Consider the following 233,053-nt stretch of genomic DNA (forward strand, 5'->3'; position numbering starts at 1 on the left):
AGAAAACTACGGCTTCCCCCCCCCCCTCCCCCCTACAAATGCCGTATCAAGTTACATTAAACTTGCTAATATTTTTGTTTAATAAAGAAAAGAGTCTACGAGTTGTAGTTTAAAAAATAATGTTACTTACCAATAGACACATTGATTAACATACCTTTTAGGGCGTGCCAACCGCTGGAAACCGCTACCGGATAATCTTAAGTTCTGGATAATCTTTAATAGTGTCTAATAGATAATCTTTAATAGTGTCATAGACAAAAGCAAGTCGAACATCCTTTCTTTTATACATGGATCTGATTATAATTTCTCTTCCAAGAAACAGGCAGATCTATTCACAAAGAATGTTTTCCACACTATGAAGTGCTGAAGTGCTGAAACGACAGCATCGAATTTTTTGCTAACAAATATTTTCAACAATTTTTGAAAGTTACCTGGACTTTATTACAGTTTTTTCACTGTAAATCTAAAACCCTTTTATTATCACACTAATTTTTAATAAAACAAAGTTTAATAAAACAATAATTTCTTTGTTTACATTTTTGCGGAGTTTTACTTTTAGTACGCTAAATTTAATCAAACTGGATATTTACTTATAAAAAGTTGTCATAGTAGAGTATAACGTTAGTTTTATTCTTTCATAAAATGCCAATTGTAAATAATGATATAAAATAATTGTAAATGTGATTATACAAGTTTATTATAAAGAAAATTTGATTATACATTAACTAAACCAAGTAAAGAAAACTATAGAATTATATTGTGGCATAATTTAACAAAAAATTAACGTTAAAGACAAGGAGCTTGATATAAACTTGCATAAGCGAATTTATTGGTAATAGAAAAGAATTCTTACTCACTGAACTTCCGATTTCATTGGTTTTATGTTTGTTTGTTTTTTGATTAATAAATGTTCATGAATTTATTTGTGTTTAAGATGGGATTTTTTAATAGTGTTTTAAGAGAATTTAGGTTTTAAAACTTTGAAAATTTGATATTTTTAAATATTTCATTGTTATATAGATAAGGACCACGATATAAAATAGAGAAACACATAAGATTTTTTTTAATAGTAACTTAAAGTTTCCTTCTCCTTTTGTGTCGTGTTTTTTCTATTATGAAAGAATTTTTTTTTTTAAACTAGAGTTAACCAAGTTTAAATTATATTTTAGCATAAAGATCAAACTTTGAAACATGTTAATTTGATCGACATTTAATGCTTTTAATTGTTTCAAAAATTGCCTATCAATACTTTTAATTGTATTCTAAATATTAAATTAACTCTCGAAACATAAAAACTTTTATTAAAAAGTATTTTTAGACCAAGACCCATGAACATTTCACGATCCTTAACATTTTGAAAAAAAGAGTTTTTCAAAAGTACCAATCTGGTACTCAAAATAAACGAAATTATATAAAAATTGAAAATAGTAGGTGTTTTAAAATGAACATATTGAAAAAGATTTATATGTTATCGAAAAACTTGTAATAAATGCACCATTTTTAAATTTTAGATTAAAAAAAGACTTATTTTTTGTGCATTAAAATCCAATAGAAACATTTTCTACGAAAAGATTTTTATTTTCGAAATTTTTTGTATAGTTTTGTTTCTTTTAAGTACCAGGTTGACCTAATTTTGAAAGAACGCTTTTTTTCTAAATGTTAGGGATCCTGTAAATATTCAAGGAACTTGAGAGCAACTGTGAAAAAAATTTTTATTCAAAACTTTTTTATTTCCAGCGTTATTTCATTATAAAGAATACACTTAGAGGTATTGAAAGACAGTTTTTGAAAGTTTTTCAGCCCACCTTATACCCTACACCCTACTCAACATGTGAGAATTTATCTTTATTATAAGCTAAATTGAGAAAAATTATATTTGACGACACATTTTGTAGAAGATTCTGGTTGTAAATTTAAAACCTTGAAAAAATTATGGAATTCCATCCACTTAAACAAATAACGGTTTCTGCGATTGCAGTTACTTTTGAATCACTGTAATTAATGCGAGCTGTAAAGTACAATAGCTCAATAAATGGTTTAATAATGGTTGGTAAGGAAAACGGGGTGAAAAAAAATTTTCAATATTTTCAACGCAGCATTTTTTCACTGCTCTGTGCGTCGTCTTAATCTAGCTGTTAATGATATCAAAAAAGAGTATATATATACATATATATATATATATATATATATATATATATATATATATATATATATATATATATATATATATATATATATGTATATATATATATATATATATTTATATATATATTCATATATATATATATATATATATATAAATATATATATATATATATTTATATATATATATATATATATATATATATATATATATTTATTTATTTATTTTATTTTATTTTTTATGTTTTATTTTATTATTTTATTTTTTTTCAATGTTTTTTTGATGTATATAAATCTGACTTTCCTCACGTTGTAAATTGTTTTAGTTGAAATTTTGTTCAAGTTTTTATCATGTGAACTAGAACAATTCTATGTAATTATCTATATTAAGAACAAGATTTTTAAGTTTTGACTTTAAAGGAAATATATTCATCACGAAGAGTAATTAAGGAGTATTTCGGACTTAATTTGTTATATAAATAGGGGCCGCGATAAGATATAGAGAATTGAAAATTTTTTGTTTTTTTTTGTGGTTCGATAAAGTTACCAGTTGCTCTAGTGTTAAACTTATTGGTAATTGAATGAAAGACGTTTTCTGTAAAGCATGAAGGAACTAATACCATTTTGTATTTTAGCATAAATAATATACTAGCATACATATTAATTTGATAAATGTTTAGCGCTTTCATTTCTTTCAATAAAGACTTAGCTTATTTAAGTTTATTTTTATAATATATTATTCTAGAAGCATGTTTCTACCCTCGATAAAGAGACATTAATTTTGTCTTGTGTGTGCTTCCCCAAGCAATGTTAGAGTATATAAGATGACTATGTATAAAGGAAAAGTAAAGAATTTTTTAAGCTTTTTTGTGATAAAAATGGTCTAGCTTTGAAAAGTAAACCAAGATTTTTAGATATTTGAGTATTAATGGCCTTTATTTGGGCTGTCTATGAAACATTTTTGTCTATAACTACTCCAAGAACTTTAATTGCTTGGGTTCTTTCAATATTGCTGAAATCGATATTTAGAGAGGGAAGAAGTGATAATTTTAATAAACGTACAAAAAACTAAATATATTTTATTTCATTCAAATGAACAAAAAAAGTGCCTTTTTTTGTTGCTTTGAATGAAATAAAATATATTTAATTTTTTGTACGTTTATTAATAACTTATTAGCACTAAACCATGTTTTAAGTTGTTGAAGCTCAAAGTTAACTTTGTCAAAAAGGTCATCGGTAGAAGAAGATGAATAAAACAGATTTGTATCATCTGCGAACATAATGCAATCAAGATTTGTAGCTTTAGGAAAGTTGTTAGTGTATATAAGGAACAACAAGGGGGCAAGAATTGATCCTTGTGGAACACCACATTTTATTTTTAATAGATTTGAATTAGAAATATTGTCGATTATGACAAAGTTTTATATTATTTATATAACTGATGAACCATTTAATAGTTTTGTTTTTTATACCATATTTTTTCATTTTTTATATCAGAATTTTATGGTTGACTGTATCGAAAGCTTTTGTAAGGTCAATAAAGACTCCTAATACAAACTGTCCTTTATCAAAATATGAGGTGATGTTGTTCATGAGGTCAATGATTGCATATTCCGTTGAATGATTCGTTATAAAACCGTACTGATATTCACCTTAAATTTTGTTTTCTGTTAGATATTTATACAGTCTATTGTAGATTATTCGTTCAAGAAGCTTGGAGAATACTGGAAGAATTGAGATAGGTCTGTAATTAGTTAGTGATGCCGTGTCTCCAGTTTTAAATATTGGTAAAATTTTTGCTATCTTTTAATTTTTCTGGAACAACTCCTGTTCGAATTGATGAGTTAAAAATATTAAAAAGAGGATCTTTTATAAAGGGTAACACATCTATTACTACATTGCTGGAAATATCATCAATGCCTGAAGCTTTGTTTTTTTTTTAGTGATTTTTTTGCTTCTTTGAATTCCTTTAACTTCAGATCATTATCAGGATATAAGCTAGTATGGTCAGTAAAATAGTTATTAAATGATTTGTATGAATTATTTATTTGTGATGCTTGGTTTGGGCCAACATTTACAAAAAAATTATTAAACTTTTCGGAGATATTTATTTCTTTATGTGTATACTCAAATCCATTTACTTCGATTCTGGAGAGTAAAGTTTCTGGTTTTAAATTAGTTTTATCAATAATTTCGTTCATAATGTCCCATGTTTTTTTTATTCTATCACTATGTTTTCGTAATTGATTGGAAAAATACAACTTTTTAGATTTTTTTTTAATTTTTTTTAAAAGATTTTTGTATTGTTTATAGATCATGAGATTTTTTTGATTCCTACTTTTTAAATACTTGTTGTATAACTTTCGTTTTTTCTTAGAGGATTTTTTTATTCCTTTTGTAATCCATGGACATTTCAAAGATTTAATTTTTATTTCTTTTTCTGTAAGTGGAAAGTGCTTATTGTATTGTTCAAGGAAAATGCTTATAAATGTGTTATAGGCAGTATTTGTAAGCCCTTGGTTGTATTGAACATAAACAGTAGACCTATTTGTTTTTGATAGAGATTCTTTAAATTTGCATAGAGAAAACTTGTTAATTTCTCTTTTATATGTTTTAACTTTTGCATTGCTTAATGAAGGTGAGTATTGTGCAAGTGAAAGAAAAATGTGATTTGATATATCTATTTAAAAAATTTCTGTTTTATGAGATACATCTAGAAATGAGTTTGTTGGTATATTATCTATGGCAGTAATTGAAGTTGAAGTGACTCGTGTGGATTTATTTATTAATGGGACTATACCGAGCTGAAATAATTTATCAAAGAAGGTTTTAGTGTTGGCGTGTTCTTCGTATTTTACACAGTCCATGTTCAAGTCTCCTAATATAAAATAATTTTTTTTTCACTGTTGGTTTTAATAAAAATTTGATTCAAATAGTTAGAAAGCTTAATTAAATTGCTGTCTGGTGGTCTGTAGCAAGTAGTTACTAGAATCTTCTGTTTCTTGTCAATAGTTATTTCAATTGTAAGAGCCTCACAGTCTGCATCAAAAAATGCAAGGTCATTTCTAATCTTTTTTTCTAAATTATTCCGAATATGCACTATAATTCCTCCTCCTCTCTTAAGTATTTTTTTTCAAAAGAAATTATTTTGTTATTAGAAATATGAAAATTTGAATTTGTATGTGAAAATCCGTCAAAACACCATGTTTCCGCATGACAAATCATGCTCAATAAATAATTGCATTTGAAAAGAAAATTTTTTAGATTATTTTATTATTTGGGTTAATAATTCTTATGTTTATGTGTATTACCGAAAAATCTTCATTAGATGATTTAAATTGGGTTTTAAAAGTATCAATATCAAAATATTCTGCATTACAACATTTTTCGTTAAATATTTTTTTTTTCCGCATGATAAAAGTTATGAGGTTATAAATTATTTGCGATTTTAAAATTATCGGAGTAATGGGTTTCGAAGTCAATTGATTCGAAAGCCATTATGTCAGTTTAATAACTTTTTAATTACAAAAATTATGGCATTACACCTCGCCGATTTACTTATTTACAAAAATCTTTAACAAATATATTGTCATATTTAATAATAGCGTATTTACTTTATTTGCGAAATCTTTTATTATCTTCCCATAATTTTTCCTTATTTCTAGCGTTTCATTCGCGTAATCTTTGTTGATGAATATCCTTGTACCCTTGTGTTAAAACTTTATTTTTATTTTGAAAGTCTAATAGTTTAACAATTATTGTACTTGGAGATTTATCATCTTTTATTTTCCCACCACGATGAGCTCTTTCAATAGTTATATTATCCAAGATTATCAGCTTGTGTCTAAATATATCTCTAAGTTGATTTGCACAATCATTTCATGTTTCTTTAGGCAGCTCAGGTAATCCATCAATCCTTAAGTTAAGTTAAACGCCCATTATTTAATGTGCTCATGTACTTCACGAACTATTGCTGTATTTTTTATGGTTTTCTCTTCATACTCGGCAATATTTTTTTTTTTTTTAGTTTACATTTGTTATCGTAGTAAATAAATTACTTTCACAAACACAAACAAGGATTCTGAAAGAAGATCGTACTGATCTTATCATCAGAACCTTTTACAAGCGTGTGTATATAAACTACATTAAAATAAAATCAACAAAATAAGTGTAATTAACAATAAAAGTTCTAAAGAAAATATAAAATTACAATTAAAAAAACCTGACTACATCATCCATTAAGATAATTAAATTTTTCAGTTTATATTTAAAAATGGGAAAAATAAAATGCATGTCAAAATTGGACAAAACAATTTTATTCCATAGATAGATTGCACGATATGCAATACACAACTGATTAAACTTGGTTCTACAGAAAGGCTCATATATAAAGTTATTACTTCTAAATGTATATTTATTTATTGGTTTCAAACAAAAGAGATATCATTTTTCCACATAAAGCACAAAACATTAAGCTCGTAAATATTGAAAACTTTCATTTCAATAAAAAGTGGTTTGGAATGAGTGTATCGATTTATTAAACGGATCACATGTCTCTGACAACGATAAAAGCTTGCTTTTTTTTTCAGCGCTTACTTTTTTCAGCGCTTCCCCATGCAACATTAGCATAGCTTAAATAACTATGAATTAAAGAACTATGAATTAAAGAGTAGTAAAGTTGAGTTGGACTTTTTTTACATAAATATGTTCTAGTTTTATATAAAGTTCCAATATTTTTAGGAATTTTTGTATCAGTATATTGGAACCCGTTGCTCAGCGATTGAATGTAGTATAACTGAATTTACAAATCATTACATTTACATTTTCCGTGGGTATTCACTGAATGCCGAAATTCATTTTTAATTATAATGTATGCTTAAGTAATTGCTCTCACAGTCAATAAAAATTGGATTGAAAAGCCTTCTCAATCAGGTGACAAGAATTTCAATGCAATCTTAGCTTTAAGACAACTTTAGACAAACTATATTTGCGCTGCACTTGGATTTCATTATATCAACTTTGACGAACCGTTTCTCTGAAGACATAAGTTACCATTTCAAACTATTTAAACTTCAGCTCACAATCATGACACATTTTCATTGTATTGAATTCAAAAGCAGCGTGACTGCTATCCGTCGTTTGTACAGTATTAATAACTTTAACCTTGATGTACAAAATTGGTTTAGCTTTTGATTACAACATAATCAATCACAAGAAATCAAGGAGGGTTTGCAACTTAGTTGTTTGTCGTAAAGTACAGATTTTTACCCAGCAGTTCGTCATGTTTAACATATTTCACTGACTCTACTGGTAACAACATGTGCAGCTAAGCGTTTCTATAGCTATTTGTTATGTATAAAAACTTAGCTTTGGTCTAATCAAGGCTGAGGAACACTTTTTGGGGTTGTGTTAGTTGAACATTCAACGCAATAACATAAACGGTAACAAGACTTTATGTGCAAAGTTGTAAACACCTTTGAGAGAGATCTCAAAGGTGTTTACAACTCCGACTTCTGTTCCTTTAGAAAAATTGTTATTTATAAATACTTTCATTTTTGCAACTCTTTTAAATTGAGCTTTCATTGAATGTTTATGTAATATTATATCGTAGGGATTGCCCATAAATTACGCAACGCTAATATTATTTTAAAAAAAGAAATTGGAGATCTTAAGTTCTTTTACGCGGCGATATTCATTAAGCTTAATGAGTTATTTTTATTTTTTATTTGAACTGAGGCTCTGAGAAAGAAAACTTTTGTTTTTCATCGTTTTGTAATAAGTGAAACTTAGCGTTGCTTAATTTATGGACGACCCCATAACGAATTAGCACTTGAACGTTTATCAATAATTTTTTATGGATATTCGGGATTGGCACGTTTTGCTAAAAGGTCATCGGCGGACACCAATGTATGTACTATGTATATATCTATGTATATAAGTACTGCATTAATGTTATTTCTTAAAACTCCTGCTACTACAGATGGTGCTAAAAGATCAATTTTGAAATTAAAACTGAATGCGAAAAAAAGTGAAACAAATAATTTTTTTAGCAATTATGATTAGTATATTTAATCAGACAATTTTTTTTTTTTTTTTTTTTTTTTGTTCTTTATTACATTCTATAACATTTTGTTAATGTTTCATGAAATTTACAAGCCTAATTACACATTCTAATATATATAAGTCTTTATATATATAAGCCTAGTTACACATACGTTATATATATATATATATATATATATATATATATATATATATAGAGAGAGAGAGAGAGAGAGAGAGAGAGAGAGAGAGAGAGAGAGAGAGAGAGAGAGAGAGAGAGAGAGAGATCGGATATACTGTTAAATTATATTAGTAATGAACTAAGGTTTTTCCTATTTTTACAGAATTTTCTAATTTTACTGATTTAAATGCTTTCTATTATTACTTGAAATTTTTCATGCAAATGTTTGTGTATATCTTAGAAAACTGTTTATATTCATTTATACCCAATTTATACGTTGCATGTTCATAAACATGAGTCTTTTGTAGTTTTTGTCTTCAAAGTTTATAAACAACTCGTGCATCAGGTATACCTTATATCAGGAATAATCTAACACAAGGTATCAGATTGTTAAAAACTTTGATGTTTGAGTTAATTTTATCTAAGTAAAGCCATGAGATATAAAATACCGAAGCAAGTATTGTGAATTTCGAAATAGATGAGACAGACGTAATGACTTGTAAAATTGGTGCTGCAAGTGTTGTGACTTGCAAAGCATTATATTAGTATTTTTTTTTTTTAATTAAAAACTTTGTTCTGGCAAACATCAAAAAGCATTTATATTTTGGTGATGATGATGATTTATTTTCTGAAAGTCTATTTGCATTTTGATTAAATCTTGATTTCAGAATTTATTTTTATTCATAATACTTAGTATATCTTTTTTAAACATGGATTTTACTTATATCATTTCAAGATATTTTTACCGAGTTCGAGATAACCCATATTTAAAATAATGTATTTCTATTAGTTTTGATAAATATTACCTGTTATAAAAATACTAGCAAGATGACATCAATCTTAATGTAACGCTTTTTTTTATTTTGAATAAAATTAAGGCGTAGATGTATATAGTAGTTCTATTGATTTAAGATTAAGTTAAACTCAAGCTTAGCTATTTAATCCACAACAAAATATCAAAAAGCCGTTCAATAAGCTATGCAAATTACAGTGTGTGTAGATTTATGAATAAGAATTTACAAATTTAATGAAAATGCAACATTTATGATAAATTGATTGGACATTAGTAATTTTTGATTTTTGATTTTTAGGTAATGGCAGGTTGTACTTGACGACATAACTTCCTGCAACGAAGTTAAAACAACCTCCCACTGCAAGCCAATTTAAAATATTTCTCATAGCAGTATGTTCTCAGATAAATTTATTTTTGTTATTTATTAATTAGATTACTTATATTTTATAAACTTCTTCAAATTATTTTTGGAGATGCTGGTTTTTTACCGAATTTTTAAGTTTAAAAATTATTTCACATAAAGATTTTTAGTTTTTAACAATTAATTTCTATTCAAGAGTATAATTATAAAAGAAATATCCATTTTTCGTAATAATTTTTCTGCAAATATTAATTTTATATTATGTTATCAATATGATAGTATAATTTCAAGATATAATTAAAAAATGATAGAATGAGGTATATAGACCGCTATGATCCATACATTAGTTTTCTTATAAATCAAATATTATACAAGTTTAGCGCAAAATGTCTGTACCGATGGAAACTACTCGCAGAAAACTTTTAATATTGATTGGTCAATTAAAATTATAATTATAGTTATTTTGACATGGCTTCCACGTACTATGATTGTGACGCGCGCTAACTGGAAACTGGCAATCGGAAGGTTTTTGGACAGAAATAAACGCTATGTTACATGTTGAAAACCATTAATGTGGAATGGGGGGAATAGGGTGCATTTAAATTTTAGGTGAAAAAAAAATCAAAATTTATATATGTAATAGTTATAAAAAGTTGCTTTTTGATTTAAAATCATCAAATTTCAAAAAAATTAAAAAACTATGCTTTTTTTAATAATTTTTTAAATATTAGCAATAATTATTTGTAAAAAAAAGTTTAAAGGATACTTTAACCCCTTTTTACATCCTCGAGGCACCTGAGAACCATAACTTTTTTTAGGAATTCATTTATCTTAAACACAAAATAAGAATTTTAACTAAATTAGTATAAATTTGATATAAAAAAGTTTTAAATTTTATTTTTCAAAATAAAAAAAATTCAATAAATTTTAAAAAAGTGTTTATCAGGTTTCCCAAAAGTGTTAAAAGAGGGCCAAGTTATCTTTTTTTTTTTTTTTTATTTACAATTAACTTAGCAAATACTGAATTTAGAAAAAAAAATTTTAATTAAAAAAAAGATTTTAGAAACTTTTGGCTCCCTTGTCCCACTCGGAGCACCTAAAGACTTTTATTATTTTTTTTTTTTTGACTTTTATAATTTTAAAGCAAAATTTTTATTGGTATTTTCAACGCACCCAAATGTGAAACTCGAGTCTTTAAAAAATATTTAAAACATAAGATCTATATATTTAAAAGAACTATAAAAAACAACTCTTTCATTTTTAACTTTTTTTGAAAAAAATGAAATTAAGGGGCTTGGTAATAAGACTAATTATGTCTTCTTCTTGCCCCTGCTATTTGTATTTATATAGACCAATTGAATATTGTTAATTTTTAAAAAAGGCTCCTTAAATTTGCAAAACGGCCCCTAAAAAGGGTGTGTTGGCCATGGCGCAATGGTCAGGGTTAGGGTCGGTTTTAAGGTTAGGTTAGGGCTAGGGTTTAGAAGCAAGAAAAGTGATTCAGGGCACAATGCAAGCACTGCGCATTTTATGCATTATTGGTAAGGAAGGAGGCATAAGCTATTTAGTTAAATGCTCTTCCGCGGTGCTCTGTGGCAAAACCATAACGACGCTCAGTGACTCAAAGTGAAGAAAAAACGGCAAAAATTATATAACCATCGCATTTTAATATGTATTAAATGAATAGTTACTTTTTTTTTTGTCTAAAAATCAATTATGTGATTTTAAGTTATTTTTACACGCATTAACCAGCAAAACGTGCGCGTAACTAAAAAACACGCGCCTATGAAATTTTACACGCGCAAGCAAATTTTTTTTTTAATTTTACTTCTCGAATCAAGTAACAGTTTGCATAATACATAATTTACTTTTGAATCTCTTTTTAACTCACTCCAACTTGTAATCAAGCGTAATCACACACTACCATCAAAATTTAAGTCATAATTATTAACGGACCGCTCCCATTTTGCTAAAAACAACAATTGAAAGAACTTTCAAAAAAATAATACTAATAATTTAGTCATCAACAAAGAATATATAATAGAATGCTCTGAGCATTACTATTATAACCATTTTAAATTTTAATTCATAGAAAAGTTAAATTTTTGATGGCAAATTTAACTATAAATAAAAAATTTCACAAAAGAATCACGGCTGTTTAAGAAGAGAAAGAACTTCTACTGGAAGTAATTTCCCATTTTCACATCTATTGTTAGTGAATAGGATGCTCGATATAACTGGATCACTCCTCATCATAAGATAGTTAAAGTGGTTTTTCATAACATTTATCTTTGAAATTTTGCATGAATGGTTTAATCTTGCATTTCTAATCTCTTTGTTAAGAGCCTCTAGTGATTCTTCTGAACAAACTCCAATGGGAAGTTCTAATGCATCGGCAATCTGTAAACCATGTTCTAAAAGTTTGTGAACGCTTGGAGGAATAATATACCAATTATATTCAGAAAGAATTTTATCTGTTGTATTATTACAATAATTTTGAAAAGAGCTTGGATCTAAATCATATTCTGAACAAACTGCTTTGAAAATTGTTTCAAGTCTAGAAATAATGTCAACATCTACACCAGTTATCTCAGAAAAAGTATTTGATTCCTCAAAGGCTCTTCTGGCAGTATTACCATCATTAGTGTTTCCAAAACCTTGTTTTGGCATGTCAACAATAAGACTTAGTTCTTCCCTAAACTTCTTTTGGATAAATACTTTTCTTTCTTTAACTGATTCTTTCTGCTCAGAGGTTTTAGCATAAAATGACCTAATTTTCAATTTATATCCAAGATGAAGAATGTACTCAAAGCATCTTATCCAAAGGTGAAGAGGTGAAATGCCAAAAGATAAAGCTTCTCTATTGACAGGTTTAGATCTAATTAATTTAATATCATTCATCTCTGTTGGCTTGCTGAACATACATTACAGCTTTGAGAATAGGTAGTACTTGTCAGTGCATTAACAACTTTTCCATCAAACATAGTCAAATCAAAATTATACTTTATAATTTCTGTCATCATAGATAAATCAGCCGGTTCTGACTCTAAACTTACTACAAATGGTTCTAGTTTCTGAATCTCAATTCGTAATCGTTCCTCTTCTTCTTTAATTAGCATATCTGTTTCCTTTTTGTACTGCAAACATACTGGTCTGCAGAAATGTGTACTAGATGGTTTTTTGTTGTACCATATCACTGTATCATTAACAGTCATATTAAGAGGCACAATAGATGTTTGGAAAATACTCTCTTCATTTTTAATAACTTCATCTAGAGTTGTATCTAAATATTTTTGTTTATACAGACTCTGGCTAGACGCTCTATCAAAACCGACTTTGAAATGCATCATTCCATTTTGATTGATATCTTTAACCGATAATTCAGAAAATATTATGTTGCAACTATTTAGACTCAAGATTCTACACAGTGTGTGATTAAAAAAAGATTGAAAGAAGCAAAAGGAGTAAAGCCATATTATCAGGATAGCATTTCTTTTTTTCAATTAAAATTTTATGAAGAGACGGATAGATGTTTGCATTTTGTAATAACGAGCTATTTCTGATTTTCTGGTATTGTTCATCGGATAGATCACATTGAATTTTTAGGCTGAGAGCATCTTCAACTTTCATTCTAACAGGTTCAAGCATAGACATGTTTTTCCTAATTTCATTTCCTTTATCTGGGTCCAAAGCCTTCTTTACTATAAAAATAAAATTGTTTCTATTAGTTTTGGATTCAAATGCTGCACTTTTTAAAGAAGCTAAGGCCAGTGCTTCGTGATTGTTTTCAGCTAAATGGGCAATTTTAGCTCTTTTGCTTCTTTCACTAAGATTTTCCGACACTTTATTTTTTCTACCTGGACCTTCTTTAAATTTAATTCTTTTAACAAGATCTGGGAAAAACTCCTCCTGTAAATAGAAACTTAATTAAATAGAATGATTGCATAAAGAAAGTTTTTAACAAATAACTCTGTTTCTTTACCTGCAGCCAAACATCTTCTTTTAAAATCAATCTGTCATAGTTTCTATTATGCTTATCTAACTTAGCTCCCACTTTTGCTTTAAAAACAGACAACTTATTCTTTATGTTGGTAAGCTCTGATTTATCGAAGTCATCTTCATGAAGGTTATAAACATTTAAAACTTCTTTAAACAAAGATTCAAGCAGATTAACTTTATTGAAACCTAGCTCTTTAATTTTTTGAAAAAGATCAATTCTTTTCATGTTTTATATTATCTATAACATAACACACAAAAGTTATCTACAGTTTAACAATCTTATGGTCATTTACATTATAGCTTAAAAGCTACAAGTATTTTAAAAATCCATATATATATATATATATATATATATATATATATATATATATATATATATATATATATATATATATATATATATATATATATATATATATGAGCTGTAAAAAAATTGCTTATCAAATTTTTTTATATTTTACACTGTGTTTTCATCTCTAAAGACTCATCAGGATTAAAAAAATTTGATTAGTGATTTTCTGCTAATTTATAATAGCTCTATTTTTTTAAGAATATTGAGCACTCTATTTTGTAGAATACAATTGAAACTATTTGTACAACCTTTTATTGTATACTCGCTGAATATAATATTTACTAAATATTATATTCCAAATTATTGCGAAACATGATAAAATCCTACATCAGCATCTTTTCCATATTGGTATCAGTAATCGAAATGCAAAATACACCTCTCCGTGTATTCAAAACGAAATTATAACAGTTATTGGATACGATACCATCCGTAGTAACTTGGTTAAAGAAATAAAAGCTGCTACGTTCTACAGTATTCTTGCAGACGAAGTGACTAGCCATAATCGTGAGGAACTTGCATTTTGCATTAGATTTGTTGATCAAAACAAAGACATTCGTGAAGAATTTTTATCCTTTCTCCATGTTCCAAGAATCACCGGAGAAGTCATTGCTAGCACCATGATTCAATTTCTGCAAGTCGTCAATCTCGGTTTGAAAAATATTCGTGGTCAAGGATACGATGGAGCTGCAAATATGTCCAGTGATAATGTAGGTGTTCAGAGAAAGATAAAGAATGAGTCTCCAAAGGCTGTATTTGTCCACTGCAGTGGACATTGCCTTAATCTTGTTATAGCCCATATGTGTTCTCTTCCAAATATAAGAAATACCATTGCCAAACTGAAGAACTGTTGTCTGCAATCAATCATCATGAATGCATTACCAGACATTTCCAAACCCAGAAAAGGTCTCATTGACCTATGTAGAACAAGGTGGTCTTCACGGCATGACTCATACAGACATTTTTATCAAGCATACTGCTACGTAATTATTGCTCTGGAATATATTTTGTATGGTGCGAACAAAGATGCGTGCGGAGAAGATTTTACAAATGTTACATGGGGTACAACATTCAGAGACAATGCCAATTCACTGCTGACAAGTCTTACGTCTTTTGACTTTATTATAAGTTTCTTGACTATATACCAATTCCTGTCACATTTGGAATGAATAACTGTGAAATTACAAGGCCGCACTGTGGATATTATCATGGCATACCATGAAATTGCTGAGGTAAAATCTGTTTATAAAGACATTTTAAGAAACATGAACGAAGAATTTTCGCGTGTCTTTTCCCGAGCCGAACGAATGGCACGTTCTGTCAACAGCGAATCAACAAAGCCAAGGACTGTTGGACGTCAAATAATGTGCAACAATGCTCCTGCGATTAATCCTGAGGAGTATTATCGACGAAATCTCGCTATTCCATTCACATAAATTGTTATAATTTTAAGCAAGGTGTTTGCAACGCCTTAGATTCGCCAATTGTGTGTTATAAACTATTAGTAACAGACCGTTTTTTTATTGCATGCAAAGTTTAAGTTATTAAGATATTTAAAATTTATTTATTCGTTTTTCAATAAAGTTGTCTTTATTACATTACATATGCTTAATTTTGCGCTCAATTTCGGGCATTCTGCCGCGTCATTTTTAAACTACATTGTTAATTTTGTCACTTTTGAGTACTTTGAAAATAGATATTAGTTTAACAGTCTGAAATACTTTTTTAAGTGATATATTATAGGTATAACCACAGGGAATCTATTTGAAAAATTTATTGGCGTTTATTGGAACAAAATAATCCGCTTTGTCCAATGTGTCTCTATTTTTCTTGATCGAAGTAACAATGACTTAAATGAATTTAAAAAGCTTCAAAACTATGCTACAAATATAGTTGGTTAGTTTTAATAACTGGGCTGAAAAAGTTACTTAATTAGATCGATGTAAAAGATAAAATTGTGTATATATATGTATATATAAAATAAAAATTTGAATTTACTAAATATGCGTAAAGATTTTTTAATTTCTAATTTTTTTTAATTGGAGAGTTATTATGTATTTTTTAAGCATTAATCGTTTACATCAAAACACTTTATATTGCAATCAAAACACTTTTATTTTACACCAAACTTTTATATTACATCAAAACACTTTATATTGCAAACAAATAGAGACTGAAATAACAATACTACAAGTACAAAAATTCTGCTGATCAAAAAAATGTTTTGTAGTATTCAGTTTAACTAAAACGTAATATACTATTCTTATGGTTTTTTAAACAAAATAAATCTAAGCTGGTTGTCCTCTTTCTTTTCAAATGTCTCAAAGAGATCTTGAAGACATTTGATTGCTCGTTTTGAACACTGATTTGTTTTGGGAACTTTGAGTCTTGATAGTTCCTGATTCCAAAACCTTTGCACTGAGTGTTCCATCTGGTAGATCTAGTGTTTGTAACATAGCTTCTCTTTGTTTATTCTTCAACACGAACACTCAGTATTCTCAGGTGACTAATACGTTTACCATAAAAGTGCACAATCTTTAATATTTGATCTAAAAATACCAGACTGTGAAGGTGTTTAAATGTCAACCCCATCTTGAGATAAATATCGACAAAAGAATGCTGCCCGACATATTTTTTTTTTTATGTCAAAAACTTTTTTCAATGAATTGTATATTCTTTTTTTATACATTTATAGTTTGTCTTTAGCACTTAGTCCGGTTTTGCCTGTACAATTTGATAAATGTAGAAATTTATTTTTGCATAAAAAAATTACTTCTTCCTCAATTTGCGTTTAAGCATTCTCACCTTCCTTTGATGGATTCTTTCAGAAATAGATAGGGATCAACAATTTAGATTTTTGGTATTATCCTGATGTTGTCTTTCAGTGATTGTTCTTTAATTGGAACAGTTCTTGTCTTCTTATGTAACTCATAAATTGTACAAGGTTCTTTATCCAGATTGTCTTATTTCTTTTTGTAGTGGAAGCACGTTTCTCATAAGTAATTATAAGTTATTTCAAAGTGTTTGTTGATTTGTTAAAAAAAATTACTTTTACACATTGCGAAAACGTATGCAATTGTTTTTAATTTTGAAATTCTTGAAAAGCACTTATAACTAATTTTTTCTGAAAAATTAGGTGAATACAGATTCTATATAAATATTATTTTGCTCAATCAGGCAACTTATACAGTCTATATAGAAAATTCTAGAAAGTCTCAGAGATTTATAAAAACATCCAGAACAGTCCAGAAAATTTTAGAAAGTTTCCTAACGTTCAAGAAAAATCTAGGCCTCAGAATTGGGGCTGCTACTGCCTTCAAATACTACTTATAAACTATTTTAAAAAATTTCGTGTCGTGGGTGTTGTGGGTGTTATGGGTTAACTTTTTTGAAAATTATTTAAAGTAAGTCTATTTTTATTACTTTTAAGAAAATGTTAATTGATTTATGACACAGGAAATTAATTATTTTACAAAAAGTTAAAAATTCATAACCCTAATATACATATATATATATATATATATATATATATATATATATATATATATATATATATATATATATATATATATATATATATATAAATTTATATATATATACACACACAAATAATTTAAAATGTGTTTAGCAAAATAGTGCTCTATGTTCTTAAAAGAAACAGAACAGGTAATACATATATTAATGTTCATTTTTTATCAATTTTTTTTATCGACATAAAAGATGGGTAATTGTGAATTATTTCAAAGTACATTTTAAGTTTTTTTTTCTTTTATAATTTATATTTACACCTGGCGCCAACAATTTTTTACAAATTTATAAAATCTTACTGATTAATAAATAGACCTAATTGTGCCACAGTCATGTATGTAACATATTTTATAGCTAAGAAATCTTGTTCCTATTTTTATTGGATCACCTTGAGCCAATTACTTTTTTTAATTAAAGCAAAAGAGTCAAGCTTAATCAATCAATTGCTAAAACATCAAAATTTTTTTGAATTCTAAAAAAGGTTATGAAAGTTTCTTAACAGTTTTTAAGAACATGTAATGGAAAATGTTCAATTTAAAGTACATTTTGCATATCTTGTCTCAAAACACTAGAGAGGCTAAAGGCTTATCTTTAATTAAAAGACAATTAATCGTTGTTTGATGATTGATAATACTTTTGCTCACCTGCATTCTCACCATTAGGTTAAAAGTTTTTAAGTTTAAGAAGAAAATATGAAGAAAAAAGAAAGTAGTCGTGGAAAGGAAAACTTCTTAATTGGTAAGCCAGTGAAGATGCCCTCAGTTAGGCTTCCTACTAGGGCTGATATTGTTGAGCACTTCTTTTAAATGAAATAAAAAAATGGTTCTAATTTATAGAAAAGGCAACTTTTGACTTTAAGAATAACTTCAGCTAACTTAACATATTTTATTTTTGTTTTCATTCTATTAAAACTTGCTAAAAGTTCCTAATGAATAAAGGAGCTAAACTTTTAAGTTTGAGCAATGTGTGCTGGAAATTCTGATTTCAAAAAATAAATAAATACCTAATTTGAGAATCGGAAAATAGGGACAGACCATTAATTTGGCAAAAGAAGTATTATGGAAGTTATGACAACAGCTGTGAGAATGGACATATCAATAAATAAAATGACGGCAACCTTGATTAAGCTGATTACAAAGGCAAGCGCTGATCCCTGTAAACTGCCACTTTCCTACACCACAACTTTATGAATAAAAATCATTATAGTTAACAAAAATGTTCAAATTCACAAGATTTTTATTTAAAATGAAATTAATCATAGTAACAAAGTTGTTCTGTTACATTTTAATAGAAAGTAAGGCTAGTTTATGTGTCAACAATAAATTGATAAAGTTTGTATAGCATCCTTTTTTTTTTTTCAATTCCTAATATACAATATTTCTACCACTTAGTACTGGCTCAAGTAGGTAAACTAATCGACAGAATCTGCATTGTTTAAAAAAAAGGGATCAAAAAAAACTTTATTTTATTAGTTCTAAAAAAATGTTTCAATTTGTGACTTTAAGATTATAGTACATTTAAGTGTTTCATTTCATATATATATATATATATATGTATATATATATATATATATATATATATATATATATATATATATATATATATATATATATATATAGATATATATATATATATAAATATATATATATATATATTGATATTTTATATATATATATATATATATATATATATATATATATATATATATATATATATATATATATATATATATATTGATATTTTATATATATATATATATATATATATATATATATATATATATATATATATATTGATATTTTATATATATATATATATATATATTGATATTTTACATATATATATATATATATATATATATATATATATATATATATATATATATATATATATATATAATGTATTTTTCATATTGATTAATAAAATAAGAATCTGATACAAGTTTTTATATTTTTAAAAATAAGAATTTGATGGTTCAGTTTATCAAATTTAGAGAATTTTATTTGGCACTTGTATGATTATTAAATCTACGCAGATAGTGATTCTACATGTATCATTTTGCAAGTTTTGTAGTTTAAATAATCTTGTTTAATGTGTACTAGCGTATGCGATATGAGAGAGTACTATGGACTAGACTAAAGTAAATTTTTGTGAACTATAATCGTGAACTGAGCAAAAGTGAGTTGAACTAAAATTATGAATTTATACAAAATGCTTATTGCAGATGATATTGTTTGTTCAATGTGTCCAATATGATTTCTCCATGACAAATTTTTATTTACTTGCACACAGAAAAACTTCATTTTTTTTCCTGTTTTATTATTATATAATTAATTAGTAACTCTGGCGACAGCCTTGTCATATCAGTGACCCTAATATTTAATATAAAGAATTTTAAAAAGAAGTTAAAAGTTAAGAATAAAAACTTTAATTAAATTTTCATAAATATAACAAATTTTTTTAAATTGTTAAAAAAAAAAAATTTGTCAATGACAATTACTGTGCAAATATCAAAGACCAATATTTTTTTTCACTTTTATTTTAATTAATCCTTTTTAAAAAACCAAGGTTTTATGATGATTTCATAGAATATAATACAAAAAAAATTATTTTTTTTCAATTGATATGCTGAATAACCAGACATAAATTCTGAAGCTTTGTTTGGCTTTTATTTCTGTCTTTGCTTGTAATGCCTTCTGCTAAATTTTTTATATTTTATAAGGAAATTTAAAAAGAGTTTCAAATCATAGTTAGGAGTTTTGTGATCATAATGAGCAGGGATGCGAAATCCTTTGAAATTAGTACACAGAAAAGTCAATGTAAAAGTGGCCTACTATTAGAATAATGAGATATTGAATAATGAAATATTAGAATCATGATATCGATATATCGATATCAATATTAGAATATTGATATCGATATATCGATATCAATATTAGAATAATGATATCGTGTAATAATTAAATTTAAAATGAATGGAAAAAGAATAACTATAAAAACTTCAATAATTATTATTACGTAGTACGTACCAGTCCTTTTCGTGTTTTGTATGTATTATTATGATTTTTTTTTGTTTAATACATAATAAATTATTAAAAAAAAATACAATTGCTATAATTACCTATTTTGATGAAGTAGAACAACCTTTATTATTGCTTACTTCTATATAATAATCTTTTACAAAATTACATTAATATAAATATAGTTTTCTTAAAATCTCCATCACGGAGCACATTCTTACATCTTTCCCTTCTTCTTTTAATGAAATGTTTTACTATTTAAGTTCGAGAATGCTTTAATATTTCCTCCATAACTCTATAGGACGTCTTTCTCTGTTTGGATATGTTTTCGGATTCGGTTCTTGATAATGGCTTTGTTGCATCGGCATGGTAGTTGTTAGTTCCTTTTCTGGTAAAACTTATTCGTTCTGAGAGTATTCCTCGTCTCCTTCTTCTTTACTTGGTGTCGGATTGAATTGTATATCCTTTGGTATTTTCTTCATGAGTAAAGCATTCCGAGTTTTTTGCGAGTTATCAACGGGAGATTTGGCGGTAATCATTGTACCGTTCTTTGCCGTAATTGTGTAGGATTTAAACTCAAACAGTGCCGTAGTTTTGTTATATCTTTTTTGTTTTATCAGTACTGTATTTCTAATATTTAAATTTGGATTTTTTGCGTGGTATTTGGAATCGTGATATTTCTTTCTATATAACTTAACATTTTCTTGTCTCTTCTTGGCTTGATCATTAATGTTTGTATCAACTCTTGTCTGAAATTAAGGTATTGTGAAACCTGTAAGGCAATTAAACATGAGTGTAGATGGTGGTATCCGAGTTGTACAATGAGGAGTGGTACGGTAGGAGAACAGGAAGTTGTATAACTACTTTTTCCAGTCTCTTCATTCAAAGTGTGCTGCTCGTATTGTTTTCATGAGTGGTTTCATGAATGATACCGGCTTGTGAGTTAGTTAGATGTGATTCGCTTATATGTTCAATATTTAGTTTGTTAAAAAACATCTTTATTTTGAATGAAGTAAAAGGTGGTCTATTATCGCTGATAATTTTTTTTGGTATTCCATATACTCCGATTGTTTTCTGTAGAAAATCTATAAGATGGTCAGTGGATATACTATTTATAATATCGACAATCGGAAATTTTGATGTTTGGTCTATGAGAACTACCAAATAAAATCCGTTAGGTAAAGGACCAAGGTAATCTATGTTAAGTGTGTCCCAAACTTCCGATGGTGTTGGTGTATTTAATAGTTCGGCTGGTGGATTTTGTTTACCAAGTACTTGACAAATTGTGCATTGTTTTATATATTGTTCTACTCTAGAGTCTAGGTGCTTTGGTTTTCTCGAGTCCCATGTGACTATTATGCGCCAGTTGTATAACCGTAATCTCTACAGATCGTGGAATTATAATTCGATTTGCTTTAAGGATAATGCCTGATGTTTGATTTACTGTAAGTTCTTGGCTAATCTTACGGTAAGCAAGTAACTCTTTTTGAAACTTTCTTATTTCTGGAGGACAATTCAGAAGTGTTAGTTTACCATCAGAGTTAGTTGCCACTAATACCAGGTATTAGTGGCGACTACCTCTGTAAGTATTCGTAGAATAGGATCGGCTTTAGTTTCTCTTTGAATATCTAGTAGTGAAAGGGTTTTAGGACATGCGTATTCAGCAGTAAATTTGACATATTTTTCTAGCTTTTTGTTGTCACTAGGGTGTCAACTTGGGTGTCTACCGGGTGTCAACTTGGATAATCGTATGTATTATGTTTTCCTTGGAAGTAGTGTAAATCAAAAGAATATCCCTGTAATCATAAAGTCATACGCTCAATGCGAAGTGGTACTGTAGCATTTTGGTTGTTTAAAACCTTCGCAATAGCTTCGTGATCGCTTTATATTTTAAAAGGGTGTCCAAACAGGTATGTCCTGTTGTGTTCGCAGGCGTACACTATAGCTAAACATTCTCTTTCCAGCGTAGAGTAGCGTTGTTGTACAGATGACAGCGCTTTTGAATTATAAGATATGAGTTTAAAGTCTTGTTTATTATTTGGCGTGTTTTGTACAATGATTGCCAATATGCCTACAAGACTTGCATCGGTGAAGACCGTAGTTTCCTTGTTGGGATCGAAGTACCCAACGCATGAGTCTGATGTCATAGCGTTTTTCAGTTTATCGAACGCACGCTGGCTATAAAAGTTTCAGTTCCATGATGAATCATTATGAAGAAGGTTTTGGGAAGGATAAGTAATTGTACTGTAGTGTAGAATGAAAAGCTTAAAATAGTTTATAAGCCCGAGAAAGCTTTGGAGAGCTTTAGTGTTTTCTGGTATAAGCATGTTTTTGATATTATCCAGTTTTTCAGGATCTGGTTGAATTCCTTCTTTTGAAAAAATTAATCCAAAAAATTTGAATTTTTATTTTCCAAATAAGCATTTTTCAAAGTTTAGAGTTAAACCTCTCTGTTTGAATCTTTCTAACACTTTGTGTAATATTGAATCGTGTTGTTTTGCATTTAAAGCAAATATTAAAACATCGTCAGCAATATTAAGAGTTTCTTTTATATCTTTCAAAACTTCTCGTAAAGCGTTTTGTAGTTCGTCCTGCGCAGAATTTACTCCAAAATTAAGTCTTGTGAAACGTTTAATTTGAGTTTTGGATTGAAAAGAAATAATTGATCTCGATTCCGGCGCAAGTTTGAGCTGGTGAAATGCTTTCATTAAATCTAGTTTTAAGAAAACAAAAAAGGGCAAATCAATGCCGTGATAGAAAGTCAAACGAAATTTGACTTTCTATCACGGCATTGATTTGCCCTTCAATTTTAAACTTGGGATTGTTATCCCCGTAAGTAATAATCTGTGTTTTAGATTTATATAGGCGAAGTGGTCTTTTTGATTAAACTATTTATCTTTTCAAATCTTTTAAAGTTTAGAATATTGATAGAAGCTCCGATATCTATTAAAACGGTTATTGGTATATTTTCTATATTAATCTTTACCTCAAAGTTTTCAACTGCGTCAGTATTTATCTTGTTAGCATTTACAGAGTACAAGTCTCCTTGATTTAACTTTGCACGAGGATTTTCGGATTCATTGATATTTTTGTAAATTGTATTTATTGGTTTCGTATAGATTTGTTCATGTCTTTAGTATTTCTCTCGATGTGTTGTTTTATTCTGTTCTTTTTGTTTCTTACTTTTACAGACTGTTGCAAAATGTCCAATTTTCCCGCAGGAGTAGCAAGTTTTTTCTAAACCAAAACATGCATTAGTGTGCGGGAATTCAGTTCCGCATCGGTAACAAATTTTTTTTAGCGAGTTATTTATAATCTCATGTCGTTCTTTACTAATTAGTGGTAAGTTTGTTTTCTTGACTGTATTTACTTCGCTTTGTTTATTCGCTTCTTTCTCCAGTTCTTCTGTTTGATTGTATTTTTGATTTATCTTTATCGGCAAACTTGCATTTAAGAGCTTGTTCGTGTAATCGAACGAAAAACTGCTGAGTGGTTTCATCTGTACGTTGAGCCATTTTACGGAAGATAAAAATTTCATAGCTCGGGTTTACTTGGGGCTTGAAGTGTTCATTAAAAGCTTCGACAGCTTGCTGATTTCTAATAAGCTTATCTTGCGGTATAATGTTTTCATAAATTTCGTAAGTGTTATCTCCAATTAAAGTACGGAATAACGAAATTTTTTGCTTGTCATCTGTAGTTATGAGTGAATCGCAAAGTAACTCGAATCGTTTAATGTAGTTTTTCCAGCTCGAAAATAACTTGCATCTTCCATACATGAAAATGGTGTAAAGTTTGGTAGATTAAGGTTTTTAGTAAGGCCATGGTTTAGTAAGGCCATGGTCTAATGTTTATTTAAATCCTTTTATTATTATTATTATTTTTATCTTCGTGGTCAATTTGATGAAGTAAAACAACTTTATTATCGCTTACTTCTATATAATAATCTTTTACAAAATTACATTATTATAAATATAGTTTTCTTAAGATCTCCATCGCAGAGCACATTCTCACACCTATATTATCTATTTATTCAGCATTGATCAAAGTAGTTAATAATATAATAAGATGCTCGTTGTCGAATTCAAGATTATGGTGAAAACCAGATCAAGCAGTAACAAGAATCATGCGCATCACATGACGTTTTTTTTTTTTGTTTTTTTTTTTGTATTTTATAATGGAACAGAATAATTAAAAGAAAAAACCATAAAAGTGGCTCGCTTAAACGAAAATAGCATAACAAGAAACGTATCAATGAAACTGATTCTAAATCCAAAAAACTGAAAAATTTGTTCTCCATAAACTGTTTTAAGTCAGAATTTCACCGAACAGCAAATTAATCCAACGTCATATGAAATTGAATGTATTTCTGAAAAAGTTGTACCCGATACTCCCCTAAAATATAACATCCAATGTCGTAACTGTTTTAAGTCATATAACATCCAATGTTATAACTGTTTCAAGTCAAAATTTCACTGAACATCAAACATATCAAAATACAGAGTCAAATGAAATTGAATTCATTTGTGAAAAAGTTGTACCCAATTTGCCGATAAAATCACAAGTTCATATGATTATTCATACAAATATTAATTCAATAGAATGTTTTTTTCACCTTTTACATCTATTTCAACTGATATATATATATATATATATATATATATATATATATATATATATATATATTTATATATATATATATATATATATATATTTCTACAGACTCTAAAAATATTACCTAAGAATTGTAAACAAACAGAATTATTAATTCAACAGATACGCTCGTTATCAACAACAAATTTATCCCAGAAGAGTGAACGTAAACCGTAAAAGACTTTTGAACATTCTGATCTGCCACACATAGATATTGTCGATAAAATTAATTTGAACTATTTTATAAAGCCTAGTGGAAAACAAAATATTCAAAAATTTTTCTCATTTCATCCACACCATCCAAAAAAAAAATAATGATTGCACCCAATTACCATTTAATACTTCCAAAGCATATTATGTCGCAATTCCAGAGACGCAGAAAAAAATTAAAAGAAATTGGTTGAGTTGTTATAGATATTGATATAGAATTAGAGCTTCATGAAAAGAGTAAAAAAACAATTCCGAATAATTCAAGTACTAACCAAAACATAGGAGATGGAAATACTTCTGAAAATGTTTATAAAATTAAAACATTTAACGTAGTTATGCATAATATTATTGCTTGCTTAGAATGTAGATTTTCGGGCCGTAAAGAACGTTTACTTTTATTGTTACCTTGAACTATTTGATTCAAGAAGGTTTAAAGAAATTTCGAAAAATGGAATTCATTCTGAAGTTATTCATAAAATTTGTGAACCGGTTCAATTCATCAACTTAATGTGTGAAAAAAGCACCGAAATGTTAAGAATGTTGAAAGTTTTAAACATTTTATTGAACTATTTGAACTATTTTTATATTATTTCTTCTGTATTGAGCAATTTTCAATAACATACTGTACATATTTTAAAATTTATACTCCGCAATCAATATTACTTAAGTAAAAATAATTGTGTTTATATTGTTGAGTATTTATTTATTTTTAAAGAACTTAAAGTAAAATGTAGATTGGGTTTATTATTTATCTTTTGTATAGTTTTTTCTTAGTTGAAGAAACGGGTAGATAACCTGGCTATTATTATAGGTATACCTGGGACCCATTGCTATTAGTAAGTATATTGTATATTGTAAGTGGGCCCTGTTAATATCTAGTCCAAATGGACCCAGTACGCGCCTGTTTGTGTTTTTGACTAAAGGCATTTACAGTTTTTAAAATAAAAAACTGTTTAAAAAACCATTTAAAAAAAGACAAGTATAGCCATTCAACTTATCATTTTATTGCTTTGGGTAATTTGACTTTACATTTTTTTCTTTGGGTTAACTTAACATTTATTATTTTATTACTTGACTTGGCTGAACATTCTTTTTTTTAGAATAACTCAACATTGATCATTTTATTGTTGGGTTTAACTGGACTTTAAGTTAGTCATTGAACCTAAATTTAAATTCTAAATCTTTAAATCTGCCGCATCTAGACAAAATGATGCATACACTAAAATAAATATTCTTAAAAAATTTGATTCAAAATTTTTTAGTGATTTTATTTGTATATGCGTTATAAACTAAATAAAAAACAAAATTATCGTTTTTAAACGATATAAATGACGAATTAAAGCATTTTAAGGGCAAAAAAAAAAATTTTTTTTTTGGCGTATTCGTCTTTATACAAAATAACAGCAAAAATGTGGCAATATCATGGCTGCTATTATCAAACATTTCTGTCTTTTTGTAGTAACATAAAAAATTTTTATGAAATTTTGTAACATATTTTTGTAACATATTCTCTTAAGAAAACTAAAGGATTTATAAAAATTTAAAGAGCGTTCATTGGGTATCGCAATCCTTGCAAACTTTTAATTACCAAACTATCGAACGGAATGAGAAATTTTAGTTTAAGACCCAGTCTGTGATATTTAGTCACCGATATTTCTATAATTTTATATAGTAACGTTTAAAAGTTTTCACACGAGACCTTTGAGAAAATCTTCAACATCATGTATGAGCTGTGAGATTTTAAAGATTGATATAATTCTTAAACATTAAACAAATATTTTCCGCTTTTTATTTGCATTGATATGTATTTGCCAGTTTCCAGTTTTAAAAAAGTATTTTGCCAGTTTTTTTTTAGAACAAAAAAATCATTTTGATTTACTTTTATGTTTACTTTTGCATGGCTTATACGCAGTATAGTATATAAGGTTTTTAAACTATATATATGCATATATATATATATATATATATATATATATATATATATATATATATATATATATATATATATATATATATATATATATATTAACTTTAGCAACACTGCGTGGGCTTGCACACAGCCCGCTGAACTTCAAAAAACATTTAGTGTGCAACATGCTAGCAGAACATGCTAGCAGAATTATATATGAAAAAAAAAACAGATATGCGCATGCATATGCGCACACTGTTTCGTAACTTAACTTAATATAAAGAATGCAGCATAATATCTGGAGGGTTTAAGATTTTGAGCAACTTTAAGAATAACCATTTCAATATGTTAAAATCAGTCATTTTATTCAAGTTTTATATCAAAAGAGAAACTTTAAAGCTAAATGAAAGCTTTGAAATTTAATGTATACAGTATTTTATTAAACTTAATTTCTTATATATTTAAAGGAGTTCAATTTATTGCTTTTATTATATTTATTGTTTTTTACTCTACGTATATAACGGAGATAAAATCTTTAATAACAATTCTATTTTACTTTACACTTGTTATTAGGACTTTATGAAAAAATTGTGGTGACTCCAGTCATCTGTCTTCTCTGACTCACTGTTTGTTTATATAAAGCGTTTTTTACGAACGCTTTTTTTGTATTTTATTTTTTTAATTCTATGAAGTTAATAATTCAAAAAAAACAAAATAATTAATTTAAAAAACAAAGGTTTTTCATTCAACTAAAAATAAAATAAAAAATACTTTTTGTTTGAAAATAATTTATTTAATATCTTTACATAAAAAATTTATTCAGAGTTTCTTAAAAGAAACTATGTAAAGGTAGGAGTAACAAATACTTATATTGCAGCAAATCGCTCCAGTAAGTGGGTACTGCAAGGGGCGTGGGGTTTAAGGGACTTGAAACCCTAACCATAAATTTCACTTTTCATTCAACTTCTAACATACTGACTTGAAATATTGTGACCAATTACTTGAGATGTTTTTTACTCTTATGATATTCTTCTAACATAGGGTAAGGTGGGGTAATATGGATTGTTGGGGTAATATGGATATATTCAATAAGTATGCATGGAGTAAGTTATCTATACATAATGCTAAAACCTGAAAACTACCAACAGTTTATACACATAATTAATTTCTTTTTTTTGCATTAATAATGTTTATATTTGATTTACATGAATAGTTAAAATGTAAAACATTTTGTTTTAAAAAAAATTAAAAAAAACACTACGTTTCAAAACTTTTGTTTGCAGACTTTAGTAATATTACTTATCCAAGAATAATGATGTAAATTTAATTGTTGGACTATCATGTAACAACGTGTAAAATTTAATTTATAAGTTTTCTAACCCATTTTGATAAATAAACAAAAATCTAAAATGGGGTAAAATGGGTATACAGGTAAAATGGTAGTGGGGTAAAATGGATATATATAAAATCCTATTAACGTTATAGAATTTTGTTACTAAATCATAAGCTAGATGACATTTATTTATATACTTAAGTTCACTTTTACTTTTAAATATAGTATTATACATTTTTCAGTAACATATAATAGTTTTATATAATGCTACTGAACTATTTAAATTAAGATCATAGTTCAAACTTGTTTTCTTTGAATGGCTAGGATAAAATTTTAACTCCCATTTAAATATTTGATATCTTATTTTTGTATTCCTTATTTTATTTATTTTTTTACCGTATTTTACTTTATAATTAAACTTTATATTTTATATAATTGAAGTTAATTTCAGGGTTGTTACGACATAATATGTCTGGCTGATCTGTCGACATACTTTTAGACATATTTTCTGCCGACATAAAATATGTCCCACATATTTTCTATGGACATATTTTGACATAACTTTATGTCTGAATTATTTTCAGCTGACATAAAATATGTCCTACATGCTTTCTACCGACATTTTGTGACATAATTTTTTGTCTGAATTATTTTCTGCTGACATAAAATATGTCAAACATATTTTCTATTGACATATTTTGACATAATTTTATGTCTAACATATTATTTTATTTCAATCTAACAAATTTATTGCGCATTTTTGCTTAATTTAAAAAGTAAAGTGAAAATAGTTTAACAAATTTGTTGCTTTTTTGCAATCAATTATGCTTCATAAAACTTTTATTTTAAACCCTATAATCAAACATCAGTTGTTTTATAAAGGTCTTTTTCTGCTTATAATATAGTTATAATAGTTATGATATATTTAACAATAAAAAAATCAACTATTGCATTATAACTGCATAATTAACTGCCATAAACTTGCATAAAATGTCTTGAGTGAAATATATATTGAAATAATTATTTTTTTCGTTTTCCTTACGAAGTCAAAAATGGAGAATAATTTATTAAATGAACAAGTGAAAACTCAATTTGAAATTAATAAAGAAGGAGGAAAATGTAAAATATGCAAAAAATTTTACAAAGGAAAATTAAGTAACCTCAAAGATCACCTTCTTTGAAAACACAAAGAAAAAGCCCATGAAATTGAATTAGTTAAAGCTACCCCAGCTACAAGGCATCGAAATGACAATGAAATTTAATTAATTAAGCGAATCAAGCTAGAAGCTAATGTAAATCCATTAATTAGAGAAATGATTTGATTAATGATGCGCCGTAAGCATATTTTGAAACCCTATACAGACTCAGAATAGGCAGAGATATGCGCAATCTGATTCGCTGATTTTGAAAGAGAGGCTTTAGCGCGTATGTTTAAATCAAAACAAATGTCAAAAAACATTAAATAATAAAAGTGAATTTGAATAATTTCATAAAAGCCAAATAATAATAGCAAAAAAAAATTATGATTTTTCTATCTAATTTTGTGCAATATAGTTCAAATACTTATACAAACCCTCGCAACTCAAAACATCCGTGATTTTCAGGATTTTTTTTTAAAAAAATAAAGATTTAAAAAAATTAGTTTGTTTTTCTAATTGTTTTAACTCTAAGATATAAAAAAGACAACCATTGTAACAAACTATAAACCAGATAGTAAAACTTGACTATGCTGTGATTCTCATGCGATAGATTTTTTTAAAACAGTTTTAAAGTTTACCTACTAATATCAATAGACTATTATTAACTTGGTATACTTTTTTTCAAATTAAGTTCCCATTTATCCAATCATTTAGCAAGAAAAGTATTTTGAAAAAATAGCCTAATATCTTTTTAGAACTTTGCACATATTACTCCCATATATAAATTATATACAACACTAAAAAAGTTTGAGAATAATGCTTATTGTTATAGCTAGCCCCGATGATTTGCAACACTCTTAAATTAAAAGCAATTGTAAGCAAGAGCGAATTTAGATATCCTTTAATAATGCATAGTAATAAAAAATCACAAAGCATTGTAGCCTAATAAGCTATTAGAAAAAATCTATAACCTGATGTCCACAAGTGTGTTTTGATATAATAAACTGATTACCAAAAGCAATAACTCTCAACTTACCACACCTTTATGAAAAACTAAGTGTAAAAAGGTAGAAACAAGAAAGATTGCATACATGCAGGTTCATGTTGTTGTTTATTTCAATTTCAAAACTCAATACATGTTTGTTGATATATAGCTTTTAACCTGAACAAAATACTCGTTATTGTATTCTATAATTAATACAAAATGTGTATCCTTTAATAGCAACTGATGGTAAATAATATTAAATAAAGCAGCAAACTTTGATAAATTTCATATATTTATAATGCTAATAATTTATTTTACATTATATACTCCAGAAGAAAAAGAAAATATGTCTGCTCTAAAAAAAATTAGAAAAAAAACCTTAAATAAAATGTACTCCATCTTTACAAATTTTATGAATAGTTTCATTATGTAATTTTGGTATAACCAATAAAAGCAAGTGTTCTTTTTTTAAATTTCTGTGAATATCTCTTGTTTATTAATATAAAAAAAGAGATGCATCATGTTTTATTTTGATGTAATATTAATAATTTTTTTGAAAACTTCTTCAAATGTAAAAGCTTATTTTGATGAAGTCTTTATTACAAAAATTGCCATAATTCACCTTTATTTGGTTAAATTTTTTGACTTTAATACTCAGTAAAGTTTTAATGTTCAGTAAAAAAACAAATATCACTTTTTTTGTTAAATTTTCCAATAGATTATTATCCAATTTATTGTTCAAATTATTTCCATTAGATTAATATCCAATTTTCATTCTATATAATATATATAAAGAAAAATATTGATGTACGCCTTATCAGCCTTCTCAAAATTTAGGTTGAACAGTAACTTCTTCAGGGTTCGTAGATTTATATGGAACATGCAAGCTAGTTTGGTAAAACATCTGTAAAAATTTTAAATGTTAAACTGTTTGTAATTAACAAGTTGGTATAAAGATGCAGTAACGAGCTTAGAACAACCTCTGCCTCAGCTTAAAACTTATACTTTGCATATTTTAAGTACTTTACCAGTAGTCTGGTGCAATTGCATATAAACTTTGTATCGAGCATGCTTTAGAGAACACATTATATTTGATGAGAAACACATTTAGAAATCTTGCAAAATTGCACACATGCAAATTCAAGTAAAATATTTCAAGAGTTTATACATACAAAACACATTTTATAATAGCAAAAATATTTATAGCATGACTGATTTTGTTCTTTTTTTTTTGATAATTTCATTTTCTTTTTTTTATTACTCTTTTTTCATTAAAACATTTGATTTTAACCACTTAGTTTTGTTTATTAAATCTTTTTTTTTTTTCAATTACTACAATACAAAAAATGCCACAATCATTTGCCATAATCCACTTTTATTTATGCCATAATCCACTTTATTTGGTTAACTTATTTGACTTCAACACTTTTTCTTGCTTTTAATGTCAGTGTTTATATGTAACTGTACAAAAATTACTGTTCTGTAGACAAACATAAATTTCACTTCTTTTGTTAAATTTTTAAATATTTTATAAACTAATGAAGCCAGCCAAAATTTTTTTAAATTTTTTAAAAGTTTTTAATGGTTTAACACAATGTTTTATTAGAGTTACGTAATAAAAAAATATATCAGCCTCCTCCAAACTATGGTTGAAACAAAGCATGAAAACAAAATCTCCTCAGAGCTCATATATTGACATGGAACATGTAAGCTAGTTTTGCAATTAGTAAAAATTTATTTTTTTAAAAAAATCTAATTTTCAACTCTTTATAATAAACATGTAAATTAGTTTATAAATAAAGTTCTTCACCAGTAGTCAGGTAAAACTGCATATAAACTTTGTATGCAAAAGTGCTTCACTATTAGTCTCGTACAACATACTTATATAAACTTTGTATGCAAAAGTGCTTCACTATTAGTCTCGTACAACATACTTATATAAACTTTGTATGCAAAAGTGCTTCACTATTAGTCTCGTACAACATACTTATATAAACTATGTATTTGAGAATGCTTTAAGGCCAAGAGCATATTTTAAGCGAAACACATTTGTAGATTTTTTCAAATTTACTTCAACACATTTTTTTTTTCGTTTCTTAAAATTAACAATAGATAAAATTCTTGAAATTTTAAAATTCTTACGAGTGAAAATTCTCTTGTACAAATAGATTTTGATACATTTTAAACACTCTGAAGAGTAATAAAATAAAATGAATTTCCTGTGTTGATAGTAATACATGACTTGTATTGATAAACTTAATATATCATTACTTTGAAATTTATTTCAAAAATCTGTTTGTTTTGATTTTAATTATGATTTTTCAACAAAATCGCACTTGCCTCTCTTTCAAAATCAGCGAATCAGATTGCTCATTTTTTCTGCCTATTCTGAGCCTGTATAGGGTTTCAAAATATGCGCGCCGTAACTTGTCCTTAGCATAAGCTGATGAAATCAGACAAATGTCTTTAGTAAAAAATGCACTCAAAAATATCAAATATTTTATAAATTGTCACAGCATGAAACGCTACATTCAACATGCATGTGAAAATATTTTTTCGCTAATAAGAGAAACTGAAAATGTTCTTATGTCGTTGATGTTTGATAGTGCGTCGCGACATGGAAGAAACGTGTTTAGAGTTAGCTGCAGATATATCAAGGGCGGAGAAATAGTTGACAGAACCTTAGGCATAATTACTCAAGAAGGTCGACAGTATGGCGAAATTTTGGCTGCTCAATTGGAAAATGTGATTGGAAAAATTGAAAAATGTGCTAATGATATCTACGCAACTTGCACAGATCAGGGAAAGAATATGATGAAGGCTTCAAATATTCTCCAAAATGCACAAGATCAAATGAAAGTAATCCTTGAAATTTATGGTGACGAATTTATAGATTTCAAAGACGAGGAAATTGATATTGGCGCTTTAGAGAATGAATGAGGGAATTATAGTGAAGCCCACACTGTTTGCGTTGAAAAATCGGTTGGATTGTTCTGTTCAGCCATGTTTTGTGGCGCGCATGCGTGTCAGCTAGCTGCCAAGGACGTGACGTCAATGTTTGAAGATGCATTGAATAATATAAGAAAGGTTGCTATTAAATCCAAAAAATTAGCGTATATTCAAACATTTAAAAATCTAAAAAAGCCTCGTATAGACATTGCACCACGTTGGGATTCCACTTTTTTTGATGATAAAAGATTTTCATACCAACGCAGAATCATATCAAAGGATAAGACACGACAAGTTAAAATTAAATGATGCATCATGGAGCTTAATAGATGAATATTTCAACGCATTTTTACAAATACATTCGGTCATGATGGATTTTCAATCACCAAAATTATCAATGAGTAAATTCTACGTTCGATAGATTCAAATGAAAATAGGAATCGAGGACGCTCCAGCAGGTGATTTGGGATTAAAATTGTTACTGACCAGCGCAATCAATACACGAGAACAAGTTTTTTTTAATGTGAAGCATTTATTGCTGCTTGAGTTCTGGATTCTAGATTTTGCTTTATATCGGGCCATCAATTTTTTAATACAGAACTGTTGAATAGAAGAATCACACAGTTGATCAAAATCCATCAAAAACTTTGCACTCGACAAACGGTCAAATTCTTCATCAACAGAAGAATCTATACAATTAAATGCGTCATATTCATCAAATACTTCTGAAGAGATGATTCCGATAAACTCAGAAGATGTTGAAGCTAAAGAAATACGCCGTTTCATTGAATATACTGGAGGAGGAACAAGGCAAGGTATTGTTTATGCGTCTTCAGAATCAGATGAAGATATTCGTCAACTAATTTTAAAATGGGCTCTTAATGAAGCGCGAGTGACATAAGACGTTGAATTTAACATTCTTGGTTACTGGAAGAAAAATCAAAAAGCAAAATGGGATCGGCTCTATGAAATTTCGCAAGTAGTTTACGGTGCAGCGTTCTCCACCGTAAAAGCTGAATGTGATTTTTCTGGATTCGCTTTGGTTTATAGCCATCTACGTACTCGCATTTCAAATGATTTCTTAAACTCTATCATGATGGTAAAAAATAATCTGGATTTAATTGCTAAAAAAAAATTTTATCGTTTAAAAAATTCGTTTAAAAAATTCGTTTACTTGTTTAAAAAACAATTCACATTTTCTTTTAGTCAAACAACTATTTTTCTACAAGGTCTCTTAATTTGCAATAGAATCTTTTAAGATTCCATTTTTCATTATGGAAACTTTTGAGGAATTGTCAATTATTTTATTGTTAAATAAATTATAACTATTATAACTATAAGTATATTATTCGTAATTAGTTATAAATTATTACCGGTTAGTCTTCTTAATATGAATTTAATGAGCTGCAGAGCCGGCTTTTTTGGTCTTTGAGATAGCTAACTTCCAGACATGGAGCAAACGCCAAACATTTATATGTTTATACTTATATCAAATAAGGATGCTTTGCAAAAAATTGCGATGATTGGAGGCTAGGAACAAAAAAGCCTCAATTTTTGTGCCCCCCTCCCTGCCCCAAACGTGAGAGCAACAAGTTGATGAAATATTTTTTGTACTGTTCTTGACAGAACTAGATTTATATTCATCGACAAACTTTCAGTTTCATATTATTATCTTTCAGCGTTCAAAAATAATGACCATATAAAATTTATAACCCCCTTAAAAGGGGGTTTAAACTTTATATGGTCATAATTTTTGAAAGCTAAAATATTTTACTATGAAATTTAAAATTTATCGATGAATATTAGTCTAGTTAAAAACAGTACAAAAAATATTTCATCAACTTGTTGCTTTCACGTTTTGGGCTGGGGGAGCACTAAATTTGGGGCTTTTTTGTTCTCAGCCTCCAATTATCGCAATTTTTTGCAAAGCATCCTTATTTGACATAAGTATGAACATATAAATGTTTGGAGTTTGCTCCATTCATATCCGAAATATTTCAAATTCTTCAGCTTAAACGAATTTAATTTGGCACGAAATTTTCGAAATTCTGTGAGCCGTTTTTTTCAGAGAATCTTTTGAATTCAATTTTTCAAAATAAAATCTATTTCAGGACCAACTATTAATTAAAAATAACTGAAAATGTTTTTTTCTATTATTATTTTAATCAAAAGAATAATTTTAAGTTTATTCATACTAATGAAAACCACTTTCAGTAACAAAAACTTAGCTTGAGATGGTTTTTACAAACTTACAAGGGAAATCGTCAATACTAATCAATACTATCAAATGATGCATCGATACTAGTCAATATTAGTCAATACTATCAAATGATACATCGCTAAAAAGGGCAGAAAAAGGCCTTTATGAAACAACTGGTGTTTGCTTATAGGGTTTAAAATAAAAGTTTTATGAAGCATAATTGATTGCAAAAAAGCAACAAATTTGTTAAACTATTTTCACTTTACTCTTTAAATTAAGCTGAAATGCGCATAAATTTGTTAGATTGATATTTTCTTCAAGAATATCAAACAGCAAACATGTCAGATATAAAACTTTGTCAAAATACGTCAATAGAAAATATGTCTGACATATTTTATGCCAGCAGAAAAAAATTCAGACATAAAATTATGTCAAAATATGTCGATAGAAAATATGTGGGACATATTTTATGTCAGGAGAAAATAATTTAGTCATAAAATTATGTCAAAATATGTCGATAGAAAATATGTCTGACATATTTTCTATCGACACAACCCTGGTTAATAATATTAAATTTAGCATTTTTATGCATCAGCATTACAGTAATACAGTAATGGAATTGAAAGATTGTTGTGTTATTTGTCAATGCACTATGAACAGAAAGTCTGTTATTAAATTGAATCCGTGCAAGCATTTATTTTACCAAATTTGTTTACATCCAGTTCTGGAACAACCAGAAACACCTTGTCTAATTTGCAGACATGAAATACATGCAACTGAACAAGTTGAAAAAAAACATTATGTTTTATCTTCATCAAAGGATAGAAGAAGATTTATTAAATGTGCTGAGCAAAATGAAGATTGGTTGACTCTGGCGCAAAACTAGGTGTCAAATATAAGACAGAATACAATTGGGTCCACAGCGGAAATTTAAATTTCATTGGAAGAGGTGTAGTTACCGCCAAAACCACAAAGGTTTTTTTCATTACTTTTTTTTTTTTTTATTGATAGTGTATTATAATTTATTGAAAACCAACCCATATGGTCACCTTTACCAAATTAGGACCCAACCCTAAAGTTACAATGTAAACTAAGGCAACAAAATTAAAAATACAGAGAACTTCTTTCTGACAATCTATATTATAAACTTTTCTCAACTACAATTTTTATCTTCTCAATTACATCTTACTACTTCTTATTTACATGATTAAAAAATTATTTGATATGTTTTTCAATAAAAATGAAATTTAAATGGTTATTTTGTAAACAAATGAAATTATATAACTTTTCTTTTACGCAATTTAAAAGTAGTTATGCAATATTTATATTGCGTACGGGTTAAACGTTATGGTTCTTATTGTAAACCACAGTCAAAATCCGGCAGGTTTCTGGAGAGTTTCTCATATAGATTCTAGTTGCAAATCTATATAGGATACTTACAGCTTTATTGTACGGTATTTCGTTGGGACCCATACAAAATACCCGGAAGCCTAACCCATAAGAGTCCCAGATGAAAACCACTTTCAAAATTAGGCAGGATCCCGGAATGCATCTTAAATGTTGCTCAAACCATTTTAAAAGCATTTTATAGAAATTTTTTACTATTTAGTTCAAAGCAATATGTTATTAATGAATGTTAAATATTGAAAAAAATCAAAAGATCGTTTTGATGGTTTTTCGAAGCTCGATAAGCCAAAAGGTGCGGGTCTTAGAATTGAGAAATTTTTATTTTAGTATCTCCACCACCTAAAACTCTCTTTTACATTGAAACTTTTATATCTCACAGCTACATCACAAAAGTTAACTTTAAAGCATCTTTTTATATTTTTGCTCACGGTCTAATGGTTCAATTACATTGTTAAACATACCTAGTCTTCAAATTATGCAGAAACAACATAATGTTTAAAGACATTCAGAAATTACTTATTATATATTTCGTGTGTTTTAAATATTATATTTAACATCTGCTACCGCTCTGCGGTATTACCAAACCCAATATTACTGTTTCCGCGGTATTACCGTAAGTTATCAAACATTCCCGCAATAATTATTGCGGTGACCGCGGTAATAATGCAGCTCCCGTTACTGTGTCACTCTGTAATTTCAACTTTTGTCATACGCGATATAAAGACATTGATGCAGGTATTCATATTGATACGAAGGACGCGGGAATTCAAATCATGAATGAATGATTTTTATTTTTTTAAATTATAAATAACAAACCGTTTGGTTGACGTCACGAAATTTTACCAATTAAAATTCTAAGATTGATATTCGGACCAACAAATCATTTTAGTAAGCATAACTGCTTTATGAAGTGTAGTGTATTTCTTATAAGACTTATGACTGTGTTATAAGTTTATATTGGATTATAGCATTTTTTAAAAAGGTTGCTTTTTTTTTAATTAAATGTCGACAAGATAAAATGATGTATTGAGTGTCATGGACTAAAAAAGGTGGAAAAAGATGTCGATTTAAGTAAAACTAATTGCAACTAATAAAACTAAGCCTTCTTAAGAAAGGACAGAAAATTTTGATACTTGTTGTATAAAAATATTCAAGACAATATTAATTTAACTTCGAATACAGTACAATCTCTCTAATTCGAATTTAAGGGGGAAAAAAAAGTTCGAATTAAAGAGGTTTTCGAACTATAGAAAGTTGACTTTTTTCAAATATTCTGGTCAAAGTAACGAATAGAAATCAAACAAACAAATAGTGATTCTTAGGCCTAAATGCAATATATATTATATGATTTAAACTTTTACATTTTCAAAAAAAAGTCAGTAATTGTAGATTGTCTTCATGAGGCTTTTAAATCCATTTCAAAGACACCTTCGTCAAATTATCTTCAAAGTTAGAATAAAGACTGTAATTCTCGAGTACAGTAACAGCATGCATTGCTTTGTTCAGACTTGGTTTTGTAGCATTGTCAGAAACACCATCGCACTCATCATCGGATTTCTCTTCAGTTTCAATAGCATCATGCTCAGAAACTTCTGCAATGATGTCCTCATCTGATGATTTGTTTGCCATGCAAACATAAAAATCTATATCTACTAACTAGTCGGCCATGAGGTTAAAATCTGCATCGAATTTTGTTTTTAACAATACGAGATCATCTCATAAGTTTTCCATTACAGTCTTGTCTACATCTAAGCCACAGAAAGGGTCGTTATCATCATTTACATGCTTTTCCACTGCTTCTAATGACATTCCTGATTTTTTGAAACAATTTATGAAGGTTTGATTTGGAATGGAATTTCATGCTTTTGTTAGCATAAACATAGCAGTTAGGATAGAAAACTTAAGCATCTTGTTCTCTTTTTCTAAGGCAGCAATTTGCTTTTTCACTGCAAGTGAGCGATTTTGGCTTTAAGAGATTGGATAACTTTTTGATCCATACGTTGGGTGATCGAAGTTGTATTTGGTGGAAAAAAGATAAGATCCACCTAATCAAGTTTCTGCATGTTAGGATGAGCAGAACAATTATCTACAATTAAAGCAATTTTCCATTTCTGAAAACTAAACTTATTTAAAATAAAATAATTCTGCCGAAATTTTTGGTTAGGCCCGATAACAACAAGGAATTTTTTTCACACCTTTAAAACATCTAGGAGACTCCGATTTTCCAATTATAAACATTGAAAGTCTTTCTCCTTTAACATTACCTGCGGCCATCTCCGTCAGGCGAACTTTACTATGCTTACCTCCTATGCACTTTTCATTTTTTAAATCTAAACTTTTGTCAGGCAAACATTGGTAGAAAAGACCGAATTCATCGGCATTAAAAATATTTTCAAGTGGGTATCGAGAGAGAATTGTAGACAGTATGGTTTCAAGCCAAGGAGCGATCATCTGATCGTTAACAGACTTTGCCTCTCCAGAAATAGTTTTGAAAGATATATCATATCTACAAAAAAAATTATAATTGCTTTGATGTAACATGAGATACGTACGTTTTAATTTAACTTCGAGGTCTTTGCGAGTTTCCAGAATGTCTAATTCTGGAAAATACTTACTTTATTTTTTTAAAGCAATTAAAGAAAAAGCTGTAGAATAATCATATATTGTAAAGTCATTTATTGTAAAAATTGGAGAGAATAAAATAAGAAATTAATTTACTTTTTCTGAAATTTGTCTAGCCATCCAACCGAAGCTTGAAAGTTTCAAAAGCTTAACTCTTTCGCAAAATATAAAGCTTTTTCTTTTACCAGCAAACCTTGATAATAATTATCAACTTTAACCCGTTTAGCCAAATTTCCTTGAAGAAAAGCGTCAAAGATTTTATCTATATTCTTTTTCCAGGTTGAAAGAGTGTTTGGTAGAATATCAAAGATTTTCGAAACCTCTTTATTTATTTTTCCTTTCTCCAATTCCAGTACAGCTTCGTACTTCATACTTTTGATGCCACGATTTTATACAAACAGAAGGAAATAATTCACGCTAATTGTTTGACAAAAAATCAAAACGTTCGAAATTTGAAAAAAGAGTTCGATGGTTAACGAGCTTTTTATATGACAAAAATTTAATTAAAAAAAATTTAATAGAAGAATCTTAATAACAGGTCCAAAAAATCCATTCGAATTATAGAGGTTTTCAAATTAAGGAGATTCGAATTAGGGAGATTGTACTGTACTATAAATGGAATTGATTCTTCAGTGGATACTAATTATTTACGTACACATGTCTACCATTTAATGAAAAATGATATTTCATTGGACTTTATTGGCACAATAAGCATTATTAGTCAAAACAGCTACATGCAACTAAAAAAAATGTTAAATCAGTAAGATGCAACTGGATTGCAAATTGTCTTGGTAGTGCACGCATAACATTTTTACATTTTATGTTTTGTTAAATGATTACGCTGTTAATGTGCAATCAACTTCTAAAAAGATAATTGCTTTGGTTCTGAAAGATTTTTGACTGATCAATCTGTGACCTATAGTATTGTCAATTTTGATAGTTCAAAAGTTATTTTCATAGCAGTTTCGTAACATTTCATTTTCATTTTCATTTTTTATTTTCGTATCTGAATAATTTTATTATTGGCTTAAGAATAACATTTTATTTTTTTTCAGATGATTAAAAATTTTTAGAAATAGAGCAGGCATTATTTGAATTTTGTTATTTTGTGGACGATATATACATATAATTCAATAAACCTAAATTTAGTTAAGGTGGTACTACCCTTTTAAAATTAGCATAATAAATTTTTTATCTTCAAACTCTAACAGTTTGATCATTTTAAATCACATGAACAACTTTACTTTTTTTCAAAAAATAACAGTCTTAAAATTTGTAATCAAAGGCAACAAGGTTATTTTCAAACCCCTAGCAACGGCCTTAACTAGAATGTCTATTTATGTTTTTGTCTTATTTATACAAATTTTTCATTGGTATTGTAGAAAGGTAATTTTTTTTTTATTTTTTTTTTTTATTTTATTTTTAGGTGATCCAAGAAGTCCTAACGGTCTTGTCACAGAGCACCGCGGAAGTGCATTTAACCGGGAAGTTCACGCCTCCTTCCTTACCGTGACGCGAAAATTTTTCCAGAGCTCGTTTCGAACCTGGATCTCCTGCTTATAAAACAAGCGCTCTAACCACTGCGCCACGGCCGCACAATTTTAACATCGAGCAAGAGATTAAAGGTGGTCAATCATAGTGCTCTAGCCTGTTTTAATGTTTTTTAATGAGTGATTTTTTTAGTTTATAACATTTTTTATTTTAAAAGCTGTTTTTCTCAGAAAAACTAGAATATTAAATTCTCAGAAACTATTTACTCTTTTTATTTGAAGTTCTCACGGTTTGTTCATTGTTACTGCAGTAAGGGCTTGTTGTAGAATAAAGGAAAAATATTATCTATCTTGACCAGAATTCAAATTTTAAATACCCCATGGACCAATTTTTATGATTATTAGAGATTAATATCTGCCATGTTACTTTGGCTCAGTATTTTTGAAAAATTCTACTAGGAACTACACCGATCATTTAACTATGTTTATAAAATTTAAAGCTTTTACTTAAGTTATTTATGTTCTTGTAACTACGTTTACAAGATTATTTTGCTGATTCAGAACCTTTTTGTGAAAAATGAATTTTAAAAAATGGTGTTTTTTATATTCAGTTTATTAACTTTTAAGGAAAAATGTTTTAGATTTTAAGAAAAAGATCACATTTTGGAAAAAAAATTCTTACGGCAGTACAACCTTAAAACAAAAAAATCGAACAGAAAAAAAAAATCGATTTTTAAATTTTATCTTTTTATATTAAATACCTAATGTGGTGACTGCAACTCTAAATCAGTGCTAGATATTTATGAATACTGACGTATGAGGTGAAATAATAGCTGACTGTTTGCTGTCTAAAATGTTCTACAAACGCTCTACGAATGTTCCCCAAACATTTTAACTTTTTATGATGCTAAAACTAATATGGTTTATAACACTGTCTTCTAATTTTGTTTGCATCTCGCCACTGTTTAGCAGAAGTTTTATTCTATCAAAGCTATAAGCAAACTTGTAGCAATGAACTTAATGGTTTATTTATGTGCAATAGTTGATTTTTAAGAAATGGGTAAGGAATTTCATTCCTTAAGTTAAAAAATCTTTTAACTTAAGGAAAGAAATTATAACAGTTACAGAAAGAAATTATAACAGTGACAGAAAGAAATTATAACAGTTACATAGTTCTAGCTAGCATGAATGCTGCAGCTGATGAAAATAAGTTTATCTTCTGAAAATAAATTATAAGCATACAGTAATGAGGATATCTTTTATAATGCATAATAATTTTAATTTATATTTACTTGATATTTATTTACTAGTAACAACTTTCGACATAAAACTGAGCTTGCAATTGAAACTAAATTAAAAATCAAAACTGCCTTTTAATTGAGTTTTTTATTTTTGTTTGAATAATTTTGTTGCTTTTTTTGTTTAAATGAATTTTTCTCTAAAATTCTCGACTTTGAAATGAAGATCTCTAGATTATCCTAAACTCATAAAAATTCAGGTAAATCGTTTAGATTAAAATGAATTTTTTAGGAGTTGTTCTTTTTATTGCAATGAATGTCCCCGATTAGGAGTTGTTCTTTTTATTGTAATGAATGTACCCACATTTGTCATGATAATTCGATAAAAAGATTTTTTAAGTCCAAATATGGTCTAAAACACCTTATTTTTTGATCTTAAAGTGTTTCTTTTTATACATATAAAAAAATCTGTTCAATATATTTTTATGATTTTAGTCTTGCTTATCATAAACAATTTTAGAAAACTTCTAGTTAATAGCACAAATTTTTGAGATCAGCGCAACGAAATGATGATATTTCGAGGTTTCTGGGACCAAATTTCTTAAACTTTAAAATTTTTTATTTTGTCATTTTAAAGTAAATATTAATCAATTTAGATAAAAATAATATCTAAAACGTAACTTTAGAAGGATTTTGTTTTAACAGTGTTCTGCCACTTCAAGGCTTGTGCACTTTTATTTAATAAGTTTGCTTATATATATAAAATTTATTTCCAAAAGTTTCAATTTCATATATATATACATACATATATATATATATATATATATATATATATATATATATATATATATATATATATATATATATTTAAACAACTTTAAAAAGTATTCTACACAATAGAGTGCTCCATGTTCACAATAGAGTGCTCAAAAAAGAACAGAGCAATATATATTAGTAGAAAATCACTTAACACAATTTTTTTCCATTTTACACTGTGTTTCATCAACAAAGATTCATCAGAAATATATATATATATATATATATATATATATATATATATATATATATATATATATATATATATATATATATATATATATACATACATACATATATATATATACATATATATATATATATATATATATATATATATATATATATATATATATATATATATATATATATATATATATATATATATATATATATATATATGCATACACATTCATACATACATTTATATACAAAGTATATTGAAAAATACGAATACGACATTAAAAACAAAAAAATTTTATTCTACTGCTGTTTTTTGTAAACTTTTAACATCTCGAGTAAAAGAGAATAAAAAGAAAGGAGTAAATATGAAAATATGATTTAAAAGAAATAAAATTCTTGAAATTGAAAGAAAAAAAAATTTCCAAAAATCTTTTTAATTAACTCCCCCATTAAATAATTCTGTGCTTTGCAAACTAAGAAAAAATTTTAATGCGTGAAAAACGTGATTAGAAACCGTATCCGCGTCGAAATCAGTTTATGAAAAATGATTTTCAGTTTTAAATTTTCAAATTTAAAAACGTTAATTGAAATTTGCATAGCAATAAAATGGTAAGAGTTTGAGTGACCCAAAATACTCATAAAAATAAAAAAAATAAAAAACGTAGATTAAAAAGAAACATCATTAACCCTTCAAATTTGAGCGCCATATCTTGTATATCTAACAGCTTCATCAAAACTGAAGTCTTATTAGATAACAGAACTATTTATAGACAACATTTAAATTGGTTATAAACTATTTTATAATCACCTTCTCCTTAAGCAATATATTCCCTAAAGAACTTCAATAACAAATAACAAAAAAAGAAAAGACGATCAGAAAAAAATCGTTTAAAAATATATACTATTTTACAATTATAATAATTTATAAATAAAGTATGATTTAAAATCTTAAAAAAATTACAAATAAAAAACAAAATAAGTGTTTATATAAGAGGAAAAAAATGTTCAAAAAATAAATGCAAAACTGTGAATTCAATGAATTGATGAACTCAATGGATTGATTACTCAACTCATTTCTCATTTATCAATCATGAAGTGATAAAAGTTTATTTACAGAAAGGTTAAATTATTTGAAGTAGTTATCTTAAACGATATTGTTCCTTCGGCTTTGGAAACTGCTCCATCGCGACCTTTTCTTTCCATGAGAGAATGGGTTTCAAGAACAGTTTTGTTGTTGACTTCTATTGCATTATTAATTTCACCAAGAAAGGTATCGGGTACCAATGTGTTGGCATCCCATACCTGAAAATAATATTCGGTTTAAAATACATCTGAAATGTTTTTCAAAAACAAACTTAATTGCTTTTTGAAAAACATCTATATTTGGGCTATGTTGATTATATCTAATGATGGTTAAAACTCTGATAAAATAAAGTTAATCACTTTTCACGTTTTTATAAACAATTCAAATAACCGAAATTTAATTAAAAAAAAAAACTTTAGAATTTAAATCTTATCAAAATCGAAAAAAAACCTGTATTTTGAGCAAACTTTCTGGTTTACGCAAATAAAAGATGCCACCATAATTAAATGTAGGATTTAAGTTATCTGTGACTACAGGTGTGCGAACACTACATCCTTCACATTCAATTATGCAGTAGGGATCAACAGCTAAAAAAATGAAAAAAACGACAAAAGTATTTTTTCATTCAACTTTAACAAATCATCATTATCATAAATCATTAAATCGTCAACAAAATATCTCACTCATGCTGGTGCTTCCTTTTTTCTTTAAATTATTTACTGCTGTAACTATCACTGACACTTGCAAATGAGCAGGAGCACACCATGGAATAAAAGGACAACAACCAGGAACAGGTGCATCTTCAGTTAATTGTCTAATTCAAATTATAACCAATTACTTTATTAATTACTTTATTATTATACTTTTCATAATTACATAAATTTTCATAATTTACATACTTTTCAAAATTACATAATTATATTTTCATAATTAGTGAAACAACATTTAAAAAAATAAACTTTAAAAAAAAAATGTTTTTAAAATAATATTAATAAATTTTTAATAATGAACTTTGTTCAACAAAAAAATTTATAGAGAACACCTAATAACTGTTTGCTTTTTGATTTTTTTTAATGGGGTTAAAAAGTTGTTTGCAGTTTCACACTTGTGTGATCAAATGGTTTTCCATAGTGCCATTTTTTATTTACATATAACAGTTTATATTTGAACAGAGTTTCATTTCTTCTAGGTAAAATTTATAACAGAGTTTCATTTCTTCTAGGTAAGATTTATAACAGTGTTTCATTTCTTCTAGGTAAGATTTATAACAGTGTTTCATTTTTTTTACGTAAGATTTATAATATGGAATTATAATAATTTCTTTTCTATACTTTATTTATAATAAATATTTTTTCTCTTTAGAAAAGATTTCTTTTCTATGTACACGGTATGATAAAAAAGAATAAAATACTTTAAATAAATAAATAAAAAACCCAGAACAAAAACGTTTTTTTTTAAAAGGCTTTCATATTCAACTTCTAATTTTGAATGGTAGCTATGGTAACTATAAAGCAAATATCGAGATAAAATGAGTTATGCATGCCTGAGACCAAACCTTCATAAAAATATTATTCTGGATACCTTTCACAAATATTATAAAGCAACATTTAGATAAATTGTCAGGGTAGATTTATTTACATTAGAATTAATTCTAGTAGGTAGATAGTAAGAGGCGGATTATAGGAGGTAGATTCTAGGAGAAAAACTTAGACAGAAGTTCTGCAGTTACTCAGAATTTTTATTTCTAAAGTATTTTCTTTGTCTGATGTCATCAGATCAGTTTGTCATTGCTTTCTTTATATAGTCTTCACTGGTGTTTTTGTGGTTGATTTGATAACAATCTTCAGTTTGACCAAATGTTTTTTTCAAATATACACTTTTTGTTATTTGCAAATTTCTTATAATTTTCTGTATTTTTATTCATTTTTTATTTGCTCTATATTTAAATGGTTAATAATTTTTTTGTTTCTAATTCTAACAAATTACAAATAAAGCAAACATTAATAACAAAAGAAAATTCAATCACAGGAAAAAAAATGTAGAAAAACTAAAAAAACTTCAGTTTTATTTTTATTTTTTATTTCAATAGTGATTTTTTTCAAAACAAAATTTTCTCACATTCTTTACATTCTTACATTCTTTTCTTTTCTTTATATATTGTTTCTCATAATTTTAAAGTTTTTTTTTTGGTTTTTTCTTTTTGTTCATTTTCTTTTTGTGATTACTAATCAATTTTAAATTAATTTTAAAAGTTTATTTATTTATTTTTTTTAAACATTTAATACACATAAATTTTAATCATAAATTAATGGTAAATTAATTTTTGTCTAAATATTCAAAAGACCTTTGTGTGACTATAGACTATAGATTTTCTAAATTACAAAAATCTCAAATGATGTCCATGCATATTTAATACTTAAGTATTTTAAAAGACGTGATCAACGTGTTCTCGTAAAAGTCTTTACTACTAATATAAGACTTATTTTAGAATATTGCTCTCTATTCTGGGCACCGTACTGCACTGAATAAACGCAGTCGAAAAAGTCAAAAGATTTTCACTAAGAAAATACTCCATTTGGAACTACTTTAAACTTGTCGTATAAAGCTTCATGTTATAAAATTCTGAACAACATAGTTTGTCTTCATGTATCGAATTTCTTTTTAACATTTATATTTATACTGATGATCATAAACTTAAGTTACACAAAAATGTGTCAATTTAATGATCGTAAATATTCTTTATCTCTCGTATGTGTTTTTCTTCATCTCGAGTTGTTAATATTTAGAATAATTTTCAAGAGCTTTAAAATAAAAATTAACTCCATTAATTTTGAAAAATACTATTCCTGAATCCCATTAATGCATCTTGAGTAACAGTTTTCATTTTTGTCATGGTTGTACTTTATTTATTAATTTTGTAACCTTTCGTGTATTTATTTTTATTTTTTTGGGGCACGCTTTCAGAGTCTTATTTGTTTTTTGGAGATGTGTGACCTGTGTAGAATATGTATTTCTTTTCAAATAAATTTAAATCAAATCAAATGCAATTGACTTTGCAATGATATCACAATTTTATTCTAAAACATGTTTATAATAAGTCAATTTCCAATTTTTCAACGTTTTATAATTATTCATAACAATTTTTTGTGTTTTTGTATATTATGTTTTAAATCATTACAAACTATGTAATTCCACAAACTTTTAAAACAAGAAGTAAATGATGTTATTTTATATATATTGTATTTTGAGATTTATGGACAGTATGAAACTTAAAGGTATACAAAAATGTTCACATCTTTTAAATGGGAGTATTATCAACAGTAAAAAAGAAATGAACAGATGCCATTTTCCAGCAGGCAGGAAAACAAGACTCAATCAAACGCTTATTAAATAGTTTAGAAAAAATTGAAGAGAGTTCTAGAGAACAATTTTGTAAGACGGTGACATGAATGTTGGCTGGGCCACAAGCCATGGAAGAGTTTAATCGAGATATGACTTTAGCAAAAGAAACTGGAATGTCTAACAATGGGTTAACCTGTTTAATTGGAATGGAAGGAAGAGAATGGCCATAAGATTCGAGAGACGAGTTGGAAGAAAAGTTCTTTACAAATAGTTTAGACTAATCCTTGGGAGAGGTAATAAGATCAGTTGCATGAATTAGAGATGGAATGTTAGACCTACACTTGTTAACAATGCTGTTGAAGATTTTCCAAAGGTCTCTAGAGCCTAACTTTTGCGATAATATACAACATTTAGTGAGTTAAGAATAATGGAACTTAGCATCTGACAGCATCTCTTTACATCAATTTCTTCAATAATAAATACCGCTTGTTCTTAAGAGAAATGTTCTTTTGAAAAAGATAAAAAAAATAATTACAATCATATATAGCAGCTGCACAAGTGGGTGAAAATTATGTAGTAGAATGAGGCTTGACATGGAACCAATAAGAAGGAATAAAAGCTTCTGTCTTCCATTTCTGCCTGAATCCAGGAGGTTATGTAGGAGGTGTAGCTCAAGGACCGTCACAAAGAAAATCATGAAAAAAGTCCCAGTCGGTTTTAGGGTAGTAATAAGTAGTGAATTGATAGGGTGAGTGCAAAAAGAAAGTATGGGCATTAAAGTCATTAAAATAACAATAATATTGGCAGAGGGGTAAAGAGAGAGAGCATGGTCAATTTCATCAGAAATTATATCTAAAAGAGTGCAGTCTTGGAAAGAAGGAGAACGATAAAGAACAAAGAGAAAAGAGATAGAGTGAAGAGGTGCTAAGCGGTAGCACATAAAAAAATGGTCAAAAGACTCTAGCCTGATTTCATGCAAATAAGTGAATTGATGTGTATGCATACCCCTAAGGGTATTACTGTTATGACTATTTGAGTCTTTGTGAATCAAAGAATAGTACCCATCAACATTGAGATCAGAAGAAGGAATAGCAGAATTTAAATTAGTCTTACTAAGAGCAAGCAAGTCTGGTGAATATTGCAGGAGGTAAGATTCAACTGATAGAAGGTTGCTTTGCAGACCACAAATATTGGTAAAAGATATATTAAGACAGTTAGGTTAAACTTAACATTTTGGTTTACATTTTGCATAGTTTAAATTTTAAGAGAACTTGACTCATTCATAGATAGAGCACAGCCTCCCAAGCAATTAACAGGAATGAGAAAATTGCATTTTTTCAGTCCTGATAATTAATCCTAAGTTGTAACATAGGGTTTCTTATTTGGCCTCAACAATGCGTACCAAAAGCATTAACAAAGACACCAAATGCAACATGGCGCTGTTAAAACTCTGATGTTTTGCAGATGTTGATGGAATCAGCCTCTCTGAGAGCTACAATAGAATTTGGAAAACCAATTCTATTGTAGCTTTTTATCAAGGCACTACCTCTAGCCTTTACTCAACCAAGAGCCCCAAAGCAGGGGATTTTTGTTTTTAAAAGTCATTCAAGTAGTAGTTTGTTTCTCCTCACCTTTGCCTAATAAAGCACATTCTACAAGGAGACAGGGCATGGGGCAGGTAGTTCTGGGTTACATAATACCAGTAGTAAATGACTGGGGTTGATATTTGACTGGGGCTAGGGCCGGATTTGTGACCGGGCTACATAAACATTTATACATCCTAAAGTACAATTTTTTAAATTCATGATATATTTTGTATATGTATAATCATCATTACCATTATTTAATAAATAGTAAATATAAGTATATAAATATTAAAAATTATAATATATAAAAAATATAAATTTTTTTCTAGCCCCGGCAATCAACCCCTGCTAAATCTTATAATTTTGTCGGGGCCAGATTTTTTTTATTGGTTATATATAAAAGTTTTTTTTATTGGTTATATATATATATAAGTTTTTTTTATTGGTTATATACATATAAGGTTTTTTATTGGTTATATATAAGTTTTTTTATTGGTTTTATATATATATATATATATATATATATATATATATATATATATATATATATATATATATATATATATATATATATATATATATATATAATTTGTTGATTCACCTCCTCAAGGCCGTGAAGGCCACTACAAACGAGGAGGCTACTTTATTGTGGTTATAACCCTCTCTCAACTCTATATCTCCAAAACACGAACCTTGACGAACAAGGCCGCTGCGCAGAGAAACAAGTTGAGCGCGGTACTACCAGTTTTTTTATTGGTTATATATATATAAGAATCTTTTTTACACAGATGAGAATCTAATTTGGTCATAACTATTAATTTCAACTTTTATTTCAATGATGATTTCAACTTATTCAATAACATTTCAGGTTGCTGTTAAAAAATTTCTTTTTAACATTAATGTTTTCAAACATTTTAAAAATCTGGTAAAAATTTTGTGAAATATTTCTTAATTTTGAATGGGTAATCAGTAAAAAATTTAAAAAAACAAATATATTGGAAACAATATATATTTTCAATATATCTAAATTTGTATTTATAGAAAACTTTTTGGATATCCAGAAAAACTAAAAGTTAAAAGAAATATCCAAAATTCAAGACATATCCAGAATTCAAGACATATCCAGAATTCAAGACATATCCAAAATTCAAGACATATCCAGAATTCAAGACATATCCAAAATTCAAGACATATCCAGAATTCAAGACATATCCAGAATTCAAGACCAGAAAAAAGTTAATCTATAATCTGTATATTCTTATTTTTATCCATTCATTTACTAGTATCATGACAACTTTATCCATTTATTTACTAGTATCATGACAGCTTTAATTGCCAGACTTAGCAAATTTTAATTACCACTTAAATTAAAAGATTTGTATGAAAACTTGTGTCTTTTTCATTTTATCCAGTAGTTAACTTTTTCTTTATGTATTAATTTTTATCTTGACTTATTTTTTTATGTATTAATTTATCTTAAATTTATTTTGCAGGTTATTTCTAAAGTAAAATATTTTGTTAATTTATTAAAGTTTTTATTTACAGAAAATAGATAAAAGAATAAACTTAAATTTAAGAGACAAAACCTCAAAGAATTGCTTTGATCTGTGTAAACACGAAGCAAAAAATTTCCGTTAATACCAGCTTCAAATGTTGAAGGAATTACAACATATCTTCCAGGATCAAGATCAAGCCTAATAAATATTTCTCTTGAGTTAATAAAGGTACTATTGCCAGCTTTATCATAATTTTGATGAATCCTGTAAATGCGATTAGCTTCAACCTATTAAAGAGTATAAACTAATTACAACTTAAAACAATTTAATTTTTGAAATTTAACTTTTGTTAATACTGTTAGACTCACTCTAAATATCATCATTCCAATAGTTAAATTTTCTCCTTTTCCTTTCACCTTTTCTGATCTTCTATCTGGTTGCATGAGACTAATAAATGCCACATCTGTAGCTTTTGTGGTCATATCAAAACGAAACTAATAATAACAACAACAACAAAAATAACAGTAATAATATCATATTTTATAATTGTACTTAATTTAATAATTCAATAATGAACCATTCAAAATAATTATATAAGTTAAAATATTAAACTTTAAAAAAGTTAAAAGAAACATTTTGAAAAATATAAAATTTTATTATTTTGCAACAACTATGGTTGCTGTTGCAGAACAGTACAAATTTAAACTTTTCATGCTGTTAACAAAACAATACTAACTGTTCAGCGACGCATCCAGGCTGAATTTGATACCCGCATACCAGTATGGACCCCCAAATTTCTGCCCAAACTCAACTTAAAAACAATTTCATATAAGCACCAAGTTTGTCATGAAAAAATTAAAATAAATGCTTGCTATTTTGCAATGATAAAATTTGTCAGGAAAATTACAAAATTGTTATTAATATTGTTTAGAAAAAGAAACATTTGCAATTGTCTTTGAAAACAGATTATAAATGTATTTTAAACCAATCAGAATGCTTAATTCAAATTCACCTGGATTAAATATGGAATACGTTACAATTGGATTAAAATGTAAAATGCACGTTTTAAATGGATAAAAATATGCTTAGCATTTTATATTTTTATAACTCCTTTATTATACATTAAAACATAATTAAATATTATAATTAATAAAACTTCATAAATTAACATTAAAACTTTTATTAAAACATTAACTTGCTTTAAAATTCGCTTAACATGAGTTTCTCCTCTGCTTACGTTTTAATAACTATATTTACTATACAATTTAACTCTATAAGCTTTAAACTTTCTCATTTTAAACTATAGTAAAATTGCAGTAAAAATATAAATAAATAGTTTAAAATAATAAAAATAATACATAAAAAATTTTTTAAAATGTAATAATATAATAATCACACCCAAAAACTTGATTTAAAAAGTAAGAGAAGAACAATATAAAATTTTGGATGACCTTGCTATTCAATTTTAAATAAATATAAATAAATTGTTTATATAACTATAAAAAATATATAAATATTGTATAAATTATTAATATAAATATTTTGTTTATTAAATGTTATAGTTATAATGCTTCTATCACAAGTACCTGCAATAAAGGGTACTCATAGGAGAAGCATTAAGAAAAAAAATTTGAGTTTATTCTTTATATCAGTTAGCGAATAAAGCATATAAATAAAATTTAGCAGCAAACAGATGTTGATGTTAAAGCTGTCAGTGTAACATTAATTATTTTGGTTAATTATTTATACTTTTATTTCAAAAAAATGTAATTTAATGCAATTTACGCAATTGCTAGATATTAAGGTGAGTTATATTATATATATATATACTTTTAAATTCATCTTCTAAAAAAAAAGGCATAGACTACTAAAAAGAAGACTAATATGCCCAAAATTTTATGGATACGTCACTGCTGTTATATATTAGTCAACTCTAGTTGATGCTGATATATATTAGTGAACTCTATATAGTGTTACATTTTAACAACACTAAAAACTATATTACAGGTATCTTTAGATAAAAAATATAAAAGCATTTTTTGAAAAAACGATTTCTTTTTGCAACTCTTATCTTTAGATATAAATGAAAAATAACTTACTTGAGGGTTTCGAAGAAATGTTTCTTTATTATTGACACATCCTCCAGCACTATTACCTTCCCATTTACTTTTTAAAGAACCTTCATGATAAGTTTTGTTAAAAGAAATAACTGATGTATTAACCAACATGCATATGGTTATATTTGTGAAATGTTTGCAGAAATCATCAAATGACATCCTTGAAAAATGTTTTTAAAAAAACGTTTGAACAGTTTAAAGTTAATAAAAAATGTTTTAAAAAAATAATACTCACCAGAACTCACCATCATTTTCATTTTTTATTCCCAATTTTTCTCTTTCTTTGACACTAAGTTTTTTCCATTCTGCAGATCTAAAAAAATTCTGCAGATTTAAAACATTTCTGCAGATCTAAAAAAAATTTTGCAGATCTAAAAAAATTCTGCAGGTCTAAAGAAATTCTGCAGATCTAAAAAAATTCTGCAGACCTTAAAAATTTTTACAACAGTTTAGAATGATTTTATTTTTTTGATTTGTGGTGGGGGGTTCCATACTCTTGCCTACCTCTTACATATACCTTTGCTTGCAAACTGCATTGCAGCCCTTCTGCATAATATTCAAGTTTTTGGAAATTCAAGAATAACTTGAGTTCTTATTTTATATAAAGTTTAAAATTAATAGGCCTAGTATAATTAAATTTAAAATTACCCATCAGACCATGCACCATTCCATTCTTTTTCACCCCAGGGATTTCTTAATTTGACCAAATATAAAGTTTCGGTATTAAAACTTGAGAAAAAATTTTGCCCAAGTGTAATCTAAATAGAAATATGTATATACATATATATATGTATATATATATATATATATATATATATATATATATATATATATATATATATATATATATATGTATGTATATATATATATATATATATATATATATATATATATATATATTTATATATATATATATATATATATATATATATATATATATATATATATATATATATATATGTATATATATATATATATGTATATATATATATATATATATATATATATATATATATGTATATATATATGTATATATATATATATGTATATATATATGTATATATATATATATACATATATATGTATATATATATATATATATATATATATATATATATATATATATATAAAGTTTCGGTATATATAAATATAAAGTTTCGGTATTAAAACTTGAGAAAAAATTTTGCCCAAGTGTAATCTAAATAGAAATATGTATATACATATATATATGTATACATATATATATATGTATACATATATATATGTATATATATATATATATATATATATATATGTATATATATATATATATATATATATATATATATATATATATATATATGTATATATATATATATATATATATATATATATATATATATATATGTATATATATATGTATATATATATATATATATACATATATATGTATATATATATATATATATATATATATATATATATGTATATATATATATATATATATATATATATATATATATATATATATATATATATATATATATATATATATATATAAAATGTCAGTGTAGAGCAATAATAAATTAGTCAAAACACTTATCTAACTTTTACCTTCAACATCATGTTTCTCCATCATTAAGTTCATCTTCCTGATGAACCTACTGATGGAGAAACTTGATGTTGAAGATAAAAGTTAGATAAGTGTTTTTATTAATTTATATATATATATATATATATATATATATATATATATATATATATATATATATATATATATATATATATATATATATATATATATATATATATAACATATAAATAAAAAGTTATAACAACTTATTATATAATTTATAAAAAGTTTAATTTTTTTATTTTGTAAACAAATAAAAAACTATTTATTTACAAACTAAATTTATATAATGTATTTAAAGGGCAATAAAAAAATGATATTTAACAAAAATAAACAAAAAATAGTTAACGTAAAAAGAACAATAACAAAAAAACATGTTTCTTTAACTTTATAAAAGCTTATTAAAGTTTTTTTTGATAAAGCTTCATACTTTTTTGACAGCACTGATTCCATAAGCATGTCCTTTAATTAAACCAGTATCCAATTGAAGCTCCATTTCATTTCGATTTGTAACCTAAAAACAAAAAACATGCCAAAAAAATATAAAAAGTGGAATTTATATAAAATGCAAAGTAATAGTAGACATAGGTGTAATCATCAAACTTGAATTTCACATCTCATTTTAACTTTAAATTACAGAACTTTATAAATTTAGATTTAGGAAAAACTTAAATTTTCTCAAATTATATGAAAAAGTATGAAAACAACCAGCATCTTCAAATATTTTTTACAAGCACTGTGTTTGTAAAAAATTAAAATATTTGTTTTTATTTTACCAAAATACTTTAATTATTATAGTTTGAAATTTTTCAAACAGAACTTTTGTACTTTTAAAACAATATTGAGAGTGAAGTTTTAAAAAAAAGAAAAAAAAACAGCATTGTTATTCTTAATTAAGGTAGTAATAAATTTTTTACAAAAAAATATATATGCATCTAAAAATGCAAACATTATTGCAAAACAAAGAAAAAAAATGTTAGCTTTATGAACTAGATTATTTTTTCAAATATTTTATAATTAAAACCTTACTTTGATTGAAGCACTACTCATTGACTTTCGCTCCATCAACTTGCGCAACTTAGCATGCAGTGCCATCTTCTTATCAAAATTATTATGATAATCTTCTTTTACTAAGTCAATTGTTTCACTTACTCCACCTGTAAAATCAACCAAAGCATCAGCAGGATTTCCAGCTTCAAGAGCTTCATACGAACCAGCTAATCTACACAACAGTTTTTATTGTATGATTAATGTTTCATATAAAAGTTTTTATTATATGATTTATGTATGATTTTTATTATATCTTTTATTGTATGATATATGTTCCGTATAACAGTTTTTATAGTATGATAAATGATACTATATACTTGATTTTATAACAATAGTAAACATACTGGAATTAGCAAAACTATATAAAGAAAATTTTGTTAGCATTTAGTATTTAGAATTTTTTGTTGATCTGTGAGAAAAAAGTAACAAAATACTAACTTTGTACTTAAATACTTTTTTTACAGTCTCTAATTTCAGATAAAAATAAAAACTTTACAAAAAAAAACACTATATTATGTAGTTTATTTAACTTTAAGTATACAATAAAAACTGTTACTATAGTAACATTTATCATACAATAAAAGCAACAAATTAAATTCAAAACTCTGTTTTGAATTTAATTTGATAATCAATAATAATCATATTAAAAGTATTATAAATAAAAAATCAACAGTAAAAAACTCAACAGTACTAAACAAATATGGAAATAAAGAATTTGATATATAATTTGATATATTGTTTTCCTGATTCATATAATTTGCAATCTTTTAAGTCGTCTGTTAATCTTGCTTTGTTAACTTCATCTTTTCTCTTCCAGTAACCATCTTTAATAGTGGTTGCTTGCAGCCTTGTTGAAAGTGTATATGTAAAAAAAATTAAAAAATATCAATGGCAAAGGGAAGCCTGTTTTTCTTTTAGACTTTTTTGTTTATTAAGCTGATGCTTTAGTTAACAGTCGTGGTCAAATAAATTTAAAACAAGTACGCTCTGAAAAGATTAGCAGCGTGTGCAGACAACAGATCTATAAAAACTTTTTTCTTTCACTTTGGAGAGAAGCATTTCTATTTCTATTATACCTTTAATTATTTCTTTTTAATCTTTTCATTTAAAATGAAACTTGTCTTCCAATGGATATTTTTAAAACATTTTCAATCAACTAAATTTTCAACATATATTCCTTAAAATTATTTTGCTTGGTGATAACATTTTGGAAAAAAAAAAGAACTTCAAAATTTTTATTGACAAAAATCAATTACAAAAGTTAATCTTAAAAGGTTTACACAAGGTCCAAAATATCAAAATAATTTCATACTATATTGACAACTAAATAAAAAGTTAAATAAGAAAAACTTATAATCCTCACAATTTCCTTATGTTAATAATAATATAATGAACTTCTTGTTGTGAAATTTGCAAAATTAAAAATAATTCTTAATTTGTGGGTTAGATAAATACTAAAAACACAAACACAGCAAATATTTACCTATATTTATTCTCAATTCTATATATTCTGGAAATATAACTTTATATGATGATTTTATAACATTTATAATAATGAAACTAATTATGCATCATTCCACAACTAAATTTATTGGCCCAATAAAGCAAATGGTTGGCTGCTCATTAAGCTAATGCTGTCATCATGCATGTTTATTTAGTATTAGTTTTTAGGCATTATAGCCCAACATTATGTTAAAATTAACGTTAAGTTATCATACATACATCCAAGTTATCATACAGCTTATTGGGCTAATGTTGGCTTATTAGATGTTTAACAATCAGGTAATTATTTAGTTAAAAGTTATCAAACCAGCTACTCAACAAAACTTTTCAAATAATTAATCAATAGTGTTTAAGCACTCTGCAACTGCAAATTAAATGCAACTGCACCAACCAGCACAAAAATGCAATCAACCCAACTGCGTATTAAATGTTGTTGGTCTAACTAATGACTATTGCACTGGGTAAAAGGTGGACGGTGACAAAATATTGCATAAATGGTATCACCCATCATTTAAATATGGTGCAGCTGCATTTGCAACATTTTTTTCACCACACAGTCTTGTATACCTTGTGTATGTATATAACTTTACCCATAGGGTAACAAATAACAAATTTCTAATTTTTATAATTTTAAAAAAGAAACTTTCCTTCAAAACGGAAAAGGCCTCAATCCAGAGACTTGCATTCCATCAATTCATACTGGACTATAGGAGTCCTGAAATTAGAAGCCTGAGATCCAAATTCAAATTGAAAATTTAGTTAAAAGTAGGTTTGAAGGTGTCAAAGGTTATTTTAATTTACATTCCTGCTGAGAGCTCCAATTTTTCTTATTTGTAAAAGCTGTGTAAAAGCAGTTATTTAATTTTTTAAGAAAACATCAAAGAATTTGAAACCATTTATAAGCAAAGACAAAAATAAAAAAAATAAAAAAATAGAAAAAGATTAGTGCCAAATGCATCAAGCGCTTCATTAATTTTAGTTTTATTAAAATTCAAAAATGATTATTAAAAAAATAATCTGTAGAAAATAAATTAGAAATTAAGTGCAGACATTTTAATTTTATCACAGTTATTAAAAGACATTCTTCTTTCAAGTTCAAAAGTTATAAACTTAAAGCTACTTTATGGTAAACTAAAAAAAAAACTAAAAAATTACTTGGCATAAGCTTTCTCTAAGAGTGCACTCCAAAATTCATTTTTTGATTTAGATTTTACATAAATTAGTTCACCATTAATTGTAGGAAGACGATCGTCAATAACAACTTCTATCCATTCTCCAAATCGCCAAAATCGAAATCTGAAGATTCCTAGATAGTCTTCTGGTTTTACAGATTTAAAAGTTAAGGTTTTATGGTTTGGAATCACCTAAAAATTAAAAAACTAAAAATATTATACATTTATTTTATATATATATATATATATATATATATATATATATATATATATATATATATATATATATATATATATATACATATATATATATATATATATATATATATATATATATATATATATATATATATATATAGAGTTTTTTCCTTTTGAAATTTAATGTCAGCGCAGGAAAAAGCACTAGTTGGACGGACATAATTAGATTGGTGAGTGGGATTTTAAAAAGTCATTTTTATTTGCTATTTCTTTTTTTTAAATTGCAAAAAAAAAAGTTTTAAATATATTGTAAATAAATTAAAAGAGCAAATAAAAAATAAAAAAAAATAAAACAGCAAAAGGAACATTTTATTTAAATTCTTAATAATATAATGAAATTAAAAATATTTTTAACTTATGCTTATTATTTGTAATATGGATTAGCAAACTTACAAAATTGTTAGCATTATAATTTAATTTATGCAATTTTATAGTTTAATTTATGCAATTTTGCACTAAAAAGTTTTTGCAACAAGCTTATGCTTACATATTTGCAGAAAGAAAATTGAGATTTCAGCAGTTTTTCATTACTTTCATATACAATTAGTTTCTGCACTCATCCTTTTATATATAAATAGTTTCTGCACACATACTTTCATATACATTCTTTCATATATGAAAGGATGTATGCACACATCTGGTAATTTAATTTTTATCTTCACCATTTTCAACATTGAATTTTTAAATTTTCGTAATGAAGAATGAAATAGGAAACAGCCATACTAAGATAACTATATTGAAGTTCATGAAAATAATAAAATAAATTTTGCACATAAAAAATTAATTAACAGTTATTCATGTCATTTGTCAATAAAACAGCTATTTTAACTGAAAATTTTTTCTTTGTACCTTGTGTAAATATGACTAACGTAGAAATAACTATTATTTAAAATATTAGTCAAACATACTTTAGTATAAAGGTCTTTTTCAAGAGCCAACGATGCAGCAGCTGCAACAAACCAACAATTTCCAACTCTACCCTGGGTAACATCAGCACTACTTGCACCATCAACAAACATTTGTGGGTCATCGCATATTTCCTGTAAACAAAGAAAAACAACACTAAAAACAAGAAAATAAAATATAAAAACAACAGTAAAAATAAGAAAATAAAATATAAAAACAACACCAAAAACAAGAAATAAAATATAAAAACAATGATTTGAATTTTTTTGTATAACCTTCTGAAAGTTATGAGACATACTAAAGCTGAAGAGACTCTTTTTTATATTTAACATTCTTCAATTTTATATGCATGTCATTATAATGCTCTCATAACTAAAAAACTTGACAAACAAGAGTGTATTGAGAAAGAAGTTGACCAAGGTACAGGCCTTTTTAAGAAGCGTTACGCAGCTCGCATTTTGCTTGCAAAAAGGCAATTTGCCTAAGCGTTCAGCAGTTTTGCGCTACACAAAAACTTTATAATTTAGAATATTTAAATTATCTTTTGATTGTCGTTAATGTGACGTTTATTCAGAAGAAATAAAGTCGTAAGTAAAAGCATTTAATCGCAATTGTAAACTAATAGATTTTTTGTTAAAGAAACAGTTTGTTTCATAATTTTTTGTTGTTGTTGTTAAAAATTAGTTAAAAAAAATAAAGTGTTTTAAGTTTTATCTTAAGGAATTAAATATATAAATTCCTTTTAAATATAAAAATTATTCATAATCAGGGATGCAGTAATCAGGGATCCCTGATTATGACTAATTTATGCAGACATAAATTAGTCATAATCAGGGATGCGGAGTCCCAAAAGGACTCAGGCTTTATATCTCTACTTTTTCCAAGTCTGTAGTGTCCAGAAGCTCTAAACATGATTGTTGACTTAAGATCTGCTATAAGAAAAAAGTTCATGAGATTTAATGACTTGAAACTTATTGTTTTTAAGCCTGGAGTCCTGGAGTCCCGGAGTCCTTGCCACCATTATACCTAAGGACTCCGGACTCAAAAAACGATTGTTCCTCTAACCTAAAAGTCTTAATTTTTTTCCTATTAGTAGTCCATAAACTTATTTATATTTTTAGAGCTTCTGGATACCAAAAACTAGGATAAAGTAATCTTTTTGTGACTTTCAAATCCAGAGTCCTTTTTGGGACTCCGCATCCCTGGTCATAATAGTTAAAAAAATGCACGATTTATTTTTATGTAAATATTTTATTAATAAGATATTTTGTTTATTGTTAATTCAATAACATAAAGTTTTACTGACGTTTTTTTTTTAACTTTTGTTATAGTGAGAAAAAAACAAACTGTTTGTATGATTTTTAATGCATTAATAAAATAACTTTAATTACAATGCGGTACTTAAAAAGACGCTAGTGACGCAATATAACTTCTAACGATGCAAAATATATTTGCTGAGTTGAGTTACTCAGAAATGCGTTATGCGTTTTCGCTACGCAGCGAAATCTCGTAACAAGGCCTGAAGGTACTAACAAGGATATTGCGAGATTTGCCCTTCAAACATTAAGCTTACAAAGCAAGACTTCTAAAACTGCACAACTACATGTCATTTTAAAAATTTTACTACAACAACAAATTGTAACTGGGGTCATACATATTTTCTGATATAATTACTGATCAAAAAAAATTTCTGAGAAATTGTCCTTAAAATAACTAATTCATATTTTTCTAGGTTATATTGGATTTACTGGTGTAAACTCAATATAACCTAGATCATAAAACATTTTAAAATAAAAAAATGACCATCTAAAATTTTGAATTCTGTTTTTTTTTCATATTTGAATTTAGCACCTTCAAAAATAGTTTAGGTACTAGTTTTAGCTTCTTTTTTTTCCCATTCAAACTATTCATAATTAGTAATTATTCATAATTAGTAATTTAAATTATTCATAAAAAAGTACCATTACAAAATCTATAATTACAGGCACTTGCGAAAAAAAGGCATTTTAAGCTAAATTTCAAAATGTCATAACTTTTCAACCGCTTGAAGGTAGGAGTTAAAACTTTATATTTTTTTGTTTCATTGATTAAATTTACGGGTTAAAATTTTGAATGACTGTCCTCTTTTTACCTGAGCCCTCCCTTTAGATGCAAAAAATGTTTTGTTCATATATGAGGCTCATTATTAAAAAAATAATAATAATTTAGGAATATCTACATATTTTTACTATATTCAACACTTAAGACTTTCTTTTGTAAAAGATTAATATTTAACTTTATAATTTTATATTTTACCCATAAAGGCAACCTAAAAAATCAAAAAATTCATTCACAAATTTAAAAAGTAGATTTTTGATGCCTTTGTTTTGGACTTTTGATGGTATACACAAACTTAGGAATTTAAGTAGCGCCAAGATGTATTTTTTTAGTTTTTATATAATGTAGACTAATTATTTGGAATTTGCTGATAAGATACAATTCAATAAAAAATCAAATTTGTCTTCCCTTCACTTAAAACCTAAGATCAACACTGATTTTACGAATCAATTTTTTATTTACACACCAAATACTTCACACGCTGAATGCTAAACAAGTATAAAAACAAGTATAAATATTCAAAACAAATCAAACTTTAAAAAATTTTTTTTTAATGCTGTATTTATATTAATTACGGTATGTTGTTATATAATTATGTAATTACATATGCTACTGTACCAATGCATTATTTTAATTGTTTCTTAAGCTGATAGTTCACAGTTGCTGTACCTGTTGCTGATTGAACATTTAAAGATGAAATTTTGCATAAAAGTTATTTTATTGGAATCCAGTAAATATTTTCTTTGCGTTTAAGTAAAAGTATTTAAGAAGTTTTATGATATTCTTGTAAAGAACATCTTGTTTTGTTAAAATATTTCCATTATGGAGCCCAAAAACTATTTTACATCATAAACACATGTTACATAAACTTCTGGTGAAAGTAGTATTGAATGGGTCAAATTGCTGAATGGATGAACCTTTTTTATTTGTAAAGTACCAGAAATTGTGGTACAAAATGGTTTATTGTTTCTAGAATTGTTGAACAAGTATCATAAGGATCTTCTAATCTAAAATTTATGCAATTCAATATAACTACATAGAAAATGTCCTTTAACATTTTGTCTAGACGAATCATACATTTTCTTAGAAACGTACAGAAAATCTAGTCTTTATATATTTTGTCTACACCAATCATAAATTTTTCCATGTTAAATAATAGCAAATAGTGATTGTAAATTTGTCCTTGCGACAAATTACTAGACACACTTTTTTCCATTACATCAGTTTTCATCACATGAGTATGATGTAACAAAAAGATACAATTCTACAGATACCTTATAATCGTGTTCATGTTGACAGATGCTAGATATGTTTTTATAATTTTTATATTGTGGACCTATACTATCACTAAAATAAATGTTCATGTTGCATTAAAATAACTGAGTTGCAGATAATTTGAGATGACATAAACACTTTTAAACTTTATCTCAATGTCTTCCAAAAAGTTGATAACTGAAATGTCTTCCAAAAAGTTGATAATTGAAAGGATGTAATTTGCTTGACTGCTGTTCTGGACTTTTGTACTGCATTTTATATTAAAAAACCAAAAGTTTTAAGCCTGATAATAGTTTTTTTCCTGCAATGCCAAATATAACAAGTCTTGGAAACAGTTGTGACCAAGTTGTCTAAAATAAAATATTCATGCGTGGACATACAAGACGAAAAACAGCACACATCTCCTGGGAAGGCTTGATGTGCTCAAATCAATAGCTTCCAAATTCATACAGATGTATTGCCTTTTAAAATTAAAAATCAAGGTTATAGCAGAAACTTTTTGTAAGCATAAAAAGACAATTTATAAACAGACCAGATAAAGCATTTAAACTACCGAATGATTAACTTTAATTTGAATGACATCAGGATATAACAGTATTATTAATTGTTTTACTCGAAGCTTGCGGTCTCCACAGTAGCAATTATTTCAGAGTCTTTAAAATACACGCCGCAATCTACAGACTTTATAGTTTATTCAAGCGTGTTTAATTCCAAAGAGTTTTAGTAAATGACATCATTGTAGAATTTCGATAAGAAATCTTAAAAAAAATTTTGTTAGCAATTTATAGATTTTTTTTTCCATTTTAGATTATTAAAGAATTTGTTTAGTTACATATCATTATATAAAAGTTTTTTTTTTTAAATCATAAATTACTATAGAATTTTTTTAGTTATTTCAAATTAATTTTTTGCTATTTTTACGAAGTTCGCATTAAAAATAATAAAATATTTCAGACATTTTAAGCTTGTTTATTGCTTTAAATTAATTTTGTGTTATATTTATTGTTATTAAATTATTATTATCCGTATAAAGGTTCTGTTAAAAAAATTATTTTCTATTTTTTAACCTTATAAAATTTTAATTAACAGCATTTAGGAATTGTACATAAAGTATGTACACTTGGGTAGGGGAGAGGGGGTCTGCAAAGAGCGTATATGAGATGGAGGGCACGAGGTCAATTATAAAAGTACGGAGACACTAATGTAAAAAAAATTTCATAAAATGTTGGGTAGGTAGGTTAAGAGCGTAGATAGTTATAGGGAGATGGAGGGTACTCAAAAAACTGTAGTAAAATGAAGAATGGGAAAGGGAGGGAAAGTAGGGTCGAAATTCAGGCGTACGTACATTATGGATGACCCCTAATTTGTTAAACTTTTTATCGGGTTACATATATTCTCGAAATACTTATTTAATCAAGCGAGATATATTTAATAAAATTTATTCTGTAAAACATGTATTGCTTATTTTATTTTATTTTTAAAGTTAAATAATTACTGTAATAGATTACAAAAAAAGTGTAGTATAATCGAATCAGTTTTGAAATCGAAATCGTTTAACGAAAAACCTTTCAGTGTCAATTTTGCTAGTTTTTTGATAAGAGAAATGTAAGATACTTGCCAAATATGACATATAAATTAGGAAATATTAAATATGTTTTTTAACACGCGCTTTAACACAATAACAATTTTAATCACCATCTATCTTGAATTATTGCCATAAAACATTATTTATTGCTTTAATTAATGAAAAGCTGTCTGTTTTATGCTCTGTTATGCATTGATGATCTTTTAAAAAAAAAATTTTTTTTTACTTTACATAGCCATTATGTACAAAAAAGTTAATGTTTGTTATTATTACTATTATTAATACTGCGCACATCAGTTTATATTTAAAGAATATAAATAAGAATGTTAATTAATTTGTAATACCTAAGACGATACTTATTTCCTTTATTTCAACGCAACAAGGACATTCTTTTTCAAGTGGCATAGTTTTACAATATCCATATTTACACCATTGTTCAGCGCTAACACTTAAACGACTTAACTCTTTCATCCATACAGGTTTTTTTGTCTTTTTTTAAGAGGTTTAGAGTTGCCGACATTTTAATTGTTTAGTTATCAAAATCCAAATGCAAAATACAAAATTACCTTAATAGTTATATGCAAATCATCAAAATTTATCAATTTCCACTATCTTGACATACTTAATATTTTCTAACTATAAATTAAAGAATTTGGCTATCATCTTAATAAATGATGTTGTTTACCAAAATTATTTATCAATAAAAACTTTAAAAATTTTTCAAATGACATTTCGATAGGAAAACAAAAATGCCATAGCAATAAACGGCTTAGATAAACTAAAAAAATGTTCCCATTATTTACATAAAAAAAAAAAAAAGATTCAGAATATATAATAAGGTGATCAACGACTTTTTTATATATTTATTTTATTTAAGAGTGTAATATAAAAATCTTAACTTTATCTGGTTCTCGCGCTCTATAAAAAAATATTCCTATGTTTAGCTTACTATAAAATTTATAGGAAAGTCATACGATTGATAATAAACGCTATTTTAAAAAACAAATTAAACAATAATAAATAATATTGATTCAAAAAAAATCTACAATGACATCAATTATAAAATATAAAAATCTTAATTTTGTTTGGTTCTCGCGCTCTATAAAAAAATATTCTTATGTTTAGCTTACTATAAAAATTATAGGAAAGTCATACAATTGATAATAAATTGATAATAAATATTTTTAAAAACCAATAAAACAATAACAAATAAGATTAATTAAAGAAAAAAAATTTTACAATGACATTATTTACTAAAACTTGGAATTAAACATGCTTGAATAAATTATAAAGTCTGTAGATTGCAGCGTATATTTTAAAGGCTCTGAGAGAATTGCTACTGTGGAGAAAGCAAGCTTTGAGTAAAACAACAAAGTTTGTTTTTGTTGGTATACATTTATTATTTTGTTTTACATAAAAAAATTATGCCCAAACATTTTTTTTATCATTCTCTTTAAAATAAACACAACTTGTCTCGGCACTTTGGGATCCCTTTAACTATTACTGTTTAAAAAAAATGCATTATGACAGTTTAAAAATGTTTGGACAAAAATGCATGAAATAAAATTTAATGTGAAAATTAAATTTTTACTCGGGGATTTAAATTAAGATATTTATCTGTTAGGTTTTTGCTAAATTAAAGCCAGCGACATTGAAATATGGCAGAAAAATACTAGAAATTGCATTCAATTATTTTTATTATATCTTTTTAAATATTCAAAAAGATTATAGGTTAATTACGCAATCTTGTATTGTAACTATGAATTAATTTAAGTGAAGATTACTTAAATTAATTCATAGTTACTTAAATTAATTCATAGATTACTTAAATTAATTCATAGATTACTTAAATTAATTCATATTTCATTAATCAGTCCTTAACACAGTATCTTCTTCTGTCTAGAATATGTTTTCTATTAAATAAGAATTAATTAAATAAATGGTATATATAGTGTCTGCTTTAAAGCACCATTAATTATGTTTTATTGTTTACAAATATTGAAATTTTATTGAAACATTTTTATACTTTGTAAAAGAAAGACAAAAAGCATTTAAAACTGTTATTATTCTTTTATTTTTGTAATTAGTTTAAAATTTATACATTCCTAAACTGATACAATATGCAACATTAAATTATAGTTTATTAATTTACATAAATGTACATTATTATTTTTTTTTTTAGATTTACGATTTCTCTTTAAAATTCTCTTGTTAGTCAAGATGTTCAAAATATTTTGAGGTTTAATATAAAACTTTAGTGTGACAATGTCAGGTGTCAGGCTTTAAAAACATGCCCTAAATTTTCCCTTATAAATTAAATCATCTTTATAATATAGCAGAAGTAGCAGAAATTAATAAATATAAAAAAAATATTTTGTCTTTACCACTTCTACTACTACTAACCTTGCTATATACAAGTGAAGACATTTGCAATTTATTAGAACTGCACAAAAAAATGGAGACTCAATATTAGGTTGGTTTGGTAACTTGTAATATTTTCTACTTGCTTTTTTATTAATCACTGTTCATCATATACCTGTGCTAGAAACTGGGTGAACTTAGCTCAAATATTTTTACTTATCTATGTCATTGATAATATATTTTACCTGTTTTGTACCCATTAAATGTATCTTGTTAACTCTAAATATATCTTATTAACTTTCTTGAATGAGTATAAGATACAATAATTTGTGATTTAATAGATTTTAATAGCAATAACAATAGTCTGTCTAAAAAATACTTCTAAATTATCTTTTAAATCTCAGAAACACACTCTTTCAATAGAAAAAAATGTTAGTTTATTGTTGGACATTCTAATTATTAAAGCTTTTGTCTATAACGATACTTTTAAACTCTTTTACATTCTACTTTTCTGCAGTACTTCTTATGGTCTGAATATTGTCACAATCTTACAAAAGTCTCCATATCTCTTTTTAATAATCTATTCACAAATAAACTCTAGTAACAAGTGCTTAACTGATTATTGCTTTCCTGCCTGTTGGATAATGGTATCTGTCACAGATGACCTGTGATTCCTAGTTTTAATCTTTGGTGATTGCTATGGCGATTGATTTTTTTAACTACCGTCTAACCAATCTTTATTTATTTAACAAATATTTATTTAACAAATTTCTAATATATAACTTTGAGACTAACAACTTCTAACATTTTTCAACAGATTCTAAATCTCTCTCTTTTCTATGTATTAGTCAACTGTTAATTAGCAAATGAAAACAACTATTAATAGCAAGCAAGTACTAGCAAAAGAAAGGTGTTGTTGCAAGTTAGATAAATGCGATTAAGCAAGGGTATTTGCTATAAAAATGTCAAAAAATTTAATTAAGTCCAGCATGGCGACCTTTCTATGAGCTTTTTTTATACAACATATCCAAAAAAGTTAACCTTTTTTTACCTCAAACAACGCTCACATTTATTTTTTCTAAAAATCTTTTAAAACTAGAAATTTTCTGCTTTTGAGGATTTATGCAATTTTTTTTATTCCTAATTAGCTATGCTGCAATTATTAATATTTAAAAACTAATTAATAAAAGTAAAATTAAAATTATATTCATTAATTAGTTAAATTAAAATGATTAAAATTTTAGATTAAAAAATTTATTTTAGAAAACTATGTTAAAAATATAAATTAATATATAAACAGTTATATTTTTTCTTTAACTTTTATTCCTAAAAAAATTAAAGCGCTAAGTTATCATTTTCAATACTAAAATTTCTAAACTTAACAACAGCTTCAAAACACCAAAACCCATAAACTCAAAACTTACTCCAGGTCTTTTCCATACTGCAGAAAATGTTGGCTTAGAAAAGAATAATGATTCATCAGATGCAGGAAATTCAGGGTCTTCAAACAACTTTTTGTTTGTTAGGCATTGGCTTTTGATACGGTCATATTGTTGATTCTTGTAATAAGTATATCTCATCTGCAAATAAGAAAATTTAATTTATTTTTTGTATATATATTTGTTTACATATTGTATCATTTATATAATTATGATAATATAATAGTATTGTATTACATATTACTATAACTATTCATATGTAATAAACTTATTATTTAATAATTTGATTATTAAAAAATGTTATCATTTAATAATTTAATTATTTAAAAAAAATCTTAATTCAAAAAACCATTCATAAAATTTGTGCAATAAAAAAATAGTATGCTTTACAACAACAAGTGTAAAATATTAATTCATAAAACTTGTATTTTGCAATCAAAACTTGTTGCTTTTTCATTTCAAGCATCTAAAATTATTTTAAATAAGCTTTTTAAAAGTTCTATACCATCCCATACCGAACCCAATTTTTGTTTTTGTTTTGATACCGTACGTTTAACGAGAAATTTAAATGCGCGCATCTTCTCATCACTTTTTACAAAACAAGACAATTCGATTTTTTTAGTGCTCATAAATAAAATTCCTATAGTATAGTACTGTTAAATGAATAAATATTATTAACAAAACTGCTACTATAAAATTTTAGGTGCCAAATTAAACTTATTAAATTTTAAAAAAGCATTTACTTTTGCTAAATTGAATTCTTCATACATAGTTGTTTTTTCACACTGTTTGTTCCATACATTAAAATCTCCATTCATTGAAATCACTCTATATTATTTACTTTAAAAAGTTTGACAAAGTTTTATAGAACACAATAAATATATTTTTGTACGAGCATTTGATTTCACACAAATATAGTTTAAAATAATTACTATTCGAGGTTGGGGCCTGGATTAACTTTTAGAGGGAAAACATAAAATGACTCGTAAAACTTAAAAAACCTGAAAGAAAACCTGACTTTCTAAAATAAAATGACTAAAAGGTTTAAAGAACTAAGTGTTTAGGGTAAGAAGTAATATTGCTTGTAATAGTAATTCGATAATGGATATTTGTAACTCCGTATACTGCACATGAGAGCCGGTTTGGATCATTTTAAATTGTGAATAAATTATCGAAGCTTTTTTTATTCTATCAGTTTTAGACGTTTCATGATAAAAACGGTATTAAAACATATTCTTTTTTTTATTATTTCGTTATTAAAAAAATACATACAGTGATGTTTGGGGTTTCAAGTCTTAGCACTTTTTTCCTCACCATTTACCGGTCGAATATTTCCGTATTTCGGCTGTCCGCGTTTTCGCAGTATACCGCGACCGCCACTAAAGACCATTTTTCACAAGACGAAATATTCGCACGAAGCGAATTTTTTCGTCGATAAGCATGTGCAGATAAAACATTTCTGGCAATTGTAACTGATACTTTTTAATCTATTTTCGAAAAGGTTCATACCAGAGTTTATTTTTGCATTTATTTTACTCTTTCTTATTAAAAACTTTATATTAAATTATTATATTAAATTATTATATTACAAAATGCTATCGCATCTTACATACAAAGATAGAAATGTTAAAATTAATGCATGCAAAGAAATTTCCACATGTTTCAAAGTAAAAAGTATGCAAAAAAAAAAAAAAGCAATAATTGTTTTTAGTTGAACATATAGCGTAAACCTATTGTTCCCATTTTTTATTGACAATAACCATGGCCTTACTTTATTAATAAATACGTGATAACGAAAGAAAAAAGTAGCACAGAAGAAAGTAAGTGGAAATCAAAACGCCATTTTGTCATAGCGAAAAAATTCGCTTCGCGCGAATATTTCGTCTTGTGGAAAACGGCCTTAAGTCATTAAACTATTTTGTTTTTATGTTACATCTTGCGTATATAATAACAAAATTTATAGCACTTATTAAAATCTAATTTAAGGAATACAGATTCCTTTTTAAAAATTGATACAAGGAAAATTTTTTTGACATGAAAGTTAAAAAAAACAAAAAACAAATTACTATTTTCTCCTGACATGTCAGGAGAAAATAGTAATTTGTTTTTTGTCGACACGGCGTTAATTTTTGATCAAAAATCTTTCAGCGCAAACAATTCGCGCGTTAATAAAACTAAATGTCATGTAGACTGGAATATTTTTACGTTTGGTTCAGTCTACACTAAAATATGCAGTTAAGTAACCTATGTTCATGGCTTAATTGTAAAATATAGAAAATAGTAGGTATTTGCTATATTTCAACTATTTCACAAATGTAATGACATACAAAGCTACTCAGTTTTATGGCTTTTTATTTATAAATTATTTTTTTAGACTTTGATTTTATTTATATCATTTCAAAATATTTTCATATCATCTTCATAAAAAAGATAACATATTCAAAATATGAAAATAATTTATTTCTATTAGTTTTTATAAATATGTTTCAAAAATATCAATAAGATGCACCTTTCCTAATGTTACACTTTTTCTTCTTTTTTTTGAATAAATTGAAATTTGAAAAATTGAAAATTGAAAAATTGAAAATTGAAAAATTGAAATTTGAAAATTTGAAAAAATTGAAATTTGAAAAATTGAAATTTGAAAAATTGAAATTTGAAAAAAAAAAATTTTTGAATAAATTAAGGTGTAGATATATATAGTAATACTATTGGTTTAAGGTTAAGTTATTATTAAGCAAATTACAGTGTGTGTGCTTAGATTTATGAAATAGAATTTACGAATTGAATGAAAATAGAACATGTATAATAAATTGATAGGACAGTAGTAATTTTTTAATTTTGTTTTTTACGTATTGGTCGGCTGTACTTGACAACTTACCTTCCTGCAACACAATTAACAGAACCTTCAACTACAAGCCAATTTAAAATAATTTTCATAGCAACATTTTCTTAAAAGAATTTTCCCCTTATTTTATTTACTAGTTACTAATTAGTATATAATATAATATAAGTAACCTAATTAAAATAGATTAGTTATATTTCATAACTTCTTTAAATTATTTTTGGAGATTGTTCAATTTTGGTGCTTTGCAAAATTTTAAGTTTAAAAACTTATTTTACATATAGATTTTTAATAATTAATTTTTATTTAGGAGTATTATTATAATTGTCCAATTTTTATAATGATCCATACACTTTGTTTTCTTAAAAATCGAATTCAAGTTTAGCACAAAATGTTTGTACCGATAGAAACCACTCGCAAAAACTTTAGATATTGATTGGTCGGTTAAAATTTTATTGTTATTTTCACATAGTTTCCACTTACTATGACTGTAAGTGTGAAAACACGCACAAACTGGCAATCAGGAGATTTTTGAACAAAAATCAACGCAGTGCAATATGCAACGATTGCTGCAAACCGCAATGTTACAACTATACATGGAAAAACTTTATTTCCAAAACTTTTACATTTAAAGTTTTTTATTATTATTTTTATTAATTCCACTTTTTGTTTTGCCGTGTTCTTTTTAACCTCATCTTTTTAAAGACACGTTTGGCTTTGCATACTTTGCTTACTTCTAAGGATTAATCAGAATATTTGGTAACAGTGTTAGAGATTATACAGCATAAGTATTTTGTACCATGGCTTTTGACATACTATAAGTATTATAGTCATTTTATTTTATTGTTTCTGCACCTTCGTTTGATAAAATGCGATAAAATAAAGAAATTTATATGCGGTAGTGGTGTAGTGGTAAAGCGCTCGCTTCATAATCGAGAGGTTCCTAGTTCGATCCCCACCACGTCCCTGGTAGTACCGCGCTCAACTTGTTTCTCCGCGCAGCAGCCATGTTCGTCAAGGTTTGTGTTTTGGAGTTATAGAGTTGAGAGAGGGTTATAACCACTATTAAGTAGCCCCCTTATCTGTAGCGGCCTTCTCGGCCTTGAGGAGGTGAATAACAAAAAAAGCAAAAAAAAAAGCAAAAAAAAAAATTAATGAAACATTGTTTCAAGATGTTTTGGTCTCGACGAAAACAAAATATACAGTTTGAACATGCTGTATATAAAGTAGACTGAGTAGGGTTGATCGGGGCTCTTTGATCATAGGGGTAGGTTAGTCCCTATGATCAACGAGTTTATTCAAATATTAGGCACTATAATGTGCTGAAAATTGAAAGAATGTGAAGAATGTTAGTGCTTTAACTTACCTCGAACAATCGGTAAATCATCTTTGCCAGAGAAACAAAATAAATCTGTATGCCTTCCTTAGACCTGTCATTGTTATTGGTATGAGAATGAATGCAAATATGGTTAGAATGACTTACAAATGTCGATTTGCATTAAAAGTTTTAGAAAAATAATAAATAGAAAATGTTTATTTATCTCAAGAAATTACTCGTGTTAAATAGTACAAAAATTTTGATAATCCCTCCTTTTTTAAACTCTTTTTCACCCATCTTATCTTGTGTGAACTTATCGAAAATTTTACAGTTCCTACATCAATAGTTTTAACTTAGCCATTACTGTGGTTCATATTAATGTTCTTGTCATCAAAATGCAAAGACCATGCCGAAAATATTACGAAAATATGCAAATACCATGTCGAAAAAATAAGAATAATAAAATGTTAAGTGTCCATGTACTACTTTTCGTGCACCTTTTTTTAAACTTAGAAAACTTAGGACCTACTTCATTTTTATAGGCAAAAATTCATCCATTTATCATACAGGAAATCTTTGTTGAAAAACACATTAAAAAATCGTAACCCTATTTTTTGTTTATTTTTGATTATTGCTAATGTTATTTGAAAACACCTAACGCAGCTTAAAACGCTGACAACATCAGATAAATTAAAATAGTCAATTATTCGGTTACTTGTTTGAAATCTGCATACTTTTGTATTGTTTAGCTGACAACAGTTTCAACCTTGTAAAATTAACTTAGTACAACCTTGTAAAATTAACTTAGTGCAACCTTGTAAAATTAACTTAGTGCAACCTTGTAAAATTAACTTAGTGCAATGAGACTTTTTGATAAAATTTCTAGAGACTTCTATCTTCTACTTGCTCTGTCATTATTTTGTTTTTATTCATGAAACTTGTAAAATACGTTATAAAATTTTTTATAACGTAAATCTTCACCGCAAATTTTAATTGAAAGAATATGATGGAGACCAAGCTCACACTTTTGACTTTCAAAGTAAGCATTTCCTTACCGGCAAAGTAACCACTTACCGGCTTACTTTGAAAAGTCAATTAACTTTGTGACCGAAGTTTAACGATATTTCAGTGTTTGTTTTAATTCGATTAGTGAAGTTAAATAAACTTTACCGGTGCTTTTATTGTGCAAGTTGTTGATTGGCTAATTCACTTGTCAACGTTCCGAAATAAAACCTTGAGATTTCTTCAATAAAAATTGTTTTTTAAAAATTGGAACAACAAATCCTTAATAGAATTTTTAAAAAAATTGGAGAAGTAGTGTAGCTGAGAACTGAAAAGTGAAGCAGAGAAATGAAAAGCAGAGAGAGGAACTGAAAAGTGGAGTGGAAAAAGGAAAAGTAGAGCGGAGAACTGAAAGGTAGAGTGGAGAAGTAGAGTGGAGAACTAAAAAGTGGAGTGAAGAAATGATAAGTGTAATAGAGAAATAAAAAGTGGAGTGGAGAAATAAAAAGTAAAGTTCCCTTAACATTGAGGTATTCGTATTATTGATTTAATAATAATAAAAAAAATTAATTTCCAACTATTGTTTGGAACATTTGCTAACCTCTGTCCCATCATGCATTGATATAAAAAAAAGTTTGACACACAAGAATAACACTAACAACAAAAGCTTAAAATCTTTTTTAATAAAAAAAAAATGAACAAAATAAAACTTTTTTTTTTTTGACTAGACGAAAATCTTCAGTTACTCTTAACAAGACGAAAACCTTCACAGAGAAGAACTCTTAACAAAACGAAAACACACTTAATAAGAGTTTATTTTGAAAAAAATATATTTACAATGAAATAGCAAATAATTATTTACATTACTTCTTTACAAGTTTCAGGTAAAAATAGAATTAAAAATATAAGATATAAAATTTTTATAAAAATACCAACTTATTGTATAAATAATAATCTTTAGAATAAACGTTAAAAATAATTTTTTAACACATTTAAATTTTAACACAAAAATTCAAACGTTAAAAAAATATCTTAGAAAACAATAAAACGATTTTCGTTCTGACCAGCGAAAATTATTTTTACAATGAACAGCAAAATCAATTTTACTATGACCAGCGAAATAAATTTTGTTAAATTTACTGAGCTAATATTACGATTTTTAAAAAGTAAAATAATTCCAAATAATCAAATCTAAATCCATGTATTTACATAAAAGTCAATTTATTTGAGGCAGTTATTTTAAATGAAATAGTACCGTTAGCTCTTGACACCCTTCCACCATGACTCCTCTGCATGAGCGTATGCGTTTCAAGAACGGTCTTATCTTTAACAACTATTGTTGAAGTAATTTCACCAAGAAACGTATCAGGTACCAATGTATTTGAGTTCCAAACCTGAAAAAAAAATTATAATTTAAAACTTTTGTAACAGATGTGAGAGATTTTCGTCGGAAACGTGTTATAATTAAAAGTCTTTATTCAAATTAAAGACTTAAACAAAATTACACAAAATTGAAAACAGATATTGTTACAATCAAAACGTTAAGGTGGTTATATAGTAAAAAAAATATTTTTAGATTTCTATTCAACTTTTTATTCATACCAAAATTAGTAGCAAGGCTAAATAACGCTTAATTCAATTTAAAATGGTGAAATAAAAATTATTTAACCTTTTTAATGCTGATTCAGCATTAAACGCAAAAAAATCAATAAAATAGAAAACTCCATTTTTTCAGCTTTTTTTTGACATTACAAGCAAAAACTTACCACACTGATGGATTATAGTGTAATAAACAAAACCTTACTACAAAACTTAAAATAATAATTATTTTTAAAATGACAGCTCCTTTAATTTTAAAGGATATTTTCGATGCAAAAACCTTTGGTAATATATATTTAAATAGAAACAAGTTTAAGGTTAGTTCTAGTAAGGTAATGCAGTTCTATCTATAAAGAAAATTTGAAAGTGAAAATTTGAAGTTAATTGCATATCTGGTTAAAAAGATATGAATGATTTGCTGTTTGCAGTCAGACAAAAAAATACAATTGAGAAATCAAGCTTCAAAGTTTAAAAGCAATATATTAATTTAAAATTTCTTGCATTTATTTTAACTAACAACATTATCAGATTTACAAGTTTGGTTTTCAAGTAGTTTAGTAATAATAAAAACCCAAAAATAAAAACGACTATTTAAAATTTAGTTCTTAGATAAATATATCAATAAAAAGTTTGGTTGCTATGGGCGTAACTAAGTAAATTTCTTAACTCATAAATCGATAAAATTAATTTTTTAACTTTTTTTTGTTATTAAAACCATATCATGTTATATATAGTTGAAAAGACAGTTAAATTTTATAAATAGTTAGCTAATAAAATAAAAATTAATTTTTTTAATGGAAATCGCTCAGTTTTTACTAATATTTATATATTTATACTATTTTACTATAACCTAAACTATTTTACTATATAGCTTACTATATATTTATCCTATTTTACTATAACCACCTTAAACATAATAACTACTCAGGGATTAAATTATAAACAATTCTTTTAAGGCACATATTTTTCAATTGAAGTTCAAAAAGCATTTTAATTTTTCTGGATTTTATTTCACTATTATTCACTATTATTACTGTTTTTCACTATTAGTTTAAACATTTAAAATTTTAAACAAAAAATTCTGGGATTCTTGTGAAAAAATTATAGCAATACAATAATCATAGCAAATCAACTTTGAGTGTTAAGTAAACAATGAGTGTTAAGTATTCTTGATTAAACTCACAACAGGGAGATTTGCATTTCTATCTCATCATGCTATATCTAGACATTATGACAACTACTGGTTCCAACAGTAATACTTTGGTAGCCATGCTTGCTAATAAAATTCAGCAAAAGTGTTTATTTTTGCCTTTAAATGTGTTTTCTCTTGTAACATAGTATGTTTGCTTTCTTCCCAATCAATGGGAAATTGACTAAATAGTTCCAAATTCCATTTGGTTTAATCTGTTTGTATAAATGTGATGCTTTCTTTATTTATTTGAATGTAAATTGTGTTTGTTTTTATTATGCATTATGTATCTTATTCTACCTATCCTAAGTATTACATATAACTTTAAGGTTTGTTGAGTTGATAAATATCATTTATTTAAAAAAAATCATTGTTATTATTATTACAAGGTATTTTTTATAATCAATTTCAATTGTTATCCAATTTCTCTAAAATTATTTTCTTTAATTATAAAAAATGATCATTTCTTTTATAGTTAATAATAATAGAAATAAAATTGATATCATATATTTACATTTGGTATTGTTATTTATTTTGCTCAATAATATATAAGAATATTATTAAATTATATATAATATATAAGAATATCATTAAATTATCTTATAAATAATCATTGTAGTTGAACAAAGTGATAAAGAAAACAACAAATAAAAAATATTTTTTTTACTATTACTCATTACTATAAAGCAAAAAAAAAAAAAAAAAACAATAAAAAGACAACAGATTTAATGATGATTGTAGAAATTACAATTATTGCATTTTATAAACATTAAGTTTGACAATATTATTACTTTAATTGCAAAGAATTTTTCTTTAATCATTTGAATCATACAATGTATAGTGTATGAATCATACAAGGGCAAATAAAATATCAAAAAGATTCTAACCACATTCCTTCATTCTTCTTTAACTCATTGATTACAATTACTAAAATATTTAACATATGTTTAAGAGTCATATTCTGCTGGTTGAAAATGGCATCTATCATTACTACTTCTTTAAACTCTGGATAAAAAAGATTTAGAAACTTTGTGCACTTGGTCATGAACTCAGGGCCGCAGGAAGGAGGTGGAGGGGAAGGAGGCTAGGGTAGCACGTGAAGCAAGTGTTCCCCCCCCGCCTTGTCCTATTTGCGTCCCTAATATATTGCAATATAATATTAACTTAAACAATAAAAATTAGTGTTCATTGATAAAAATTAAAAAACTGGAATATTTATTTAATATAATAGCTATTTTAGCAAATACGCGTCACAAAGACTCTTGGCGGGCCTGCATATGATTAGTTTGCATCTAAAAACAATTAGCTTGGGTTCCCTTGATTATTTTTTTCCTGTGCTATGGCACTTAATTATAACAAAATAAATAAGTGTGATTTAAGTTAGAACGTTGTTTTGTATCTTATACGTAGTTTAGTTTCCTAATTTATCTGTTGTTTCATTTCAAATTTCTATAGATTTTAAATACAAGTTATTAGGTTGACTCATTAAATCATTAATTTATTTGATGATAGGTGAATTGATTTGTTTTTAATTTTTTTTCTTTGGATTTTTTAAATTTACAACTTTTTACATAAATTCAATATACAATTAACTATAAGATTTCATATAACAAAATATTTGTATTACCATTATATTTGTATTGTTATACGGGCTAGTTGCAAAGTGGGCAAGTTGCAACAGTGCGGTTTAAAAGATTTTTTCTATTTTTTTAACAAAATATTTTAAATTTATATAACTACAATGGTAACACGCCTAGTAATAATAAAAAATTGTGAAAGGTAATACTGTAATTTGAGTACTACTGTAAACAAAGAAGTATATTAATAAGTACATAATTTTTTTAAATATATTTTGAAAAACTATTTTTAATTTATTATTTATTTTAAAATTGTATAATTATGTAATTTAATTGGTCAATTACTGAATAAAATGCAAATTCGAACAAAATTATTAAAAAAAAAAACAATATTTAATACAAGAATTGGTAGTTATATATTTATGTATTTAGAAATTTCAAAATCAACTAAAAGAAAAAAATTAGGTTCAGAATTCAAGCATGCCAAAGAGCAAAAGGTTATTTACAAAAAAAGGTAAATTAAGAATTTTTTTGGAAAATTGATATCTACACATCTAACACTTTTGACATTCCTCAAACAGGAGGCAGTGATGGTAATGCTGCACAAACATCTTGAACTGATGATGTTACAGTTCAACAATTGGAAATTGATGGTAATGCAGCACAACAATCTGGAAGCAATGGTTATACAACTCAACAATCTGACATTGACAATAATGCCGCCCAACAATCTGGCAGCAATGGTAATGTAGCACAACAATCTGGCAATGGTGATAATGAAGCGCAACAATCTGATACTTTAGCTCCTCTTTGTTATGATATTAGATTGTTAGACATTGAAACACTGCCATTGTTATCCAATGCTGAAAAACTTAAGTTGTATGATAACCATCACTGACCTGTGTCAACACCTTTCTTTATCAGCCGATGGAAAAAAGCGACATTTCCCCATTAAACTACTCGATAAATATCCATACTTAAGGTACAGTAAGGAAAATAATGGTTTATACTGTGGCGCTTGTGTATTTTTTTTTGCCAACTGGTAGTAAGGAAAGTAAAGGACGATTTGTTTTGACTCGAGCTGTTGACTGGAAAAATTTAGCAAAACATCTTAAAAAACATGTTTCAAACAAATATCATTTATATACTTTGGAGTATTAGGATGATGCAAAGAGAATGTGCAACAACCCCAATACACAAATACACATAAAGCTTGATACAACATTGCAAGAAAGAATTTGCTTTAACAAACACATTCTTGAAGATTGCATTATTAAAGCAGTTCTTTTTTTAGGCAAGCAAGGTCTGGCATTCCGTGAATCTAATAAAAAGATATCTGATACTAATACAAGTGCCAACCAAGGAAACTTTATTGCGCTGCTTCAGCTTCTTGCAAAGCATAATTCAGAATTACTTCAGCATCTCAATTTACCAAGACTAAAGAATGCTACATATCTCTCTGAAACAATCCAAACTTATTGACATTGTTGGTTATCATATGATTAATGTTGATCTTCTCTTAGAAATAAAAAAGGCCAAATTTTATACTCTTTTGATAGATGAAGTATGTTTACACAACAAAGAAAAGGTGGTGATTTCAGTTCGGTTTGTTGAATTTAAAAATATTATTCGAGAAGAAGTTCTTGATTTTATTCCAGCTGACAGAATTACAGGTTGTGCTTTATATCATTTGAAAAAAAAAAGGCTTTTAGACCATGAATTAGAAATTGAAAATCTTCGTGGCCTAGGGTATGATGGAGCAAGCAACATGCGGCATGGTTTGGCAAAGACCATTTTGACAGACAATAGCTTAGCATTCTACGGACATGGTCAAGGTCACTGTTTTAATCTTGTTATATCCCACTGCTGCGCTATTCCGCAAATACATAACATGTTAGGCAAATTAAAGGCTAAAACATTATGGATCATAAATTCACCAAATAGAGATTCACTAAATAGAGAACAACTGCTTATTGAAATAATAAAAAAAGAAACTGGAGCTGTGCGGGAGATGCACGCAGAAAAAGTCTCCTGAATATCTGTATTACAAGATGGATAGAGAATATTGATGGCTATCATTATTTTTATAACGCGCTATGCTACATTGTAATTCTGTGTGAGGTTATTGCCACTAAATTGCATCTGAATGTATACACCGGTAAAGATGAAGATTGGTCAAGCTGGACACCGGAATATCGACAAAATGCATTGTCTTACAAAAAATGCCTACAAAACTTTGAATTCGTTTATACACTGCTAGTAATTATACGATTGACATCATACCTGAGAGCCACAGCTATTTCTTTACAAGGTCGAACAAAAGATGTGGTTGGCGCATACAAAGGAGTGCAAGAAGTTGTATTAGAATTAAAACACAGACGTGATGCTCAGCTTGAATAACTATCGGATTCCACCTTCACACATGCAGTAAGAACAGCAGAACATTTGGGCATCGACGTGGTAACATCAAGAGCAGTTCAACGGCAAAATTATCGTCAGAATACTCCAGGTTATACTCCACATGAAGTTTGCAAGCGTAACATTCTTATTCCTTATTTAGATTACATTATACCAGACCTCCAATTAATGTTTAGTGAACAATCTTGTCAAGCAATAAAACTGTTGCATGTTGTGTGTGAAAAGTCAAATCTCAAGCTTCAATATGTGACATAATCAAAAGTCTTAAAGGTGTTGTCAAAATCTATAGGAACAATCTACCTCTGCCAGATTTGCTTGATGAAGAAATTATTTGTTGGAGGAACCTTTGTGACAAGATGGAAGATCCGCAACCAAAAAATTTACAAGCTTCATTATTGAAATGCAATAAGCAAGCTCTTCCAAATATACATACACTTTTATGCATTGAATGTACACTTCCAGTAACCTCTTGTGAATGTGAGCAATGTGCATCTGTGCTTCTTAGATTGTCAAATTATGTTAGAGCATCCATGAAGGATGAGCATTTAGGAGCACTTACATTAATGCATGTGCATCGTCAAAGCATTAGAAAAAACAGAAATTACAAAACTATTTATCAAACTACATTCAAGAAGAATGAAGCTACCATCTTTAGTCATATGACACTGATTATTGTATATACAATAGAACATTTTACTACAATATTTTATTGTATTTTACGTAATTTGATTTTCCAATTAACATATTGTCGCAATGAATGCAATTTTATACCATTTTACTGCCTTTAAAAAAAGTGCTCTCCCCTTCAAAATATTCTTGCTACGGGCCTGTGAACTTTTATTGATTAACGCTAATTAATCATCATTCACTGATAAATTTAATAACAAGTTTTATAAATAAAAACAACAAGTCTTATATAATAATAAAATTAATCTAAAATATTAAGCTAAAAAATCTAATAATTATTTGTTTTTTTCTTTATGAAGCTCTAATAACATTATAACCTGCTATCAAAAAATATTACTTTTAATAAATATAAAGTAAACCTGGATTTTAAGCATTGGTTTCACTTGTTTACTCAAATAAAAAAGTCCACCATAATCAAAGGTTGGATTGAGACTATCATAGACAATAGGTGTGTACAGAGTTAAACCATTGCATTCAATAATGCAATATGGATTCAAAGCTGCAAATAAAATAAAAATTATGAAAAAAAAAGTTTAAAAGTTTAATACAAAATCAATTAATATCAATCAAAATCAATCAATTATCAAATTTGTTATTAAAAAATAAATTATTATATTTATAAATAAAACTTTTAATGTATTAAGAATACTTAACTTCTTTCATTTTTAATTTTTTTTTTAATTTTGAAATTAGTACAAGTATCAATTATTAAAAGACATAATTCCAATACAGACATAAAACAAACATATAAAATAGGATTTGCAACCCCAGTTCCCAGGATCAAAAATCCCTGGATTCCAATTTTAAAAACAATACAATAAACACTTTCAAATTGTGTCAACTAAAACACAAGTATCAACAATGCAGTATGAAATTTAGTAGCAATTGATATGATGCAAAGTTTTGATTATTAATTTATATGCTTAATCAATTTTTATATATTGTGACAATTACTGGTGCATTTATTAGGAAATAGTCAGAAAGGAAATATAATTCAATAAAAAATAACAGAACAGAAATTTGGAATTTGGGTTTAGTAAAGGTTGTAGTAGCAATGTCAGCTGAAATGTGTGAAACTTTCCAAGTTAGGTTTGTTCTCCAAAACTCTCCAAAGTTTGGTTTAAATCTTGAAATTCATGAATATTCACATAGGGTTGGAGTAACTTTATACTTACTAAATTAAAAGAACTAAATACTACAATAAGTTGTCAACTTTTCGATGCATTAGCCTGCAGAATAAAAGAGCAAAGGATTGAGGTTATGCCAGGTTGAAAGTTTATTGCAATAACTTATGTTTAAAACAAGTAAAAACCCATAGCTGAAAATTTTGAAACATATTCAAATTTGAAAAAAAAAAAATTAGACCGAAATAGATTAAAAGCTACAAATTTAAATCAAAAACTTAATCTAAATAGATTAAATGTCACAAATTTAAATCATCTTAGAGAGCCCTTGGATAAAGTTATATCTTAAACTATTAGTAAAGCAACAAATGAGTCTTAGAAAATATAGCTTAGAAACATGTATAAAACGCATTAGACAAAACTTATTCAAGCTTTGGTAAGGCTTCTGCAATTATATTGTAGAAACATATTCTCTTAAAGTCGTGTTTTGCTAGTTTTCAATGGGATAAGTCTTGGTTGGCTGTATATTGTGGATGGAATGAAACCAATACAAAGAAGTCATTAAAAAATGACTTTTACCTACCCATATTTAAACCCATAGAAAATGTATGGGAGTTATTAAAAAGAGAAATTTTCATAGAAAAGGTCACAAATAAGATCCATTTAATGGAAAAAGTTTTTTGGTATAAACATGACCATAATTAAATTTGGAGTTTTGACAAAGCCTAAAAGTGTTATATATGAAACATCAAAAAATCCACCCTTGAGCTTTTTCTAGATTTTTGTAAGCAAAATTTAAAGAGGTATTTTACTGAGCAAAAAAAGAATTCAGAGATAAAAAGAAATTCATTGACACAGTAACAATGTTCTTTTTATTTATATAAATATATACAAATTTATAGAATAGCTACCCAAGGTATTTTATTTTATCTCTTTTATATAATGACTATTTTTATTCTTTTATATATAGGTTATATTTAAACTAAATAATGAAATAAATTTATAGTATAAATTTATAATTTATTTATATATAAATTAAATGCTCAAATATATGATTAAAAACATTTCATGTGTAAGGCTAAGAATTGATCAACAGAATGATCACTATGATCGTTTGAAATTTAGACAACTTTAAAGTTCTCTCAAAAACTCTAATCATTTTTTTCTTTAAATGACATTTTGTTTTCAGATATTTTTTACATTCGATCAGTTTTTCTTATGTTGAATAAAAAATCTAAAACTGCAGTAGTGGTGTAGTGGAAGAGCGCTCGCTTCACAAGCGAGAGGTTCCGTGTTCAATCCCCACCACATCCATGCGTGGCCCTACCACGCCCATGTAATAGTACCACACTCAACTTGTTTCTCCGCGCAGCGGCCTTGTTTGTCAAGGTTCGTGTTTCGGAGTTATAGAGTTGAGAGAGGGTTATAACTACAATTAAGTAGTCTCCTTGTCTGTAGTGGCCTTTTGGGCCAGGTAAATTAACAAAAAAAAAAAAGAAAAACTAAAAAAAAAAAAAATTTAATTTTACATAAAAAACCTACTGTGCTCATATTAAATAATTTTATAAGCATGTAAAGTTTTAAAATCAACTGTTGGAATTGTCATAAAACATAAGAACAACAAAACTTTCCACAGAAATCAGAGAAGTCATGGAAAATCAAGATTTAATGTCAAAAACAATACAAAATCACTAGTTGACTCGATTCATTGAAATCCAACTCAGTCACAACAAGATTTAGTAACAAAGTTTAAATGCAATGGATCTTTCATTCAAAAAGTATTAAAAAAGAAAAATCTGAAATTACAAGAAAAAAAATTCATCTAAGAAAAAAAATTTGAAAAGATCAAAAAGATGACAAAAGGTAGAAAAAAATATCTTATACAAGTGGTAAAAAAAAATTTTAAAAGACGAAGAAACTAATTTAAAAAAAGTTCACTCAATGCTTCATACTGTTATTAGACAAAACATTATAAAGCGTCTGAGAGATTTAAGTACATTTGGGTCAAAAAATTCATTTTATGAAAATTCCTTGTATAGCCATTTGCAGTTGTGGTTTTAATAGTTCTCTGTTCATAAAAAATCAAACTTTTATAAAATTAGAAGTTATTTTTCAAAGTATTCAGACATGAGTTAATACTTGGAAAAACAATTTCTCGATCTAATTAAAAAACATAAACAGTAAATTTATTTTACCCAGACCCGGCAACAATCCACTTTTTCAAAAAAATTAATGGATTGGTATAGGAAAAATGAGTCAATGTTGTTTCAAAAAATGCTAATGAAACAAACTGTCCTGAGCAGCAAGTCATAGAATCTTACTTAAAAATCATGAAAAGAATACAAATTAAAAGAGATGTGTAAAAAACATGTTAAAAGTTAACATGTAGTATGTATTAAAGTGTTAAAAAACTTATGGATTAACACTAAAAAAAGTGACACAAAGTTAAGTTGTAGATTTAATGGGGAGAAGGGGTATTTTACAAAAAATTAAATTATTTGTTGTAAAGTTGAGGCAAACTTTCTTTTGTTGAAATAAAAATTAATTATGTACAGATATTCAAAAAGGAAATTTTTAGAATTGATTGAGTGGTTTTTGAAAAAAAGAAATTTTAAAACGTCTAAATTTCAACCAACCATAGTGATATTAACTTTTCCAAGGATTCAATCCACTTTTGTTGCAAACAATTAGATTAATTATAAACTTAGCTATTAGTTTAAATGCATTAGCTATATTATACATAGGATATTTTAGAAACCATGCAGAATCTTTTAACAAGTATATAATATATATCAAATACATTAAAATGAATAAAAAAGACATGGTAGTTCTTCTCACCAAAAAATAATTCAATGGCCTTGGTGACTTGTTACCCTGTGAATTGCCCACCCTCAGAAATGTCTTGTAGTTGTTGTTTATAAAATAATAGACCTTAAACCTAATTCAACATGTGTCAAAAGTTATTCATGATGTTGCTAGGTTATCTAAGATTAGTTTAGTCTAAAGCTCTTTAATAAAATTTATTGTAAATAAACTGTTGCAATTCTGGGTCTGAGTTCATGGGCTGAGAATGGGCCATAAACAAGAATTTTTTTAACTGAATTAGTGAAATGAAACTTATTTTAAAGGTACCAAGTATAGAGCCTTGTTTTTTCACAATGAAACTGTTATAAACTTTTTGCTTGGCATTTCTATAGCAGAAGAACAAATGGTTGGACAGAGTTATATCCTTTAAGTCAGAAAAGATTTTGACAAATGAGAAATATCTCACACTTCTAATTTAAACATAGATGCTCAAAATCTCAATGAGTTATGTTCCTAGATCTGCAATGTATTTGAATCAGTTAAAAAAGTAGTTTTACCATTGAGATTATTGTTGCTTATAAGGTGAAACACATAGTTGCTGATTCCAAACCATGTCACATCAAAGTATTAACTAGGTTATTAAACAGATAAAAGCATGTGCTTCTGACTATGAACATGATTAATAAGATGAGTTAATCAAAAACTGGTTGCCATCAATAAAAACTCAGAGAGAATTTCTTAAAAACATGTCTTTATTGAATGACTTTAATAGGGATAGGGGCAAAATAGCTACAATAATTAATAATAACTTATGTTTAAATAATTATTTTGCGCGTACAAATAAGAAAAAATTAGTTGTAGGCACATACAAATAATGCGGCCATATTTTTATTAATTGATGCAAATTAATTACTTTTTGCTTTAACCAGTTGACTATATGAGTAGACTTTTTTGTTGATTTTTCGATTTTTTTTTGCAGCTCTATGTTGATTCTCTCAAGTTGATTTTTTTTTGCAGCTCTATGACATTTTTTGAATAACAATTCACTCCAAACAAGGCTGCAAACACTATCAGGCTGAGAGTTACTAGAAACTTAAGAATAGTGTTATAGAGCAAGGAAACAGTTGACAGAACACAAATATAAAATGTGGTTGTGGTGTTGTGGTGCAGTGCTTGCCTTATATGCAAGAAGTTCTGAGATTGATTTTCTGCCACATTCCTTGGTAATACCGTGCTCAACTTGGTTCTTTGTACAGTGGCCTTGTTAATTAAGGTTCATGTTTTGGAAATATAGAGTTGAGAGAGGGTTGTAACCACAACTAAAGAAGCCTCCTTGAGTGTAGTGGATGGCCTTTGAGGATGACTTTAATCCTGCAATTAGAAATAAGTAAATAAATAATCTCGAAAACTTTCCCAGATAGAACATATAAAAATTTGTTAAGCTGTTAAACTGGTGTGAAAGGCTATTGACATTAAATTCATGAGTCGAATTATAGGAAAGGTTCTTTGCAAATAGTTCTGGTTTATCCTTGGGAGAGGTAATAAGATCAGACCAATGAACTAAAGATGAAAGCTTGGCTTACCTTTGTTAATGACACTGTTTAAGGTTTTCCAAAAGTCATATGCTGAAAGCAGGGAAATTTCAAGTCAGAGCTTATTTCTCCTAGTCTTTGCCTAGAGGAGCGAATCCAACAAGGCAGCAGGATATGGGGTAGTTAGTAATAGATTACATTTTAGTACTAGCAGAGAGATTATGGCAAACACCATATAAATATACCTTAAACCTGCATTAAAGTAATTAAAAGAGGTTACTTCTGTAAACTTTAAAATATTAAACAGGAGATTTTAAATTATAAAAAAATAAAAAATTATTAAATTATCAAAAAATTATAAAATTTTTCAAACCTAAAATATTTTGAAATTAGTCAAAAATAAATTAATTTTTACTTGTGGCTCCATTATTTTTCATTAAGTTATTAACAGATTTAATAATTATTGAGACTTGAATATGAGGAGGCGCACACCACGGAAGAAAAGGGCAACATCCAGGCTTCGGTGCATCTTCAGTTAAGTGCCTAAATCAAACATTCAACTTAATATATTTAGTCAAAGAAAAGACATTCGTATACATATACAGATATTTTTATCTTATTTACCTCACTAAGGTAGAGGTGCCACGACAATGAATAAGGCTATTTTTTATTTTATTTTTATTTTTTTATTATTATCATTACTATTACTTTTTTTACTAGTTAAAGAGTTGAGACAACTCTCTCTGAACTCTTTAACTCTAAAATATAAACCTTAATGAACAAGGTCACTGTACAGAAAAACATGTTGAGTGCAGTACTACCAGGGGCCACTATACCACTACAGCATTTAATTACAATACACTGCATATATATATATATATATATATATATATATATATATATATATATATATATATATATATATATATATATATATATATATATATATATATATATATATATATATATATATATATATATACACACACACACACACACAACCTTTTGATAAAATTTAAAGATTCATGCGTGGCAGCAATAAGGCAATCAGCCAAATGAGAAAGAAGGAACTTGTTTTAATGAAAACATAAAATACTAATTAAATTTTTTTAACTTGCTTTTTTTTAATAAAGTACATTTCAATAGTAGATTTTTTAATTTAGTAACTCATGAAATGTTGACATGTGCAAACAATTTCATTTTTATTATTTTATATTTTCATTAATTTTTCATAAATTCACATAATTTGGTTTTAAGGTTGTATGCTTCACAGCACCTGACTATTATTAATTATTGTAAATAGTTTACAATAATATGTAATTATTGTAAATAATTGTATATTTATGGAGCATGTGTATACTTTCTTCCAGAAACAAACGTCTTGGCTGATAAAAAAAACATTTCAGTTAACTGATTATTTTGGCGACTAATGAGACTTACTTTTTAATAAGATTTACTTACTAGGACTAATTGTAGAACACTTTTTAAAAGTTTAGCAAAAATTGAAGAGAGGTCTGGAGAACACTTTTATAAGACTATGATGGAAATGATGGATATAAACATATATGTTTGCTACTTATTTAGATGCTGGCATACAATATCCTTTCATTGTTATATAAACTTTAGTATTTATATGGTGTAGTATTTGCAAAAAGAGAAGTTGATCAGATAGATGTGTGGAGTGAAACAATGTTTGTTAGAAAAGATTTAAGTAATTTAGGTATCAGTATGTAGAGAGGTAGCACCTTCAGTAGAAAATGGTAGTGATTAAGTAAGAAAATTTGAAGAGAGTGCCATATATATTGTATGAATGAGTTGAGAAAAAAAATGTTCTAGATTGTTAATATTAGAGAAACAGCATAAAAGAGGAATTTGTTAACAGATTATTGTAATCTTTTAACAAATGCTATTATCACTACCTACAAAAAAGCAAATCTAAAATTAAAAGACCATATAAATAAAGGAGAAAAACAAATTTTAACCAACCGTGAGGTATATAAAAAAATTGAAATAATCCTCTAACTGTTTTTTCACTTTAAAAAAGACAACAAGGAAAACTTCATTAACAACCCATCTGTGCACCTTTTGAACCCTTCAAAAACCCTTCAAGGTAGGACGAATTACTCAAGTAATTTTAACAAAAATTAATTGTGAACTTAAAAATAAACTTATTTTGAATCAATGGCAAAGTATGCAAAATGTTGTAGACTGGTTTAAAAAAATCACCAATAAGCACTTATACAAACTCCTAGTTTTTGATGTTAATGATTTTTACCCTTCCATAAATGAAAATACCCTCAACAATGCTATGAATTTTGCTAACCAACATATCGTTCTCAAAACGGAAGACAAAACATAGATAATACATGCAAGAAAACCCCATATCTTCAACAAGGACAAAACATAGATTAAAAAAAGAGGTGGATTGTTCGATGTAATGATGGGGGTATTTGATGATGCTGAAGTTTGCAAACTAATAGGTATTTTCATACTGTATCAAATTTCACAGCATTATAACAAAGAAGATTTCAAACCATACTGTGACAATGGTCTTGCTGTATTTAAGAACAAAAACGGTCAGCAAATGGGTAAAATCAAAGAGCATATAACAGAAATTTATAAAAGAAACAATCTTCAAATCACCATTTAATCTAATTTAAAAATTGTTAACTACCTCAATGTTATTTTAAATCTAAATAACAATACGTTTCAACCATATTTTAAACCTGATAATCAAATCAGGTACATCCACTCTAATTCCCACCACCCACCAAACATAATAAAAACAATCCCTTGCAATATTGGACTAAGATTATATTCCATGTCAATTAATGAAATATTCTTTAAAAAGGCTATTCCATCGTATGAAGAGGCTTTAAAAAAATCAGAATACAAGTCAAAACTTACCTATCAATCACAACTAAATCAAAATCAACAAAAAAAGCATCATAAACGTAATATCATTTGGTATAACCCTCCGTTCAGCTTAAATGTCAAAACAAAAATGAGAAACCATTTTCCAGCCCTTATCAGCTTTTTCCAGCTGGCCACAAGCTACATAAAATATTCAACTGAAATTCTACTATGATCAGCTACAGTTGCATGCCTAACCCAAAATCTGTCATAAATTTGCATAATTTCTAAATTTTGCACAACAAAAATAAATTAAAAACCAACCAATGCAACTATGTAGATAAAGCATTTTTCCCTTTGAACAATCAATGTTTGTTTAACAATATTGTTTACCAAGCAGCCTTAAGTTCCAGTCATCATGATAGTAATTAAAAAGTATATTTTGGCATTTAAATAAAGATAGGCAAACCATCTCAAATCATTTGCACCAGTTAAGTATAGATATGATACAGAACTATCTAAGAAAATATTTTAAAAGACAAAAACATAAAGCCAATTATAGAATGGAAAATTGTAAAACATTGCAAACCTTGCAATTTAGCAACAAAAATATGCCACCTTTGTCTCTACGAAAAATGTGTTATTTTATCACATAGTGGAAAAAACCTACTGAATAAAAAAAATGAAATTGTATCACAGTGTCGAGATTCTAAAAATTCTTATTACCTTTATTTTTTACAGGAGACTAGTAAAATATAATAGCTTTTTGTTTTTTGATTTGTTTTTTACGTAGATTTGTTAATAACGCCAGAAGTCATTCTACAGTAATTTTTGTTTTTGTAATGGTTGGTTTAAATTTTTTGTTTGTATTAACAATAGAGAGAATCTGATGATTGCCTTCGGGCATGAAACTTTAAATTCTGCTAATCAGTTATTTTTATTCATCGAAATATATATATATATATATATATATATATATATATATATACACATATATATATATATATATATATATATATATATATATAGTTTTATAACATATGCTTCTGATTGCGGTTTGATCTCTCTAAAACTATTATTTCTTTATACTTCATCATCAGATTCCCTCTATCATCGTACCTCTTACAACTACCTTAAAGCTGACTGGGACTCTTTCCATGGTTATCTGGCTGGCATGGAATCTTCAATTCCTTTTGACGATTTTAAGTCAAGCCTCATTCTTGTCCGTGGTTTTACTCTCGTTGTACTTCTACAATTTCCAATTGTAACCATTTCTTCCATATATATAACAAAAACAATTTTCAAAAAAACAAACATCTGTTTACTATTGCTAGAACCATTGTTAAAAGGTTTATTCTAACCCCAAAGTCTGCTATTCTCAGGTCAAGAAATCTCATATTTCATCTTAAAAATTAACTTCTGGAGAATCTATTACAGTTTCTATAATAAGGAGAAATCTGTTATTCTACCTCTCTTGCATGGTTCAGATTTTGTTACCTCACTAAAAGACAAAGCTGAATTGTTTGTTAAAAACTTTTCATCAGTTTATCTCTTGATTCCTCTTATCACATACTACCTGATATATCCAACAAACTGGTTGATCCATTACTTGACATTTGTATCACTCCAGCTTCTGTATCTAAAGTGATTTCCTGCTTTAACTCATTACTTCTTGTGGTCTTGACAACATACCTGTTATAGTCGTGCAGAAGTGATGTCCTCCGGTAATGTCCTCTATACTTTCAAAACTATTTAACAAGTGCTTATCAGAGTCATATTTTCCTGCATGATGGAACATAAGATAGTGGCATCTGTCATCCCTATTTTCAAAAATTCTGGAGAGCGACCCAGCGTGTCAAATACCATTCTATTAGTTTACTTCCTTTCTATCATAAGCAAGATTTTTGAGTTTTAAATTAACAAACAAACACTTAATCTCTTATCTTGAATCTAATAACCTACTTTCTGGTCGTCAATATGGTTTTCAATCTTCTCATTCTACTGCTGATTTGTTAACAGTAACAACACAAAGTTTTTATCGTGCATTACATAATTGTGGAAAAGTTTAGGCTATTACTTTCAACATTTCTAAAATCTTGATAAAATTTGGCACGCGGTTTTCTCCATAAGCTCTCTTTTATTGTGTATCAGGTAATAGCTTTAGGATTATTGAATACTTCCTTACCGATCATAGCATAAAAATCGTCCTTGATGGACAGCACTCTACTTCATTTCCTGAAACTTCAGGGGTTCCTCAAGGTTCTATCCTTGGCCTTACACTTTATTTTATTTACATCAACAATCTCTTAGAAATTCTCTTATCTAAGGTGGCATAGTTTGCTGATGATACTACCATTTGTTTTTGTCTTGATAAGAAGCTAACACTCTCTGATTGCTTGGAGGGGGCATTTGAGCTTGAAAAGGATCTCACTTCTGCTACAGCATGGGGCTTTCAGTGGCTGATGAACTTTAACTCAGATAAACCTTTTACTAATCGCTATTGCAATAATCTAGATTTTCTTATTTTTATGAACAATAATGTTGTAAAATCGTAAAATGAGTTATATTCTAATCTTTGTCTTCTAGGATTACCTCTTACTTTCGACCTTTCTTGGAAATCATATATCAAATCCATCGCAAAAATTAGCTCCTGCTAAGGTTGCATCTTTTTATCGTGCTTGCCACTTTCTTACTTCAGATTCTATTCTTTGTCACTATAAATTTCAAATCCATCTTTGTATGGAATACTGTTGCCATATCAAGAATGGGACTTTGAATGATGCCCTTTTTCTTTTAAACAAGGAGCAAAAATGCATTGTAAACATAGTTATACCCTCTCTTATAATGGGTTCTGCTCTAAAGAGCTAGCGTCTCATTAGATTTACTAAAATTCAAAAAGTCAATTAATTCTTTTACTGTGACTGTTCCTAAGTGCTCAAAATTTTTTTTTTGTTTAGTTTTTTCCTCGAACATCAGTGGAAATTGCTCCCTTCATCTTGTTTTCTTCATTCATATAATTTGCAATCTTTCAAGTTGTCTGTTAATTGTTATCTAGATAATGTATACATAATTAATTTAATGTTGCTCTGTTCTTTTAAGAACATTGAGCACTCTATTTTGAAGAATACATTTAAATATTTTTTTGTGTAATTAGATTTATTATTATAAAAACTTATAATAAAAAATTTAAAAGTAACTATAAAAAACAAATAGCATTTTTTAACTTTTTTCTAACTGAAGAAAACATTTTTTCTGATTCGCTAATGGATTTTTGACTTTTAAACCCTAATTTGACCTTTTTACCCTAATTTGAATAATATCAAAAATAATGAAAATATAAAAATATAAAATTAAAAAAAAAAAAAAATTCAATGAGTTTGTGCATTTAAAATAGAGAAAAATTTATTTATTGCCTCTGCAGACCTTAAAATTTATTTCATAACAAAAAATAGATATATAATAGAGAATATAATAGAGAAGCTGAAATTTATTTACTAGTTTCTAATAGTTTTAAAATTTATAAAAATTTAAAATAAAAATAATTAACTCTAAACCTCTTCAAGTTTAAAAACTCTTGAAGTTTTTAAAAAACTTTCGATGTTTTGTGCTCCTCATATTTTGCACAGTTCCTGGTGTTTTGAATAGTTCTACTCCTTAGTATTTTCAAAAGTCTCCTGTTATTTTATATATTATGTACAGGTCAGATCAAGTCAGGATCAGGATCCTCGTAATCATCTCCCTATTGGTAATATAAAAATCCTGCCGCCTTTTTAGACAAAAACTTAAAAAAGTTAACTCATTGACTTAGAATACTCCCATGTTTCAGGATTTTGGGTTAAGTAAATAATAGAAAAAATGTTTCAATAAAAACACTCATTTTCGGCAGACCTAACCTGCATTCAACTACCATCATAAAAGATCTCCTCTGCAAAGACCTTAGGAATACAAGATTTGTATTGACCAAAAATGCTATAAGATTTATGTTGACCAAATATTCTTTCTTCCCTCATCATCTCATAAGCCTAAATGTAAACCTGTATTTAGATTGTTTACTGCGTAGAATGATGAATAGTAGCGACACTACTTAAGATTTCTTAATGGTAGTTTTCAAGATGGTTTTCAAGATTTTCATGTTGCAATACAACATTTTCTGTTATCTTCTAATATGAAGACATCTCTTAAACTCAACTTAACGGGTTTAGATTTACTATTTCCATCAACAGCTGCAAAATATCAAAGTATTAATAGTGCCAGTGTAGTGATAATGGTTTAGATTTACTATTTCCATCAACAGCTGCAAAATATCAAAGTATTAATAGTGCCAGTGTAGTGATAATGGTTTAAATTTACTATTTCAATCAAACAGCTGCAAAATATCAAAGTATTAATAGTGCCAGTGTAGTGATAATGGTTTAGATTTACTATTTCCATCAACAGCTGCAAAATATCAAAGTATTAATAGTGCCAGTGTATAAGTTTCAATTGCTTTTAGTGTGCATATAAGGCTAGTTTTTTTAATGCTGTATCACAAATAGACAACTGTTTGTTTATTGTTTACGTACTCTATAACTAAATGCTTTACATTAATAAAGTAAATAAAATTGCAAATTAAATTTAATGAAAAACAATAAAATTCCACATGAAACCTTTTATAACAACTTTAGATTGATAAGCAGACAGAAAGCAACCCCAGCGCTTTTTTTTTTTTTTTTCAAAAATCTTCGCTTCCAACAAGGCTGCAAGCAACCGCTAATTAAAGTTGAAAGTTACTGGAAGAGAAAAGATGAAGATTGTAGAGCAAGATAACAGTTGACAGACAACTTAAAGGATTGCAAATTATATAAATCAGGAAAGCAAGATGAAGAAAGCGAATTCCAAAGAGCTGATGTTTGAGGAAAAAAACTAGATGAATAAGAGTTTTTAGAGCATTTAGGAACAGTCACAGAAAAAGGATAAGACTTAATTGAATGACGAGTAACACGAGAATGAATTTTAGTAGATGCGACAAGAGATGCTAGCTCTTTAGAGCAGTGCCCATTATAGTCTTTGTAGAAAAGAGAAAGAGAAGCAACATTACGACGATGTGATAATGGTTGGAGGTTGGCTGCAAAATGCATTTTTGCACCTTGTCTAAAAGAGAAAGGGCATCATTAGAAGATCCGCCCCAGATAAGGCAACAGTATTCCATGCAAGGCTGGATTTGAGATTTATAGAGATAGAGAATAGAATCTGAAGTAAGAAAGTGACAAGCTTGATAAAGAGATGCAACCTTAGCAGATGATAATTTTGCAACTGATTGGAAGAGTTAATCCTAGAAGATGAAGAGTAGATGACTCATTGAGTACATCACCGTTCATAAATATAGGAAGATCTAAATTATTGTGATAACGATTGGCTGAAAAAAATTGAGTTTTATCTGTATTGAAGTTCACCAGCCACTGTGAGCCCCATGCTGTAGCAGAAGTGAGATCCTTTTCTAGCTCAAATGCCCCCTTCAAGCAATCAGAGAGTGTTGGTTTCTTATCATGACAAGAATAAATGGTAGTATCATCAGCAAACAATGCCACCTTAGATGTGAGAATATCTGGAAGTTTGTTGATGTAAATTAAAAAGAGTAAAGGGCCAAGGATAGAACCTTGAGGAACCCCTGAAGTTACAGAATAAGAAGAAGAGTGCTGTCCATCAAAGACAACTTTTATACTACGATTGGAAAGGAAGGATTCAATAATCTTAAAGATGTTGCCAGATACACCAAAAGAAGAAAGCTTATGGAGAAGACCACCATGCCAAACTTTATCAAAAGCTTTTGAAATGTCTAGAGCAATAGCCTTAACATCTCCACCTTTATCTAATGCACAATAAAACTTATAGGTTATTACTGTAAGCAAATCAGCTGTAGAACAAGAAGATCGAAATCCATATTGATGGTCAGAAAGTAAGTTATTAGATTCAAGAAGAGAAATTAAGTGTTTGTTAATTAAGATTCAAAAACCTTGCTTATGATAGGAAGAAGACTAATGGGACAGTAGTTAGAATGAATCAAATCGTCCTCCAAAATTTTTGATGATAGGAATAACAGATGCCGCTTTTCAGCAGGCTGGAAAAAAAGACTCTAATAAGCAATTGTTGAATAGTTTTGAGAGTATAGACGACAGCTCTGGAGAACACTTCTGCAAAACAATAACAGGTATGTTGTCCGAACCACAAGCTGTAGAAGAGTCTAAGCAGGAAATCACTTTAGATACAGAAACGGGAGTATTACGAATGTCAAGCAATGGATCAACCTGTTTGTTGGCAATATCAGGTAGAACGCAACTAGTGGAATCAAGAGATGATATTGATGAAAAATTTTTAGCAAACAATTCAGCATTGTCTTTAGGTGTGGTGACAAAGTCTGAACCATACAAGAGAGGTGGAATTAAAGATTTGCCCTTATTATTAATACTATTAAAGATTGTCCAGAAGTCACGAGAGCCTAATTTTTGAGATGAGATACGAGATTTCATGAACTGAGAATACCGGGCTTTGGCGTTAGACAAAACCTTTTTACAATGGTTTCTAGCAGTAATAAACAGACTTCTGTTTTCTGGAGAATTGTTTTGCTGATAGATATGGAAGTAACAGTTTCGATTGGCAATCGCAGCAGCACAATGTGAGGAAAAGCACATTTGTCGACAGGAAGACGAAAGATTTCTACCCAAGGGCCATCACAAAGAAAACCACGGAAAGAGTCCCAGTCAGCTTTAAGGTAGTTGTAAGAGGTACGATAATAGGGAGATTCAGATGATGAAGAAGAATGAGATATTAGTTTTAGAGAAGCACCTAAGGGTGAATGTGGAGAAACTGATCACTGACTAGGATCAGAAACAAGACATAAGTCGAGTAGAGAAGGTAAATGATTCAGGTTGTCTGGAAAGCGAGTTAAAAAGTTGACTATTTGAGTTAGGGATTGAGAAAGGCAAAAGTTGTGGGCTTTAATGCCTGCAGAATCACTGACACTAGAGTCAAGCCATTTAGAGTGGTGAGCATTTAAGTCACCGACAACAACTATATTAGCTGATGGATAAAGAGAGAGGGCTTGGTCAGTATGATCAGAAATAACATCAAAGAGTGCAGTCTTGAGATAAAGGAGAGCAATTTAGAACAAAGAGAAAGGCAATAGAGTGAAGTGGTGCTAAACAAAAGCACATGAAAGAATAGTCTGTGGATTGAAACCTAGTTTCACGATAAATGGGTGAATTGTTACGAATGTAAATAAAAACTTATTGCTTAGGGTGCATTATTTATGTTTGAATCAAGTTCTCTTTTATAATTTGAGTATAAAACTATTAAAAAAAAAAAAAAACTTTATTACCAAATAGACACTTTCGGCATAAGCTCTCTTTTTACAGTGAATTTGAGAAAGTTTTCCTATATATCGAATATTCCCTTTCTAATTGCAGTATTAAATTTTCTGTATATATGTAAATCTATCATGGTTTTCAGGAGTATGACTGGGCTGGTCTAGTGTAGATCAGAGGTAAATCTTTTACGCTGGTTTCTAACAACACTCTACTGAACAACATGAACAGCACAAACTTAAGCATTACACCTATATACCCCTATGCACATTCAGCCTATTACACCATCTTGCATGCTTTTTGTTCTTTGATAGATCAGCTATTTTTGTTTGAACTCATCCTTATTTAAATAATATTTTCTTTTGTAAGAAAGTCTGAGGTTGGAATGTATATATAGATATGTATGCTGTATATGTGGCAATCATGTTTGGGTTATGATTTTAGAGTTTATATACAGTCATATACATACATACATACATACATACATATATATATATATATATATATATATATATATATATATATATATATATATATATATATATATATATATATATATATATATATATATATATATATATATATTAGGGTGATGCATGAATTACACAATTTTAATTGTTGAAATATTGATGTCTCACCATTTCATTTGGTTCCAAACATATAAATGAATAAAAATGTAAAATTATACGAAGATTGAATCATATTTAGGGGTAGCTCAAAAACTTAAAAATCTGAAAGTAATATCCGAAAATGTTGAAAACAAGATACATTACATTATTTGGTTTGTTTTAATCCTTAATATTTCAATATTTCATGCTGTTGTTGATTCATACACAACTCAGTATTTTAACAACTTTATCAAGCAATATATAAATTAATTTTGATTTAGTATCTTATGTTATAGTTTGACTTCAGCTACTGAAATTGTTGGATTTTGTTGAATGTATGTACAAATTTACTTTTCTTTTTAATACTCATACTTGTTTTTGTGTCTGTAGTGTACAAACAAACTCTAGCAAAGGTTGAATTTACACATTAATTCCACGATTTTGGACAAAAGGCAGCACATGGCAGACTGGTAGAGTGAGTGATAATAGGGGATAACAGGGAAAATAATTGGAAAACCTGAAAAGATTTGAATAAAATATATAGAAATATTCTTGAATGTTATTCTGTTTTTTAAAGTGTACTAAATCAGTTTAATTACCAATATCTTAGAGTATTAAACAATAAACATCATATTTATATACAAGAGTGTGGTTATACACTTATCTACATATTTTGCAATAAAATTAAAATAATTTCACTAATCTATTTTTTTTTTGTAGAAAATGGCAGATCCTCCAAAAACAAGTCGGGCAAAAATTAGTTTGGAAAATAGATTAACACTAAGTGCAACTGAGATGTGGTTGATTGGTCCAACAAGTGATGCACTATTAGGTAGTAAATTGCCTTCAACTAAACAAGCTTTGTCTTGATTTTTTTCACCAGCATGGGCGAGATAAATGTACTATCCATGAAAGTGCTGTTTCTGTCACACGAGAAGTAATGTTCTTTTGGGCCAAGGCAAGAATACCTGTCCGGGCCGAACACCATGTTATAAAAAAGATAGAAAAAATAGTTGACACTTACCAGAAGCTAAGAAAGAACAAGAAGCATTTCACTGAAACTCAAAAACAAAGTGAGTCTCGCTTTATGAATGAAATAGAAGAGTTATTTGATATAGCTCATGAGAACGCAATGAATATCATGACGATTGAAGAGGACAAGGAGTTTCTAAGAATGCAAAGAGCAGGAAGACAAGCATGCATGCTTGCAGTTGATAAGAAATTGTTTAAAAAGGAGAAGACAATAGCAGAAAGAAAAGCACAAACTGAGCAACGTGCAGATAGGGAAAAGATACGAAAAGAAAGATTTGAAAAAACTCCTTCAATGTGTTTGCCAGACTTGGAAGATGACGATATTGAAATCAACACTGAATCGGATGAATGTGAATTAAATGACAATTTCGAATCTAAAAGAAAGATTCTGAAGAGAAAAATGCTGAAGAAATCCAAAACCGCAACAATTATGTCACCAGAGCTTGCAGCTGCATTAGACCGAACAAAAATATCGGATCGAGAGGCAACTTTTACTATTGCTGCAACTGCCAAGAGTTTAGAACATAATGTTGAAGATTTATCCCTGTCGTTTAGCATTATTCGAAGAGCCTGAATTAAAAACAGAAAAGAAGCAGCTGCCCATATAAAAAGTGAATTTAATCCTGATATACCGCTAGTTGTATATTGGGACAGCAAATTACTACGAGACATTACAAGTTTAATTTAGGAAAAAGTCGATCGTTTAGCAATTTTGGAAACGGGAGAAAATACGGAAAAGTTGCTTGGAGTTCCCAAACTTGTGACCGCAATAGGTGCAGGTACAACATTTCAATATGCCTAGCTCATTTCACCATGCACGGTGAATGGCTAAGGTCTTCTACTGTATAAAAATGTACATGTTCCGAAAACAATTCAAGGTTACTACAAAAGAAAAGAAACCCCTGTTGGAGTTCAATCTGTTTTCAACTCTTCTGTACAAGTCTGCATGGTTTTCTAGTCCATTTGCTTCTGAAGCACCTGCTAATGATTTGAAATTAATGAAGAAATTTGAATCGTACAAAATAACGGGCGATGACAAAAAAAATGAGACTGCATTCAATTTAATTTTGCATGTACTAATACCATTAGCTGTATATATATTTTGTATGTATTTTATAGCAAATTTATTCTAGTTTTAAATAAAAAAAAAAGTAATTAAAATTCAACGATTTAAAATGAAAATAAACAAATCTAAGCAAGAGCTTCTCTGTGAACGTGTGTATGGATTTTACATGGACAATAAGCAAAATGGTAAATATTACACTTATTGTCATTTTAAGGCAGAAAAAAAACCAAAAGCAACCATTTACTGTGTAATTGAACGCGCATAAAATGGAATCGGAACTCAAAGAGTTAAAGTGGTCGAGTCGCAAAAAAAAAATGACAAAAAAGAACATTACCAAGCTGAAGACCATGTTTGACCACAAGGATGGCGTCTCACAAAGACAAGCAGCTAGAAAATTTGTTTACGATCAGTCTTTTATATGCAAAACATTGAAGAAACACACAGATATTAAATGCAAAAAAAACAACAACAAAGATTCCATTAAGAACAGAGTCACAAAAACGCAAAATAAGAACCAGATGCAGTTGATTATAAGAAAAATATGAAAATCACGATTGGATAATTGATGATGAATCTTATTTCACTTTGAAGCATAGCACCATTAATGGAAACCAAAATTTCTACTCAAGTAACACTGCTTTGACACCGCCAAGCGTAAAATATGATCCAGTTGAAAAATATGAGCAAAAAGTGTTGGTCTGGATTTGCGTTTCGGCTAAAGATATTTCTATACCTTTTTTTGTACCTTCTAAGTAATCACTCAAGCAAGAATTATACCTGAGCAATTGCATCAAAAAAAGACATGTTCCAATCATTAAAGCAAATCATCTAGACAACAATTACATATTCTGGCCTGACCTAGCAACATCACATTATGCAAAAACTGTAGTGGAGTATTTCAGAAAAAGTAACATCAATTTTGTTGAAAAGAAAGACAACCCTCCCAATGTACCTGAATGCAGGCCTATTGAGGACTTTTGGTCTCAATTGAAAGGAGAAGTATACAAGAACAACTGGCAAGCAGAAACTATTGATCAACTTTGCAATAGAAAAAAGTATTGTTTGAATAAGATCGACTTTACTGCCATACAGCACCTTATGGGATCGGTAAAAGGTCAAATCGACAATATTCGTAGAAATGGAGTAATAGAAGATAATTAAATATATGTTTTGAAAGCTCGAAAAATTCTCTACTTAATACAATTTTAATTTTAAAAAAATCATTTAAAATAAAGGAGCATGAAACAAAATAAAAAATTATTGAAAGATTGAATAACAAACCACAAGAAGACAACCTGAAAAGATTGGCAAATGTTAATGACATTCATTTGAAGTCGATTGAAGATTTTGTAACGTCAAAAACATTAGCATTCTTTCGACTTTTAGGAATTGATGAACAGGCTTTGCTTGACATTGATCCAGTTAGCTGGGACACAGATGACATTTACAAAAAGGCTTAAGACAGAGTGAATGGATTGAGAGTTGTTAATGACTGTGTTGAAAGAGGTGTAGCTTTAATCACACAGTATAATGAAATACTGACCAAGAACGAGGAGCAGAGACAATTTCTTCTGCACGTTGTGCAACAACACAGAGAACAATTCAAAACGGCAAAAAAATCATTACATTTTGAGGGGCATCAGGAGAGTACTCCAATGAATTGACTTTCTCGGATTTAATATGTTTTAGTCATAGACTTTCAGTACTGTTATTAATTTCAAATTTGTTAATTAATATGATTAAATTAGTTTGATTGATATGTATTGTTAATGCAAAATATGTGGCCTGACAGTGATATGATTATTTCAAAAAAAGTTCACGAAACTAGTTTCCGTGTAAAATTTCAAACCTATTGAGCTACCCATAAATATCATTTTAAAAAGCTGAAAATTTTTATTTAATTTTTTTATATTATTTGTTACAATACTAGAAGGTGAGACTTTCATATTTTGAAATTTTATTTTTATGCATCATCCTAATATATATAATATATATATATATATATATATATATATATATATATATATATATATATATATATATATATATATATAAATACTTTCCTTTGAGGAACTTTAGGTTAGGTATAGTATCAAGATTACGCTGATTTGGACCAAAAAGAAAACTTTACTTTCAGTAATTTTGATTTAGTTATGGTCCCAAGATTACAGTGATTTTAACTAAAGAGAAAACTTCACTTTAAAATAATATTTTTTCCCATTCTTTACATCATTTTTACATCACGCATTATATTATTGTGATATTACACGAAAAAATTTTTATTAACCAATCATTTGGCAGTGTTATTACAGCATTTCTCTAATATATTATTTATTTTCTGGTTTTCATATTATTACTATTATTAAGAAATTATTAAGCTATGTTATCTCACATTCTTTAATAAGCTTTTTTTTTAATTTCACATATACAATTTTTGTCTTTTATTAAAAATCTAGAGTTTCTTTTATCCTTCACTACATGTTTAAATCGTTTAAATGCGATGTCTTTTCCACATATTTAATTAACTTTTGTGATGTCTTTAGGATGTGCGAATTGTTCATTTTCTTACACTTTATATCTAATTATATAGTTATATATTTTATTTAAGTTTGTTATTAGTATATATTTATAAACTAATAGTACAACTTTATACTTCAGTTATGACAAAAACTCATTATTTTTTGATTGCTATGAACAGGCAAAAAATAATATTTTTTATCTCTTTTCTGTGACAACTTAGGTCTTATAGTAGCTGGTAAATTTCAAACAAAATTCAGTTGTTTACGATTAATTATTATCTCAACAGTTCATACTATATTGAATGACAACACTCTTACTATATCCTTGATTTTTTGACTTCTTAGATTATCACTACTTACCTCTCATGGAAGCCATCTCAACCTTTCATTTGCTAAAGTTGTCTCTCTTTATCGTTCTTGTCATTTTTTTACTTCTGATGAATACTGTTGTCATAAGTGGGCTGATTCTACTAAAGAAGTCTTATTTATTATAAACTTATTTTTGTTTAATTGTCATAAGATGGCACCTTTTTCTTTTTTCTATAAATACTACTAGTTTTTAAAAACGGACAACATATCATCACTTCACCAATCAAAATCACTTCACCAATCAAAATCACTTCACCAATCAAAACACAATCTTTTGTGACTGGTCATACAAACAAGTAGCATTATTTTATTGTTTCTGATTCTTGTATTGATTTAAGTAATGATTTGACTGAAAAATAATAGCAGCATAATTCTAACAGACTTAGGTTGAAGTTGAAAACTATAAATTTGGAATAACATAATGCAACTTTTGGATTCTTCTTTGGTTTACAAAATGTACGAGGATGACAAGAAGAACAAATCTGTACATTTTTGTCATTAAAAATAAGCATAATTCTAAATATTGTAGATATTTATTTTTTTATTTTTGTGTTGTTCTTAAGAAATATTGCATATCAATGTTTAGGCAAATGTACAAGGTCTTTTTAACGTTACACACAATAGAACAACAGAAACTAAGAAAACTGTAGAACAAACCTAAAAGCAATGTTTTGATCTGTGTACACACGAAGTAAAAAGTATCCAACAATACCAGCTTCGAATGTAGAAGGGATTATGACGTATCTACCAGGATCAAGATCAAATCTGACAAATATTTCCCTTGCATTACTAAAATGACTATCCCCAGCTTGATCATAATATTGATGTAATCTGTAGATGCGATTAGCTTCAACCTGTAAAGAAAATAACTTGTGGTAATCAGTAAAAAAGATTAAAAAAAAAATATTTTCCACACAATATTTACATTTTTATATACATATGTTTATTATTGATTTCATAACATAATTCTTACATTAAATTAAACAATTTATCACTTTTAGAAAACTTTTAGTTACATTATGCAAATAAATTTTTGAAAGATTGAAAACAAATTTATACATGCTTAATACGGTTGTATAGTAAAATTATTATACAACATAATATCATATTTAAAAAGTTATTTTACGCTGTATATTTATCATTACCTTTATCTTTTATCTTATTTTATCTTATATTTTCCTTTCATTTTATCTTAAAACTATATTTTTATATACAATATTATTTTATTATAACTCAAGACTTGAAATAATTTTTTAAATTAATAAATTTATTAATTAAAAAAAACTAAATTAAGTAAATAAAATTTAAACAAACCAAATAAAATGAGATAATTTAGGATTATGTAAACAAGTTCAACCTTTTTGAATCTAAACTAAAACCACTGCAAAACCCTAAGAAACTTTTTTTAAATTATCCAAAACTCAAAGAAACATATTTTAAATCACTAATTTTTCTTTACAATATTAAGAAATTTATAATACTTAAACTAATAAGATTTAAATGAAGTTTGCAAAAAAAATTTTCACTTAAATTTAAACAACCAATTTAATTTAACTCACTTTAAAAAGCGTAATACCAATTGTTAAATTTTCTCCTTTTCCTGACACTTTTTTCGACCTCATATCTGGCTGCATGAGACTTATAAACACTTCATCGTTGGATGTGGATGTCATGTCAAAACAAAACTAAATTTAAATATTTTTTAGTTTAAATAGAATTATAACTATTATGATTTTTTTTATAATTTTAATAACTTTATTATTTCATAAAATTTTATTATTGATCTATCATAAATTTATTATAGAAAACTATTATTATTAGGGTACTTAGGTGGTTAAAAAAAAGAAAGGAAAGGGGCATCATTTAAAAGAAAAGTGGGCTGGGAAAGAGATTGTCATACATCAGGAAAAACTATTTTTATACCACTAAAATTTAACAAAGTGAAAATTTATTAGTTTACAAACTTCCCAAATTATGTATGTTGCCAATATACATAAAAGTTTTTTTTTTTCCAAAATAAAAAAAAAGCTCTGCTTTTAATTTAGATTTGAGTTTTTTTTTCATAAGAGAGATTGTTACTGAGAGTGATTGCCAAGTTGTGAAGGAAATATTGTCACTTGGCAGAATTAATACATGTTATAAATAGTTGATTTTTATACTAAAAAAAAGTTAAAGTAATTTTATTGATAATTTTGGTCTCTTTTGGTAAAATTGTTTGCAGAATCACAGATGATGTCTCCTGTAATTTAGAAAAACTTTAGACAAAGTTATTATTTGTTTCAGAAATGAATTCTGCACATCTGCTCCAAAATGCTCAAGCAGAGAAATGGATTGAGCTTCCACATCTGAGCTTGAATGAATAAAGACATATTCAACACATCCCTGATAGTATTGCCACATCCCTACCTACCTAAGTACCTAGTACCTGTTTACTCGCCTAATCTTCTTATTTGTCAAAGTTCATGTTTTAAAGTTGTAGAGTTGAGAAAGGGGTGGAAAAATTAGAAAAAAAAAAGTTTTGAAACCAACTTACCTGAGGATTATTAAGAAATGTTTCTTTATTAGTAATACAGCCACCAGCACTCTTGCCTTCCCATTTACTCTTCACAGAACCTTCATGATATGTTTTATTAAAAGAAATAACTGATGTGTTTACCAATATGCAAACAGTCACAGTTGTAAAATACTTGCAAAAGTCGCCAAATGACATCCTAAATTTGTTGTTTAAACTTATAAAAAATGATCTTTACAAGTTAATGTAAATGCACTCAATTGTTTTCTTTTTAAATGATTTATTTAGAACAATTTACATAACAAGTGTTAAGCAACGTGGATTAAAATGTCACTTAACTAAATGCACTTAAATATAAAAATTGTCAATAACATATGCACTAAACTCTTATGCACACCAACCTTTATTTTACAAAACATGCTTTTTATTTTGGTTGCTGATATAATTCATACACAACTATAATAACTGCTTTAAGCATCACTTAAAATCGCAACACTTCAAATCACAACACTTCAAAGCCCACATGTAAAAACCTTTTCCAGGATCAAAAAATCTTTTTTCTTTTCCAATATCCTTTCTTCAACTATATTTCACAATAAATTTCGCACCTATTGTTCACTTTCCTTGTCTAAACAAATCCATGTTAGTGACAAACACACTACTTCTTGTTTCTTCATTACCTGAACAAACACTTTTTCTTGTCAATATGAACAACTTTCTAGTGTGTGTCTCAATTATAAGTTTTTTAACTTTTTTACTAATCATTTTAGATTTTAACTTAAATTGCGAAAATCTGACACATTAATTTTTGAAAAAATTAACATTTCAGCCAGAAAGGCCAGTAACTTTTCCTGATTGAGCCCAACAAATTTCACTACAGATTGTCAGCTATAATGAAAACTTTACAAATAAGGACGGACTTTACAAATAAGGACGGACTTTACAAATAAGGATGGACTTTACAAATAAGGACGGACTTTACAAATAAGGACGGACTTTACAAATAAGGACGGACTTTACAAATAAGGACGGACTTACCAAATAAGGACAGACTTACCAGAATTCTCCACTACTTTCATTAACTAACCCATACTTTTCTCGTTCTTGAGCACTTAACAAATTCCATTGTGGGGAACTAGAAAAATAAAAACAATTTTTAAAAATGCTTCTTTGTAGAAGGTTAATAAAAAGATTTATAAAAAAAGTTAATAAATATAAAGTAAATAAAAAAAAAAAATCATTCTTAAGAAATGTTAAGGCAAAGAAAGTGTTAAAATAAATTTAAAAAATGTCATAAAAAAAATTGAAAACTGGTGCTCCAAAAAAATTAAAGTTTCAATATTTGTGCATCATGCCCTTTTTCCCATTAATTCTAAGATTATCAAGTAAGACATTTTTTTTTATTTTATAATTTAGTTTAGCCTTGCCACCAAGCCAATGAAAAGTATAAAAGTAATCAATTACTTATATTATATAACAGCCCTAGAATGGTTTCTCAAGGGTTTACAACTTGTAAAATTAAAATGCTTATTCATACTACAAACAACAAGAGATGTGCACTGCACTAATTATTTAAAATTAGACCAGAGAATCAGGCGAAGTTTTCTTCTTAAAGTTTGAGATTTCATGTTAAGGCTATTTGACTGTTTGCAATAGGTACTGTCTCAATATTTTGTCCTTTGTAGTTGTTCCAGCAAAGTCTGCGAGCCTGACTGCTCTCTCAGCCATGCCATAAATGATTCTGCAATTGTGAACAAACATTTGCTTCATTAAATGCTGCATCAGTCACCCATTGCATTGGTGGCAAGTTCATCCAACTAATGTTGAGATGCAAGAGTCTGAACAGCTGCCAAGACTTTACACCAATCAAAGATGACAGCTGTCTTGGTGAAGAAGTCAGTAGCTGTGGAAATACTAGCACTTCCTTTTCAAGATAGCTAGTGACATAGTCTTCATGCTTCAGAAGAAGCTGAATGACATGCTTCTTTTTGGAATATGACAATAGTGTGGAGAAAAGCGCAAACAATGCTATTTCTTCAGCGACATACCACAAATGTTTGTTAAGTGCTGTCGTAGCTGCTTGTACCACGGCTGGATTAAAACTTTTCTACCAAATGAGATCATTCCACAACTGCAGATGATTCACTGATGCATCTGCAGCAAAATGTGCTGAAAGCCATGTCTTTAGATAGAAAAGGGCATTGAACAAACAAATGCTATTTAAATTGTCCATTTTATCTTGGTCATAATTCAACTGCTCACCAAATGCATACATCTTTGCTCTGTATAGAATGGTCGCCAACCATAAGGCATAACTAAATGCTCTGGGCTGTAACCACTGTACACCATTAGGCAGCCCTAGGAATTAGGGTTGGCAATGCCAACCTAATTGCTGACCTAAAAGTGTTTTAGTTCAACAAAATTGCCAACATTGTTTCTATGTTTTATGGTAACCCCTATGTCGACCTCTAACAGTTTAAGGTCAATTTGTTGACGACCTCATTTTTCCGAATCCCAAGGGCTGATGAGGTGGTTCTTCTCCCTCTTACAAATTATGGTGTATTTCGGTGCAGTAAATGTTGCTTTTATATGAAGAGCTGTTTCTTTTTGAATTTTCTTTCCTGCTTCTCTGGTATTTCAACAGTGTCACACTTTTCCAATCAGCACCACCCTCTGATTTAACTGCAGTCATCAATGCTGTTCTCTGACCAGCATGACAGCTGAAAAATTCAACCTATTGGCCATTGTAGATATTTTTGCACTCTTTAACAAGTTTTTCAGAAGCTGAAGTGTTACCATTTCTTACTTCTTTTGCCACACTTGTTAAACTCTTTTCTTTTACATGGTATTCAAACTCCTTGTCTTCTGGTAAATCAACAGAACTGCTATCAGTACTTTCATTTACTGATTGTTGACCTGAGGATTCACCAATCATTAAAAACAGATTTTGCTTGCTTTGCTTTTAATCCATTTTCTTCCTTTCTCATTCCTTCATTCCTCGATTCTTATTTCTTTATTCCTCAAGAAGACATTAGTTCTCTTCATTTTATGCTCTTATTTTGTTCTAAATTCTAGATCTTGTCTTCTGCACCTAGACAAACTTTTTTTTGAGTTTGTAGAGCACTCTACAATTTTCAAGATCTTCCTCTTTCATTTTTTTGGTACAAAGTCTGTCGGTTTCTATTTTTGTCTGTGCATCTTGGTGTGCTATGAAAAAGTAATGTTTTAACTAAAAATCTTTTCTTTTTTTTATTTAATCTGCACTCTTTCTTCTTCTGTGTTGTCCTATAGTTATCATTCAGAATAAGAACCTTTTACCTTATCTTTACGTTGTATTTCAATGCAGGTTTAGGCCACTGTTGCTGAACTTCAATAACAACTTTGTCTGCCACCACACCATTACAACTTCTGTGCTTCTCATGCTTCATTAGCCCATCTTTCAAATAAAATAACAAGCAAATAACATCTCTTTCTGTGGGGACTCTGCAAGCTGGTTATTCCAATATTAGCTTTCCTATCAGCCAGATATCATCATCCCTCCTCAAAGTTATGGCACAGCGGGCATACTGATCCATTTCTGTTATTAATAAAAAAAGTAATCAAATACAGAGAGTACTATCTAGTGAATTTAAATTTATAACATTTTCAATCACATAAACCCCAACATACACTATGCAAACACTATTGCATTTTGGCACGCTGGTGGCAAGGCTTAAAGTATTTATATTAAGCCAAAAATTTACCCATTTCATTTGCATGCATAAACGAATGGGAGAAGGTGCAGGAAACAAATTTCTTACAAATTTTATTTTTTACCATTGACTTCTGGAGCACCCTATTCAAAACGAATAATGACTTAGTTTGATTACGTAAAATGAATGAATGCAATTTACTGGATTAATTGGAATAACTTACTGGATCATTGTCAGGGCTTGTGATGAAGCGAGCGCGATCGCGCTCCGCTCATAAAACGCGCCCGTAATCGGTATTTTCAAACGTTCTAGGCGCGATAAACAACACTCGTTCAGCTTATAATGAGCGTATAAAATAACGCTCGTTCAATAGTTTGAAATTATTTTTTTATTTTCATAAAATATTTAACAAAGATTTTTAATAAAGATATTCTATTATCAAAGCACTGATATATAACGTAAAAAGCACTACGTCGTTCTTTTTTGCCCTAACGTAATGAATGAGCAGTTTGAAGTCGTTAATAGTCACTAATTTCAATCATGGAATGTGCACGTGGAAACACAATGTGAATATAAAAATGCGCAAATAAAATAAGAATAGAAAATTAGAAAACCATTATAAGAAAATTAAAACTGCAGAGTATTTTTAATCTTGTGAAAATATCAAGTAAGATTTATTTGATTTATTGTTTGTAATATTCCACACACCGTTTATAATAAAAAATAAATATTAATAATAGAGTAATTTTTAAAATTAGTTTTTTATTAACTATTATAGGTTTATATAACTATATAGGTTTTTTATTAACTATTATTTATTTTAACTCAAATTTAAAATGATTCTGTTGTTTAGAATGTTCGCAATCAAGGACATTCGAAAAGGAAACAAAGTAATAATGTCAATATTTATTAAATAGAAAGTTATTATTCTTATTTATTATTATTTCAAATTATTCTTGTGTTATTTTTTTAAGATAAAAAAACGTAATTTAAAAAAGAAATTTTAGAAAAAAATTAAATAATTAATTTGAATAAAAAATATCAAGAAATATAAAAACCATTAACCGTTATTTAAGTTTACAGCATAACATTTTAAAATACATATATCAAAACAACGAAGCAAAACTAAGTCACTAAATTATACTTCAATACTAAATCAATAAGAAGTTGCTTTTTTGTTTGATATATTTTTTTTATGATATAAATATTTAAAAATAAAATCGCAATCTGACAATATACAAGAAGTTTCGAAGTATAAAAATCTACTTCGTTGAAGTAGTTTCATGAGTGTGATACTAATTCAAACATTTTTTGACGAAAGAATTATGTAACAAATAAAAAAAGATATAAAAAATAAAAAGCTTTTTATGAGCATTGCCTTCAGCAATTTTCATGATCGCGCTCGCCGACATTATCTCGAGCGCACATAATCACGCTCGATAAAAACATATTCTAATTTTACGAGCGCGATATAACACGCTTGACGATTTTCTTCATCACAAGCCCTGCATTGTCTTATCTTTTTTTCAAACTTATTAGAGGCGAATGTCACATCAGTAGCATCAGTCCAACAAATATTTTCATGACAAAATTTTTTCATAATCTTCAAATAATTTTGAAAAAAACCATAAAATAAAAAACCTTAAATAATTTTTTTAACTATAATGATAACTATATAATTATATTTTTTAAGTTTAAAAACGTGAAAAACTTTTTAAAACTTATTTTAATTCACAAAAAAAAAAAATTGTTTACAAAAAACTTTTTTTAACAAAAAATTACTCTAGACAGGAAGAAAAATCTTTTCACGTAGAATAAGATTTTATTTCAAAAAAATAAAATTTAGATTACCCATCAGACCATGCACCATTCCACTCTGTGTCACCCCATGGATTTCTAAGCTTGACCATGAACAGCCTATCAGCATTAAAAATTGAGATATGGTCATGTCCAATTTTTATCTAAAGAATAATAAAAACAAAACATAACAGAAAAAAGTTTTTAACAGCTGCTTTCAACTAATTATTAGAGTAAATTTTTTAAAATTGTTTAAGAGAAAAATATAAAAAAATATTTCTTATATAAATTTTCGAACTTTTAATTGCTAATAAAGTTCTATTGTAAAAAGTTATATAAACTAGAAATTAAGCATTACATTTTTAACTTCTAGCTTAAACAAATATTAATTTTTAGTCTTTATTTACAGTGAAATTACAGATATACAGATTCATACAATGAAATGGGCTGATGCAGCAAAATGCAGATTAAAGATGAAAGCAATGAAAGCAATCAGAAAAAAAGCCATTAAAGAAAAATGTATAATAGTAATGTATAATATAGATAATAATATGCAAACAATAATAATATACAGATAATATGCATTAATATTACATAATATTACTTGCATTATTACAAAATAATAAGTCACACAATAATAATATCAGAAAATCCAAAATTTCTAACAAATCTAAAAATTCAGATTAAACCAAGAAAAAAATTTCATTCATGTTTTGAATGAATATTGGTAAAGTATAAAAAACTCACATTTTTTACAGCCAATATGCTATATGCATGTCCCTTAACTAAACCATGATCCATTTGTAGTTCCATTTCATCTCGATTTTGAACCTGTAAATAAATTTTAAAAGAAACTTTAAAGACCACATCATATTACACCACATCACATTATATCACAAAAATTTCTGAAACAAAAATTTTTGTAGCATTAAGTTTATCAGTCACAGTTGTAAAAAAATTGCTAAATTTTTTTAATTATTAAGTTATAAAAGCGTAAAACTAAACTTTAAATTTAAAAAAATATAATTAAATTTAAAAAAATATAATAAAATACAAAAATCCTTTTAATTTTTTGGGACTCCAGTTGACTAGAGACTGCAGTCTAAGACTTCAGACTCTGAGGTCAAAAAGGATTGTCTCATAACATTTAAACTCAGAACTCCAAAATTAATTTTTTCTATAAAAATAGGAAATTAATTTTTTCTGTAAATATAGTGATAAAATATGATTTCTAATTACATTTATAAATCAGATTTACATGAAACAAATGTTGAATCATAGATAAGCGTAATTGATTTTTGTAAAATTTTGCTATGAAAGCTAAAATCCTATTTTTATCAGTTTTATACAAATCCTATATACTGTAGGATTTGTATAAAACTATAAAATAGATCGAAAAATATTTCAACACTTTGTTCTAAGAATATGATCAACACCCACTAAAGAGACGTAACTCACCAAACTTGTAGACCAAGAGACAAAGAGACGTAACTCACCAAACTTCTTATCAATGTTAAAAAAGGTTTTTTTAAATGGATCATTATTAGTTATAAAGATGCTCCAAAATGACTTAGTTTTTTAATTGGTTTTTGTAAGAAGAGTATAATAAAAAATTTTCCACTGATTTTAAATTTTATTGATATGAACGCACCTTTTTTTTAAAAAAAAATTTTTTTTATTCAAAACAAATATTATTTTGTGATCAAGAGAGATTTAAATAATACATGCATACAAATATACATACATACATAAATACATAAATATATATATATTATGCGGTAGTGGTGTAGTGGTAAAACGCTCGCTTCAAAAGCGAGAGGTTCTGAGTTCGAACCCCACCACGTCCCTAGTAGTACCGCGCTCAACTTGTTTCTCCGCGCAGCGGCCTTGTTCGTCAAGATTAGTGTTTCAGAGTTATAGCGTTGAGAGAGGGTTATAACCACTATTAAGAAGCCTCCTCATCTGTAGTGGCCTTCTCGGTCTTAAAATGTTTAATATAATCCTAACCCTGACCCTAACTCTGTCTTGATAAAAAGTCTTCTTTTTTCGATCAATTAGAACAGGGAGCCAAATTGAAAATTTAACCCCAACAAAACTCAGTTATTTACAGCAAACTCACTGAGTCTTCTTCTTTATGCCTTCTTGAATTATCATTTACTACTGACCTTTCATGGAAACCATATATACAATTAATTACTAAATAGCATCTCTTTCCCATCACCGTAAAGTTGCGTCTCTTTCTCTTTTCTACAAATACTATCTTGGTTGCTGCTCAAAAGAATTATCTTATCTAGTTCCATCAACTAAAACTCACTCTCACTTGACTCGTCATTCAACAAAACCTCATTCTACTGTATCTGTCCCTGCATGCTCTAAAAACTTTAATTTATTGAGTTTTTTTCCTTGCACCTCAACCTCAACCCTTTGGAACTGAAAGTCTTCTGTCAACAGTTTCCTTGTTCTATAACTATAAGCGAGAGCCGTCAACAGTTTCCTTGCTTTATAACTATAAGTTGAGCGCGGTACTACCCTGGTAGTACCGCGCTCAACTTGTTTCTCTGTGTGACAGCCTTGTTCATCAAGGGTCATGTTTTGGAGTTATAAAGTTGAGAGAGGGTTATAACCACAATTAAGTAGCCTCCTTATCTGTAGTGACCTTCTCAGCCTTGGGAGGTGAATTAACAAATTTCTTTTCTCTACATTTGTAGAAATGAACCAAAATATGTTAAATTTTTTTAATTATTTTTTAAATTTCCAATTGCGGCTTTGCAACTAAAAATGATATTCTATAATAAAAAAATTAGAGAGTAACAAATAAAAAAATTACATTAATTTATTAACTTTTATTTATCCAAATTTAGATTATTTTTATTTTTTATTTATTTAAATACACTATTTATTAAAACTATATCACTTAATTTTATTTTGTATATATATAATGATTCTTTTGACAACAAATACATCACTTTTAATTACTTTTGACTTTCGCCCAACATTTTCATGTTGTCAGAAAGTTAAAACCATTAATTTAATTAAAAATTAATTGTTTTTTTAAAACCGCAAAAACGCAAATTTCATTGACCAGAATGTTTTTAATAATACAAATGTTTTTATGTTTATTTTTTTTTACAGTAAATCATGCGCGGAGTGTTGCTACCTTATAGCCTGACTTGCAAGGGAGTGCTGCTACATCAACTGAGGGTTTGGTTGGGGCAGGCAGTTTATTAAGTAATAAAAAAAAATTCCGGTCTTGCATTTTAATTTTTTTTTTGTGTCAATAGAATAAGAAAAACTTTCTGACAACCATTAAGAAGTTATATACATATATGTATATATATATATATATATATATATATATATATATATATATATATATATATATATATATATATTTATACAATGATATATATATATATATATATATATATATATATATATATATATATATATATATATATTTTTGTGTCAATAGAATAAGAAAAACTTTCTGACAACCATTAAGAAGTTATATACATATATATATATATATATATATATATATATATATATATATATATTTATACAATGATATATATATATATATATATATATATATATATTTTTGTGTCAATAGAATAAGAAAAACTTTCTGACAACCATTAAGAAGTTATATATATATATATATATATATATATATATATATATATATATATATATATATATATATATATATATATATATATATATATATTTATACAATGAAAAATGTATGTCAAGCAAAATAACAACTTCAATAAAAGATTTTATTTCTAAAAAGATTCGTAACAAAATATTACAAATTATATTTAGCACTAGAGGCCTTTCAATGTTTCATCAGTAGTGCTAGTTTAAGTGCTGTTATGCAAAAAAAAAAAATTATTTGTGTCACAAAAGTATAATTTTTAATCAACTAAGGTATTGTTGCTATTAGTTATCATTGTCTAACGTTTTTTAAAACAGGAAGTATTAGTTAAAAGTATAATGCTTTTGTTTATGCAAATGACTTTTATATGACAATACATTTTTATCACTTTTAAGTTCTAGAAAAACAAAAAGCTGGAAAAACAGTTCTATTATTTTATTATTTATACGTTGGCGACGATACACATGGTTGTCAAATCTGTCAGTTGGATGGCCGGTTCTACTACTTGATATATGACCATTTATACGATTTCTCAAATTATTTGTTTTTCCAGTATATGTTGATTGACCATAATAAATTACATTCTAGCTGTTACAAGTAATGTGACTTTTAATGTTCCAGGTATTTGGATGTTTCAAAATATTTTGGATGATTCAAAATATTTTACCTCTTGCAGGTAAAATAGACAAATTTTGCAACGACTATTATTACATTTAAAAATTCTTATATTTTTATTGTTAGATGGTATGGAACTAAACTTAGCAAAATTTGATGGCTGTTTGTAAGCTATTACAGGAATAATATAAGAAAAAATTTGTTGTATTCTTTCACTATAGGATAGACTGAATAGAAGATTAGTTTAGTTAGTATAGGCTAGCAATTTATATTACTGTAAAATGTAGTGACTAAAAAAAAGATTACTTTAACTTTCTTTTGTTGACCTAGTCCTTGCAGATTTGCATTATGCTTTTTCAATAAGGGGTCAACCATAAATGATGTCAGTAAATATAGGGGGGGGGAGGGAGTGCTGGAAAGTTTGACACTAATTGACAATGGGGAGGGGGGTGTTGAGGCCAAAATGACGTCAATTTAAATTATTTTTTTAGCTTTAATGAGCAGATTTTAACGGTACTTACATCTACTAAATGGTATAGAATTTATGGTATAGATATTTGTTTGTGGGGAAATTAATATTAAATGCGGGAAATTTGATATTATATTTTATTAAATTATTTATAATATAATATTATAAATTAATATAATAAGTTTCCCAGAGACATTAAATAAATAACAACTACTAACATAAAATAAAAATTACTATTGTTTTATTAATATATTACCATTTGACTGCAAATCAAATTATGTTAGAAATATTAACTCTTTGTATATAAAATTCACAATCGTTATTCGCTCCCTAGCGGATTATAAAATGTGGTTCAAAGTAAACTCATAAAAGTAAACTCATAAATTTGTCATTTTTTGAAATTAAATTGTCGTTATTTCAAATACAAAACTCTGATTGCTCTCTAGTTGGTTGTAAAACGTGATGCAATGCAAACACATAAAGTCTATTGAAAATTCAAACGCTGATTTCTTTTCGTGGTCAAAAAACACAAATTCAATTTGAGTTTTTTGACCACGAAAAATCAAAAAAATGCAAGCACAGTGGCTCAAGATCGACTCAATTCTGAGATTGCAGCTTTAAATTGTGAAACTGCTGGATTGAAGACTAGAAAGAGAAGTGGATTCATTGCTGAAGCTGAAGAGGATGATTTAAAAAAGAAAAAGAAGAAACTAGCTCATCTATGCAAAGAACTGGTCAAAAAAAGTATGATTAAGCTCAACAGAAGAAAACTAGAGAACTGAAAAAAGCTAGAATGGAGGAAATCTGCTTGGAGCATCCAGAAGTCAAAGAAAAACTAAAATCAGAAAGAAACCTAGTCGACCCTCATTAGAAGTAGATCAACCTCTTCTTTTGAAGGCAATTATGAATATTGCTCTCCGTGGTTCGTCCGCTGATGAAAGATGGCGGTCAGAGGTTCTTCGGGTAATGATAGCTTAGCTATGTTTGTTAATATTGTATTTGTTAGAATTTTACTCTTAATTAGTACTTGCACTATTGTAAATATCCTTGAAATGTTAGCAACTAATTTCAAGATTTGATTTGAATATAATTTACGAAATAAATCCTGTTTTCTGAAAAAAAAAAAAATATATCCAAATATATTTCTTTATTATTTAGAGCATTAAAACTCTCGACAAATTGACATCCGAGATGAACAAAATTGGATTTGCAATCAGCAAGAGTGCCCTCTATACTCGTCTACTTCTAAGAAGTTACGGAACATTAGAAGGCAAAAGGCACGTCAAAACAGTCGCTGTTAGATTGATCAGTCCTCAGAATGAATCTCATTTAAAACATGTTGACGGACTCTTTTGCAGTTCAACTGTAAAATATGTGGAAAAAGTTTGTTCTATTTTAGGGCCATATGAAGTGTGTTTCATTAGCCATGACGACAAGGCTAGAGTGCCAATTGAAATCACAGCAGCCAAAAAACAGGCGCCGTTGTTGATACATTTGGAGTACCGGGTAACTCACCCGGACCAAGACTGTGTCGTGGCTGCTAAACACAAGCTTATACCATCTGTATACGCTGGAATTACAATCAAAAAAGATGGTCTTGGAAAAACAGATGCTGTTACTTATTCTGGACCTACCTACATTGCTATTCGATCAGGAAAAAACGCATCCTTGACCACCTTCACTCATGGATTAGACTTTCAGTGGCTCTTGGATATCAAAGAATTCGACTCTATTACCAGAGATCCTCAAACTAATATGGTCAAGCCTATTGTTGTGTTTAGCGTCGATGGAGGATCTGACAAAAATTCCTTGATACCAGAAAAAAATTGAAATCGGGATTCAGCATTTCTTGAAGAATAACCAGGCCGCAGTGTATTCAAAAGAGCTGAGCGACAAATGGCACCTCTAAGTAAAGAATTATCTGGGGTGATTCTTCTGCACAAACATTACGGAACTCATCTTGATTCTCAAGGTAATTATATTGACAAAAGTTAATTTGTAAAAATATTATTATAATTTTTAAGCTATAATAACCAACATATGTTTTTAAATCAGGCAGGACAATAGATGAAAATTTAGAAAAACAGGACTTAAGTTTTGCTGGACAGGCTTTGGCTGATATTTGGTCTGATCTACAAATTGACGGTTATCCAACCATTGCAGAGTATATTGATCCAGACAAATCAGAGCTAGAGTCAAGGAACCTTTTATTACAAGATCAACGTTAGATTGCCGATCATCTTTGTACAAGTCAATATTTTACTCAAATTGTGAAATGTGAAAATCGTTCTTGTTGTCAGACTATTAGAAGCTCTTACTTTACTCTAATTAGAGCAAGATTTCTTCCGCCACATGTCCCTGTCAACCAAACGAGAGACAGGCTCAAAGCAGTAGATGTATCAGAAGGAGCAAAAGAATTGTTTTCATCATCCGTCTTTATGCTCATCAAACATTAAAAGAATTCTTCTTAATACTGCCAAAGGATTTATAATTTTGCCATATGATGTGTTTTGTCCATTAATTCAGTCTAGCCTAGCTGATAGAATCTGTAAAAAGTGCAATATTTACTTTGCCTCTCAAGCTATGTTGAAAAAGCACGCTTCTATCTATTTTCTGCTATAACACTCCCTCTAATCAAAAGGGTCCAACCTTTTGATTAGAGGGAGTGTTATCAAGTCATCGCCTTGCAGAAGAATTCGGAAACTACTGAATGAAAATGAATTTGATTGTACCTCAAGAATACGATATCCTTTTAGAGTGCGGAGAGCATTCACTACCTATTGTTTCAATAGATGTTCACTTCAACAACCCATGGGAAGATTATATTAAAGATATATAATACTATTTGCTTAGTTGATTATTTAATGAGATATCGACTATTATATAATATAATTTGATGAGATCTACTATTATATAAATTTATAATTTAGTCAGAAAAAAAATCAATGGTTTTTAAGCATTTTTATTGTTTTTTAGGGGGGAGAGTACACAAAAACTAATATCATATATAACGGGGGGTTGGCCAAAAATTTGACAAAGGGGGGAGGGGTAGTCCAAAAATTGCAAAAAAACACTGACATCATTTATGAATGACCCCTAACATCGTCCGGGTAATTGCGCTCTTTCAGTCATAATTTAAGCTCTGCTAAACACAGTTTTTCTGTGGTATAATCAGATGTAAATACAATTATTCTTTTTGCGAGATTAAATGGAATGTTATTTTTGTTGTGATAAGGATGATGAATATTAAAATTTAAATAATCATGAATGTTAGTTTCTTTATAAAATATATCCGTTTTGATATATTTTGTTATTTTGAAGAATGACAGAAATGTCTAAAAAATTTCTAAAATATTTTCTTTTTCAATTAATTCGATGCCATAGTCAATTTTTTTTTTTTTTTTTTTTTTTTTTTTTTGTTATTTCACCTCCCCAGGGCCCAGAAGGCCACTACAGATGAGGAGGCTACTTAATTGTGGTTATAACTCTCTCTCAACTCTATAACTCCGAAACACGAATCTTGACGAACAAGGCCGCTGCGCGGAGAAACAAGTTGAGCGCGGTACTACCAGGGACGTGGTGGGGATCGAACTCGGAACCTCTCACTTATGTAAAGGTAATTAACTTGTTTAATTCAGCGAGTGACAATTTAAATTTTTCTATATCTAGATGTTTAGGCCATATACTTAAACCATCATCAACATATCTATAGTAGAACTGTTTAATACTTTGAACTTCGTCATATGAAAAAAATTTAGGTAAAATATTTGGAAAAAGTATAGTTTCTTCTAAAAATCCTACTGAAAGACATGCATAGTCTGGTGCAAAATCTGTGCCCATGGCTGTGCCTGTAATTTGGTGAAATAATTGGTTGTTGTAAAAATAATTGTTTTTAAAAATAAAGGATGCTGATTTTATAATGAAAGTGGTAGTAATTCGTCCAGGTATTAGGTTTTTATGTTTTTCAACCCAGAATTTTAATGCTTCTAATCCTAGGTCATGGGGAATCGTAGTGTAAAGGTTAACAATGTCACATGTTAGTATAATACTATCTAAATCCACTTTTCTTGGAATTTTTCTTAAAAAATCCCAATCATCTTTTATAAAACTTTTGTAACACAAATAAATTTTTTTTTGCATAACAGCACTTAAACTAGCACTACTGATGAAACATTGAAAGGCCTCTAATGCTAAATATAATTTGTAATATTTTAACACAAATCTTTTTAGCAACAAAATCTCTTCAGAATTAAAAACTTTTTTTGAAGTTGTTATTTTGCTTGAAATACATTTTTCATTATATTGGTTAAATTATATTAATAGTTAAATATATATAAATATATATAGCTCAACGCTTTAAAACAAGGCCTGTATTTTTATATATATATATATATATATATATATATATATATATATATATATATATATATATATATATATATATATATATATATATATATATATATATATATATATATATATATATATATATATATAATTATTTTATAAACATCAATTAATACAAATTTCTCTCGATACTAAATTTATTTTTATTAAAGAAATTTTTGCTGGATTGTTGTGACCAGCGTCTTCAGCTTTAAAGTTTGTTTTTTTGTATCTTATTTTTAAAATGGCAGTTTTATTTTATGTCAATGGGATGGTTTCATCTTTTTCTGACGTAAGTGCGCCATAAATGGTGTCCAAAATTTTGTTGACACATATTGACCCTCATCTAAATTGATACCGTTTTGTTGAGGGGCACATTGGTGGTACTGTATTTCGAGTGCCTCACGAAATTTCCTATCAAACTTTTTAGCATCAACTTTTAGAGTTCTGCAACTGTCCCAGTTAATTTGTTGTGAACAATGTCTTATGTGTGTAGCTAATGCAGATCGTTCTGTTTTATTTCCTATTGTACTGTTTTTGTGTTGCTGCATGCGTGTTTTTATGCTCATGAAATCAAGAGACAGATTAATCAAAAAGTTCAAACTTCTTCAAGATCAATGCGTTAAGCGAACATCCCATTCGACAATCTATACTAAAGAAGAAGTTTTAAATTTATGCAACACAGAAATTCCAGAACAGCAAAAAAGTCTCCTTAACCTTGGAACAAAATTTGTACCTACAACAAAATCTCTTCCGTATCTTGACATCATCTCAATAACTGAGTCATCAGCTCTAAAACTTGAATACAACAAAAAAGATGAAGCCGCGCAAAAGCTAAGGAGAGAAGTTTAAAGAGAATTAAAACTAAACAAAAATAATAAAAATGACAACCTGACTCGTGAACAAATGAAAGCACTTACATAATTAAAAAAAGATAACAATATTGATATATACCCATTTGATAAAGGAATGGGCTTTGCAACGATCCCTTATGATAAAGCAATAAAAAAGATTCAAGAACAAATTGGGCCAACTAAAATTATCAATGAGGATCCGACATAAAGTTACGCAATGAAAATCAAAGTCCAACTATCAAAATTAAATAAAAAAGGTCGGTTCACAAAAGATGAATATCAGCAAATTTATCCCAGTGACCCAATACCACCTCATATGTATGGTGTAGTAAAGGCACATAAGCCTGAACAATCTTACCCAATGCGAATTGTTGTATACACAATAGGCACACTAAACTACTGAATCTCAAATTACTTAGTAAAACTAATACAATCAATATTAAATGAAAACCTAACTCGATTAAAAAATTCACAACAATTCGTAGAAAAAGCAAAATCGTGGGACATATCCAGTGACGAAATTCAGGTATCATTGGACGTTATAAACTTATACCCATCAATTCCTCTTAAAGAAGCTGCTGAAGTATTCATAAGGTTATTGGAGGTGAGCGATAATTTTAAAAAAGCGACAAAATTAAATATAAAAGAATTGAAAATTCTAATAAAACTATGTTTATACCGACCATACTTTTTATGGAACAATGAAATACTCGAACTTGAAAATTCAGGTCCGATAGGTCTTTCATTTATGGTAGTTTTAGCTGAATCTTTTCTTCAACATCTTGAAAAAAGAGCACTCAATACAGCACTGAAAAACAACCCACTTATTGATTTAAAGTCATTTTATAGATACGTAGATGACAGTCATGCTAGAGTCCCTAACATTGCCCATGCTGAGCAATTTAAGACAATACTTAATCAACAGCATCCAAAAATACAATATACCATCGAATTTGAAAATGACAAAAAAACACTAAATTTTCTAGACATATCCATAATAAATAACAAAAGTGGTAAATATGAATTTAAAATACACAGAAAAAATTACTAACATTCAAGTTAAGGCAACATCAAACCATGACCCACAAATTTTAAATGGAATATTCAAGGGTTTTGTACATAGAGCATTTAATGTATTAAGTCAAAAACATATAGAAAATGAACTGAAATTCCTTATTCAAGTATTTGTCGAAAATGGCTACAAACAATCTAATCTCATAAAAATCATAAAAGAAATAAAACAAAAGAACAAAAAATCACTAGCGACTACTAAAAACAATGAAAACATCAACCAGTACGTATCCAACAATTTCATTACCTTGGGTACCAATATTGTCTCCCAAATTACGTAAGGTGTTTAGGAAAGCAGGATATAAAACAGTCTTTAAATCAAACCTGAACCTAGAAGCAATATTAACATCAAGAAATAAATCTAAACTACAAATGAACAGCCACCCTGGAGTCTACCTTATTAAATGTCATTGTAACAAAAAGTATATAGGTGAAACAAAAATGCAAATAAAAACACGCATGCAGCAACACAAAAACAGTACAATAGGAAATAAAACAGAACGATCTGCATTAGCTACACACATAAGACATTGTTCACAACAAATTAAATAAGACAGTTGCAGAACTTTGCCAGGGCCACATTTGGCATTGCGGAGGCCACATTTGGAGCCCTTTGTTACGGCTTAAGGTTTATTAGTAGTAATGAGGCAATTGCTTGGGCTATTAAACAGTGTTCTGAGTACTATCTATGCTTTGAGTCGAGTTCTTCAATCTAATTTAAAAATGAATAAAGTACCAAAAACTATAAAACACAAAAAACCATCATCATCACCAAGTTCTCTAAACCTATCATTCACTAATATTCGTGGTCTTCGAAATAACTTTTCTTCTGTTGAGTCTTATCTCTTGTAAAGTTCAACAGACCTACTTGCTCTTTGTGAGACTAATTTGAGTTTGGCTGTCTCATCTTGTGATCTTAGTGTTGATGGTTATCTTCCTCTAATTCGTAAAGAATTCACCCATTTGTCATAAAACTAGGTTTGAATCCACAGACAATTCTTTTATGTGCTTTCGTTTAGCACCACTTCACTCTATTGCCTTTCTCTTTGTTCTATATCGCTCTCCTTCATCTCAAGACTGCACACTTTTTGACGTTATTTCTGATCATATTGACCAAGCCCTCTCTCTTTATCTATCAGCTAATATAGTTGTTGTCGGTGACTTTAATACTCACCACTCTGAATGGCTTGACTCTAGTGTCAGTGATTCAGCAGGCATTAAAGCCCACAACTTTTGTCTTTCACAATCCCTAACTCAAATAGTCAACTTTCCAACTCGCTATCCAGACAACCAAAATCATTTACCATCTCTACTCGACTTATGTCTTGTTTCTGATCCTAGTCAGTGCTCAGTTTCTCCACATTCACTGTTAGGTTCTTCTGATCACAGTTTGATCTCTCTAAAACTAATATCTCATTCTTCTTCATCACCTGAATCCCTCTATTATCGAACCTCTTACAACTACAGTAAAGCTGACTGGGATTCTTTCCCTGATTTTCTTCGTGATTGCCCTTGGGTAGAAATCTTTCGTCTTCCTGTCGACAAATGTGCTTCTTACATAACTTCGTGGATTCAGGCTGGCATAGAATCTTTTATTCCCTCTCGACGATTCCAGGTCAAGCCTCACTCTCCTCCATGGTTTTCTTCACACTGTGCTGCTGCGATTGCCAATCGAAACCATTACTTCCATATTTATCAGCAAAACAATTCTCCAGAAAACAGACGTCTGTTTATTACTGCTAGAAACAATTGTAAAAAGGTTTTGTCTAACGCCAAAACCCGCTATTCTCAGTTCATGAAATCTCGTATCTCATCTCAAAAATTAGGCTCTTGTGACTTCTGGACAATCTTTAATAGTATTAATAATAAGGGCAAATCTATAATTCCACCTCTCTTGTATGATTCAGACTTTGTCACCTCACCTAAAGACAAAGCCGAATTGTTTGCTAAAAACTTTTCATCAATATCATCTCTTGATTGATCCACTAGTTACATTCTACCTGATATTGCCAACAAACAGGTTGATCCATTGCTTGACATTCATATCACTACAGCATCTGTATCTAAAGTGATTTCCTGCCTAGACTCTTCTACAGCTTGTGGCCCGGACAATATACCTGTTATTTTCTTGCAGAAGTGTTCTCCGGAGCTGTCATCTATATTCTCAAAACTATTCAACAAGTGCTTATCAGAGTCTTGCTTTCCAGCCTGCTGGAAAGCAGCATCTGTTATCCCTATCTTCAAAACTTCTGGAGAATGATCCTATTCGTCTAACTACCGTCCCATAAGTCTTCTTCCTATCATAAGCAAGGTTTTTGAATCTTTAAATAACAAACACTTACTTTCTCATCTTGAATCTAATAACTTACTTTCTGACTATCAATATGGATTTCGACCTTCTCGTTCTACAGCTGATTTGCTAACAGTAATAACTGACAGGTTTTGTTGTGCATTAGATAAAGGTGGAGAGGTTAAGGCCATCGCTCTTGATATTTCAAAAGCTTTTGATAAAGTTTGGCATGCTGGTCTTCTCCATAAGCTTTCTTCTTATGGTGTATCCGGCAACATCTTTAAGATCATTGAATCCTTCCTTTCCAAACGTAGCATAAAAGTTGTCCTTGATGGACAACACTCTTCTTCTTATTCTGTAACTTCAGGGGTTCCTCAAGGTTCTATCCTTGGCCCTATACTCTTTTTAATTTACATTAATGATCTTCCAGATATTCTCACATCTAAGGTGGCATTGTTTGCTGATGATACTACTATTTATTCTTGTCGGGATAAGAAACCATCACCCTATGATTGCTTGGAGGGGGCATTTGAGCTTGAAAAGAATCTCACATCTGCTACAGCATGGGGCTCACAGTGGCTGGTGAACTTTAATTCAGATAAAACTCAATTTTTTTCAGCCAATCGTTATCGCAATAATTTAGATCTTCCTATATTTATGAACAGTGATGTACTCGATGAGTCACCTACTCTTCATCTTCTAGGATTAACTCTTACTTCCAATCTTTCTTGGAAACCATATATCAAATCAGTTGCAAAATTAGCATCTGCTAAGGTTGCATTTCTTTATCGAGCTCGTCACTTTCTTACTTCGGATTCTATTCTCCATCTTTATAAATCTCAAATCCGGCCTTGTATGGAATACTATTGCCATATCTGGGGTGGATATTCTAATGATGCCTTTTCTCTTTTAGACAAGGTGCAAAAACGAATCGTAAACATTGTTGGACCTGCTCTTGCAGCCAACCTCCAACCATTATTACATCGTCGTAATGTTGCTTCTCTTTTTTCTTTTCTACAAATACTATAATGGCACTGCTCTAAAGTGCTAGCGTCTCTTGTGCCATCTACTATAATTCATTCTCGTGTTACTCGTCATTCAATCAAGTGTCATCCTTTTTCTGTGACTGTTCCTAAGTGCTCCAAAAACGCTTATTCGTCTAGTTTTTTTCCTCGAACATCAGATCTTTCGAATTCGCTTCCTTCATCTTGCTTTCCTGATTCATATAATTTGCAATCTTTTAAGTCGTCCGTCAATCGTTATCTTGCTCTACAATCTTTATCTTTTCTCTTTCAGTAACTTTCAACTTTAATTAGTGGCTGCTTGCAGCCTTGTTGGAAACGAAGATGTTTAAAAAAAAAACTCTAAAAGTTGATGCTAAAAAGTTTGATAGGAAAGTTCGTGAGGCACTGGAAATACAGTACTAAATACCACCAATGTGCCCCTCAACAAAACGGTATCAATTTAGATGAGGGTCAATATGTGTCAACAAAATTTTGGACACCATTTATGGCGCACTTACGTCAGAAAAAGATGAAACCATCCCATTGACATAAAATAAAACTGCCGTTTTAAAAATTAGATACAAAAAAACAAACTTTAAAGCTGAAGACGCTGGTCACAACAATCCAGCGAAAATTTCTTTAATAAAAATAAAAATAAATTTAGTATCGAGAGAAACTCGTATTAATTGATGATTAATTGATTTCTACATTAAGGAATATATATATATATATATATATATATATATATATATATATATATATATATATATATATATATATATATATATATATATGTATATATATATATATATATATATATATATATATATATAATATATGTATATATATATATATATATATATATATGTATATATATATATATATATATATATATATATATATATAATATATGTATATATATATATATATAATATATGTATATATATATATATATATATATATATATATATATATATATATATATATATATAAAATAGTTATGGCTGAAAAGACAACTCATAATTATTTTAGATAATAACTTATAAATGTAAAAGCTGAATGCTGGCATGCTGTTAGTGTTCCTAGTGTTGAATGATAGTGATAATTCGAAGATGGCTTGCTAAGGACTTTAAATTTTAATTTGTGCTGCATTGAAGCTATGCCTTTCTCAAAAAATAATCTTAATTGCTTTAAATTTTGCAAAGAACACAAGGATAAAATACTTGAGTTCTATGTTTTTGAAAAGAAAAAAGAACACAATTATTTTGAATGTTAAAATGTGTCACCCTGTCATGCTCAGACAAAGCGCAAGCTGAGCTGTTTGTAGCACATAAAGTCAATACTTTAAGCCATCTTGATCACTCTTTAGTTCTCAATACATTGCACCTTATGTTAAGCAATGACCAGCAATTATTATTTGAGGTGCAATCACTGCCATCAGTTGTGCTGGCTTACACTTTTTATAAAAAAGTGTAAATTAAACAAATCATTTATAAATTTGGAAAATTAGTGAATTTGTTTTAAATTATTATACTTGATACTTTCATGCACAGCCATAAAGCAAATATTGTCAAGACAAAGCTCCAATAATTGCAATTATTAATTTTGCCTTATGGTTGGGCAATCACCAAATTTAAACCCAATAAAAAACTGTTGGGTTCTGTTTAAAAAAGAGTTTTAAAATAGAAACCAATCTCACTAGCAGATCTAATAAAAGTTATAATGATGACATGCTGTCACAAAGTAATGTCCAATTTTGGTGAGTCTCTTGCTGCCTTAATGCTGTGAAGAAAAAAGACTGTTCTAAAAGTTCAAGGAGCCCATACAGAGTAAAAAAACATTTCTTGTACTGTGACTTCGTTATTCTTTAATTTTTTTTTGTGTCTTACAAAAACAATTTTTCGCAATAAATACTGGAGAGGGGGATTTTTTTTTTTATTCATAATTGTATATAAATAAATAAATAAATATATATATATATATATATATATATATATATATATATATATATATATATATATATATATATATATATATATATATATATAGTATGGTATGTATAAAAATTATAATGTATAACATTTAATACATATTAGACTCAAGGAGCAAACAGCTATTAGGCTGGCATATAAGTATTTATATTACATTGTTTTCAGTTTAGGATGTTGAATGCTGGATCTTCCTGCCTCAAGGCACGAGCTTCACATGTGTCTCTGTTTTTTATGACTAAGCAACTCATTCTACTATCTCCTAATGAGCTCAAAAACTCATTATAAAGTGCATTATAAAGGCAACACTTGCCTGACAACGAAACCTTTGTTACAGCTTAGGGCTTGTTAATAGTAATGAGGCAATTGCATGAACTGTTAAATAGTGTACTGAGTACTACCTGAGCTTTGAGTCAAGTTCTATAACCAGTTTAAAAAAATGACTTAAATATCAAAAACAATGAAACACAAAAAACCATCGTCATCACTAAGTTCTTTAAATCTAACATTCAGTAATATTTGTGGTCTTTAAAGTACCTTTTCGTTTATTGAGTCTTTTCTCTTGCAAAGTTCACCAGACCTACTTGCTCATTGTGAGACTAATTTGAGTTCAGCTGTCTCATCTTGTGATCTTAGTGTTGATGGTTATCTTCCTTTATTTTTTTAGGACTCCAATAGCCACATGCTAAACCCGGGCATTAACATTTGTAAAAATTCACACATTTTAATCCACAGACTATTCTTTTATGTGCTTTTATTTAGCACTTCACTTGATTGTCTTTCTCTTTTTTCTAAATTGCTCTATTTTATCTCAAGACTCTTTTCGATGCTATTTCTGATTGAATTGACCTGGCTGAAACTACTGGAGAATCTTTAATAATGTCTATGATAAGGGCAAATCTGTTATTCCTCCTCTCTTGCAAAATTCAGATTTCGTTACCTCACCTAAAAACTGAATTGTTTGTTAAGAACTTTTCATCATTATCATATCCTGATTCCACTAATCACATCCTACCTGATATAGCTGATAAACAGGTTGATCCTTGCTTGACATTTGTATTACTTCAGCTTCTTTATTTAAAGTGATTTCCTAGACTCTTCTACAGCTCATGGTTTGGACAATATACCTGTCAAAGTCTTGCAGAAGTGTTCGCCGGAACTGTCATCTATACTCTTAAAAATATTCAACAAGTGCTTATCAGAGTCTTGTTTTCAAGCCTGCAGGAAAGCAGCATCTGTTATCCCTATTTTTAAAAATTCTAGAGAGCAATCTAACCTGTCTCATTTGTCTTCTTCCTATCAAAAGCAAGGTTTTTGAGTCTTTAATTAACAAACACTTGATCTCTCATCTTGAATCTAATAACTTATTTTCTTATCATAAATATGGATTTCAATATTCTTGTTCTACTGCTGATTTGTTAATGGTAATAGCCTATTGGTTTTATCACACATTAGATAGATGTGGAGAGGTTTAGACTACACTCTCAAGAGGTTTAGGCTATCACTCTCGATTTCTAAAGCTTTTGATAAGGTTTGGCATCTTCATTTCCTGTGACTTCAGGACTCTATCTTATAGCCTTTTACTTTTTTTAATTTACATTAACAATCTCCCAGAAATTCTCACATTTAAGTCAGCATTGTTTGCTGATGATACTACCATTATTTATTGCCTTGTCAAAAAGTCAACACTCTCCAATTGTTTTGAGAGGGCATTTGAGCTTGAAAAAGATCTCCCTTCTGCTACAGCATGTGGCTCTCAGTGGCTGGTGAACTTTAACTCAGATAAATCTCAATATTTTTTAGCTAATCCTTATCGCAACAATCTTCAAATAATTTAGATCTTCCTATATTTATGAATGGCAATGTACTCAATAAGTCATCTACCCTTCGTCTTCTAGAATTAAATCTTACTTTTGATCTTTCTTGGAAACCATATATCAAATCCATTGCAAAATTAACATCTGTTAAGTTTGAATCTCTTTATCGCGGTTGCCACTTTCTTACTACGGATTTTGTTCTTTATTTCTATAAATTTGTTCTTGTATGGAATATTGTTGCCATATCTGGAGCGAATTTTTGAATGATGCCCTTTCTCTGTAAGACAAGGTGCAAAAACATTGTAAACATAGTTGGACCTGCTCTTATAATGTGTGCTTCTCTAAAAAGCTAGCATCTCTAGTGCCATCTACAAAAACTCATTCTTGTGTTACTCACCTTGCAATTAATTATCATCGTTTTACTGTGACTGTTCCTAAATGCTCTAAAAATTCTTATTTTACTTTTTGTTTTCTTAAATATCAGTACTCCAAAATTTGCTACCTTTATTTTGTTTTCCTAATTCATATAATTTGCAATCTTTAAAGTTGGCTGTTAATTGTTATCTTGCTTTATAAACTTTATCTTTTATTTTCCAACTCTTTAAAAAAACATTAAAAAAATTATAAAATCTTTAATCAGAACCCAAAAAAAAAAAAAAAAAAAAAAAATATATATATATATATATATATATATATATATATATATATATATATATATATATATATATATATATATATATGGACTTGATATATACAGTATCGGACAAGACGAGTGCAACCAAATAATGCTAATTTAGTTTCTTTATATATAAGTGCTGCATTTTTTCAATTTAGAGAAATAACTATGTAACTGTTTAGAGACAAAGTTCTTCAAGTTTTATTAATCACAAAGTTCATTATTTGTACACGAAAATTAATAAATTAATCAAAAGTATTTAAAAAAAGTTGATTTCCTTCTGGACAAAACAAGTGCAACTCGACAAAATGTTGACCAAGCTGTATTTCGCTATCAATATTTCGTGGCGAATCCTTTGTTGTCGATCATAGCCTTGCATCATAGATTCGATCAGGTGATCAATGAAACTTTGTGGAATCGCTGCCCAGGCTTTTTCGATTTGTTCAAACAGTTGATCCATATTACAAACACCTTCACGATTAATTCTGCGATTGACAATCTCCAACAGGTTCTCGATAGGGTTGAGATCCGGAGATTGAGGCGGCCAATCCATCACCTATAGGTGGTTTTCTTGAAACCACTGGTTGACTACTTTTGAAGTGTGTTTCGGATCGTTTACTTGCTGAAAAACCCATTTTATTGGCATATTCCATTCAGCATGAGATAACATAACATATTTCAGGATATTTTTATACATAAAACGGTCCATTATTCCATCGTTTCGATGTATTGGACCTAGACCGATAGCAGAAAAACACCCCCAGACCATTACATTGCCTCCACCATGTTTCACGGTCTTATGGCAGTAACTTAAATCGAGGCGTTTTCCGGCCAGTCGACGTACACGACAAATGCCATCGCTCCTGATGATGTTGAACTTCGATTCATCACTAAACAAGACAGTTTGCCATTTCTGCATATTCCAGTCAATATGAGATGTAGCAAACAGAAGTCTTTCCTTCTGGTTTTTTAGTGAAATCAGCGGTTTCTTTGCAGGGCGTCGAGAAAACAATCCGGCTTCAACAGCACGGCGTCTGATTGTTCGGTCCGATACAGGCAGCTCTAATTTTTGAATTTCAACTTTTCAAATTTTTGAATTTCAGCTTTTGTATTTCAACTGATGATATCCAGGGATCCTTCTTGACAGATCTGACAATCATAGAATCCTCACCTTTGTTATCTGCTGCCAACTTCCCCGTCGAACGATATTTGGAACATAGTCTTGATACGGTCCATTTTTTCATGCGATATTTATCACAAATACTTTTTTGTGACATTCCACTTACGTAATCGCCAATAATTTTTTTTCTTAGCTCCAATCCAAGACTGTCGGGAGCCATTTTTGCACTTGAAGTCATAAAAATAATAATAAAAAAAAATCACACTTCTCAAGGTTTACCGTGTTACATTTACCTTGTGATGATACAATAATGCTCTGTGGAACACAACGTCTTGGTTGGATGTGGACTGTATTGATGTAATGAAACACTTGTTGTATTTCACTTCTTCTATTGATGTTCTTCGATAAAACACTTCGATAAAACTCACTTCGATAAACTGTCTTGATAATACTGACTGATTGACTTCCATATACTGACTGAATTACATGTCGATTTACATGTCTCTTATACAGTAAAATGAACCTGTGTGAACCTGTTCTGGAAGATTCTAGATGCTTCTTTTCGATGCTTCTGGAAGCTTTTGGATGCTTCTGAATGGTTCTGGATACTTCTGGATGCTACTGGATGCTTCCAGATGCTTCTTCTGAAAACTTCCGGAAGATTCTGCATGCTTCTGGAAACTTCTAGATACTTCCTTTAATTATTAAAAAACTTCCGTGACGTTGACACGGACCAGACTTAAGAAAATGAAACAAACCAAAAAAGTTGCACTTGTTTTGTCCGCTGCAAAATGGCACTTGTCAAAGAAAATTCTGCCTGTGTGCTGTCACCTGTCAGCTGATTGCTCAGGTCATGGCATGCTATGACTCCAGACTCCTGAACTGTTTGCTGTGGTAGTATAGTTTGTTTTGTTTTTAAGACATGTAAAATTAGGAACACTTTTTAGCATTGTTTGATGTTGGTGGCAAATGTTTTGTCCAATACTGTATATGGACTTGATACAAAAATCATCTTATATAACTCATTATTAAATTAAATTTAGTAAGTATTAATATTTAAATTTTCTTTCTCACTTTCATTCCTTTTAATTTTTAGCTTGTAATTATTAAATTTTTTTTTTCTTAAAAATACTTATCTACCATTTTTATTCTTTTTTTATCCTATTTTTTTAATAAAAAAGTATTTTCTTTAAAATATTTTTTTTATTTCAAGTACCAGTTTTTTATTCCTTTTTTTCCTTTTTTTTTATAAAAAAATATTTTCCTAAAAATATTTTCTTCTTTACCTACCAGTTTCTTATTCCTTTTTTTAATTATTAGATTAAACATTAATTTATATGGGTGAAACATAAAAAAAAAATTTACTGAAACAGTAAACAGGAACAAATTTTAAAACAATCTCCGTCATCCCAAGTAACTACACTAGAAAAATTCACAAACTCCAATACCATTAACTAATTAATTAATAACACAACGCCATTAAACTAATTATTATTATTCAACTATCATTAATGCAATTTTTGCATCTGCTAAGGTTGCCACATTTATTTTGCTCAACATTCTTTTTATTTGTGATTCCATTCTCTGCCTCTACAAATCACTTATTTGTCTTTGTTTAGAATTTGTTGTAACATTTGGATTGACTTTTCTAATTAAAACCTATTTTCTTTTAGATGAAGTTCAAAACATTGTAAATATTACATAAATATACATTTTAAAGGTTTATGAATATTCGTATAAATAAATTAAAATAAATTTACATAAATAAACTACATTAAGCTAAAGAAAAATAAATTCTTTTACCTGGATTGAAGCACTAATCATAGACTTCCGTGACATCAACTTGCTTAATTTTACATGTAACAATTTCTTCTCTTCTAAATTATTATGATAATCACCTTCAACCAAATCTATTCTTTCACTTACTCCACCTGTAAAATCAACAAGAGCATCACCAGGATTACCAGATTCAAGTGCTTCATATGAACCAGATAACCTCAAAAATTGATAATCTACTAAATTCATGTTTTAAACACAACATAATTAAGCAATTTCATTAAGCATATTTAGGCAAACTATTTTTCAAAAAGATTTAGACAATACAAATGTTATAAAACTTTTTGCATTGAAAAAAAATCATAAATTGATTAAGTAATATTGCAACATAATTTAGGATAGTAATTGATGTTAAAAAAAGATGATGATTTTAGATTTCACTATTGCACAATACTATATGCTTATTAAGAAAACAAACAAATAATAAAGATTAAGAATACAAATGAATATCATTTAAAAACAATGTTTCAAGCCCAATAATTCAAACCTCCTGATTGATCAGTTTAGGATGAATAAATTAAATACTTTTAATCGTTATAGAGTTGAAGCATTTTGAAAATTTTTTAATCGTTATTAAATCACATTTTACATCCATACACCATTTTACCCCAGTTTTCTTGATATAAAGGCCTATAGATTCTTACCCCAGTTTCCCTGATATAAAGGCCTATAGATTCTTACCTCAGTTTCCCTGATATAAAGACCTACAGATTCTTACCTCAGTTTCCCTGATATAAAGACCTATAGATTTTTATAAAAGTTTTTACTAACAGAGACAAAATATTAACAAGGATTTGTGTAAGAATTGTAGTGTACCCATTAACAGCCCGCGAAATCAGAAAAAATGAGGTCTGCAATAAATTGCTGAGCTTAAACTGTTAGAGATCGACATCAGGTCAGCTAGAAAAATTTGACAGCAAGCGGTTAACATAAAACATAGAAATGAGATAGTAATATTTTGCTGACCTCGAATACTTTTAGGACAGCATTTTCAATCTAAAAGTGCATTTATGAATTTCCTCCATAAGTAATTTTTTTTTCTTGTAAAAGTCTTTGTAAGCAACTTTTATGAAAAGTGAAAATTACAAGCATTGGCTGACAAAGTATAAGCATTGGCTGACAAAGAAGTAAGACAAGGAAACTTTTTATTTTTAAAGGATATTATTATAAATAGATTTTTTTCTTATTATAAAAGTAATCAAAAAACTAAAAATTTTATAAATAAGAAAAATTCTAAGAATGTACCTGATGAAAAATACCTGTATGCTTTTAATGTACCTGATGAACAATATATTGGTTTAACAGAGGGTGAAAGAAAAAAACCTTTTGTTAATGACATGCAATCCTTTAAAAATAAAAAGTATTCAAAAGACACCATGCTGTCAAAACACATATGAAAACTAAAAGATAAAAAAACTAATGATTTTATATTAAATTTATCCATCCTTAAAACAGCACTTGCATATAATAATATTTCTAAAAAATGCATATCATGTCGACTGGAAAAACTTGAAATAATTACACATGTGAACTAAAAATGTTTATTAAACAAAGAAGTATATTTGATTTCCTAATTAAGTTGTTTCTTTAGTATCCTTAATAGTAGCAATAAATCTAGTTATAGGTGTCTCAACAAACTTTTCTTCCTTCGATCCTATTACGAATGAATTTAAACTACTCTGCAACCGAAAAGAATGAGTTCTCTTCATTAAATAAATTTCGTACTTGATAAGTCTGTTGTATAAATTCTTAATGCTGATAGTCAAAAAATAAAAATAATTCTAGAAACTGCTTAGAAAAATGTCTAAAGTTTACTGAGCTGAGAGGTTCTCTAATTAATAGTTAAAACTGGTATAAGCTGTTCATAATAAAATTGAAATTATTATGAACTATAATAATAAGTTGTGCTAATTAATCAATATTAATTAGCACAACTTTCTATAAATATTACTTTTACAGATATTCTATAAATATTACTTTTACAGAATATTAGAACAGAATATTACTTTAACATTTATAAATCAAACGGTTGTAAAAAAGAACAGGTTTTACACAATCAAATGTATTAGGGTGTTCAAAAAAGCACTCAAAGTGGTTATTTTATATATTTTCAGAAATAGTATTAAAAAAATCATACTTGCATATAAATTTAAAAAAAGAGAGAGGTAAAAATTTAACTTTATAATTTGTGTGTAAAATCATAAAATAATGTTTTTTCAGTTTTTACACCTATTTTTTACATATTTGGTAAATTTTTTTATATATACTAGCTCTCGGGATCTGTAAAAAACAGATCTAGGCTTTTAAAATGTATACATCTAGCCAAGTAGTTTCTTTTTCATTTATTGAAAGCTAAAACAAAAAATATTACTTAAATTTTAGTAACTCTTTCATTAAAAATGTTAAATGCATAATTTAAAAAAAAAAAAGTTTTCTTATATTTTCATTTGGAGGAACAAAATTTTCTTTGATTGGAAAAGATGAAAAAAAAGGAAAAAGATGATGAAAGAAAAGGTGAAAAAAATTAGTTTGGTTTGAAGTTTTTTTAGAAAGCAAAACTTCAAACCAAACTTATTTGGATAGTTAGTGCCTTGCACAAAAAGTGCACACAAATGAATTAAAATTGTTTTTCTCTTTCTCTATTCAAACAAAAACTCAAACAACAACTTATTAACGATGTTAATGAATTAAATTCTTATTAGGATTTTTTTTTTTTTCTACTTTTATTTTATTTTTTATTTTTTTTATTTTTAACAATCTTATTAACTTGTCTCTAATTTAAATTTTCTTTAAATTATCCCATCTTTAGTTATTATAATAATAAGCACAATTAATTTAAATATAATAATAAGTAATTATAATAATAAGTTTGAAAATTCATTTGATTCATTTGGTCAATAGTTATAAAATATGTGTCAAACCTTGAAGTCCTATATATAAAGAACAAATAAATTTTTAAAATTTTTGATCTTGGATGATTAGCAACAGAGTATAGAGCAATAAGCAGAAGTTATATATATATATATATATATATATATATATATATATATATATATATATATATATATATATATATATATATATATAAATATATATATATATATATATATATATATATATTTTTATCTATATATATATATATATATATATATATATATATATATATATATATATATATATATATATATATATATATGTATATGTATGTATATACATACATACATATATATATATATACATACATATATACATATATATACATATATATATATACATTAGGGATATGACTTTTTTGCAACCTACTAGGCCTGTATCGTAATTCAATGAACTTTTATGTAAAAAGAACAAATAGATGTTTCATTTTGACATATTTTGAAAAAAGGTCACCCCAAAACCAAAAAATCGAATTTTCAATAGGTACACTTTTGTACAGTAAATGAATATTAAAGGCTGAAGATGTTGTAAGAGTCATACTCCTGTTGTTATTTTATTTGTTTATGCAACATGTACTGTGATATAACAAAAAACATTATGTGATATATAATTATACAAGTATTACAAAATTAACAGTATCAAAGCGTCTAGTACAACAATATACATAACTGTCTGTGTCTATAGGCCTACTGTGTTTAGTACATGGGTCACATGATGCTCACGTCTCATAAAGAGTCTAGCGCTTATTACTTAGAATGAATCGAAGTTGCAGTTTGTCTTTCTTTCTGCAGGAAGTATACAGGTCTTGCATCACCTTGATTGCACGTTCAGCTATCTGATTACTTCGTGGTATGTCGATGACGGATGGCTCTTTCTTCCAGTGATTTTTGAATGACTGCAATGCCTTTTTGTAAGGCTTCAATAGTCATTGTCATTGTACTTTTGACTACTAAACCAATGTTCTGCCCACTCATATGAAATGAACCTGCAAACCTTCTCCAAATTCTTTCTCGCTTCAGGCATAAGAATGAACGCCAGAATGGCGAGAATGGCTCTTGAGTTCCATCTGGCATTGCTCATATTAGGAATGTTCTGAAAGTGAATCAGAGGGAAGTTTCTTTGTTCTTCATAGAACCTAAACACTCTTGTTAAATGGTACAAAAACTTCATATCGTCTCTCCACCCTGATTTATCAAGAATTTCTACAGTTCCATTCACAAACTTATCCTTCAGTTCATCATACTTATTCAACAGTTCAGACACAAATGGGTATTCAATGTTTGGAGATTTGGTATCACCCCCAAGTTCTTCGTCCATCACCAGACGGAGAATCCTGTCTAGTACGTGATGCTGACAACCGATAAATTGTGGTATTGTGACACCCTTTAATTTAAACATACGTTGCAACTTCACAACAACTCCATTTCTCTTCCCAGTATTGACGTTTGTTGTATCAGTAATGATCATCTTAATTGAATTCCACAAATTGTATTCATCAATAAGTTTGGCAATTTTTTCAGCAACAGTTTCAGCTTTGCCATCTTTTAAACGCAGTGCATCAAGTTTCACGTCAGTTCTTTCATTCTGAAGTACAACTACCTGATATTCCTTATCATCTATTCGTTTGCCGTCAAAGTGTAAGGACCACTGTTCCATTTTAAGTTGTTGTATCATTTCTTTTTTTAATTTACCTGCCTCTTTGAATATGGACTTGTAAATTGCTGATTGACTTGGAGTTGGAATATCAATACCTTGTTGTGATAATACATTGCATATTTTAGCAGCTTTCTTTGTGGAAACTCCACTTGATGTAACCATACTTACAGCAAATTTACTTTTGTAGTGCTTTCTAGTTTTTTTCTGAGTGTCCTCATCATCGTCTTTATCACCGTCGTCTTCATCATCTTCACTCTTACTTTTGCAGTTTTCAGATTCAGTACCACTGTCTGTGGTAGACAGGACTTGTGATGTGGAAGGTATTGCTGTTCCAGACTGGACTTTCCTTCTCTTGGAAGGGTGATTGGTTTCTTTACTTGCCACTTGTCCTGTTGAGTACCCCACCTGTCCTTTACTTTCTTTTTGTAGGTGGTATAGACGTTTATCTTCCGAGGATAACCACTGGCCATTCACTTTCGTGATGTCAAATAATGCATTGAGAACATCATATTTTCCACGCTTGACACATTCATCATAGACCTTCAGCACCTTCATAAGCTTTGCTCTTATCACTTGATCAGACACACGTGGAAAATTCAGTTTATTGTCCCACAATTTTGTAATTTCCTTAGAAATTTGGTCTATTCGTTCTTTTCTTCCTTTAACATATGCTCCGAGAAACTGGTATCTTCCTACGATCTGCAATTGAAGTGGTATTCTGGATTTTTCATCGAGTGAATGTTCTTCTACAGCCACGCTTCCTCTTCTTCTGTGTGACTCTTGAAATCTCACCAAATTTTTAGTCCAAGTCTTCTTGTTCTTTGTTACTGTGGTATGACTTTTCTTGTGAGACATCATATAATATTGTTACGACTTTACGGATAGCTGAGCGTAAATATCCGTTTAATAAAGTGGTTTAATTAATAAAATACTTTAACTGTATAGTAATCCAATTATAGTTCGATAATCCAGTCAATGTTGATAACAGTTCGATAATCCAGTCCGTATCCTAACGATAATGCTACAACTACTTATACTTCGTACACTTACAGCGTCTTTAGTTCGCTACAGTAGTTCCTTATTAGCTCAGTTACACGCAGAGTACTTCATAGAACTATTCACATTATCAACACTGAGCTCTGACAGCAGCTCGCTTATATAATTATTTAGAGCTTCCAGAATGTTCTACTAAGTTCTATAATCTTCTACAGTCTGTTACAGTCGTCTATATCACCGTGGTAACACAATGACGTCATCACATAACAATTCCAAGTATTTGCCGGCACACGGCCGTTTCGTTGCCATGGTAACGTGTGGCGTTATATTTATAAATTCATAACAAAATAATGAAATAAATAGAATTAAGCTGAGAATTAAGCTTAAGATTAAAACATCGGTCAAAAATGAATGTATAAAAATGGTAAATCAAATTTTTAATTTGGGGGTGACCTTTTTTTGTTGCAGAAAGCTATTTGGGCCTTTTTTCATGATTTTAGGTAAAAGTTCATCGATTTATGATACAGGAAACATTTTATTTGAAAAAAAATTAAAAAGTCATATCCCTAATATACATATATATATTTACACACATATATATATATACATATATATATATATATATATATATATATATATATATATATATATATATATATATATATATATATATATATATATATATATATGTATATATATATATATATTTATATATATATATATATATATAGATTCTTCCTGATGAACCTACTGATAGTGAAACACAGTGTTGAAAAAAAAGAATACACTAACATAATTTATATATATATATATATGCATATATATATATATATATATATTTATATATGTGTATATATATATATATATATATATATATATATATATATATATATATATATATATATATATATATATATATATATAAACATATTTAAAATGTATTCTACAAAATAGAGTGCTCAATGTACTTAAAAGAACAGAACAATTATAAATTAGTAGAAAATCATTTTTCTCATTTAACACTGTGTTTCATCAATAAAGACTCAATGAATGATCAAATTAATAAATTTTCAATTAATTTTAGGTATAAATTGAAGTATTATTAATTTGATCGTTCATTTCTGATGAGTCTTTATTGATGAAACACAGTGTTAAATAAGAAAAATTTTCCTATCGATTTTCTACTAATTTTTATATATATATATATATATATATATATATATATATATATATATATATATATATATATAAATAAATATATATATAAATATATATATATAAATATATATATATATATATATATATATATATATATATATATACATATCATTATAGTTATATATAATATTTCAAAGAATTCTTTTTATAATAATGTCGACATGTTCACAAATGTGCATAAATTTACAGTAGTTAAGACATTTATGACTTCGTGTGATGTAATTTTCGGCATGAATTAAAATTTTATTAACTTGATACTTGACTGTTCATTTTTGACAAGTCTTTATAGATATATGTTTCTGTGTTCTTGTATGCAATGTATTAAAAATTTCTTTTGCTCCGCCTCAATAATGATTAAACCATGGAAGTCTTGAATTAATTTAACCGCTCTTTTTGCTGTATCATTAACTGCTCTCAGTATCAATAGCTTACTTTTAGCTTCTTGAATCATTAAGCCATAAAGAGGAACTCTTCTTCAAAAAACAGTCATCAATTTTGAGTTGATTAAATAGGAACTTGCTTTTGACAGAGACAAAGTCATTAATGTTTTTCTCTGAATTTAAAACAGAAGAAACTGTTACCAATTGCAAAGCAAACTATAAAAGAAAATTGAATCATAATTTACATATAAGACATACCAAAAAGTGGGCCACAAAGTTCTTCTTTGGATACCATGTAGGGTCTATGGATTTTCTTTAGCTAAGTTAGCAACCATTTTTACTTTAGTTACTTGATCAACATCATTGTCAAATAAAAATAAAACAGACACTTCATCTGTCAAATACTATAAATGTTGGCAAAACTTCTGTAAAGCTGCTTTGGAAATGCTTTTGTCTATTGTTTCATAAGGTTTCATGGACTTTGCATTGGAGCCAGAGTTTTACATAAGATGTCACGATGAACAGACAGACATTTGACAGATCTCCCTTATCCATGTTTGAAATTCTGAATTAGAAGCTTAGTAATGATATTTTCAACAAATAAAGACTCTCAACATCTACCGAGCTTGGTACATAGCACCAGGAGGCTAAACCTTAGAGATATTATTGAAAGCTCAATTAATTCATCTCTAGCTTTTTATTTAGTCAATTCAAATTGGTAGAACTGGTAGCAGCTTATCAATTTCTGAAACATTTAAACAAGATAGTCTTTCTGTACAGGCTTGTATTTTTTTGGCATCAACATTTTTTCAGTTTTCTCAGAACTTTTTATACATTTGAATGTCTGGGCTTATAGTTACTTGGCTGATTTTTGCTTCAAGCACACTTAATACTAGTTTAATACTATTTCATAGAAATGATGACCGCAAGCACAAAGAAGAATATCTTTATCTAATTTTCATTTGAGAAGCACACATCCACCATTAATACAGCCTGTATTTGAAGCAGTAGTATCACAACAGAAAATCTGCACTCTGTCTTGAAGATTCAAGTTGATAATGGCATTCCAAACAGCCTGTGCTTGTTAACTTCTTGATGAGCTGTCCAATTTTGACACAGAAATAAGTTGTTCATTATCATCATACGAAATAACTATTGGGAGGCGTTCTTCTTTAGATTTACATAAATCTAGAGCTACCAATAGTTTGCCATCCTAGTGGACAGTTATCGTATCCAGGATTTTGTATTGAAAATTAAATTTTATAACTTCAGCCCGCTCTCTTTGCATTTCTGTACAAATTCTACGGATTAAGGACTTCCTTATAAAAAAGTCATCCATGTTGTGCCCTAGTGCATCAATAGTAGCTTTAATTATAAATACAGAACCTTGCACACTTAACTGACATCTATCTTACGTTGCAACTAACTTCAGAGTTATGAAACTTTTCCACATACAAGTTTTATCAGGCTGAGAGGAAGCTGAGAGGAAGCTGGGTCTATTTTCTTGAGAATTTTAATTTCAAAATTATTTCAAAATCAGAAGATGAGTTTTTTTGTGATGGTTCATAAGATGAAATTGATATAATTATATAAATGTTATATAAATTTATTTTATTTACGTAATCAAATTAAAGATGACTTAAAAAAACTGTAGCACATCTAAAACAACTACTAAAGATGGATATACTAAAGAAAATATAGTGGATGTTGTTGCAGATGTAAATAGGTAAGTTTAAACTAAATTTGCCTATATGGATTATTGCTATCTATTAACTTTCACTATCTGATAACCTTTGCTATAAGGTTTTAATACCTAGGAAGCAACATATCTTATTATTTTTTAGCCATTGAAGAAGTGCAACCGATGCATCAAAACATTATGGGATTCTTAGAGTAAACCTTTAGGGACAAGACTAGTAAAAAAACCCCTACAGTCAAAAAAAAGGCCCTGAATTTTTTTGACCAAAGCTAAAAACTGAGTGCTGGTTAACTATATAATCAGCGCTTAAAGGAGAACTCATCCTGTCACCAAAAGCACCATTTGTAATGTCAATTTATTTATGTGTAGTCTACTAAAAGAATGTTTGATGGGGGAAACAAACAGGGATAGACATTAACTTGTTAGATCAGGGTTATTTAAACCTAGAGATGAATGGTAAGTAAAAAATTATAGTTTTATCATTTTACTACAAATTATTTTGGTTAACAAATTAAGCCAAAAAAAATAACACTGACAACACTTGGCTGCAGCAGCAGCTAGGAAAAACAAACTTATACCATCCAGTAAAATTCATTCTTGTGTTACCAGTCATTTAATTAAGTCTCATCCTATTTCTGTGACTGTTCCTAAGAGCTCCAAAAACTCTTATTTGTCTAGTTTTTTTCCTTGAACATCAGTTCTTTGGAATTCGGTTCTTCATTTTGCTTTCCTGATTCATATAATTTGCAATCTTTTAAATTGTCTGTCAATTGTTATCATGCTCTATAAACTTCCACTTTTCTCTAGTAGTGGCTAAGCGGAAACACCTAAAACTAATTTTTAGTTGTAGAGCAAATGTTTACACTTTTTTTTTCTTGATAAACTTTAAATTCACTCAAAACCAAAAATGACTAAAAGAATATATATTTTAAAGGAATTTTAAAGTACTAAGATAAGTTATGTTTATTTTGTAAAATAAAAATCAAAAAATAAGTATTGAGCTTATTGAAATTACCAAAACAAATTATTTATTGAGATATTAACAAAAAACATTTTTTGTTTTGCCATTAAACTTCTGATTAAGAGGCAGTGACGTATTCAGACTGATTTTGATCCCAGCATACCGATATGGACGCCTAAATTTTTAGCCCAAACTCCAGCTTGAAGAATTTCAATAATACTTTCATAAATTTGTATAAAGAATTTCAATAATACTTTTCATAAACTCAAAAAAGCACCATTTGTAATGTCAATTTATTTATGTGTAGTCTACTAAAAGAATGTTTGATGGGGGAAACAAACAGGGATAGACATTAACTTGTTAGATCAGGGTTATTTAAACCTAGAGATGAATGGTAAGTAAAAAATTATAGTTTTATCATTTTACTACAAATTATTTTGGTTAACAAATTAAGCCAAAAAAAAAACTTTACTTTACTTTTGACCATCACTGTGGATATAAAAAAAATAAAAATAAAAATTACTTGGCATAAGCTTTCTCTAACAGAGCACTCCAAAATTCATTTTTTGTTTTAGACTTTACATAAATTAGTTCACCATTAATAGTAGGCAGACGGTCATCAATGACAACTTCAATCCATTCTCCAAACCGCCAAAATCTAAATCTGAAAATCCCATGATAGTATTCTTTTTGAAAGGATAAAGTTCTATGATGCGGAATAACCTAAAAAATGTTATATAAATTTAATTCAAATCTAAGTAAATCAATAATAGTAATCTTAAAAAGTTCTGGAACAGATGCTGGCTCAGATGACCTGGAACCATTTATGTATGGAGGACATAGATTGTCTAAGTATCATTTTTTAATTTATGCTTGTTATGTAGACATAATCACTGATTAGACTAATCACACACACAAGGGCGATTTTAATGGGGGTGTGGGTGGTGTCACATTTTCCTTTCAAAGGAGGCAATTTTTAACTAATAGTTGATTTTTTTAAGAAACTAATAGGGGTAAAAAATTTATTTGAAACTTGAAAATTTGCAGACGATAATATTTTGATAGATAGAAAAAAGTTGAATAAGTGTGCGTTAGTCTGCATCAAAAAAACAAAATAAAAACAATATGATGACGCTGATAATGCTTTTTTCCAATTTTTGTGAAAAAAAAGTATTTACAATAAATTGTAGTATTTTTATCTGCATAAATCAAATACTAAATCTCCAGCAGTTTCTTTATTGAATGTTATACAATAAGCCATATTTTTTAAATAGAAATACTATTAAACTGCCTAATTCATTGCCCAAATAAATTCACTTCACAAATAAATTTAATTCACCGCCCAAATAATTTTACATTGTATAATAATATAGACTAGTTTTATTTTTCCACTTAAATAAAAAATTGAATAAAATGGAAAAATTTGAAATAAAAAATTTTTGTCGTTCGACCAATCCAACGTGTCTCCTAAAATACCTCATCAATGGTCTACCAGATAGAAACAGATATAATGGTCTACTAATAGAAACAGTTAAAGGTTCTAATGTTTTTCAATATGTTTGAAAACTTAAATACGTAAACTTGTTCACTTTAATTTTAATTAATGTATCTCAAAATAAAATTTAAATTTTCATAATATATTATTTTAGGTAGCACTTTAGCTTTCAGCTTTAAGATGTGAATTGTTGTTGTTAAAAGACTTTTATGAACTGAAGAAATCTTTTTGCTCTAGGAAGTAAAAAGGTCTTAATAATGTTCTAATTAAAACACCATCACATGTCATTTAGATAAACAAATAGTTATTTTTGCATTATCAGACAAAGATCTGCCTGATATCACAAAGTAAAAATTATTAAAAATTTACTCATCAATGTTAAGCCGTAAATATTTAATATTTTTTTATGTAAGATTCACAAAAGGATTCACTAAGCTCTTAATTTGGCCCAGAAAAAAAAAATCTTTTTTTAAAATTGTTGGTATTCTGAGGAAGATGTTAAACAATGGTTAAGGTAGATTCTGGCTGTTGGAATGATTTGTAGAGATACAGAAAGTTTGATCAGTTCATAAAAAACATGCAAGCATGCATATTACTGCACTAAGAGAAATATTCTCTTGGATTTCTTTGCAAGTACAGTTGATACTTGTATTATTGTAAATAATTGTGATGCGTGTAGGAAGAGAGGAGAAAAAGATGATGTCCCCTAATGTTAGCAAAAAAAACAGCGATTGCGATGTAAAAATCAAAAAAAGAAAAATCTGAAAAAATTCAACAAAAAAAGTCCAAAATAAGAATTGGAGAAACTGATATTGTGTAACTCTGCAACAATGGTTTGTAACTGTCGTTATTTAAATAAACTCATTTTTTAGCAAATAAAAACTTTTTTTCCTAGACAATAAAGTTTTTAAAAATTTTTTATTTTCCACAAAAACATGAAAAATTGAAAAAAACCGAGTTCAACATAATCCTGTTATACATAACCTAATGAGCTGAAACTTAAACTTGATCAATTTGAGCTAAATAACAAAGATTGCAAAAGTATAGTATCTCTGGATTTTAACTTTTGTTACAATATGACAGGCTAGTGTACGCACCTTTATCAACTTTTGAAACAGAACTTTAACAAAGAATAATGTTAAAATTTCATTTTAGGGTCAAAAAGATATGGTTATTGTCATCTAGGGAAGACTTTAAAAATCAACACAAAAATTATTTTCATAAAATGCTACATGTTGACCTAAATATCAATAAAGCAAATAAAAAGCGTATTGAAAAAATTCAGAAATATAAGTTGACAGCAACTGCAAAAATTGGTATAAAGAATTTTTAAAAAAATGATACACTATATTCTGAGATTTTATCATCTTTTATTATCTTTATTTAGAAGTTTCTTTATTTTCTTAATAAGTTAAGAAACAACAAATTTTTAACAACAAAAATGAATCAGGTAAAACTTTTTAGTAAACTATATTGTTTAACTAATATTATAAATTGTTTGCATTTAATAACAAATCTGTGTTCAATTACATGACCTAATGGCTTTTTGTTACTTCAGATTGTGTAGCAAATTTAAACTTTTCTGAAAAGTTTTAATATTTTTTTAACTTTTTTAAATCAAAAGCAATCAAAAACTAGTATATAAAGAATATGGCCAAAAACTAGTATATAAAGAATATAATCAGAAATTTAAGAGTTTTTTTTACTTTTTATATAACTATGGAAAACTATATCACTACGGAAAAAAACACATACTGAAACTTATTAGTCCCTGTGCAATAAGATAATATAATAATAAAATTTGGCGGAAAAAAACACATACTGAAACTTTTTAGTCCCTGCGTAATAAGATATAAATAGAAAGAATAAAAAGTTCTTGACAAAGAGGTAATCCACTGTTATTCAGAGTGGTACCCTCTTATCAAATATAAAATATCAGATTGAACAATTTGTAAATCATTGGTGATAATGACCACACCTCATTCAACCGACTAACTTGCAGCTCTAGCAGCCACCTGGCCAGGCCTAGGTCAAGGTAACCATTCTGATGCTACTCAAAAGCTTGATGCTACAATATCAAAACTAATAGCCACAGTTAGCATACTTCTCACTTGCATATCTGTTCTTGAAACTGAAAATATTACTCAAAAAGCAAATCTTTTTCAACAGCCAAAGTCAGCATCTCCAAGCTTGACCACAACACTTAACTGGGCAAGTGCAGTCAAGTACGGTTCAGAAGCCAGTAAAGCAATTATCACAGCAGTCAACGAAAATGCCAAAATTGTAGAAACAAAATCAAAAAGAGCTATGGTTGCCGGTTTTCCAAAATCCTCTAACAATAATCAGAGGCTAATTTCAGTTCAAAGTATACTTAAAAAACTTAACTATAATGTTGCTTTTAAAGTTGTTGGGCATTTCACAAAAAAAATCAACAATACCACCAGTTTAACTACAATAGCAGCTGAACCAAATGAATTGATCATCATTGAGTTTGACTCGAATGAGCACCACAATGATCTCTTATCTAATGCAAAGCGACTTGCCTCAATAGACAAATTAAAATCTGTCTACATTCGCCCAGACCGTACACCTCTTGAACAAGAAACATTCAACAACTTAAACAAAAAGCGTGCTACAGAAAATGCAGAATTATTGGCAAAAGATTTACTTGACAAACCCTTTCAATTTGTCATCCGCAGCGAAAAAATCAAATGCACTGACTCATCTAAAACAGTCAACATCAATGGAAGAGAGAGGAACCCATTCCTCAAATGGAAATCAGCTGCTGAAACCATTCAGTCGCTCTTAACATCTAGTTCAACATTCTTTAACAAGGTCAGCTCTTCCATCAAATTATCTCATCTTTCGTGCTTCTACACCAATGCAACCTCCCTCAATGCAATAAAACTCATTTAACTGTCCTTACTTGCAGAAAACAACTCTTGACATTATTTTTATCACCAAGACATGGTTCAATGACTAATCAACTCCCTCTCTTCAGAACTACAAACTCTATCATTTAGACTGTCGCAACCAAATTGGAGGAGGTGTAGCTATATACACAAACAGTAAAATCATCTCAAACCAAATAGACCTCCTTTACATTAAGATTTTATTTGATACTATTCAGAACAATTATGGGTTGAACTAAAGCTTCTGAATGAAACTCTGCTCCTAGGCTGCATTTATAGACCTCCATCCTCCGGTATCGAAGCCTTCTCAGCGATTTCAAGTGCTATTTTCCATGCCAAAACTTTAATATTGACTAAAAAATACAATGGTATCATCATTGCCAGTGACTTCAATTTCCCAGAGATTACTTGGACTTCCAATTCAGTCTTTTGCTCTAGTAAAATTGGCTTCAGTTCTTCATTTGTCTCTCTTTTTCAAGATTGTCATCTTCACCAAATCGTCACTGTCCCAACTTTCAAACCTGCTAATCGCCCAATGACAAACACTCCTGATCTCATTATATGTGACTCTCCATATCATGCTAGCGAAATCAAAATCGGTCCTCCACTTGGTTTGTCTGATCAATATCAATGCTCTATCAACTGACATTACAAACTGGCTTCCAGCATAAAATTATCACATTTCAACAGCTCTTAATTTATATTCAAGCTTGGTAACTACGAAAAAATCAACAATGAATTCAATAAGGTTGACTGGTCGTCTATTTTTAAAGACTTATAATTAGAACAATGCTACCAACTTTGGCTCAACAAATACAATGAATGTTATCTTCAATTCATCCCTCATATGCCGAACAAACCATCCCCCAAAAAACAACCATGGATGGCAAAAGAACTATTATTTCTTATTCGTCTAAAAAATCGCTCTGGGCTCGTAACGTTATTTCAAAATGGAAAATCACATACCTGGTTGAGGAATATAGAGAAACTAGAAAGTTTGTTAAAAAATTAAGTCATTCTTCACTGAAATCCTTCGAAACTGCCCTTGCCAATGATCACGAGCGTAACCCTAAAAGACTGTTTTCATACATAAATAGTAAATGCTCTGTAATAAATCAGATCTCATCTATGCGAATCACCAGTTCGAGTGAGATCATTAGCTCTGAAAAAATTACAATAGCCAACTCACTTAACAATCAATTTCAATCAGTTTTCAGCAAAGAGCCATCCAATGACAATCTTCCCCATTTTGATCCTAGAACTAACACAACCCTCAATAGCATATCTTTTGATACTCTGGCCAATCTAATGGAACTCTCAGCACTAGATATATCTAAATCACTTGCTGGAAATAATGTCAGCTCTCACGTTTTACGCTTTTGTTCTAGCTCAATGTTTTCTCCACTTACTCTCATCTTTCAAAAGTCATTTGACTTTTGAAAGATGAGAGTAAGTGAAATTCCAAGCTCATGGTCCAAAGCAAATGTAACACCTTTATTTAAGAAGGGCTCCAGAATCGATTCATCAAACTACAGACCAATATCCCTCACCTCAATTCCATGTAAAAAAATGGAGAAATTAGTTAAGAAGGCAACCATGTAGTATCTAAAATCAAACAATCTTTTATCATATAGTCAACATGGATTTTTAGAAAAAAAAGTATGCATTACAAATCAACTTGAAACAATGGATTTATTTAATGAATACTACTTATAATACTTAATAAATAACTATATATATATATATATATATATATATATATATATATATATATATATATATATATATATATATATATATATATATATATATATATATATATATATATACATTTTATTTATATATATATTATATATAATTATTTATTTTTAAACATCTTCGCTTTCAAAAAGGCTGCAAGCAGCCACTAATTAAAGTTGGAAGTTACTGAAAGAGTAAAGACAAAGATTGTAGAGCAAGATAAAAATTGACAGACAACTTAAAGGATTACAAATTATCAAATCAGGAAAGCAAATTCCAAAGAGCTGATGTTCGAGGAAAAAAACTAGACGAATAAGCCTTTTTGGAGCACTTAGGAACAGTCACAGTAAAAGGATGAGACTTAATTGAATGACGAGTAACATGAGTATGAATTTTAGTGATGGCACAAGAGACACTAGCTCTTTAGAGCAGTGCCCATTATAGTATTTGTATAAAAAAAAAAAGAGAAGCAACATTACGACGATGTGATAATGGTTGGAGGTTGGCTGCAAGAGCAGGTCCAACTATGTTTACAATGCGTTTTTACACCTTGTCTAAAAGAGAAAGGGCATCATTAGAAGAACCGCCCCAGATATAGCAACAGTATTCCATACAAGGCCGGATTTGAGATTTATAGAGATAGAGAATAGAATCCGAAGTAAGAAAGTGACAAGCTCGATAAAGAAATGCAACCTTAGCAGATGCTAATTTTGCAACTGATTTGATATATGGTTCCAAGAAAGATTGGAAGTAAGAGTTAACCCTAGAAGATGAAGAGTAGAGACTCATCGAATATATCATCGTTCATAAATATAGGAAGATCTAAATTATTGCAATAACGATTGGTTGAAAAAATTGAGGTTTATCTGTATTGAAGTTCACCAGCCACTGTGAGCCCCATGCTGTAGCAGAAGTGAGATCCTTATCAAACTCAAACGCCCCCTCCAAGCAATTAGAGAGTGTTGGTTTCTTATCATGACAAGAGTAAATGGTAGTATCATCAGCAAACAATGCCACCTTAGATGTGAGAATATCTAGAAGATCGTTAATGTAAATTAAAAAGAGTATAGGGCTAAGGATAGAACCTTGAGGAACCCCTGAAGTTACAGAATAAGGAGGAAAGTGCTGTCCATCGAAGACAACTTTTATACTACGTTTGGAAAGGTAGGATTCAATAACCTTATAGATGTTGCCAGATACGTTATAAGAAGAAAGCTTATGGAGAAGACCAGCATGCCAAACTTTATCATAAGCTTTTGAAATGTCAAGAGCGATGGCCTTAACCTCTCCACCTTTATCTAATGCACAATAAAACTTATAGCTTATTACTGTTAGCAAATCAGGTGTAGAATGAGAAGATCAAAATCCATATTGATGGTCAGAAAGTAAGTTATTAGATTCAAGATGAGAAGTGAAGTGTTTGTTAATTAAAGATTCAAAAACCTTGCTTATGATAGGAAGAAGACTAATGGGACGGCAGTTAGACGAATCAGGTCGCTCTCCAGAATTTTTGAAGAAAGGGATAACAGATGCCGCTTTCCAGCAGGCTGGAAAACAAGACTCTTATAAGCACTTGTTGAATAGTTTTGAGAGTATAGACGACAGCTCCGGAGAACACTTCTGCAAGACAATAACAGGTATGTTGTCCCGGCCACAAGCTGTAGAAGAGTCACGGCAGGAAATCACTTTAGATACAGAAGCAGGAGTAATACGTATGTCAAGCAATGGATCAACCTATTTGTTGGCAATATTAGGTAGAACGTAACTAGTGGATCAATCAAGAGATGATATTGATGAAAAATTTTTAGCAAACAACTCAGCTTTGTCTTTAGGTGAGGTGACAAAGTCTGAACCATACAAGAAGAGGTGGAATTAAAGATTTGCCCTTATTATTAATACTATTAAAGATTGTCCAGAAGTCACGAGAGCCTAATTTTTGAGATGAGATACAAGATTTCATGACCTCAGAATAGCGGGCTTTGGCGTTAGACAAAACCTTTTTACAATTGTTTCTAGCAGTAATAAACAGACGTCTGTTTTCTGGAAAATTGTTTTGCTGATAAATATGGAAGTAACGGTTTCGATTGGCAATCACAGCAGCACAGTGTGAGGAAAACCATGGAGGAGAGTAAGGCTTGACCTGGAATCGTTGAGAGGGAACAAAAGTCTCTATGTTGTAAGAGGTTGGATAATAGGGGGATTCAGGTGATGAAGAAGAATGAGATATTAGTTTTAGAGAGATCAAACTGTGATCAGAAGCACTTAAGGGTGAATGTGGAGAAACTGAGCACTGACTAGGATCAGAAACAAGACATAAGTCGAGTTGAGAAGATAAATGATTCAGGTTGTCAGGAAAGCGAGTTGGAGAGTTGACTATTTGAGTTAGGAATTGAAAAAGGCAAAAGTTGTGGGCTTTAATGCCTGCAGAATCACTGACACTAGAGCCAAGCCATTCAGAGTGGTGAGCATTAAAGTCACCAACAATAACTATATCAGCAGATGGATAAAGAGAGAGGGCTTGGTCAATATGATCAGAAATAACATCAAAGAGAGTGCAGTCTTGAGATGAAGGAGAGCTATATAGAACAAAGAGAAAGGCAATAGAGTGAAGTGATGCTTAAGGAAAGCACATGAAAGAATAGTCTGTGGATTCAAACTTAGTTTCACAACAAATGGGTAAATTCTTACGAATGTAAATGCCCAGCATGTGACTATTGGAGTCTTTACGAGTTAAAGGAAGATAAGCATCAACACTAAGATCATAAGATGGGACAGCTGAACTCAAATTAGTCTCACAAAGAGCAAGTAGGTCTGGTGAACTTTGCAAAAGATATGACTCAACAGAAGAAAAGTTACTTCGAAGGCCACGAATATCAGTGAATGATAGGTTTAGAGAACTTGGTGATGATGATGGTTTTTTGTGTTTTATAGTTTTTGGTACTTTATTCATTTTAAAATTAGATTGAATAACTTGACTCAAAGCATAGATAGTACTCAGAACACTGTTTAATAGCCCAAGCAATTGCCTCATTACTACTAATAAACCCTAAGTCGAAACAAAGGGCTCCAAATGTGGCCTCCACAATGCACACCCAAAGTACAAACAGGGACACCATCCATGCGGCACATGGCACTGTTAATACTTTGATATTTTTCAACTGTTGATGGAATCAGCCTCTCTGAGAGCTACCACACAGTTCGGGAAACCTGACTACCAGCCAGCCTCAGAACCATAAAACTGAGTTTTAGATGTAAACCTGTGTTACATTATTTTCTGTCTAGGATGAGGACTGCTGGATTTTTTTGACTCTATTCAAAGATATTGGCTTGTACCTCCTCGATAATGGCTATGCAACTATTCCTGTTATCTCATGGAGAGAGTAAAACTCAAAAATTCAATTTGATGGTACTGAGGTTGGCTGGTAATAAGGTTTCCCGAATATTTTAGTAGCTCTCAGAGAGATTCCATCAACAACTGTAAACTATCAGAGTATTAAAAGTGCCATGTCACATATGCCCTGTCACTATTAGTACTTTGAGCGCGTGTTTTCAAGGTCACATAAGGAGCCCTAAGATAGGACTTTAACTCAAAATAAACTGGTCAGAGGCAAATGCATAGGTCAACAACATAACCACAACCTAAAATACATTTTTCACAAATACATTTAATTTCAATATACTGTTCATAAATATTCACGGTTTTTGTAATAACTTTCTGTCAGTTGAATCCTAGTTCTTGCAAAATTGTTAATTTCAATGTTATGAAACTGTTGTATTTCTGGATTTTACTAAAGCTTTTGACAAAGTCCCACATCAACGAATGCTTTACAAATTAAAAATGTATGGAATCGAAGGCAATCTTCTCAATCAGATAAAAACTTTTTTACTCAACAGGTCTCAACGATCAACAAGTCGTCCTTGGTGACACTCAGTCGAATTGGTTACCTGTACAAGCGGAGTTCCATCAGTCTTGGGTCCAATTTTATTTATCATTTTCATCAACGATCTGCAGGATGTAATAAGCAAAGAAAATAGTTGTATGATCTACGCTGGTGACACTAAAATCCTAAGCATTGTCAAATCACTCGCTGCTCAACTTTAACTCCAATCAGATATTGACAAAATTGTTGATTGGACTAAATCTTGGCTCAGCTTGGAGCTAAACACAAAGAAATGCAAGGTCATGCACTTTAGCCAAAAAAAATTAACTCCATTTAAGTACTCAATGGAGGAATTAGGCCATTGTTTAATAACGACTCAAACTACATTGGAAGCAACCACCTCTGAGCGTGACTTGGGAATTCAAATTACCAATGATCATAAAGTAAAAACCCAATCCATCATTGCCCCATGTAAAGCAAATCAAACGCTAGGCATCCTAAAACACACTTTCCAATCTTGTGATGCTTCTTTATGAAAACAACTCTACAATTCCAGCTTGGAACCCTCATTTGGTGAAGGATGAACAAGCTATTGAATTAATACAATGCAGAGCCACAAAAATACCAGACAAACTGAAAAAGTTAGACTACAAGTCCAGATGTTTACAACTTGGCCTATCTTCTCTTGTTGAACGTCGTAAACGAGGTGACCTCATCCAAAAATATAAAATTATTAATAACATCAACATAGTCAACTGGCACTTTCCCCTCATCACAATTCCACCAAGAGCAAATCACAGAGAAAAACTTCATCGTGAAAAGTACAGCAATAATTTAGCTCGTTTCCACTTTTTTAACAATCGCATTGCCAATGCATGGAACATGCTACCAATGAAAGTAATTGGTTCTCCAACTGTCAACAGTTTTAAAGCAAGCCTCGATAAGCTCTAATGTTACTACAGCTAGCAGCTTTCCTTAGTAAAAGTTGTAATATGAGCTTCACAAAAACTAAATGTAGCAGCACTCCCTTGCGAGTCAGGCTATTTGTCAGTCGATGTAGCAGCACTCCCTTGCGAGTCAGGCTATAAGATAGTCAATGTAGCAACACTCCGCGCATGATTTACAGAAAAAAAAATAAAAATAAAAACATTTTATTAAAATAAATAAAAATAAAAACATTTTATTAAAAAAAATAAAAATAAAAACATTGTTTATATTGTTAAAAACATTCAGAATGTTTTAAAAACATTCAGAATGTTTTTAAAAACATTCAGAATGTTTTTAAAAACATTCTGGTCAATTAAATTTGCGTTTTTGTGGTTTTTTTATATAACAATTAATTTGTAATTAAATTAATGGTTTTGACTTTCGTCCAACACGAAAATGTTGGACAAAAGTCAAAAGTAATTAAAAGTGATGTATGTGTTGGCGTAAGAATCACTTTTTTCCTTCCGCTCTTCCCAAAGCCAACAAACTATAGATCTATATATATATATATATATATATATATATATATATATATATATATATATATATATATATATATATTTTTCTCACCTAATTCATAAAAACACTAATAAAGCAACAACACTAATTAAAAAAATATACTTTTTATATATATAAGGTTCTTTAAAATAAATGACATAATTTTTAAAATAAACAATAAAATTCAAGATATTATATACTTAACATACTTTAGTATAAAGATCTTTTTCAAGAGCCAGTGATGCAGCAGCTGCAACAAACCAACAGTTTCCAACTCTACCCTGGGTAACATCAGCACTGCTTGCACCATCAACAAACATTTGTGGGTCATCACAAATTTCCTGTTAACAAACTATCTTAACAAATACACTATTCACTTTTACTAAATAATGTACACTATATAGCATAAAATTACTGTATATAATATACAATTTATATCTTGATTGTTTTATTTTATTTTTTAATTTTTTTTCCATGACTTGTCTACTGTTAATAAACCTTTTTCAAAAGTTTATTAACAGTTATCATTCCATTATTAAAAAAAAATTACAAATCATTATTTATATTTACTTATTTACTCAAACCTATTCATTTATTTTAGATTTTCCTTACACTATTGCCTTGTAAATCATGAAAGTTAACACTTTAGCAAATTTTGCAAAAACCTGGTAATGATAAAGATTTTCCTTTTGGCTGACTATGTCAATTGGTACCATTTGGAGAAGAATCCTTGCCTGCTACAACCGTTGATGATACTTGCTCAGCTCCAATATGATCAGATTTAACTACCATCCTCAAATTTGCATTTGAGGCTAGGAATGCACTCATGTGAAAGGCCCTTACCAAGAACTGACAAACATTTAACACAAAGCTTCTCATTACGTTCAGCTGTCATACTCTTGGAGTTGTTCAAAGGATGTTTTTCATGGGACTTTAGTTTGCCAATTTGACAAATTAAGCAGTCACATGTTATTTTCAGTCTTGTTGGTTGCTGTATCAAAATTGAAAAGCTGAGGAACAGTAAAACTGTAATATGTGACAAATTTAAATAAAGTTGTCACATATTGCCTAAGGAGCTGCCATCTTTTAAGTTAACATCCTTTTGTAGCACTTGTTTAATACTTGACATAAGGCTTTCTGCAAGTTCTCTGACAGGTTTTCTTATGCAAATGATACAAACAGTTTATATGCAAATGATACAAACATTTGCAGACTTCATGCATTTTTTTCAGAACTTGGCATTTTGATTTTAAACTTTTATCATTTATAAAAAAAAAAAAGATCAGACACATTTCAAAATAAAGCAACAAACTTTTGTTTACATTTTTACCGCCAAACGTATACCACGAACCGATTACACTGCACAACAAATATTTAAAAAAGTCTTGCTTCCTGAAAAGTTTTAGGTGATTGGGACAGGTACCTATAGGGTATGCACAAATATAGTTTTTGTTTTACTGCACCACGTAGGAACTCTAAGAAATTTTATTGGTTACATTTATATGTCTTATTTTATTGTTTACATTTATATGTTGTCACATTTATATGTTTACCTATTTAATCACGTTTATGTTCCGCATGAGCCATTAGTTTAACAGAATTAAAAATGTTTCGCTCCTGATTTTCTTTTGTATTCAACTACTGTTGCATCACGTTGCAGTGTCCAACAGTAGTCAGCAAGCATTGACGGATTCCAGTTGTCCTGGTATCGTTTCTCCATTGTAGCAATGTCCTGGTGAAAACGCTCACCGTGTTTGTCACTGACAGCACCGAGATTCACGGGGAAGAAGTCCAAGAGCGAGTGAAGGAAATGAACCTTGAGTGACATGTTGCACTTCATTTTCTGGTATGCACGCATAAGTTTCTCTACAACTTCAACGTAGTTTGGCGCTCTGTAATTGCCCAGGAAATTGTCATCAACGTCTTTTTCTTGGAAACATCTGTCTTGAATAGCGAAAACCTTCACCTTCTTTGTTCAGTGCTTTCACAAAATTCTTCATGAGTCCAAGTTTTATGTGTAGAGGAGGCAAAAATATCTTTGCTGGCTCGACAAGTGGTTCGTGTGCAACATTTTTCTGTCCTGGAACTAACTTTTTGCGGAGTGGCCAGCTCTGTCGACAATAATGTGACTCTTTGGCACGGCTGTCCCGTTCACAGATGAAACAACAGTACTTGGTATAGCCAAGCTGCAGTCCCAGTAACAGAGCAACGACTTTCAGATCTCCACAGATATTCCAGTTGTAACTGCTATACTTGATGTGCTTGAGCAACAGTTCCATATTCTCATATGTTTCTTTCATGTGTACCGCGTAGCCAACAGGTACTGACAGATAAACGTTGCCATTGTGTAGCAGAACAGCTTTCAGAATTAGCATTGACGAATCAATGAAGAGACGCCACTCTTCTGGATTGTAATCACAACCCAAGGCCGAGAACAATCCTTCAATGTTACAACAAAAACATAGACTGTCGACTTGAGCAAAAAATGTGGTGATATCATGGTGCCGGCTTCTGAACATAGAAATTTTCGTACCTGGTGACAGCAGACACCATCCCTGCAGCCTGGAACCCAGCAACTCGGCTTTTGCTTTTGACAGACCCAAATCTCTAACCAAATTGTTCAATTCTGACTGTGTTATTAGATGTGGATCACCTGATGAGCAAGGTTCAAAATCTGGGTCAATGTCACTGTCAGTAACCTGCACTGGAGTTTCTTCATCTGGTTCATCTAAGGTCCAATCCTCTGGTGGTTTCGGAATTGGGAGACTGTCGTCATGTTGCACAGGTCTAATTGCTGAAGGCAAATTAAGATATTCAATTGACTTCTTGTTTTTGGAAGAGATCATCGGAATAGCAAACGGCATACTCTTACAAGTGCCTCTGAGCCAGGCTCTTAGATTGATACCGCATGTTGTGCAGCAAATGTGAGGCGCCCATTCCTTGTCTTGGTTACCAATTTTGCAGTTAAAATACAGATGATAAGCTTTCTTCACGAGAGCAGTTATCGAACGTCTGAGACGCAAGTTTATATTTGCCACAGATATAGCAGAATGTATCGCGGCTGTTACGACATTGACGAGACATATCGTCAGACAGCAAAACGGCTATAGCATTAAATTTACTTACTGTTATATTGATACAGACACTGTACTTTACTATAATGATGCACACACACACACTAGCTGCACAAACTGTTGCTGATGAGCGACTAACTGGAACAAGATGTTTGGATATAAATCTAAGCAAAAACTTAGATAAAATTGAAGATTTTTCTTAAACGGTACGTGATACGTAAATTTTGATGTGATATTTGTGATCAGCACCCTAAAATCTTTAAGAAACACCAACAGTGTTCAAGAAGCAAAAAATGTGTTGTGTGGTGTTATTATTATTATTTTTTATACTCGCTGGATACAGTCCCGTTAAGTTGAGTTTTATTTACAATAGTTTAAATGACCAATCCTTCTTCCACTCCTCGAGTTGTTGTTGTTGTTGTCCTTTTTTGTTGTTTTGTTTATATATACATATATATATACATGTATATATATATACATATTTTTTTTGTAACTTTTGTTATTTTGTATTTCTCTCTCAGTTTACTCAACTATATCTGATAGCCATTACAATATCTGATTGCCAGTTACAACAAATCGTCTCTGAATCGCTGCAAGTGATATATCACTAACTTCGCAAATTAACGAACTTATAGCATAAAATAAAGAATTTTTTTTTTCTTCTGATAAAATTCTTAAAACTGGTGATTTACCTATGTCTACAAACCTTTTACCATCTTTTTATTTAAATGAAGTTTCTAATCTAATTAATAGTTGTGTTTTTCACCTCAAGTTTTAGATTACGATAAAGAAATTTCTTCTTTATAAACATAAATTGTAAATATCATGATATAAGCGAATCATGTACGCTTAACTTTAATAAAATAATTGCTCTCTCCTTTTTTCATTTAAACATATTATCGTTACAAAAACACCTTGTGGTTTTAAACATAATACTTCCAATAGAATGTCCCAAAAATTCAAAAAAATTTTACTTGGTGTTTTTTCCCATTCTACTTGATGTCCTGATTCTAAAAATATATAAAAACTTTTAATTTTACACTTGCAAAAGTGATAGATGTAAAAATTGATAAATTTGAAAACTTCCAGTTGTTGTTACAATATGCATATTACTCCTAGTAAGAAAGTTTGTAATCATTACATTTAATATTTTCTTGTCCTTATTGGAGTAGGCATTCAGTTTTTACTGTATTGTGTATACAGTAAAAACTGAATACACATACAAGTGTGCACATTATATAGTACAATTGTACGCAGTTTACAGTACGAGTGTACGCAGTTTGCAATATCCAGTCAGGTGCATGCTGAGATTTCAAATTAGAGCTGTGTTTATTCTTTAAGCTTTTTGTTTAAGATTTGTGTAATATTCTTTTCAAATTTCATCACTGCGAAATAATATTTGATAACCTCACTTAATTTGTATTAGCTTAAGTATTATTAAATACGATTTTGATAAAATGGGAAGAATTAAGTGTAAAAGAAAAGCAAGTGGAGATAAGAGGAGGAATTCTATACAGAAAAACCCAAGAAAGCCGATTTACCTTTTTTTCATTTTTTGTTTTGTTTATTATTTTTTGTTTTTTTTGACAAATCCAAGAAAGCTGATTTACCTTCTTAAATACCCACTGATTGAGATTCCACAGAACTTCTAAGTGTTGATTCTGTGAAATCTTAATCAGTGGGTATTTAAGAACAAAATAACAAAAGAATTGAATTTTCTCGTTTTGCCTTTTGAAAATCTAGCTCATGTTTTTTGTTTATTTTAGATCTGCAAGATTCAAACCAACCAAGCAACTGGTTGCATGTCCACAAGCTCATGTAGGGTTTGATTTACTTTGTAGAGATGTACCTTGTTCTATAACAAGTAAAAGATGCATTTCTTCATCCTTAGTAGAAATCTGGAAAAAGCTGGTTTTGGTGATTTCATATTTAAGGGAGCTTCTGTAAGAGAAAAGATTCTAAAGCTAGATCAAAAATATAAAAAGCTGCAAAAATTACGCAGTTTAAACTGGGATTCAAGTCAAGATAGATTTGAAAAGATGCAATTGGATTTTATTGAGGAAAGTAATTTTCTCTTTGATATTTCTGTTTCTAATATTGAGGATAAGATTTCTTCTGACCGTATTCGTTCTAAGAATGCAAAAGATGAAGATTTGCATTTCTACAAAGACCAAAAGGGTGAAAGGAAACTATATATTTCAGAAGAATTATACAAAAACTATCAAAAAGCCATGATTAACAAAGAACAAAATATCAGAGACTGTTGAGGATAAAAGAAACAGAGAAACAGAGAAACAGAAAATCAATACACACTTTGCTCCAGCAGAAATGCATGAACAGGAAAATTCCTTTGAGTATGAAAATTCTTACCCTGAATCTGATAATGAACCATCCTCTGAGGAAGATTCTGATAATAAAATATCCGACATAAATCTAAACCAAAGGTTTTCATACATATAAGTCCTGAAGAACTGATAAAATGAACAACTGCACCTGCGGCAAGATATAATGTTGACATAAGACCTCAAACTTCAATAGTAGTAGCTATATGTAATATAGGAGGTGCGAATTTGAATAAAATCAACTTATCAAGAAGCACAGTCCATAGAAAAAGGTTTGAACAAATTGCAGGATTAGGTGATCAGATAAGGCAGGACATATTTGACACATTGAAAGGAAATAGAATTTGTCTTCATTTTGATGGAAAACAAGTGAATCAGAAGAACAGCTGAACATTTCTATCACAGTTGAAAGAATAGCTGTAAATTTCTCTTCCCTAGATATATAAGATACAGATGACATACTATTGGGAGTGGTTCAAGCAAAAAGCTCCAAAGGTTGTGATCAAGTTGAAGTTATCCTTAATATGCTTGGATAGTAGGATTTTACAGATCAAGTTTATGCTCTATGTTGTGACACTACACCATCAAATACTGGGATATTTTCTGGAGCTGTTGCCATTTTTGCCTCCAGTCTAAATGTTCCACTTTTATGGTTATGGGCAGGAGGCTCATATTGAAAATCCATATTTTACACTTCATGGAGGCTTTGACAGCTGAAAAAACAAAGGGTCTAAGCAGAGGTTTGTACACAAGACTGCAAAAAGGATGGCAAGATATTAAAGAAACTTTGAATATATATGATTTAGTGAAATTTGATTGGAGTAAACTAGAAGTTGGTTCTCCTTTACATACCACAGCCAGAGCAGTCCTTGAGTTTGGAGAACAAGCTATTAAGTTGGATACTTTTTCAAGAGGTGTTACAAGGAGCTGTGTGAGTTAGTGGTATTTTATCTAGGTGGACAAGTTCCTAACTTATCTTTTCACCAACCAGGAGCCTGCCATAAAGCAAGATTCATGGCAGATGCATTGTATCTTCTTAAACTCAAAATGACTTTAAAGATATCCAAAGTCATGAATAAAAAAGAGAAAACCATGGTGGAAACTGCTTCTTTCTTTGTTGCAATCTGCTATACTCCATGGTTTTTGAAAGCATATCTTATTAACAATGCTCCAAACAATGATCTTAATGCTTTTAAAGAAGTGTTTTATATTAAAGAGCAATATCCAGAGCTAGGACATGCTCTACTTAAAAGTATGCAAGGGCACACGTGGTATCTTACTAAGGAGCTGGTTTTATTGGCTCTTGCTGATGCTAATTTAGACTATGAAGTAAAGGTAAAGATGTTAAATAGACTGTTGGAATTTGATGTGCCAAAAAAGTTCAAGGTTGGCAAACTCCAACTTCCAACATTACAAGAATCAACTTAGCTGTTTGATCTTGTTGGGCCTCAGAGTTAGGTTCTATTGAAGGTTGCAGACATAGACACCACTGAAGTGTAGAGTTAAGCTGAGGACCAAAACACCTCTAGTCTGAAAAGTTTCATTTGCGAAAAACAGTATGTGTGTCAATGATTGTGCAGAGCGATATATTTGATTAATTCAAGATTTTGTGAACTCACACAAGTCTGATGACATGAAGCAAAATATAATGCTCGTTGCAAGAGACAACAGAAAAAGCTCACAATGAAACAACTTAAACTGTATGAATTACTTGTTAAATAAAGATTTTTTTTCACTATATATTATTTGCTCGATTTCTGTCAAAAACCAATATTTATATCTATCTGTTTTAATGCAGATACAAACATTTTTTTGTGATTTTTGGACTTCTACCGGTAAAGGAGAATGGAAAAAAACTACAAGTATGTTGAAATTCAAATATTTTTAAAATTTTGGGAAACCCTAACTTTTAATAATAAATTTTGATTTTTTCATGATTGGCATAACTGAAACAAGGTTACAAAAAGGAACATCCACAATTCATCTAGCTCTCATTGATAGTTACAAAACTGAGCATACACCAACGTAATCCTCTTGTGGTGGTGCATTATTATATTTATCAAAAAAGCTAATATACAAACGAAGAGATGATTTAATGATTCACACACCTTATTGTTTAGAATCCACATTGGTTGAAATTATTTATTCTAAAAAGTCTAATATTATTGTCGGTTGCATTTATAGACACCCTTGCATGGATACATTTTTTTTGTAATAATATCATATCTGTACTACTTTAAAATACATCTGGAAATAAATTTGTTTTCTTACTGGGTGATTCTAACATTGACATGATCAAATTGTGTCGTATGATTTTAAACTTTTTTCTTTTTATAGTTTTCACCCTTTTATCAATTTGCCGACTTAAATTACTTATCGCTCTTATAATTATTTATAAAATTTTTTCTAATTTAATACCTAATGAAATTATTTCAAGAAGTTTCACAACTTCTGTTTCTTATCATTTACCTCAATTTTTTTTCAACATCTTCACTATCAATAAGACTGCTAGCAACCACTATTTGAGTTGAAAGTTACTGGGAGAAAAATGATGAAGTTAATAAAACAAAAGAACGATTAACAGATGACTTAAAAGATTTAATTGAATCTTAACCTCTAAGCAATCAGAGAGTTTTGGTTTCTTATCAAGACAAGAATAAATGGTAGACCACCTTAGATGTGAGAATTTCTGGGAGATTGTTAGTGTAAATTAAAAAGAGTAAAGGACCAAGGTAAGAACCTTGAGTAAACCCTGATGTAATGGGAAATGGTGAAGAATGCTGCCAATTGACGATAGCTCTTATGCTACATTTGGTATTTAAGGATTTAATAATCTTAAAAACGTTACCTGATACACTGTAAGAAGATAGCTTATGGAGAAGACCAGCATGTTTATCAAAACTTTATCAAAGGCTTTAGAAACTTTAAGATCAACAGTCTAAATCTTTCCACATCTACCTAATGCACGATAAATTCTATTAGTTATCACCTTTAAAATATTTGCAGTAGAAAGAGAAGATTGAAATTCTTATAATGATCAGAAAGTAAGTTATTAGATTCAAGATGAGAGATTAAATGTTTTTTTGATTAAAAACTCAAAACCTTGCTTATGTTAGGAAAAAGACTAATGGGATGATAGTGATATGAATGTCAAGCAATGGATCAACTTATTTGTCGCCTATATCAAGAAGGATGTGATTAGTTGAATTAAGAGATAAGATTAATGAAAGGTTCTTAGCGTAACAAAGTCTGAACCATCAAAGAGGAATAACAAATTTGTATTTATTATAAATACTGTTAAAGAATCTTCAATGGTTTTTGGAGCCTAATTTTTGAGATAAAATACGAGACTATGTGACCTGAGAATAGCAGGTTTGGCATTAGAAAAAACCTTTGTACAATGGTTTCCAGCAATAGTAAACAGACGTCTGTTTTCTAGAGAATTGTTTCAGTAATAGATATGGAAGAAATGGTTACCATTGGAAATTGCAGGACCACAATGAAAGAAAAATTATGAAGAATAATGAGGCTTGACTTGGAATTGTGTATAGGGAATAAAAGATTCCATTCCAGCCTGAATCCAAGACGTTATATAAAAAGCACATTTGTCAGCAGGAAGGCGTAAAATTTTTACCCAAGGGCCACCACGAAGAAAATCACGGAAAAAGTCCCAGTCAGCTTTAGGGTAATTATAGAAGGTGATTTGAAAGTGAAATGATAGGGGGATTTTGAAGATGAAGAATAACGAGATAATAGTTTTAAAGAGATATGAAACCGTGTTCAGAAGCATCTATGGTTGAATATGGAGAAACTGAGTACTGGCTAGGATCAGAAACAAAACATAAATCCAGGGCCGTTGGTAGGAGATCTCAAAGGGGGGTTGAAGTGTCTTTGTTTTGCCGAGTAAGAAAAAATTTTTTCTGACTAAGATCTAAAATAACCAAAAAAAAAATTCATCCAATTTTTCAGAAGTTAATTTTTTAAATAAAACATTATCTGAGTGTGCCAGAGAATATAAAGCAGCCATGGCGCAGTGGTTAGAGTTCCAGTTCTGAATTAAAAGGTTTAATTATGTTAACAATAATTTTTAATCAAAGTGTTAGTGTTGACATTAGCGTTGACATTAGTACTGACATTAGTTTTGACATTAGCGTTGACATTAGCGTTGACATTAGTACTGACATTAGTACTGACATGAGTGCTAATGATAAGAGCAGATATGAGTGCTGACTGTGCTGCTTTAAATGATAAATTACATTTAAATAAAGGTGTTAAATATTTTATAGGAATATCGATTGGTGTTGATAATGATGGTAATTACTAATCTGATATAGTTGTGTTTGCAATCATTAGACTATAAAGGACCAATCCTCTATGTTACTAAGGTCTGTCTAGAGTATCAAATTCCAGATTCTTAGATTAGTTCACATATAGAAGAAACATTAGAAACGGTGTTTAACAACTTTTCAAATGGTTCTGCGTTATATATTTGGTGAACAAGATAATGACATGTTTTTCACCTTTATGGGACACCCGGATTTGTAATTTATATGAAAGTGTTGTTTATTTTAAAAGTGTTTTTTTATTTAAGTTAAACTATTTTATTAAGTTGAAAGTGGTTTGATTTTGATTTTATTGAGTTTCACTGTTCGGTTTTATTGAGTTTAAAGCTTTATTGGAACTTGTTGCACAACGTCAATCAGAAAGATTAGCTATTACCTGCTTACTTAAAAAAACCTTTCAAATTATCTGCCCAAGATTTTCATTTAGGAAACAATAAATAAAGTGGTCTTTTTGTTTTAAATATTTTTCACGAAACCACCTCTGCTGGAATCATCAGCTACTTTCCGAACTGTTGCTGCTGAACTGTTGAAGCTTATTAATATTTATTAGAATAATTAAAAGTGTAATATTTTAGTGGGATAATTAAAATTTTAATACTTTGGTGAAGTTATGGAAATAAAAATCTAATTCAAAAGTAATGCTTAACAAAAATTATAGGATTAGTAATGCAGCTATTCCAGATAAATAAAACTAAGTTTTTTAGAAAATTGGCAACATTAATTAATGAAAATAAAATCCAATTTAACAGATGTAATAAATTTACATAGTCTGTTCAAATAGCTAATGCATTAATTACAACGTTAAAAGATGCTGCAAATTTATTTTCAGAAAAGTACAAGTGTGTTTTAACTTTCCAAATTCAAACTAATCCGTTTCATTAAATATTGGAAAAAATGGTGGCAGGTTTTCAGTCATTTTTCGTGAAGCTCAAACTTCTTATGTATGAAATCCCTAATAATTATGATGTATGAAATCCTTAATTAATAATTATCATTATTTTAATAGTCATGTTACATCATTAATTAATTAGAAGTATGAAATCCATAAGTAAAGCCAATAAAAATAAAAGTAACCTGAAATTTGATATAAATTTTGACATAAATGTCTTAATAATGAAACTTTAAAAATATAGCAATGATAATCAAGAGAATGAGCAGTGTCATGTTGCCATCCAAAAACAATCCTTTATAATACAGTTTATAATACTGTAAAAAACTGGGTGTCATGTTGCCATCAATATATCTAGTTAAATATTTAAAACAATTCCAGATAAGTTTAATTGTGCTGTCTGACACCATTAAGTTTCAATTAAGTCTCAATTAAATGTCTTCAAATTCTGTCACGTGGTGTTTAAAAAAAACTCTTTAAAGCATTAACTAATTATGGGTTTAAAATTTTTAAACACTTTAAAGAAATTAATATTATGGTATTTTCATAATATAAAAAATCCAGCCTTGTTGACGCTTAAAATATATCCAGCAACTGAAAATGGCATTATAGAATACGAGGAATAGAAAAAGAATTGGAAAACATAGTTATTACCAAGATATATTTCAATAGCGAGCAACTGATTAAAAACGGAAACATCAAAAAGATAAATTTTTTGTGATTGAAAATTTTTTTTTTATTGAAAGTTATAGTCAAAATGATTTAAACTATTAAACGTTCAAACCTTAATATTGCAGCTTTTAAGTCTCTAAAGGCTCCAAAGTTTATATTTATAAACTTAGTTTTAGTTCGTTAAATTAATTGAAATAGTTTTTAATTTCTTTTTTTATCAAAATTTATTTATTTCTATTTGTTTGCTTTTTCACATTTTACCTTCAACCGTTTTACGAATGTTGAAACATGGTGAGGTTCAACAATCTTTAAGTTTTAACAATATTCAAGTTTAACTTTATTCTGGTTTAAGTTTGTTCCGTTTTAATAATGCTCAGTTTTAAGTATGTTCAGTTTTAATGTTGCTCAGGTTCAAGTATTTTCAGTTTTAGCGTTGCTCAGTTTTAAGTAAGTTGGGGTGGGAGTTTTTTATTTTTCAGGTGGTGGCCCTATAACTAAAAATGGAGTAATTACCTAAAACTAACAAAAACGTAAAAATAAACTATGTAAACGCAAAAAATCCTCTGCGCAAATCCATTTTAAAGTATTGTCAAAAATGTGAAAATTTGCTTAAATAACTCATATTGTTTAACTATTATATATTGTATATATTTAAATATAAACTGCATTTTAAATGTATAAGATATCAGAGAATATTTTAATTGGACAAATTGATCGCCCTTTTATTTCAAAGCCAAGAAATCGTATATATAGAAATTTGTTTAAAAAGCCACTGATGGATTTTTCAAAATTATGTAAGACAAAGCAGATATTAGGAAGGATCTTGTTAACCTTTTAAATTGCGTGTATAAATTTTTCCACTATAATTTTTTAATGGGGTTCTTAATCTGTGTAAATACTTCAAATAAATTACTTATATTTTCACTGAGTTGACATGCAGTTGTTAATATCTTTGCCACTTGTTTTTTGGAAACACTGTATTAGGTTAATAAGAACAGTTATTAAACAATTGAGCTCAACAAAATTTTATATATGCAATGTAATTCAACATTCTGAGGAATTAAATAAGTTGTTCTGTGGTGTTTTTCTCTTTAGTTTTGTCTCCTTTGTGATGAAGGCTCGACGCTTTTATTACAAATTATAAATTTAACTTCATAAACGGATTGAATAATATTTGATAAAATTATTCTCTCAAAATGTTTAATAAAATTTCAATTTATTAATAACAATTTCCATTATGATTTTAGGTTCATAAATTAATTTTATTTTGTCGCAACCAATACTGATGACAACTGCTATGAATTTATAAAAAACATATATATAATTATAAAATGACAGTCTTACTCCAGGTCTTTTCCAAACTGCCGTAAACGTATGATGTTTTGAAAAAAAAAGCGACGTATCTGAAGCAGGAAATTCAGGATCCTCAAATAACTTTTTTTTTGATATGCATTGCTTTATTATAAGTTCAAACTGTTGATTTTTGTAAAAGGAGTACTTCATCTTTTGAACTAAAAGCATAAACAATAACAAAATAATTTATAAAAGGAGTAATTCATCTTTTGAACTAGTAATATAAACACAAACTACATAACTTACAAACAATTACTAAATAAAATAATAGACAATTATTAAATAAAATGAGTTTAAATGATAAACCAAGCATGAAATAAGTATAAATTAGTAAACATTATCAAAAAGTTTTTCAACCAATTAAAACAAGTTTAACCAATTAAAATTTTCATTAAGTTACAATACAAATCGCTTAACATTTTTTATATTATTAAAACTTTTGTTTTGTTTTACAGTTTTGGTTATATTCTTTTAAAAATCTTTTAAATATATTTTTATCTTTTCTGTATAGAACTCGAGTATCATATAATTTTTTGAGCAACAATACTGAATTCTGGTAACAAAAACCTCACGTTGATATGTGGCCAAAGTAACGGGTGGTTACTAAAAATCCGGACAAACTTTCATGGGCAATTACTCCCATAGTTTTTATGGTAGAGATTAAATAAAACTATCATTAAAAAGAGTTTTTAGTCATTTATTTATTTTAATTAAGTTTGTCTTCAACCAGTCTGTTTCTTCGAATTTGGCCAACTCTAACTCGAGTTGACCCAAAAAGTGAAAATACAAGGTTAAGGTCAATTTTTTTCAGGCAAAGCTTTATTCTGGTTTGTAGTTGCTTCAAGTCTTTTGCTTGCCAGTTACTCTCATACACTTTGCCTTTCAAAATAGCCCAAAAGTCTTCTATTAGACGACACTCCGGTACGGCTGGCGGATTATCAACTTTTTTGATAAAATTGATGTTATGAGTCTCATAGCAGTTGCTCACGGTTTTGGCATAATGCGATGACGCCATGTCCGGTTAAAATATATAATTACCATTGGCATGATGAGCGTTGATGAACGGCACTAATCTTTTCTTTATACAATTAATCTCATAGATGGCTTTATTGACTGCAAGGACGCTGGGGACAAAAAATGGCTTTGAAATACCTTTGTCAGAAGCGGCCAGACAAGCACTTTGGGTTCGAACTTTCGCTTTTTGCGTTATTAAACACTTGGCGGAGTCTTGCCTCTGTTGCTATTGCAGTAGGTGCTGTTTCCATTTATTGTTGAGTGTGACAGCGTAAAGTAAGACTCGTCGTCAAGGATGACCGATTTTCCTTTAAAATCACGATAAAGATGATCAATGCTGGTTTTGATTCGCTCATTCTGGTTCTCTTATCGATGAGGTATACCCTGTTTTTGTATAACTTTTGATGTCAGTGTACTTGGCAAGAGTTTTAATGATATGTGAATGACTGCATCCATATTTTCGACCAGCTTGCCTCATCGAAACTCAATGTGATCAAATATGGTTTTCAGGCGCTTGATACCCTTAGGGGTCATGATTTTTGCCACACGATCACTTCCTTGCTCTCTTTTGTACCCAGAATCATTCTAAACACGTTGGATTATATCATAGATTGTGCTTCTTGGAATTTTTTCAGCATTGAAGTGAGCTGCTGTGAACTTTTTACCTTGCAATTTATTATTCAAATAGAACTCGTAAATCCGTTTTCTTACTTCTTCTTGCTTGGCCATCATTATTTTCTTAATTAATATTAATTATCTAAAAACAAGTAAATTAACTTATAGAGAATTAAATAAGCTTTAAAATGGATATATACATGAAAAAAAAGATTTAGCTTGTGGCATTTAAAATTCAGTTAAAGTTAGTCCGGATTTTTAGTAACCACACGTTATTCTTATTGTGGGAGTTTTTTTTATTTTATCTTTTTATCCTCAGATTCATCAGCTTCTTTACGTGTTTTATTAGAAAACATAAGTGTTTTAAATCAAAATAGTAAATCTTTGATGTCTCATGATTATAGCCAATAGGACCTAAATAAACATATTTCCATAAAATGCAGGAGCACATTAGCATTTATAAAAGATAAGTTATACAGCATGCCCTATAATCACGGATTTTAAATTAATTAAAAAAAACAATAAAATAATAATAAAAATAATAATAATAATATTAACAATAAAGTTAAAAAAAATAATAGTAAAAAATAAAAGTAATAATAGTTTTATAAATAATATAATATAAAAATAATATAAAATATAAAAATATAAAAATATAATATAAAAATATAAAAAAAAGCAATAATAACAAAAGATAAAAGTAATATTTATGAGATATATACTAAATTATTTAACTCGAAAAATGGATCAAAAAAACCCCTCTTTACCAACTTTCTTAAGCATTTGAGAGAGTTCATCATAAAAAAAATCAAAATTAAAATGTACGATATAAATAGTTTAGTTCTTATAGAGCTAAACTCTTTGTACGTATACGTGTATACGTGTATACATTTTTTTTATTAAATTGAAGGCAAATAATGGTTCTTGGAGATTTTGGAGACAATTGGAGACATTGTTTCTGCAGTTCTAGGACTATTTTGTTTTCAATCTATATCAATGATCTTTCAGATCTATGCTGATAATTGCAAAGTTTTCAAAGTAATCCGTGATAGTGTTGTAATGATTATCAGGACGACATAAAATGATAAAATGTAATTTTTAAACTGCAAAAGTAGTTAACTACTTAGTGAGCATATGCTCACCGCAGTAAATAAGTAAATACACATTTTTAATGAGGCCTTTTTGTCTTTATCAAATGGTCATTTAATAATAAAATTATAAAATTATTCTTTTATAAACTATTTCTTTTATATATTCAGTGGCGGATCTACAGTACGGCGGATTAGGCGGCCGCCTAAGGAGAAGTATTGTATTATAATTAAAGTGTACCTTACTTTACATTTTTGAAACTTCAGAATTTTTTATTCTTTACGGTTGCACAAAGTTGGCAAACAACAAGGTTGATAACCGCGGAAATGAGCGATAGTGTTAAAAACTATGATTAGGCGAATGGCTTTTTTATGAATGAGGCGAAACAAATTTCGCCTATTCTGAGGCTTAAAAAGTCTGGAAATTATAAAAATTAGCTTGATTGGGTTAAAATTTGGCCGGTTGGGTTTTATTTTAGGCTTAAATAGTCTGAAAATAAATAAAATATGGTTGCTTAAATTAAAATTTGGTCGATTGGGTTATAATTTAGGCATAAATAGTCAGGAAATAAAAATAAATCTGTCAGATTAGGTTAGGGTTCTTGCTCTTGGAATTTCTAAATTAAGATGTCTAATATTTTTGATAATGTACGAATTGCTTTAGAAAGAAGCGATATAGTAACTCTTGAGGAGATTAACAAGATGTTGTCCCTTGAAGTTGAATCTCTATGTTTTTTAACTGAAGAAAACCTGCATTTATTAATTAATCAAGTTCATCTAAAGCGAAATATCTGCGCAGAAGCATACTTAAGCAAAAACGCAAAATCAAATAAACTTGTACCTATTCTGTAAGTTATTATTTGCTTATACTACAGATTAAATAACTTAATGTAAATAAAGCAATACTGCTTTTTTTACATTAAGTTAATCAGAGGTTTTTATATGCACAGCATATTGTTTATATTTTGCTAACAAAGCATAAGTTAATTTTACAGATTATAAATTAATGTTTCAATCTGAACTATAAATCAATTGCAAAAGCTACTTTGTGGCTTTATTATTACGGATTTCCTGATATATATATATATATATATATATATATATATATATATATATATATATATATATATATATATATATATATCAAGAAATCTGTAATATTAAAGCCACATATATATATATGTAAGTATTGTAATTTTTAATTGTAAAAGTAAGTTTTTAAATTCATTTTAAATCAACTTCATCTGTTAACTGTCTCTACAGCTCAGTATCATTAGTTATTGTAGGTAATAATTCATTAGTTGATATTTTAAGGGTTCTGACCTCATTGGAATTGTTTATTAATGCTGATTTTTATTCAAAACATCCAATATTTAATGATATAATTAATAGTGGTAAATATAATTTTTTTTCTTATGATAACATTTTAAAGATGACGTTGTCTAAAATTGTTGTCGATCAAGATATCACTAAAAATAAACAATGTGTTCGGTCCGAAGCAATTAATAACTGCTTTGAAAATCAATGGTCATCTTTTATGTGTATCTTAGGCCTTTCATCTGTTGTCAATTCACAAATTTTTTGTCATTATCCTGAATTTGGACTTGATCGGTTTTTTTTTTGCATTTAACAGATTAATAAAACCAAGGGTTAACGAGTTGAAGCCAACAAGAAACAAAGTAATAAATATAATGTTCTGTCGGATTGGTAAGTTACCATCAGAGTTTGCTTTTACACCCAATCATTTTGTACCGCTTGTTGTTTATGATATTAAAGAGTCACGTAAAAGAAATTTTATTTCTGTTATGATGCCAGCCAAATTAATAAAATTTGATGAAACTCCAACAAAGGTAAAAAAGCAACTGTTTTTGAATTTTTTATCCTCTAAAGGAGCTACTAAACCTTCAACAACATCTGAATTAGATTTGTCTGCCAAAAATAGTTTCAGTGGTGATACCATTAAATGTTTGATTGTACCTAATGTTGAAAGCTCAATTGACTTTGTTAATAAATCTTTTGACGAGTTTGATGTTGCAAATTTTCGAGAACAACGAAGAGAGTTACAATGTAACAAAATGCCGTTTTGTCAAAAAATTCTTCATTTAGTAAAGAATGTGTTTATCCCAGATAATTCTTTCAATTTTCCACAAGGAAAAAACAATAGAAAGTTTTCAATGAAATGGCTAGAGACATTTTCTTGGCTTTGTTAGTCTAAAAAATTAAATGGTGGATTTTGCTTGCCATGAGTATTATTTGGAGATGATTTTCCAACAAAGAATTACAAGGCTTCAGTGTTGTTTAAAGAACCACTGAAAAATTTTAATGATGCTTTCCCAGCCTTAAAATGCCATTGTGATCCGAACATAAATGGTATGCGTTCTCAAACGCAGAGCCTTTTTAATGATGTTATGAGGCAAGCTGGTGGTGATACAAAACCTATTTATGATATCATAGATCAAAACACCCTTGCAGAGATATCTGAGAATAAAAAAAAACTTGGGCCGATAATTGATACTATTATTTTATGTGGCCGTCAAGGACTTGCTCTAAGAGGTCATAATGATGACTCTCAGTATCACTCAGAAGTTGGGCAATATAGTACCTCTTGTAATGTTGGAAACTTCATGGAGATTCTTAATTATCGTGTTAGAGGCGGTGATACTGAATTAGAAAATCATCTTAAAAACCACAAGAAAAATGCATCATATCTTTCAAAAACTATGCAGAATGAAATAATATTCTGTTGTGGTGAGATAATTTCTGATAAATTTGTTTCCAATATAAAGACTGCCAAATTTTTTCCTATTTTATCAGATGAAGCCATTGATGTTTCAAACAAATCACAAATGTCTTTAGTGTTGCGTTATGTTGACAGTGGTAATAACATTGTTGAAGACTTTGTTAAATTTATACACAACGACAATGGTTTAGATGGGGAGAGTTTATCTGTTAACATTTTAGACACCATTGCATCCCTAGGTTTAGATATTACTAATTGTCGAGGCCAAGGTTATGATGGTGCTGGAGCTGTGTAGCTGGAACAAAAAAGGGAGTTGCTGCACGAATTTTAAAGTTAAACAACAAGGCTTTATACACTCATTGTTTTAGCCATTGATTGAATCTAGCTGTGTGTAATTCTTGCGAAATTCAATTTCTCTGTAATGCAATTAACCACATAAAAGAGGTTTCTTATTATTTTATTATTTCTTATTATTTCTATTAAAAGAAAATCTATCCTCGAGACAATGGTTTCAGAACACTGTCCTGATAAAAAAAAACAAAAAACCAAGAGATGTTTGTTGAACTAGGTGGCTTGAAAGAATAGATGGATTAGACACATTTCAGGAATTGTATGTTCTAATAGTTTATTCCCTTGAAGCCATAAGCAATGACAGAAATAAGTTTGGGGCAGACTCCCAAACAGCTACATCTTTATTTAAATTGATTACCACCTTTGAATTTATTGTTTCTTTGGTTGTGACTAGAGCTGTTTTTGATGAAACACATGAGGTTACTAAAATGTTACAATCTAGCAGATTAGATATTCAAAACTGTATAGATCTTATTTTTTGCTTGACTAGAATTACGACTAAAAACAAAATTGATAGTTTTCATGATAAGTGTTATCTTGATGCCAAAGTTATTGCTGAACAAATTGGGGTTGATGAATGTCGAAAAAGAGCTGTTGGGAGGCAAATCCACCGCGATAATCATCCAGCAGAGAATACATCAGAATATTTTAAACGCGTTTTAACCATCCCTGTAGTTGATCACTTAGATTTAGCTCTTTCTGATAGGTTTTGCAATGACAATATAACTTTGTCCTTTGGCTTGAGTATTATCCCTGATAAAATAATTTCTTTGCTAAATGGTCCATCAGTAAAAAATAATTGGAGGGAGAGCTTTAATATTTTTTCAGATTTTTTTTCTGAAGATTTGCCAAATTCATTAGCTTTAGAAGCAGAGTGTGGTCTTTGGGAGATATACTGGACTACCACTAATTATCCCATTCCAAACAATGTGTCTGATACTCTAAAGTCAATTTCATATATTAAAACTTTTGCCAATATTTTTGTTTGTTTGCAGTTATTAGCAACTTCACCTGTGACAACATGTTCTTGTGAAAGATCTATTTCAAATCTTCGCAGATTGAAAACCTGGTCAAGATCAACTATGCCTGGAGATTGTTTGAATGGCTTAGCATTGATGTATACACATAGAGACAGTTCCATATACTCAAGAAGTTATTAAAAAATTAGTGCAATGAAATGGTAATCGTAAGTTAAACCTTTCGTGAGAACACGAACGCTTCAGTGATTCAGAGTTTGTATAAACTTTACTTGTATTATATATATATATATATATATATATATATATATATATATATATATATATATATATATATATATATATATATATATGTAAATTATGTTAGTGTATTTTACAAATAGAGTGCTCAATGTTCTTAAAGAACAGAGCAATAATAAATTAGTAAAAAACACTTATCTAACTTTTATCTTCGACTTGAAGTTTCCCCATTGCTGGATCATCAGGAAGAGTTCAAGGAATTGCTGGATCATCAGGAAGAGTTACTCTTCCTGATGATCCAGCAATGGTGAAACTTCAAGTCGAAAATAAAAGTTAGATAAGTGTTTTTTACTAATTTATATATATATATATATATATATATATATATATATATATATATATATATATATATATATATATATATATATATATATATATATATATATATATATATATATATATATATATATATATATATATATATATATATATATATATATTAGGGTGGAGTGAATTTTAGTTTTTTTTACAATTCGTTTAGCCTGGGTGTGCAAAAGTTGTCTATTCATTTCAGAAATACTCTGGAAAAATGTCAATGCTCTAGGAAATTATCTTGAGGTGCCTCAAGACCTTTAAAATTTTAATGGGTCCCTAATATTATGTAAAAAAAAGTTTTTCAAAAGTATGTCATGTAGGATCTCAAAAGAAGCAAAATTTTATAAAAATTTCAAAAATAACAATTATTTTTAAAAAAAAATTGTTATTTTATAGTTTATTGCACAAAAAATGACCTTTTAAACTAAAAATGAAAAAAGTTTATTTTTTTAAATTATAATTTCAAAAAAATCCTAAATAATAATTTTTTTATAAAATAATTGTTATTTTTGAAATTTTTATAAAATTTTGCTTCTTTTGAGATCCAACATGACATACTTTTGAAAAACTTTTTTTTACATAATATTAGGGACCCATTAAAATTTTAAAGGTCTTGAGGCACCTCAAGATAAAGGTCTTGAGGCACCTCAAGATTTTTTTTTACATAATATTAGGGACCCATTAAAATTTTAAAGGTCTTGAGGCACCTCAAGATAATTTCCTAGTGCATTGATATTTTTCCAGAGTATTTCTGAAATGAATAGACAACTTTTGCACACCCAGGCTAAACGAATTGTAAAAAAAACTAAAATTCACTCCACCCTAATATATATATGTTATATTTAATATTTATTGTTATATTTAATTTAAAAAATTGTCTTTAATTATAAAGCTCTTGGTTTTCTTTTCATTTTACAACTTAATAAATAGTTTAAAAAGGTAAATAGTTTCTTTTAAGCAGAATAATTAAAGTTCCATTAAATCCATTATTTGACTGTAGAAAAATATCTTTGGTCATATGTGAATAATGATATTAGTATTCCTTAAAATTGGCTAAAAATCGGCAAATAAAAAAATACTATTGTTAGCGCTGATGCTTTATGATGCGCTGAAGGTAGCGCTGATTTTAATCTCAACATCACTAAGATTATTATAATTAAAATTACTAAAGAAGTTGCGTTCTTATTTTTATAAAGGGATGCTATCGCCAAATCTCAATGACTACAAAAAAAATCTTTTCAAGTTATGCAAATAGGGTGGTCCCATAAGGGGAGCGTTGCATTGCTTTGGTAGCCCCCCACACCTGGGAAATGGAAACTTTTTAAAAATATGAATCCGAGTGAATAGGGGAAGGGGAGTTCACAAATAATTAACGGAGGAGGGACAGTATTTATTTGGTATCTGGGAGGAATTTGGTTATGGAGCTTGGGGGGCGATCATTTTTTCAAAAAAAAATTGCCTAAGGAGAAATAAATCCTAGATCCCCCCCCCCCCCCCCCTGATATTATTACATAAAAACGGCAGACCTTTTTATACAAATCTAAAAAATTTAAATTTTTAGTTTAAAATGACTTAAACTATTAAAAAAAAAAAATTAAACATTTTTTTTGTTTCGATAATAAAAAAGTGATTTTCGTAAAATTTTTGTAATCAAAAATTATACGCATTTTATGGAACGCATTTTCGTATTTGTGGCTACAGCGCCTCTCTCTCTCTCTCTCTCTCTCTCTCTCTCTCTCTCTCTCTCTCTCTCTCTCTCTCTCTCTCTCTCTCTCAATGTTAAAAGAATTTATATAACTAAAAAACCCCTTCGGGAATCGCAATGAGAAATATTTTCTATTTTAAAAAAACATTAGTTTATTTTAAACTTCAGTTATTGTTCATAGAACCAATATTATTATCAAGAATTTATATAACTATGATACCCCTTTAAAAATTGCGATAAAAAATAACTTTCTTTTTAAAAACAAACTATTGATAACCTTGAAAAACTTTTAAAAACTCTTGTGAAAGTTTCACAAAAGTTTTTAAATCTTTTTTATTTTTATTTAAATGCAAAAGCATTCGCAAAATGGTAGCTTGGGCGTATGCCTAGCTCGCCTTAAGATGGCCCCAATATATATATATATATATATATATATATATATATATATATATATATATATATATATATATATATATATATATATATATATATATATATATTACATACATATATAAGTTTAAAAAATATATATACATACATACATAAGTTTAAAAAATGCTTTAAAGTCAAATAAAGAAGAAAGTTCGTATCATATGACATATAGTATTAGTGAAAATTCTATTATAAGTTCACTTGATGTTTTAAAAGATATATTTTTCAAGTTTTTTAAATGCTCAATTAAAAATTTGTTTTTCTTGATGATTATCAAAGAAATTAAAAAAATTTTAATTTCTTTGATAAGTATTCTTGTTTATAATTACAATATAAAACCGGATGCTGAACGATTACGTCTTTTAGATTTACTACCTCCTCCTTCTGAGGTTTTATAACTTTGTCAAAAAAATGTTTTCTTATCACTCAAAGCAGACTTCTTCTTTTTTATTTTACTGTTACTTTGAGTTTTACTGAAGAGAGCTTACATTTGTTGTTAAATGTCTCAGAGGCTACAAGTACCTTATATAAGCTACCTTGAAGCAAGATGGTTGCCTAGCTGCTTTTATGTCTTGGACATTAAACATAAGTGAAATTAATTACCCAACAGTAAAGAAAAGCTGTGGCTATTTATTGACGCTGTTCGACAAATCGCGACATATATTGTTAAGAATATTCCATTTAATCACTGATTAGCGTTCTGTAGCTTTGTTTAATAATCGAAAGAAAAAAAAAAGATAAAAAATAGTAAGATTAAAAGCTGGAGGATGGAGTTAGCAGAGATTAGTTACACTAAACTTTATTGTTCTGGAAGCAATAATATTGTTCCTGATGCACGTACGCGTGCTTTTTATGCCGCAACTCAACCTCAATCAAACCTAAACGATATACATAACTGTGTCGTCCAGAAGTCACTCGTATGCATTATTTTGTTAAATCTAAAAACTTACCTTTTCTACAGAAGATGTCAATAAGGATTATTTTACCTGCTATATTTTTTCAAAAATAAAATAAAAGTTTTATCAATATGCAAATATCAGTTGGTTGTTTAAATCCATACGCCAAATGGATTGTCTCAGTATAGACTTATTTGTAGTTTAAGAATTAAGTATTTATTTACGTTTATTCATTGCAATTCTAGAACTAAATATTTATTTACGGTAATTGATAAACATTCTCGGTGTCCATATGCTATCTCATGTCCAGATTTCACAACGGTTTCACGATTTCACAACGGTTGTGAAATGTTTAAATCAAATATTCTCTTTGAGATTTTTTAACTTACATTTATTCTGAACGAGGCTCATCATTTATATATAATAAATTATAATCTTATCTGACGCGGAAAGTATTAGAAACAAGTAACTCTACTTCATATCATCCTATCATTAATAAACAAGTTAAGAGATATATTAGTTTGATCTAGAGAAATATTTATTTAGCACTAAAAACCTACAATCTAAGTTTTAGAAATTGGGAAATTGTTCTATCCGATGCCCTTTACTCATTCCGTTTAATATTATCAGGTGCAACTAATTGTACACTCCTAAATGAATGGAGAGGTTATTTAGTTTTTCTCGGCGCTCATGGTATGGAACTTCATTACCCTAATGGTTAACTCCTGGTCTCTTTTTTCTTAGAAGTTTTGTTCAAACAAAAACGATAATCTTGTTGATAAACGATAATCTTGTTGATAAAGTCGAATTAGTAGATCTTAGCTCAACATATGCTAGTATTAATTACCTAGATAAATGAGAGTCGCTGTTTCATTTCAAGATCTTACACCATATTCTGCTCCACAAGAAAAGTCTTTATCTTTTATTAATATTGATGTGAATATTATTATTGAATGTAACAAAAATGTAACTGCAGAAGTAGTTGATATAAGTACGTCATATGAAGTTAAATCTGAAACAAATGTTAAAGTAAATAAATTAGTCATCAACTGACACTTTGCGACGCTCTATAAGAACTTACAAAGCTCCTGTAATATATAATGACCTTATATTAAAATAATGAAACTAGTCTATTTTTTCTCTCTTTTTTTTAATGTTGTCTTTGACTTAGGTTCTTGAAAAAATTAAGTTATATTTTAAATTTATTTTTTGAATGTCTTATTTAGTTTGTCTTATTAAGTTTTTTACATGTGAATTTTTCTAAAGGCCCCCGTGTTTTTCTATTTATTAACATATTTAATTATACCTTATATTTTATAATAGAATTTTTAAAATGCAATAAACAACAAAAATTTAAAAAAGTCATTTTGATGGTGACCTGGTAGAATGTATATGACAATTCAAAATTTCTAAAAAAGATTAACATTTTCTTTAACAAATCTTTTTTTCTTTATAAGGTATTGTAGATCTCCTCTAGCATTCGGGATACCGCATTTATTTATATCTATTTTAATATGTGGCATACTTATTCTAAAATTAAGTGAAATAAACGTAATAGACCTTAGAAAATTAGCATTTTAAATTGCTTAAAAAAAAAAAATACCTCATTAAGTCAGAAAAGTTTTTGGGAAGCCTGGAATGAAGCGGTACTACCAATTCATAAGATACCAATCTTAGTTTGAGATTATCTGAATCAACCTCTACTGCAGAAGCCACAGATTTCTGTAAGATAAATTTTTTCAATAAATTTACTTACTAAACTTGTTGATAATCACAGTATTACTAAGTTTTACAACGTAGATAAAACGTAGATAAAACTTAGATGAAACTGGAATAATTACAATTCAGAAGCTAAAAAAAGGTTTAGCTCTAAAAGGTAAACATTAGACAGAAGTGTAACACATGCTGAATGTAAATACATGTTATAAAAATACATGTTAGAAAATACATCTCATAAAAATACATGTTATAAAAATACATGTTATTAAAATACATGTTATTAAAATACATATTATTTAAATACATGTTATAAAAATACATGTTATTGATGCGTTTGCTAATACTTTTAACATTGCTTCGGTACAAGAAAAGAACCTTTAATAAAAAAAATGCTCGGAATCGATAATCTCTACGAAAATCATTCAAAATGTAATTACCTAAAGCTGTATTTTATTTAGAAAAAAAAAAGCAGATTCTGTAACATTTCGGGTTATTGCTCACTGTAATTATTTATCAAGTCTTGCGAATCATGTTGTTCAATCTCCCATATTTTCTGGTGGCTATTTTGTTAAGCTAAGAATTGACAGTGACAAATGTTTTTTTTACGTTTTATTTTAGCATTGTTGATATTGCGTTAAGAAATACCAGCTCACAGCCACAACAACAACCTCTCACTCAGAGGACGCTTAAAGACAATTATTTGATGCATGATCAGAAAACTTGCCAAAAACTTAATCTAATATTAAAAATTTTAATATTAGAATAAAAGTTTAACCCCATTTGCATTAATCTGGTCATAGATTAATGCAAATGGAGTTAAACTATTTTTCGCCTATGATATAAAAATTTCAAATAAAATGAACGGTCTTTATACTCATTCAAGTTTGCACCCTTGTGCATGGTTCAACGTCAAGTATCTTTCCAATCCTGGAAACTTACGAACAATGAGCTCAATTAAACTCATTCAAGTACGCACCCTTGTGCATAGTTTGACTTCAAGTGTCTTTCCAATCCTTTAAACTTACGAACAATGAGCTTAATTAAACTCATTCAAGTATGCACCCTTGTGCATGGTTTGACGTCAAGTGTCTTTCCGATTCTGGAAACTTACGAACAATCGGCTCAATTAAATTACGAGTTTTAAGTCATTTTCAAAAATCTTTTTTTTTTCTTTTTTTTATTATTATTATTTGCCGTAAATTAAAATTTACAATGAAATAAATCGTGTTAATAAATAAGAGAGCTGGAGCAAGCAGAAGACATAAGCTGTCTTATCATCGAGCCCCATTTACATTGAAAAAATCGTCAGTTTATATACAAAAAAGAAAAGTAGCTAAGTACATAATAAGAATTTTACACATGTTAGTTACAATATAAATGTTAACATAATATAAATATTAGTGTTGAAATATAACGCAATATATCAAAAATTAACAACAACATAAAAGTATTAAAGTTTTTTAACAAAAAAAAATAATAAAAATAAAACTGCAACAAAAGAGAAGTAGTATCAATAACTATTTTTTTAGATAAATTATATTATTTATGTATTTATTTTAAAAGAGATATTTTAAATCAAAGTCATTTTGTAATAAGAGACTCTTAGATTCTTTCCATAATTGTTCCAAAGAGATGTTTTGAATATTCTTTATTTTTGTAATAAATTTTGAAAAGTGTTTCCATAGAAACGGTCCACGGTATTGGATTTGGTAAGAACTTAATTTTAAATTAGTTTTTGGTACAATAAAATTGTTAATTGAAAATTTAGTTGGATACTTGTGCGAAATTTCATTAAAGTAAGACTGAAATACAATAGGAGAAAGCCCATGTTTTAATATAATCATTAATTGTAGAACTTGGTGTATATTAAGTTTATAGATACTTAGGGCACCAAGCTTCCTTAAAAGAGGTTCGCAATGAAAAGTTCTGTGTGCACCAAATACAATCCTGCATGCGCATACTATAAATTTTTTTTTAATTTACTATAATTAGTACTATCCTATACAATATTACAGTAAGAGATAAAACTATGAATACATGAAAAGTATATTTTTTTCAAGGAAGCAGTGTTAAAATATGATTTAGATTTATATAATATGGAAATATTTATTGAGATTTTATTTTCTATGTATTTTATATGTGGTTTCCATGACAAATTTTCATCTAGTATTACTCCAAAAAAATTAACAATTGGTTTCCTTTTAATAAATGTTTTATTAATTAAAAGATTAGGTAATTTCAAAGGAACATCGTCACCTTTACTAGGTTTGGCGAATAAAATAAATTTGGTTATTTCTACATTTAACGAAAATCTATTACTTGTAAACCACTCGTTTATTTTTAATAGTTCTTCATTAAATATATTAGAGAACTTTTATGTTTTTATTGGAATAAAAAAGATTGGAGTCGTCTGCAAACAATATAACATTTAAAATGATGATACTAATGTCTTTGTTTATCATAATAACATAGCGACATTATTCCAAAATATGAATCTTGAGTTAACAAAAATTTCTAACTGGTTAAAAAAAAATAAGCTGTCAAAAAAAAAAAAGTTGTTAAAAAAAAAAAGTTGTCTTAGTCTAATTGTAGTTTGTAGCAAAAGCAAAGTTGTTCTGCAATTTTATTCAAAAAGCAACCACCAGCGGGCTTGAAAATTTTCTAATTTTTGAAATCATCCCACCAATGGAACTGCATATTCTCTTATGAGTTGTGAATTATCTATTTAAGACCCTTATAACTTAGGCGGCCAGCTACACTCCACATTTATCTGAGCCAATATCATGGGAGCCTCTTTAAAAGGAAATTAATGTAGAAAGCTTTATAAAAATGTGGACCTGCTGCAGCATCTGGCTGATGAAAACACGGTTCCAAATATCGCTCACATAAGTCAAGGTATTAACGAAACAATAATCTCACGGTACAAAGAAAGGTTGCTGCGCTACATAATTAACTTTATAATATAGTATTTTGTTAGATATTATGTTTTTCCCAATGCTTTTACAAAATATCTCCGAGCTGGATGTTTAAGATACTGCTTACAGGAAGTAACTCCTTTTAACTACTTCAGGTCAGGTCAGGCTAGGTTCAGGATCATCACAATCATCCTGCTACTGGTATCATGTAACCCAGTACTAGCTGTCCCTGGCCCTGCTGCCTCGATGGTTTTGTTTTTTTTAGACTAAGACCTGAGACCGGAGACTAAGATCTTAAAATCAAACTTAAAATTGCCCTGTCTTAGGGTTCTTAGTTGAGTCAAAGTTAGAAATAGTATCTCAATAAAAATACTCATCTTGGGCCGATGTAATCAAGTAACTGTCTTGTAGAAAGCCACTTAGGCAAAGACTTTAGGGGTAAGCAGAATAATTCCGTTGAACAACCTTAAACCCCTATTTCTCTCGAACTCTATGGTATTTCTCAGAAAGGATTATTCAATTGACATTTGTGAAACATCAAAGTATTAACAGTGCTATGTTTCGCATGAGTGATGTCCCTGTTAATGCTTTTGATGCGTATTGTAGAGGCCACATAAAGAGTTCTTTTCTCGAGTCCGTTTTACAAGGGGGGAGGGGTAACGAAAATAAGGAGGGGGATTTTAGTCCAGATCTAATAAACGAAGGGGGGGGGGGGATAAAGAAAGGGAGTGGGAGTTTTTCTAAAATCTAAAAAACTGAGGGTCGTATTTATAGTTTATAATTTACAAATTTTAACTAATATTTTTTACTACGATTTTTAAAGTCTGTTTACACTGAAAGTTTTTGTTTTTATCGGTGACTGAAAAAGTTATTTTCCTTTTTTTAAGGCCTATTTTTACTGAATTTTTACTTTAGTTTTGAAATATAAAGTTTTTGTTGATGACAAGTAAAAATTAATGAACGGGCGAGGGGAAAAGCTCTTAATAAGGTTAGGGTGGGTAAGAAAACCTTCCGAAAATTATTAAATGTTGCCCCGCCCCTTCCCCCTCTCTACCCGTGTATAAAAGTCTCGAAAGTAAGTTACAAATTTGGGGAAAAAACTGCAGAGCTCATAGCTTAGATGCACTTTCTATGAATGAGCCAAGTTCATTTTTAACTTAAACCAAGCTTAAAGTAACTTAAAACATTAAACATAAAAAACCATCCAACCACCTAACTTCAATATATTTTTCACAAATATTTGCAAAATTCACCAGACTTGCTAGCTCTTTGTGATACTAAATTAAATTCAGCTATACCTTTTTCAGATCTTAGTATTGTTAGCTCCTACCTTTTGAGTCTCAAAGAGTCCAATAGTCACATGCTTGATGTATAGGGTTTTGACTCCAATAGTCACATGCTTTGGAGGTATACTTATGTATCAACTCACCTATTTGTCAAAAAATCATGTTTGAATCCTCTGACCTCACCACCTTTTCACTCTATCACATTTCTCATTGTTCCTAATAGTTCTACTTCTTCCTAAGATTGCACTCTTTTCAATACAATTTTGGATCCAATTGATCATGGCCCTTGCTCCTTACTCCTTTGCAGATGTTGTTGTAATTGCTGACTTTAATGCTAATCACACTAAATGACTCGGCTCTAACCCCACTGAACCTACTGTCACTAAACCTATTCACTTATTATTACTACTTGATGAGTATTTACTTTCTGACCCTAACTTGCATTCAGTTTTTTCATATTCTCCCTTTGGTGATTCTAATCATGTGATAATCTCCATAAATCTTTTATCTCGTACTTCTTCTTTGAAATCATCATTGTACTACTTACTATTACCCTAAAGCTAACCCTGGGTTTCTTTTTTCTAAAGCTAACCCTGGGTTTCTTTTTTCTAAAGCTAACCCTGGGTTTCTTTTTTCTAAAGCTAACCCTGGGTTTCTTTTTTCTAAAGCTAACCCTGGGTTTCTTTTCGCGATTGTCTTCATGACCGTCCTTAGGCTGATGTAGAACTATTTACAGGATAAAAGTAGAACTATTTGCAAAGAACTTTTCTTCTAAATCGACTCTTGAATCTTATGGCTATACTCTTACTTTAATTCCAATTAAAAAGGTTCTCTATTATTTTCTACATATACAAATCTTTTAGTTGTCCCAGTTTGGAATACTGCTATCATATTTAGGCTGGTTCTTTTGATGCTCTTCTTTTTTTATACTAGGTCCAAAAACGCATTGCAAAAGTAATTGTACCTGCTCTATCTGCCAAGCTTGAGTCTTTCTCCCATCGTTGTTATGTTGCATCTCTTCTTTTTTTTCTCCAAATATTATCATGGTTGCTTTTTATAATTTATAATCTAGAGTATTTGTACTAAGAATATATTGAGCTATTTGTTAATAAATATTTTGTGGAGTAAATCAAAGAACATGCCTTAAAATGTAATCAGAAGCCATTTGATGGTAATTAAATTTAAAAAACAGGTTTTAAATAGTTTTTTTTCATCGATTTTGAAAGTAAATGTATTTAACAAGATTTTAAAAGTCAATAAAATATTTGTTAAAGAGATTTCTTTGTTTCTTTTTCTAACTGGTAGTTCTTTGACCAAATTTTTTCATTGCAAAAAAATTATAAAAAAGTGCTTTAATCAAGCTTTTTTTTTTTTAATTTTTTTGCATTTTGACAGTAGTTTATACTTTAGTAAATGTTGATATATTTACGCTATCCATTAGCCAATTCAAACCACGCTTAAAATAGCAAATCAATATTTTGGTCGAAAAAATAAAAATGGTACATGTACCAGTGAAAAAATTATAACAAAAGTTGTTGGCATTATATTGTAGCACATTTGTGTAACCATTATTTTAAAAAATAGTGACCGAATATCTCAGTAATCGGTAACGTTTTGAGGTATAAGTAGCAAAAAACTAATAAATATTAAACTAAAACTGCCAATATCAGACTGTAACTTTCTCCAGAGTTTAGAGCAGTGTTTCCCAACCTTTTTAATGCTACCGATCATTAATTTACCTCCAAATTAAGTTTTAGTTTTGCAGATTTTTTTTTTTTAGAAGCCAGTCGGTATTTTTTAAGGATTCACCCCTCCTCCCCTCATTTTATTCGTTTAATCGCCTCTGGAGTCATACAGACTGAAAAACCTTTTGAGACATGATCCTTTTGACAGCCACTAAATCTATGTATGCAAAAGCAGTCTTTCAAATTGTTTATCGTTTGCATTACATAACTGTTGTTTACCAAACAACCAAACTAAGACTGATAATCTCCCTCGGAGGTTTTTGGCACAAAGATGCTGCCTATGAATAACCCAGTGTATTGCAAATAGGTTTGGTATTTTTTTTTCAAACAACTCACAAAGACTTTGTAACAACCCATCATACTTGGAGCTCTATCTGTGGCACAAATAACCATATTTGCAATCGGTAAGCCATATAAATTCAATTAGTCTTTGAGATTTAAAAGATGTTTTCTCCGTGGCAATATGTTTCCAGTCGATGACTAAACAAATTTTCTTCCTTTTTATTTTTTATCCTTTACAAACCGAGCCTTTACAAGCTAGCAACAGAGCTTGATTATCACAGACAGTGGATTCATTAACCTGAATACCAGTTTCCATTTCTTGATGTTTTAGACTCACTTTGATTCAATATTATTACTCATTTCATTAATACGGCAAAATACAGTGTTATTACTAAGAGGAATTGATTTTAACTATCCGTTTTAGATACAGTTGAAAATATTTCAGACACTGCAGGTAAAATCAACTGCTCGCCAATTTTATGTGTCTTACTACATTTTGTTATTAATTTAGAAACAATGGAAGCAATGGGACCGTTTTCAATATAAATGTTTGCTTTTTGAGAAAACATTAAGAGTGTCATACGTTTTCCAAAAATGTTTTTCATTTTCTGGAATGCAGAAATTATCCAGTTGACCTTATTTGGGTGTTTTTTTAGCAAGTATTATTTCAATCTTGAAAGTTTTGATAGCCTCATTTGACAGCACAACGTTACACGCAAGACAAAACTTGATTCATCAGTGATTTATGACACAAGTAAATACTACAAATATGTCATTACTATTTATAAATGTAATGACATATTTGTAGTATAATCACATTATAGTAATATATTTGACAATATGTCACTATATTGTGATATATTGTCAAATATGTCACATTTTAGTGGCGTATTAATGCTTTTGCTTCTTTATAGGTTGGACATCTCTTTCAGTATCTTGTTTATTTTTAGTAGCCATTTGCTATCTTTTCATATAAGTGGCGCTCTTGGGTCAGCTAGGTTGACATTTTCAGGACTCATAATAATCATGTATATTACGACTGTTATTAAATATACAAATTTAATTGCAAAGAGTTTTCCAAATCAAGAGTTTTTGCAAATCCACCCTTTTAAAACGCACTGATTAAGTTAAAAAAAAAATTGTTTAAAATTAAACAAAAAGGAAAGTTTTCTTTTTTTATTTAATTTCTCTCCAATGGTTAATATTAGTAGTTGTTTTAATTTTCGAGTTTAGTTTATATATACTGTATTATATCGGTTATTAAAAAATTCTATGTGTTTTAAAAAGTTCTATGTGAATCAAAAAGTTAAAGACAAATTATATTTCACTTAAATTTACATAAGTAACAAACTATTATTAAAACCGCTTAGATTAACCGCTTAAAAATACTTAGATGGTAGCCTCTATATATAAGCGCAAAGTCAATCGCTTAACAATGAGCTTGGTTGGCAAGAAACATTTTTCTACGTTTTGATATTTATGTATGCATCTATAAAATTTTAGTGATTTATTGATTATATATACACTTTTTCGATTATTTTAATGATCTGGAAAATTAAAACAATTAAAAAATTTAGTAACGTAAAAAATGTATAAGTAATTAGTAAAAAATATATATATATATAAATGCAAGTTGGCATATACTATATTCTCACAAATATTAAATGAATCATTATTATATTCCGACAAATCTGACGCTAAATGATGACAGGATACTGAAAGGATGATGACAGGATGATGACAGGATATGATTTTATTAAAAGCATATTCAACAAATCAATATTTGTAAAAATTCGTGATTTAATTTGATTTTAAAAGATGAATCTTCATTCCAAATTCAAAAAAAGTAATAACTTATACTTACTTTAAATATATGCTGATTTTAAATTCAATATCTTACTCTAACCAATTTTTATTTTTATTACCGAGGAAACAAGCTATATAGGAAGGACAACTATATAGAAAGGATTTTAAAAAATCTACACCATTCGCATCGTTGATAAATGTTGTATAATATTCAGAATGGCTCTTCTATTGTAATTTGGAAATTGTAAATGAACGGATTAAGTTTCTTAATATATATATATATATATATATATATATATATATATATATATATATATATATATATATATATATATATATATATATATATATATATATATATATATATATATATATATATATATATATTTAGACGCACGATACATTAGGAAACGTAATTTATGAACAAATCAATATTTAGTGTATCCGTCTTTTGCTTTAATACAACTAAGAACTCTTAAAGGCATAGACTCAACAAGATTTTTGCACATCGCTTCTGGGACCCTATACCAGGTCTCCTTAAGGACGTTCTTCAGCTGGCCAATTATGGAAATTTGAACCTTTGCCAATTCACGGTCAATCCAAGCCCAAATGTTTTCAATCGGGTTCAAATTAGGTGAGTATGAACGCCACGGTATTATCTTGATGTTATTATTGTTTAACCACTCCTTTGTATAGTATGCAGTATGTGCACTAGCGCCATCTTGTTGAAGTTTCCATGGTTTATCATTAAGCATAAGCAGGTCAATTGATGGAATTAGGTTGTTTTCCAGTACTTCTACGTATATTCTGGAGTTGATTCTTCCGGTGTATGTTTGCCACATACCAACACCTTTGTAATTGAAGCATGACTAGATTCCTATTGAGCCTTCTCCACTTTGTACAATCGGTCTAATGTACCTGGCCTTATATTTTTTGTGAGCCATTATTTTGACTGTTATGTTAGATTTGCGATTGATAAGCTCAAAGTTACTCTCATCGCTCCACATAATATTTTTCTATTGTGCTATTGTTTAATACCTTCTTTCACGACACTTTTTTAGTCTCCTTTGTTTATCATATGGACACAGGAGCGGTTTCTTCAAAGCAGAGTAGACTCCAATCTTGTATTTGATAAGTATTCGGCGGACTGTGCTTTGAGAAATAGATGTATTTCGCGTTATAGTGAATTCTGTGGTCAATCCTTTGCAACTAATTCTTGGATTTTGACAGCTCTAAAAAGGGCACTATTGTTCTTTCTGGTGGTTGACAAGGGTCTACCTGGCCTCGTTTTCTCGCTGGCACCACCAGTGTGAAGAAAGTTTTGCTTCGTTGTCTGAACGCATTTCTCAGAAACTCCAATTAACCTTAAATTTCTTTATTACTTTTAGTTCCTACTTTGATGTGAGCAATAATTTGCCATCTTTCACCTTGAGCGGTACGTCTTTTGCCCATTTTTCGCGTCTTTTTAATGCAAAACTTTAGTGCAAAACCAACTTAACTTTTGTTTATTTATTAAATAGTGGTTAACTTACTCCAGGTAAGTCATATTTATATAAGATTTTTTGACAAAATCAATTAATTTAGGCCTATTAATGAGAAATATGGGAAAAAAACTACTAATTAACTATCAATTAACAAGATATAAGACTTTTTTGATTGTGCGTCTAAATTTATGAATAAAATAAAATCAAGCTTATCAATTAACTTTTTTATGTTAATTGGTATAGAATAAGTAATAAACATCCTGTAAAAAAAAATTTAGGTACTCTATAATAGAGTTTCACTTCCTCTATTAAATTATATATCAAACATAGCGGCAGCACTTTTATTTTATCTTTATTTCATGTATTTTCTTACATATATGTAAAAAAAAATGAGTGCGTCTAAATTTATGAAAACCACTATATATATATATATATATATATATATATATATATATATATGTATATATATATATATATATATATATATATATATATATATATATATATATATATATATATATATATATATATATATATATATATATATATATATATATATATATATATACAGGCCCGTAGGAACAAAAATTATATTGAAGGGGAGGGGGGGAGTACTACCCCGAAATAGTTATTTTTTCAGTCAATTTCTTCAAAATTATTTATTTTAAAAATTATGGGGGTGGGGGTGGGAGGGCAAATGCCCCTGCTCCACCCCCCTCCCTGTTTACAGGAGGGATCCTACAGGCCTTTATATATATATATATATATATATATATATATATATATATATATATATATATATATATATATAAATATATATATTGTTGTTTTGATTATGTAATAATAATCAATTTTTTCGATTTGAGAGTGATCAATATAAAGTGAAATAATCACAAAATAGATCAATAAATAATTAAAAAAGTAAGATGAAAAAAAACAACTTTTTTACGGTACTTAAAGTTTCATGCCGTTTGCGGCACTCATCAGCCATATATTTAAATCAAGAAAAAACCGTTCAAAAATACAATTAAAAAACCGTTACAAAATTAAAAAAAACAATGGAATGAGTTCTGACGTCAAATAATAATAATAGTAATAATAATGACAATAATAATAATAAAAATAAAAAATAAAAATAATAATATGGAAAAACATCTTTTTTAATCGCCAGTGTCATATTGGGACAGAAGGAATCTGTTTCTATGTCTACACTTAGAAACAATCTCACTCCTTTTATTCAATAAATTAGTACTTTTATTATATAGAATTTCATATTTTTCGGTGAGACATAATTTGCAAGATTTAGATGTTGGATTATATGCTTTACATCGCCTGAGAATTTTCCACTTGACTATAGGGACTAAATTAGCTTCTTTTAACTTCCATACATGTTTTGAGAGTTCAGTATCATTTTTGTATTTAGCGATGTTAAATGATTTAACGTGATTAGCGTATCTTAATTTAAAAGGAGTCTCACTTATCCCAATGTAGGACTTTTCATTAGAAGATGAATCAAGATTATCAGTTGTAACAGTTGCTTGATATACAATGTTGCTTGTTAAACATTTATTAAACAACGGACAGAGATTTTTATTATAGCAGTTACAGCCCTGTTGATTAAGGTTTGTATTGTTGCATAAAATGTATTTGTTGTGCGAATTTATAATAGATTTTACACTTGGCATACAACTGTAACTAACTTTGACTGTGTTCCTGTTAAAGATTTTATGCAGTTTATTATTATTAGGAAAATGTTTGTCAATAAGTTTCAAAAAACATTTTCCCAGGTTGGTGCTGACGTTTTTACTAAATGGAGGGTTAAACCAAATGATGTTGCGGGCTCTTTTCCGTTTTGGAGTTGATATTGTTATAGGATTATATGTTAGACTACATTTATAACCAGACTTTAATAAAGCTTCATTATATAGAGGAATAGTATTTTGAAATATTTCTTTGTTAGATGAATTTGTAGACAATCTAAGTTCAATCGAACGTGGTATTTGTTTTAATATACTCGGCGGGTGATTTGAATCAGCATGGATGTAATTTAATGTATTATCAGGTTTGAAATAAGGTTTAAAAGTGCAGTCACTAAGATTTAGAGTCACGTCAAGGTAGTTTACAATTTTCATGTTGCATTGTATAGAAATCCGTAAGCCATTGCATTTAAATATTTCGACAATATGCTTTTTTATTTTTTCCATTTGAGGGCCGCTTTTATTACTAAAAACTGCCAAGCCATCGTCACGGTATAAACCAACCTCAAGCTTGTTATAAAATTTTGAAATTTGAAAAAGAAGAAATATTCCTACCAGCTCACAAACCTCTGCACCGTCGAACGCTCCCATGGAAACATCAAATAAACCGCTTGATTGCTTTATCCAAACTTGATCATTATTAAAAAGCAAAGACTTTCTTGCATGAAAAATTAGTGGTATGTTTTCTTTATTTAATGTTAGGTGTTGCTTCGCAAAATTGATAGAGTTTTTAAGAAGTGTTTCACTGATAGAAGGGTAGAAGTCAATAATATCAAAAACTAAAAATTTATAAAGGTGTTTATCTTTTATGGCCTTAAACCAATCGATAACATTTCGAGTGTTTTTCCATTGATTTAATTGTAATATATTTCTTAGGTCTGTATTAATTTTAGAAAGAATATCTTTACTAATTCTACCAACCTCGTTTTTAGCAGGATTCAATAAACGGACAGTCGGATTGTTTTCAAAATTATCTTTATGGTCTTTTAAAGTTTTCTTTTTAAACAAGAGTTCAAATAGTAAGTACAATTTTTATTATAACTATGGATTAAAAACATCTAATCATCCAAAACAAATTACAGAAATGATTGCTTTTGAGAATGAACTCATTGATCTTGTAAAACACATTAAGTTTCGAAAGGTGCACACCAGTTTCCAAAATAAATTAAAAAAAGATATAAACAGTATTCGAAAATCTAACCTAACTTATACGTATGCTGATAAAACGACCAATCTTTACAATCTATCTAAAAATGATTACAACCACTTGTTAAGAAATGCCATCACTTCAAACTACAAATTATCCAACTCAAACATAATAAATAAAGTAAACTTAGAAGGTAAACGTCTTTTGAAAAATCATGAAGTTTTCAATAAAATTGACATTAACACATCTTCCGATTGTTTTATCACTTTAAAAGACCATAAAGATAATTTTGAAAACAATCCGACTGTCCGTTTATTGAATCCTGCTAAAAACGAGGTTGGTAGAATTAGTAAAGATATTCTTTCTAAAATTAATACAGACCTAAGAAATATATTACAATTAAATCAATGGAAAAACACTCGAAATGTTATCGATTGGTTTAAGGCCATAAAAGATAAACACCTTTATAAATTTTTAGTTTTTGATATTATTGACTTCTACCCTTCTATCAGTGAAACACTTCTTAAAAACTCTATCAATTTTGCGAAGCAACACCTAACATTAAATAAAGAAAACATACCACTAATTTTTCATGCAAGAAAGTCTTTGCTTTTTAATAATGATCAAGTTTGGATAAAGCAATCAAGCGGTTTATTTGATGTTTCCATGGGAGCGTTCGACGGTGCAGAGGTTTGTGAGCTGGTAGGAATATTTCTTCTTTTTCAAATTTCAAAATTTTATAACAAGCTTGAGGTTGGTTTATACCGTGACGATGGCTTGGCAGTTTTTAGTAATAAAAGCGGCCCTCAAATGGAAAAAATAAAAAAGCATATTGTCGAAATATTTAAATGCAATGGCTTACGGATTTCTATACAATGCAACATGAAAATTGTAAACTACCTTGACGTGACTCTAAATCTTAGTGACTGCACTTTTAAACCTTATTTCAAACCTGATAATACATTAAATTACATCCATGCTGATTCAAATCACCCGCCGAGTATATTAAAACAAATACCACGTTCGATTGAACTTAGATTGTCTACAAATTCATCTAACAAAGAAATATTTCAAAATACTATTCCTCTATATAATGAAGCTTTATTAAAGTCTGGTTATAAATGTAGTCTAACATATAATCCTATAACAATATCAACTCCAAAACGGAAAAGAGCCCGCAACATCATTTGGTTTAACCCTCCATTTAGTAAAAACGTCAGCACCAACCTGGGAAAATGTTTTTTGAAACTTATTGACAAACATTTTCCTAATAATAATAAACTGCATAAAATCTTTAACAGGAACACAGTCAAAGTTAGTTACAGTTGTATGCCAAGTGTAAAATCTATTATAAATTCGCACAACAAATACATTTTATGCAACAATACAAACCTTAATCAACAGGGCTGTAACTGCTATAATAAAAATCTCTGTCCGTTGTTTAATAAATGTTTAACAAGCAACATTGTATATCAAGCAACTGTTACAACTGATAATCTTGATTCATCTTCTAATGAAAAGTCCTACATTGGGATAAGTGAGACTCCTTTTAAATTAAGATACGCTAATCACGTTAAATCATTTAACATCGCTAAATACAAAAATGATACTGAACTCTCAAAACATGTATGGAAGTTAAAAGAAGCTAATTTAGTCCCTATAGTCAAGTGGAAAATTCTCAGGCGATGTAAAGCATATAATCCAACATCTAAATCTTGCAAATTATGTCTCACCGAAAAATATGAAATTCTATATAATAAAAGTACTAATTTATTGAATAAAAGGAGTGAGATTGTTTCTAAGTGTAGACATAGAAACAGATTCCTTCTGTCCCAATATGACACTGGCGATTAAAAAAGATGTTTTTCCATATTATTATTTTTATTTTTTATTTTTATTATTATTATTGTCATTATTATTACTATTATTATTATTTGACGTCAGAACTCATTCCATTGTTTTTTTTAATTTTGTAACGGTTTTTTAATTGTATTTTTGAACGGTTTTTTCTTGATTTAAATATATGGCTGATGAGTGCCGCAAACGGCATGAAACTTTAAGTACCGTAAAAAAGTTGTTTTTTTTCATCTTACTTTTTTAATTATTTATTGATCTATTTTGTGATTATTTCACTTTATATTGATCACTCTCAAATCGAAAAAATTGATTATTATTACATAATCAAAACAACAATATTTTTGCTCCATACGTTGAGCACTCTAATCAAGTCGCATATGTGATGGAAAAAATAAACTTTGGATATTCAGTCAAGAACATTCCGATACCATCCATTAAAGACTTCAAAATACAGTTATTGGATAAAACTGAAACGTTAATTAAAAGAATGCGATGGAAAGCGTTTTTCTTTTTAAACAAGAGTTCAAATAGTAAGTACAATTTTTATTATAACTATGGATTAAAAACATCTAATCATCCAAAACAAATTACAGAAATGATTGCTTTTGAGAATGAACTCATTGATCTTGTAAAACACATTAAGTTTCGAAAGGTGCACACCAGTTTCCAAAATAAATTAAAAAAAGATATAAACAGTATTCGAAAATCTAACCTAACTTATACGTATGCTGATAAAACGACCAATCTTTACAATCTATCTAAAAATGATTACAACCACTTGTTAAGAAATGCCATCACTTCAAACTACAAATTATCCAACTCAAACATAATAAATAAAGTAAACTTAGAAGGTAAACGTCTTTTGAAAAATCATGAAGTTTTCAATAAAATTGACATTAACACATCTTCCGATTGTTTTATCACTTTAAAAGACCATAAAGATAATTTTGAAAACAATCCGACTGTCCGTTTATTGAATCCTGCTAAAAACGAGGTTGGTAGAATTAGTAAAGATATTCTTTCTAAAATTAATACAGACCTAAGAAATATATTACAATTAAATCAATGGAAAAACACTCGAAATGTTATCGATTGGTTTAAGGCCATAAAAGATAAACACCTTTATAAATTTTTAGTTTTTGATATTATTGACTTCTACCCTTCTATCAGTGAAACACTTCTTAAAAACTCTATCAATTTTGCGAAGCAACACCTAACATTAAATAAAGAAAACATACCACTAATTTTTCATGCAAGAAAGTCTTTGCTTTTTAATAATGATCAAGTTTGGATAAAGCAATCAAGCGGTTTATTTGATGTTTCCATGGGAGCGTTCGACGGTGCAGAGGTTTGTGAGCTGGTAGGAATATTTCTTCTTTTTCAAATTTCAAAATTTTATAACAAGCTTGAGGTTGGTTTATACCGTGACGATGGCTTGGCAGTTTTTAGTAATAAAAGCGGCCCTCAAATGGAAAAAATAAAAAAGCATATTGTCGAAATATTTAAATGCAATGGCTTACGGATTTCTATACAATGCAACATGAAAATTGTAAACTACCTTGACGTGACTCTAAATCTTAGTGACTGCACTTTTAAACCTTATTTCAAACCTGATAATACATTAAATTACATCCATGCTGATTCAAATCACCCGCCGAGTATATTAAAACAAATACCACGTTCGATTGAACTTAGATTGTCTACAAATTCATCTAACAAAGAAATATTTCAAAATACTATTCCTCTATATAATGAAGCTTTATTAAAGTCTGGTTATAAATGTAGTCTAACATATAATCCTATAACAATATCAACTCCAAAACGGAAAAGAGCCCGCAACATCATTTGGTTTAACCCTCCATTTAGTAAAAACGTCAGCACCAACCTGGGAAAATGTTTTTTGAAACTTATTGACAAACATTTTCCTAATAATAATAAACTGCATAAAATCTTTAACAGGAACACAGTCAAAGTTAGTTACAGTTGTATGCCAAGTGTAAAATCTATTATAAATTCGCACAACAAATACATTTTATGCAACAATACAAACCTTAATCAACAGGGCTGTAACTGCTATAATAAAAATCTCTGTCCGTTGTTTAATAAATGTTTAACAAGCAACATTGTATATCAAGCAACTGTTACAACTGATAATCTTGATTCATCTTCTAATGAAAAGTCCTACATTGGGATAAGTGAGACTCCTTTTAAATTAAGATACGCTAATCACGTTAAATCATTTAACATCGCTAAATACAAAAATGATACTGAACTCTCAAAACATGTATGGAAGTTAAAAGAAGCTAATTTAGTCCCTATAGTCAAGTGGAAAATGTATTGACAAAATTTAGTCCCTATAGTCAGGCGATGTAAAGCATATAATCCAACATCTAAATCTTGCAAATTATGTCTCACCGAAAAATATGAAATTCTATATAATAAAAGTACTAATTTATTGAATAAAAGGAGTGAGATTGTTTCTAAGTGTAGACATAGAAACAGATTCCTTCTGTCCCAATATGACACTGGCGATTAAAAAAGATGTTTTTCCATATTATTATTTTTATTTTTTATTTTTATTATTATTATTGTCATTATTATTACTATTATTATTATTTGACGTCAGAACTCATTCCATTGTTTTTTTTAATTTTGTAACGGTTTTTTAATTGTATTTTTGAACGGTTTTTTCTTGATTTAAATATATGGCTGATGAGTGCCGCAAACGGCATGAAACTTTAAGTACCGTAAAAAAGTTGTTTTTTTTCATCTTACTTTTTTAATTATAAATATATATATATATTTATATATATATATATATATATATATATATATATATATATATATATATATATATATATATATATTAAAAATAAGTTGATAAAAAATTTTAAATCCTATGGAAAAAATTAATTGAACTTTTGAATTGCAATTTATTTAAACGTTATGACAATATAAAGTATACATTCTTTGTATATTATTTTTGCTGAAACATTTTGAATTTCAGTTGTTTACATTTTTGAATCTAAATTCACCACACACGGGGTGTTGCCAGGTCAGCAGGTCAATCATAACAAACTTATTATTTACAATGATTGACCTTATTTTTACAACTGTTGATAAGAATATACTTACCAAATAAATTTACGTACCAAATAAAGTACGAAAACGAACAACATAAAGAACTTTTATAAAGTAATAGTATATAGAACAGTTATTTAAAAAACAGTTAAGTAAAAATTTAAAAACTTTACCTTGTTTTAGAACATAAGGTCACCAAACAAAATTTAACTATAAAAGATCCATATTCATAAACAAATTCCTCTATAAAAAATCTATATATTTTTTGTTTGTTTACTTTACCTAATTTAGATAAAAATCTAGATTTTATTTAAAAATTTAACATAAGTTTTTTATTCAAAAAGGTGCATAAAAAACTCATAGTGCAGCAAAGCAAACTCAATAAGCGTAAACACAAACATGTTTGAGAAAATAATATTAAGGCTAATGCATTAAATAACATCATTCACAAAGTGAGTAAGGTCTAGACATACTTGTTAAATGAATTAAAATAAAGGAGTAAAATCCTCAAACTTAACCTGGAACAGTTTTTTAGTAATCTATTTCTCGAGTGATTAACTTTCAAATATCGAAAGTGTTGAAAATGCTTGTGTTAATAAAAAAATTAATAACAAATTTGCTGAAAGCAGTTTTTAAAAACTCGTAATGAAATAAAAAAAGGTTTAATTGTTTTAATCATTAAATAAATAAAAATACGTTTAAAACAATTATAATTATATAATTATAACTTATTTAAGAATTTTTTAAAGTTTATTTATAAACAAGTTATGCATAAAACCGCAGTAAAGAAAATTATTTCAATATAGAATGCCACTTTGCTTGGAAGTTATGCCGCTGTCTTATTCTGGGAATATTGTAAACTTTACACGGTAATGAACGCTGGATAATTTCTTGATGACTGATGACATATAAAGCCTGTTGAAAGGATTTGAATATATTCCTAACAATTAACAACCTTTTTTTTCTGTTAAATCTTTTCCCTTTTATTTGGGCTTTTCCCTTTTATATTTTATGGGATTTTTCTCAATACAATGTCGTTTGACTGCAACACTGATGTCACTGGTTGTACAGGGTAAAAACTTATTAGCACCGGTGTCACTGGTTGTACAGGATAAAAACTTATTAGCACTGATGTCACTGGTTGTCAAAGGTTAAAACTTATAACTTAATAAGATTTTAGAGATGTGTTAAAATGGACGAGATTGGTCAAGCTAATCCCCGATTATATTCTATATAATTCAAACAACTAATATAGAACATTCCTTAATTACAATTGCTAATAATTTTACAAAAGCATTTTTTTATTTTGTATTACATTTGTCTCTCAATATCTCATATACTTGCAGTGGTGGATCCGGGAATTTTTGTTGTGGGAGGGGGGATGCTGAAACATTTTTGTATTTTATATCACATATGGGTCTCTCAAAAAATAAAGAACATCCTCTATTTCTAAAATATTTCAGAACTTTCAGATTCTGGTGGGGGGAGGTGATGCATACCCCCTATATCCATGGATCCGTCACTGAATACTTGATATCTCAAACTTACAATATAAGCAACCGTGGCGCAGTGGTAGCGCACTTGCCTCAGAAACCTCAAACCTCACCTCTGGGCAAGTTTTGCGACATCGGTTAGAAAGGAGGCGTGAACTTCCTATTAAATGCTGTTTCGCGGTGCACTGTGACAAAACTGTCTGTGACAAGAACTCTTATTCCTAATTTATTGGGCATTACACATTTGTTTCAGCTAAAATTCTTACGTTGTCCCGAACCTCTTTTTTTTTTTTTTTTAATTTTTATTTTTTAATTTAGGAGAAGATCTAAATTTAAAGGCCCTGAGAAGACCTAAAGTTAATTGCCAGAGCAAGAAGAAGACCTTATTTATTAAAATTAAATAGATGTTATACAAAAATATTAGAAATAAAATAAGATCATATCAGTACATAGATAATACCATAAATAAATTCAATAAAACAAAAACAAAAAACAATCAAATAAAAATAAAAAAATAAAAGTATAAGAGATGATTATGAACAAGGCTAAAGTAGCATTTTTCGTGATTAGAAGCAAAGTCTGACTAAATAACTTAGGGTGTTATTCAAAAATCAGTTCAAGATCCACCTTTACTTTATATTTACATAAATGGTTTCCACAAATTTTCAAATATTTTAAATCTAGTACTATTTGCAGATGAAACGAGTTTATTTTACTCAAAAGGAGACATTATTCTTTTATTTTAAATAGTAAACAAGAAGTTATTAATCTAATTTACACATTTAGAACTTGCTACTCCAGTCTGTAATAATTATTCAAAATTTGCAATCCAACGCATAGAACGTACCCAGAAGAGAGCTACAAAAGTACCTCACAGCCTAAAAAAATTCCGGTATGAAGATCTCCTGCAGGTTCTTAATTTAGACACTTTAACAACCAGAAGGACTGCATTCAATATTTTAAAATTGAAAATAAAATTGGTAGAGTGACTTGGCAAGTTGAACCGTTGACAGTAGAATCTAAGTATGGTCGCCGTAAACGCGTACGTAGGGAAATAACAGTTAACTGTGAAATACGTCACAACTTTTTTACAAATAGAGTAGCGAATTCGTGGAACAATCTTCCGGATGGTGTTGTTCAGCTAACTTCGGTTGATCTTTTTAAAGCTCATTACAATAGGTTTTTAGATAAAAACCACTAACTTATTTAAAATGTTTAATATAATTACCTGCTTATGCTGCGTATACAGGGCTTGTATTCATGCTCTGTTCCAGGAGTTATCTCCTTGCAGTAAATATATACTATACTATACTAATGAAATGATTTAATGTGTATAAATTTTTCCTTTAGTGTACAACTTATATAAAAATTATAAAACTTTTTAATGCAATGATCAATTTTATCAATTTAAAATGTATATTAACAAAAAAAGCCTAAATAATACAAACAAACAAAAAAAAGTAAACATTAAATATTTTCGAACTTTAAATTGAGCAATTTATCTAATATATATATATATATATATATATATATATATATATATATATATATATATATATATATATATATATATATATATATATATATAAAATTTCTATATATATTTATAAAATTTCTTTTGTGACTAATAAAATAGATGAGTATGATTTTTCGATTACTTCGGTCTTAACGGTCTTAACATCTTATGAATTATCTATTAAGATAGAAATTACAGAAACATTTATTTCATCATTTATAAACATTTTACAACGATCTTGTTGTACAATTTTTATCAATAAAAATTAAAATATAAAAATTAGTAACGACAGGAGGAATTAGAAGACACAAGCCTTGTCATCAAGCCTCTATAGAAAGCGTAAAATATTTTTTACATAGTTCTCATTATATAAATTTACAAATAATCCTTAAATAAAACAAGTTAAAACATAATTACAACAAGAATACGACAAATTGCAAAAATTAAATAAATACATACAGTAAGAAATATTCCAAGATTTTTTTTTTTTTTTAATTGAAAAATACAAAAATATGTTTTTGTCTGTTAATTCAAGTAAATACTGTTTAACTATATTTTTAAAACAATTTATTGAAGTTATACTTTTCATATTCATATACATATTCATATTTCATATATTTTCATTAAGAACCATTATGTTCCTCAGACGGGGCCCTCTATATGAAATTGAGTAATCAGATGTTTTAAGAGTGGACTTAGGTAAATTAAAATTATAGATAGAGCACCTCGTTAAGAATTTATGATTAATTTTTAGAAATCGGTTATTAAAGGATTTTGGAAGCATGTCATTTTGATATTTAAACATGAATAACAAGTTTTGGAAGTCGTTTAACTCATAGACATTAAGAGCTTTTATTTCCCGGAGTTACGGGAAATAAAAGCTCTTAATGTCTATGAGTTAATGTCTTGGAGTGGGCGTATTTATGCACATTACATATAATTCAACTGGCTTGTTTTCGCTTAATATGTATATTTTATTAATGCTGAAGGGCAAGTACTTGCCCACGTAATAATAAAATAGCTTATGTAGCTATGGATAAAAGAGTAATATAAATTTATTAAACATTTTTTACTTAGTAGGTGTTTTGTTTTATGCATAATGCCTATAGTTTTTTCCAATTAAGTTGTTCATCAAATATTATTCCTAAAATTTTAAGTGATGAAATCTATTAAAATTTTAGGAATAATATTTGATGAATAACTTATTTGGAAACTTAAATGTTTACTATATTGCTATTTATTATTAGCTGAGGAAGTTGCAGAGGCAAGTCATTGGATTTAGATTGATGATGAAATAAAATGTCCTTATTTTACTGATATTCAAAGAGAGTTTGTTTGATTTAAACCAGTCATTAAGGTTTACCAGCTCACGATTTACTGTAAAGAAAATTTTTTTAATATTGGAATGGGTATAAAAAAGATTAGTGTCGTCAGCAAAAAAAAACAAAACTAAGCATGTTTGAAGATAGGTAAATATCATTTACGTAAACCAGAAATAGTAAGGGTCAAAGAATAGAGTCTTGAGGAACTCCGCACTTTATTGTTTCTAACTTTACACGTTGAATCATAAGATACTCTTTGTTTTCTATTTTTAAGGTAACTTTGCAGCCATTTTAAGTTGCTATTTATTACTCCATATGTTTCTAGATTGTACAAGAGAATTTTATGATCAACAGTGTCAAAGGCTTTTGACAAGTCGATGAACAAGCCGAGAGTATAACTTTTTTTAGGAATCGCATCCAGAATTTGACTGGCTAAATCAGTTACTGCATGATGTGTTGAATGCCCTTTTCGGAAACTAAACTGTTTGCTGTAAAAGATATTATATTTTTCAAGATAACTGTCTGTTATCTTGAAAAATATAACATCTTATACAGCAAACAGTTTGGTATACTGTCTGTTATACATAATACGCTCAAGCAACTTTGAAAAACAAGAAAGGAAAGATATAGGTCTGTAGTTAGGTGGTATAGAATCGTCGCCATTTTTGAATACAGGGACTACTCTTGCTATTTTTAATTGACAAAGAAAAATACCAGTTGTTATTGAAAGATTGAAAATAAACAAAAGAGGTAATTTAATAACATCAAAAACAGCTTTTACAACATTAACATTAATATCATCAAACCCGGCACTTTTAATTATTTTAGGCGCATTAAAGGATGCCTGAAGTTCATTTAGAGACAGTGCCGACTCATCGATTATATAGCGTTTTTTTTTTTAAATAAGATTGAAATGTTTTATTTCCAGGAGTTATATCAACTGCTAATTTTTTTCATGTGTTTATAAAAAATTTGTTGAAGTTTTCAGCTATTTCTTATCAAATATTTATTTGTTCAAGGTTAGCTTTAATCTATTTGGAATAGTGGTGTTTTTTTGTAATTGTTTTATCCCTGTAACTTCTTTAATTACTTCCCATGTCTTTTTACAATTTCCAATTGAATGTTCTAAGAGGTTACAATAATAATTTTTTTTTATTTGCTTTTTTATTCTTTCAAAACAATTTTTATACTTTTTGTATTTAATTTCATTGTTATAAGTTTATTTTTTTAAAAGTTTTCATACATCCTTTGTTTTTTTCTGGATGATTTTCTAAGACCATTTGTCATCCACGGATTATTAAAGTTTTTAGAATTAGTTGTTTTTTTTATTTTTGGTAAGGATCTTTCGTATTGTTTAGAAAACAACCGTAAAGATAAGTTTTATGAATCATTAGTATGATTGCACTCAGTTAAAAGATTCCAATCAATTTCTGTTAATAATTCTCGAAATTTTATAATAGATTGGTTGTTTATTTGTCTAAGATATGCTGCGAATAAATTTTTAGATTCAGGAATGAAAGAGTAATTAATAAGAAAATTTTTTTATGACTCTTGGCAATATATTTTTTAAGTGTCTTTTAAGCGCTTCAAAATTACCATTAGGTGATCTGTAAAGAGAAGTTATAAAAATATTTTTGGTTTTCTGATTAAGAATTTCAATTATTAACTACTCGCAATTAGCGTCATTGACACTGAGGTTTAGTAATTTTCTAAATGTAAAAGAATTAAGAATAAAAGTACATACGCCCCCGCCAATGCCGTTTTTCCTGGGTTGGTGTATTGAATTACAACCTGGTAGAAAAAAATTAGAATTTAACTCATCGCCATTTTGACACCAAATTTCTGTTTTACAGATTACACTAAAAGTGTAGTTTACGTTTTTTATAGTTGTTTTTAGGGATTCAAAATTTTTACTCATACTCCTGATGTTCAAATTTACTAATGAAAAATTGGATAAAGAAGAGTTTAAATAACTTGAGGCATCACTTATATTAAAGAAAAACAGTATCTATTGAAAAGTTATTAAGTTAATACACGTCAGGGTCAAAGTCATTTGTTAAAAGTATCCTGTTTTCTCTAGTAGATATATCAAAAAAATTCAAAATATTATTTTCCGCCATTTAAAAAAAAAATGTATATACAGTATCGGACAAAACAAGTGCAACCAAATAATGCTAATTTAGTTTCTTTATATAAAAGTGCTGCATTTTTTCAATTTAGAGAAATAACTATGTAACTGTTTAGAGACAAAGTTCTTCAAGTTTTATTCATCACAAAGTTCATTATTTGTACACGAAAATTAATAAATTAATCAAAAGTATTAAAAAAAGTTGATTTCCTTCTGGACAAAACAAGTGCAACTCGACAAAATTTTGACCAAGCTGTATTTCGCTATCAATATTTCGTGGCGAATCCTTTGTTGTTGATCACAGCCTTGCATCTTCGAGGCATTGATTCGATCAAGTGATCAATGAAACTTTGTGGAATCGCTGCCCAGGCCTTTTGGATTTGTTCAAACAGTTGATCCTTATTACGAACACCTTCACGATCAATTCTGCGGTTGACGATCTCCCACAGGTTCTCAATAGGGTTGAGATCCGGAGATTGAGGCGGCCAATCCATCTCCGATAAGTGGTTGTCTTAAAACCACTGCTTGACTACTTTTGCAATGTGTTTCGGATCATTGTCTTGCTGAAAAACCCATTTTATTGGCATCTTCCATTCAGCATGAGGTAACATAACATCTTTCAGGATATTTTTATACATGAAACGGTCCATTATTCCCATCGTTTCGATGTATTGGACCTAAACCGTTAGCAGAAAAACACCCACAGACCATTACATTGTCTCCACCATGCTTCACGGTCTTATGGTAGTAGCGTAAATCGAGGCGTTTTCCGGCCGGTCGACGTACACGGTAAATGCCATCGCTCCCAATAATGTTGAACTTCGATTCATTACTGAACGGGACAGTTTGTCATTTCTGCACATTCCAGTCAATATGAGATGTAGCAAACAGGAGTCTTTTCTTGTGGCTTTTTGGTGAAATCAGCGGTTTCTTTGCAGGGCCTCGAAAAAACAATCCGGCTTCAACAGCACGTCGTCTGATTGTTCGATCTGATTCAGGCAGCTCTAATTGCTTTTGTATCTCGACTGATGATATCCAGGGATCCTTCTTGACGGATCTGACGATCATAGAATCCTCTCTAGAAGTGGTGCAACGCGGTCTTCCACCTTTGTTATCTGCTGCCAACTTCCCCGCAGAACGATATTTGGAACATAGTCTTGATACGGTCCATTTTTTCACGCAATATTTATCACAAATACTTTTTTGTGACATTCCACTTACGTAATCGCCAATAATTTTCTTTCTTAGTTCCAATCCAAGACTGTCGGGAGCCATTTTTGCACTTGAAGTCATAAAAATAATAAAAATAAATAATCACGCTTCTCAAGGCTTACCGTGTTACATGATACAATAATGCTCTGTGGAACACAACGTCTTGGTTGGATGTGGACTGTATTGATGTAATGAAACACTTGTTGTATTTCACTTCTTGTATTGATGTTCTTCGATAAAACACTTTGATAAAACTCACTTCGATAAACTGTCTTGATAATACTGACTGATTGACTTCCATATACTGACTGAATTACAAGTCGATTTATATGTCTCTTATATAGTAAAATGAACCTGTGCGAATCTGTTCTGGAAGATTCTAGATGCTTCTTTTTGATACTTCTGGAAGCTTCTGGATGCGTCTGGGTGCTTCTGAATGTTTCTGGATACTTCTGGATGCTATTGGATGTTTCCAGATGCTTCTTCTGGAAACTTCTGGAAGCTTCTGCATGCTTCTGGAAACTTCTGGATACTTCCTTTAATTATTAAAAAACTTTCGTGACGTTGACACGGACGAGACTTAAGAAAATGAAACAAACCAAAAAAGTTGCACTTGTTTTGTCTGCTACAAAATGGCACTTGTCAACGATTTTCTGCATGTGTGCTGTCACCTGTCAGCTGATTGCTCATGTCATGGCATGCTATGACTCCAGACTTCTGAACTGTTTGCTGTGGTAGTATAGTTCGTTTCGTTTTTAAGTCATGTAAAATTAGGAACACCTTTTAGCATTGTTCGATGTTGGTTGCAAATGTTTTGTCCAATACTGTTTATGTTACCTTTAAATATTCATTTAAAATATATTTAACTTTTTAATTTTGATTTGATTTATTATTACTAAATTTAAAGAGTTTTTTGAAGTAATTACTTTATTATACCTAAGATTTTAAACATTTTCACCATTGGATTGCCTTTTCTTCACTTCCGCCACAAACTTTTTTTTATATCCACAGTTTCACGGGAAAAGTCTTCGTTCACATGCACGTTAGTTCCTTTAAGCTTACATGATTCTTTCAGAATTTTTATCTTGTCTTTATACCTCAACTAATTAATAACAGTTGTTCTGGAGCGTCCTTTTCTTTTTAATCCTGTTCGATGAGCCCGCTCTACATCTATTCCAGTTAACCCTAATTTATTTGCAAAAAGCGATTGAATTTTTTCTTCTGTTTCATTCCAGCTTTCTTTTTCAGTTTTCAACAACCCATCAGTTCTCATATTTTTTCTTCTGGATCTATCTTCAGATATTTTTTGTTTTTCCTTGATATTTTCACTAAATGATGTTTCTTGTCTTGATTTTTTGTTTTCTCGTTTGTTGATACTGGCAATTTTTTTTTATCGAACAGCTCTTCGTGGAAATTCAACCTCACCTTAACATCTTCTACATCATTAACTAACTTTTTATATTCTAAAAACATTTCTTTTAGCATTTTTTGAATTTCAACAATTGTAACTGCCATATTTATCAAACTTTCCTGTTGTTATTTTATTTTTTCTTCTTTTTTTTTTTTTGTAAATAAATATATGTTATTTTAAAATTTGTTTAAAGATTAAACTTTTTTCAGCCGTAAAAAAATAACACGTCTGCTTACTTCCGTGCGCATTGCGCATGCTCAAGATGCTTAAGTGTATTAAAAAAGCTGGCCATGATAATATAAATGATAATGTTGTAATCGAGTCTTATGAACCCCTATAAGGCGTACTTAAAGTTTTACATTGTTCAATAAAACAGGGCGTTTTTCCTGTTTTTGTAAAAATAGCTAAAGTGGCTCCAATTTTCAAAGTTGGAAATGCCATAGTTATCGCCCAATTTCTGTTTTGTCTGGGTTTTCTAAACTTTTAGAATGAATTTTATATAATGTAATTTATAATCACCTTTCTTCAAATAATATAATATATGTTAATCAATACGGATTCAAAAAAAATAACTTAATAGAACATGCAATAATCCAAATTATTCCCAATATTTCTGAATCTTTTGAAATTTCTTAATTCACGTTGGGAGTTTTATCAAAAGCTTTTGATACAATTCACGTTGATACAAATCACGTTTTGATACAAATTACGTTGGGAGAATTATCAAAAGCTTTTGATACAATTGATCATAAAATTCTCCTAAATAAACTTTTGGAATATTTTGGAATTAAGAAAATTTTTTACTGTTTTTTAAAAATTATTTAAGCAACTGTAAACAGTTTGTTGTTAGTAATTTAACTGACCCATCTAATCTATTAAATATAACCTGTGGTGTTCCCCAGGGTTCTATACTTGGGACCCTTCTCTTTCTCATTTACATCCATGATTTACATAAAGTTTTGAACTTGATCCCTGTCATGTCTGCAGATGACACTAACCTCTTTTTATCTGACAACAACAATGCAACATTATTTCAAAATATGAATATCGAGTTGGCAAAAATTTATGAATGGTTTAAAAAAATACGATTGGATACTTTTTGTTGAAAAATATTGAAAAAAACTAATCGGATACTTTTTCATCCAGCTTCTAGAAAAAATCTTCTGTCTTGCGATTTAACATTACTTTTTATTGACAAAACTCTAATAAAAAGAGTAATTAATACAAAATTTTTGGGTATCTAAATCAATGGAAACCTTACAGGTAAAGGGATCTCAGAATGTTAGGTGTTGTTTAAGATCCTGCTAAGCTCCAAATATTTGAGCATATACTTTGTTTTCACTTTTATGAGTTAAAGTAATACTCCGGCTAGATTGCCGTAATGTCTTATTAATTTTATAATATAGTTTTCATACGTCTTTAGATAAATATTTAAGACATTGTTTTTTCATTAAGAACTTCAGAATGTCAGGTTAAATAGTAGGTAGTATTGTTGCCAATAATGCTTAGGGAATCATGAATTCCTCCATAAATTATTTATTTTCCATGCTGAATATATTTTTATATGTTTGGTTCATTTATCTTTTATACTTTTTACATTCCACCACACAATGCTAGGTTAAGGGACCTCAGAACGGAAAATGAAAGTTAATTAAAAAAAAAGAAAAGTTATTTGCATTTAATTTCATTTCGATGTTATGAAATAAATATTCTGCTTATAGTTTCGTCACGAAACCTCATTTAAAACACAAATGCAATGGCATGTAAACACCTCAACGAATTAGCTGAAGAACTTATAGAATGTAATATTTTATTGATGCTAATCATTTAGAAACAGGTGTATGGAAGGGATATATAGATACCACTAGAATTTACAATCATGATGAAACCCCCCAGTTTATAAACTATGGAGTTGATGGTGCTCCCAATGGTTTAGTGTATGCTGGAAGAGGGGAAAGTTGTCAAAAGATGATAAGAGAAAATAGAGAATGCGTAACTATACATCATTTTGTTTCCTTTGAAGGAGATATAGCAAAGAAGCAGTTATACGTATTCCAAATCTTCTAATCTCCACAAATGAGAGTGGAAGTCAGGATCACTGTACACTTTAATGTGCATATCAAATGTTTGAACAATTTTTAGAAAAAAGCAATATAAAACAGCCTGTTGTTATCCTATCTGATGGTCACTCTTCAAGATTTGATAGTGATGTATTGACATTCCTAAGAAGCAAAAATATTAGACTTTTCATCACTCCACCTGATACAACTGGGGTTACCCAGCTCCTTGATCAAATCAATCAGAAATTGCACTCTGAGTACAGAGGTGATAAATCTGTACCTTATTCTCCGTTTATGACAATCAACAGAGAAAGTTTCATGAATATACTTGCAGAGTTATGGCCAGAGTGGGCATCAAAACAAACAATCATAAATGAAGGTAAAAAAGTTGGCATTTCAAATGGAGGACTTAGTGTTAAGTGGATGCAGGAAGATAAGTTTTTACGAGCTGAGCTGTATATTCATGAAAATACCGAAAAAGATTATATATCAACAGCAGTAACAGTTTCATCTTCAAAAGATATTCGCTGTGGCTCAGCAGTATATTGAAAACATAAATACGAAAGTTCCATTGAAGCTTGTCAAACAATATCTGATAAATCAATATCACTGGAAGAAATACCTAACCTGTTGCCTGTAACCAAAGTAACACCTAGTATTAAAAAAAGAAAATGTTAGAGTTACCCAGGTTCACAGCTTAATGGAGGGGAAAAAAGTATTGGAAACGGTTTTTTTAATCAAGGAAGACAAAGCCAAAAAAGGAGAAAGCAAGTAAAGAAAAGAAATCCAAGCTACAACAACAAATTGAGGCATTCTATAAATGTAAGGAAGAGTGTACATGTGGAAAGAATGTTTGCGCAGCAAATAAACTTCGAGAATGCTCGTGTTGCCATAATGTTTTGAAATCTACATGTAGTAAAGCATCATGCCGATGTAAAACAGGATTAAAACCAAATATGATCAAACCCTTTTGTGAAATAGAACCCAAAAAATGCCTTCAGTTTGAGTCTGATGAAAATAACATTGAAAACTTCATTCCTATAACTGATTTTATCTAGAATACAACCTAGCGTTCTCTATTAGCCTCTTTTTGAATTAAAGTTTACCTGGATCTTATTTTTATATTTTTTGTTTATTATATTTTTTTAAGTTGGTTAATGTTATAAAAAAAATGATAAAAAGTAATCATTTAAGTTTGTTGTATGGTTTTCGATTTGGTTACTCAAAACGTTAGGTGCAGCACCTCAAAATTTTAGGTATTTAAAAAAGCGATTTTAAGAAAATTGGATTTTTTCTGTGCACGCATCTTTTTAGCACTGTTTTTGGAGTCTTAAGGCAACATTTTGGATAAGGTTCTGCAAACTTATTTTCACAAGGGATTGAAATATATTAAATTATTTAAAAAAAATAAGTTTATTGCTTATAGACTATTTTCAACGTCTTCGTAATTTAGATTATTTTGTGAGGATTATATGTAACATTTTTTTGTTTATGACTTAACATTATATTCTTTAATCAGATTATTCAACGCTTTTAAAATTTAATTAAAAAAATCGAGTTCTATATTGGTTTAATTCAAACCTGACATTCTGAGGTCCCACTGCATTCTGAGGTCCTTTTACCTGTAATTGGAAATATCACATAGAATTCTCGTGTAATAAAGTTGCTAAGTATATAGAAATATTGTATAAAGCAAGAAGTGCTTTAAATAAACGTAATTTAACTCAATTATATTACTCCTTTATCCATTGTCATTTAAGCTATGCAAATAAATTATGCAAATATTGCTTAGTGTAGTGCTAATAAACCCAAACTTAGGCCTCTTCAACGTCACATCGTCAACAAAAGCATGTTGTTTTTCTTGTTAATTTAAAAAATAGATTTATTCATGCCAAGCTCTTATTTGTAATAAAAAATTCTTTTAAAAAATGTTTTTGATATTCTTAGTTTTGTGTACAAATGTAAAACTATCTTTAACCCAGTTTCTTTCCAAAATTTGTATACCTTAAAAGATAAAATTAAATACAACTTAAGAAATGATAATTTAATTCGTCAACCATTTTTTCAAACTAATTTTGGAAAATCAAGCATTTCATTTCGTGGAGCTTCTCTTTGGAATAAAATAGTTTTAAAATATGCTGATTTTTCTTTGGAATGGAGTTATCTCTAATTCAAAATAAAGCTTAAGGAAATCATTTTGTTTATTAATGATATTATTTGGTATTTTTAAATATTGAATAATTTATTTTTTATTTTTTATGCAGTCATGTAACTGATTATGTATATATATATATATATATATATATATATATATATATATGTATATATATATATATATATATATATATATATATATATATATATATATATATATATATTTAAATTTACGAACGGTTCTCGATTAAAACTTGATGGTCTTCTGCGAGTGTCCGCTTTCTTTTTATTTATTAAATCAAATACTTGTATTTTTTTTTGTTTATTTATATTTTCTAGTTGTAAAAGAATTTTTCAATCTTAACGAGTTAATTTATTTGTATAACGACTTTTATACTTTGTATAAATTTTAAGTTTTAAGTTCTCTATCAGCGGTTTTCTGTCACAAGACCTAATCTTCTTTGAGAATCGCGTTCTTTATTTATTATTTATTTGTTTTTACGATATCTTCACTTCTAATTTTCTCCCTTGTATATTTGTATTTGTATCTTAAACATTCTAATAAGAACAAAAAAAAAATTAAAATCATGTGCACCTCGAACTTGTCAGTTTTTTTGTCCCGCAAAAACCTTCAAACAATAAAGCCAAGTATATTTTGAGAGGGCATAACCAAAAACTAAAACGCCAGCTTGTAAGAAATTGTGAAGAACAATGTAATTTTTTTCAAATAGAGTTGCTGTCCAATGGAATGCGCTTCATCAAGCAGCAGTGAACGCTCCATCAATCATTGCTTTCAAAGACAGCATAACAAAGTAACTTTAAGAGATGCTGCTTTGTTTGTAGCTTCTGTGTATTTTTTTTCGTTAGCATAGAGGGGCTAGGTGTAGCACCTCTTTATCAAACTATAAACAGATTTATTGTAATTTTTTTTTTGATCACCGAATAAATAAATAAAAATAGTCTTAAACGTATTTTACGTGTAACGATGTAAGATCAGGTTGAAAAAGATACTGTAGTTTTTATGATATTTTTCAATTTCTCTAATCATTTAATCATAATCAAACAAAAAATTTTGAAATATACACATTTTCATTAACTGCTTGGCCCGATGCAGTTATGTACTGCTAGGAGATTCCGTTCGTAGAGAACGCGATCCAAACGAGTAAATTTGGCTCAAATTTGTCTTTTCTTTTTAGCCTTACATCGTTTGATGCAGCATTTATGCCAGAAGAGTAGAATCCAGCGTTTTCAGAAATATTAGTGTTGCTTAAATACCAATATTTCTTTTAGGTACCTAAAATACTTAAAGACGTGTTTAAGAATTTTTATGATAACGAATACTAGTGTTTTTTTATATAATTAATTTTGCATATGTACGATAATTTTGCATATGTACGATTGTATCGTTTGCAAACTGTCGATTGTGATACATTGAATCATTTTGCATGCTGTCATTTTGTAATCAAAAAAATTACTTTTTTTGCTTTTTGATCACTTCAAACTTTTTTAATTGGTTCTTTATTGTTCTCCAATATTTTTAGATTATTATGTATAGAATATTTCATTCAAAAATGATTTTGTTTTTTTTCTCAAGTTTTTGATCTCATCTGGATGAAAATAAAAAAATGCGTACACTCGTTTTCTGAGCTAATCTTTGTCATAAGCCTTTTTTTTTTTTATTTCATCTGTAAATGATTTGTATATATATATTATGTATATATATAAAATAGTTCTAAATTATTGAATCTTCTAAACTTTATAGGAAACCATCATGTTAACAATTAAACTGTAGACAGTTTTAATCAAACCTCTGTTTTAAACATAAATGGGAGTGCTAGTCAAAAAAAAATTAGCAAGATAATGATGAGTTTCATGATAAAAAACAGACTTGATGAGAATAATTATAATATAATAATAAACTTTAATTTTTTAAAGTCAATTATTAACGATTGTTATAGAGTGAATGGTATTTGATAAATGGAGTGAATGTTGTTTGTTAAATGGTAGAAAGTTATTACTAAAAGACATTTTACAAAATAAAAAAAGGTTCTCATATGAGCTTTCATTAGCAATTCACAAAATTGTAAAACCAATTTCAGAGATCTATCTAATCAAGATTTGTTAAAATCCCGAGGACCCCTAGATCACCAGCAGAATCAGTTTAACTCAAACATAAAAATAATGTATAAAGTATCATCTTTGAATACTTTACTTTTAAAAAAACTGTATTCACAGAAAGAAGGAGAAGAGATACCAGGTAAATTGAAATTTAAGGCTTTACTTCCAACTTGAAAATTGAAAAAAAATGCTATGAAAATTTTTCCTTTTATTTCGAATTGAGAGCTAACCTCGTTGATGAGATTCGATTTAACTTTTTTTTTTATATAACAATTCCTTTGTTAACAATTAAACCGGCGTAGACACCAACAAAAAATAGATCGGGTGCTTACCCGTAGTTTGCCAGTTTTAGTGTTTTTGATCTACAAAATTTTTATTATAAAAAAGTTAATAGAAAAAACTTTCTCTTATCTGTTAAAAACTTAATTTATATAAAAGGAAAAACTCTAAATTTTACAAATGGTTCAAATGGTTTAAACTCTACATTTTACAAATGGTTCAAATGGTTTTATATTAAAAATTAATGGAAAAATAAAGAGTAGAAGTAGATTGTGATCCGGCTTATACATAATTAAATTTATCTAAATATTCAGATAAATTTAAAATTGCTTATTACTCGGATAATTTTTTCCAAAAAGCAATGAAGACCCTAGTTAAAGCGTATTACAAAACAACAGTTGTCTGTAGTTAAAACTGTTGCATCTATAATGATACTAGTTACACATTAAACTAGTTACAAGGTTGAATTTTACTGGTTGAATCTACAGCCGAAATGTGCGCTTTTTCAACATAAAGTACGTACAGTCGCGTTTAAGAGTTAAAAGAGAGAACCAAAAATACTTTATCATATTTTATCAAAATACAACTAAATGACAACACTTGATATACATCTTGTGTAGCTGTTGCATAAATTAACTTTTGCATAAATTGCACGATTTTTTGCATACTTCTTTTGTATAGTCGTTAAAGTTACACGCTCCGTAACGAGTCAAGTAATGGCACCAATCATTTGTATCCTTACAATCTAAATATAAGACAGAAAAAGTTTATAAATCGATTTTAAAAAGTTCAATTGTGTAATCAAACAAAATTTAAATTAGTGTTAACGGCATTTGATGGCGGTTAATAGAAATAGTTATAGGTTAACGGTGCCGTTCAGCAAGCATTCAGCGGCCCAACAAATTTGGTATTGTGGCTCATCCTCTTCCAGATAGTTGCCATATAAAGGTCACACACCAAGATCCACAGAAGACAATTTCAGTCTCCACGGACCAGTAATTGAGTTTTGAGAAGAACAGGAGTGAAGTAAAGAAGTAGTTGTGTTAGAAAAATAAACAAATGCGAATAGACCGGTCATTTAAGAAAAGGAAACATTATTCTGGGGGTTCAAAAATTTCGATTTTTTCCCCGTAAAAATAATGCAGTTTGTAACAAAAAAATATTATATTTAGATTTTTTTAGAAAATACTCATTAAAAATGGTTTACATTTATTTTCAACTGGTTTTGACTTGAAATTTTTTGTTTTGAAAAAATTTAATTTAATATTATAGGATAACATCTTTTTTATGTTTAACAAAAAATAAAGAAATTTAATTTCATGATATGTATAATTGTCTATTGTGGTGACTTTATATTATATTGTGTTTAAACTCAGTCAACTTCTCAGTAAATTTTTATCAAGCCTTTTGAACAGCTAATTTATTATTTGTATGAAATTCATATGGTGTTCACTAAAATAAACATAGTTCAAGAAAAACAGCCTGGATACCAAAAACAGCCTGGATACCAAAAGCCCAAAAGCAACTTAAAAAATATAAAAACTACAATACTAACTAGTAACTAATAATATTAAACTAAGTATGTGAGAAGAATACAAACAAGCAAGCATATTTTTTGATATGAAGAATGTTTTTTTTTCTGTTTTAATATAACCTAGAATTTTTACGACTTAAGTAAGTAATATTATAATATTAATATTATAATATTATAAATAATATTAAATAAGTATGAGAGAAGAATACGAACAAGTAAGCATATTTTTTTAATATGAATAAATTTTTTTTTTTTAAAGTTTTAATATAGCATAAGACTTTTACAACTTCGTACTTCATAAAAAGAAAAGTAATTAAAACAGATAGGGGCTCAAAGAAGATGTGGATGACAGTACGTCATCGCAATCTTTTCATATAGCCCCTGTCTTACCGTACCTTTGAATTCTTTTTGAAAGGTATTCCATACTTTAGGACCTCGATATGAAATGCTATATTCTGAATATTTATTTATTATCCGAAGCAGTTTATATGTGTTTAACATATTTGCTCTAAGATTATAGTTTTCAATAGCTTATAGGAGAGATATTGTAATTGTAACGATATATGAAAATTAAATGCTGATAAACATTTATTTCAAACACATTCATCATTTTCACATCTTTCATTAAGGGTTTAGCGTAGATATAATCTTGGTTTTTCACTTTATGCAGAAGATGTTTTTTAACTGAGACAATTTCTTTTTTCGATATTAGATCTCCATCAATTAAACTTGTTATAAAAAAAAAAACGTTAAAAGGTCATCCAAAAATTACGTCACGCAATTTTTAATCGTTTTTGACCCCTCTACTCTCGTCACAACATCGTAACTCTATAGTAACATGTTCCGTATGAGTCGTCACAAAACCACTAATTCCTTCCCCCCTCCCCAAACGCATGGCGTAGTTTATAGACGACCCCTAATTACACAATAAATAAAAAGAAAAATGATAACTTTTGTTTGATTTTCTGGCTTTATTTCACTTTTATTGATGAAAAAGGCAGGTGAACGTTTTCTTATATGAAATAACGTATAAGAGGTTTTCATTAAATAAACTTCAATTTTAACAATCAAGGACACATTTTGAATGTCAACAAAAAGCGAAATAAAAGGTTGTCTTAAAAAACAATAAAATCCGAAACCTAATAAATTATAAATATAATATATGTTCATAAAAAATAATAAATGTGCATCAATGAGTATCTAAATTTTGAGTACGATGTTTTTTAAAATTCAAGTTTTGACGTTCTTGTTTCTAACGTGTGCAGCGTTATTAATATTGGTATTGGTAAGGTATTGGTAAAAGTATAACACATTGAAAGTTTATTTTAAATTAAAAACCTTAAAAATTTGAGATTGAATAATCGACATCCTTTTTTGATTTATTATACTACTTGTATTATGCTTCATATATTAGTTTTTATTGCTAAGGTCAATTTTTCAACTTATTAAAATTTGTTTATTTGATGAAAAATAAATTTTAAAATTAATTTAACACTTGAGATTTTGAACCCAATATTTGAGTCTGCAAAATGAAGAAGCATCTTAATATAAATTATATACTGTTACGGCCAAAGGATCCGACCACTCATAATTATTATAAATAATATAATCTAATTATAGAAGTCTTTACGGTCTTATTGCAGAGCACCACGAAAGAGAATTTAGCAAAAAAGTTCACGCTTCCTTCTTTACCAATATTGTCTAATGGGCTTGAACCTCTTGGTTCTGAGTCAAAACTTCAGCCACGGATGCACTAATATACTTATGAATACAAAATAACCGCGCTGACAACACAGTAATTATTTTTAACATTTCAGAGCTACAATATCACTTGAAACATGGTGTCATAATGATGGTGAGTCACTTTTTGTCTCAATTCCGTAAGGAATAGAGGCTGTTTTAAAAATTGGAGAAACCCATGCAATGTACTAAAAATACTTTGCTATTTTTTGTTTATGTATCTTGTTTTTAGATTTAAAAATTATTCTATTAATAAATGCGTTCACTATTCATTTAAAAATAGTTTTTTTTGTTATACACATAGGGTAGTCAGATCTTTTTAGCCTTTCTTGTATTATAACTTCTTGCAGTTATTAAAATGCTCTCTATATATTACATAATAGAGAGCATTTTAATAACTCTATGAAGTTACATATATAGAGAACATTTTAATAAAATGTTAGATTTGACTTTTGGAATATATTGGAAAATTAATTGATAATAAAAAAATTTCCTCTTTATTTAAACGCTCCATCACGTTTAATTTTAAACATAACTAAGTAATAAATTAAATAAACCACTTTTCCTTTGAGAATTTCAAACAGCTTGACCAACATTTTATTTTAACAACAATATATTTTATAACTTTTGTAACTATAAATGTTGTATAATATAACATTTTATTTTAACAACAATATAACATAACACAAAAGCAACATATTATTGTTAATACACAAATATGTTTGCCAAAGTACAAATCCTACAGTTACTTGTAACTAACGCAAAATACGAAAGGCTAAATAATATAATATAAAAGCTGCGGGAGGTGACAGTATTTTTTGAACTTTTTAATATAAACTTACCCGTTTCATCGCTTAGATTGACATCACGACTTTCATTACTTAAGTTAACCAAAACATCGTTTGATGTTGGATTGTTGCATAGACCACAGGATTTCTTGCAAGCAGTTTTGGTAAACTCATTAAAATGACAAGCGCCATAACGAATATGATAATGACACCATTCGTTGGTATCTTTGCATTCTGTAAATGATTAAAAAATAAAATGAAAGATCAGAGTGTGGTTTTGAATAGCATTTTTGCAGTTTTTAAAAATTTACATCGGCTTTCGAAAACCTTTGTAGTAATGAAGTTATTCTATTTAAATAGTTTTTAAAAGTTTTCAGATTCTATTAATAAATTTAATGCATAATAGACAAAAAGTTTTAATGCATAATAGACATATAGGTTTAATGCATTATAGACAAAAAGTATCTAACAAATATTGTAATATTAAACGTAACAAAATGATAACAATCAGTATAAAGATTATTATCATAATGCTAAAAATGATATTTATTTTATTTTATTTATTCTTCCTACTATCTCTGGCAGGATTTCACAAGAAAGCAGAAAAATAGAAAAATGATTTTCCCAAGTTTTCATATCATTGTGTGGCCGTAATAGTTTTTAATATTATGGACGAAATAATGCTTATATAACAAATCGCTCATGCTATAATAGCATCGCACAAGCAAGGGTATTATTGTTTGTTTGTTTTTTTTGTAGTTATTAAGCTGCTCCCAGAAGTCTTTACGTCTTTTCACAGGGCACCTCAGAAAAGCTTTTAAACTAATAAGTTTACGCCTCCCTCCTTACCAATGTCGCTTATTTATGCTACGTTTGGAGACATATGATTTTACGTTACAGTTAAGTAACGTGTCTGTTATTTTAATGTAACCGAGAAATAACATTTTAAATAACAAGACGTAACATTTTTTATGTAATCGTTAGGTATCAAATGTCCGTTATTTTTACGTCACCGAGACGTACAACATATGTTTGTTATATATATATATATATATATATATATATATATATATATATATATATATATATATATATATATATATATATATATATATATATATATATATAGTTATTTAGAAATAACTTTGAAATATATAACTGTTTTGAAATAAAAATACATAAGAAACTCAAATACATTAGAACAAAATCAAAAACATTATGAGTAATCAAATATAATAAAAAAACAAACAGAATTAAAGCCATTTTAAATATTTAGACTTATTGTGGTTTATCCTCTTTTGGCTAATTTTTATATGAAGTCTAAACAACCTTGCTACCTTGTAACCAAGTTGAAACTGAATGTAACTTAAAATGTTTTAGTTAAGTAATCACTCACCGCTTTCATCTCTTAAATCTTCAATTAAAACATCATTTGAAGTTGGATTATCACATAAACCACACGATTTCTTGCAAACAGTTTTGGTAAATTCATTAAAGTTACAAGCACCATAACGTGTATGATAATGACACCATTCATTTGTATCTTTGCATTCTAAAAATGAGTAAAAAAAATATTTAGGGGAAGTTTTTGTATAGCGAAAAACTCGAGTGAGGGTTAAAAAAAAATTAAATACCACGCGGGTATGTTTTCATTTTCAAAGTTCATTTAAGAATAACAGATTTATTCAGTAAAAAGCCTAACTGTTTTTAAAAAGATGATTTAATTGGTTTTTATAACCAATTTTTTTATTGAAAACCGATTAAATAGGCGACTTCAAGAACGTATTTATCTTACCTCATTTTTATAGTCTAAATGAAGTCTTTAATTGTTAGTCTTACCTATTTATAACATGCATAGTGCCCTTACAAAAATAACCTTTTTAAATTGGCTTTAAAAATTTTGGTCGATATATTTCTTCTAAATTTAGTCCTTTTTTACTTTGTCTAGAGCCGCATAATATCTTACTGGGAGTTAAAACAGTTTTCGAATGTTTTTAACTATTTCTCTTTTATTTTATTTTATATTATATTGTTTATTTTAGGATAGGTGCCCTAAAAAAATTTTTATACCTTTCTAACAACCATCTTAGTCGGGGAGATATTTTGCATAGTATTATCTGCCTAATAGAAATATCCTTCAATATAAAGAAAATCTGTATATGACTCAAATATGACTTAAATAATTTCATCAAGAATCTCTTCTTCTGAAATTACTTTAATAGTTTTTCCTTCTAAAGTTTAATTCTTAAAAAAGTTATGACATTCTTATAACAGTTATGACATTCTTATAACAGTTATGACATTCTTATAACAGTTATGACATTCTTATAGCAGTTATGACGTTCTTATAACAGTTATGACATTCTTATAACAGTTATGACATTCTTATAACATTTCAACTTTCTTAACTTCTTTTTGTGCAACTTTAAAAAAAAGATAAAAATCTGAAAATTACTGAGTTGAATTTTTGCATTACATTATTTTTATAGTGTTTGCTGCAATAGTTTAAAATGTTCATAATTATAGATGAAATAAAAACAAACCTAAAATTCAGCTTAAAAGTTGCATAAAATTCTGTAATAAAATGTAATATCTAATAATATCAAATTAATAAACTGAAGTGAAAATGGTATGTGGAAAATCTGAAAACATTTTATTGCACATAAAGATAAAGAGTGAAAAATTACGAAAACAAGAGTTTAGAAATGAAAAAATCCAAAAATTTCCAGAAGCGCAAAAACTTCTTGATTTTTAAGTTTCTAGTTCTTGATCTTTGACAAGCCATTCAAAACAAATTTTTTTATATAATATATACTCTAAAGTTTATCACATAACACTAAATTTAATCAAGAATAAATTACACTTTTAAAAATTCACAAAAAAATGTATTAGATTGACGTCAGCGCTTTTAAAAAACTTTACATCTTAAATAATATTTATTTGTAAGATTTTATAGAACAAATTTACTATTATTCAATCATATATATGAAAAGTATATCAATGTATATCCTGTTTTATAAGGAAAAGTTGTAATTTTTTGTCGCTTGAAATTTGCTTAATAAATAAATATATGACTTCTAACAGGGGTGGTGCCGGCATTTTTTGGTCTTCGAGATATCTAACTTCCAGACATGGAGCAAACTCCAAACATTTATACGTTTATGCTATGTCAAATAAGGATGCTTTGCAAAAAATTGCGATGATTGGAGCCTGGGAACAAAAAAGCTCCAAAATTATACCCCTCCTGCCCCAAACGTGAGAGCAACAAGTTGGTGAAATATTATTAGAATTTTTTTCAACTAGACTTATACTCACCGATAAATTTTAAATTTCATAGTAAAATAATTTAGCGTTCAGAAAATATGACCATGTAAAGTTTTTTCAAACCATATAGAGTTTTCTCAAAAAAAAAGCTTGCAAATTTTATATGTTCATAATTTTTGAACGTTGAGAAAACTTAAAATTTCTCGATGAATATAAGTCTAGTTGAAAATAGTACGACAAAATATTTCATCAACTTGTTGCTCTCACGTTTGGGGTAGGGAGGGAGGCTAAAACTATTGGGATTTTTTGTTTTAAGGCTCCAATCATCGCAATTTTTTGCAAAGCATCCTTATTTGACATAAGTATAAACATTTAAATATTTGGAGTTTGCTAAGTGTCTGAAAGTTAACTATCTTGAAGACCAAAAATGCTGGCGCAACTCCTGACTTCTTAAACATAAATGAGAAATATTTCAATGTTTACTTTAAATTCACATACTAAACTCTTTTTATTTTATATAGTGTAAGATTTATTTTATATTTATTTAATGGCTTGGCAATAAGACATAATAAGTCTTCTTTTTACCCCTTCTATCAGTATATACTGTCATCTTACAAAATATATATAACAACTAACTTTATAAAACTAACTTAATTACTAGCTTTACTTACTAACTTTACTTACAAGCATTTTACAAAATGTATATATATATTTACTCTGCAAAAAAAATTGCATGTATAAAAAAAATTAAAATATTATTTCAGGGGTCTCCCATAATTTGTATATATATATATATATATATATATATATATATATATATATATATATATATATATATATATATATATATATATATATATATATATATTGTATAAATTTATATTTAACACAACATGTTGTTTAAAAAATAATGAAGTTAAAAAAAGAATTCGGCTTAAAAGCAGTTTTAAAAAAAATAATAATAATAGTAAAATTACTTATATAATAATAACAAATATTATTAAATTCTTTTAAAATTGTAAGATGCAAATTTTAAATCAGACTATTGGAATATCAATATCATATGTCATTTTATAGTTACATAGATTGAGACAGAATAAAACTAATCTTTAAATAAAAATTAACTAAAAATGTATTACGATTTGTGAAAATTGCCCCTTTACTGGACGGTCTGGATTCACTAAATTAAAAAAGCCTAAAAATCGACCCCTCCTCTTACTAGATGGTCTGAATCCACCAAATGAGAAAAACTTAACAATCTCCCCCCCCCCCTCCCCTCCTCCATTGCCTCGTCCACTTGCCCTCTAGTAATTATAAATTAAATTTTATGAAGTAAATAAAGGAAAGACCACATCGTATCACTTTTTAAAAAAGTTGTTTTAAGGGCAACTTTAATAACGTTCTCATAACGTTGTCAAGCATAGGGTTAGTGTGAGAAATGCTGTTTTTTACATCAACGCATGCAAATTATAGGTTCTATCTGCCTTTTTTTATGTTGAAAGAATTTAAATATCAATATTTTATTGTTAAAGTGTTTTACTGCAGTTATTCTTTTTACCTATAATCTTACGTCAATTATAATGTTTATGTTTCATTTAGATGATTTTAATTAGTTAGTTTTTTTAAATAAATATTTTAACTATAAATTCTAAATTTTTATAACATAAAAAAAGTAGATAGAACCTTAGTCCTATCTACCCTTTTTAATCTTAAACCTCAGTTCTTTAGTTCTAGTTTAATTAAAAATTATGTGAAAGCTTCATTGGTGTTCAAAAAAAATTTTCTCCTAAATTTATTTCAAAGCAGCTTTTTACAATAATTAAATTTTTTTGCGTGCAATATTTCTTCAGGGATTATTGATAAAATTAAAAAATAATAAACAACTTTTTTTTTTTCATCCGATTTGTTTTTACTGCGTCATTCCGATTTTCGATTCGCCAGTTTTTTTTAAAGCACATGCCAATATGCAAAATAAGTTTAAGCGACTATTAAGTTACTCGTGCAATATATGATAAAGTTACTAATTCTATATATGATTAAGTTATATTGTCACGATCATTTCACATTTATTTAAGTCCTTTGGGGAAGGTAAATTTTGAGTTAATGGTTGAAATATATTGTTACGCAAATTCCTACTATATGACAAATCACAAAATCACAAATATCTAACAACTAATCAGAAAATTATTTTTTCATTATATTTTTATACATATTACATTTTTATATATGTTATATATTTGTTTCATCGTAAGAGAAAAAATAGCTAATATTTTTCAGCCTTTTTTTACTTTTATTAAATCATGAAAAATAATTTAGCGATAGTGAAACGATCGTGGTGATATGATAAAGTTATTAATGCAGTATATACGAAAGTTAATAATTCAATAAGCGAAAAAACTTAAATGCAAACCTTCACCAAAAGAGTTTCCAACTGTTAAAATTAAAAATAGGAGAGACGCAATAATCAGTTTAGTCATTTTCTGTTAAAACTAAAGTTGACAATCGTTTGCTCGTTAAACTTTTAGGCGATTTAAAATAATCTTATTGCACTTATAGCTTTTGGACGCAAACGTGACACGTCTATACTCTTGTGTCTCCGATGCGTGCTTGCCTTGATAATATTTATTCATGTGTGCAAATTAATATTTTCAATAGCAGATGTTCAAATATATCAATCAAATTAGTTTAAACTATTTTATAAATATATATTTATAAACTTTATTTGTTGTTGTTGCTGTTTTGTTTTTGACTTTTTGTTTTGAACTTTTATTTATTTTATAACTAATTTTGGCTTTACAGAAAAAAAGGTGTTAAAATAAATCCAAAAGTATTTTTGAATTTTTTTAACATCATTAAAAAATCCTTGAAACACTTTTTCTTTTCAAACTTTACAATTATTGCTCCCATCCTGATCAACAATCTATCAGCAAGTTTGAACATTTTGCGTTCTCACATAAAAATTTAAACTACAATTTTTTGTTTATTTCGTTTAATATTTTGATACTATAAGTAAATATTTTAAAAACAAATTATAATTTAAAGAAAAATAATGGAATAGTTTAACAAAATTTAAAGGTTTTACTGTTACTGCAGCTGGAATTTTCTGTGCATATATTTGTTCAACCTGTTCTTTATTTTGCATCAATTCTGCATTTAATAAAATAATGCAAAATAAAATAGATATATGCAAAAAAAAAATTTGCATATATCTATTTTATTTTGCATTATTTTATTAAGTTAATAATGATTTGCATTGATAATGGACGAATGATGTTTAATATGAAGATAAAAGTTTTAAATCATCATAAGAACTTAAAATAGTTAGATGAAATCCATTCATTCATCCAAATCATTCTATTCCACAAATCAATAAAAAAAAGGAAACTACTGTTAATTAGGCCTTTTTGTTTGGTACTAGACTTTAATATTATCAAGTTTATATTCATGGGAACTAGTGGTGGATTAAGACTTTTCGGTGCAATTTTGTCCAAATTGATGTGCTACTTTGGAACTTCTTCTCTCAACAGCCAAACCAAAAAAGTCTTATCATATTATTGTAATTCATTTTTAGTTAATTGATAATGTGAAAAATTTTATAATTTTTATATTATATATTATTACTTCAACAAACTACATGTTGAAATTTGTCTAAAGGTCAATCATTGACTTTTAACATCATAAGTTTAAAGTTATTGCAATTTAATATGCTAGAAAAAGTTGTTTTAATGTATTCACAAAAATTCAACAATGATCGCAAGGACTTCTCCAAGACTTAGGACAACGGTCCTGTTGTAGAGTTCGTATATCTTTTTTAGGTTTTTTAAAAGGAACTAGGTCTTATTTCTGCAGTACAAAACTTTTAAACTCATAATAAAAGATTTTTACAACTTCTTAAGTTAAATAAGCTCAAAAAATAAAAAATAAAATTAACAAAATAAAATGATAAACAATTTGATGATAAATAAATAAAAAATAAAAATCATAGAAAATTTTTGAATAAAATATTTTTTTAATTGTTCCTAATTTGAAAAATGTTTTTTCAAGAGCATGTTGACCTGGTTCTCAAAAGAAGCGATTTTTCCATAAAAGTAATCATATACATAAATATTATTATGATTATATATATATATATATATATATATATATATATATATATATATATATATATATATATATATATATATATATATATATATATATATATATATATAATAATCAGTACTTGCATGTATCATCGATATAAAAGTTTAATGAGATTAAATAAGATAAATAAAATAAGAGTTATATAAGTATATATAGCTTTGATTTTAATTATTTTAAATAATTATTTTGCTAATATAAAATTAATAGCCTATTTGTGCGCTTTTTGCCTTAATGACTGCAAGACATCTTTTAGGCATTGAATCTACAAAGTTTTTAAGCCAATATGGGTCAAATTTTTCCCACTTCCCAATGAGAACTGCCTTTAATTGCAACAAACTGGATGGTTCTTGATCAGTTTAATTTAGTTTTAACTTTAATTTTAAAAAGGTTTGATAAATTATCAATTGGATTTAGGTCTGGTGACTGAGGAACCCTATCTAACATCTTATCACAATTTTTTTTAACCATTGAGTAGCTAACTTTGATTCGTGTTTAGGATATTTATCCTGTTGAAAAATAAAATTGCGAGATAAGCCGGCACTTCTGGTGCTTGATCTCAGTTTTCGTTTCATAATATCAGTATAAACCTTTTTTTCATTATTCCGTCAATGAATACGAGCTCCCTAAAACCACTCCGAGCAAAGGAGCCCCAAACCATCATTCGACCTATGATAAGAGGAAAAAATAAGTTACAAGTATATATAATATTGAAATGTTATAATAAAGCTAAACGTTACCTCCTCCATACTTGACAGTTGGTCTCATACCTTTAGCGTTAAGGCATTCATCATTTTTTCTCCATTTGCGTATGATACCATCAGAACCAAACAAACATATTTTTGTTTGATTGGACCATAAAACTCTTTGCCATTCTTCAATATTCCGATTCGAATGTTTATTACCCTAGCTAATCTTTTCTTTTGATTCATTTTACTCAAAAAAGGTTTTTTTGGAGCAACTCTACAGACAAAACATTTATTTTTCAAGCGATTGCGAACACTTTGAAGATTTACAGTTATTCCATAATCTGTTTTTAAATCTTTTGCTAGCTTTGGTGCAGATAATCCTTGATCTTGTTTAACTTTTCGAATAATTTCTCTACCAATGCGTAAGGTAGTCCTAGCTCGGCGTCCTTTTCTTGTCAAATATTTTACGGGGATAATTTTTGTTTCAGATATAAGAATGGTAATTCCTTGTTACAAAAATATTTTTTGATAAAACTTAAATTTTGAAATATAATTTGGGTCAAAAATCTAAATATAAGCATATAAAAATTTATTTTTATTGAAAAATCATCAGGGGGTGAACTATTTTGACATGTTGCTGTTACTCGCAGTACCATAAATTAGCTAAATAGTAATGCTTATAATATAATTTAATATTGTAACTCTGAGTTTCAGTTTCACGACAATCTTCGAGCAAGTAGTGAAAATTTAATTTTGCTACGATTTGTTTAGTGGACGTTACGGTTTACCGTGTTACCGTGTTAATAAAGGGGTTTCGTTAAAATTACGGGCGTTTTTAACATCGCTGAATGATGATTTGCGGTTTTAAATCTGAATTTCCATTCACCTCCCGTTAATCCAACATAAACTTTGTTAGGTTCGTTTTTAGCTGCGATGGTGCATTTGTACTTACAGTTCGCGGGCATTCTTCTTCATTTCGACAATTGGGTCATTAGTTTCAATTCTTGTTGAGTTAATATTTTTGTTGTAGTTTATTAAACTTTTTTTTGATATTTTTAGAGCAGCTGTAGCTTACTTTTACAGTGTTTCTGTTAAGGGTTTAGTGAAGTTTTTTTCTAGTAAATTTAAAAAACATTTGTGGAGACGTTTTTTTAGAAGAGGGGTTTGAACCATATGGTATTTCGTTAATAGCATGCTATAACCACTAAATTAGCTTACACCAACAGCAGAAACCCACACAGATTCCCATTTACTATGAACACTGCAAAGACCACCACTTATCAACAATTTTTCATTTAAAAATACCTCTTCGTATTCTTCGTGATGGTTTCAGCGACCTCTACCTGCCACGACACATTGGGAGCTCCACTGCGTTTTCAATACATAAATAATATGTTTGCATGCATTTTTGGGAACCTTTTTTTTTGTACTTAATGATTGATAAAATTGTACGATTCATTACTTTTAATGCTAATCAATTTTAAGTAAAGTTTATAAATTAAAAAAACAATTTTAGTATTGTTGAAAAACAATTTTAACGAAACCCCTAGATTAACACGGACTATTCTAAAGTCTGTACTCCTACTCAAATATTTTCAAAAGGTGTCCACTATGTCTATATAAGAAATTCGCTATTATATCGTATCCAAAACCTGAAAAACTGCTAAATAAAAGAACCGAAATTATATCAAAGTGCCGCCACGAAAATAAATTCTTATTAAAAAATACAAAGCTCGCTACAAACCTAACTAACTAACAATAACTGTATTATTCTACTATATATTCTAATATATATATATCTTATTCTATTATTAATTATTCTATATATCTCTAAGCTAACTAATAAATTACTGACATACGCATTAGCCTGGGCCATTTTTGTATTCATATCAAAATTTTAATACACACTGTTTCTTAAAAGTCTTTTTGTATGGTATAATTTGATTTGCTACTTTTTTTTTTTTTAAATTGTCAACTTAAAAGCCCGTCGATGGTTTTAAAGTTTAGAACTCTTCTATTTGAGGGCTATTTTGTAGTTCAGCGGGAATAGTAAACTTGGTCCAAGTTCAATCATTTAAATGCAAGAACTGTTAGGACTTTATAAATCATCAATTAATTCTAACAAAGGATCAACGCATATATAAACTTCCTCTTTAGTATTAAATTATCCCGTAATTTATCAACTTAATGATCGGGAGGTTGCTTGATTTTTGAAATCTAATGTTTTAACTCGTCGGACTTAATACTTAATTCGTAATAAAAAATAAATTTGAAAAATTGTTTTTTGCCCCGTTATTGTTTTTTGTTTAAAGAAAATAGTAATAAATCCATAATAATCCCCCAAATGAGTTCATCAGCTGATAAATGACTCCTCGCGCGCTCTTCACTTCAGTGTAAATCATCGTTATCAATATGTCGCATGTCTTATTAATAGTTAAAATAAATCATTGTAAAAATAAACAAACTAAAATAATAATTTGTTTATTTTTAAATAAAAGTAAATGAAATTATAATATTTCTATGAATTGCTGACACGTCCTCTGAGCCGCTTGGGAATTGCGCTTGTGAAATTTTATTAACGGTAGTTTGTATTGGTTTTTTAGTAGTTTATGATTCGCATGCTGTTGAAATATAACATATTAAACAAAGTATTACATACCTAAAAAAAAAGTAATTTTTTATTAGTGTCACAAGGAACAGAGAATAAATTCCCTACAAGAGCAAGTTATTTAAATCAGCAAGTTTATTTACTAGACCAAGTTTATTTATGTGAAATTGTGTAATTTTTTTAGATAACTAATAAATAAGATAAACTTAAAGTGTTAGTTGTATAGCAATGAGAACATGAAAAAGAGAGAGGTTTCCTCGTCCTTAGCAAAAAACACAGGTTAAAAGAGTAAAAAAATACCGCAAAAGACAAAGATTCCTGGTTGGAAACACCCTAGAAAGGATGGAGAGGAACCAACTTCCTTTGAGGAGGCACGTTATTCAACACTTCCGTGATCTTTATCTCAGGAAACCGCTTAAAAACTTGGTGTCTTATCCTCTTCAAAACAAAACTTTTAGGTTGGTTTTATATTGTTTTACATGTATATCAATCCCGTCATTTAGTTGTCAAATGGATGTAGAATGTGAATTAGAACTTCATTGTAAAACTAATTTTAAACTTCCCCAATTACACCAAAAGTTCCATCTGTTACCTTTATCATTTAGTTAAACAAAGATTATAGTTTAACAAATTTTTTCTAGATTATCCTGCATTGAAGATAATGCTAATAGTGAGTTTGGATGTCTCCTCTCTGGAGTCTTGGTTCCTTGAAGAAGAACATGATTTCCAGTTCTGACCGTCTATTATCTGCGGGATAATGTTAATTAGTTTGTGGAACAGTAGATTAACCTGAGTAAATCTAAGAAGAAGGTTGGAGCTGGCTATGAAACATCACACAAGAAGTTTAGCATTAAACTTGAAGGTAAGAAGTTGCAATATAGTTGTCTCTGTCAATATAAAACAATCATATAGTTGTTTTTTCAACAGTTGTTTTTATCAAGGTTTGTTTTGGTCAAGTTTGGATCTAGATCTGCTGAAGAGAAGGATGGAATCTAGTTGTTGAAGGATGATTGAAGACAATTTAGAGGATGAAGCTTTTATAGATGATCAGATGACAGACAGAAAGATGTCGATTAGTAAAGTTGATGGAAGGTTTGAGTTTGTTGCACAGAGATCGGAAAGACGAAAGAATTAGGAGAAACCAAATGTTTTTGGTAAGGTTGAATCTGACTCTGTTTACACTGACTTTGCATCAGATACAACAGAGATTGAACCTAGTTCTAATGACAATAATTTTGAAATACCCCAGGAAAAAACTTCAGAAAATTTTTTAATTATGTCTAAGGGTATTTTGTCTAAAACTGCCAAAACTGCCATTGGCTTGGGTCATTAGCATCAGTCCTCAAGGATTACACTAGTTTAACAGATGAAACTAAAGATAGACTTTGTGTTCTTATAAAGCATGATAAAGAGACACATCTCATTGGTGTTCCAGGATTAGCTCGTGGGTCTGGTGAGGCTCAGTTTGAAGCAATTCAGAAGTTGTTGGATTTTTATGATATTAGTGAGTGGGTATGTGGAATATGTTTTAACACTACAGCTTCAAATACTGGATGCCTTAGAGGGGCTTGCACGAGGATGGCTCATTTTAATAACCAACAATTGCTTATATTGTCATGCAGACACCATGTTGGAGAAATCCATATATCCCACTTTAGTTCTAAAGTTACAGGTAACAGAACCGTTGGTTCAGAAAACCAACTGTTCAAGTCTTTGAAAATAAAGTGGTCTGAAGTTGGAGCAGATCAGGTTGAAAACCTTTCGAGGTTTGATGACAATGACATTGGTGGAGACTGGCTAGATAAATAGGCCATACTTGTATTAGATGTCTGCAAAAACTTGAGAAACAAGAATATTCTGAGATATGATAAGGTAAATTTAAAAAGATTTTGTAAAATTTAAACAAATCAATATACCAACTTTTTTTAAAGATTTAAAAACATTTGGTTTTAGAATCATTAAAAAAAGTTTATACCCTTCTATGGTAGTAATGGTCTTGGCTTCCAAGGACAGTAATAACTTTGAACAGATGGAGGAGATAGCCAAGGTTCTGTTTTTCCTAGAAAGAAAACCACTCGGAAAAGTTAAAGTAATGACGGAGATGCCTCCAATGCATTTTTACCTGAAGGATAAGGAGAAACCTCCCTCATTAACAAATTTCATCAAGAAGGAGAGTTGGACTATGTTTAACATTCTAAGTCTTACTATAGAGCAGTGTATTTGGATAGAACTACCGCATCAGTTTTGGTATAAGTTTCCTGGATACATCAAATTCCAGGAGTTTGTGAACTCCTTTGATGCTGGTAATGATTGCTTTGAGCGGGCTGTCAAGCTCATTCAGTAGAATGCGGAGAAGTCCAAGAGTGAAGACAAACTGCAGCATCTCCTCCAGGTCAAAAATGCTTGGAATAAACCAGTTTGCAGAACCAAAGCATCATACAAAGAATCGGCTAACTCTGTGCTTCCAACTCTAAATTACACTACTTTTGAAGAAATTGAAGTTTTTGTTTTATTGAACTGTTCTGCTATGTTTATATTATTGATTTTTTAATAATAATAATAATATTAATAACGTTTATTTGCATTAAAAACCATACAAAAAGAGTTTTAATACAAAAAGATGAGACAGGTAATCACAAGATTACGCTTATGTAACACCACTAATATAAAATTATACATTTTTCCATAGATAATTGCAATATAATTAGTAAAGTATACAATTACGTTTTAAATCATAAATATTTAACTTTTTTTTGAACATAGATAGTGAAGGAGAATCAACAATGTGAGCAGATAAGGAATTTTATTACTTTACTATTCTTTCGCTGAAGAAGAATTCACGAAAATCATTAATACATATATTGCGTGATATAAATTTTTTGGTGTGACATCTAATGCTGTAGTGACAGTTGGAAAAAGTAAATCGACAAGATTGTGTACATTTGTGTATACCATAAAAAGATCAAATTTGATTCTACGGTATTAAAGAGAATCGCGATCTAGGGCTGCAAGATTCTAAGATAAGTTGTACGTAAACTTTGTAGCCTTTTACTAGGAGATGAGGATTGCTACTGATAAAAGTTTTGAAAAGTAAGTAAAGACAAGAGTAGACTTTTTTGGAAATACAAGAACCATGCTTGGAGAATTTTGTATCAGATGATGCAGTAAATTTTGCCAGTTATCCCTGTGGTAACTTTTGTGACACCTCTAGCTTAAAACTCCTAAAGACTAAAGGATCGATAGGCCATGCTTTCACAGTTTGTATTTATACTGAAAATCAAAATCAACTGAGCTTTTACCCTTTTGTTCTACATGAGATTTCTGTTCTCATTGAGCTCACCTTAGCACACCTGCGTTATCATTTGAAAGATGTGCCGCCACAGCCAAACCCCCAACCTGACAGTGTCTTCGACACGGATCGATTCGCCGACGGCGCCTTTATTCTAGAAAGTGGGCCGTGAAGCCCGCCTCCGCTCAATCAAATAAGTAAAACAACAAAAAGAGTAGTGGTACTTCACTTTCGACATTGCTGCCTCTCACCTATTCTACACCTCCTATGCCTTTTCACAGAGTCAGACTAAATACAAGCTCAACAGGGTCTTCTTTCCCGGCTGATTTTGCCAAGCCCGTTCCCTTGGCAGTGGTTTCGCTAGATATTAGATAGGGAAAGTGGGAATCTCATTAATCCATTCATGCGCTTCACTAATTAAATGACGAGGGATTTGGCTAACTTAAGAGAGTCATAGTTACCCCCGCTGTTTACCCGCGCTTGGTTAAATTTCTTCACTTTGACATTTAGAGCATTGGGCAGAAATCACTTTGCGTCAACACCGTTTCCGGCCATCGCAATGAATGCGGAATGCGCACAGAAATAAACGGACGTGTTTTATTTTTTACGGCTGAAAAAAGTTTAATCTTTAAACAAATTTTATAATAACATATATTTATTTACAAAAACAAAAGGAAAAAAATAAAATAACAACAGGAAAGTTTGATAAATATGGCAGTTACAATTGTTGAAATTCAAAAAATGCTAAAAGAAATGTTTGTAGAATATAAAAAAGAAACTGCAGCAATGTTTTCAGAATACAAAAATGAGATGGCGATTATATTGAAACAGCAAGAACAAATTGTTAGCGACATTTTAAGTGCAAACACCAAGATATTCAATGAAAGACTAAAAAAAGTTGAACAAAAAATTAATGATAATTCTAACGAAATAAAGTTATTAGTTAATGATGTAGAAGATGTTAAGGTGAGCTTGAATTTCCACGAAGAGCTGTTCGATAAAAAAAATTGCCAGTATCAACGAACGAGAAAACGAAAAATCAAGACAAGAAACATCATTTAGTGAAAATATCAAGGAAAAATAAAAAATATCTTAAGATAGATCCAGAAGAAAAAATATGAGAACTGATGGGTTGTTGAAAACTGAAAAAGAAAGCTGGAATGAAATAGAAGAAAAAATTCAATCGCTTTTTGAAAATATATAAGGGTTTTACTGGAATAGATGTAGAGCGGGCTCATCGAACAGGATTAAAAAGAAATGGACGCTCCAGAACAATTGTTAATAATTAGTTGAGGTATATCAAGGTATATAATCATATAAGCTTAAAGGAACTAACGTGCATGTGAACGAAGACTTTTCCCGTGAAACTGTGGATATAAAACAAAGTTTCAGGCGGAAGTGAAGATAAGGCAATCCAATGGTGAAAATGTTTAAAATCTTAGGTATGATAAAGTAATTACTTCAAAATACTCTTTGTTTAAATTTAGTAATAATAAATCAAATCAAAATTAAAAAGTTAAATATATTTTGAATATATGAGTAAAAATTTTGAATCCCTAAAAATAACTTTAAAAAACGTAAACTACACTTTTAGTGTAATCTGTCAAACAGAAACTTATTGTCAAAATGGCGATGAGTTAAATTCAAATTTTTTTCTACCAGGTTGTAATTCAATACACCAACCTAGGAAAAACGGCATTGGCGGGGGCGTATGTACTTTTATTCTTAATTCTTTTACATTTAGAAAATTACTAAACCTCAGTGTCAATGACGTTGATTGTTAACAACTAAAACTCTTAATTCTAAATAAATAAAATTCTTATTCGCTGATTGTGAGTCGTTAACAATTCTTAATCATTTTAAGTATCAATTCTATTATAAATTCAAGTATCAATTCAAAAATATATTGCCAAGAGTCATAAAAAAATTTTCTTATTAATTACTCTTTCATTCCTGAATCTAAAAATTTATTCGCAGCATATCTTAGACAAATAAACAACCAATCTATTATAAAATTTCGAGAATTATTAACAGAAATTGATTGGAATCTTTTAACTGAGTGCAACGATACTAATGATGCATAAAACTTATCTTTACGGTTGTTTTCTAAACAATACGAAAGATCCTTACCAAAAATAAAAAAAACAACTAATTCCAAAAACTTTAATAATCCGTGGATGACAAATGGTCTTAGAAAATCATCCAGAAAAAAACAAAGGATGTATGAAAACTTTTTAAAAAATAAACTTATAACAATGAAATTTAATACAAAAAGTATAAAAATTGTTTTGAATTATTATTTAACCTCTTAGAACATTCAATTGGAAATCGTAAAAAGACATGGGAGTAATTAAAGAAGTTACAGGGATAAAACAATTACAAAAAAACACCACAATTTCAAATAGATTAAAGCTAACCTTGAACAAATAAATATTTGATAAGAAATAGCTGAAAACTTCAACAAATTTTTTATAAACACATGAAAAAAATTAGCAGTTGATATAACTCCTGGAAATAAAACATTTCAATCTTATTTAAAAAAAAAAACGCTATATAATCGATGAGTCGGCACTGTCTCTAAATGAACTTCAGGCATCCTTTAATGCGCCTAAAATAAATAAAAGTGCCGGGTTTGATGATATTAATGTTAATGTTGTAAAAGCTGTTTTTGATGTTATTAAATTACCTCTTTTGTTTATTTTCAATCTTTCAATAACAACTGGTAATTTTCTTTGTCAATTAAAAATAGCAAGAGTAGTCCCTGTATTCGAAAATGGCGACGATTCTATACCACCTAACTACAGACCTATATCTTTCCTTTCTTGTTTTTCAAAGTTGCTTGAGCGTATTATGTATAACAGCTAGTATACCAAACTGTTTGCTGTATAAGATGTTATATTTTTCAAGATAACAGAAAGTTATCTTGAAAAATATAATATCTTTCACAGCAAACAGTTTAGTTTCCGAAAAGGGCATTCAACACATCATGCAGTAACTGATTTAGCCAGTAAAATGACTTGCCTCTGCAACTTCCTCAGCTAATAATAAATAGCAATATAGTAAACAGAGTTTCATCACTTAAAATTTTAGGAATAATATTTGATGAACAACTTAATTGGAAAAAACTATTGGCATTATGCATAAAACAAAACACCTACTAAGTAAAAAATGTTTAATAAATTTATATTACTCTTTTATCCATAGCTACATAAGCTATTTAATATTACTTGGGCAAGTACTTGCCCTTCAGCATTAAAAAAATATAAATACTAAGCGAAAACAAGCCAGTTGAATTATATGTAATGTGCATAAATACGCCCACTCCAAGCCGCTACTGCGGGAAATAAAAGCTCTTAATGTCTATGAGTTAAACGTCTTCCAAAACTTGTTATTCATGTTTAAATATCAAAATGACATGCTTCCAAAATCCTTTAATAACCGATTTCTAAAAATTAATCATAAATTCTTAACGAGGTGCTCTATCTATAATTTTAAGTCCACTCTTAAAACATCTGATTACTCAATTTCATATAGAGGGCCCCGTCTGAGGAACATAATGGTTCTTAATGAAAATATGAAAAGTATAACTTCAATAAATTGTTTTAAAAATATAGTTAAACAGTATTTACTTGAATTAACAGACAAAAACATATTTTTGTATTTTTC

The 233,053-nt window shown here is 28.7% G+C and overlaps 4 protein-coding genes across 6 annotated transcripts; all 4 read right to left on the bottom strand.

The window, feature by feature from the left end:
* Positions 1–20,516: 20,516 nt before the first annotated feature.
* LOC136074675 (uncharacterized) lies at positions 20,517–23,123 on the bottom strand. The gene is made up of 3 exons (XM_065787014.1): positions 22,862–23,123; positions 21,348–21,689; positions 20,517–20,557 (listed from the first exon to the last, which is right to left on the bottom strand). Exons 1-3 carry the CDS (start codon positions 23,121–23,123, stop codon positions 20,517–20,519), a joined length of 645 nt encoding a protein of 214 aa, XP_065643086.1.
* A 21,291-nt stretch (positions 23,124–44,414) lies between these two features.
* LOC100207933 (calpain-5) lies at positions 44,415–68,604 on the bottom strand. Its single transcript, XM_065789045.1, has 13 exons — positions 68,415–68,604; positions 59,675–59,806; positions 58,492–58,700; positions 55,813–56,005; positions 55,214–55,297; positions 53,820–53,929; positions 53,407–53,484; positions 53,154–53,331; positions 51,423–51,548; positions 51,145–51,341; positions 45,314–45,444; positions 45,081–45,217; positions 44,415–44,848 (listed from the first exon to the last, which is right to left on the bottom strand). Exons 1-13 carry the CDS (start codon positions 68,568–68,570, stop codon positions 44,657–44,659), a joined length of 1,923 nt encoding a protein of 640 aa, XP_065645117.1. The 5' UTR covers positions 68,571–68,604; the 3' UTR covers positions 44,415–44,656.
* A 5,795-nt stretch (positions 68,605–74,399) lies between these two features.
* LOC100211449 (calpain-5) lies at positions 74,400–196,047 on the bottom strand. Of its 3 annotated transcripts, XM_065789046.1 has the most exons (15): positions 195,816–196,047; positions 178,167–178,285; positions 166,122–166,288; positions 153,667–153,798; positions 142,468–142,667; positions 132,068–132,260; positions 111,061–111,144; positions 110,368–110,477; positions 105,882–105,959; positions 104,846–105,023; positions 103,872–103,997; positions 102,970–103,166; positions 86,941–87,068; positions 81,424–81,563; positions 74,400–74,988 (listed from the first exon to the last, which is right to left on the bottom strand). In XM_065789046.1, exons 3-15 carry the CDS (start codon positions 166,278–166,280, stop codon positions 74,800–74,802), a joined length of 1,914 nt encoding a protein of 637 aa, XP_065645118.1. In that variant the 5' UTR covers positions 166,281–166,288; positions 178,167–178,285; positions 195,816–196,047; the 3' UTR covers positions 74,400–74,799. The 3 variants fall into 3 exon arrangements, with proteins under 3 accessions (XP_065645118.1, XP_065645120.1, XP_065645119.1); XM_065789048.1 differs by lacking the exons at positions 166,122–166,288; positions 178,167–178,285; positions 195,816–196,047 and adding an exon at positions 155,011–155,207; XM_065789047.1 differs by lacking the exons at positions 166,122–166,288; positions 178,167–178,285; positions 195,816–196,047 and adding an exon at positions 154,123–154,770.
* A 15,846-nt stretch (positions 196,048–211,893) lies between these two features.
* On the bottom strand, positions 211,894–221,241 carry LOC100211198 (zinc metalloproteinase nas-13). Its single transcript, XM_065789049.1, has 4 exons — positions 221,072–221,241; positions 216,794–216,949; positions 215,452–215,631; positions 211,894–212,080 (listed from the first exon to the last, which is right to left on the bottom strand). Exons 1-4 carry the CDS (start codon positions 221,136–221,138, stop codon positions 211,968–211,970), a joined length of 516 nt encoding a protein of 171 aa, XP_065645121.1. The 5' UTR covers positions 221,139–221,241; the 3' UTR covers positions 211,894–211,967.
* Between the last annotated feature and the right edge of the window lie 11,812 nt (positions 221,242–233,053).

This window comes from Hydra vulgaris, chromosome 01 (genome assembly GCF_038396675.1).
Source record: "Hydra vulgaris chromosome 01, alternate assembly HydraT2T_AEP".
NCBI lineage: Eukaryota > Metazoa > Cnidaria > Hydrozoa > Anthoathecata > Hydridae > Hydra > Hydra vulgaris.

Bases quoted from the DNA above. Each gene is read 5' to 3' on its own strand.
- LOC136074675 (XM_065787014.1), bottom strand. From the start codon at position 23,123: ATGAAAGCATTTCACCAGCTCAAACTTGCGCCGGAATCGAGATCAATT. The intron at 21,690-22,861 runs GTTTAACTCTAA...CAATTTGTCAAG, and splicing joins AGAAAGATTCAAACAGAGAG to TACTTGGTAAACAAAATCCA. The intron at 20,558-21,347 runs GTATCATTCATG...ATTATTATATAG, and splicing joins TCTAACTAACTCACAAGCCG to AAGTAAGCAATAATAAAGGT.
- LOC100207933 (XM_065789045.1), bottom strand. From the start codon at position 68,570: ATGAGATATACTTATTACAAGAATCAACAATATGACCGTATCAAAAGC. The intron at 56,006-58,491 runs GTAATTTTTTAG...ACTGTTGTGTAG, and splicing joins TTAGAGAAAGCTTATGCCAA to ATTAGCTGGTTCGTATGAAG. The intron at 53,332-53,406 runs GTGAGTATTATT...ACATTTTTCAAG, and splicing joins GAAAATGATGGTGAGTTCTG to GATGTCATTTGATGATTTCT.
- LOC100211449 (XM_065789046.1), bottom strand. From the start codon at position 166,280: ATGAAGTACTCCTTTTACAAAAATCAACAGTTTGAACTTATAATAAAG. The intron at 110,478-111,060 runs GTGAGTTTTTTA...ATTATTCTTTAG, and splicing joins GCATATTGGCTGTAAAAAAT to ATAAAAATTGGACATGACCA. The intron at 105,024-105,881 runs GTAAGTCTGTCC...CAACAAATTTAG, and splicing joins GAAAGTAGTGGAGAATTCTG to GATGTCATTTGGCGACTTTT.
- LOC100211198 (XM_065789049.1), bottom strand. From the start codon at position 221,138: ATGACTAAACTGATTATTGCGTCTCTCCTATTTTTAATTTTAACAGTT. The intron at 216,950-221,071 runs GTTTGCATTTAA...ACTCATTTTTAG, and splicing joins TGGAAACTCTTTTGGTGAAG to AATGCAAAGATACAAATGAA. The intron at 212,081-215,451 runs GTAAGTTTATAT...TCTTATATTTAG, and splicing joins CAATCTAAGCGATGAAACGG to ATTGTAAGGATACAAATGAT.